The sequence below is a fragment of the Malus sylvestris genome, chromosome 12 (genome assembly GCF_916048215.2).
Source record: "Malus sylvestris chromosome 12, drMalSylv7.2, whole genome shotgun sequence".
NCBI lineage: Eukaryota > Viridiplantae > Streptophyta > Magnoliopsida > Rosales > Rosaceae > Malus > Malus sylvestris.
Genome location: NC_062271.1, coordinates 26,360,823 through 26,638,863, shown reverse-complemented (window position 1 = coordinate 26,638,863; position 278,041 = coordinate 26,360,823). Strand labels below are relative to the sequence as shown.

Below are 278,041 nucleotides of genomic sequence, written 5' to 3'. Positions count from 1 at the left end.
TCGAGCATTGGTTCACCATTTGAGGCACTTTATGGTAGGGCGTGTCGTACGCCATTGTGTTGGTCTGAGGTTGGTGAAAGAGTGTTAGAAGGCCCAGAGATTGTAGATGAGACTACTCAAAATATTCAAGTAATTAAGTCTAACCTGGAAGTGAGCCAGGATCGGCTGAAGAGCTTAGTAGACAATCATGCCACTAACCGGACGTGTAATGCAGGAGATTGGGTATTTTTGAAATTGTCACCTTGGAGAGGTGTGGTACGATTTGGAAAAAGAGGAAAGCTAAGTCCGAGATACATTGGACCTTATGAGATCACTGAAAGAATTGGTGAAGTTGCCTACCGGTTGGAGTTGCCTCCGGAGTTGTCTAAGGTCCATAATGTGTTCCACATCTCTATGCTTCGACGTTATATTGCTGATCCTTCTCATGTGATCCCTCCTCAACCGCTAGAGATTAATCCGGATTTGACATATGATGAGGAACCAGCCATTATCTTGGATTGGAAAGATAAGGTTATGAGGAACAAAGCATTGAGGTTGGTGAAAGTTTTATGGAGGAATCATTCAGCGAAAAAAGTTACGTGGGAGACAGAGAATCGGATGAGAGAAATGTATCCCAGATTATTGTATGTTTATTAGTGGATTATGATTATATGAAATTTCGAGGAAGAAATTTTATAAGGTGGGTAGATTGTGACAGCCCGTCCCAAAAATAAATTACGGATGGCGTGAAAAGACGATGTTGCCCTTGGACGTTGAATTTTTCGTGGTAAGTGTGTGTGGTTAAAATTATGGAAGTGGACCAAATAGATAAGTTCCTATTAATTTGGAACCATTTGCAGGTGAGGAGATAATTGGTTTTGATTGGGTGTACAATTTTGGACCACACAACCCTATCATTTCTCTCTCACTCCCGTACCCTCTCTCTCTCACGGAACTCTCTCTCTCTCCTTCCTCACGACTTTCTCAGTCTCTCTCTCACCCTCGGGTGTTTCATCTTAGTAATTGTATTTTTAAAGCTTCCGAACTGTGTAAATGGTTACGTCACTCTCACGTGACGGCCATCATGCCCTCCTTCGAGACGGGGTGTGTCAAATATTAGGGCGACCAAATTAACCAAAATTTTGCAAATCAAATAATGTGGATATGGATTATTGGATTATTATTTAAAATGTTGATTAACATGCTTATTCTCATTGGTGACATATCATTTAGTTTGTAAATTTGGTTTAAAAATTTGATCTCCCTAGCATTATCTTTTTTAGCCTGTCCAGTATAGGGGTGCTACGCCACATGTTGTTATACAATTGGAGGAAATAATTTTTTTTCACAAGTGTTCCACCAATTATATAATGACATGTGTTATGCTTCATGTTCTAGACACACTGAAAAATCTCTTGTCTAATAGATCAATTAAAAAATCAAGTCAACAAATGTTAGTTGCAACTTAAACAATTCATTTTCTTTTTATATGAATGCACGGAAACTTCCATGTAAGTGAAAGGTGGTTTGATCACTAAAATGAAAGGTAATGCTAGAGAGACTAAATTTGTTGATAAAATTTTGTAAATTAAATACCGTTGTGACATTCTGAATCACTAACACAAAGTCGCGGAAAGAGTCTTAGAACATGTTTACCACCGTTGTGACGTTCGGAATCACTAATAAAAGGCCACGTGAGAACTAAGAAGAGTCTTACTCATAACTTCATATTAATTACCAAAGTTAATACGATGATGGTGAACCTGCTGCACCCAAGCGTACTCCCTACCAATCTTTGACTACTGATTCCATGGATATATATCCCTTGGCTGTAACATAACTGACTTGTCACACATGGCTACACCTCCTGTTTTGGAGAGATTTTTTTTCAATGTGCCGGGAAACACGACTTCATACACTAAATGTAATAATACAATTGATTGTAAACTTGAAAAAAGAAATTCAAACAATTGTATAATGACACTTAATATACCGAACCATGTTTTCAACTCACTGAAAATTTTCTCCCCTTTTTGTATCTCCTTGTCCTTCCAGAATTTTTGCTCCCTGTGACAATAGAATGTCACCTGTCTGTTAAATACCAATCGCAACTCCTTACTTTGAGGAATAATATATTATGATGCAATCGCAAGGTCATATTTTCTCTCAGGATTGTATGCCAATTGGTCGACTCCGGAATTTGTTCCAACCATTATTTCACACACAGGTACATACAAATATATTTGGATGATAAAATCCTCGAATCAAGGGGTTAATTAATTTCGTTTTAATTAGATTAGATAAATCTTAGACTAAATAATATTGTAGGTCCAAAATTGTTGTTTAAATGCCGTTTTCATCGTTAATATTAATTCATTACAAAATACACTTGATAATGCATTCAGTCGTCATTGCTGGCTGCTTATGAAACTTATAAGATTGGACAAGAATTGTCTGCCCTCCTGTTTTGTGTGGTCACGGTTAAGCCACGTCAACATTTTATATTATTTTTTTATAGAGATAATAAGACAAAAATGAATAGTAATATAAAATGTTGACGTGACTTAACTGTAACCACACAAACAGGAGGACACGGGAGGGTAGACAATCCTTGTCCTTTAAGATTAAGGACGACAAGACGCTGAGTTTTTAGATTGGAGAAAGGGCGCGCCATGTGTAAGCAAGATATAAATGTACAAGGCAATAATACAAATTAATACAATACGATTTGGAAGGAAGAGGATTATCTCCCGTTCATCATATATTCTTCGGTCAGTTTTCATCAGGTACAATTTGTGTTTAATTTTAAATAAATAAAAAAGTCAAATGATTTTTGACCGTATGATGCACGATAAATGATTAAGATATAAAGAACCCTAGGATCTCCACAATTTGGATCCGGATGGGATCCAAATCCATTTTGAAAAATACTTGTGTTTGTTTATGATTAACGCGTCTTTATTCTACGAACATAATAATCTAAACTATTCATTTTTTTAACATTAAATAAAGCGGGGAGAACAAGTAAAATCCCCGTGGAGAAACACGAGCATTATCCATAGATTTCCATCTTATATATAACCAAGATTTTGTATTGGGATTATACTTACATCCACTTCATGGGTACGCCACTTTGTTCATCTACTACGATTAGCATATTTTATCATACAAATTGATTAATTATTATTTAAAGATCATATTTAAAAAAAAATTAAATTAGAAATCGTTTTAGTCATTCATGTACATCCACTTCATGATAAACCTTTCATTTATTCGAAAATATAAATGACTAAACATTCTCTAGTTTGATTGATTTTTTTTTAAATAAATGAACTACAGAGGACATACAAGAAAATAAATGGGTAATGTTAGATAGACTAAATTTATAAACAAAATTTTGTAGATTAAATGATATGAAAGTTGATGATTGGATTATTATTTAAACGTTGATAAACGTGTTTATTCTTATTGGTGACATATCATTTAATTTACTAATTTTGTCAACAAATATAGTTTCCTTAACATTATCCAAAATAAATGGCTTTCAATATGAAGTTGTAATCTCAATTGGTGGACATTGTGTGGTCCCATAGGGCTACTTGGCTCAAATTTCGAAAGCTGCTCAAGATTTCTTATAACCATGATTAGAAAAGATCTGGATTGTCTGCCATCCCCCATCCCCATCCTATACATTTTTCATCCCCTCTTATTTATGTGGTTACTGTTAAGTCACGTCAATATTTTATATTCCCACTACTTTTTGTCTTATTATTTCTATAAAAAAAATCAATATAAAATATTAACGTGGTTTAATCGTGATCACATAAATATGAGAGAATGAAAATAGTATGGGACGGGGAGGATAGACAATCCAGGTTGGATTAGAAAAGCTTCCAATCGGTTTCTTCTTATGTCATTTATTTGACGAACCAAAAAGTGGTGTCATCGTAGTTTTCATAATCTCTCGTGAACAACAACCTAAAATCTTTAGGAGCAATTCAAGGGCTAAGAACTTAAACTTGCATGAATTTGTGGATTGATTCGTCAGGTTCTGATCGATCTACTGATCACAATCAACCAACTTTTGGACCACTCGCCAATCGTTTTCTGGTATATGCATGGGTTTGAATTTTCAAAATTAAACAAGAAATTGGACGGTCCACGTCGATGACTTGTAAAATGTGACCGGCTATAGCACTAGTGTACATATATTTGAGTAAATTGTAGCAATGGTCTCTAAACTTTTATCAAATTGAAGCAATAGTCATTCAACTAAAAATTCATTACCATTGGTTCCTCAATTTATCAAAATATGTAGATATAATCATTTTCATCAAAATTTTGTCAAAATAAGTTATGTTGGAATGATCATTTATACAATTAGGGTCTCTCAACTCATCAAAATGTGTAATTATTGTCATTTTTGTCAACTACGTCAAAACTTTTGTTAAAGCGAGTTATGTTGGAAAGACCATTGCTACAATTGGGTTAAAGTTAAGGGACAATTTCTCCATTTGAATTAAAGTTGAGGGACTATAGCTACACGTTTTGATGAGTTGAGGGATCAATAGTAATTGATTTTTAGTTAAGGGACTATTACTCCAATTGAGTTAAAGTTAAGGGACCATAGTTATAATTTACTCTACTTATTTGGGAGAAAATTTTAATTGTGACGGGAACACGGATGGTACACCACGTGTTTTTACGCAAGTGGTGGAAAATTTTAATTTTTAAGTTATTAACCTTTTAACACGCATAACTCACCATTTATATAAGGACACATGGTGTACCATCTCGTGTGACGGTCACACTAAAAAATCTCTCCTTATTTGGACCCTTCTTAATTACTTGTAAATTTTATTTCCTTGCTTAATTTGTGGATTTGGGAGTGAGACTTTCCAACCTCCTCTCTCTTTGGCTTCGCCATGCACATGCAATAGATCATATATATATATATATATATATATATATATATATATATATAGATCTCTATGCTGATATTATTCTTCTATATATATGATCCGTGATCCCAATATATATAATTATTATATATGTATATATATTGTACGTAACGTTTGACCTTAGCTAGCAGCTACATGCGATGGAAAGCATGAACCGTGGAGGAAGTTTCTCCTTCAGCTGCTCCGAGTCTGACTTGAACTTTTCTTCCCTCTCACATTTCACCAACGACGACGACGAAGACGATGAATCTTACATCGAAATAGAACTTGACCATCACCATGATCACCCTAAACCATCAAGCCAAGAGGATGATGAGGAGGAGGATGAAGATCTTGGTCGTGGAGGACTAGACCGTGCGGATTACTTGCGCATATCGTTTTCGTCTAGTCTTCTCCCGGAGCTCTCCGCCACCAACCTCCCTCCCAATCACGACTCTGAGGCAGCTGATCACCCAGTAAACCAGATTCCGTCGTCGCCAACGGTGTCATATTCTTGCCCTCTGAGCTCTTCTTCCATGGAAGGCAGCTGTAGGAATCCGATAGGATTGGATGAGCCTTCAAGGCTCCGCAGAAGTACTAGCGCAAAAGGAAGATTACCCAGAGTCAACCGGCTAGTCAACACGCTGCTGTTTGGTCTCCGGTCATCATCAGAGTCGCCTACCCCCGCAGACGACGCTGACCTGGCACGTAGCAGGTATGCTATACTAAGAAACAACTAAACCATGTTTTTGTTATAATAGTAGTTAGTCTTGTTGAAAATTATGCACCAAAACTATAATATATGTACTTGTTAGTATAATATTATGTAACAGTCATATCATAATAGCATATGGACATGGTGTTACAAGGACTTACGATACTTGAACATTTTTCTTGAAAGTAAGCGTTCTTACATTTTTGTCAATCTTATTTTGATATGTGTATATAAATTTTTTTGTTGTTGTCTGCATATGTATCAAAATATGATTTGCAAAAGTGAATAATAACTTAATCGTAAAAAGAAGCTAGATAATATATATGCCTATATATGTGTAAACTATGATTTGTAGTAGTTATATCTGGAAGTTTAGAGGTTTTTATATACGTGTTAAGGTGTTAGTTTTATAATTTCTTTGAGTTCGTAACACCAGGTCTTCGCTGGAAAATGAATGATATTTGATAAATAATTTAACTAAAAAAACAAAAACTAATATCATACATAGATTTAATATCTTTGACTAATTATTATATGGCATGTGTTTGCATATGAAATTAAAAAAGGAAAGCATCAAACATCAAAACCTCAATAAACGGTGGCCTCATGAAGTTTCTCTTCAAGTTCCGAGCCATGAATCTTGGAGCACTGGTAGCTTCATTTGTAAAGCCCCGCCAAGTTGCTTGTGACGATGACGATCCTCATCAATCCCAAAACATTAATTGTCGATGCAAGAACAAGAAATCGAAGGAGAGTAGTAGCAGTACTCTTCAATGGTTGGTTCCAAAGAAGCAAGGGAAAAGCAGCAGGACCAAGAACTCTTCAGAAGCAGTAGGAGGAGGTGACAAGTCCAGAGTGTTATTGGAGACAAACTTGAGCGCAGTTAGAGGGGTTTTAGAAACAATAGGAACTAGCATGAGCACAGGCATTGGTCGCAAAGAAAGAAGAACAAGGAGCTGCCAAAGTTCAATTAAGTCTTCCCCAATTCACCAAGGATTTACAAGTGATGACCATAGTAATAAGGTATATCTTTATACAAGAGAAACCTCAATTCAGGCTGCAATTTCCCACTGCAAAACTTCATTTGAACAAACATCCATATCCTGATTAATTTTGGCTTTTAACGTGTATATATGTGTTCGTTTCAGTATTGGTTTTAGTTTGGTTCACATGAATATTTTGTTGTACAAACGCTTCTAACAAGATCTTAGTGTCGATGGTTCTTCCTTGACAAGGTTAAGGCATAGAGAATGTACCCTTTTCACTATATATATGATGCACGTCTATTCTAAAGTTTTTCTTAAATTTTAGTAATGCCTCGTGAATTTTGAACCTTACACAATTCATTTGCTCTTGGACTTTCAATTTGGTTTTGAGCCCCACAGTTTCTTTTTTCCTCGTAGGGTAATCTTTTGAAATTGTCCATTTTTTCCCTAGTTACCATCAAATATGTAAACTTTAAGTTCAAGGAGGCCCCTCAAACGTGCAAGTAGGCACATTCATAAAAAAATTTGGTAAATTAGATTTTCAGGAGAAATCCACTTTTAGTAAGACTTGATATGAAGCACGTTTTAAAATGTCAAGGGAGATCAAAACAAAATTGAAAGTCGATAGAGGTACATTAGATGAAGTCCATAACCATAACCCATAGGCCATAAGTTGATGGGCATTACTAAACTTTTCCCTAATGTGCGGTAGTAGAAATGGTGAAGAGTTGTACGGTATGGTGGGAAATAAACAAAAAGGTATGGAGTTTAAGAAAAGAGGGTGGATTCTTTGTTGCTCAAATTAGCGAGGGATCGCCGAAAGAAAATCCAATTGGGTGGTGCATCTGAAAAGGATCTATTACAAATGATACTTGAAAGTGTTAACTACATTGCAAAGATGAAGGATTTGTACAGAGAAAGAGGAAGAAGGCAGAGAGAAACAAGAGAGATTCTAGAGAGAGAGAGTGTTTAGAGAGAATAGGAATTGTATTGATTGAATGAATATTTACAACTATGAGACAACAGTTTATATAGCCACATTCTCAACTGTCTAACTAACTATTGTTGAGCTAGAATGATATATTCAACATCCCCCCTCAATCTCAACTGGGATCCCCAGGTTGAGATTGAATGAATGCTGCAGAACAATGAAATCCTTCTTGTCGATGTACTCCTAGCCCTGCTCCCATCATCAATTAATCCTCCATGGCTGCAAGCATTGAAAAATTACTCAAGAGCAGTGTTATTTCATACTCATCAATCAACGTCCCAAAGAATTTCAGCCCCTCAAACTGATTCACCGCTGTAGCTACCAATACCCTTTCAACCAACTGGTTCAGGTTTACATCTGTCAGATCATATCCAACTGTGGCAGCAGATAGTTCCACAACAGCCATGACAGCAGCAAGGATATATCCCAAAACTTGTCCAATCTCCACTTCTATGGTGAAATCACATCCATCTAGTATTCAACAGAATCAACAATCTCCCATTCATCAGTCAACACAATCTATGCTTCAGCAGCATCCACAGTCATCAAACAACAAGCTTTACAATCACAGAAATCAAGAAACACAACCCTCTTCGGCAATCGGCCTTTAATGAAGAAAGGGAACAAGAACTGCACTCCGGCAATCGGCCTTAATGGAGTTGCACACAATAACGACAAACAAAAACTATTCAAGAACGTTACTCCGGCTATCGGCCTTTAAGGAGTAACACACAATATCTGAAACATAACTTTTCACTCCGGCTATCGGCCTTGTGGAGGAAACAAACAACTTACACACACTTCTGGCTATCGGCCTTTCTGAAGTGGGTCATAAAAGGGAAATGGCTATCGGCCTCTCTATCCCAACAAACACCTCATTTGTCTACAATTTTCATGATTTGAACACTTATGGCTATCGGCCTCTAACAATTATGCAATTTGAAGCAAAGAACTTTGACTGCGACATTCCATCAAACACATAGAGTGCAAGATAAAAGAACCTGACATTCTGCGAACCTTGAATCTGTACCCCAACTAGAGAAGATATGAACGAAGATATTCACCTCTGTTTCGATCAGAAATCAAACATTTTCTTACTGAAACATTTAATCAAATAGATGATGTGCACTGTGAAAACCAAAAATTAAGAACCTGATAAGAACTTCAATCTTGAACAACAACTAGACTCCAAGAACTTCAATAACCATACCCAAATCCAGTGCAAGTTCAGTGAAACATTATGAAAGGAAGAAGCAGAGAACCATACCAAAATCTGCAGAAAGAGCAGAGAGTGAGACCTTTCTGCTTACATTGCGAAAAGGCATGGAACCCGAGCAGTGTCGTCGTAAGTTCCATGGTACCCTTCCAGATCATCTTTGGTAATTAAAACTGCATCTCCTGAGGGAGAACATGCTTCAAACCCACCAATGGCTTGCACCCAGCAAACCCAGCACTTCTATTTTGACCTGAAGGATCAAGATCCATGCACGAGGTTGCAGAACCATATCGTGAGGAAAATCCGAACTCCGACGAAGCAGCACCAAATTCTGAGGATAACCCAGATGCACTTTATTTCTGAAATCACCGACTACGCATGGAAAATGAAAAATTCAAATATCACCGACAATTTTTTTTTTTTTCATAGCCCAAACGAAAAATCAACCAAGAAGTGACAGGACAATCACGGAAGCACCGAAGAACTTTGACAAAATTTCTATGAAAAATTTGAGTAGAAAATTAAAAAAAAAAACTAGAAAAAGATGAAAACTAATGAAAACCGGAACCACCAGAATCCAAGGCGTAAGCCTGGTGGCTCTGATACCATGTTAACTACATTGCAAAGGTGAAGGATTTGTACAGAGAAAGAGGAAGAAGGCAGAGAGAAACAAGAGAGATTCTAGAGAGAGAGAGAGTGTTTAGAGAGAATAGGAATTGTATTGATTGAATGAATATTTACAACTATGAGACAACAATTTATATAGCCACATTCTCAACTGTCTAACTAACTATTGTTGAGCTAGAATGATATATTCAACATAAAATGCTACTACTAGCACTGAAATGCCTAGCCATAAAACAGACCAATTTTTATTCTGGACAATGGTAGAACTATCAACTTTGCAGATATGAGACCACTGCACTTGCAGCATCCTGGACCTTAATGCTATTGGCATTACAATCCGAATGGCAAGAACACAATCGTGCTGAAATTGTTGAGGTCTGAAGGGATGTTGATTAGCTGCATCATTGCTTGCAAGACGTGGATAAATTGAGGTTGCTAATGAGTTTAAGCCGGAGAGGTTTGCAAATGGGGTCTCAGAAGCATGCAAGTATCCCAAGCATATGTAATCCATTTGGTTATGGAAGTCGGTTATGCATAGGCCTGACTTTTGCCATGCTACAACTGACGATAGTTCTCTCCCACATTCTGTCCAAGTTATCCTTTTTCCTTTTCTCCAAATTATCAACACCCACCAGTTTATAAAATGTTGTTGTTGCCGGAACATGGAATCAAACTGTTCGTGGCTAGAATTTCCGTCGGGAATGTCTCCTAGCCGACGAGCACACAGCTTCCCGAGAGGTTGGCACTGGTTGATGCTTTCTGTCGGGCTTCTGCTTTACTGGCGGGCTTGTCGAGCAAGGCTGCAAGAGAAGGACATAGTTAACTTTGAACTGTGCCTTTGTGGGGCCTTAGGTGTAGGCCTTAAGGCTCACAATCAAGATTAACTTTTAAGTGCTCAGGCGTGCCACTGCTATCTTTAGCATGGCCGATGTAAAATGGATGTTGAATTTTAGTTGCACATATACCCGAGCGACCGTGTTAGTTATGACGGGTGCCTTTGTGGGGCCTTAGATGTAGGCCTTGAGGCTTCCGATCAAGAACTAACCCAGTACTCGAATATACGATGCCTGTTTTATTGTTTGCAGAAGTGTTATAACCATTATACTTCTGATTATCTGAACCCGTAGAGCAGAATGAACACAAATAGATGCCTTTGTATGGCCTCAGATATAGGCCTTGAGGCTTCCCATCAGAATTCCTTCTATACTCAAACGTTCTACTATAATCATAATGTAATAGAAATAAAACTAAGAAATAAATCGATTACTTGCGCCCCAAGTAACTTCGGACTTCTTGTTATCAAAGCTTGTCGTGGATGGGTTAAGTCCACATAAGGTTCTTTTTTCTGCCTTGAGGCCAAGGACTTTTAAATGATCAATTTTACATGCCCGAGAGCTTAGAACTTAGATCTGGTTTGAACTATGAAGACATATTCAAATCGGATTCCAGCACTTAGAGAGTCTTTTAATAGTCATCTTACGAGAAATAACTTGAATACAACTGGAAGTATACAACATATTGCTAGGCTAATGAATGACAAGACAAAAACAAAGAGGGTCAGGCAAGGTTTAACCTTGTCGGGTAAGGCTAATCGTCTTGCAATTTCCTATCTTTGTGGTTTATCAAGGGGTTTGAGCTTTTAGAAAGGGGGGTAGGGAGATGAGTTTACAGAAAGAAATCGATACTACAACAAGCTTAGGACAAGGTAGCAGAGCTATCACAAAGGGTTTTGAGCATAGTTTGTGCTTGTATTTGTTTGTTTGATTGAGTGTCCTTAACTCTGATTTCTCTTTCTTCTTTTATAGACACTTCGGCTTGGCCTCCTGTAGCAGTAATCCTGCTCGAATGCATCTTGAAGGGTAGTGACTCATCAGCTATTTACTTGTACTGCCATTGTAAAGTACTTTTGGGCTGATTAGCTGGCTGGTCTATACCACTTGGTCTTTGGGTAGGTGAGCAAGTGGTTCACATGGTCTGCACCTAGTCAGAAAAGGGCCTCTTCTGCCTCCTGGGATTCGGCTAGGCTTCGGGCTTCTCTCCTCCTTTTGGGCCAACTCCCTTTTGAGCCCAAAGTTTAAGTTTTAACCCAAACACAAACTACTTGTTCGGCGGTGAGAACATAAAAAACCACATCTGTAATGGAGGCAGAACTCATCTGCAATACGATATGCGATCAATTTTTGTGATAGATGTAGATAGATGTACATACTCATATGGTTATCCATCTCATACATATTTGAACTGATGAATAACAAATGTTAATTACTTGGTCTCTCACATTAGTATATGCTTATAACTCCTCCCCTGAAATTGTTTTTCAAGGCTTGGGCTAGAACCCAATTATTAGTATGTACTGGATTGGGCTTCGCTATATGCCAATTTCTGCAGCACAATTACTATTCTTTTGGGTGGGATTGGACATAGAATCCACATACTATAATAAGCAAAAGCCGAAAACATGATTAAAGGCAAAAATGAAAAAAAAGGTATCAATTTTCATGTTTTCATTCTCCTCTGATTGGTTCAATTTATACCAAAGCGTAGAGATAAGTTAAAAAGGATACGTATCAATATCATGTAGTTAATTAAATACATATCAATATTCCATGTTAAAAAAAGCAAAGCAAATCTTTCCTGGGTTATAAACAAGGCAAAATTTACAACATTTTTTTACGCTTAATCTTTCTCCTAATCATAGTTAGCTGTAAAAATCCGACACAGCCTAATCAATTACACTTGTGGCAGTAAAAAGCAAGAAACCCTAGAAGCCGCAAAGTAAACGTAAAACCGAAACCCGCTAAAATAGTAAAATTGAAAACCACTTTTTAGTCAAAACTGGAATGGCTTCTACACTTTGCCACTTGTAAAAGCTAAACGCCGAAAAAGGAAGCTTCCAGTTGCAGAAAAGCAGTTTGGCCCAACTCAGAGGCGAAGATTGTGTTGTTTGACGTACATCCGACTTTGGCAGATCGCATTGAGCAGAAGCAACTACACAAATCTGACGTCACTACTCCCATTTCTTTTGGTAAAACTTGTAAGAACACATATATATTTTTTGATCTTTTGATGATATGACGGTAATAAAATATACAGCACGTATTCCTGGCCCCATGGAAGTGTAGAGAAGAAGCTCAAATCCTTCACGCACTTTCCAATGACGCCAAATCAAATAAAAATGTATTACAATTATTTTATGAAATGTGTTACTCTAATAAAATAAGTAATAGATTAAGTAGACAAAATTTTATTTACTATTTTTTTCATCTTTTATATTTTAATTTTATCTTCTTCGTCCACATGAAATACTCTACTATAAATAGAGACGTTAAACCCAATTTACCTATAATGTTGAAAGTAGGCAGTGTTGAAGTGGGTAAAATTTGCCTACCCAATTAACTACACCCAGTTGAGCATGTTTTTGCCTACATGACATAAAAAATTGGCCTATTTTACTAAGATGCTCTTATCATATGGGGCGTTATTTGTGTGGAATATCATGTTCACATTCTTATGCTAAGAAACAATATATCTAGCTGGAGAAGAATATTAGGCTCTGTCTTATTGCAATCTCTGACAACTCTTAACAGTTGATGCATGTAAAAAACTTTTGCCAATTAATACATGTCACTAGCATTAATTACATTTGCTTGTATTAGTTCATGAAATATATATCAACTATATATATTCTCCACTTATATGATTAGCAGTATTAGGTTACGGGAATTCATTCATATAAGCTTTTATACCACTACCACCAAAGAGAAACCTAATCATATTAATTAGTATCTCATATAGTCATAAGGCACTATCATATATATGTGGTTTAGGCGCAATTAATATAAACTTGATAATATTTTAATTAAGAAAAATGAGAGATGGATCAAAACATGACTCTACTAAGACAAGAAACATATCATATCAGAAGATAGAAAAATAAACAACCAATCAAAGTGGGACTCACATGGTCTTCTTAATTAAATTAGTCATATTCCATATGCCTTGATTGGTGACTTAGCTAGTGATTGTTGAAAAGTAAATTGCTTACTAATTTCAAGTTAGTAAATGATTTACTTATCTATTTTATCTTTGTTCTATTGAGTAGCTGTTTTATGATGTGATAACTTGTGCTCATATGCCAAGTGTATGGTCTTAGATCAAGACTCTTTTTCAATGGCTCATATGCTTTGTTCTGCCATGTGTCAAAATCACATTGACTCATGTAATTGAACGGATATGATGTCTGATGTAAAAGAAAGGAATGTATATGAATGAAATGTTGCTCTCTGCATAGTAACAGAGTTGCAGTTGTGAAAAACCTTGCCTCTCACCCTCTCTGTCTTTTCAGCTTCCTTTAAAATCCAATTCCTGAATATATCAGCTTACTAAAAACTTAACATGGTATCTAGAGCACAGGTTCTATCTGGAATCGGGGCGTAAGATCTGTGAGTGCTGTGCTTGGAAATCCAACGTGAAATTTCCAACTCAGTTTGTCGATTCAAGTCTCAAATGGCTGGATCTGGTGGTAGTGATCTTCGGGCTCCAATATTCAATGGTGACAACTATGAATTTTGGAAGATTCGAATGAGAACTATTTTCAAATCACATGGAATCTGGGATTTAGTTGAAAAGGGGTTTGAAATTTCAGAATCGAAGGATAAGAAGATTGGAGATGAAGGCTCATCGGAGTCAGAAAGAGTTTCTCTGAGCGACAAGCTAATGAAGGATGCTAAGGCACTGGGTATAATCCAAGGAGCTGTCTCGGATGACATCTTTCCCAGAATCTCAAACGAAGAGACCTCAAAGGGTGCTTGGGATATCCTACATCAGGAATTTCATGGTGATAAGCAAGTGAGATCCATCAAGTTGCAGGGTCTACGCCGTGATTTCGAGTACACAAGGATGAAGGATGATGAAACTCTGTCTATGTATCTCACTCGTCTTCTCGAGTTGGTAAATCAGATGAAGGGTTATGGGGAAGATTTACCCAGAGAACGATTAGTTCAGAAATTGCTCATAAGCTTAACTAAGGAGTTTGATCCTGTTTGTTATGTAATTGAACAAACCAAGGATATTGAAACTATTGAGGTACAAGAGGTGATTGCAGCATTAAGAGGGTTTGCACAACGCCTTGATAGGCATGCTGAGAGTACCATTGAAAGAGTTTTCAGTACTCTGAATCTGAATTCAAAAGGAACCCAACAAAATCTCTCGTTTGGTAATTCTAAACCAAAGAAGGATTGGAAATCAAAAGGAAAGAAATGGGATCCTAAACCTCAGAATCTTGCTAATCGAGGTGGCAAATATGATCAAGGAGGAAAATCTGATCAGTCTAAGGGAAAATACAAGCATTGTGATAAACTGCACTATGGTGAGTGCTGGTTTAAAGGGAAGCCGAAATGTCATGGATGCAATCGTTTCGGTCATTTCATCAAGGATTGTGATCAACCAAACAAGTCTGGAAAACTTGTAAACTATGTGAATCAGGTAACAGAATCTGCAACCATGTTTTATGCCTGCCATTCTGCTACTATTGGAAGAAGTATGAATATATGGTATGTAGATAGTGCATGTAGCAATCATATGACCTCCCATGAATCCTTGCTTATTGATGTTGATAAGAATGTGAAGTGTAGAGTTAAAATGGGCACTGGAGATTTAGTGCAGTCAATAGGCAAAGGCACATTGGTGATTGAGATGAAAGGTGTGACTAGGTATATTAAAGAAGTTATGATTGTACCTAGATTGGATGAAAACTTATTGAGTGTAAGGCAGATGGTAGAACATGGACATTGGCTTGTGTTTGGTGATTACATGGTTGATATTTATGGAGATAGACAGATGGAAGATCTGATTGCAAGTGTTCCAATGAAAGGAAACAGATGCTTTCCATTAAGTTTGGAATATGTTAATCCTCACATGGCTAATAGAGCAACTGTTGAAGAGTCATCTCAGTTGTGGCATAGAAGATATGGACATCTAAACTACATTAGTTTGATGCTTCTGTAAGAGAAGGAAATGGTGCAGGGCTTACCTAGACTACAAGTCTCTGAGCATGTTTGCTATGGATGTGCTACAGGAAAGGGTCACAGGGAATCATTTGACAAGGGAAAAGTTTGGAGGGCATCACAACCTCTAGAACTTATTCATTCTAATATATGCGGCCCAATGCAGATAACTACTCTAGGAGGCAACAAATTCTTTCTCACATTTATTGATGACCACACTAGGATGTGTTGGGTATTTTTCTTGCAACACAAGTCTCAAGTCTTCAACATTTTCAAAAGGTTTAAATCCATGGTTGAGCTACATAGTGGCTATCAAATCAAGAAACTCAGAAGTGATAGGGGTGGAGAATATACATCTCTAGAGTTTTCAAGGTTCTGTGAAGATATGGGATTAGAAAGGCAATTGACTGTTGCCTACTCTCCGCAACAAAATGGTGTTGCAGAGAGAAAGAATAGGACAATAATTGAAATGGCAAGAACTATGATGATTGAAAAGAAGATTCCCTTGAAGTTTTGGGCTGAAGCTGTCAACACAACTGTGTATCTGCAAAACCGATGTCCAACAAGTGCTCTGAACAAGATAACTCCATTTGAGGCATTTAGTGGGAGGAAGCCAGGTGTCAAACATTTGAAGATATTTGGTTCCATGTGTTATATTCACATTCCTTCACAGAAAAGACATAAACTGGAGGAAACTGGTGAGAATGGAGTATTCGTTGGATATGGAAATTGTGAAAAAGGATATAGAATCTTCAACTTGAGAACTCAAAAGGTTGAACTATCAAGAAGTGTAATCTTTGATGAGAAAGTAATATGGGACTGGGAAACTAATGAATCAGTTCAAGTTCCTAGTCCTTGGAATGATGAAAGAAGCTCAAGGATATCTGAATTTGATCCAGATTCAAGTGATTCACCTCAGTCAATGCAGTCTCCTCTGAGATCACAATCAACTGGAGATCTGCAAGTATCTCAAGAACCTAGTTGACTTGGTTCTCCAGTTCCAATCTCTAGAAGTTATGATCATACTCCACAGAAATGGAAGAGTTTGAGTGAAGTATATGCTCAATGCAACATGACCATCATTGAACCTGAAGATTTCAGTGAGGCAGTCAAAGATGATGCTTGGAAAAAGGCTATGACAGAAGAAATATTGATGATTGAAAAGAATTCCACGTGGGAATTAGTTGACAGACCTAGTAGTAAACCTGTTGTGGGTGTGAAGTGGGTATACAAAACAAAGCTGAATCTTGATGGCTCCATTCAAAAACACAAGGCAAGACTTGTAGCCAAAGGTTACACACAGAAACCAGGGATTGATTTTAATGAAACCTTTGCTCAAGTGGCAAGGTTAGATACTATTAGAACACTCATTGCACTAGCTGCACAGAAAGGTTGGAAACTGTGGCAATTAGATGTTAAATCAGCCTTCCTGAATGGTGTTCTTGAGGAGGAGGTATATGTTGATCAACCTGATGGTTTTGTGATTAAAGGGGCTGAAGACAAGGTTTATAGGCTGAGAAAGGCTCTCTATGGTCTAAAACAAGCACCAAGGGCCTGGTACAGTGAAATAGACACATATTTAATTCACTGTGGATTTCACAAAAGCTCAAGTGAAGCAACTTTATATGTGAGAAGCAAGGAAGGTGTTGGTACCTTGATCGTGTCAATCTATGTTGATGACATTGTGTACACAGGGAGCAATGCAGAAATGATGGAAGAATTCAAAGCTGAAATGATGTGCAAATATGAGATGTCAGATTTGGGTTTACTTCATCACTTTCTTGGAATGGGGGTAACTCAAACTGAAGGGAGTATATTTATACATCAGAAAAAATATGCTCTAACTCTTTTGGATAAATTTGGGCTCAAAGATTGCAAACCAGTGAGCACTCAATTGGTTGCAACTGATAAACTGAGAAGAGAAGATGGAAGTGAACCTGCAGATGAGTGTGAATATAGGAAAATAGTTGGAAGTCTTCTGTATTTAACAGCAACTAGACCGGATATTATGTTCTCTGCTAGTGTACTTGCACGATTTATGCACAAGCCTACCAAGAAACATTATGGAGCTGCTAAACGAGTCCTAAGGTACATTCAAGGAACAATTGACTTTGGAATTGAATATTTGAATGGAAAATCTGCTTTGCTGATTGGATATTGCGATAGTGACTGGAGTGGATCTGAGGAGGATATGAAAAGCACCTCAGGGTATGCTTTTTCATTTGGAAGTGGGGCATTCTCATGGGCTTCAGTCAAGCAGCATAGTGTAGCTCTTTCAACTGCAGAAGCAGAGTATGTTAGTGCAGCTGAAGCAACATCTCAGGCCATTTGGCTTAGGTTTGTGCTCAAGGACTTTGGAGAAGAGCAAGCTGCAGCAACATCGCTATTTTGTGACAACACTTCAGCTATAGCTATGTCTAAGAATCCTGTGTTTCATCAAAGAACCAAGCATATTGGCAGGAAGTTTCACTTTATTCGAGATGCAATTCAAGAAGGTACCATTGATCTGATTTACTGCAAGAGTGAAGAACAAATTGCAGACATCTTTACCAAGGCTCTTCCCAAAGACAGATTCAACAACTTGAGAAGTTTACTGGGTGTGAAATCAGTTAACAATTTAGAAGGGAGTGTTGAAAAGTAATTTGCTTACTAATTTCAAGTTAGTAAATGATTTACTTATCTATTTTATCTTTGTTCTATTGAGTAGCTGTTTTATGATGTCTTAGATCAGGACTCTTTTTCAATGGCTCATATGCTTTGTTCTGCCATGTGTCAAAATCACATTGGCTCATGTAATTGAACGGATATGATGTCTGATGTAAAAGAAAGGAATGTATATGAATGAAATGTTGCTCTCTGCATAGTAACAGAGTTGCAGTTGTGAAAAACCTTGCCTCTCACTCTCTCTGTCTTTTCAACTTCCTCTAAAATCCAATTCCTGAATATATCAGCTTACTAAAAACTTAACAGTGATCTCCATAAAACCCTACCATGGTCCATACGTGTCAGTGTATCACATGACATGATACATTAATTTTCAAATCAATTGACTTTAAAAACCCCCAATTTTCACTGGCTTTGCTGAATATTAAAGATCTCTCCAAATTAGGTGGCGTTGGGTCCTTATATATATATGTATATGTATATGTATACGTATATATATATGTATGTGTATTTATATTGGTTGGGATGGGAATCAGTGATGGGAAAGAGAAGTGTGGAGCCAAAAATATTCACTAGGCGACACGTGGACTTTTGAACGAAAGAGGACAAAAATACCCTTGAGGCATACCGGGATTCCTATGCGCAAGCAGCAGGAAATTATCTTTCAACCAAGTCAAAAGTGCTCAAAATAGGTAACGATTTAAAGCCTATTTCATCAAATCCTTTCTATAAGGTAATTCCCAAAACCTAATTCATTTTATATATTCCATTATTTAGCTAATCAATTAGCTAAATAATATTTTCCTTTCATGTTTTCTAAAAAATTGACTAATTAAGGGATTAATCACCTAATCAATCCCTTAATTATCAATTTGAAACATCCACTCAAACCTAAAAAATACTATAGGGCCGGCTATCCCATTCAAAACCTAAACCATTACCTTTTTGTTACCTTTTCCCACCATTTCTTCCCTTTTATTAGCCAATCAATACCATAATTACTATAAAATTTCCTTTCATATTTAATTAGCCAATTAATTGGCTAATTAAACCAAAAATAAAACCTAAAATTCCCGCCTAGTAGCCGGCCACATTTCCTCCCTTTATTCTTTACCTTTTTGATTTTCTCCATCTTATTACCCAAATAAAGCTAATCATTCAATTTGATAACACCCCATTTATTTCTATCATATTTTATTAGCCAATAAAGTGGCTAATTAAACCACAAATTCACCAAAAAATGGAGAGAGTGGCCGGCCATTCCTTGAAGAAAATGGAGAAGCCTAATCCTATAAATAGGCTCCTATTTTCACCAAAAACTCATTCCAAACCTCTTGCAAAAAATCCCAAATACTCTAAACACTATTTCTCTCTAAAATTCTAACTTTGGCATCGGAGGTTCTTCGGCCAAAGCCCCCCCCATTCATCGTGGGCGCATGAGGCTTTTGGCCTTAACCTAAGGTGCTAGTTGTTTTGTAGGTGCAAAATCGTCCAAGATCGAGAAGGAGAAAATTTGCATCCACAAGAAGTAACAAATCTGATTCACTGATGACAAAATTGCATGTCGATGATCATGAGCTTGCTTAAATATGATTCATGTCTTGTTTTATTTAAACAGGTGTGAAGTTTATGGATATTTTCACAACGAGGTAATACACAACAGAACTATGTCATGCATCATAACGACAGTCGTGACGATTATGTATTAAACTAGTTAGGTCATATATTACCGACAAGTAATAAGAATTAAATAATTCGTATCTTTAGTTTTATGTGTTTGTTAAAATATAGGTATGGCGAAGTATTTCACATTAAAAATTTTTTTATGTGTTTATTAATAAGTAAAAAATTAGAAAACTGTTGGTTTTCTCTTAAAATTTATAAATCAAATATTTCAAAGTCATGAACCATATCAAAGCGGAGCTAGTTTATTTATTCCCTTTCTTTCCCTTTACTTATGAGTTCTCTAATTCCTTACTTTTCCCATTCTTGTTATGTAAACATGTAGGACTTTTACTTGCAGACAATAAGAATTGAATTCATTTTACTTTACGAGTATTTTGCGTAAAATATGTATGAGAAATATTTCACTATTTTCAGGCCAGGTGTTTACTAACACATGGAATAAAAAAAATGAGTTTCCTCTTGAAATCTATATAATCAAATACTCAAACCAAGATAGGATAATTGATCCGATACCCTTTTCCTACTTTCCATTTCTATAAGTTCTCTATTCCTTTTTTTTTCCAATCACATTTATGCTAGTCGAATCTGATAGCTTGGAAAAAGTATTACTATACTTTTGAAGAAGAGATTAAAACGAGGACATTACAAATACATATCATGAAGAATTAGGCCTCAAAATGATTCTTGCAAACTAAACCTAAAAATATTATAATAAAACATCACCAATCGTAAAACACTGAGTAGACTTCAAGCACTCGTTAAAAGCCAAACTCATCAAAAATCGTAAAATTATATAAATCAATAAAACCATTAAACACTAAAAACTAAATTTCTGCTATTGGACGAAAGAACAGTCGTATAAATTATGTTAATTGAGTGTGAGAAATAATACTCAGAACACGATCATCACGCGGAGGAGGAGATTCCAGAAGCTTAATAATTGCATGGAAACCACTATAGTAAAAGAGTGTAAACCCTAAAAATAGGAGTATGATGTGACTTCATCTTCTATATATGACTTCTTGCTTCTTCTCTTTCGATTTGATCCGAATCTGATCCTTTTTATTTTTTATGAAATTTATTTGTCTTATATATAAAGCCAGAGCCCCACTTTGGGGTCACGGCTTCAACAAAAAATAATACGGCCAAAATGCCTCTCAGCCAAAAAATCAAAAGCAGTAAAAAGAATGCATAAAATAATACAAGGGTAATTTTGTAATTTTAATAGTGTTTTTTTTAATAATTAATTTTTTAGTGCAGTTTCTTTATTTTTATTTTTATAATTAGTATCTCACAATAGGCTAGCAATAATATGATTCAATTTCTCTATTTTTAAACACGTTCGAACCATCTTAATAAGAGGTTGTAATGTCGGTTATAAAAAATGTCTTTCACACGCAGATAATAATGTGATTAAATTAAGGGAGTTTTAACGAAAAGCACGCGGTACTGTTCATTTTAACGAAAAATCACATTTTTACACTAAAAAGTTAAACCTTGTACTATTCACTTTACCCTTTATCTTGTCCTTATCGTTAAAACTCAAAGTTTTCAAACTCTTTTCATTAATTTTCCTGTAAATTAATTGTCAAATGATTCTTTTTTTTTTAAACAAAATATATTATCTACACTGGGGGAAAGTGGTGGGCCTAGTCTCACAATGGGCTAGCAATAATGTGATTTAATCAATTGTTTATTAAATATTATTTTCTCTATTCTGAATGTAAATTCTATAGAGACCGATTTTATTATGTAAATTCAACTGCTTTAATTATTTTATGAGGGGTTTCTTCTAGTATGATCTAAAATGATCTATTTACTTCAAATATTTGACTTTCCTTTTGTCAGTTTACACATATAAATAAATTTAAAACGTGTAAGTCACGCGTAGCAAGTTGTTATGAGGCTAGTAAATTATTATGTTAATACATCCAGCTACTACATGACAACAATTTATACAGCGTCCCAACATATTAATAAGGGAACTTTAACGAAAAGCATCCGGTACTGTTCATTTTAACGAAAAACCACATTTTTACACTAAAAAGTCAATCCTGGTACTATTCACTTTACCCTTTATTTTGTCCTTATCATTAAAACTCAAAGTTTTCAAGCCCTTTTCATTAGTTTTCCTTATTAATAATTGGTTGGAGGGGCATCGTCCCCCATTCCTCAACAACCATTTCAAAGCCATTTTCTATTTATTTGAGCTCGTTTAGAAGTGTTTTTAAAATTACTAAAACGCTTTTAGAGAAAATATTTATTGGTTCTAAGAACACCTAAAGTGCTTTCAGTAAAAAACACCAGTTATGTACATTCTTGTACGAACTTTTTTCAGAATTTATTTACAGTCTTATTAAAAATTGGTTAAAAAAAATCACCAAAAACTGTTGTAGTCATTGTTTATAAATATTTCCAAAATAGCTATCAAACGACATGAGCATAATTTCTAAGAGACCCCACCGTCCTCAACCAACTACCTTTCAAACTATCACGCTTTATGTCGTTCAAAATTACAGCCAGTGACCGACTTCTCTACTGCTTCTGGACTTGTAGTTGAAACGTTTTTCCGCTCACCATAATGAATCGTTAATTAAGATATTTTTTAAGTAAGAATTAAGTGAGACAAAATCTAGGCATTTAAAAGATGATACGTCCTCTCGTGACATAACACATAGTACTACCTCGGCGGTTGTGTGTAAAGTTTTTAGGTAATTTGCAAACTGTACGTGATAGTGTTTCATGTTGGGGTGGCACCAACTTGTTTTTGAGAAATGTTAAGGAGAATTTTTGAAAGTGAGAATTTTTATGAATTTTATGTCACTTTACAGTTTAACGTTAATTTTCGTACTAATATTATAAAACAGTATGCCCTTTTAAAAGTCTCATTAGCATTTCTCATTGTTTTGAGATGAAACACATCAACACATGTATTTGCGCATTATTGGATGAAATAAATTTAAGAATCATAACATTATTGTTGCAACAGATTTAAAACTTAGGTTGGCAATAATAATATGCTCTCTCTTTGTATTTTAAGTTTAAATTTCTTTTCACGTAATTTAGCGTAGACTAGAATATCATTTTGTCTCCGAAGTGTACAATGCCCAAAAATCCCATTAATAAAAAACAAAACTTCTTGTGGTGTGCAAAACAAATTTTGTAGTCCACACAAATTTTGTGAACCTCTTTGTGTCTTTGTTTGACCTTGGCCCTGGAATACAATGTCCAGTTTTCCAAAAAAAATATTTGTAGTTGAATGCAAACGTATGGATGGAAGTAGATAAATTGGAATTAATTCCAACTCCCACAAGATGAAGAAAAGTAAAAGGTCTCTAGAAGAAAATAGTCCTATTTGATTGCTATACATTGCTAACATCAGAAAATGGAATAGTCACGAATCTTGAGCAACCGACTGAGCTGCTAATGTAGCTAAAGTTGTAATAAATCCTGTAAGTAAAATAGGTCCTATAGAAATTCCATCTATTTCTAATCTCTAGTTAAAAAAATAAAAAATTTGATCCATTTATATTCGTCTATCAATTGCTTTAATGGATCATCCAATTGGAAACAATAATTGAATGCATAAGTTATTAAAAGGAGTTATATTATGAATATACCTATTGTATACCACCTAATTATCGTAATTGATAGCTTCATACTAATTTAAAGGGATTGACATGAAAAATAATTCATGAGTAATTGACAACTTTGCAATAGTTCGGAAGATATTTGGCACTATACACTAATAGTAAAGCAGTTGAGCTTGGTTGAATAAACGAGTTACTTGTTTGTATAAACGAGAACACCATAAGACTGCTGGTGACTTGCGTCATATCATCGTACACCTCCCAAATCTTTCTATTAATTTAATTTACGAATGATGTACAAACCAAACGATGTGACAACTTAATAAACCATTTACAGAAATTAAAAAAAGAAAAAGAAAATCCAACTCAAATTGCTCTTTGCCACATAAAAACACACAACCAAAACATAACAAAGAATACGAAACTTGAACTACTCCAAAAGAGATGTCGACATGCAGTTGCGTGGAAGTATCGCAGTACGGACCTAGAGGTTCTTCACGGGTGCATGTTTTGCCCGTTATCCTCGAGTAATGAATTTTAGAATTTCTGTTTTTGGTGATAGAAGAATTTGCAGAGCAGGAGTGGATTTCCCAGCAAAAGGAGAGATTTTTTGGTCTGGAAATCCCCCTTCTACAATCCAGAAAGAATTCAATTGTGCGAAAACCCAGTTCGGGCTTTGCATGAGAAGGAATTTGTGTGAATTGGGATAAGATTGAAGAGACTGCTGTAAAAGAAAGTAGGGAAAACCATGGAGAGGGTGCATGTGAATCTTGAGTAACCGACCGAGCCGCTAATGTAGCTAAAATTGTGATAAATCCTGCAAGTAAAATACATCCCACAGAAATTCCATCTATTCCAATCTCTAGTAAAAACAAAAAAAAATTGATCCATTTATAATCCTCTGTCAGTTGCATTAATGGATCATCTAATTGGAAACGATAATCGAATGCATAGGTTGTTAGAAAGCGTTCTATTATACATATGCCTATTGTATACCACCTAATTATCGTAATTGATAGTTTCCTACTAGTTTAAAGAAGATTGACATGAAAAATAGTTCAAGAGTAATTGACAACTTTGCGATGAGTAATGCTATTTATACTATGTTTTTGTACCACGTTTTCATACTAACTTATGTGACATTTGATGTGGACAACCACGCTATTTGAATTAATCAGATTTTTAAATTTAGTTCATTATTTAATAAACTAATAATTAAGAAAAAATAGTTAATTAAATGATGATTGTGGTATACGAGGAATCTTTCTCCTTCCTTCCTTGGTTTTTGCAAATTTTTCAAATGATGTGGCTATCCACATTAGATGCTACCTAAGATGGTATGAAAATGTAATATAAAAAAACATAGTATGAATAACATTACTCTTTTACGATAGTCAAGAACACTAAAGAATACTAATAACTTGTGTCATATCATCATATATCACACAAGGAGGTAGATTATCTACCCTCCCATTTCTCGTGCCCTCTTGTTTTGTGTGGTCACGATTAAACCACGTCAACATTTTATATTATTTTTTTATAAAGATAATAAGACAAAAAAAATATTAATAAAAAATATTAACGTAACTTAACCGTGATCACACAAATAGAAGGCACATGAAAGTACAGGAAGTGAGAGCGCAAAGAATCTGCCTCCATCACACAAATCTTTCTATTATTTTAATTGATGAAGACAAGATTAATTTAATCAAGGCCATGTAAGGCAGCTCTCCTAACCTTTCCCGACATGACAAGCCGAACGAAGGACAAACTAAACGATGTGACAACTTCATAAACCATTTACAGAAATTTAAAAACTAAATAAGAAAAAGAAAATCCAAGTCAACTTTGCTGTTTACCACAAAAAAGCACACAAACAAAACATAACCAAAAATACGAAATCTGAACTACACAAAAAAAGAAGTCTACATGCAGTTGCGTGGAAGTACCGTAGCTGCGGACGTGGTTCTTCATGGTTCGCAGGTGCATGTTTGTTCATCATTCTCAAGTATTAAATTTAAAAATTTTTGTTTTACTATATAAATATTAAAATTAAAATTTATATAACGTTGCTAGATAGGATAGTAAGTATTACTATCATATTATTTAATATACAATATATTAATTTATAAATTTAAAATCTTTAACATTACTCGTCTCGTCGGCAGGAAGGTTAAGGGCTGGTTTGGTATTGCTGTGCTTTGAAAAAAAGCTGCTGTGAGAATAAGCGGCTGTGCTGTGAGAATAAGCGGCTGTGAAATAAAGCCAGTAGAGTGTTTGGTAAACTTTTTTGTGAAAGTGCTTTTGGAAAAAAAAGCAGGATGATAGTGTGTCTTTTCATTAAAGGAGCACTGTAGCTCTGTGTGCTTTGAAAAAACTGGCTTTTTTTCAAAGCAACAAATAGCAGCTTCAACTTTTCCTTTGATTTTCAGCTTATTCTCACAGCAGCTTCCAAAATAAGCCCTTTTTTTTTTCAGTTTACCAAACACAAAAATGACCCTCAGCTTTTTTTCACAGTGGCTTTTTTTAAAATCACCTCAATCCCAAACGGGGCCTAAGTATGGCAGGGCTAGATTCGGTAATACAAGGGAAAATGGAGGGGTAGTTTCGTCAACCAAGCCGCACCATTACAAGAGTCTTCGACGTTAAGAATCCAAAATCCAAATATTAACAAAAAGCTAATAAGAACATTTTGAGGCGAAAGCGCCAACTTCAACTACCAGCAAAAGAGAGCGAGAGAGAGAGAGAGAGAGAGAGAGACAGAGAGAGATTGGCACAGCAAGCAAAGAGTAGGTAAACTCAGACGACCCAGATTCTCAGTTTATATTTTGGGTTTTTCTTGTTTTGTCTTTTATTTGATTTGCAGTTTTCTTCGATCTCGGATTCTTCATTTCTCCATTTCCTACGTTGGTTTGTGTTCTGTTTCATTTATTTATTTTTCTTTTATTTGTGGTGTGTTTTCTGTTTCCCGGTTGCTAGAGGGTTTGGCTGCTGCGAATTCTCCGGGGGATCCGTGGCAACTACCACCTGGGGAGCACGACAGTTTAGGTTGGGATTTTTGGGTTCCTTGTTGCACATGGTTTTATATCTTCTAACTTGATTGCCGTTTTACATTAATTCTATATCGATTCGGATAATGTTTTTGTTTTTGCGTCCAAAGAGTTATATTTCGACAATGACTAGGATTTTAGCTTGGATTTGAGTTTTAAATTGTGGGTGTTTCCTTACTTATTTGTTTTTGTTTTTGGTGATAGAAGGATAATTTGCAGAGCAGGAGTGGATTTCCCAGAAAAAGGAGAGAATTTTTGTCTGGAAATCCCCCCCTTACAATCCCGGATTGTAAATTTAGGGGGTGTTATTCTGAGGCAAGAAATGAATTGTGCGAAAACCGGTTCGGGTTTTTCATGAGAAGGAATTTGTGTGAATTGGGATATAGATTGAAGAGACTGCAGTAAAGGAAAGTAGGGAAAACCATGGAGAGGGTTTTGATGGCGGTGCATCTGGCGAATCAAGTCGGAGGGGAATCGTTACTTGGGACGATCAAGATCGCGGTGCTTCCCATAGCAAAGGTTTTTACTGTGTGCGCCCTGGGGCTTCTAATGGCTTCCAAGTATGTCAACATCTTCCCAGCCAGTGGAAGAAAACTCTTGAATGGGGTAAGAAGTGCTTTTGACTAGGTTTGAAAGAAAACAAAAGTGCTTTGTGGGCGTAGCCCTTGGATTTTTTATTTTTTTTAGAAATTCAACATCTTTATAATAAAAGCACTTGCTAGTGGAAGAACTTGCGAGCAGAAGCTGTCTCAAACGAGCCCTTACTAATTTTGCACTATAAGCCACCTTTTCGTGTATATACTGTTGCATTGTATAACTGATTTCCAACTATTTTCTGCAGTTGGTCTTCTCGCTATTGCTTCCATGTTTGATATTTTCTCAGCTTGGACAAGCCATCACCCTAAAGAAAATGCTCGAGTGGTAAGAGTTAGTTCTACTGTTTTTTGTAATCCCGTAGCCGAAATCCCAATGCATTATATTTGAACTAGAAAATTCTCTTTTTACAGGTGGTTTATTCCCGTGAATGTCGTGATTGGTAGCACTACAGGCTCCATGATAGGTTATATCGTTGCATCAATTGTCCGACCACCGTACCCCTTCTTCAAGTTTACAATTATACAGATTGGAATAGGTACGCTTTTTGACACCCCTTCGATCAATAGTTTCAACGAATTAGAAAACCCCTTTCTATACATTGAAATATTGAGTTGTCTATATAAGCTGCATTTTTGCTGCTTGGCCTTTGTGCATCATGTGTTGGCTTATACCATTGATTGCAGGAAACATCGGGAATGTGCCACTGGTTCTAATTGCAGCTTTGTGTAGAGACAAATCGAACCCTTTCGGTGATACGTGTAAAGCAGATGGGACTGCCTATATTTCATTTGGCCAGTGGGTAAGTATTTGCATTTCACTTTTTTTTATCACCACTGCTTGTATACTTGAATCCAAGTTGCAGTTATGCAGTGATTCAATACTTCATATTTTCCGGTGCATTAATTTAATCATCTATAATAAAGTACTAAACGTTGTTTATTATCCCGGATAGGTTGGTGCAATCATTCTATACACGTATGTATTTCAAATGCTGTCCCCCCCTCCTGAAGGTACCTTTGACATTGAGGAGAAAGATCTCCCAATCAAAAGCCCTCAAAACAGCACGAGCATGACACCTGAACAAATTCCGTTGCTTACAAATGATGAAAATAATGAAGAGACAACACGTCAAGAAGAGGTTGCAGAAACTAAAGAGGATGCAGAAACTAACTCAAATGATACAGATAAACCTAAGGTGAGAATGAATCTAATCATCCACATCTAATCCTATACGTGTTGTCACAAACATCTTCCTGTCCTAATGCAAAATATATCATTTGAGAAAAAGAGAAAAGGAATACCTTTTATTTTGGTAAGTTGGGATGTATGTTGTCGGGGCAAAAATTTGATAGCAATGATAGGCAGCTTAAATTTTTGTCGACTTTCATATGTAGATCCATGAATTATAACAGCTTTGAACTTGAAATTTGGGATTTTGCTTTACTTGCCTTATTGTGTTGTAGTTGTCTCTAGTATGTACTACGGTCCTAATTACATGTCATGACTTGCATGCAGATTACAAAGTTCTTCGTATTTATATACGAAAAGTTGAAGCTCAAACAAGTTCTCCAACCACCTATAATAGCTTCTGTAAGTTTGATTTATTTGCTAAAATAATTTAATAACTGTATTTATTAAGGAGTTTTATCAGTTGGATTCTTATGACGAGCATATTCTAACTAGTATGAACAATTTTGCTGCAGATCCTGGCCATGGTACTTGGAGCAATACCATTTTTAAAGAAATTGATCTTTACATCTGATGGTCCACTTTTCTTCTTCACTGATAGCTGCAGTATCCTTGGGTATGCTCAGTTGAACCCTTACTAAGTTCTAGCTGATAATATTTGGTGGTTGTCTTGACTACACATGCTGTTTAAGAATGCTGCGAGTTCCAGGGTCGTTGACATTGATAGATAAACCACAGTTTATTGATGTTGATAGATGAATAAAAGCTAATATAATTCAATAATTCTACTCAAACTATGTCGAGAAATTGCAACTTGAAAAATTGATATTATTCTGGCTTGTATATATATGCAAGATTATGGAAGAGCTTTAGTAGTAATATAGTGGAAACGTTTAACATGTACTATTCCTACAACCTTTTCTTGTCAAATATGCTTGTGATAGATGCCTATGGAAATAAAACTTACTTTTGTGGATTCTGTTGAATTGCAATCTTTATTTGTTATAATCTCACAATGTCGGTGATTTTCAGCGAAGCCATGATTCCGTGCATTCTGTTGGCATTAGGTGGCAACCTTATTGATGGTGAGTTGACATCCCTTCGTCATAAGCATCCACCTAATTGGTTTGAATTTTAGATGAATATAGTTGCGACATCTGTGTGTTATTTGCAGGTCCGGGAAGTTCAAAACTTGGTCTACGGACAACTGCTGCAATTATATTTGCACGACTAGTCTTGGTGCCCCCGGTAGGACTTGGCATTGTAATGTTAGCCGATAAGCTTGGCTTCCTCCCTGCCAATGACAAAATGTTTCGATTTATCCTGCTGCTCCAGAACACAATGCCTACATCTGTCCTTGCTGGTAACAAATCTCAAGTTATATAGATAGCTCGACTGTGCTTCAAATCGACATCCAAGTTTCGCATTGACAAATCAAACCTTGTCTGCAGGTGCTGTTGCAAATTTAAGAGGCTGCGGAAAAGAGGCAGCTGCCGTCCTGTTCTGGGTGCACATATTCGCCATCTTCTCCATGGCCGGGTGGATCGTCTTGTACCTCAACCTACTCTTCTGAAAAGAACTTGCAAATTGTTGCTGTGCCACTCACCCCTATCTACCTTCTGCCATCGATTTATCCGGCAGTCGATGTTAATAGCCGTAAGAGTATATAGCTGAACTTGGAAACTATTCATTCATGTAGAATACAAGGTGTCAACCTGTTCACAGTAACTGAGCCGGAGGAAGGAGCATCCCGCCCGGCTGTTAATTTTGTTGTGACAGCTGCCATTTACGTCCATTAATTTTTCAGGTCCGTAGAAGGGCAGCTGTCGTCTACATTCGGCCTTTTCTATGAGGCCCCGACTGGTTGTAAAGTGGAAGCAGTTATTTAGGAACGGGGGAGATCCTACCCCTTCTTCCTTACACGTCTGTGACTATAATCCTGTATTTTGCTCATCTCATTCTCTTTTCATACGAATTTTGAAGTTATTTTTTTTGTAAAATTTTACAAATTAAGCAACTTAAAGGGCAAAAAAGAGTACAAATAAAAGTAGGTTAAGGTACAAGACGATCCGTTACAGCCATGTAAAATAATAGATCGTCTTGTACCTCAACCTACTTTTTCATACAAGCGATATTCCTTACTAGTGTAATCTATCGGGGAGAGTATTGAAACTTTGTGGTGGGTGATAGCTTTGATGCCCTGCAAAGTGATTTTACTTTTTACATTTCAAGCAAGCAACGTTGGAGAGAGGGAATCGAATTGCAGTCGCACTTTGTGGTGCAAGAATCCTCCTTACTACTTGAGCTACTCATTTTTCTTAACCGTTTAAATTACAAGTTTTGGCGGCGATCTTGTAAAACGAATATAAGTGTGACTGCAATTTGGGTTGTGTATATACGTCATTTATTTTAAGGGAAAATCAGGTGTCAAAAAACCAGCTAAAACTTGGTTTAGTGGTACTTCTCTTTCGATGTGGACATGAGCTACGAATTTTTCTTAACCGTTTAAATTACAAGTTTTGGCGGCGATCTTGTAAAACGAATGTAAGTGCGACTGCAATTTGGGTTGTGTATATACGTCATTTATTTTAAGGGAAAATCAGATGTCAAAAAACCAGCTAAAACTTGGTTTAGTGGTACTTCTCTTCCGATGCGGACAAGATCCCAAGTCCGAATGCCCGTCCTTAATTAATCAAAAAACAGAATGTCGGTAAGTAATCGAATAGAAAAAAACTTGCTGTGCTCGTTTAGAATCTGATCAAACAAAATCCATATCCAAGGAGAGGTGTGAGGAAAGTTCAACCTGCACTACATTGAACACTAAACTCACATTTGGTCGTAAAACGTGAACAGGTACATTTAAAAAGGAACAAATTTATACATGATTCGACAACAATCCGAAAACCTCACTGAAGGTCTGCTACAGAACGACAGCTACAGGTCAAATAGACAATAGTCCGGACTCGGGAAAGCAGAAACACCAAATTTAGATAGATATTTACTACATTTTCAAGAATTCCCCTCAGAAAAGTGACCACCATGGTCGGCTTCTGTTCTCCCTGTGGTGGGGTGAGGCGCCGGTGACATGACTCTGGTGGCGGGCCTGATTGGCAAAGTTCTGGTTTCCTGCCAGTCGTCTTCTTTCCAACAGGGGACTTCCTAACCACAGCACAAGAACAATCCCCACGAGACTGACAATTGGAGCAGCAGCGAGAAAAAACCATCTCCCCCGCCCATTTTCTCCTCTCGAGCCATCAGTGGCTGGTTCCCTATTTTCTGCACTCTGCTCATGCTCTTCATCCTCATCTTCATCAGCTCTGTTGAAAGCACCGGAGGAACTGTCCTCACTTGCATTCTGCTGCCGGACGTTGTGGATCTCCGCTCTAGCACCAACGTTCTGTTTCCCCTCTTCGTAGTCTCTGTCATCTGTTGGTAGCTCATATCGACAGAGTGGACAAGTATTCCGTGTACTCAACCATGGCAAAATACAGGAAGAGTGATACAGGTGAGAGCAGGGAAGCTGATTCACTTCGGTACCAATTGGCAATACATCCTTGCAAATTGCACAGGCTAAGTCAGCATGCTTGTCATGTTCCTTACTAATGACAACACGAGGCAGATTATTCACAAGGGAAACAGAAGCTGGAGGTGCTCCTCGTCTTAAGCTATCAACCTCAGCAAGATGCTCGAGCAATTCTTCAAAGCCTCTAGCATCAAGATAATCACCAGAATTTCCAACATAAGGCAGCAACTCTGATTCTTCCACGTTAGAAAAGAGGTCATATACTTGATTGGTTCCCCTCATTCTATAACGAATCATACCCTCAGATTCAGGAGAATATATTTGTTGGCGCCAATTGGATGGGCCATTACTTCTGCCGGGACTCGAAACTAAAAGATTACGAAGCCGACCACCTGGGGTTTCCCTAGATTCAACTATGTTTACTTCAACACCAGCTTCTTCCCATTCATCATCTTCTTCATCCCCCTCATCATCATCGTCCTCAGCGTCATCTGAGTTCCACTGGCTAAGACCAGCATGCATTGGATCAATGTCAGTATCACTATCATAAGCACTTCCCTCATCTGGTTGAATAACTGTTTCAATATCTAGGAAACCATGTAGGTCCACAGAAGCATCAGAGTCCCCTCCATACGCACTAAAAGAATTTGCATCATTCTCACCATGAAATACCCTGTACCGACCAAAACTGAGATTTGATTCAGTTTCCCCATAGAGAGAATCCACATTTTCGTAACCCTCACTTTCAGTATCCGAGAGTACCCGCCGCCATCTTCTAGACCCACTTGGTGTAGTACGGTTACTTGTGCGCCGCGGTATCCTAGCAGCAGAATCACCATCCACAGGTAGTTCCTCAAGCCCAGCGCCAGGGGATTGGTTTTGCCGCACCAGATTAATCACATGCGAGAATTGTTGCAAAAAAGTATTCTCAAGTGACTCAGAACTGCTGGTCCTAGCTCTTCTTCTCGTAGGCGGCGTCCTCTGATAAGAATCATGTGAGGGAGTACCAAGATCTTCAAGGTACAGAAATTTACAGTCCCCACACATAATTTCAACATCTTCAGTCGCCTCATTCTCGGGCAAAATAGCCCTTTGGCATAGAGCACATGTTGCAGGCTGCACAGATTGTTCACTGACAACGCCACCATCCTCATGATTTTCGACAGCGGATTGAAGCAACTCTTCCAAGAATCTATGTGAGGGTGCATCCATCTGAAACTGATAAAGACCGCAACAACATAAACAAAGAGAAGCAAAGTAATATCTGAAAACATAGGATGATTACTCGAAAGAAAACACGCAGACCAGCAGCTAGGTGATAGCCGAGCAGGCTCATAAACACAATGAGCTCAAATTTAAACTCCTAACCATTAATCCATTGACCAAAAGAAAAACCAATAATAAATGTGGACACAAATTATTTGAGAAATTCCCCAAACTCTTAATGATAAAAGGAAAAAAGCCCGAAAATTCGACGTATTGAAGCTAACATTTTTAATTTAAATGCCTAGAAATCATAAGAAAAACAAAAGTTGAGCTGACAGTAATCTCAGACAGCAAACTGTAATTACAATTGACCATGAAAGTGGAAATCCATCTTTAAATCAGTGTCAATTTCTTCCTCAACAAAAAGTTCCGGTTTTTCTTGTAAAAACACAATTACCCATCTCGTCATTTGCATCTGAAACCCCAATTTTTTCTACCAATTTACACACAATGGCAGCAATTTACACAAATTCGTACAAAAAATTGCCATAAAGGTAAATTCATACCAGAAAAATCAAATTACAAATGGGGTTAGCAGAAATTTCAAATCTTGTGGGGGGTTAGAGTAATTACCAGAGATACGAAACCCAAAAGCAAAATTACTCCGATCTTTCCAAACCCCCAACAGCTCGGATCATTACAGAAAGCTCCGTCTGAGAAATGCAGTGAAATTTCTGAAAAAATGGAGATTTGGGGAAGACGAAGACCTCTCCAATTCAACTCTCACTCAGTCAGTCGTTGGAGGAATGAAGGCGACGATGCGAGGTTGAAAGAAAAGGCTCGCAAGTCGAATCGAGGGTGTGTGATCGCATGGCGCACGTCGCATTGGATCAGGACCGTCCATCTCTTTTGGTCTTTTCCACCTAAAGCACGCATCGAATGATTGAATACAGGGATCGCCACCGTACTAACAGTAGGGCCTGCGATTAGGCTTTACGGTCGTAGCTTTTGTCGCCTAGGATGGTGAGTTGCGTTTCTGGGCCCCATTGGGCCTTCCCATTTCTATCTTCATTAAAACTGGGTTGTTCACGGATACTCGTTACGCTTCTTTTAGTTTGATTTAACTTTACATCGTCTTTCATCAATATCAATTTCATCCTTATATTACGGTGATATCAAATTAAACGGGTCTTAATGGATACCCATTAACAACCCAATAGAATAATTTGACACTTGTACCAGCACCCATAACATCAACTGTGCAATAACATGTCATTTAGCTAGACCCATAGGCACTCTAATTTTCTAAAAGGTAAAATGTTCATATTCTCATTTCTTTTTAAGGATGTCCGAATCCCAAGACATTATTGTCTTCACACTACTAAAATATAATTCCCGTTGTAAAAGTTGTGGGAATGAATGCTCACATGCTTTAGCTAAAAGTGAGAAAGATTTGAGAATAGTAGTGTAATTGATGTTATATGATGTTTTTCAAAAATGCAATCATTTCTTTTTTTTTTCGTTCTTCAAGAATGTGACTCTATATAAAAAGCGCTTCGTATGTGATCACAATGCACAACAAATAAAAGATGTGAAAACAATAATATTTATATAGGAAAACTAATGAAAATGGTTTGAAAACTTTGAATTTTAATAGTAAGAACAAAATAAATGGTAAAGTGAATAGTACCATGATTGACTTTTTAGCGTAAAAATATGGTTTTTCGTTAAAATGAACAGTACCGGGAGATTTTCGTTAAAATACTCTGATTATATCCCTCCCTTCCTCTTATGGGTATCCAAAGTCCTACAGTTGGAGGGAAAGTCCAATGCAATGAAATTCATGCGAATCAAAGAAATGAGATTCAGTTGGATTTTTCGTCCTTGAAAGCTCATCGTACTGGACTTGCAGACAACAGTTGCTCAGTTTCTGGCTTCACAAACACCAGCAACAACTCAAAACCGCTGATATTGAACCAATGGAAGTCGGTCAATCAAGCACAAACCTTATAGTTCTCAGTCAAATTTGTTGGAACCAAGGTTGAGGAACAACGTGGGATTATCTAGTTTTAGCAAAACTAAGAACAAACTGAGTTCATTGCATTCGAGAGGAGATGATAATCAGACAAAATCTGAGACAACCCAAGTGTCGAAACCCGACCAAGGCAGGCCAGTACTGGCTCAACAGTTCACATTTGATCTTCCACATATTTGAGAGCCCAACTTGGTAGGATAAATTCTTCAGGACAAGATCGATGAATCTTGCAGAAAGGTTCAGGTGCAGATCTGATGATCTTCCCAGCTGACAAAAACTATCAGAGTCAGTACACTGATTTAGCTCTTCAGCTGTAACTTGTGAGAAAGCTAGTTAAATTCTAAAAGTGAAAAGAGATATGGAACTTTCTGTACTGAAATCCATTAATGAAAAAGTCCATTTTATGGGGGAAATCTGGAAATATAACCAAAATTTAGATCCCATGCAAAATTATAACCAGCATTTTAATTTTATGATAATTATAAACAAAAGTTGATGTAAAAGTACTAATATATCTTTAATGTTAGGGTTTCTCACAACGACCAAAACCCAACTTATAATATTGCAGATTTGAATATAGATAGAGATTTAAACTACCTTCAAATGTCTACGATCTTTAACTACACCTTTAGATATCTGCAACCTTTAAACCAGAATTAAAACATGAATTAAAATAGCTTCCATGGAAAACCTAAAATATCAGAGAACTTGGAAAATATATAGAGAAAACCATTGATTTTGTGAGAAGGGGAGCTTTGAAAGCGTAGCCTTTCTGGAAAATGAGTAAAACATAAATTAAGACCAAATAAATATACCACAGAAAATCCTCCAGGGGCCAGTGTGAAGTAAAACATTTTTTTCGAGCATACTCTCAATGTGATGAGGAGGGCAATCGTCCTCCACCCGTAGTCCTTGCCTTCCTGCTACTTATGGAGTCAAATTTTGTTTGGCCACCAAAATCTCTAACTCTTGCAAAGGCATAGAAAGGATATGGCAAAAATGTTGCTGGTTTTGCTTTTTGATTCATGCTTTCATTGTGCAGAAATCCGGAAGGTTGCAGGAAGTAGTTCAAAAGTTGCAGAGAATAATGAAAATAAAAAAGCGATAGAGATTAATTCCTCATAATAAGGTTGTTTAAATGTTGTGTTTTGGTTGTTGTGAGAAACCCTAATATTTAGGGTATATTAGTACTTTTACGTCAAATTTTGATTATAATTATAATAAAATTAAAACAGTGGTTATAACTCTATATTTAGTCTAAAATTTGGTTATTTTTCCAAATTTTCCCTTTCTGGCACTATTAATAAAAAGTCAAGTTACCATTTAATAACATGGAATTCGTCAAGTTGGCTAGAGTTGTGTGCTCCTCTACACCAAATTCGAATTCTCCTTCCCATTAGTTTTGTTTTTTCAAAAACAAGAATAATTCCAAGGTAGGGTTTTTCTCTTCTCTTTTTTCAATACTATATTTTGGTTTAGGATTTAGGGTTCCGGGTTTAATAACACGGCCTGCGTTACGATGAGTGGGATATATAGCATAAGAAGGGTTTGATGCCTACAGAAAAAAGAACTGTTTATATAGGTGAAGATTATCAATCTCACCACCAAGTCGACGGTCCTCATCGTATTCATGTTGATGGAGACGGATTGATTACCCCAATAAAAAAGCAACCGATGATGCCGAAGCCACGAACACGAATTGATTAATATGGATGATCTCCCAGAGCTTTTGTTGGTTGAAATTCTTTGTCCACTTCCTTGCCCTAAATTGATCTTTCAATTCAAGTGTGTGTCAAAGCGTTTGGTGCGGACTCATCTCATATCCTTATTTTGTTCGTTGCTTTCTCTGAAGCTCGAAACAGGGTTAGGGTGCTCTGCGGAGATCGAAACAAGTGTATTCCCTACGAGGAACCTCTCTTGTCTTAAATTCGAAAGAATTGAAGAAGATGAAAAAATATAAATGATCAGAGAACATGTGAAAAGTAAGAAAGTGTGTATAGATAGTATGACAGGGACGGGGTGGCATACCAATACGGTTACTTGTGCATGAAGCAATTAGTTCTTTATATATTGTACAAACATGGCTCACACGTCAAACAGCTGCCAAGGGATCCAGTTGTTGAAAGTCCTTTTTACAACGGGCCACTTCCGAACTTCCAATGCATTCGTGAGTTGTCATTATCCCACAACAACACATGACAACATGTTTCCCCCTCTAAATTATTAGGTAAAGTTCTGTGTTCACGTATACATGGTATTTATATTAGACTATTAGGATTTTTTTACTTACCATGAAATAGGGGTACAAAGGAATTTGTATGAGATAAACAACTCTCCTTGGCAATCTCATACATTGGTATTTCAAATATGAGAATGTACGAGATACCCAAAATCAATGTGGATACACTTTTTTTTTTTTTTGAAGTAGGATTATCTCCTCTCGAAATTCCTCTCCCCTCCAGTTCTACTTGAACGGTCACTATTAAGCCACATCGACGGTTACTATTAAGGCACATTAACATCTGGTGTTGATTTCTGTATCTTTATAGAGAAAGGAAAAACAAAAGGAAAGTGAGAGAGGAGGGGGTTGGACGGGAGGAATTTGGAGGGAAGAGAATCCTACTCTAATTTTTTTCATTCCTTGATTGTTAGTAAACACATAAATGAGATTGTCCACTTCTTATTTCAATTCCTTTGCATTTACTATCACATATTTCTAAAAGTATGTGAATCTATTGAAATTCGTAATTAAATAAATATCTAACTTAGGGCGGTCGACATTATACATGATTCTTACTCTCTTGATTCACAACTTCATAAATATTTAACTTGGGTGGTCGATATTATACGCGATTCTTACTTTGTTGATTCACAACTTCTTCCATTTCATACAAGTAACATACCATAAACGTGAATTCAAATAGTCACATTTCGAAGTGTGTGTGACTTATTAGTTAAATGGATGGTAGAGAGATGGCTGTGTGCTAATTTTTTTCTGTTTCTGTTTTGTGTGTGTGTTTTACGGCTTAACATCCATTCATTCATTTCATATTTCGATTTTTGTTTTGCTCTCAGAAGAAAAGGCGGAAGAGTTAGTTACTTACGCCACCCAAAGAAAAAACCAACCGCCTTCCTCCTCCTCCTCCTCCGTCGTTGTCACTGCGGCAGCGGAAATGGAACTCATACAAAATCCAGTCAACCTCGTTAACAACTAATACATAAAGCTCCGGCAGCGGAAATGGCGTACAGGAGAAGGCAGGGGATAACAAGGTCGTCAACCTTCAAAGAAGAGATCATTCATCGCCCGCCGGACAACAGTTCTGCACCGAACTCATCTGCCCCTCTGCAGTCTTCATCGTCCTTCTCCGGTTCTTCGTCTCTCGCGGCTCAGGCGATCCGTGCTTCTGCGCTTTCCGTTGAACGCAAAAACCGATCCCAGGTTTCCTTTTGTTCTAACTTGTGCGGACCTTTTGGTTCATCTTTTTGAAATTTTGAACTTTGTAATAATTCTCTGGTTTCTGATCTGATCTGCTCGTCTGGGTTGGTTTTATTTGCATTGAATTGTGGTTACATGAGTTAGGTCAGTTGGTTAGGATATTATGTCAGAGTTCGAAGCATTCGATGTAGATTAAAGTAGTCTTATGGAAAAAAAAAAAAAAAAGAGGTGATTGTGATCATTGCTATAAATAATGCAGGACTTCTCTGCCTATGACGACGCATCCGCAAAATCTGGGTTTTGGGGGGTTCTGGCTAGGAAAGCGAAGGCCATTCTCGAAGAGGATGGTGAATTCCCACAAGATGATGCGGCTGGAGGACTCGTATCGCAGCCCTCTATTGCCTCCGGTGGCACTCAGGTGAACTTCCAACTTGATCTTTGTATGAAATCACAAATACAATCACCTCATCCACCGTTAATTTACAGTCCGTTTGATAAACATTTTGCATTCAACATGTGTTCTTTTGATTGTTGAGCTTCGTCGCTTGATTTTTTGGCATCTTTCCCTTTCGGAGACAGTTCCAACAACAACCATATTATCAGTCATACGACAACTCTAGAAGAACGGAAAATCCTGCACTCCGAAAGGGCTTGGATAGAATCACAACCTCCCTTAATCAGCTCGGGGACACGTTTGAGAAGGCTTTCGAGGTAACTAAAATTCCTTGCTAACTATAGATAATGGATGGATGTCAAGTTTAGTACTTTGGGAAACAAGTATGTTCATAGTGTGGCTTGTGTTTTTGTGTTTGGTTTTCAGGAAGGTCGAACGATAGTGGAGAATAAGACAGCCGACATCAAAATGCAAATTAAACGAAGGGGAGACAATCCTGATGCGCATGATCAAGCTTCTTATTATGGGAACCAGAACAGTTCACCGTTGCAGCCTAAGAACCACGATACTCAACTCAAGGCATCACGCGACGTAAGGTGGCAATTATGTAGTTGTGTGTGACTGGCTTGCGTAATCTTAAGACGAAATGAGTCTTACTTCAGTTGAATTATATGTTGATGAAGTGTTTCGGATGTTGATTCTCAGTTTTTCATTTTCAATTTATTTAGACTTGAATTGAGCCAGATGAATGCATAAATGGTGTTTGTTTTGGGTCACAGGTTGCAATGGCAACGGCTGCCAAAGCAAAATTACTTCTTCGGGAGCTGAAAACCGTTAAGGCAGATCTGGCTTTTGCAAAGGAACGATGTTCTCAACTAGAAGAAGAAAATAAACGCCTTCGCGAGAATCGTGACAAGGGAAACCACAGAGCAGATGATGACTTGGTAGGTTTCTGTTTCTCTGTTCGGTTTTCATTGTACTGTGTTACCGACACTGTTCTAAAAATTCCCGTCTAGCGCCGCCTAGGTGCTAGGCGTCTGGCCACCGTCGCGAATAATGCCTAAGCGTTTGAAAATTAAGAAAGGGCGTCTAGACTAGCTGAGACGCCCGCCTAGACCGCCTTGGCATCCGCCTAGGCACCTATCTAGATTGCAACTCACTTAGGCAGAAAATATATAACTTTCAATTTGCATTTAATTTTTTTCAATAAATTGTAAGAGACTTGTTGAATACTTAAATGAGCACACACTATATGCTTGTTTCCCATGTTTTCATCATGTTTCAATACTTTATAGAGGTGTGCTATCCACACACCCCATTTTACTTCTCACACACCCCTTGATAATTTCTGTCCGTTGATCTTCTTCAATTCATCTGATCCGACGGCTGAAAATTAAAAAGGTGTGTGAGAAGTAAAATGGGGTGTGTGGATATCACACCCCTACTTTATAATACATATGTCATTCTATTTTGTAGTTTATGATGAAATTATATATATTTTAAGTATAAACAGACACTTATTTACACGAAATATAATAGATTTACTTAAATCCGCCTAGTCCACCTAGACCCCCCTAGATGCCTAGGCGCTAGGCCCCAGCCCACTGCCCGACTAATGCCTAGCGTTTTTTAGAACCTTGGTTACCGATCCACAAGTAGAATAGTAGGACTAACTGCAATTTGGCTAGGACAGTGTGCCCCCATCCGCATCCAAGTTCTAATTCTCCCTCCCTTAGTCTAGTTTAAATTAGAATATCGCTCGAGTAGTGCGACTAAATGTAATTTAGAAATGTTTCTAACGTGTATATATATGGGATTGTATCAGATCCGCCTTCAACTGGAGACACTTCTGGCAGAGAAGGCTCGATTAGCGAACGAGAATTCAGTTTATGCACGCGAGAATCGGTTCCTTAGGGAAATTGTTGAATACCACCAGCTGACAATGCAGGATGTTGTGTATATGGATGATGAAGAAGTCACAGAAGTTAACCCCTTAACCAGCCCTACCGGCGTCTCCAGGATGCTCTCCATTTCCCCGCCTTCATCAGCACCCCCATCCCCGCCTCCAGAGGACTCTTCATCTGCAACCTCACCAGTTACTAAAGAAATATCTCCTATCCTCGCCAAGCCACAAGAAAATAAAGACGTTTTTGTGAATGAGGCCATGCCAAGCTCCGATACCTTAGTTCCCAAGCAAGAACATGCTAAAACACCTTCTTCAGCAGGAGCTGCTACCAAAACACATTCTTCAACAGCAGAAGCTGCCACAAAATCGCCGCCTACAGCAGAAGCCGCCACTAAAACACTCTCCGTAGCAGCAGAAGATTCTAAAAGACCTCCTGCTTCTGCTTAAGCATTCACTTTTCGTTTTCGTTAAAGATTAAAGATTAGTTTAGCATTTTTTTTAATTTTTTCCCCTTCCTTTTCCTCTTGGAGAGGGGGAGAGGAAGGATAAAGGCGGAAAGGGGGCATTCTTCTTCCGCCTGCAATATTATTAATCCGTGGATGTAATATTTTGTTAGTTTCTTTGAGGTTGGGTTTATTTCTAGTACCCTGTTGGCCTCTTAGCACAAGATCAAAAGTTGTTTTCCACGTCCTTCATTGTACAACAAAACTACAACCAGCGTGCACGCTATTCGTTCTCAAAATAATATCGTCAATTTTGTGAAGTTCATAGCTCAAATGATTAAGATCATTCACCTATACACCGGATTAGACAATCCTACTAGAATTTATCCTCGATGTGTTATCATACGATTTTTCCTTTGAAGTTAAAATAAAACAACATAATGGCTAGAAACAATGGGAATGGGTGACATTCAAATACTACAAATTGCTTGATAACATTTTCAGAAGCGATCAAACGCCTCGCATTCTAACCTGCCAATCTATTTCCCCCAAAAGGTAGATCAAACGATCTGCCGATACAATATCAAGTAAGAAACAAGAGAAAAGAACACCGGAAGAAGAAACACCACCCGCTTCGGCAGAATCTCAAAGCTCTCAGACCCTTCTTCGACAATGGTCTCCAGTTTCGGAAAACTCGAACATTTCTCACGGGAGATCACCTGCGGTGGTGCAACTTCCACCCAGTTGTGCATGTACCTCCCTCTCTTTGCCATCACCATATCTGGATCAAGATGCCGTCGAGAGTTCTCAAATCAAGCAAAAGATCGCGAACAAGGGAGAGATTTCGCTTCTCTGGTGTAATCGAATATGTTACATTCAGATCGATCAAGGTTGGAGAGGGGTGCTGGTGAGCCATCCTATATATACAATTTAGAGAGGGAAAGTAGTAAAGAAAGAGGAGCAAAAATAGGTGGTGGAAAGTTAGCTTTGCCTCACAAATGGCGGACGACGTGATGCCAAGTCACCAAATACGTTCGACAAAGTCTAAGGGGAGGAAGGAAGGTATGATCCACGGCAAATAAACAGTTATATATGGATCATTACATACATTTGACCTTTGCTCGATACATCGTATAAACAGTACCCAGTTCGGTTATACCCGGCCCTTGTAATTTTTTTGCGAGGGCAAACCCGTGAACAAGGCGGAGCAAAAATGACAATCGAATATACCAGTGTATAGTTATGAGGATATGGATCTGGGAGATGGCTGCTTTGGATATGAATTGGAACTCCAAAACAGAAAAACTCCTCTCTTTTTTTCTTTACAGTGGACGGCTTTAGAACAGCTGGAAAAACAAACTCGTTGATCCATCGCCGAATGATCTTAGATCTGCAGGTTTTACCAGAGCTCTGCACAACGGACACGTCCGTTCCCTCTCAAACCTGAAAAAAATAAAAAATAAAGTCTGTCAGCAGCCAAAACGGGTACCATAAGCAAAGTGAATGAATGGCTGTCCGTTAATTCTGTAGGGATTACTCGGATATTATCCCATTCCATGGAAATTGGAACAAATTTTAACTTGTAAATCATTGAAAACAAGCAATCGACAATCTACCTTGTTTCTCAAAGATGTTAAACTTGCAATGCAGGATAACTGGAAGCGTAGGGATTGTTTTTTCAACAGGTAACTAGGAAATTAGCACAAAGAGTTATCGAATGCATAATAAAAGTAAACTAACCACTCTGATACGCAGTCCTCGCAAAAGATGTGTTTACATCGAAGTAGGATAGGAGCATGCATCTTCTCTTGGCAAATAGCACATAGATCACCTGCTGCATTGACCTGCATCAAACAACCGACAACTTAGAATGCACGAACCACAAACTCTCCCATGAAAGTTTCATAACTACCAAAATGAAACACATAAAACCTTGAAACCCCAAGGCAAAAAAGTTATGTTCAGATATTTTTTTCTTAAGACAAATCTAACAAACTCTTAGCCGACGATAGTAAAAGAACCTAAATACAGTGAAGTTCAAAAATAGAGGAGTAGTTAGCTCAACTTCAAGTATTCCATTCAGCTGGTTTAAAGACGTTTAGATTGTATTAATAATCTAACAACTGCTGACAATATTAATAAAGGAAGGCCTCGATGCTCATATCCTAACAAAGAGGCCTTGCAAAGGATTAAGCTCATCAGTCAGATGTTGCTTATATTCTTGATATGCTACACAAAGATCCACACTTGCCAACAAACAAGCATAATAGAACGATTGAGTACATTAGCACAAAATTTTGTTACATATTTGGGAAGAAACTGATATCCTACTAACTTCCATGTAATTTGGACCTATACAGTTCAATTGCATGGCAAATTATGGTGGTAGAAAAAGAGATCCGGTTTACCTGTTCTGAAGTTGCATATGCCCCATAGTGCACCTCTTTTCGTGACAATGCCTTCAATGCAGCAAAGAAGGATTGCACCTAACCACAACGAACAAGGGAGAGGCATAAACAGTAATGACAAGTGAGAAACAACTCTTCTGGAACGTGTTCTTAATGAAGAGGTCAGAAAACTTGAGAGATATCAGGAGCACAAACTATTACCTTCTCGACAACAGATGTTAGCTTGAAAGTCAAATATAACCCTGTCATTAGTGATGAAAAGAGACTCCCATATTCTTTGTTCAAGAAGAACCGGTACCACACTGGTGTTGGCAACAAGGCACGGTACAAGAGCAGTAGATACTCAACCAGAGTAAGCATTTGACCCTATATAAGAGGACTTCTTCAGTCAAGACTCAAGAGATTATGGAGAAAACAGAAGGGATAAAACCATCAATTATATGAACATATCCCTTCATTTTTGTTCTAGAAATCAAATGAAGATGAGACGTAATTAAAACAGCCATAAGCTCTCTTGAGCCAGCTCCTAACTTATTCTTTTCCAAAAGAAAATAATATACCCGAATCTAGTTTTGCTTAACTACTTATTACCTCACCTGCTTACGATAGTTTCGGCCTCTACTGTTTTTGTAGTACATTAATATCAAACACTTCAGCACCATTGCTGCCTGACGGACCAAGGAGTCTGAAAATAACCAATGTGAAGTAAGCATCACAAGGGCTCTAAAATTAACTAACATAAGTTTTCCATACGAAATTTACACAGAAATAGGAATGAAGATGCATCTGTTAACAAAAACAATAAAAGTATTATATCTGAACCCTTGATAAAGAAACACGTGTGGAGCGTTTTTTTCTTTTTTGTCTGAGATCTGCAGAGTGCTCAAAATATGATTTCAGTATAATCAAGCATCAGTACACAAAAGGCAAACAAAATTCAAGGTAAAAGTAAATTTCAGTGTTCCGTCTTTCATATTGATAAAAGGTATCTGCGACAACAGAAAGCTAAAAAAAATATTTGTAATTGCACACCAAAAAAAGTTTCACACTGTACATAAAAACAACTATTTCTGAAGAGTGGATCATCCTTTGTTGAAGAGGTTTGAAATATAGAGATGAACTAAATGTTAACTCATCATTGTTATCATAAGAACACTGCCGCAGAATGAGAGAACTGCCACGATAACAAGTTGGGAGGAGCGATTATTACCATTCACCGTGATGATGAAAACAGCATGCCAGAAGGGTGGTATAACTTTAGGAGGAAGCATAATTAGTGGGTACAAAAGATCGTCATTCTGGAACCACCAGTAAACACCAACCACATGCAATGCGAATGCAAGAGAGATGCCCATTAGAACCGTGATTTTCCTTTCTCCCTGCAGCCACCAACCATGTCTATTCTTAACACAAAAAATGACTATGCAAAACACAAGAGCATCTGCTGAAAGTTGGAAAAATAAATAAAATCATATTGAAAATACCTTCAAAGCTGTCTGTTTCCTCAATATATCATTTGACTTGAACATAACAGCAGCAATCCAAATTGTAACAAAGAAACCTGTAATGATTGCAAAATGAAAAGTGGTCACTAATTTAAAAGGAAGGGAGAAATGGCCTACAAAGGTGAACTTTTTAATTGCCATAGTTCATTGCAACTAATAACCATTAGTGTACAAATGCAAGCATGTGCATTTAATTCATAAGAAAGAAATCAACTCTTTTTAGGATCTCAAATATATACCAATCTTGAAAAGGTTATTACTTATGAATCAGAATGCAAACCAGAACAGCATGGAATTGACAATTCCCAAGAGTGTCATCAACCCAATTATCACTATGAGTAAACTAAACATTTATCCTTCACAATAGAAAAGCACAATCTACAAACGCATAATACATTGGCAGGACACTGACCTTGCAAATGCTGGCGGATGAAGACCACCAATAGAAGCAAGGAAAAGGGCAGGACTTGTTCAATACCCCTAGCAGCCTGCTGAATGTCATATCTCTGGTAAGAAGAATCCCTGCCATTAGCCCCAGTTCCATCACCTCCTTCTCCATCAGCACTTCCATTTAACGATTGGGGAATGCCCTCTCCCGAAGTACGATCTGTTCTGCCATCTGTCTGACCCACAACCTCAGTTCCCAACGCTACAGTAGCCACTCCAGCCATTGGTGGTGCAGAAACATCATTTGGCAGTACAGTAACTTCCCTCAGCGGTCCAGATACTATCCCAGGTCCTTCCCTATCATGCTCCTGTTCCCCTGCACCAATTATCCTAATAGAAACCTCCCCATCATTGCTTGTCGTCGGTGATTGGTCTAGCTGACTATGATGGTGATCCCTGAACGCAGCAGCGCTACGCCCGTTAATCAAAGACTCAGCTTCTTGGTGATTAGAGCGGCCGCGGAGAATACCCGAGTACTCCAATAAGGTAGAAATTGGCGCCCGAATGATATTGGAAGCCGATAACACCCCATATCTCCTATTACTACTGCTTCCCGGAGAAGCTCTTAACGAGTCAAGATTGCCACCCGACCCTTCCATTTGCCTAATTGCCCTAACCCTAACCACAGCCATATCACACAATATTAAATACTAAACAAAGCAACAACAAACCCCCAATTCGTGCAAATATTAAAACAACACGAATCATTTCTTCCGTGTAAAACAAGAAACCCCAATAGAACACAAGACGTGTTTATAAGCATTAACTCCGAAGAAAACTTGACGAACGCGAAACGAAGAAATTGGAGAGAGAGAGAGAGAGAGAGAGAGAGGGAGGGAGGGAGGGAGAGCGAGCTAACCTGCGTAAGCGAACCGGCGATGGAGTTGTCAGGGGAGAGAGATAGCATCGAACAAGCCCGAACCCTAAATCGAAACCGATTGCGGAGGGAAGTTCGTCGGCGGCGGTGCCAAAGGCGGAATTTTGGGGATTGGGCAGAGGCGATCGATGGTTAGAGGAAATTGAGAAATGGGTAGAGACGAGGAGGATAGGGTTTGGAGCACAGAAATGCAGATTAGGGTTGGGTGTGTGGTCCTTGGTGGAAATTGGAAATGGAGATTGGTGGATTTTTTGTTGTTTGTGTGTGTATTTTGTGTTTTGTGTTTCTCTTTCTCGCTCGAGGAGGATGAGCGCGAGAAGAGAGAAAGTGGCCAATCACCCAAAAAGCAATGCAGAGCTCCCAAAGAAAGAAATCAGCACTCTTTCTCTCTCTTGCTCTTTTTTTTCTTTTTTAATTTTGTCTTTTTGGTCGACTAATGTCAATTACGATAAATACGGCTCGATATACTAAGTGTCATAATATGATTAGTTATAAGCTTGAAAAAATAAATTCAAATTTATCTGGCATTTAATATAGTAGGCCGTGTTACCAGCACACTAAAAAATTTCTACTCCGCTTCAAAACCAAAAGAGATTGTGGTAATGCCCTACGATCTAGACTCTAGTAGTATTGTAAAATAGAAGATGGTAAGTTTGACTCACGTCATGAATGACGAGTTTGATATCTAAATTATAAATAACTCATTACAAGCGTAAATTCCTCACTCTTGGTAAATATCCTTCCAACAAAAACAAAACAAAAAGAGTAGAATATCATTGCATAACAACAACAAAATCATCATTACAGATCACATTTGCTAAAAAATTAATTAAATTGTATATCGTTGGTTATTATATATTAAATAAATGAAATGTTCATCATAAAAATCTTAATTGTTACCAAATTTGTCCATTTGTTTGTTACGTGTGCATGACGAGATGATCTCCGTTTACTTTCTAAGATAAATGTAACTTAAAATATGAACAATTCTAATCATAACGTGTGCACCATTAATTTATTAACAAAAAACGAGTAATTTGTTCGAGATTACAAAATATTTTCAATATTAGATTAGAGTCAATCAACGTATTTTTTTTTAATTTAAAGGAGAGTTCAATTGCGGAAAATTCCAACAAGTGATATTGATCCTAGTTTCATTAATCCACGCTAGAAAATAAAATGATCACGCATCTATGCTAAAATATGAAATTATTTATCGATTGGATTTAAATTTCCAACTATTTCACTCTTGGTGGTATTTGGTTTTAATCGATCACATAGTTTCTGCCGTGTACATGCATACATACATGTATGGTTATCATCATCATCATCATCTCATCATGTGTTTGGTTTCGGCCAAATACATGCATACATCTCGCTGCTGGTATGGAAGTCAGACTTGTGGCCATGAAATGATGAAATGTCTTTGTGAATATTTCCAACCGAAAAGGGTGGCTTACCACCAGTTGTCTTCCTTTAAAAAAAAAAAAATATATATATATATATATATATGCATACATACATACATGATCATCATCATCATGCCATCGTGGGTTTGGTTTCGGCCGAATGCATGGACGTGAGTTTGGGTGCGAGTATACATGGGCCTTACTCAATTTTTCAAAAGCCCAACTTCCAGCCCAATTACACGTAGTCACACTTTATTAGCTACCTCAACTGCAACTCTGACCAGGTCGCATGCATCGGTGTCGGCACAATCTCTCACCTTTCAAAGTCCGTTACATGTCGCGTATAGAAATTGAATATAATAGCATTAATCTTAAAGTTACAGTTGGGAGAATTTGACAGTTCTTAGCAAGTTTAATGACTTAATTTTCTAAAAAAAATTAAAGTATATATAGAGATTTAGTTTTCACTAAAGTAATAATTTAAGTATCGAATCGGCACATAACTAAAAAATATTTCACCGGTTGTTTGCCAGAATTCCCTCATTGGATGTCCAAATGAATGAAATGGACACTTGGCCCCAAATTCAGAGAAATTTTTCAGTGTGTCTAGAACCATGCTTGATACACCAAATGTTACAATATAAGTTATTGGATATTGTAAAAAAATTCAACCACTTATATTACGACACTTAGTCAATTAGGTCGTATTATAAGACTAAACCCGCGCCCCTTCCGTATTTTTGGCTCTCTAAAAAAATTCTTCCAAATTCAGTAGGGCAACAAACAACAAAGTGGCCTTTTCTTTCTTTCAACATCACATTCACACACATGTTTCTGTGTATTGTTGGCAGCAGCAAGACGACGTCGGGGCATCACGAGGAGCCACCTACGTCTGCTCCTAGCACCCAATAGCATGCGGTGGTCCCTCCGTAATTTGTCCATTAGAACCTTCTAAATTTGCCTCTTGGTTCTCAATCACATAGGGGCTATTTTGTCAATTCCAATTTCCGCGGTTGCTTTCCATCCCACTAGGTCCTTCTGTGGGTCATCACGTGCGCGCGCTGCATACATTAGCAGTTGGTTGACTGGGTGCGTGTGGGCCCACTTTTCATCATTTCGGAAATAAGTCAGATCATCTGAGCTGGCTCCGGTACAAAAGAAGAATCCCACAAACCATAATATAGAATTGTTTTCGCATTTTTCGGAAGAAAACATTTTTTTTAATTTTAATTCTTTTATTATTAAATTTAGGACGTGTTTACGTATCTGTAATCAAAATAAAAATGTAGAATTGAATTCTGATTATGGAGTACTCTGGTGTTTACTAAACATTGAGGAATCAATAAAGCAGTGGAGCCCACACAAATTTTGGAATTCAATTCCTTGTATTGGTGGAATTAGATTTTTAGATGTAGGTGGTAATCCAATTCTTGATTGCCCAAGCAATCGGAAAGACACTTTTGTTCCCTTTATGCCCTCACTTACTTTTTTTATTTCCAATACTATTCTTTATAAACCCATTAACCCTAGTTTAATTATGCACAACTCCTTACTTTTTTTATTTCCATGCTCATTCACATTATACACAACTCCATGCATATGCCGAAGAGAATGAACTACAACTTGAGCGATAAAATTTAAATATTAAAGTAAATAATTAAATTTGTAAAAATAAAAAATAAACAAAAGCATTTTAGTGTGTCTATGAAATAAAAAAAGCAATTTAATTTTTTTCTTACTATTATATATTATCAAATTTTATTAAAAATATATATATATAATATTTGATTTGGGACAAGGGCGTTTTAGTAAGCATACTGGTTTATATTTTGATTATGCTGAATTAGTAAACAACTTTATGGAATTAATGTCATTTTTATTCCGATTCCAAAACATTTAAGTAAACAGCTTCAACAGGAATCCGATTATGACTTCTTCTCATTCCTACTCCTCCTCAATTCAATTCCTTATATTTTCATTCTGGTTATGTAAACATGCCACTAATGTGAATTCGAACTTGATTGCACGACGAAGGCACTGAGCGACTAGTAATTGATTTTCAATCCACTTTTCTTGAGGTTCAAAGGCTCACAATTAAAATGGCTTATCAACTATGGGTGAGGCCATGAGACTTTTTGTTTCTAGAAATTCACACGAGAACTTTCCGGTGAATCACCCATCCTGGGATTGCTCTCTCGCGAACTCGCTTAACTTCGGAGTTCCTACGGAACTCGAAGCCAGTGAGTTCCCAAAAGACCTCGTGCTAGGTAAAGATGAGAATATACATATAAGGTTTAAAAGATCCACTTTTTTAGACGATGTGGGATGTAACAAAGTTTGCTTCGGCTCTTTTATCTTTTTATAATTAAGTCGTATTTTATAAGAAAATGTTATTCTTATCACCTACTGATGCCATCATTTATATTATTTTTTTAAGAACATAAGCCATGTGTGATTTAACCAAGGCACATCACAAACAACAAAAAAACGAAGCGCCAAATCCGCATACTAAAGGGGCACTCGAAAAAAAGATTAGCACGAGGTTCAAACCTACTCCCGCTGAAGGAGCAAGAAGGATTGACATGAAGACCAAAAGCTTTAACCTCATCAATCTAAGATAACCCTCAATAGCTCGCCATAAAACGAAGTTTGCTCCATGCATGGTGCCAAATCAAACTAGATCAAGCCACCCAAGGACCCGAAGGTCGAAGTTGATTGCCTCACCTCAGACTAAGAGGGCCATGGGGGGACAGTTGACATGCCAAAAAAATGTAACTTGGTTAGTACTTGCATAACAATGACAAAAATATAAGGGGAATAGAGGATATCCTTGTCTTAGCCCCCCCATTTTTCCTGGGAAAATCCCTAGCTCGCCGTTAACTGAAGCTGAAAACTTAGAACTAGTCACACAACAACGGATTCAATTAGTCATAGGAGTTGGAAGTCTGAACAATGCTAGAGTGTGTAAAAGAAATTCTAAATCCAAAGTATCATAAGCTTTCATAATGTGTAATTGTAAGGCACATCAAAAAGGACCATTATTTCTACGGTAATTTTTGAGAAGCTCCTGCAAAAGCATAATATTGTCTCTAATTCGACTATCCGCGACGAAAGCAGCTTCAGAGTTGGTCACAATAGAGGGAAGGACATCCTTGATCCGATCGGCAAGAAGCTTAGCAATAAATATGAAACTAAATAAATATTAGACTTAATATTTAGGTTCATATTTTTGTTTTATGATGCAGGACACGAATTATCTCTAGGCAAATCACAAACAAGAAAACAAAATGGTACATTGACACATCGGGAAACGTAAGACCCGTCGGTCAATTGGACGGGATTTTGAGCGTGACAGCCTCGTTGTTAAGTTGTATTATATATTTGTGTGTCATAATATTAAGAGTAAATCCTAGCATTGATCGTTCAATTTTAATTTAGTTGGAGTAATGATTTTTTAACTAAAAACTTGTGACCATTAGTCCTTTAACTCATCAAAACGTTCAGCTACTGTATTTTTTGTCAACTCCGTTAGAACTTCCGTCAAAATGAGTTATATGTCACCACGTGAGGTTGAATCAAATGGCAAATATGGAAAACCAAATGAGAAAATTGTAGCAATGATCCCTCAACTTTAACTTAATTGGAAAGATAGTCCCCTAATTTTAACACAATTGGAGAAATTGTCCCTCAACTTTAACCCAATTGTAACAATGGTTCTTCCAATATGATTCATTTTGAAGAAGTTCTAACGAAAATGACGAAAATAACCATAACTGCACATTTTAATGAGTTAAGGGATTAATGGTCACAAATTTTTAGTTGAGAAACCATTGTTCTAATTAGGTTAAAATTAAAGAACCATTGTAACAATTTTCTCTAATATTGATAAATAACAATGTTGATATACCATCAAGAAATGAACTGAAGCAGCTTATCTGATATCTTTTCATTGTATCCCTAAACCTTATATGCTGAGCATATTAATCGAAACAATATTGTGATCGCCAACCAAATAAATAGTATATATGTTATGTAAGAAGGTTAAACACATATAACAATATTTGATTAGATAAAAATACTGCCACGACGGTGGCTAAGAATATTCTTTCTATGGTATAACACAATTGAATTCGTAAAATCTCGTGGTGGTGTGACGATTGTAAAGAAAAATTATTTGTCAAATAGTGAAACAAAAAGGGTAGTAGTATCAACCAAGAAAAGAAAGAAACAAGGGAGAAGAATTAGGTGGGATTTAACGTTAACACACACCTGTAAATGACATTCATATATACAATCAAAATAATTAGCATAAAATACAGAGTACAAATTAATTAATTAAAAAATTAAATTGGCAAAAAAAAAAAAAAAAAAAAAAAAAAAAAACAAGCAAACAACTATCAATTTATCGTTTTTATGTTTATTTATTTAATTAATTTCTCACACTTATTCTTTCTGTCTTTTTGTTTCGCTTCACTCCCCTACCAGTACACATCTCCTGGCTGGCCATCTGCAATCTCAAGCAGCTTATCTCATGTATTTCTTCCCCATTTGATTTTCTTCTATATTTTTTTTCGGATTTTAATCCCCAAATAAATGGTGCCGTAGCTTATCTTCCACAACCATTAATCCCAAATTTTCCGCTCAAGAAACAAAATCTACCGATTACCCGGGATTCAGTTTCCTTCCTTCTTCTCTCCGATCCCCGAATTGGATTCCGCAGCCGTGAAACCGCAGCTGAATCTTTCTCTGCGTTGGTCCGTCGGATTTGGTCAAAAATGCAGGTCGGTATCGGGACCCATTAAAGCTCTGATCCTTTCGCCGCCTATTTGTATCTCGGGGTTGTTGGGAGGCCCATTTACTGCTGTGATCTTTGTTAGCTAGAGAATTCAATGGCGAGATTCTTGAAGAGCGTCGGGTTATCACGCGTTTTCTGGTTGCGAATTCTTGTGAGGGATTTGTATTTCTTCGTGGGTTTTTGAGGTGCATGCTCTTCTTCCACTCGGCTGTCAAGAAACCCAGAAAGCTCCGCCGCAAACCGACGAAAATACGTCAAGATTTAGGGCTTTGCGCTGAAACCCAGAAAAGCTCCGCCGCAAACCGCCGTAAAGATCAGGTATTTAGCTGCCCTTGTTAAAATCTCCACCTGGGTTCTTGATCTTGGTACTGAATCTACTGTTTTCTTTCTCCTTTTTTTTGTTCTGTAATTTGATAGTGTGATAATCTCGCTGCTCAAATTTGGCCGTTTGGAGAAGAAAGGGGAGAAAAAGATTCTTGGGTTGCTTTTAATTTCGATTTATTTCCTTCGCATTAAATGGGTTTATGGCGAAGAATCTGGGTTTTAATTTCTTTTGAGCTGAAAAGATTCGAAAGTCAAGCCCTTTGAGTCTCTGAGGGAGCTTCTTTTACAAGGATTCCAAAGGGAAAAGCAAAATCTGAAGAATTGCAACGGTTGAAACCTTCAAAGTCGCTTTATAGAAAACACATTATCTTCTCTGAGCCCAAATCATTCTCTCCCTTTACCAAGTATCCTTTGCTTCTATTAATTGGAGATTTACGAGTCGAAAACCAGAGGTTTTGAAGCTTGAAGAATTTATTGCACATTTTCAGTTACTATTCTTTGGGTCCGAAGTGTTATAAATAGGAAGTCTTCTGGGTGCATATTGTCATCTGGGTATTGCGTTTCGACCAAGTTGGTTTTGAGTGGCATTGTGCTGAGTTTCAAGATTTCGAAGCATCGATGGGGCTTCTTCTTCGAAGTCTCGCGATGCTGTTCATTGTGATATGTTTCTCCTGGCTGCCTGATGTTTCTGCGCAATCCTCAGGAGGCTCAGCACGCGGTCTTGATGCGCTTCTGCAAGATTATGCTTACAGGGCTTTTGTTCATCCAAAGACGGGTGTTATATTTAATGGCAGTGTTCCCTTGAATTTGACTGGAATTCAGATTGCAGCTATGAGGCTGAGGAGTGGTAGCTTGTACAGAAGAGGTGTTAACATGTACAAAGAGTTTGAGATCCCTAAGGGTGTCACTGAGAGACCGTATGTGGAGAGGCTTGTTTTGGTGTACCAGAACCTGGGCAATTGGTCAATGGTGTATTACCCGTTACAGGGTTACTCTTACTTAGCTCCATTGATCGGTCTTCTTGCTTATGATGCTAGCAACCTATCAGCAAAAAATCTGCCAGAATTGGATATCAGGGCATCTGGTGATCCAATAATGATCAAATTCCAGGATGTGAAACCGACTCCTGCTGGGACAGTGGCACGGTGTGTTTTGTTTGATTTGGATGGTTCAATCAATTTCAGCAATGTGGAATCAGGCAATATGTGTTCAGCAGTTCAACAAGGGCACTTCTCCATAGCGGTGAAGTCCATTGCTCCTTCTCCAGCACCAGTCTCTCCAAGTCCCACCCCTGCTGGTGAAAGTCCAAACGTGGCCCCAGTGCCTAGTGGTAGACGAAAGAAGAAGAGTAATTCGAAAGTGTGGATAATTGTTGGGTCTGTGCTGGGTGGTTTAGCATTGTTGGCATTGTTGTCGTTCTTAGTACTTTGGGGAAAAAAGTACAGGGAAAGGAAGAATTTGCAACGGATGGAGACGGCAGCAGATGTAGGAGAAGCCTTGCAAATGACCTCAGTTGGAGATGCAAAGGCACCTGCAGCAACATTTACGCGAACACAACCGACTATCGAGACTGAATATGTTCCTTGATTCCTCCCACCACCATTTTGTACAAGCTTCCAGTTCTTTCCTACCACCATTCAACATTCAAAGTTCAATTCGTGTATTCAGAAATTCGTCCAGTCACACCTTTTTATGGTGGCGCCTCCTTCATCTACGCGCTACACTTCGCTTCTTCTTTGGTAGATTCTTTGTGTCACTGTGGGTAATCTAGGATTTTTTGTGTAAATCTGTTGTCATTCACTGATAGTTTTACTATGATTCATTGTTGGTGTGGAACTGTGAATTTAGCCGAAAAGTGATTCCTATATGTGATGGATTTAGTTGTTTCATTGAGAAGAAATCATAAGTTTCATTTGCACATCCTCTTGTTTTCCCTTGTCTGATCTTTTCTAGCACTCTTTCCTTTTACCATGTTGGCAAATTTGTAAGAATCTGATTCTGTCATCCAAGTTTTGGGCAACTAGTTTTGAGCAAAAGTGACACTATTTTTTATATCCAAGCAATCTTTTGGATGTTGTTACCTACGCTCTGGTACACCACCGTTGCATCTCAAATGAATAACGCGATGCTATGTGTTTTCTCGTTTTCAAACGACAATGCACATTGGTCTGGGATGTCACGGTAGTGTACCGGAGGTGTAGGAAACTGTTTAGCTGTGAGTTGTAACTTTTGATTAAATCAATTTATAATATGAGATTGCAAATGGCAGAGGAATCCTTTGCTTTCTATGTTCTTTGTTCCAAGTGCTGTCAGCTGTAGTTTTGTCTTTGCTCTCCTCCACCTACCATATTTCAATTATATTTAATTTTTCTAGAGAAAATATTGTATATTACAATTAATTAATTAATATTATATATTACTTTGTTTTTTTATATGAATTTCAAGTGCATAGTTTTCTGTATTAATTGGGATTCTGTATTCGTTGGCTCCTCTTTTTGTTTTAAATGCGGGTATTAATAGAACACAATAATAACTAATAAACAGAGAATAATGTGGCACCCAACAGCCCAGCTCAAACGCAAGAGTGGGTGTGAGTGTAAGTGTCAAGGAATTGAACGTGCACCAATCATCTTCTTCCACCTCCTTATTTTATAATTCATAAAATACGAGGGACAAGTGCATTTTGCTCACCGCTCTAAAGTGGTAGTAAGAAGTGGTGTCGATACTCATTACTCTATTAATTACTGTTAAATTAGTTTAAATTTGGAGATTTTTGTAAGAAATAAATTCAGTCAAACACATCAAACGATAACCAGGGGCGGAGCCACTAAGGGACTAGGGTAGTCCCCGGCCCATCCTGACTTAATCTGAGGTGTGAACCTCATGGAAGAAGATGAAGCAAACGACGTCGTTAAACTGTTTTGATTTTAAATCTTTTCGGTTGTTTAATGAAACGATAAGTTTGGCAAGGGAGTTTTAAAAGAGAGGTGCAATTTTAAATGGAAAAAGCAATCCCACTTCTGGTTCGATTCTCTCACCTAACAGTAATATACACCCTATAATTTTCTAAAGCAACCCACCTTCTTTATTTGCAGACCTCTCCCCCTTTTCCTTCTTTTTCTACTTCTTTGTATTTTCTTTAGCCTTCCACAACCTACCTCTTACTTGGTTGTCTGGGTTTTTACATTTTTTTTCTTCTTAGTATTGAATTTAAGAGATTTTTTTTCAGTTTTGTGAGGATTACACAAATTGCATATGTCAACATGTTTATATATATATAAAAAAGGTCGTACCCAGTGCACAAGGCTCCCGCTTACGCAGGGTCTGGGAGAGGTGAATGTCGGCTAGCCTTACCCCTATTTATGGAGAGGCTGCTCCCAAGTCTCGAACCCGAGACCTACCGCTCATGGGCGAAGGCACTTGCCATCGCACCAAGTGCGACCTCTCATGTTTATATATATATATATATATATATATATATATATATATACACATATTTGTGAAAGGCCCCTCCTCATTCAAAATTCTGGCTCCGCCACTGACGATAACCGATGGGATGGTGAGCATCACCACCACTGTATTTGGCGTTTGTTTCATATTTTGACTACGCATCTGGTAAATGAAAGTTGTAAGTGCTTATCGATTATAGAGGAGATTTATAAAAGAAGCACGTTGTCAAACGCTTGTTCTAAAAGCACTCTCAAGTACCTTTCAGGAAGCCCATGAATCCTTTATAAACAAAATTGACAAGCTTCTAGTGAAAGTACTTCCATTAGAAGCGATTATGAGCATCATTAATTCATAAATAAGCAAATCCCGAACGAATTTGGAATTGGGATAGTCATGTTTCGAGAATGTTAGGATACAGAAGAAAGATAATGAACGAGTATTCATTTCAAACAATCTAATTTATATTTTTTCGTATTATATATAGTATGGACTATATTCCATATGTGTTCAAAACATGTGTAATCAAGAATTGAAATAGTTCAAGCCCATTCCAGATAAATAAACATACCAAACTCCTTTTTCGCCCAATTATTCAACTCTTCCTCTACATCGTACATAAAGTTTATGAAGTAGATATGGTCACACCTACTGCAAAGAATTGATGTGGATGACAAAAGTCGCTGGTACAAATGGTGCTCATTCATTCTGTTGTGTACCACTTCCTGCAACTTCAACTATAAGACTCGACGTGAGAGATATTCTCTACTTATTACAGTTAATTTATCACCTGCCAAGCTTTTCGGTGATACTGAACCAAATGAAGTAATGAACTACAGTAATACTCATAACCGTCTATTTAAAGTTCACGATTACGGTTATGAGTAACCGTTTAGACAAACAATCGATTATGGGTACATTTATCCGTGAAATTTAAATGGCCGGTTATAAGTATTACCCGCGGTTATAACGAGTATCCATTTACCCAATCAATATATATATATATATGTATGTATGTATGTATGTATATTAGAGAGGAGAAGGACTTGGGATCGCTTTTGTTTGCTTTTTTTTCTTCTTCTGATAATTGGGTGTACAATGTAAATCTTCTGTGATCACTTACCTCTGTTGAATTTATGCTATTTGTGTCGGTGTTCCTAAATGGGATACTAATTCAATTTATACATTTCTTTTGTAGGCCTCTTTTGGTGACAACGAGTCAATGAGAATTTGTGATTGAATGTGCTAAAGCATTAGTGTTTGAAAATGTTTAGTTTCAGAATATTTTGAAGCTTTGAATCATCTAGTATTCAAGATAATGACTAATTTTTGTTTTTAGAAGCTTTATTTTGTAATCATATGGAATATAATTAAAGACTTGCTTGGGTGTAGCAGAAAAATATAGTTCGTAAACTATTATTTCAATTATTAGAATTGTATGTGGACTTAAATGATTAAATTAGGGAAATGTATGCTTAAAATGTACCTATAACGGTGTTAATTGTCAGAAAACGAAAATTATGACAAATTTTTCCTTTGTAATTTTCAAGTTGTTAAAAAAAAAAAATCATGTTTATGGGTGAAAAAGGAGTAAATGGGTAAAAAAAAAAAAGGATAAATAGGTAAATAGTTATGGTTAAATGGGTAAACGGTTATGATTAAATGAGTACACGGTAATGGGTATGATTAACCGCGGGTATGCAGGTACGAACATAAACGATTATGGGTAAATAACATCGGTTACCCGCCCATCATAACCGTTGCCCATCCCTAGACGGTAAAGACAGTAAACACATACCCGAATCACACCAAGCTCAAATGAACAAACTCATATCCGAAGGTTAACATTACAAATAAAATCAATGGAGCATGTAAATTTTCCCATTACCAGTATGACAGCTTATGAAAATTCACATACAATGAAAAGATTGGTGATTAGAGTTGCTCTCGGCTCCTTCTGAATGGGACGATGGCTTTATTGCTTCTCGAGATTCCAGTCACAAAGGTTCCTGCCGTTTGGACCATAATATCATAAGCTTCATACTCAAAACATTGGAAAACATACATACACACAGAAATGGAGGCACTTGAGTTAACATGATAGGATCTCATTGAGTTAAAATTTCACGAGGCCCTCGATACATACGATGTTACTAATACAGTCATACATAACTTGTAAAAAGAAGTAAAGTTCTGATACTCTTCCAAGTTTCCAACATATCAACACACTACCACAAAGTTCCTTTATATTATCTTAAAAACTTGTAAAAACCATAGCGTCCAATAGCTGCTAAAGCCAGTAAATCCATAAAGCTTGAAAGTATCCCTCAAGAGAGGACATTAGTTCATGCATTTGCATGTATTCCTTTAAACGTCTCTTTTTTCTTTAAGAGCTGGGCTTTTGCACTATGAAATCAGAATGCTTGTTCCTCTAAAGACCATACACGAGCATGTAAGAATAAATTAGTGCCCTACTACAACTATTCACACAAGACCTGCTACCGGCTGACTTATATTTTGGGAGTGTACAACATATGAAACTTCACGAAATAAAATTATCTTATGGTTCTTGCAGCCCTCACATCAACTAGGATGCATCCAAAAGCCTGAAAAAGCAACCCTCGATGAAATTTCCTGATTGCATTACTTTTTTAAATCCACTGGAATTGAAAAAAATATATCAATCAACTCAAATCCCAAGCTATCATCAGAGGCTATACTGCACCAGAAAGCAAAATCAAAGATTCATGTTCCTATGCAGGAGCAGGAGAGAAAAAAAAAGGCTAATCTTTGCAAGAAGTAGCAGACCTATACGACATAAAGTCAGAAATTTACTTATCAAGTTTCCCCATATTCCCCATATTCCCCATATAAACATTCTGGCCGTGTTTGTTGCAAGATCTGTCTTGGAGTGGGCTGACTTGGCTTGGACAACCACCAAAATGCGAGTTATTTGTCCGAGCCAAGCCAGACCCTCTTGACACGGTGTTGAAACTGGGGTGCTAAGTTCTAACAAGGCCCAAGATCAAACCAAATCAAGTGCTATAAAGCAAATGCACCATCTGCATCACCTAGGTATATCTAACTCCACATTGTTATGTATCATGCAAACTTGTTGATAAGGTATGATCCCGCACTTTTTACAACCCATTGCAATTCAAAACAGCGAATATAAGTTGTATTATCCAATGTCAAATTCCTTTGAGTCAACCCACATTTATAGGATCATGTAAATAGTGACTCAACTTCTCAATCCCAAAACACCATCCTACCCATCAAAGGTTTTTCGAAACCTCGTTGGTCAAAACATAATTTTATGCACCATTATTCCTAATACCAAATTTCCTAAAACCGTCTATGCAGATACGTCCGCTTAATTTGTGGATTAGCATTCAGCTAGAAAGAAACAAAATTTAACTTCACAAAGTACTACCTGGATTTAATTTGTAACCTCACTCATAGCAATAACAGCAATGAAACATGATAAACCAAATCATCAAACAAAAACCCTAAATCAAAAGAATAAAAATTTAAGGAAAAATGATCCCAAATCGAAACCCAAAATCGAAAAAAGATGAGTACCGGAAGAGGCAACCTAATTCTGGATATGGGCAAACGCCTGCTCCACGAGCTTCTTGTCCCTTCTCTCCATCGCCACGTCCCACATGTCGTTCCCAATGTGCTTAGGCTGCCCAAAACACCACAATTTTCAAATTTCCCAAATCACAATCTCATAAAAAAATTTCAACTTTCGAAATCAGAATCTCAGAAAACTCAAACAATTTCTAGAGAGAGAGAGAGAGAGAGAGAGAGAGAGATGGAATTGGATCTGAGAGAAGGAACGAACCCGGCCATGGGCGGCTTTGTGGATATAATACTGAGCATTTCCCATGACGCATAGCATTCCGGCAATGATTCCGAGCGGAAGTAGCGCTTCCATCCATACCAGTGACATCGTTCCTCCGCTTTCAGCTGTTGTTCTTCTCTCGCTCTCTCTCTCTCCGCAGCTTTACCTCCAGTGTGTGTAACAGAGACGATCGACGATGTGCGAGAGACGGGAGACGGAGACTCCTTTTATTTTTCTGTCAAAATTGCACAAACGGCACTGCTAATTTTCAGTTTTGTGAAATCACCACCTGAATAAGTTTTTGTTTTACCATTAACCATCAAAACTTTATCGTAACCAAATTTATGTGACAATTTGGTACCCAAATTTTTACGAGAACTTTTTTCGTTTTCACTAGTGTTCTGTGATGTATATGTGGGAAGTTTTAGAGATGTTGTCAAATATTATAGTAAATATAGTGTTGAGTTTGTACTCTTGAAATTAGGTGTCGAAAGAGAATAGTAGATTTAAATATTCTATCAAACATACACATCATCATTGACAAAATAAGTGTTTATGTGACGTTTTTCGTCCTTAAAAAGACTCGTCACTTCTTTCAACTTCTCTAATACTCATCAAATCTGAACTCTAGCCAAGCGAAATAAGAGAAATAGCTTTCAAGAAAGTGTACCTAATTTTATAACGTACCTTTATTTGATGAAAATATGAATGGATGTGGATATAGGTGCCAAATTGCAACACATTTTGAAGTTAGGTGGTTTGTGTAAAATTACTAGTTTAGATGGGTATAGGTAGCCTTCTTGCTTATTTTCTTTCTATTTTTTCTTTTTCGTTTTTTTTTTTTTAACTCTGTAACTTGTATTCAGCGGGCCTCACCAGTGGGCCCAATTAGAAAGTGCTTAGTTGTCCAGTGGGCCGGATTGTACTCTCCGGGTGTCGGATCCCGTTTTCTTCTCATCTTCCGAATTTTGTGTGGCTGTTCAAGTGACAAGTTTTGTTCTGCAAGTTTCGAGCTAAATTTGATTTTGATAGTGTGTGTAACTATACAAAGAATGAGTCATTCAGTACTACGGTCTGATGATATTTCTTTTCATTTGAAAGTGAGATGTCTTAAGTTCGAATCTCGTGGATGATGAATTCGATAACAAATTAGATTTTCCATTATGTGGCTTAGCTGAATTATTCATCTCCTTTAGTGCAAAAAATATCGATGTATAAAAAATAAAAAATAAACTATACAAAGAATGAGGACCTCTTTTTGAGGATCCAGAGATCATTTAATCGTGTCTGTTTATAGTACATCGTGCGACCATTTTTTTGTCAAGTACTGTTTATATTCAGTTTTAAATAAAAAAATTTACAATGATTTCTTCCCGCACGATATACGATGAACGAATGCAATTAGAGGATCCGGAGAGGATCCTCATTCCTATACAAATTGACCAATTAGAGTTTATGTTAAGATAGGGAAAGGGATCCTCTCCGGATCCCTTCCACCAAATCTACAAATCCGGATCCTTGAGATTTGATTGAATGGCTAAAAATAAGGGTCATCTTTAAAAATTATAATAACTTTAGCTATTAAATCAAATTTCAAGGGCTAAGATTGGTAGATTTGGTGGAAGGGATCTTTACATATAACTAATAATTAATCATTAACTATATTAATTAAGAGTAATGCTAAACTCAAAAAAAGCCTTTTGACATAAATAATTGCTTACTACAGAGTGTGCACATGTCCTATTGTTTGGGGTGTGCTTATTTTTTAAGGAACTTTAACGAAAAGTTTCCGGTACTCTTCAATTTAACGAAAAATCACATTTTTACACTAAAAAAATCAATCATAATACTATTCATTTTAGCCTTTATTTTGTCCTTATAGTTAAAATTCAGAGTTTTCAAACAATTTTCATTAGTTTTCTTTATGTTTTATTGTCTGACTTGTGTTTTGCGCTCTGTTTAGAATATTATACAAGTGAGATATAATTCATATTTTCTATCCGTATTACTATTTTAAAAAGGGAATTAGCTGATGGCTTCCTCACGGAAGTCTATCATTTTGTGGGCGAAGAAGACTCATATAAGTAATTAAACTTCAACTGATCACTATCATATAATTCACCAGCATTAGAATTCAAACTCAAAATATATGCCGTATAAACATACGACTCTGAAATTTGTCTGTAATAATTAAGCCACCGTAATAATGATTCCATCCATATTATAGCCGTCGTCAACTACGTAACAAGTGTTCCAAGTAGACGGAACAAGGAACTTTCGAAGCAAATTAGGAAGGAATAAGTAAAAGCAGTCAAAACACTCCCACAAAACATGGGGAAGTGTTGAAATCCCAAAAGGGCATAACCAAAACGACATAGTTTAACCAGCTAAGCTTGCGTTGGCAACGTCATTGTCGTTTGCCATTGGCCATTATTTGCTTCCCTGGGACCTCCCCGTTGAAGTTCTACACAGCTTGATTCTCTGCATGGCCGACGCGTGTCCCCCCGTTTCCAAAGGACTTTTTCCTCGGTACATTTTTTTTTTGGAAGGCAAATTGTCTGCCATCCTGTTTGGATGCTCTTCCCATCCATTTTTATTTATGTGGTTACGATTAAGGCACATCAATATTTTATATTCTTATTATTTTTTATCTTATTATCTTTATAAAAAAATTAATATAAAATGTTGACATAACTTAACCGTGACAACTCAAAATAGTAAGAGATGAGAAGGACATCCAAATAGGAGGGCAGACAATCTGCCTCTTTTTTTGGTCTAAGTCCTCATGAGGAGTAATTTTTCAAACTGTTATGAACATATTCCAATACATTAAATATAATAATATAATTATCTAAAAATTAAAAAAATAATTTAAATGAATTATATTACTACAATTAATGTACCAGATTGTATTTTTGACCGATTTGAAATTCTCTTCCTCATACATATAAAACATGGATTTTCCACGTAACATTCAACTAGCAGTAAAACATCCATCTCTCTTTCTCTCTCTCTCATCAGTCTCTGTCTTTCTCTCTCTAGACCGTCTTTCTGAGTTCATGGGTCACTGTGAGATGAAAAGTCTCCTGTGAATCTGCCACCTTAAAAACCAAACCAAAAATAGACCCTTTTTAAAATAAAAAAAAAATTTGCACTCACTCACCAGTTTCTCACTCCCCCAAAACTCTTCATTTTTTCCATTTTATTTAATTTAATTTACTTTTTTTCTGCATTGCAAATAATTAAATATTTTCCCCTTTCCTTTCTGCAAAATTCAGAGAGAGAGAGAGAGAGAGAGCTGTCTTTGACCCTTTTCTTTTTATTTTCCATCCTTTTATTTATTTATATAATTTCGCTTTTTGTTTTCTGCTATTACAAACCCTTCCTTAATTAATGGCTCTTTGTCTCTCCTTTTTCTTCTGCAACACCACCACCATCTAAAACCCTTTTGCCATTTATCCAATTTCTCTGGGGAAAAAAAGCCATGTCAGGCTTGTATAATCCCAACTTCTCACCTGCCAGAGCTGCTTCTCCCCAGATTAGAAGCACCCCAGATGTTGACAGGTTTGTTCTTAGAACAACCCACCTCTCTAAATCTTCAAGAAATCAACTGCCCGGAAGAAAAGTTACAGTCTTGGCAGTGAACCAACTGATTTTTGTATGTTAGTTCAAATTTTGATGAAGTTTTGCCCTTTTTTGGATCTGTGTGTGTTTTTGCAGTCAGTACTTGTCGGAGTTGTTGGCAGAGCATCAAAAGCTTGGACCGTTCATGCAAGTTCTTCCGATATGCAGCCGCCTCTTGAATCAAGGTTTTGCTTCAAAATCTTTGTGTTTTGGATCTAGATTTTTATGGCCCGTATCGGGTTTGTGTCCCTTTGGTTTGTGAAATGTGCTTGCTTTAGTAGACAGATCGGTCTGATTGCTTTTTACTGGATGATCCTTTAGGCTGCTTGTTTCGTCAATCGAAAATGGCTGTTTTTGAACTGATCCTGCATTCATTTTTTATTTCTTTGTGGAACTGTGTCTGCAGACCTGGTGTTTTCACATTCTAACGCATAGTTTTGAGCTTATGTGTTGTTAGTGGCTTTCCAATGGGGAAGTTAGAGTTCTTGTCGAAATTAGACTTGAAAGGTTGCGTATAATTTTGTCATTTTCAATGATTCATAACATTTGATGACGGTCGGATAGAGTACTACTAACCACTCTAATATTGTGCATCTATATGCTGGACTCGTGAATGTTTTTGCATCAAACTAGCATATGATAACGATGTGAGGACCCCATGTAAAGGTCTTTAGGCATTGCTTAGTTCCAATTGTGATTTGAGTGCATTGAAGGCTGTGTTCTTCAGTTCGTTTGAACTGCCAAAACCGGTGTATGTTGATGACTAGTAAAAAATTTATGAAAGCGGAATTTATAGGTAAATATATTCTGAGATATACAGACGATGAAAGCACCAGGAATATTCTTTTTAGAATTAGAGTCAGCTGGGGGTAAATTAACTTTGCTTCATGAGTAAATATCCAATCTGGAGCGGTGATAATGTCTGCTCTACATTTGAGTAATTGACCTTGATTGGCGTCTTTGCTCACTCAAAATGTAGCTCATTGAACTTCTTCTACTGACTAACCCCCGTATGTGGTATCCACATTCAAGGCGTGGTTGTGTTACATTGAAAAGACCAGGTCTAGGTTGTGGTTTTAATTTTTCTTATGGATAAAGCTCAGTTCTTTTCAATTTCATACCTCTCGACCTTGGAATGTCCTCTCTAGTATTGACCTTTCCAATTGTGTAGCCAGTTTCTCATATTACATTCTTCTTTGTGTGCAGAGATTTTACGGGTTTCTGGAATGATGTCCAACCAAGGTTTTGGCGACTTTGACAGAATGCGACATAGAAGCCCTAGTCCAATGGCTTCTTCAAATCTTATATCAAATGTTACTGGGACGGGAATGGGTGGCTGGAATGGACTTCCTCAAGAGGTGATTATTTATTTTTATGGCTGTGATTTTATATCCTTTCCTCCCTCCAGTTACTGTGATTTTATACCCCTGTCCTCCATGCTTCATTCAGCACATAGCGACCCACCTCTTATGCGATAATGTCTTTCATGTCTTCATATAATTGTGTCTTTGGGAGTTTGGTCCTCAACGTATACGGTGTTCTCTGTAGTTTGTGGGTAAATTTCAAGAATCTTGGACAGGTTTGAACATCACATTTTAAAACATTCCATGGGGACCCCCCTGATTTTTGATACCTTGTATTGATTCCGTTTTGCATCATGAGCTGAGTTGGCCCCCAACTTCAATGTGAAATTGGGTTTTAGTCACATAAAAAATTTCAAAAAGCCGTTGTTAGCATGAATCCGAACTGAAAATGTTGGAATTGCAGAGTTTTCTTGTTTGGATAAACATTTGAACTCGTATAATGTCCCTTTCACCTAAAATTAATTCATAAACAAACACAGATTCTAAGAACTAAGAGCCATGCATGTCTAACCATCGAGTTTGAAGCACACAGCACAATCTAACAATCGAGTTTGAAGCACACAACACAAAAGTGCTGTAAGGTGAGAAAGATAAAGAAATCAAACCTGATTGTCTTGGAATGTGGACTTTAGGACCGGCAATATGGTCAAGATAAACTGTGTTGACATGGTTGCCTATATTTTTATCTCCTGTATGCTCTTGCCTGTGTGATTCTGCTCGAGTCATCTGTTCCTATCTTTTCTTTTCGTTTGTATTACGAATGTTATACATCTGAGATGGCTAGACCCTTTACTGTATAACAGAGATTAGGTGGACCCCATGGGATGACGATGGACTGGCAAGGTGCACCCGCGAGCCCTAGTTCATACACTGTGAAGAGGATTTTACGTTTAGAAATCCCAGTAGATACTTACCCCAATGTAAGTCTTTAGCATGCTGCTAGCATTTGAAGTCGGTTTGATTGGTTGCCATGTAATAATTAACTGAACGTTTTGTTGCACAATGGATGTCAGTTCAATTTTGTTGGGCGGCTTCTTGGACCGAGAGGTAATTCTCTGAAACGGGTTGAAGCTACGACAGGTTGTCGTGTATACATTAGGGGAAAAGGATCTATTAAGGACCCAGACAAGGTACAACACACTTGTTCATTCTTTTCTAGTCTAATACTATTGAATTGCCGTCAATCATTTTTGACTTTGGAATATAGAACATTTTCCATCATTCATAAAAAAATTTCTTTAAGATTTTTGTTCTGGTTTACAATCGTAATTGTTTCATATTTCGATATCAAGGAGGAGAAGCTCAGGGGAAGGCCAGGCTATGAGCACCTGAACGAACCACTCCACATCTTAATTGAAGCCGATTTACCTGCCAATGTGGTTGACTTAAGGCTGAGACAGGCGCAAGAAATCATAGAAGAATTGCTCAAACCTGTGGTAATTATCTCCAATCTTTTGGTTTTGTTGTTGGATATTTATGTAAAATATCAAGTATGGCTAATCCTCGCATTTCTGTTCCGAAACTTTTTCTTCGATGCAAATGTACTTGTATCTAGAGAGGGATATATGATAACGTTTGAACACCTACTTGTATTGCATGCGAGTCTATTCCTGCTTGATTGGCAGATTCGAAAAGTAGCTGAACCAAGCTGGGACCTTTCTTTCCCTACACAGGAACTTGTTCATAGATGCTAACACTGACGATTCTAACTTTGTATTTTAACTAGAAAACACCTTTCCCTAATTTTGACTTTATCTCTTCATTTCTTTCTTTCTCGATATAAACCTTTCACTTGCAGGATGAATCACAAGATTTTATTAAGAGGCAGCAGTTGCGTGAGTTGGCTCTGCTAAACTCAAATTTCAGAGAAGAAAGTCCTGGACCAAGTGGTAGTGTATCTCCTTTCAATTCAAGCGGAATGAAGCGTGCAAAAACTGGCCGATGAGTGCTCATATTACTCCGGTTCTAAATGTTAGCTCCTCCGCCTTAGTAACTCCATGACCGAGAAGGCCTTGAAACACAGATTTCCATCAGCATGGCTACAAGAAAATTGTCTAACAGTTCTTGCTGGTGAGCTTTTCTGGTGGTTTTTGTTTGCTTTGTTTTTCTTTCTTTTTGGAACAACAGACAGACAAAGACCCGAAACAGAAAAAACCGCAAAAAAAACCGAAAAGGGTGGAATTTATATAGTTGGCTCTTGAGTAGGTTTGGTGAGGTCAGTTTTCTGTGTAAACCAAATACATTCATTGGATTTATTCTTGTGTTAGTTACTTCTGAGATAAGTGTGAAAATATATATGAATTAATTGTGCAATAATTAGAGCTTAATTAAGAGTCCGACGGGTCGAGTTTAGTTTCGCAGGGCATGTTGAATGCTGTTTTGTTAAGCATGTCTACAGTTGGCTTGGTCGCAAAGCGAGCGATGGCGGATTAATTAAACTCTTAATGACTTGATTAGGGTTGGTAGTATGATTAGTATCTTTCTGGTGGGGGCATTGTTGGATTCTAACTATGCTGTTTAACTAATCTTGCTCGCTTAATGATCCCAAAACAAGAAGGTTCAAAAAGAACCCACATGGTAGACCAAGTGCGAGTATTATTAGTTTAATTTTTCTGTATTTTATTTGTATTTTTGTTGTCTGTTGTTAAATTTCACATGGCTTGCAATTAGATAAATCCGATTTGCATCGAATCTTAGGGCGTATTGAGTTTACAGTTCGTCTTATGCTCAATGTTGTAGAAGTACGACATTTTCCTATGGACTGGTGCATATCAATTCGACCTATTGTCGATTATTATCCGTCTAATATACTTCACCATCTATGGTGGACTCGTTTGAAAGTGCTTTTAAATGATTGGAAGCACTTTTAGAAAATATTTTTGGATTCTAAAAGCATTTGAAGTGTTTCCTTTAAAAGACACCAGTTATGTGTTTCCTTTATGAAGCACTTCAAGTGTTTTTTGTAGGATTTACTTGTGTTTTTACAAAAGGTTGATTCTAAAAACATTTTTATATGAAAAACGGTTTTAACCCTGGGTCTTTTTATTAACACCCTACATATTGTTGAATACACTCCGCTTATAAATGTAATACTAAACAACTTGTAACTCTAATATGAAATGACTATTCGAGCCCTAATAACAACTCTTACTCTTCATTGTAGAACAAAACCCCAAAAACACAAACAAGTTGATGAAAATATATCTTTTGATGAGTGGAATTCAAGAAATAGGAAGAAAATCGGAGAATGTTGGAAATTTTAAGATGTAATTAAATGTAATATTCTTGTGGCTGTTTGATGAAGAAATTCAATGTTTTTTGGCTGGTTGGAACTAACAAGACCTTATAAGAACAGTTCCTACCATTTGTCTATCAGGCTTCTAACTGAACGTGATTGTTTAAGAAAATTTGACGGATGTTTATAAATCAAATGGCAAGATGGAGATTTTATATAACAATTTAATTCATCTTTCTTGTCTTTAAAATGTGGATTATTCTTTTGTTTGAAAGAGATGAAGAGTTTGATCTGTCGTTAATTAGTTGATGATTATGGGATGTGTTAGATTGTGAGGCAATCTCCAATCGAAGGGTCCAGAGGGCCGAAAATAGCCAGAAAACCGTCTCCAACCGAGGGCTCGGCCATAGGGCTCGTGGAATCTGAGAGGGCCCGATGGAATCTGAAAAGGGCCAAAGGGTTGGATGGCTAGTTGGCTGCTAGAAAAAAGATTAATCATGTCAGTTTAACCGATATGAATGCTTAAGCTAAAATTCAAATGCAACGGCTAGCTGACATTTGCTAGCCGTTGCATTTGAATTTTTTTTTTGCAGTTTATTATTATTTTTTATTTACAAAATTTTTCCTATAACTCCTATTTTTCATATTTTTTTCCTATAATTTTTATTTTACAAAATTTGTTTCATATATTTTTTTTAAATTTCATTTTTTCCTGTAACTTCTATTTCACAAACTTTGTTTCATTTTATTTTAAATTCTATTTTTTTCCTATAACTTTTATTTCACAAAATTTGTTTCATATTTTTTTTTAAATTATATTTTTTTCCTATAACTTCCTAAGCTATTACACAACATTAAATTAAATTAACATGAAACAACATAAAACAATATGAAACAACATTAAATAACATTAACCAACATACAATTATACAACATAAAAAAAACATTTAACAATATGAAACTTAAACAACATTTTTAAAAACATTTAACAACATAAAACTTAAACGCATATTCCATGCTTCTTTTGATCCAAGGATGTGCAACAAGATCTATAGGTACTTATTTGTGGCACGAGAATGTATCATTCTATAGCGCCTCATGTACTCATTTATAGATATACTACCAATTCTTGGATTTGAATTTAAGTAGTAGTTTTTAAATAATAAATTATGTTTGGCCCTCAGTTGGAGATGATTTTTTGTGATATGGTTAAAACGAGCCCTATGACCCTTTGGTCCTCGGTTGGAGATGAAGGTAAATATGACCCTATATTATTCATTAAAATATTAATATCTTGAAGGAACAGAGGGCTAAAACGAGTCTTATGACCATCCGTCGTTAGAGATGGCCTGAGGTGTGGGGTGCATGAGATGTGAGGTGTGAGGGTAGTATTGGAAACCTCTCAACCCTCACCGTCTTCACCTTCTCTGTAAAACCCAGGGGCCGAGAGGCCTGAGTCCACATCACAACTCGCCACTCCGGCGGCCTCAATTCCATCAAACAACTACTAGCTCCTGGACCACCCTCTTTCTCTTATCTGTAAACACCGAGGTGCACTAACGTCGCCATTTTTCGGCGAAACATCACCACAGACCCACCACTATTCACTCCGTTCTACTCAGGACACACAGGCGAAGGCCTTTCACTGCGCAGTCAACTCTAAAATGTCCGGTCTTACCGTGACGGGTTATCGGGTTCTTGCGTCGGGTCGTTCAAACGGGGCATTCAGGTATTGTATTTATTTGATTAATTAATTAACTATTGATTGATTATATGTTTTGATTTCTTTTGGGTTTTTTTATTTTTGTTTTTCTTTAATTATTGTCTGGAATTTGGATTTTTGAATTTTGCATTCATGCAACTTTAGGCTTCTGGGTTTGTTGTTTTATAGCTAAAGAAGATAATTTAAATATAATTTGAATCATTGAAGTGATCACCGCTCCCGACCTCGGTAAGCCACCCTTACACTCCATTCTGTTTTCCATTTGGGACTCGAATTCAAGCTTTCATGTCTTTTAGGTTTTTCACCCTTCTTTCGTCCAATCCTCATCACTCTCTCCTCTCTGTCTCTCTCTAAACAATTTCCAATTGGTTTTTAGGCAGAGAAAGTGGCAGCAGCAGCAGTGGGGAAGGAAGAAGGACTATTCCTGTTTCTGTGATCATTTCTGCCCTTCGAAGCTCTGGGGTTTGGCTTTGGCTTCGTTAGCTGTTGATGTAATTATTAATCCATGCTTTGATTGTAATTTTTTTTTTCCTTTCAGTATTCGGTGAGTTTAATCAAATGGGTTTCTTTGGACTTGCATAAGTTGTGTATAATATTGCTTCAATCATTTATTGCGTTCCTTTTGTATTATTGAGTATTGAGTTTTGCTGGAAATTGTATAAATTTGACCAAATTGCATAAATTATTGAGCTTTTGTTTAGTATTTTTACGGCTAACTGTGCTAATTAGTTCATACCTAAAAAGGAGCAGAGAATAACTGGATTTCCGAGATTTTCTGTTATACTCACAGACCTCTGAGATTTTCGTGTCTCCAGAGTTCTCCAGCCAACCACAGACCCCTGGTTGCCATACTTTCGTTGTACGCAAATCTTCTGGTATACTCACTAAGCATAAATTTGGTGTAATACAATCATATTCTTGAGGTTTGGATTTTTAACTCTTATGTTTCTGCCCATTATACGTTTGAGCATGTATCTTTGATGTAATTACGAATTTGATTTGTATTTTTGGGTGCTTTTTTAATCTCGTTCTTTTCTTTTCTCTCATTTTGAGAGTTTTCGCTCTTAGAAAGTACATGCATGTTCTCTAAACTAAAATACACTTCTCAGATTGCTGTGATTATTGGATTGGATTTTCCTTATTTACCTTCATATAATGGTGGGTTTAACTTTTCAGGTGAAAGTTTTTACGCAGCCTCATTACTTGCAAAATTTGTTCAGTCAACATTCAATGCCCTGCCATCAGACCAAGTTAAAGGTACGAATCACTAAATCATACTATTTTTGTCACTTTTTATTCCCTTGTTGAACACAATGGAGTGAATTGTCTTCATTTGCATTCTTGCATTTGAACTTAAGTATGTTCTTACCTGACATTTGTAAGCTTTTGATTAGTCATGAAATATGATACGGTTTTCTCCGTGTTTACAAACTTATGACATACAATCAATTTCTTTTTGGTTGGGTTGAAATGATATTGATTGGTCTGTTATAAAGCTCCTTTTATAGTTAGGTTGAAAATCATGTTAATAGATTATTTTTTTCGTTGGTCCAATCTGTAATGGTGAGATTGTTTTGTTTGAATCAAAATTTGATATTTTTTTTGTGTGAAATTATAATGGAATCACAAATTTGTCAGGTCTATCTTAGATTCTTTGTTGCATATTCACCTTCCCACAACTTTTACATTGTCTCTTGATTGGATGGATTTTTACAATTTCCAGGATCTACGGTTGCAATGCTTTTGATGCATGAAGGAGGAAGCTACTACTATAATGGAGCTTTTTTGGCATGGTAAGTTGAAGTTGCATATCATTTTTTTCGTTCACAAAATTCATTATCTTGCTATATTGGCAATTAGCAATGTCTGACAATTGGTAAAGTGTATTAATTTTTCTGCTTAATTTATCTTGAGAATGTTTGCATCTTAATACTTATTTTAAATATGTTAATTTGTCCCCTTTTCTATAGAATTTTGTGCGATGTGAATGTAGGTTATTCTCGATAGCCTACCGCACTTCTTGTTATAATTTTTCCCTTAAACTTCTACCATACCATAACTCCACAAGTACTGTTAGCTTTGTTATATGTTCGTTGGGATGTTGTTAGAGTTTTGTATTCAAACTCATAAGATTAGGTATGAAAAAACTCTGTTTGAACTTTTTGCTTCTTAATGTAAACACATTGGTTCTAATTTCCATTTTTTTTACTAAGTAGGTAAAAAGACAACACAAATAATTATCTTGTATAATGTGTCTCTGTCTTCAATTATATAAAAAGACAAAATGTGTTTTCATTTGCTTGACTAAAACCACCAATTATGTATTTGTTTGTAATTTTTCCAAGAATTCGATAGGAATATGTAGAATTATAACTATATTGATTTAATTGATCTTACAGCGGTACATATATACAAGTCAAGTGACTTAGAGGACAAGTAATCTTAAGCCTACGGGGATTAATTACAAAACCTAGCCTATTAGAATCCTTAGTGGATTCTCCTATGCTAATACCCCCCAACCTGGCGGTCTTGGCCTTTAGTGAGAACATCCGCGGGTTGATCAATGGAGGGAATAAACTAAACTTTATGAGTACCCAGCTTCACCCTTTCACGAACGAAGTGGTAGTCAAGCTCAATATGCTTCGTTGAGCATGAAAAAAAGGATTGGCAGCCATGTAAGTAGTACTAGTAGTGAGATTATCACAATATAAAGAGGTGGGTGAAGAGACCGGAAATCATAGCTCATAGAGAACATAGGACAGCCAGATGGATTTGGCACATGCGTGAGCCGAAACACGGTATTTGGATTCCGCACTTGACTGATGACCGTGGGTTGTTTGATGGAGCTCCAAGAAATCAGATTCGGACCGTGAAAAGTAAAGAACCTCGAAGTGGATCGACGAGTGTATGGACATCTAGCCCAATCAGCATTAAAGTACCCACGAAGGAGAGCAAGACCGGGGGAGCGATGGAAGGTGCTTAGTAACTATAAACTTATTTGTACAAGAGTAAGTAAGTAGGTGCTTAGTAACTATAAACTTATTTGTACAAGAGTGTAAGTAAGTAAGTTGGTACAATTGATTCATATTTTGTGTCTTCATAGGTACTGCCTCTTATATGTACGTTTTGGGATGTTGTTAGAGTTTTGTATTCAAACCAATACGATTAGATATGAAAAAATGTTTTATTTTTTTGTTTCTTAACGTAAACACGTCGGTTCTAATTTCCATATATTTTTAGTAAGCAGTAGATAAAAGACAACACAAATAATTAACTTGTATAGTGTGTCTCTGTCTTCAATTATATAAAAAACAAGACGCGTTTTCATTTGCTCGACTAAAAGGACCAATAATATTTGTTTGTAATATTTCCAGGAAGTAGATAGGAATGACCCAATTAATTAAAGCCTTAAATATTTTTTGTCACGTCCCGACCCTCGAATAAAAACTATTCACGAGCTAGTGTGTGAGCCATATCTTAGCTATAGAAATAAATTCTACAATCAAGATATGGTGGAAAAATTAAATTAAATTACAACGATTACAAAATACATCATATAACAAATCTTACATAATAAAAGCTTGAGTGTACCACATGTAATTTATTGAATACGCATAGGAAATAAAATATTAGTATACAAAATTTAATTCATAACAAAAGTACCAACTAAAATAATAATTGAAATGAGTAGTCCTTGCCAATACATAATATGTATGCAATGAGATGCATGGAACATATGCAAATAAGATGGATGAATGTACTCACTCCCTTCTAATCCCGTCAACACATACCTAAGAGCAATTCCACCCCAGTGGACATTGCCCAGCACCTAGTCCAAAAAACTGCCCAGCCCCTTGTCAATTTGCTCTAGCCCGCAAAAGAGCCTGGCACACAGCCCAAGCTGGGCAACAGGCCAGCCCATTTCGGACAGACCCAGAGGCCGGCCTGTTTAGCAGGCGCGTGCAGCACAAGCGCGCTTGTGCGCGAGTAGCAGACCGGGTTGCAGGCGGGGGGGGGGCCCGCTTGTCAGCCCACTTGTGTTCACCCGGAATAGGGCTACGTGGCCCTCCTCAGTGCCGTTGGATTTCCAACGGCTATTTTTTGTAGACCGTTGGATTTCCAACGGTAAAAAAAATTAAATTTGACTTTTAAAATGGACCGTCTGATCATAGATCAACGGTCCACGTTTTTTTCACAAAAAGTAAATAAATAAATAAATAAAAAACAGCCCAACGGTCATAAATATGACCGTTGGCCACGTGGCAAGTCCCTAGCTCTTGGATTTGAATATTTTTCAAATCCAACGGTCCAGATTAATTAACTATATTAAAATTCATTAAAAATTATTAAAAAATACAGAAAAATTATTAAAAATACAGAAAATTTAAAAAAAAAATACAGAAAATTTTGAAAAATGTTAATTTTTTTTCCTATAAATAGCTAACCCTCATCTTCTACCTTTACACCACATTTCAATATTTTCTACACTTTCTATACTATCTACATTTCAATATTTTCTACACTTTAAGAGAAAAAAATGTCTTCGTGGAAGCTTATTGAAGATGTTACGTTGTGTGAATGTTGGGTTCACACTACTCATGACCCGATTACGGGTAATGAGATGGATAAGCGAGAAATGTGGAGTAAAATTACGAAAGAGTTTTGCGATGTACATGGAGAAAACGCCAGAACTAGTCAAGGTCTTCAAGGTCGTTGGAAAAAACTCAACGCATCATTTACTTGTTGGAAAAACGCCATCTCTCATGCTTCCGGTAACCTCTGTAGTGGGACAAGTTTAGTGGATCAGGTAACAATATTTTTATTTATTTATATGCATTCCACCCACATCAATATTTTGATTTATTTAATTTCGTATGTAATTTTTATGTTATTTCTTATGTAATTTTTATATGCATTCCACCCGCATCAAAATTTTAATTTCTTATGTAATTTTTATTTAATTTCTTATGTCATTTTTATGTAATTTATATGCATTCCACTTTTTTATAGACACTACAAGCTCAAGCATTCTACAATTCAAAGAACGGGAACAAATCATTCACTAAATGGGAATGTTGGCAAATTGTCAAAGATTGCCCTAAATACAAAATTGTGGCAACTGGTCCAGAAGTTGTCATGCACGGTATGGGTCTACATAGTTCTCCAGAACCAGACATGGCCGAACAAGAAGCCGACACATTTCAAGACACGGAAGGGACGCTTGAACAAGTGCCCGAGACCCAACCGACTCGTCAGTCCCTAAGGCCTTTAGGTAAAAAGGCGTCAAAGAAAAAAGGTAGTTCTTCCAAAAATGACTACACTAAATATATGGAGGAACTTGCTCGCCAAGGTGAACTAAACTTGGCACGAGAAAAGGCTATAGATGAGGAAAAAGTTGCTGCTATGGCAGCAATATTAGCAGCTACTGAGGCCCGTGATGCGGCGGCTGAGAGACAAAGAGAAGTAGTTAATCGAGAGAACGAGCTGGTTAGAGAAGCACTTCATCGAGAAAATGAATTGCTTCGAGAAGAAATGATGGCTCAAGCAGATCATGACACTATGAGCAAGTCTCTAGTAGGACTGTCTCCGAATTCTAAATATTTTTGAACATCGGAAAAAAGAGATGTCATGCGTAGGAGGCGTGCAAGAGATGCGGAAACAAGTCAAGGGGGTTCTAGCTACACAAATCATGGCAACCAAGATCCTAGCACCACATATCCTAACTCGAGAGACTTTATTTAATTTCTTATGTATTTTTATGTATTTTCTTTCTTTTTTCTAGTAGAACTTTATTTAATTTCTTATGATTTTTTATGTATTTTCTTTCTTTTTTCTTTTGAACTTTATTTAATTTCTTATGTTTTTTCTTTTTTTAGGTTTGAACTTTATTTAATTTCTTATGCAATTTTAATGTAATTATTTATTTATTTATTTATTTTTAAAATTTTATTTCTTTTGTACTTTATTTAAACACATGAAATAAGATTACATAAACTCACCAAATAAATTTAAAAACAAAACACATTACATAGAAGTACATAAACTCACCAAATAAACTTAAAAACAAAACACACTACATAGAATTACTTAAACTTAAAAAAAAATACAATTTATTCTTCAACCACAAGCCTCATTCTAATTATCTTCGCCTCTATGCAATCCCCACTGGTGCTCAATCAAGTCATTCTGGCGGGTTACGTGCCAGTATGGCTTTTGCACATTAGTGTACCGCTGAATGATCAATTCATTGTAACGTCCATCGCATTCCAACGGCTCGTGTTGCACTGGATCTTCGGTCCCATCATGAGCACAATAGATACGTGTTCTTGAGTTGTTCATCGGATCCGGCTCATATTCATCGACGGCATCATAATCATACTCATCTTCAACAATCATGTTGTGGAGAATAATACACGTCATCATGATGGATCGAAGAGCCTCGACATCAAACATTCTAGCTACAGCTCTGATAATCGCCCAACGAGCTTGCAGGATACCAAAACAACGCTCGACATCCTTCCTACACCCTTCTTGACATTTTGCAAAGTGTTTTTCCTTTTCAGTCTGTGGATGTGGCACTGTTTTGACAAATGTTGACCACCTTGGGTAAATGCCATATGCAAGGTAGTATAATCCCTCGTATTGGGTACCATTAATGGTATATGTGCATCTCGGCAAGTTTCCTTGCAGCAGTTCGTCGAACACTGGGGATTGGGCAAGGACATTTAAGTCATTCTGAGCTCCTGGAACACCAAAAAAAGCATGCCAAATCCATGTATCAAATGAAGCCACCGCTTCCAAAATGATGCTTTTGGCTCATTTTCTGTTGCCATATGCTCCTTGCCACACACTTAGACAGTTTTTCCAAGTCCAGTGCATGCAGTCCATGCTTCCAATCATGCCAGGGAAGCCTCGCATCTCACCCTTCCTCAGAAGCCTTCGCATGTCCCTTGGCGTGGGTGTCCGGAGGTACTCATTGGTGTAGAGGGCTTCAATTGCAGAGCAAAACTGCATCAGGGACTCCAAAACAGTTGTTTTTCCCATCCTCGCGATCTCATCCACTTGATCTGCAGATGCTCCATATGCAAGCATTCGCAAGGATGCCGTAATTTTTTGCTCGGGAATAAGACCTAGAACATGAAAAGCATCCTCTTTTTGCACAAAGTATGAATCATGGTTGCAAATATCACTCATGATTTTGTTGAACAAATTTCGTTGCATTCTAAAACGCCGTCTAAAAATATGATCAGGGAATATGCTATTGGGAATAAAATAATCTTCCAATAGATTTTTACCTCGTTTTTCCCTTTTTCTATCGAGGTTTGCAACACGTCTTGGTTTGGCTATCTGACCCACGGCTTCCATGACACGGCGGGAATGTGAGGCCTTCTGCCTTCTATGGTGATCATCCTCATCCTCCTCCACGAAGAAAGCCTCATCTCCACCTCCACTTCCACCTTCCTCGAGATTGGCCAATTCTGCCTGTTGTGCCAACAACCTTTGTTGTTGCTCCTGCAACTGTTTATACACTCTTCTTGAAGAAGACATTGTAATAAAAACTCAAGATTTGAAAACGATGAACAAGGATTCTGAGCTAAAAAGAAGGATTGAGCTTGGTGTGAGGATGGATGTAGGGTTTATATGGACAAAAAAAGAAAGGATGAGGTTCTGGACAATGCCACGTGGCACTACGTGATTGGTTGAAAATCTTATCGAAATCTTGGCTAAATTATTGTAAACCGGAAGTAACACGTGGCGTGTCGGGATTGGTCGAAAATATTATCGGAAATCTATCCACAAAATAGTACGTTCAGATAATGACACGTGGCATGACGTGATTGGTTGAAAATCTTATCGAAATCTTGGCTAAATTATTGTAAAATGGAAGTGACACGTGGCGTGTCGGGATTGGTTGAAAATCTTAGCGGAAATCTATTCCCAAAATAGTACGTTTAGATAATGACATGTGGCGTGACGAGATTGATTAAAAATCCTATCCGAAATTAAAACTATTTTATTTTTTTATTCTTTTAGACAAAATTTAAAAATATTTTAAATGGGCTGGGTGCCAGCACATTTTGTAGGGATGGAGATCGTTTGTGCCAGCGCATTTTTTCACTAGGTGCCAGCGCATTTTTTTAGGGGTAGAGATGCCTTGGCCTATTACTGTTCATTGGAGTATGTTACTGTTCATTTGAGTGGATAAATGCGCTGGGTGCTGGCGCAAAATCCTTAAGGGTGGAATTGCTCTAAGGCACCCAAGCTTGCACGTCTCATACCATGCTTATACCACTTAGCTCCAAGTATGTTAGCATATGAGTTAACTCCCGTTCATCCCTTAAACCCAATTTTTGTAATTAAACTCTCAGTTTCCACTTTATTAAACAGGCACTTCACCCAACGCCCAAATGTATATTCAAGCCCTGCACCCTACGCTTGACATATACAAGATTTCATTATTTTTAATTCAAGGCAAACTTCAGCCCTTGAATATCCTCACAACTTAGACACTTTACACAAGTGAGCACTTGACACAACACAACTCTTTTTCTTGCTTTGCAATGCATATGTATATGTCATGTTCACATAGATATCAATACTCATACTTTATCTTACAAACCTGCAATTTCAACATAAATCAAATTGATTAGTAACAAGAGTAGTATAATCATAATGTTCATAAAAAAATAATAATTTATAATCCAACATATAAAATGTTGCTCGTTGACCACTCCAAATATATTTTTCCAACGTCTCGTCCATCTTGGTCGGGCAACCTGTTTTTATTAAAAAAAGGAATAGACATCCATGTTAGAGAAAATAATGGTTAGAGAGAAATATATATCTCAAAGGCCACACGGCATGGAATCATGTTTCAATTCGAGTTACGAAAAATATGGTTTTAGTGCTCATAACATGGCTGTCCAGTTTTCTGCGGGATTATAGACATGAGTTGGTATTTCAGACAAAATGGGCGATCACACTGTTGGATGTGTCTTAAATTCTGATATGTCATGGTAGAGAGACAGACAAACAATTCTCATGAAGAAAATACTATGATATAATCTATGGATGATGGTGTTTTGGTCTGATAAATAGGCTGGACGAATTTCTAGTTTTTGGATATCTTTCTTTTGATAGATGAAAATGATGGTAGTTTGATGGAGAGATTTGTTGAGTAAGATCTCATGTATTTTTCTGGGATTTGTCTCCCACTTTTTGTACATCATTCTCAAGGGAAAATAAATGGAGATTTTCTATGGTTTGGTGGAAGTGCTTCTCATGGAAAATGATCTCAAAATGTAAACAACACAAGAATTAAGTGGTTCACCAATTTGGCTACATCCACTAGGGTTGTGTTTTCATTGTATTTCACTATATGTGGTAGACTTACAAATACAATGAAAGATGGCTTTAAGCCCTAAGAACATGTAAAAGAGAATTGCAAGGTAATATGAAGGGAAGAATGAACTTTCGTTGGAGTTGTTCTTTATTTTTTCTTTTGTTCTTCTCTTTCCTCTCCCTTTCCTTCTTTCTCTTTCCTCTCCCTTTTCTTCTTCTTCTTTCCTCTATCTTTTCCTCTTCTTCTTTTCTCTATGTCCCTCTGTTGTTTCTTTCCTCCTTCCTATCTTTTCCTCTTCTTCTTTTCTCTATGTCCCTCCGTTGTTTCTTTCCTCCTTCCTTTATGTAAATTGCATGACATCTTCTTGTCCAAAGAATCTCCACAAGTGTGCCAATGGAAAGAAAGCAAGTGTTGTGCTAATTATTACCATGAAATGTGTTCCAATGAAAACACACCAAATGTAAGCCTAATCATCACAATGAAATGTGGTCCAATGACAAAATAACAAAAGTGAACCTAATCATGAACTAAGGAGTAATATGCAAGATGTTCCTTGCATCCAAAGGCCACATCCAAACAATTTGGGGGATGAATCCTCACCAAACATTTAACTCTTAGATTCCTAATGAATACAAACTTGCCAACTCACCCTTAAGTAGACTTCCACCTTCACATTTAGAGTGGTGAGTAATCACCAAATCATTAACTCCTAATGTTACAAACTCTCCACCTCAACCTATCTAGAGTAGTGACTAACTCCTCATCTTTATTCTCTAATGGTTGCCCAAAACGTCACTTAGCCTTTGTGAGAACAATAAAGCCAAACTCATCATAATCACCTTCTCCAATTCAAACTAAAAAGATCTCTAATTACATATGAATATGAAATACTACTAGCTAGTTTTTGAAATAATTTGTAGCAAAAAGGATTTTACAATGAAACTATTTTACATACCGAGAATAGGTTCTTGCATAAAAATAAATCAAATAAAATCATTACGTAAAAATAATTACCCAACATACCCACACACACACACACACACACATATATAATCATTTTTTTTTAAATACGGGGTATTACATTTTTCCTGCAAAGACAAAGAGCAATCCTTTTGCTTGTTTATCGATTATAAATTATGGTATCGGATTACGTCGGATTATCAATTAGTCAAATTGAAGAATGCAGGAGGAGATATACATCAGAGGCAACATCCAAGACACATGCATGTTGTACTTTTTTTCCTTTCAATTAGGATCTTTTCCACTGGATTTTTACTATCAAGGTTTTAACGAGGCAACATAAGCATACTTAACACTGTATCCATAATTCAAGAAAAGTTATACCCATTTTCCTTCGCTACGGTTTTTCCCATTGGGTTTTCCTAGTAAGGTTTTAACGAGATAATTGATGTTAATATGTGGATGGGAATCCAAGGGGTAGTGTTGTAAAAGCAATGGGAATTGAATGCCACATGGTTTAGTCAAAAGTAAAAAAGTAAGGACTAAAAGTAGTGATATTTTCAGATTTTGTTATTGTTGGATGACATGGTTTTTAATTTGTATGGCATGGTTTTCAACTTGCCTTAATTTGTCTTATAGACTTCTACACATAAATGGCTCTATATAAAGCGCATGCAATGTATAATCAAACAAAACACAAAATCAAGAGTGAAAGCAATAACACTAATATCCCTCTCCTCTCTTTACCTGCATCATTTGTACGATACCTTGCATCTCATTCACTTCTATCTCTAACAAAGGTTACCTCCCTCTCACTTTTATCTATTTATAACACTGCTCGGTTTTTTTGTTTCTTAATGTAAACACATCGGTTCTAATTTCCTTCTTTTTTAGTAAGCAATAGATAAAAGACAACACAAATAATGAACTTGTATAGTGTGTCTGTCTTCAATTATTTTAAAAGACAAGACGCGTTTTCATTTGCTTGACTAAAACGACCAATTATATTTGTTTGTATGTAATACTTCCAGGAAGTAGATAGGAATGACCCAATCAATTAAAGCATTAAATGATTCCCCTGCAAGGACAAAGAGCAATCCCTTTGTTTGTTCATCGATCGTAAACCATGGCTCTTGTGAGAGCAGCTCAAGGAACATCCTCTGACTCCAACACTCGTCGGGGTTACCGTTACGATGTTTTCTTGAGTTTCAGAGGCGAAGACACTCGCAGGAATTTTACCGACCACCTATACACAGCCTTGAACAACGCAGGATATCTAACGTTTCGAGATAACGACGAGCTTGAGAGAGGAGAAGATATCAAGCCAGGACTACAGAAAGCAATCCGGCTGTCACGAACATCTGTTGTCGTGTTTTCGAAATATTACGCGTCATCCAAATGGTGCCTTGATGAGCTTGCCATGATCCTTGAACGCAAGAGGACTACCTCGGACCATGTAGTATTACCAGTCTTCTACGATGTCGATCCATCCCATGTGAGGAAGCAGACGGGAAGCATTGGAAAAGCATTTGCTAGACACGAGAAAACTCAGTTGCCGAATACGGTGAAGCGATGGAGGGAGGCTCTTGCAGAGGTTGCTGATCTAGCAGGGATGGTCTTACCAAATGAAGCAGATGGGTAACTTTCGTTTTCTCTCTTTTATCTTTCTAGTGTCAATATTGGAAGGGTAATTTGTTTTTTTTAACCAACAATTTGTTTTGCCTTCTTTTTTCACATGAACAATTTGTTCTTATCTCTAAACGCATGTGTCCTAAAGTTGTCAGAGTTCAAATCTCCTCCTCTCAGCTTAAATTAGTTTGGTTATCTAGACCTGACACACGTGTATACTATACTTCTTTTACAAAAAATGCAAATAATTACTTTCATAATTTCGGTTTCCCTTGTTTTATGTTGTCAACAAAGTTTCATTTTAATTTTTAACCTAAGTATGCTATCAACATAATGTATAAGTTTAGCTTCCCTCCAGTTGTTCGTACCTATATAACTTTCTTAGGTACACAGCACGTTTGATTTATATTTTATTTTGTTTGCAAATTCGTAGGTACGAATCAAAGTTTATCACAAAAATTGTTAAGGTGATTGGTGACAAGCTAATTCGCACACCCTTGAGTGTTCAATCCAAATTGATTGGAATCCAATCTCGAGTCAAACGCATCAATCTATGGTTACAAGATGGATCTGATGATGTTGGTATAGTTACTGTGTATGGGATGTCTGGAATAGGGAAGACAACCATTGCTAAATGTGTACACAATTCAAATTTCACAAGTTTTGAAGGAAGCAGCTTTGTTGAAAATATCAGAGAAACGGCAAATCAACCGAATGGGTTAGTTCAAATACAAATGCAAGTTCTTTATGATATTTTGAAGGGGAAAAAGGAGAAAGTGCACAACGTCAGCGAAGGAATAAGTAAGATTGAAAGAGCCATAAGCTCTAGAAGAGTTCTTCTTGTTCTTGATGATGTAGACCGTATGGACCAATTAGATGCAGTACTACGGATGAAAGATCGGTTTTATCCCGGAAGTAAAATAATCATAACAACAAGGCGTGAAAGGTTGCTAAAGGCACTTCAAGTTACTATGGTGCATGAAGTTGGAACTTTGGGTTACGATGAATCATTAGAGCTCTTCTGCTGGCATGCTTTTGGCCAGGACCATCCCCGTGAAGGTTACATGGAATATTCAAAAGAGCTAGTGCAACATTGTGGAGGACTTCCATCAGCTCTTCAAGTTTTGGGTTCTTCTCTGTTAGGTGAAAGTGTGGGTGTGTGGAAAAGTGCATTGGAGAAGCTAAAAGTTATTCCTAATGATGAAATCATGAATAAACTGAGAATAAGCTATGATAGTTTACAAGATAACCATGACCGGCAATTATTCCTCCACATTGCTTGTTTCCTAGTAGGAAGGGACAAAAACTACATTGTTAGAATACTAGATGGATGTGATTTCTTTACAAATGTTGGCATTCAAAATCTCATTGATAGATCCTTGGTGAAAATTGAAGCCGACAAGGTGAAAATGCACGATCTGATTCGTGATATGGGAAGAGAAATAGTTCGCCTAGAATCAGAAGAGCCTGAGAAACGTAGTAGACTATGGCGTCATAAGGATTCTTTCGAAGTATTGAGGGAAAAGACGGTAAGAAACATGCTTTTTATGTCTATATATGTTTTTCTCTTCTTTTGAAAAATATCCATATTAAAACTGTTCCCCTTATTTTTTCTTTAGGGTACCCAAACAATCCAGGGTCTTGTCTTGGATATGCATAGGCATCCTGCAAACAATCCAATAAACACAAATGAGGCTGTCTTGGAAACCAATGCATTTGAAAGGATGCACAAATTGCAACTGCTCCATCTTAGACGCGTACGGCTGGAGGGATGTTATGCAGATTTCCCTAAAAGATTAAGATGGTTGTGTTGGCTTGAATTTCCTTTGGATTCTATACCAATTGATTTTCCTTTGGAGTGTCTAATTGTTCTTGAAATGCAATATAGTAGCTTGAGAGAAGTCTACAAAGGAACAAAAGTATGTTACTCTGTGCATCTCAATTCCTTTTCCTTCTTTTGCTTTTTTAAGTTTTGATTCGTTGACTAATTGCATATGTGAGAATTAACTCCCACAAATTTTATTTCTCCTTTTTCTTTATTTTAATTTTTTTCTTGCAGTTTCTTCCATCATTGAAGATCCTTGATGTGAGCCATTCTCATAGCCTTAGTCAAACCATGGACTTCTCATACTGCCCCAATCTAGAGGAATTGATTCTTGAAGATTGTGGAAGCCTGCTTCATGTTCATGAATCCATTGGAAACCTAGAGAGACTTGTGTACTTGAATCTGAAGAATTGCAAGAACCTTAGGACGCTTCCAAAGAACATGTGCATGCTAAAATCACTTCAGACTCTCATTTTATGTGGGTGCTCAAATCTTGATGAGATGACGAAGAAGATGGAATCTCTAAAAATGCTCGAAACAGATGGAATTCCCAGAAGTGAATTATGGCCTGGAAGAAGTTCAAGTATCTTGACTTATTTGCCATGTTCTTTGGTTGAGTTAAGACTTTGTAGCTGCAATCTTTCTGATGATGCCTTTGCTATGGATTTAAGTAATCTATCCTCATTGCAAATACTATATTTAGATCATAATCCAATTTCTAGCCTACCTGTTTTCATCAAAGGTTTGACGAAGCTCTGGATACTCTCTTTTAATGACTGTGAGAGGCTCGAATCACTTGTGGGGTTGCCAAAAATAACACACATGGATGTATATGGTTGCATATCACTGAAACAAATAACCTATCAATCCTATGGGTTGAGAGCGTTGACCTATGAGGGTGAGAACCACAATCTACTTGAGTGCGAGTTCTATGACAACTTAGAACAAATTGAAAGAGTTGACGTGGAAATGAGGAAACTTTTGAGTTTGCACAACTTGGAAATGAGGAAACTTTTCAGCTTGCAAAACTTTAAACAAGTTGATTGGGTTTGGAGTCCCGTTCAGGTGCCTCTCTCTCTCTCTCTCTCTCTCTCTCTCTCTCTCTCTCTCTCTCAAATCAGAAAGAGTTGACTAATATAGTCGTTTCCGTGTCATGCATACAGGGACTTGATCGACATGGTATATATAGCACATTTTTTTATGGGAATGAGGTTCCTGGTCGGTTCAGCTATAAAAGTACAAAGTCCTCAATATCTTTTATTGTGCCTTCTCTTTCAAGTCACAAAATTCAGGGCTTGAACATCTTTGCTACCTATGTAAACGAGTTGAAATGGATTTATTCTTTGTTTGATCCATTTATGAGTATTGAAGTGAGCAACAAGAGCAAGGGTATGAAGTGGACCTATGGCCCACGGTTCTGTGGTCATTGTGGTTTTGGAGAAGATGTGACATGGTTGAGCCATTGGAAAATGGACAATGAAACAATAATATTAGAATGTGGAGATGAAGTGGTTGTTTCCGTAAGGACGAGGACACCTGATGAGTATATTCAGGTAAAGGAGTTTGGGGTTGAGCTTGTGCAAGAGCACCAAGACCAGATGAGTACCCAACACAACACCACTCCAGATCCTAATGATCCATTTGTCATCGGTGGAGATTTGTCACCGCTGGAGCATGTATCAGGAAGATACCAATTTTGCTGGTTCAGGGAAGCAGAAATGAAAAATGTTGATTTCTGTAGGCCGAAATGGTTGAATACCCTCATCATGGACTCTGGTAAATTATGCTCCATTATAGAACTTAGGGGTCTGCTCGTATTCATTTCATTTAAGTTTTCTCTAAATTTCCTGCTATTTGTATGTTTTTCAGACAAAGAAGAAGAGCAACAGAACGATCTTGATCACAAAATTGCAGCAGCGAGTGCCAGAGGCAATAACTGCCATCTGAGAGGATGGAGGGGGCTAGTCACTGCTGCCATCTTCCTTCTCACGCTAACTCTAATCGATCTCCATCTCTCGAAAAAAGAAGCGACAGCAGTCCAAAAGCCCTCCACGAGTGTTTTATTTTACTAGATATAGACATCTCTGCATTATCACCTTGTCCTCAAGATGTTTTCTGCCTTCAAACACAAGATTTCGGCACGGGGGAAAGCAAGAACATCCGCTTTGCTTATGTGTCAAAGTACAGATCTGAATTGTCATTTGCAACAAAATTGTGTAAATTACATAAATATCAGTACAACAAATATTAGCCTTACCTACACCACGTAAGCTGGTTTTTGCTTCAACCCGAACAAATTATTGAGGTCAGGAAACATCGGAGGAACGGCCATAGTCTCCGGGGGGCCATGAAATTTACTATCTTCTCGTGAACATTGTACCTACAAAAGCATAACACAACAAGCCTTCAACAATCTGGCCTAGTTTGCTCAACAGATGCTCCAAGATATTCCAAAACAAAATCATAGCAGTTTCGCATAGGGAACCGAATATCTATTTATACCGTATCTTGCGACTCTTAGAGGCTCTTCTGTCAACAATCTTCCTCTTCTTCGTATGCAACTTTTTCAAAGAATAAAAGGCTGTCTTTGAGGATAATCAAATAGTGCAAAATCAGAATCAATAACAATATGCTGACAATATAGGTCTTAATTGTTAGCAGGAATAACTACGATAGCGCGTTCCATTTTTAAAGTTACAAAAACTTGAATAATAGAAGTTCAGGATTGACTAGGTTCCAAGCCCACTGTAACGAAGACAATAGCTGCAGATACAGATCCAAAATAGAAAATGAACAAGGATATCCGGCATCACTTGGGAATATAAAATCTTAAACAAATTCAAAGGCCACAATTTTTAAATGCAATCTGATTGTGTTTTGATTTACTGGAACGCTTATAGATTTGGATAAACCGTATCACATTCAAATGCAATCATGTATTACGTATGCGATGCCCTAATAGTTTTACCACAAGATGCTGGGTCAATTGTCTCAAAAAATTCTTTCAATAACTGCTGGTAAAACTCAAGAGTCATCCAAAAGTTCAGGGTCACCATCAGCTTGTGCACCAGCTTCGGATTGTGTCTCCTATCAGAGTGAGGAATAATAAAGAAAACTTTTAATTAAAAGATACAATCAAAGCTACAGATGATGAGTATTAAAATAATCACAGGTGGCATGATTCATTCTTACAGCAACAACAACAACAACAACAAAGCCTTTTCCCACTAAGTGGGGTCGGCTATATGAATCCTAGAACGCCATTGCGCTCGGTTTTGTGTCATGTCCTCCGAAAAAGATTCCGTTGCCGGGATTCTTACAGCAAAGGAACAAATTCATCAAATAAAATTGGGGCCATGCCAAATGAAAATTGAAGTAAACACCACAAACGACGCAAAAAATTGTTCAAATATGGTATCAGATTAACAAAATACATCCTTCCTCAAACAAAGAATTTGTACCTCGCTTGAGAATTAAAATAGCACATAGGAAATTGTAGAATCCATGGGACATTTAAGTGCAACGAATTTATAGAGGAGCCTTTGATTTGAATAGAATTCTAGTTAAACCAATTATATGCAGAACAGTAGGATTACCTCCCCCTTTGCAGTATTTTTCTTATCAGGAACCTGTACATCCATTTAAAAATTAAGCAGAAATCTATTTGAGCAAGCACATGAAGCTTGGGAAGTGTGAAATTTTCAATTTTTTCGATTTAGATGTAAGAGTTAATATCTTACAGCGCCAAATACAGAAACTGCCGATTTCCTCATCTGCATCTGCCTAACCATTCTGCTTGGATCTCTCATATAAGAAGCAACTCATTCACTAATATTCTGCAATTGGAAAGGATAAATGAATTCATGTTGAATATCTTGCAAGGAATGGAACAAGTCCGCTCATAGGGGAAGGCATGGTTACAATTTTAATTATAGGGCCAGACCTGATTAAAAGCATGCAGTTTCCTTTAATAGCAGTAGCACCTGTGGTCACCTGTCTTCCTCTGTCATTTGTTGATTGATTTGTCTCTGAAAGTAGCTATTCTACAAGATACAACGTGACAGTTTTAGTTAGACCAAGTAACCCACATGGAAATGCATACAATAATGAGAAGTTGAACAACATAGTAGAACAAATTTCTAGAAATCATGCAAGAGAAGTTGACGGAGCATGACTACAAGGAGAAGATTTTTTATACCAGTTGTGCCTCATTCTTTTTACTGTAGCCCGACTTGTTTGGGCTGGGGTGGAGCTCATTTTGTTGGTTTTGGTAGATTGAATCACCCAATCACTCTTGCAATTGGAAAGGGTGAAGTTGCTCTTACGGGTGGTGCTATCCATACACCAATTTTTACCCTCACACACTCTTTTCACTTTCTGGCTGTTGGATCAAATGAATTGAAGGTCAGTGAACAGAAGTTAACAACACTGTACAGTATAAAAGGTAAAAAGTGATGTGTAAGTAGCATTACCCATAATTATATGTTACACAAAGGAGTTCAATATAGTATAGTACTAGAAAAACTATCCACGCTCTGCTGTGGGTTTTGAAACCGTAATCCACAACAGCTATGAATCATTTCCACAGAAAAATAAAAAAATCTGGAAAACATAATTGCATTCTCAAATACATCAATTTGGATAATGCAAATTTTGCTTCGGTAAATCCCACAAAACTGCAAATCAACACAGCTATCTCCAAAATAATTCAAAAACTAACCAGACATGGTAAAATAAGTATGTCGGTTTGCATTTACATTCTATTTACTTTACATCAAGAGCCCATGTACAATCAAAAGGGCGGATTTTAAAGAGAAAACGAATATGATCATTGTGTCTTATTAATTACCTAAAATTCAAAAGGTTACATTCATTAGTATGTTGAAAAAGCTAATTACATTTCATTAAGCTAATTTTTTTATAGAATACGGGGAATAAAGAACTTGTATTGTTAACAAAGAACACCATTCACTAGGATCACTACTCATTTTACTACGTAGTTTCCTCCAACTGCAGTTGTTGAAATTGTAGGAAATCTTCGAAGCAACCAATACAACCGAGGCAGCACGATGAGGCAACAATGTATTCAACCAAACCACGAAGGCATGAAAATTGAGTCAACCATGAAATGATCCAACCAAAATCAAAGCAAGCATGTATCGGTTGTATGACGGTCATACTAATTAACTCTTATTCATTCCATGGGAGCAAAAGGCAACATCAAAAAAGTAATATTTATCACTTCACTGTAAAATCAAAGAAGCAATCGTCATGCAAGAATGAAAAATCTCACTTCATAGGCTGAATATTTTGAAATTTTCGTACTCCGAATTATATACACAATTCAATAATAAGGAAAAAAATTCCGACTTTCTCATCTTGTATTAATCCCTAGTTAAACAACCAAACAAAGCATAAAATTAATAGACGCCCAAAATGAATTATATAAGCAACTGCATACAAAAGTTCCACTCACTGAGAATTGAGAAAAAAGGGAAAAAAAAGAGCATAACCAAAACCATCAACTTCTCGAAAACAAAATATAGCGAAAACCCAGTACTTTATTCATGAACAAAACCACCACCAGAGAACAATCAAAATTACAAATTTCCATTGGCAAATATATATACACGTATATATACTGGATTCTGAAAGTGATGAGAGGAATATACCTTTGGGGCGTCGATGCCAGAAGGGTGAGTAAGGGATCTGAGATGTTTGAGTGCTGGAATTTTTTAGTAATTCGGGCGACAACGTTGAAGAACTTCAGAGTGAGTCGGTCTGGACTAAAATAAGCAAAATGAACTTTACTTTTGCCACGTAATATAAAATTATCGAGTAAATTGTAGCAATGGTCCATCAACTTTAATCAAATTGGAGTAATGGTCCCTCAACTAAAAATCAATTACCATTGGTCCCTTAACTTATCAAAATGTGTAGTTATAGTCTTTTTCATCAATTTGGTCAAAATTTTGTCAAAATAAGTTATGTTGGAATAACCATTTATATAATTAGAGTCCCTCAACTCATCAAAGTGTGTAATTATGGTCATTTTCGTCAACTACGTCAAATTTTTTGTCAAAACGAGTTATGTTGGAAGAACCATTGCTACAATTGGGTTAAAGTTAAGGGACCATTTCTCTATTTGAATTAAAGTTGAGGGACCAATGGTATTGGATTTTTGTTAAGAGACCATTGCTCCAATTAAGTTAAAATTAAAGAACCATAACTACTATTCTTCTCAAAAAAGAACCATAACTACAATTTACTCTAAAATTATCACTTTGAACCTCCTTGAACGTAGGAGACAAGGCATGTCAAGGGAAAGCTAGCCGGAGATGTGAGTAGACATTTATTTCAAAAATATTTTCTTTTATCAAATATTAAGCATATGCCTAAGTAAAAATGATTTCTGTTACATTTAGGGGTAAAAATATTATATTTTCAGCTTATACTAGCTATGGCCAGTGCATGATTATATTTTAGCTTATATTAACTACGATTACTGTATGGTTACCATTTTCAGCTTACACTAGTTAAAATGTATGTTATGATCACAATAAGTGCTTACACTAGTTAAAATGTATGCTATATCACCAGTAAGTATTAGTAGCATACAGGCATGTAGTGAAAGGTTGATAACCCGCTAGGTGTGACCCATTAGGGATGTTGTGTTGAAATAATTATAATAATGAGAGTTTCTTAAGTGTGGACTGTCTGTAAACTCAATAATTGATCGATTTCTCTGACAAAGTAATGTCAAGAAAAAGCGGGTAACAAATATTTTGCGCTTTGTCAAAATAATACCAAGAATTATTTTGCGCAATTAAAAGCCGCTAACAAATATTTGTATACTTCGGTATCTGTCTTCATTGTGTGCATTGATAAAAGGATATTCGCCTCTCTTTGTAATGTAATCTTGTTTCCTCCATTTAAGCAAATCCCCTATTTTTTCTTTATTGTCTCTTCTCTCTTTGGTTCTTCATTCAATGGCATGACCTCTTTGCTCTCTGGTGGCCAACCTCTCAGTTTTTCAGCATCACTTAGGTTTGCTGCTCTCTGGTTTCCATGTCACTAATCTCTTTCTCTCTCTCTCTCTCTCTCTCTCTCTCTCTCCCCATTTGATTGAATTATTTTCTCCCTTCTGTAGCAAGCAAACACATTACACATGACATTTGTTTACTTACAGGACGTCCAAGATCAGCTGCTCCATACATTGGAGGCATGCAAGTTACCCGTGGGCCTTTGAGAACAAAGTATAATGCATATGAAATGATGTCTCTACCAATTATCTATATCATGTATTCCAAATGTTATCAATAAGCAGAAAGTTTTGATGTCATGACCTACCTTGATTCTCACCGCTGTTGGCTTGCGCTCTTGGCCAAGCTCCTCATGATGGTAATAAAAATTAATTAAAATTTTCTATCACTGTTTCCACAATCCCATTTGTTTATTTGCTTTCTGTTTCCTAAATGTTCTTGCTTTATTGTAATCTCCAAATGGAAATCGCATCTCGTGGAAAATTTGATTTTGATGATATTCATAGTTGTCTTTTGCACACTGCATTGTTTAGCCATTGTTGAAGTATATAGCTTGTTTGATGTAGGTAATGTTTTGGATTTCGTCGGTTAATTCTATTTGGTGATTAATGTGACTGGTCTCTCATCTCATCGCTAGCACTAGCAGTATGACGACTCATGATTGAACGCAAAAAAAACAATGATTTTGCTGAGCAAGACAGTGTTAGGAACAGGAAGAGTTTCCTGAAGTAAGACCGAGGACTCCGTTTGAATCCAAGCTTGCTCGTCCAAATGCACGCTTAAGAACTGGAGAACCATTACGCATTGTGAGAACACTTAAATAGTGCTGCATATTTGTAAATTTGTTTTTGCACCCTTGTTGATCGTTGGATAATAGGCTAGGATCAGTCTTGTTTTCCTACATTAAATTGCAGTGTAGATTTAAATTGGCAGCTAAAGCTGTTAGTTGAAGTGTTAATATTAGATTTGGTGGATCCTTATAGAATCTGTATGTGCCACACATGCGCACACATTTTATGGCAAAACATGATTTTTTATTGATTTTAAATTTTCTTCCACGAGTAGGGAGTATTAAGTATGTGCGGTGTAATTAACAAAATGTGAGGTGTTAATAAAATAAGCCTTAACCATTTTAAAAATATTTTCAAACGAGCTCCTAACATTTAGTAACGGTGATAACAATTCGAAGTACTTCCTAAGAGAATGGGCAAAAATTTGAGAGAGCCCACTCCCTAATTGAATCAGTTTCTGGTCCAGCGATCTATGATTTCTCAATGGTCAGTTCTAGTCTGGTTTTATTGTTCTTCCAACTTTTCTTGCATAAAGTAGGTGTCATGCTAGAAAGTTGGAAATTTACAAGAGAATTTTTATTTATTTATTTTTTATGTCAAATGATAGATTTTGTTAGATTGGTCACTGACGGAGTTTGAACTCAGGTCATTATGCAAGGGTTCAACATATTTCTATCAATGTGGTAAAGGGCCACTTGCAAGTAACATAAGAAATTTACAATCTATCAATTGAGATGGAAAGTTGGAAACAATATATATTGGACGGGACTAATGTCGGATCAACTGAGTCTAAAATAAAAGGAATCTCATAATTTTATGAGAGTTACTTGACTATAAAGACAATATCGAGTTACTTTGCCGAAGATTTAATTCTACTATAAAGTTTCATAGTTTAGTAGCTACGATTAGACTGGACATGACCATAAAGTTTTTCTGTGCAATTTGACAACACAAAATTTTCTTTGGTTTGAAGCCATATATGAAAGAGTTGCACCCAAAACTCTCTCACCTACTTTAGTGGCACGTATCGTTTTTTCTTTTTTATTTTTTAATTTTTTTTATTGAGGAGAAAAATTGAAAAATTAACATTGTTACGTGAGTTACAAATGAATAATCAAGTGTCAACGAATGAGATGTATCATAGATCGTTAGACCATAACAAGTCTAATCGTCATTCTATTATCGTTGTGTTCTTAGTAGGAAGAGGGAGAGAACGAGCCCAAAGACTCCTTTTGGATTATCGTTGTGTCAACAAATCACATCAGTTGATTTAAAATTTTAGCTTTTTTAGTAGAGGTGTGTTATCCACACATCTCTTGTTAAATTCTGTCCGTTGATTTTCTTCAATTCATCTAATCCGACGGTCAAAAACCAAAAAATGTGTAGGAGAAGTAAAAAACATATGTGTGGATATCACATTCCTTTTTAGTATTGCCCTTACCAAAAACACCCTTTTTCACCAACCAAGTCCAAAGATCCGCCAACTAGATTCGCGTCCCCAAATACCATTTACCAGATTCCGCAATTGCGTCCGAGCTCAACCACGACACGTGTCAGAATCCCACGTGCGGTCCTGAAATGGAAATTCACACGCTCGGCGCCGCAGCGGAACACTAAGGGCTGGTTTGGTATTGCTGTGCTTTGAAAAAAAGCTGCTGTGAGAATAAGCGGCTGTGCTGTGAGAATAAGCGGCTGTGAAATAAAGCCAGTAGAGTGTTTGGTAAACTTTTTTGTGAAAGTGCTTTTGGAAAAAAAAGTAGGATGATAGTGTGTCTTTTCATTAAAGAAGCACTGTAGCTCCGTGTGCTTTGAAAAAACTGGCTTTTTTTCAAAGCAACAAATAGCAGCTTCAGCTTTTCCTTTGATTTTCAGCTTATTCTCACAGCAGCTTCCAAAATAAGCCTTTTTTTTTCAGTTTACCAAACACAAAAATGACCCTCAGCTTTTTTTCACAGCGGCTTTTTTTAAAATAACCTCAATCCCAAACGGGGCCTAAATACTCCCCTCACTCTCTCCCTGTTTCTCTGTAATTTCTTGGGGTTTACGATTTCGGAGGACAGGGACGCGCCGCCCTCAATATTCCTTTTTGTAATTTTCCTCTTGGGGTTTTCTCTTTACATCACTGATCATTCAGTTGGTTGAGATTTTGGATTCAGATCAAACATGGCGGCCGCCGCTCAGCTTCGTTGCTCGACTGTAGCTAAACACTGCTCGACTACCTCCGATAACCGCCGTTTCTCCGCCAATCCTAATTCTTCAATCTCCTTCCCCTACTCCAAAACCCAGAATCGCCCTCTCTTTTTCGTCCCAAAGCCCATCTGGGTCCAAAAGCCAGAGCTTTCGTTTTCCGGCGGAAATGGCGGCGGCGGCGCAGGAGCGGGAGGAAACAGCGGGGGGTGGAGCCGGGGCGGAGATGGGAATTCCGATGACTCGTCGTCTTCGTCGTCGTCGGTTTCGGGATTCGGAGTTCTGGGTATGTTTCTCAATGGATGGAGATCCCGAGTCGCCGCCGATCCGCAGTTCCCCTTCAAGGTTCTGATGGAGGAGGTGGTCGGAGTCAGCTCCTGCGTCCTCGGCGACATGGCTTCCCGCCCCAATTTCGGCCTCAACGAGCTCGACTTCGTCTTCTCGACTCTCGTCGTCGGATGCATACTCAATTTCACGCTCATGTATTTGTTAGCCCCCACTCTGTCCGCCTCCGCCGCCACTCTTCCGTCGATCTTCGCCGGCTGCCCGGCCAGCCACATGTTCGAACCGGGTTCCTATGGATTGGTGAATCGATTGGGGACTTTCGTGTACAAAGGCACAGTCTTTGCCGCCGTTGGGTTCGTCGCCGGGCTTGCCGGAACCGCATTGTCGAACGGGTTGATCAAATTGAGGAAAAAAATGGACCCGAATTTCGAGACCCCAAATAAGCCGCCGCCAACCTTGCTCAATGCGCTCACTTGGGCAGCTCACATGGGTCTTAGCAGCAATTTGAGGTACCAAACGCTGAACGGGGCGGAGTTTTTGCTGGCGAAGGGGCTTCCTCCGCTGGCATTCAAATCGTCTGTGGTGGTTCTGAGGTGTTTGAACAATGTGCTGGGTGGGATGTCGTTTGTTGTGCTGGCGAGGTTGACCGGCTCGCAGAGCGTCGCGGAGGCGAAACCGGCGGAAGGGGAGGTGGGATCGGTGGCAGAGAAAGAGAAATTGGTGGCGGTGGAGAGTGAGGATGTGCAGAGCAATCAGTCGACTAACAAATGAGGATTTGGTTTTCTTATTGTTTTTGTTACGTGTTATCATTTTTGTTCATAACTTTGAACTGCAACAACTTGGGTGGCGCGGTGTTTAGGTTTTTTGTAGCAAAAATAAAATTTTAGGTTTGATGGAATTTCAGGCTTCTGGAAATGCAAGTGCTGCCTCGCAACTTGAATGCGTTTGCGAATTACTGGAGCTTTTTAATATTATGTTGGCAATCCCTTTGAGATTTTCCGATTTGCAATTCTTGTTCGTCGAACTATATTCTAAACTACTATAATCTGTCAGGCGAGAGCCGATTTGAATGTGAATGTGGTTTTGAGAGCGGATACAAACTTAGGTGGCATACACACTGCCTTAGCCGAATGAGCTAACTGCGAAATTCCAAATATAAAAAAGGGATGGTTTTTTCATCTTCTTTTAAGCACGTTTAAGAATTCAGGTTTGCAGTTCTTGTTCGTCGTAGGAGAAACAGAACTTGACTGCGAGGGGAAGGGGGCGTGCATGTTGCCTGGCCAACTTGTCTAACTCACGTCCACCTTGTTCTGCGAGCGTTCTGCGAGCGTTAAATCGCACATTTGGGTTGTTGAATTTGAGTTCTAAGAAGAAAATGGATGGATTTTGGATTTTCTTAGTACATTAGAGACAAAATGCTTGCATGAAATGAAAGTGTTCTTGAATGAGCATAGATTTGTCGACTAATCAAGATTTCAAACTGATGGCGGCCTAAGAAAACATGACTTTTCTTTTCCTTCTGAATGTGGTAGGTCGACCTGACATTGCCACTTCACCTAACTAGTAGTAAGATTTGCTTCCTTGGTACTTCTGTCTTTTCCACGGTAACAAAGATTCGAAAAAAGAAAAAAGAAAGACAAGGTTGAACAAGAAATGGCGAGATTTCACAAGATTTAAGTCGGGAGCAATCCACACAGCATGCCCGTCCCCTTGCACTGTAGTTTGAATCTCTCGTTTTTTAGAATATCGAACGATAAAAAATGAGCTATCGACACAACAGCAGTTGTCTCTAACACCCTATATCAGGCCTTTTCTGTCGTTCCATGTAAAATTTTAGGGTCAAAGGGATCAATCCAGTTCCTCATTCTTTTCTGCAATATAAATGAACATACTTTATCACGAAAAAGACGTTACAACCTCCTCTAAAACCTGCCTCTGATGTTGCTCCTCTGTCCTCGCAGCATCTCTTCGATTTTTCAGCGGTATACTTTCCGGGGCACAGGTGCCAAACTTATATGCCTTGTACTTCAACCCCTCACAACCATGCAAAGGCACCTAAGCAATTACATTGACCAGCTGCAGCACTAGAGAATCTCATCTAACAGCCTCCGGTGCAGAATTACAGTAAGGTGTGTGCAAGCACACCAACTTTGTGCATGTCAAGCACAGAGTTGCAAATGCCACACCAATCAAAATCCCGCAGCTACTTTTCCGCACATCCAACTTCACTGCTCTCTTTACTACATTTCCAAAACTTGGGAGCAGTCCCCCACAAGCAAAAACCATCACATGGTCTAATCCGCTATAGTCAATTCCTGCGAGTATTGCTCCTATTGCTGATATTGGACCCACAAATCCAATTAAAGCAGCCGCCACAAGGGCCGCATGCCAGTTATCAGTAGCCCCAAAGATGCAGCTAGCCACAGCTGCACCTCGAGGGAGTCCATGTAGGGAGACAGGAAGGACCATGTGCCGACCAAGTCCATAAGCTTTTGGTGCAGCAACCCCTAGTGCAAGCCCTTCAGCCAAAGCATGGAAGGCAACAGCTCCACATGACAAGAATGCCTGGAGGGTGTGAATGCTTACTGGAAAACCATTTGCTGTGGGTAAGTTTTGAACTGAAGTTTTTTTGCGACCTGCGAGCTTCAAAATACTGGAGCTCAAAATATGGACGGATCCAGCTCCCATTGCAAGCAGAAATATAGTAGATAGAAATCCCATCTTTAACGAAAAAAGTAGCTGCAATGGTCTCCAGGCACCAAGAACAAAGGCAATGCCAGATGCTGCACCCATGAGAAGAGCATGCTGAAGATGAAAAGCTAAGGCAAATGCAACAAGAACAGTGCCACCGAGTAATGGTCCAAGACCAAAAAGTAATGAGACAAAGAAGCCAGAAGCATCCTCTGAGCTGTAACAATGTAAATTGTAAAATATAAGCGTATTCCCAAGGGTGGGGCAAATGTAGATTCTATATGTCAAGAAAACGTGTCAAAAGGAGGTCACCAAACAGTATAAACTACAAAAATTTGCGTAGTGACACAATTTTCAACATTAAATTTGACTCACTTGTAATCATGGGTGAAATTCTGAAAAAGAGTGCTAAGAGCTTCCATGAATGCTACAGAGAGAGTGGCTGCTGATGCAACCTGCGATGGAGAGGCTTCCTACAACCAAAATGCAAAAGAAGTTATTGAAAATGGAACACAGAGCATTGAGGAGACATTTGATAATGTAAATTGACAAGGATCTAAAAGCCTACTGCAAATGACTTAAGCATGTGAAGAAACAAGAAGCATGAAGAAGTCCCACACGAACCTTACCTTAAATGCATCAGGAAGCACCTCAGCAACAACCATCCAGATCATACATCCAGCAGCAAAGCCCGTACAGAAAGGAAGAAACTTGCTAAATGCATCAGCGCAGATGAAAGAAGGAACTGCTACAAGGGGCTGCAATAGCAACATATGCAGGAGACCATTTAAGTTAAAAGGCTCAACGAGCAAATCAACTAGAATTGGTTACATATTCTCAAATCCCATGAATTTTAAAAACTAAATAATTACCTGTGGTAATGATGTAATCACGCTCCATAACATGGCATTTTGCGGAGAAACACCCCTGGATGCAAGCACCATACTCACAGCTAAGCCTTCTGGTATGTTGTGTACAGCAATAGCCAAAGTTACCAAAAGTCCCTGAGAGAAACCCTTTGAGCCAGCAAAGGAAACCCCAACACCAGAACCCTCTCCGAACGAATGAAGAGTCATTATTCCAATCACAAGAACGACTTTAGTTGCATCTGCACCTTTGATGTCTAACATACTAACCTCTCCATAGTGTTCAAGAAACTGAAACCAGATATATATAACGATGTAAGACATAATGAGAGCTTGATGCATTCTAGCATTATGTAAAAGATAAGCCCACAATTATGCACAAGCAAACATTTTTCAATGAGATATTGTACAACTACAGTATTTGTTAGTTGATAAAATCTGAAAATTAAAAGCCAGGAAAACATCTTACCATCCATGTCCTCCCTCATGAAATGATAAAACTGAATAATTGAAAGGGATGCTTATGGACTATGAGGACAACTTATGCATATGCAAATCAGGTTTCTTGAAATATCGTGTTACACACCATAAAAGCTTTCTTTTTTGAAAGAACAGTGAAGAAGTCTATAATTTATTTTTTCAACTTTATAGATTATTGGTTCAGAAAGTAATCACACACGTTAACACTGCAAATAGAACAGGCCTAACCTCTCCGCCAAATGCAATCGAAATGTGTATTCTGTGGAACAGGAAGCAAATTTCTAGAAAGGGAAGAAGCAACTACAAGTACAAAAATGGCAAAAACATAAAAGATAGATGAAAATAAGGGAGATGATTCAATACCTGCTTGCACAGCCAAATAAAAAGGCCCCCAGCTAAAAGCCCATGAACGACCCAGTTCCCAGCACCATGACCTTGCCCTTCCTGTATAAGATCGAAGCTTGCAGCCAACATTACACCAGCTGCCATACCATTGCATAATCCCGCCCATTGTGGATCAAGCTCAACAAAGAAGAATGGGACCGCACCTAAACCTGTAGCAGCAGCCATTGCCAACGTAAATAACGCAACAGTAGAGACTGAGACTTTGCTGTTTGCGCTCTTCGCCTCACCCAGTCCATTTTTAGAAACCTCAAAATTTAAGGAACTCTCCTGACCAGTGCCATCAATAACATTACTTCTCACATTTTTGTGTGGAGGAGATCTCAGCTTTTGTGAAACTTCATTTTCCAACTCTGATGTAGCATATCCAAACAGAACTAGGGAGAACAGTGAAAATAATAGGACCTTCCTAAATGTGAACTCCATTTTCATTCGTACAGAGTTCACAAAAAGACAATAATTTTAACTTCAGGATCTTGAGAGAAGCTCCCTGTATTCTTCTCTTGGATGCAATCAGTAATACTGGGCTCTACTGAACCATCAGATGCCACTTATCCGCGATAGCGTAAGACACCCTGCCTTGATTGATGTCTGCCTTGTGGACAACCCTGCAGATTGCCGAAGGCTTCACTACATTAGTAATGCAATAACACTTCCACATTCCTTGGTTACACACGACACACCTTTTGATCTAAATTATGTTGTAAAACTATAGCTCTCAAATAAACGAAAAACAATTTGCTAAAATACGTAATTACTGATTAGTTTAGCACTAAATTGCACATCAAAGAAGATGAACCTTCACTGATTTACAAAATCGGACTGCAACCCGAAAATATAAGGCCTCAATAAAGGATACTGGCTTTGTAGATCATCACAAGCTCAGAGATATGTAACCCACCTTCACAAACAATGTGATAATACAGAATCCAACCGTTGTAAATTATATAAGCAATAACCTAAGTGATTAAATTAACAATTCAAGCAATTAATTTGAAATTAAGCAACTCATCACAATACCCTTTTCCGAAATTTCATCAAATTCTTCTCCTTTCAGACGAAATAACAGCAATCAAACAGCACATTACCAATGAATCAATCAAATAAAGAAAACCCCAAAAGGGAAATTGGGAATCAGAATAAGAAAATTGAGAAATAAAAAACCTTACCGATAGAACAAAAGAGGCCCGGCAAGGAAGGAAGAAAAGCAGCAGAGCGCGGGGGCTTGACTGAGACGTCAGTCAACCGCAATTCAGATGGGGACAGAAAAGGTTTCCCGGTAAAAATAAACCCTTCCGTCGAGTTTTGGCCTCGAAATTGAATTAAATTGAATTTGATTAAATAAATGTATAAGACAACGTGGGGATAATGAGATAAATTCGAATTTAACGTTTTGAGTAGTGGGAGTAAAATGGTGGTCCTCTTTGGGTGGGATTTGGATTTCATTTGCAAAAGGGAAAAATGGTGGGACTTTATTGGAATTTTATTAAATCTTGTGGGTCAGCAGTCAGAGCACTCAGCTCCTTGGTTTTGCCAAAACTAGAAGAAATTTTTCGTTATGATTGAATACGAGTCGTATATTATGTGCATTTATATGAGTGGTGAAATTTTTTATTTTTTAAGTTGTTAACTTTTTACCATCTTGTCTACCGGTCATTTTGAAAAATCTCTTCAAAACCAAGCTTCAGAAGTCAGAACACAAAAAAAGAAAAAAATTGTAAGAATTCTTTCAGCTTTTTATATTTTTTGAGATTGTCATAATTTCTCATTATGATATTTGAGATTAAAAATTGATAGTAGTGGTCTCTGAAATTGTCCACCGTCAATCATTTTGTGAAAATCTCCATCAAATTGAAAAAACCATTATTTCAAGTGGAGGGGTTGATTTGATAAAAATACCCTTAATTTAACAGAGATTTTCATGAAATGATCAAAATGATTGACATTGAGCAATCTCAGAGACCATACTAGCTAAAAATCATTGAGGTTTTAATTTTTTTTAGTTTGCATATGAAGTTTTGACATTCAACAAATTTACACATTCCGTTAAATTGACCATCAATTGTTAACTCTTATAGTAACACAGATGGTACAATTAGTGGATTTGGAGGAGGATTTAGACGGTTAATTTGACATAAGTTGGTTTTAATTTTCAGATAGTAGTAGAACAAGGTCTAGGATGCTAACTTATGTACATTGCCCATTACTCATCTTTTCGTTCTTTACATAGACAAAATCCGAGACAAAACTCCATTTTTTACATCCGAAAACTCGCACATCATGTTTTGTTTCTACGTCCCGGAAAACGGAGACAAGGTTAAAAGAAACACCCGAGACTCGTCTTTGTTTTAGTCGGAGGAGGAGGAGCTTTACTTCTTTGCATGCCACCAATATATACAGCGTCACTTGGCCAGCGTGCGAGGGGATTATAGTGAGAGGGACATGTGTGTGTAAACTTTTCTTCATCGAGGCACTATGGTCGGGACAACGCCACTGGTTAGATCACTTCCTGCCAGCAGGCTGGAGGACATGTTGGATCGGTCTCCGGTCATGAAGGACGACGAGGTTGGTGACTGGTCACTGTACGAGGAAGTAGATGGCGAGAATATGGTGTCGGTTGCCGGCATGATTTTGAGTATGTTTTCGATCTCCCTCACCACTTCCAGCATATGAGGGCGCTTATCTGGCTTTTCGTTACAACATCTGAGGGCCAAATCTAGAAACCTCTCAACACATTTGGATGGATAGGATCGCATTCTTTTGTCTATGATTGAGAACACCAGCCCTGCCTGATAAGCCAGATTCACCTGAAAAAGATGAATATAATTTCGCGATTATTAGCCTCAGCGAATAAATATTAGTGCTCGGTGTGTTGAGACAGGATCTGTGTCAGCATGCCGAACACTGGTGCATTTTTCAGACAAAATCTCAGCAACAGAAATCCCAAAGAAGTGATGTCTCAATGGTACCTCTCGAACTATGTTTTTGCCGTGTGAAATTGGCTGACCGCCGGTAAGGAGCTCCAGAAACACGATTCCTAGGCTATAGACATCGCTTTTGTCCGTCAACTTATTGGTCAGGAAATACTCTGGATCAATGTAACCCTGCAATGTATGATTCAAAAACAAAAGAGTTATGAATTAAACAACGCTTCTTGACGCTTATTTGTAATTCTACAGCTGGTTCATATGCTCTGCATGATTTTAACATACCGGCGTTCCTTTCACAACTGTAGATACATAAGAGGACCCGGTCCCTTCATCATCCTGCGGAGGTGCAAGTCGCGAGAGTCCAAAATCCGCCACTTTGGCCACGAGGTTGGAGTCCAAGAGTATGTTGCTGGCTTTGATATCCCGGTGGAATATTGGAGGATTTGCCTCGGTATGGAGATAAAGGATGCCTTTAGCGGAACCTAATGCAATGCGTAACCTCATAGTGAAGTCCAGGCTTCCCTTGGCTTTAACTGTCATATCATAGTGAGTACAAAACTTTAGAAGACGAGTATCCAGATACGCACACATGAATACGAGTAGTCATTTAAGAAACTGGGAATGCTGGAAATTTTCGTACCCCAAAGCCAGTCGTGTAAGGTACCATTAGGCATAAACTCGTAAACCAGCATCTGCACAAGCAACAAGAAGATATAATTTGATTAAAGATACAAGCAAATCATAAGAAAAACCAGCTGCAACTTATAGTGCAAGCAACAGCGATGAGTAATTGTTCATGACTGCAAGCTTCATACCTGCTCCCCTTCTTCATCACAATATCCCACCAAAGAGACTAGGTTTCGGTGATGTACCCTTGATAGCAGTTCTATCTCGGTCAAGAACTCCTTTTGGCCCTGTAAGGATCCTTCTTCTGCATGCTTTATGGCTACAGCTGTGTTATCGGACAAAATGCCTTTGTAAACTTTCCCATAGCCTCCTCGTCCAAGTTGCATTGAAGTATCGAAATTCTGAGTAGCTACTTTCATTTCTTTGAAAGTGAACGCCTTTACACCTTCAATTCTCATAGAGATCTTTAAGGCTGCAAAGAGCGGTAAGGACTTCATTCTACTTTCTAGGATGATAGTCACCGGAATAGCATCTTCAAAATTTGGTCTTATCAATTACAATTAAGAGCTTACATGAATGTCTCCGTGATGGTGGTGGGTAACGGTGTTTGACATATCTTTTGGTCACAAGCATGGCTATTGCAGGAATAATGACAACAGCAGCAATGCATCCTATTATAACACCTGCTAAAGCTCTCTTGCTAATGCCCTTTTGCCGCTCAACAATCACTATAACAACGAAACAAATAAGTTACTCAACCAAGAATTAGAAACATGTTCTCGTCTTTATGACATGCTATCAAGGCAATCAATTTGTCAAAGTTACTAACACGTAAAAATAAGGGAATCCAATTCCAAGCAAATATAAAAATGCAGCAAAATATCCAGACGACTTTGAAAGAACAAAAATAAACATGTTTGGAATAAAATACGTACTGTTCGAATAAGGTCCCAGCAGAGTGAATTTGAGAAGCTCATACGGTCCAAAGAAATCAGTTGGAGGAACATCCCATGATGTAAGCTGGCCTCTCAATCGCTGAACCTCACTTGCATTAAATAAATTCAAGTGTGGATTGATGAACATGGGAAAAAACTTCATATGCATCAGCAAACGAGGCCCTTCTTGCCAGACAAATGAATCAATTGATAATTGATAAAGGCGCAGGTTGAGAACACTAGTTAAGTAGATTTCAAAATTGTGTTTATGAGGAGAAAAATATGAAAAACTCGGACTTTTTAGACGATATTCAACTCTTAAAGGTGATGCACAAAAGCATGGAACTGGGGAAGATGGGACATATTCGTAGAAATAGTCTGTTGGACATTCTTGGCTAGAGCAGGTCATTGGTTGAGTGGAGTTTATCGAGTTTTCAGAGATCCCGTCTCCTCCAGCTTCAGATCGACAGAACTGGCCTATATTTGGTACACTTGCACTCTTGCAGACAGGATTTCCTGCAAGCCTGAGAAAAGCTGCTGTAAGTAAGAATCTGAAATTATCGAAGTAAAACAAGGTGTAATGTTGCTAATAATTTTCATACCTCAAAGTGACATTTTCAGGAGGATTTAGCTCTTCCGATATTTGTGAAAGCAAATTGTTCCGAAGATCACTGCAATAATCGACTAGCATATAAATTTCACTCTAAAATCTTACTATAATTCATTGCAAAATTTAAATCAAAGGTCACTGAAAAGGGAAAGCACTCCAAGAAATCTAATAATTTATGCTGCTCTTTCTGCTCGAGGAACATACAGTGCAAATCTAGCTGTTGTACTGAAAGGTATATTCCGCCACATAGCAGGGACAGAACCCGTAATAAAATTGTCGTGGAGCGACCTGTAATAGAATCATTATAAGAATCTGATCTAGTGTTCATATACAATCCGAAACAAAAATTTAGGGAAGTAGACAGATTCTTACACTTTCTCCAGAGCTGGAAGATCATAAAAACTCTCAGGAATCGATCCATTAAGATGGTTGTCTGACAGAATGCTGCGATAGTAACGAGCATGTCAACAAGAAAGGTGCTTAAATCAACCATATTAACTACAGATAGTGATATCTAATAATTTTCTTGTGCCCCATTCATTTAAATTTAACATACTGATGAACCAAAGTGAAGTAAACATAGAACATGTTACAAATTTACGCAGGCCAGCAACATACATTGTTGTTATATTGTGAGAAAGTCTGTGTGACGGTATGGATCCAGAAAGTTGATTCCGGCTTAGATCTCTGTGCCATGAAGACAGTAAAAGGTTAGGCAATAGGAGCATGAATGGAAGACTAAATAAACGCATTATAGTGCTGATTGAACGTCGTTGAACCATATCAATACCTACATATAACTAAGGTTAGCTATCCTGCTAAAGTCAGGAATTTCTCCCTGCAAACTGCAATTCCTAAGACTTCTGCCAAATCAGAAAGACAAAAACAAAAAAAAAAGTATCAGAAATCCTTCGAAACAAATTTTTGCACCATGTAATAAACGCAAAATAAAGCATCCCGAGAAGCAGAAATACTGGAATCAAAGAAGGGGAAGTAATAAAAGAACTTACAGTTTTGTTAATCTGGAAAGGTTTCCATAAGAGGCTGGAATCTCAGTCCCACTGAAGTTGTTGTTATCGCACTGACTGAAAAATGGAAGGAACAACATATATAAAGAAAGATATTATTTCTGTCAACCAAGAAGAAAATCTGGTCAAGAAGAAACTTTACCAACTAAGATCCGATAAACGGAAACAAGTTACTCCAAATTAAAAATGCAGACAGTGTCGGAATATGACATACATGATGCGCACATTCGGTAACATGGATAATTCTGGTGGTAGATATCCGGATAAGTTATTATTATCGAAAAGCCTGTAAAATTTTGTGTCAAATGTACACAGTCAGGAATCAGCCAATAAGTATCAATACAGACGACTTCCAAAAACAACACAAGAAAATTATACAAGAACAAGACAATATAAAATCTCACAAGTGAAGAAGATTGGATGCTTTAGAAAGCTCAGGTGGAATTTGACCGCTGAAGGAGTTGTTGTTCAAGTGGCTGCGAAGCAAGGTACATGAAGCTGTCAAACATGAGAAACGTAAAACGTAACCTGACTTTAAGTAGTATTTAGCTTGAACATGTACTTACAAATGTTTTAAACTGGCCATGTTAGCAAATGATTTTGGAATTGGACCTGACATATAGTTCTGATCGACTTGTAGTCTAGTTAAATTTGTAAGATAACCGAGCTCAGGAGGTAAGGAACCAGATAGTTTGTTTCCATTCAAGAGCCTGCATAAAAATGCATCACAACAAAAAGATAATAAATTTTGTACCTTAAAACAGTGATTTATGTTGATATTTCTTTACATGAATAGGGTGGATGTACAAAAATACGTTGACAAAATAACATGAACTCAAACTTACAAGAGCTTCAAGGATGAAATGTTTCCGATCTCCTTCGGTATAGGTCCACTTAATTCATTCCACATGAAATCTCTGCCAGCAAAGAGGAAATATAAATGTCATCAATTAGAAAATAACTAAACGATAATCCGAAGAAACTGTCGAAAAAACTCACAATATCAGAAGTTGGGATAGTTGGCCAAGCTCAGGTGCTAAAGTTCCTGAGAGATTCATATTCAGCAGTTGGCTGCATCAAATTATGATTACGAATAAAATTCAGTGACAGACAGCACTTATGTTATTTAAAAACGATAGAGCAGTATGAAAACAAATACATACAGTTCCCGGAGGTGCAAGTATCCATCATCCCCAACAGCATCAAGACAGAAAACTCCGGTCCAATGAGATTCGCAAGGATCCCCGTCGTCCCAATTCCTTAGATGATTCTTAGGATCAATTAATCTGCTCTTGATTGCTCTCAGTACATTGACTGCAGGGGCACAAACCATAAGTTATACTCTTCAATCTCATCGTATAAAGCAGCAAAGATTGAGCCAAAAATTCACCTTCTGAAGGATTTGTAACTTTTGCAACGGCAAACAGCACGAAGCAAGAACACAGGAGAGCAACGACACATCCAGAAGCTCTCAGCTTTAGCATTCTCACACCCTATGGAACCAACCCAAATGAGCAATATCCAACAACTATTCAAATTTCAAGCTACAAATTACCTTAATTCTCAACTTTCTTTCTCACAAGAAGTAAACTAGAACAGGCAACAGAGTTATAGAACAAGATAGAAATAGATAAGGAAACTGTTAATAGTGGCACGCTCGCAATATCTAATCTCTCGGCCTGTTCCAGTGGCTAGTGCGCTTTCGGGTAAATAAAACAGTTACAAAATACCTCTCAACTTCTAACAAACATGTAACTGCAACCTACAATTTACCTAAAAATCTAAACTTCCTTTCGTAAGAAGTAAACTAGAACAACATGCAACAGAACAATATAAGAAGGGATAAGGAAACTGCTAGTAGTGGCACGCTCGCAATTTCGGGCAGACAAAAACAGTAACAACTTTCGTGTCGATTTCAAAAGAAAAATCATACCTGCCAGCGTATTGGTGGACTTTGAGACTTTGCGACTTATGAGTTAACTTATGAGACAGGTACTTAGGAGGGACAGGAACACAGTTCCAAAATCGAAGTCAAGTCAATAGGAAGGATGGTAAGGACGAAGACGATGAAGTCCTGAAACATCATTGTCGACCTGATAAGATTTATCATGAGTTCCAACACTGAATTATGGTGCCTTGGATTTTCAGTTAGTTGGAATAAGCATTGGTGTTTTGTTCTGTTTGATGCTTTTTTTAGTCCAAAGTTTTTTAAGTGCAAGAGATCGAATGAAGATACTTCGAGATACGGCGTCTGGCTTTGTCTCAGAGCTAGTGGATGTGAAGGCAAAGGTTGTTAACGTTTGGGAGACGACTTCTCTGTTCCTACATTACGTTGACCTAAGATTTCCACGAACCTTCGTTTTAGTGCTGTTGTTGGTCACATATCCAACTGATCACTTGATCACATACTTTGTTTATCATTTTTTTAGTGCTTACATGTTAAACGAAATGATTTATGCGCACATTTTTTCTCCTTTTTGATATTGTTTGTTTATTTTCGTTTGATTCTTCTTTGTTTTGTTCGATCCAAATACTAGAAAGTGGAAAAGAATAAGCGTGTGCACAAGGGGAAAAAAATATGTAGAAATCATTTTCGTAAGAGGAGAAAGAAAATGGTGCGTTTAGCTGCTTTGGACGAGTGATATTAGGAAGCAGAGAATTGAATAAAAATTCAGATCGATAAGCAAATTTTAAATCACTTGAATTTTAAGTTTCTTTACGTCGGTGCTCATAAACATTGAAAATTGGATGTGCTTTGTGACTGAGTGGCCTCAGTGTTGACTTACTTCAAATTGCTTGGCTAAAAGCATGCAAATTGCTTTGGTTAAAAGCACTTTATGACAATTAAAAAGGTTTTTGGTTACATTTGGTTTCTAGAATTGGATTCAAAAGTGCTCATCGACTTTAACAAGTGCTTCTTCGGTGTGGCTCTAATGAAAACATTTCTAATAAAAGCGTTTATCAGCAAAAGTACTTCTTAAAGCGGTAGCCTAAATTACCTAACATCCAAGGTTCCTAATGTAGTTATACGTCAAGCTAATCACATGATAATGTGATATTAGCAAGAAATACAGTTGTCGGTATAAGATATAGTTACCGTGTTATTCTGAATACCATGAAGTTTCTCTCCTCAAGTAGTCCTCAGCTCCATGATGTCATTGATTCAAACTGCAATTTAAAATCGGACAAGGATTGTTTGCCCTCCACTTCCGGTGTCCTTCCCGTGCCCTCCTGTTTTGTGTGGTCACGGTTAAGCCACGTTAACATTTTATATTGTTTTTTATAGATATAATAAGACAAAAATGAATAGTAATATAAAATGTTGATGTAGTTTAATCGTGATCACACAAACAAAAGAGCACGAAAAAAACATCGGAGGGCAGACCATCCTTGTCCTTTAAAATGACGTCCAATCCAATTATCTCTCTTAGAAATTTCATTTCATCGGTTCCAGTCACATAAATGTTCCCTATTTGCCATTTAATAATCTCGTCCAGTTGCATTTAGAGAGTTTCCTAATGCTTTGCTTACTGTCCACACACGTGTTTTCAAGTCAGTAGCGTTTCTAAATCAAATGTTGACATTATTAGGTTTTTTATTGATAAAATATATTTAAATAAACACCCAAACGAAAATAAATGATGTGGATGGCTCCATTGTTTGCACATGCAACCGCCCTCCCCAAATAAATCTTGAAAATTTCTGTTGTCCTTTTTCTTACATGATATTTTTTAATTTGTCGAAAATATGATTCGATACATTAAGTGTTATAATACAAATAGTTTGGTACTAGAAGAAAAAGAATTCAACCATTTATATTATGGCACTTGATACATCAAGACATATTCCCAGAACACTAAAAAATTCTCCTTCCTTACAAGGATAAGACAATTCAAGAGGTCCAAATTGTAAGTTAATACATGTCATAATACAAATAGTTAAGTACCTGAATAAAAAAAATTTAACCACTTATATTATGACACTTGATACAAGGATAAGACAATTCAAGAGGTCCAAATTGTGGATTGATACATGTCATAATACAAATAGTTAGGTACTTGAAGAAAAAAAAATTCAAGTACTTATATTACAACACTTGATACATCGAGATGTATCCGGCACCCTAAAACAATATCCTTCCTTACAAGGTAAGACAATTCAAGAGGTTCAAATTGTGGTTAAGAAAATTCAAGAGTCCAAATTGTGGATTAATACATGGTGACATGAGGATCCATCCGAATTCCGGATTTATGTAAGACCTCACATGAACTTGTAGCTGTACGCAGCTCGGATTCTTCATCGAGAGATGCCAACTTGTTTGAGTGACTCGTTTGGTGCTTAGGACTAGATTGAAAAACTCGTTTAATTTTAAGGCATACTGATGGTCGAGGTGATCTGATGTAGCATATCCAAACAGAACTAGGGAGAACAGTGAAAATAATAGGACCTTCCTAAATGTGAACTCCATTTTCATTCGTACAGAGTTCACAAAAAGACAATAATTTTAACTTCGGGATCTTGAGAGAAGCCCCCTGTATTCTTCTCTTGGATGCAATCAGTAATACTGGGCTCTACTGAACCATCAGATGCCACTTCTCCGCGATAGCGTAAGACACCCTGCCTTGCTTGATGTCTGCCTTGTGGACAACCCCTGCAGATTGCCGAAGGCTTCACTACATTAGTAATGCAATAACACTTCCACATTCCTTGGTTACACACGACACACCTTTTGATCTGAATTATGTTGTAAAACTATAGCTCTCAAATAAACGAAAAACAATTTGCTAAAATACGTAATTACTGATTAGTTTAGCACTAAATTGCACATCAAAGAAGATGAACCTTCACTGATTTACAAAATTGGACTGCAACCCGAAAATATAAGGCTTCGATAAAGGATGCTGGCTTTGTAGATCATCACAAGCTCAGAGATATGTAACTCACCTTCATAAACAATGTGATAATACAGAATCCAACCGTTGTAAATTATATAAGCACCCTTAATGCCAATAACCTAAATAATTAAATTAACAATTCAAGCCATTAATTTGAAATTAAGCAATTCATCACAATACCCTTTTCCGAAATTTCATCAAACTCTTCTCCTTTCAGACGAAATAACAGCAATCAAACGGCACATTACCAATGAATCAATCAAATAAAGAAAACCCTAAAAGGGAAATTGGGAATCAGATTAAGAAAATTGAGAAATAAAAAACCTTACCGATAGAACAAAAGAGGCCCAGGAAGGAAGGAAGAAAAGCAGCAGTGCGCGGGGGCTTGACTGAGACGTCAGTCAACCGCAATTCAGATGGCGACAGAAAAGATTTCCCGGTAAAAATAAACCCTTCCGTCGAGTTTTGGCCTCGAAATTGAATTAAATTGAATTTGGTTAAATAAATTTATAAGACAACGTCAAATTCGGGGATAATGTGATAAATTCGAATTTAGCGTTTTGGAGTAGTGTTAGGAAGATGGTGGTCCTCTTTGGGTGGGATTTGGATTTTATTTGCAAAAAGGAAAAATGGTGGGACTCTGTTGGTATTTTATTAAATCTTGTGGGTCAGCAGTCAGAGCACTTCAGCTCCTTGGTTTTGCCAAAACCAGAAGAAATTTTTCGTTGTGATGAACACAAATGATATATTACGTGTGTTTATATAAGTGGTGGAAAATTTTATTTTAAGTTATTAACTTTTTAACCCACATATTCAATCATTTGTATAGTGACATGTGGTGTACTACCTTGTATACCGGTCACATTAAAAAATCTCTCCAAAACCAAGACTTCAGAAGTCAGAACACAAAAAAAGAAAAAAATTGTAAGAATTCTTTCAGCTTTTTATATTTTTTGAGATTGTCATAATTTCTCATTTTGATATTTGAGATTAAAAATCGATAGTGGTAGTCTCTGAGATTGTCTACCGTCAATCATTTTGATCATTCTGTGAAAAATCTCTGTTAAATTGAAAAAATCATTACTTGGAGGGGTTGATTTGATAAAAATACCCTTAATTTAACGGAGATTTTCATGGAATAATCAAAATGATTGACGGTGGACAATCTCATAGACCATTTTAGCTAAAAATCATTGAGGTTTTAATTTTTTTTTGTTTGCATATGAAGTTTTGACATTCAACAAATTTACACATTCCGTTAAATTGACCATCAATTGTTAACCGTTATAGTAACACGGATGGTACAATTAGTGGATTTGGAGGAGGATTTAGACGGTTAATTTGACATAAGTTGGTTTTAATTTTCAGATAGTTAGTAGTAGAACAAGATCTAGGATGCTAACTTATGTACATTACCCATTACTCATCTTTTCGTTCTTTACATAGACAAAATCCGAGACAACACTCCATTTTTTACATCCGAAAACTCGCACATCATGTTGTTTTGTTTCTACGTCCCGGAAAACGGAGACAAAGTTAAAAGAAACACCCAAGACCCGTCTTTTTTTCAGTCGTCGTCGTCGGAGCTTTAGGCCATCTTCAACCGATGGCTGGTCAGAGGGCTCGTTTTAGCTCTCTGGCCCTCCAAGATTCACCAAGATATTAATATTTTAATGAACAGTACATGACCATATTTGCCTCCGTCTCCAACCGAGGGCTAGAGGGCTCGTTTTAGCTATTTCACAAAAAACCGTCTCCAACCGAAGGCCAAAGGGCCATAGAGCCAAACATAATTTATTATTTAAAAACTACAATTTAAATTCATATTATTTAATGTTGTTTCATATTGTTTAATGTTGTTTCATGTTACTTAATTTAATTTAATGTTGTATAATGACTCAGGAAGTTATAGGAAAAAAAATAGAATTTAAAAAAAATATGAAACAAATTTTGTGAAATAGAAGTTATAGGAAAAAAATGGAATTTAAAAAAAATATGAAATAAATTTTGTGAAATAGAAGTAATAGGAAAAAAATGGAATTTAAAAAATATATATTGAAGGAAATATTGCAAATGAAGTGAAGAATTGAAAGAACTTCACCATATTTATAGAAGAAAAGAAATGTTTAAATAAAATAAAAAATAAAAAATAAACCCAACGGCTAGCTGCAATAGCTAGCCGTTATATTAAAAAAAATTAAAACTATTAGTGTCGGTTATAACCGACATTTATAGTAAATTAAAAAAAAAAATTTGCCTATGAATACCTATTACTGTCGGTTATAACCGACATCAATAGGAAAACTATATAAAAAAAAATAGCCAGCCCTTTGGCCCTTTGGCCCTTTGAAATTCTGTGGGGCCCTCCCAGATTCCCGAGCACTTTGGCCTAGCCCTCGGTTGGAGACGATTTTAGGGCTATTTTCAGCCCTCTAGACCTTTCGGTTGGAGATGGCCTTACTTCTTTGGTATTTATATTATACATATCCTAAAACCCAACAGAACAAATCACTGTTCATTAACAGTGTTCTCCCATTTCCATCCCTGCTTCGTTTTTGTTATTTCAACTTTGCCCTTCCTTCCTATATCTCGACCCAGCTTTTCTCTAGATGCTTCCCCACCGTTTCAGACTCTAAACCCACCTTTTCGACTCCTGCTCTCACCGCCTCCCTCCTCGCCTCACTCTTCTCTGCACCAAGCCGCTCGATTTAGGAAGGGCTTCACCATTTCTCTTCAATCGAGGTCTCTATTTCTGGATCTTTCTTTTGCTTTCGCCTATTCTCTCTCGCATATCTCCATTTGCTTTGTTTCTGGCCGTCCTTTTTTCTCCGTTTTAGCTTCTGTTTTCTTCATTGTGTTGCTTCGTTGTTCAAAACGCGGACCATTTTTCTTGGTTGTTCTTCGATTAGTGGTCACAGTTGTTAATTTCTCTGCCTTTTTGGTTCGATTCCAATAATTTTTTGGGTTTTTGGTTCGTTGAATCCCGGTTTTCCAAGTAAGTTTTACATGTATATTACCGCACGGGGTTTCGATTTTCCATGTTTTTTTGGATTTTTTTTTGTTAATATCTCATGGGCTTTGCTTTTTGATTTCAGAAATTTTGTGCCTATCTTAGGTTCGCTTCGAACTTGGTTGCGACCGATCTAATCCGGCGTTTCCAGGTGAGTTTTGCATGTTTATCAGCTTATATGGTTTCGATCTTTTGTTTTTCGTTGGATCGTTGTTGTGTGTGTCTGATGCGTTTTGTTTTCCAGATTCGGGAAACAGTCCCTTTCAGATTTTTGAATTTTCGATTCTGATTCTTGGAACTCTCTATGCTAAAGGTATATAAATGTATTATTTGTTTTTTCCTTTGTTTTCTTTGCGGCTGAATTTTTTTTTGTTTTTTTTGGTTTTGTTTTGGTGATTTGGGACTTTTTTGTGCGTCTTTGGGTTGTTAATTGGTGATGCATATTTTCTTGCTGATTTTTGTGCTAGCAATTTTATTTAAATCCATAGCTTCTTCTATTTATTTGATTTGCTGTGATGGTTATGCTTGATTCATAAGATTTGAGGTTGTGGTGATAACATTGGAAGAGTGATATCTACGTTATTTTGGATTTGTAAAAGTTTTTTTGTTAAAGTGATGGGTAAAATTTCATATGTAGTGTAGGGTCAAGTTTAATAATCATTAATGCGACTTGGTATATGTTTGGTAGAAACGCTATCAAATTGTAGATACACAGTTTGTTGGTGCAGGAGGGGGTTGGAAAATTTTTTCATTATGTTTTTTATGGTACCTGCCTACTCCTTAATTAATTTTTTTTATTAATTCAACTTTAACCACTGATTATTACAATTCTACTATTTTTGCTGGTGAAGGTACAGATAATGGTCTGGACTATAAAGGAAGCTTGCTTTGTGTTGGAAGTACGTTGATGTCTTGGGCTCCCATCGAAATCTCTGATATCACTCCTCATAGGTATTTGCTCTGCACTTTTTTTCTCCTTTCTTTTTTTTTCAAATGTATACACGAAAACTTTGGGATGTCAATGATAACGTGTCTATATAATTGTACCAACACAATGTACCACTATGTTATTTTGATGCATTTTCTACAAATTTAGGATTTAGATAGAGTAATGATTGAGATAAGGGTATGATGTGGCTGATATGAACGCAATCCACTTCTTGCCTTCATAACGTGGATGTTGAATGCAAGCACTTTTTTAATTTTATATGCAAACAAAATCAAACCTTCTGTTTGCTTTCGTTTTTTTGCTTGCTTCTGTTTTCAAATTTATTTTAATATAATTTTTGTTTTGGGATTAATTACATGCTTAGAGTTTTAGTAGATTTGGATTAAATTTTGGTTGAACAGATTGTGCAGTTGCAAATCTTGATCTGATGGATAGGATTGTCTAAAGAATTTGTGGATTTATCTCATCTAAAATTATTTATATTTTTAAGATTATAAATTGTTTTATGATGCCAAGTTTGGTAGAAAGAAAACGCCAGAGCCGCAGCAGAACGGGCAGTCCACTGCTGGAGTTGTGAGTAATGGGAGTAGTAATTCCCGTGTGGCAGCAAATGGGAATATGTGAAGAGAAAACTGACTTGGCCATCTATGAGCAATTTCAATACCAGGTTGTGGATTTGATCTTATCATATGCTACATTGCATTTGACTCATTGCATAGACTTTGTAGAGTTGGATTCATTAGCATTTGATTTTCTCGGATTTTTTACATGTATTTGCGGTGACACGGGATGAATTCTAGGATGGAGGTGGAAGTATTTGGAAGAATCAGATGTGCCTATTCATTTGCAAGGTGATTGTTTTACAGCTTAAAATACCGTGCAAATTTATTTCACTAACATTGCATTGGTTTTTTAATTTGAAATGTTGTTTTGGTGTGTGAAAATCGAAGAACTTTTAGATGTTTGCAAATTTGGTTGACACTTGAGTGGAATTCATTTTGGTCAAGGCATTGGTTTGTGGCCATTTGGAATTCATTTTGCTAAAATAAGATAAATCTCTTTTTGCAGCTTGCAATTGGCTTTCAATTAGAGAACTGTACAAGGTTTTTTTTTTTTTTTTTTTTTTTTGTTCTTTGACCAAAGCTTTAAGAGCTCTGTGTTAACATGGTCCTAAGGGATTCCTTGGATCATTTTGCTTGAGATGAGCTGTGTTTTGGAAATTCTATGAATATAATTGACAAGGATTCTTGAATTTATGAGTGTTCAATTAGGTTCTACTAAATTAACTGTTTTTGAGAAATTTTCTTTGTCTTTATTTTTTTTGAGATTTGATGGTGTTTTTCTTTAGCCTGAATACCTTCGATGGTTCCTAGATTATATCTCCAACATTCCTTAGAAGAAGATGGTTGCTACTGTGTTGCATTCTACTTCCTTGGGCTGTAACCATAGGTTACTGTGCATCCTTGCTGCTCAATGTGCTCATCAAAATATAAAAAAATGAATATTTTCAGTCAATTTAATTATCATTTTGTTATATTTTTTTGTTTGTTGATTAATGTTTGCAGATATATGGAACATTTGCAAATTCACTTCATCACACATACATTAAATGATTGCTAAGAACTCTTCTTCTGCAGCCACTATTGGGCCTTCTAGGACATTGTCTTCGGCTATGTATGTCGAGTCCAAGAGGGTGCGGGTGTGGACAGAGAGCAAACAGGTTATGATGGCCACCGTGGAAAGAGGTTGGAAGACCTTGGTGTTAGGTTCTAAGAACCATGAGCTTGCTGATGAGTGGTCCCGTAAGATCATTAAAACTATTTAAGTTTTGGGTTTTGCTGTAATTAATTGAAAATTTGATAAAGACATTGCTTGCACTCAAAATATACCTATTTTTACTTATTTGAGCAATTTGGGTAAAATATGGCATTTGGAGGATAAATGAGCAAGAAGACTAACTTTGAAGATATTTAGCTATCAAGTGGAGGGGTTTGACACTATAATATTGTTTCTCCTATTTGTTTGGGTGGTGGAAGTTTGTCAAGCCTTTGTTTGATCAACAAATTGCATGCTTGCAAAAGGGTTGGAAGGCAACATACGGATGTGGATGCAGAGAACATGTGAAAGAAGCCAACTTGCTTCTTTTAAATGTTAGTTTATTACAAGTGGGAAGACATGTGATGAAAGCATGTGGTGGAAATGCAAGTTCCCCTTTTAATATTATTTCTCCATGCAAGTTGACAAGTGAAATACAAACTGCCCAAGTTTCTTTCGGGCAGATGCAGTGTCTTCAACATGGGGTTTCCTCCAGATCTCTATTTAAAGAAGCCCAAACACAAGGATTATGGACACTCAAAACAACCAATCAAAACTCTACTCAAATTAGCTCATCAGCTTCCTTGTAGACATTTATTTTTAGCCAAGCATCCTTTGCTTTTCTTGTTTATTAGCTTTGCTACTCACTTGTAGTATCGATCTGATTTGTAGCTTTTATGTACAACCCTCTTTCAGTCATTTAATCTACAAGCAATCTGCAATATACTAGTCACTTTCCTCTATCATTTATATTTCCAAGCAACCTTGTCATTTACATATTGTTCTATCTCTCCATATAAGTAAAGTCCTTATTTTTAAGGCAAACAAAGAACCTTAATTTGAGTAACTCCCACTCAATGGCACAATCTCTTGGTTCGAAGTCAAACTCAGGCGCAACCTCAATCAATCAAATCCCGTCTACTAGCGGCATCTAGTAGTGGCACGCCCGCACCCACCAATCTCGTATGTGAAGTAAATCCCCGGCTTGCCCGCAAGGCCCATGGCGGGTTTAGGGAGCAAACAGACATTATCTTTACAATTCTAGGGTGCCCATTTTGGGATTGTTTTGGAGTATAGAGAATTTTTGCACCAATGTCTTATTCCTGGATTTCCTGATGATTTAGCATTGAGATGTTAGGCAAAGGTGTCTCATGGGAATCACAGATTGCTCAAAACTATCTAAAAAAAGTGGAGAGATTTGTTACTAGCTCAAACTATGCCTACTATGAAGCTATAGAAAAATGGTGAGGAAATTGGCTATTTGTTATTGACGAAATATAATCCAATAGCTAATAAGTATGCTCCTATATTCGACACTTAAAATATGTCTGGAACTGATGTTACCATTACTACTTTCATTCTGACAGAAGGAAAGGTTTTTCATTTTCTACTTCTAGCTATATTAAAAGTCGGTTGTGCAAACTATCATTATAGGGGATCCCTTCATATATATTAGTTAATTCTTGCTAAGATTTGTCCAAACTGTTTTTGTTATGTCAAAGTTGAAACCTTTTTTTAGGGTTGTAAATAGATTTCACATGTATGTAAATAGTATATGTACACAGTATAACATTCTACATATTTTATACGATTTAAACACCCGTAGCATTGCGCGGGCACTTTTCCTAGTTGGTATATATACAGTGTCACTTGGCCAGCGTGCGAGGGGATTATAGTGAGAGGGACATGTGTGTATAAACTTTTCTTCATCGAGGCTTTATGGTCGGGACAACGCCACTGGTTAGATCACTTCCTGCCAGCAGGCTGGAGGACATGTTGGATCGGTCTCCGGTCATGAAGGACGACGAGGTTGGTGACTGGTCACTGTACGAGGAAGTAGATGGCGAGAACATGGTGTTGGTAGCCGGCATGATTTTGAGTATGTTTTCGATCTCCCTCACCACTTCCAGCATATGAGGCCGCTTATCTGGCTTTTCGTTACAACATCTGAGGGCCAAATCTAGAAACCTCTCAACACATTTGGATGGATAGGATCCCATTCTTTTGTCTATGATTGAGAACACCAGCCCTGCCTGATAAGCCAGATTCACCTGAAAAAGATGAATATAATTTCGCGATTATTAGCCTCAGCGAATAAATATTAGTGCTCGGTGTGTTGAGACAGGATCTGTGTCAGCATGCCGAACACTGGTGCATTTTTCAGACAAAATCTCAGCAACAGAAATCCCAAAGAAGTGATGTCTCAATGGTACCTCTCGAACTATGTTTTTGCCGTGTGAAATTGGCTGACCGCCGGTAAGGAGCTCCAGAAACACGATTCCTAGGCTATAGACATCGCTTTTGTCCGTCAACTTATTGGTCAGGAAATACTCTGGATCAATGTAACCCTGCAATGTATGATTCAAAAACAAAAGAGTTATGAATTAAACAACGCTTCTTGACGCTTATTTGTAATTCTACAGCTGGTTCATATGCTTTGCATGATTTTAACATACCGGCGTTCCTTTCACAACTGTAGATACATAAGAGGTCCCGGTCCCTTCATCATCCTGCGGAGGTGCAAGTCGCGAGAGTCCAAAATCCGCCACTTTGGCCACGAGGTTGGAGTCCAAGAGTATGTTGCTGGCTTTGATATCCCGGTGGAATATTGGAGGATTTGCCTCGGTATGGAGATAAAGGATGCCTTTAGCGGAACCTAATGCAATGCGTAACCTCATAGTGAAGTCCAGGCTTCCCTTGGCTTTAACTGTCATATCATAGTGAGTACAAAACTTTAGAAGACGAGTATCCAGATACGCACACATGAATACGATTAGTCATTTAAGAAACTGGGAATGCTGGAAATTTTCGTACCCCAAAGCCAGTCGTGTAAGGTACCATTAGGCATAAACTCGTAAACCAGCATCTGCACAAGCAACAAGAAGATATAATTTGATTAAAGATACAAGCAAATCATAAGAAAAACCAGCTGCAACTTATAGTGCAAGCAACAGCGATGAGTAATTGTTCATGACTGCAAGCTTCATACCTGCTCCCCTTCTTCATCACAATATCCCACCAAAGAGACTAGGTTTCGGTGATGTACCCTTGATAGCAGTTCTATCTCGGTCAAGAACTCCTTTTGGCCCTGTAAGGATCCTTCTTCTGCAAGCTTTATGGCTACAGCTGTGTTATCGGACAAAATGCCTTTGTAAACTTTCCCGTAGCCTCCTCGTCCAAGTTGCATTGAAGTATTGAAATTCTGAGTAGCTACTTGCATTTCTTTGAAAGTGAACGCCTTTACACCGTCAATTCTCATAGAGATCTTTAAGGCTGCAAAGAGCGGTAACGACTTCATTCTACTTTCTAGGATGATAGTCACCGGAATAGCATCTTCAAAATTTGGTCTTATCAATTACAATTAAGAGCTTACATGAATATCTCCGTGATGGTGGTGGGTAACGGTGTTTGACATATCTTTTGGTCACAAGCATGGCTATTGCAGGAATAATGACAACAGCAGCAATGCATCCTACTATAACACCTGCTAAAGCTCTCTTGCTAATGCTCGCCTTTTGCCGCTCAACAATCACTATAACAACGAAACAATAAGTTACTCAACCAAGAATTAGAAACATGTTCTCGTCTTTATGACATGCTATCAAGGCTATCAATTTGTCAAAGTTACTAACACGTAAAAATAAGGGAATCCAATTCCAAGCAAATATAAAAATGCAGCAAAATATCCAGACGACTTTGAAAGATAAAAAATAAAGACGTTTGGGATAGAATACGTACTGTTCGAATAAGGTCCCAGCAGAGTGAAATTGAGAAGCTCATACGGTCCAAAGAAATCAGTTGGAGGAACATCCCATGATGTAAGCGTGCGTCTCAATCGCTGAACCTCACTTGCATTAAATAAATTCAAGTGTGGATTGATGAACATAGGAAAAAACTTCATATGCATCAGCAAACGAGGCCCTTCTTGCCAGACAAATGAATCAATTGATAATTGATAAAGGCTCAGGTTGAGAACACCAGTTAAGTAGATTTCAAAATTGTGTTTATGAGGACCAAAATATGAAAAACTCGGACTTTTTAGACGATATTCAACTCTTAAAGGTGATGCACAAAAGCATGGAACTGGGGAAGATGGGACATATTCGTAGAAGTAGTCTGTTGGACATGCTTCGCTAGGGCAGGTCTTTGGTTGAGTGGAGTTTATCGAGTTTTCAGAGATCTCGTCTCCTCCAGCTTCAGATCGACAGAACTGGCCTATATTTGGTACACTTGCATTCTTGCAGACAGGATTTCCTTCAAGCCTGAGAAATGCTGCTATAAGTAAGAATCTGAAATTATCGAAGTAAAACAAGATGTAATTTTGCTAATAATTTTCATACCTCAAGGTGACATTTGCAGGAGGATTTAGCTCTTCCGATATTTGTGAAAGAAAATTGCGCCGAAGATCACTGCAATAATCGACTAGCATATAAATTCCACTCTAAAATCTTGCTATAATTCATTACAAAATTTAAATCAAAGGTCACTAAAAAGGAAAAGCACTCGAAGAAATCTAATTATTAATTTAAAAGGTTATGGTGCTCTTTCTGCTCGAGGAACATACAGTGCAAATCTAGCTTTTGGACTGAAAGGTATATTCCGCCACATAGCAGGGACAGAACCCGTAATAAAATTGTCGTGGAGCGACCTGTAATAGAATCATTATAAGAATCTGATATAGTGTTCATATACAATCCGAAACAAAAATTTAGGGAAGTAGACAGATGCTTACACTTTCTGAAGAGCTGGAAGATCATAAAAACTCTCAGGAATCGATCCATTAAGGATGTTGTCTGACAGAATGCTGCGATAGTAACGAGTATGTCAACAAGAAAGCTGCTTAAATCAACCATAGTAACTACAGAAAGTGATATCTAATAATTTTCTTGTGCCTCATTCATTTAAATTTAACATACTGATGAACCAAAGCGAAGTAAACATAGAACATGTTACAAGTCTACTCAGGCCAGCAACATACATTGTTGTTATATTGTGAGAAAGTCTGTGTGACGGTATGGATCCAGAAAGTTGATTCCGGCTTAGATCTCTGTGTCATGAAGACAGTAAAAGGTTAGGCAATAGGAGCATGAATGGAAGACTAAATAAACGCATTATGGTGCTGATTGAAGGTCGTTGAACCATATCAATACTTACATATAACTAAGGTTAGCTATCCTGCTAAAGTCAGGAATTTCTCCCTGCAAACTGCAATTCCTAAGACTTCTGCCAATTCCTAATAAACGCAAAATAAAGCATCCCGAGAAGCAGAAATACTGGAATCAAAGAAGGGGAAGTAATAAAAGAACTTACAGTTTTGTTAATCTGAAAAGGTTTCCATAAGAGGCTGGAATCTCAGTCCCCCTGAAGTTGTTGTTATCGCACTGACTGAAAAATGGAAGGAACAACATATATAAAGAAAGATATTATTTCTGTCAACCAAGAAGAAAACAAGTTACTCCAAATTAAAAATGCAGACAGTGTCGGATTATGACATACATGATGCGCGCATTCGGTAACATGGAGAATTCTGGTGGTAGATATCCGGATAAGTTATTACTATCGAACAGCCTGTAAAATTTTGTGTCAAATGTACGCAGTCAGGAATCAGTCAACAAGGATCAATACTGACGACGTCCAAAAACAACACAAGAAAATTATACAAGAACAAGACAATATAAAATCTCACAAGTGAAGAAGATTGGATGCTTTAGAAAGCTCAGGCGGAATTTGACCACTGAAGGAGTTGTTGTTCAAGTGGCTGCGAAGCAAGGTACATGAAGCTGTCAAACATGAGAAATGTAAAACGTAACCTGACTTTAAGTAGTATTTAGCTTGAACATGTACTTACAAATGTTTTAAACTGGCCATGTTAGCAAATGATTTTGGAATTGGACCTGAAATATAGTTCTGATCGACTTGCAGTCTAGTTAATTTTGTAAGATAACCGAGCTCAGGAGGCAAGGAACCAGATAGTTTGTTTCCATTCAAGAGCCTGCATAAAAATGCATCACAACGAAAAGATAATAAATTTTGTACCTTAAAACAGTGATTTATGTTGATATTTCTTTATATGAATAGGGTGGATGTACAAAAATACGTTGACAAAACAACATGAACTCAAACTTACAAGAGTTTCAAGGATGGAATGTGTTTGTACCATACTTGACCAATCCCGAAACTACCGAGCACCGGCCAACGCTATACTGTCAAGGACCCAGAAGAGTTCCCCTCCGACCAGGAGGCCAATCACTACTCGACACGTGTCAAGATTAGAAGCCAATCAGAGCGCAGCACGTGTCAACATCAAGAACCAATCATAACATGACACATGTCAATGTGACAAAGCTACAAGTTTTTCTATAAATAGGGGTCATTCCCCCACAATATTGCCTAATGCCATTTTGTGTTAAATCATTCACAAGAACTCACTAAATTGAGAGCTTGATCCTTTGTACTTGTGTAAGCCCTTCACTACTAATAAGAACTCCTCTACTCCGTGGACGTAGCCAATCTAGGTGAACCACGTACATCCTGTGTTTACTTCTCTGTCTCTATTCATTTACGTACTTATCCTCACTAGTGACCGAAGCAACCAAGCGAAGGTCACAAAACCTGACACTTTCTGTTGTACCAAAGTCTTCGCTGATTTTGTGCATCAACATTTGGCGCCGTCTGTGGGAAACGACACTTATTCCTACTCTCTTCAGCTGTGTCAAGCTGGTTTCTATCATTCGTACACTTTCTTTTGATCAGGCATCCCTCTCCAACATGGGAAGCGAAGGAAGCCACAGCACACAGAATGACACCCCCCTTGCACATAGTGCGAAACAACGAAAGAAGGAAGGAAAACGAGTTCTTCTTCAAGCTAAAGTCGATGAGTTGGAAGCTCAGAACAACAAGATAGCAATGAGGAATGAGGTCCTCCAGGAGCAATATGAGAAGCTCTTCGAGACACTCCACGAAGCTAGGCAAGCTCAGACACGCGAGCTTGTTGCCCCCGTGGAAGTCAACCATCAACTGGGTGCCCTCCAACATGGAGGGTCACATGCATTCGACATAGATATCCCTGATAGGGAACAGATTACCCCTCGACTTGATAATCAACATGAGGCTTCTCTTAACCCAGTTGCTTCGACCCGAACCATGAGAAGTGGAGGGAGACACATCTTTGCTGAAGGGGCAGAAGGATCGAAAGCCGTCTTTCGCGATTGTCGGGATTTCCTGAAGCAACGTCGAGAGAATTCCATCCATATAAGCTCAAAGATCAATGACCCAAGGATTTCTGAGAGACTCGGTCCCCTGCCACGGCCCGAGCCGACCACCAATTTGGGGAAGGGGCAACAAGTCCTAGAGAGACATGAGGGTACAGGGGACTCAGAGGTGTTCCGACAGACATACCCTGGAAGCCAGTACAACGAGTCCAGGGAAAAATCACATGCCCTTGATCAAACCTTCCTAATTCCAAGAGGAGATGGAGATTTACGAAAGAAAGCTCCAGTGGCACATAACTCCGCTCAGGACCCCCTTGTCCTACAACTTATTGAGGAAGTAAACAAGTTGAAGGCTGAACGTCAGGCTGAAATACCTGACTGGAACCAACCCAGGCCTGGCCCTCTTACAAGGAGGATCCTCAACACCCCCCTTCAAGCAAAGACAAAGCAAAAGCTTGGCTTGCAACTTTATACTGGAAAAGAGGACCCGATTGAGCACCTTAACCTCTTTGAGTCCACCATGGCATACCGGATGCACACCGACGAAGAGCGATGTCTTCTCTTCCCCTCCACCCTCTCTGGCGGAGCTCTAAATTGGTATTGTCGTCTTACACCTGAGACGGTAGACTCATTTGAGGAATTGAGGAAACTATTTGTTTCCCAACACATTTTCCAAACCGATCGCTTGCACTCTGCAGATGACCTGTACACTATCCGCCAGAAGCCAGACGAGTCATTACGTATGTATGCTGGCCGCTTCAGCCATGAATACTCCCGGTGTGCCGAGGCAGACGACAAGACTGCCCTCAAAGCCTTCACGGCAGGCCTACGTGATTGTTTCTTTAAATACATGATCAATGCCAATACTTGGAAGACTTACTCTGAGGTGATGGCGCAGGCTTATAACCATGCCTCCGCCGAGGCAAAGACATATCAGGAGAAACCCCCTACAATCATCCTTTATCAACAAGTGGGAGGTGGAAGCCATACTCACCTAAATGAGAAGACCTCGACTTTCCAAACAGCAGTGGCACCTCCCCATGCCTTGCATAATGCTTCGCCGAAACAACAGACATATCAATTTCAAGGCAAGAGGAAGGATTTCCATCCTCACCACTCTCATTTCAGTAAAAAGAGTAAGGGACACTATCCCGATAACCAAGGGTATCGCCACAATAACGCTCGCCCCCAGGCAGTCAATGCAGTGGGTCAAACCCGCGTCAAGATACCCCCTACCCCAAGGTATGAGACATACACGCCCTTGAATGCCACATGCGCGGCCATTTACCCCAGCATAGCTCACCTGATACCAAAGCCAAAGCCGAGGCACCCAGATTACACCCCCCCGAATAACGCGGGCATGTTTTGTTGCTACCATGAGCATAACGGCCATGATAGCGAGAAATGTATCATCCTCCGTGATCGTATTGAAGCTTTGGCACGAGAAGGAAAAATTGATCAATTCCTCCTTCACCCTCAAAGGGATAACCGTAACCAACGCCAGGTGAATGTCATATATTCCATAAGCGGCGGCACACCCATATCTGAATCTTCCAATAGGGCCATGAAAAACAGTGAACGAATTCTGAGGCCTGGTCACCAAGTGTTTCACGTGGAAGACATCAGGGGAGGGAAGTATCAAAAGCCTAACTGGGATCCGATATGTTTCTACCCTGAGGAAGAAAGAGGCATCATCTACCCTCATAACGACCCATTGATCGTGGAGGCTCACATAGCCAACTTTGATGTTCGACGAATCCTCGTAGACACAGGGGCTTCGGTCAATATCATGTTTGCCGAAGCTTTCAGGGCACTCAGTGTAGCTGAACACTTGCTCGATCGCTCAATTTCTCATCTGATAAGCTTCTCCGGTGATATCGTGCAACCCTTAGGGAGCATACATTTACCCTTTACTATTGGTACAGGCCCTTACACGGCTACCATTACCACTAACTTCCTAGTGGTTGACTGCCCAACGGCATACAATGTCATCTTTGGGCGCACAGGCATCAATGATCTCAAGGCTATGGTATCCACGCATATGCTGTTGATGAAATTTCCAACCCCCCATGGCAACGGCTACATCAGAGGAGATCAGCTTAGTGCACGATCATGTTACAACACTTCAGTTAAGCAACAACACTTGCCCGGACCCAAGGAAACCCTGTCTGTACATGACCAAGTCACAAAGACCAGCCTAGATGAAGCGAACTTGGATCTTCCTGATAGCAACAATCAACCCGATGATCCTCGAGATGACTCTTTCACCCAGCAAGCCCAACCTGCTGAAGAGTTGGAGAAGGTACCTATCTCAAGAGATTATCCAGATCGCATGGTGAAGATTGGCACCACATTGTCACCACCCCTTCGGTTAGCATTGATATCTTTTTTTTGAAAGAGAACACTGAAGTCTTCGCCTGGTCATACGAGGACATGCCAGACATCTCTCCCGATGTCATCTGTCGTCGTTTGAGTATTGACCCCAAGATCAAGCCGGTGAGACAGAAGCGAAGATCTTATGACGCTGAACGATACGAGGCAATGAAAGCAGAAGTTGAAAAACTCAAAGGCATATGCTTTGTCCGCGAAGTCAATTACCCGACATGGGTAGCAAATGTGGTCCTTGTTAAGAAAAATCCGACCAAAGAAAGTCTTTTGCTTCAAAAGGTCTTGTGGAGAATGTGTGTTGACTACACCGACCTAAACAAAGGGTGTCCGAAAGATAGCTTCCCTCTTCCTCTTATTGACAGACTTATAGACTCTACGGCCGGGTGTGAACTCCTGAGCTTCATGGATGCTTACTCAGGATACAACCAAATCCTCATGAACCCTTCGGATCAAGAACACACAGCCTTCACTACCGACAGAGGACTATACTGCTACAAAGTCATGCCTTTCGGCCTAAAGAATGCAGGAGCGACTTATCAGAGACTAGTCAACTCAATGTTCGCCGAGCAGATTGGGAAGAGCATGGAAGTTTACGTTGATGATATGTTAGTCAAGAGCAAACATGCTGACCAACACATCACCAACCTATATGAAACTTTCACTATTTTGAAGAGGTATCGAATGAGGTTAAACCCCAACAAATGTGCCTTCGGCGTAGGCTCTGGCAAATTCTTAGGTTTCATGATTAGCCAACGAGGCATTGAAGCTAATCCCGAGAAGATCAAAGCAATTCTCGACATGAAGGAACCGGTAACTTCAAAGGACATCCAGAGCCTTACTGGCAAGGTGGCAGCCTTAACCAGGTTCATTTCTAAGGCCACAGACAAATGTGCTCCCTTTTTTAAAGCACTTAAGGGAAGTAGGAAGTACATTACATGGACTGATGAATGTGCCGAGGCATTCAAAAACCTCAAGGAGTACATGAGTAAAGCCCCTCTACTCTCCAAGCCCGAGGTAGGAGACATTCTCATTATCTACCTATCGGTATCAGCTTCAGCCGTAAGTTCCGTTCTCATTCGAAAGGATGGGAATATTGAGCGACCTGTCTACTACGCTAGCAAAGCCTTACAAGATGCGGAGACACGGTACTCTAACATTGAGAAATTGGCTCTGGCATTGGTCATGTCTGCTCGAAAACTCCGCCCTTACTTCCAAGCGCACTCCATCATCGTGCTTACCAATTATCCTCTTCGACAGATACTCCAAAGTCCTGACACTTCAGGGCGAATGATCAAATGGGCAATAGCGTTGGGTGAGTTTGACATCTCCTACCAACCAAAGCCAGCTGAGAAGGGCCAAGCAGTAGCAGATTTCATCGCCGACTTCACATATCCTGTTGACATTGCTTCTACACCTGAAGCAGTAGCTTCATTACCATCGGAAGCTCAGAAAGTAGAATCAACGACCTCAGCATGGAGTCTGTATGTTGATGGCTCATCCAACCAACAGGGCTGTGGAGCGGGACTAGTCTTGACTACGCCCGACAAAGTAGCAATGGAGTATGCTCTTCGTTTCAAATTCAAGGCATCAAACAATGAGGCCGAGTATGAAGCCCTTCTAGCAGGATTACGTTTGGCCAAACACCTCGGGGTTAAACAAATTGATATTTTCAGTGACTCCCAATTAGTGGTCAACCAGGTTACCAACAACTTTGATGCTAAGGACAGCTCCATGGCAGCATATCTTGCGCAAACACAACTTTTGCTCAAGCACTTCCACTACCAGATCACCCAAGTTCCTCGAGCGGCAAACAGTCATGCAGACGCCCTGGCTCGCCTCGCCTCAGCTGTGGAAGACAAGATTGGAAGAAAAATTCATGTCGAACTGTTGGCAACACCAAGCACCATGGCCGCAGAAGTATGCAACTTACAACGGGGGGATAGTTGGATCACCCCGATCTATAATTTCCTTGCTCATGGCACCCTCCCAAATGATAAAGTCCAGGCTAAGCAAATTCGATACAAGTCTACCCGCTACCTGATCATCAATGATCAACTCTATAAGCGAGGTTTTAGCCTGCCATACTTAAGGTGTCTTACGCCTGCCGAGACGGAAATCGTCCTTCGGGAAATACATGAGGGAGTCTGTGGAGATCATGCTGGATCTCGGTCCCTAGCACACAAGACTTTTCGCCAAGGATATTACTGGCCAACACTCCACCAGGATGCCATCAAAGTATCCCGCTCATGTGACAAATGTCAACGATATGCGGCTATTCCTCATTCCCCTCCAGAGCCTCTTACTCCTATGATCAGCCCTTGGCCCTTCGCCCAGTGGGGACTTGATTTGATCGGCCCAATGCCGGCAGGGAAGGGCAAAGTCTGTTACGCAGTCGTTGCAGTGGACTACTTCACAAAGTGGGCCGAAGTAGAACCCTTGGCAACCATTACTGAGGCAAAGATAGAAGACTTCGTGTGGAAGAACATCCTTTGTAGATTCGGCATTCCCAATGCGATAGTCACTGACAATGGGCGACAGTTTGACAACAAGAAGTTCAGGTTGTTCTGCTCTAAGTTCAACATCAACTTATGCTTTGCCTCTCCAGCTCATCCCCAGTCTAATGGACAAGTTGAGGCCATCAACAAAATAATCAAGCGCACTTTGAAAACCAGCTTGGACAAAGCTAAAGGCTGTTGGCCAGAATTTGTACCCCAAGTTCTTTGGTCATATCGCACTTCATATCGGACTTCAACAGGAGAAACTCCATTCTCACTTGCCTTTGGCACAGAGGCGGTTGTCCCTGTTGAGCTCGAGCAAGCAACATTCCGAGTCCAGAACTACATTCAAAGTGAAAATGACAAACAACTCACCCTCAACTTGGATTTAGTCGAGGAACACAGAAACCAAGCTCACTTGAGGAATGTCGCCTACAAGCAGCGCATCTCCAACTATTATGACTCTAGGGTCAAGCCTCGTTCTTTCAAAATAGGAGACTGGGTCTTAAAGAAAAGATTACTCTGCGACAGAGTCCCGAGTGAAGGCACACTTAGTCCAAACTGGGATGGACCGTATGAAGTCATTGGCATCAGTCGCCCTGGCTCTTACACACTTAGAAGCTCCGATGGCAAGACCCTTGGCCATCCATGGAACGCTGATCACTTGAAGTACTACTACAAATAGACTCACGATGTACAAGTGTTGAGCTATAGCCGTTCGGCATCCTATGTAATGAAGGCCATTTGGCAATGAATTCAATAAAGAGGTAATTTAGCCAACTCAGCCCTCACTCTTTTACATTCATAGCAAGCGATGCCGGAACCCTTCTCAATCAGAAAGCAATCTGTCTTCCACAGTCACTACAAAACAAGCAAATGAAGACCGTGTCAAGCGCCAAAAAAAAAAAAAAAAAAAAAAAAAACAACTTCATCCAAAAAGCTTCACCCGAAAAGCTTCACCTAAAAAGCTTCACCCACAAAGCTTCACCTAAAAAGCTTCACCCAACAAGCTTCACCCGAAAAGCTTCACCTAAAAAGCTTCACCCAAAAAGCTTCACCCGAAAAGCTTCACCCAAAAAGCTTCACCATCAAAGCTTCACCTAAAAAGCTTCACCCGAAAAGCTTCACCTCCAAAGCTTCACCCACAAAGCTTCACCTAAAAAGCTTCACCCAAAAAGCTTCACCATCAAAGCTTCACCTAAAAAGCTTCACCCAAAAAGCTTCACCTAAAAAGCTTCACCCACAAAGCTTCACCATCAAAGCTTCACCTAAAAAAGCTTCACCCAAAAAGCTTCACCCGAAAAGCTTCACCTAAAAAGCTTCACCCAAAAAGCTTCACCCGAAAAGCTTCACCTAAAAAGCTTCACCCAAAAAGCTTCACCCGAAAAGCTTCACCTAAAAAGCTTCACCCACAAAGCTTCACCTAAAAAGCTTCACCCAACAAGCTTCACCCGAAAAGCTTCACCTCCAAAGCTTCACCCACAAAGCTTCAACACCAAAGCTTCACCTACAAAGCTTCAACACAAAACCTTGCTCCAAATAAACAAATTTTGTTCAAAAAACCCAAGATGCCCTTGAACTTGTACAAAAACACTTGGGTAAACATAAACATTTTTTGTTTTACACCCACAAGGACCCAAAATTTTCCTTCTTATTTATTCACTTATATATGTTCCCAAACATATTATAATAGATCCAACAACAAGCCAAAGTCCCAAATTTCATAATGGACAAAAGTACAAGCAATTCATCAATAATGAAGGTGCTACAAAAATTGGAATCTGCCCCAAAATAGAAATCCAACCCAAGAGACTTTTTCTCTCTCTCCCTCTTCCGCCTCCTTTCATCTATCAAATTTCTGCAACCTCTGCTCTTCTCCAATGGAGCTGAATTTTGGACACTCTATAGTTCTTGAGCATATGAACAACTTTCAAGAAGGAACCATTTCTGTTTGAGCGACGGAAATTAAAGTGTTGAAGCTCCAAACATGATAGTCGGCTTCTTGCAGATTTCGAAGCTGTTGTGATGTTTCGAAGATCTGGAAATATTTAACCGTTAGTTCATCCTGAATGTTTGATATGTTATGAAAGAGTCGATGAGGAACAACTTCAATGAAGAAAGCATACCGATCTGAACAAGAGAAAATGGAGTTTCGAAGCTCACAACAAATCTGACGGGTTGACAGACAAATAATAACCAGTCATTCATCATACCTGAATTTCTTGAGTTATACAGCTCCGAGGGATCTCAAATTTGGATATGTTGTAGTTCACAAGCTGAGGAACAACTTCAATGAAGAAAGCATACCGATCTGAACAAGAGAAAATGGAGTTTCGAAGCTCACAACAAATCTGACGGGTTGACAGAAAAATAATAACCAGTCATTCATCATACCTGAGTTTCTTGAGTTATACAGCTCCGAGGGATCTCAAATTTGGATATGTTGTAGTTCACAAGCTGAGGAACAACTTCAATGAAGAAAGCATGCTGATCTGAGCAAGAGAAAATAGAGTTTCAAAGCTCACAACAAATCTGACGGGTTGACAGACAAATGATAAACAGTCACTCATCATACCTGGATTTCTGGAGTTGTACTGCTCTGATGGCTCTCCAATTTGGATATGTTGTAGTTAAGGAATTAACGAACAACTTTCATGAAGACAACTTTGTGATTCGACCTACAGATGATGGTGTTATGTTGAAAAACAATTCCGGTTGTTAGGGGAAATGAAAAACAATTCCACCAAAGAAACATCATTATGATGTTTCATCATTATGGTGTTTTCATCATTATGATGCTTTCATCATTGTGATGCTTCCATCATTGTGATGCTTCCATTATGATGTTAATGCACCAACGGTTACACCTTCTGCAATTCCACTTATTCGGGCCTAGCAACCTTCATCAACAAAATCTATGAAGAAAAAGTCCGGGGCTACCACTTAGAAAACAAAAGAATGAAGTTTTGGTACTTACGACATGGACTATTAGCAAGACACCTCATTCGTCAACTCCCTCGACTAGAGACTTGGGGGACTCCCACCATATGCTACTACGCCTTGGTACTCAAAAGTTCGTGACTACTCAGTGACTTGGATTTTTCAAGTCTCCAACCGAGAAGTTTTCCTCACTCGGGAAATTAAGGGAACACTACCTCAAACTACATGCTTCACTCACAAAGCTTCAACAATACAGGTTTCAACAAAAGCAAAAATTCAAAGAACTTTATGAAGAAGGCTTTGGTGTATTTAACACAATATGTTGAAATGAAGCAAAGCTTATTTATTAATATTTTCGATAAGCCACAAATATGTACATATACATGAGTCAAAATAAACAAACAAAAGGGAGCCTTCACAAAGGTTGCTTAGGGGAAGTCTCAGCAGTCGGTAGAGCCCCAGAAAGAGAAAGCACCGGAGGGTGGTTATCCGGAGCCTCAGTACTTGACAAAACCCCAGAAGGAGGAGGCATTGGAGGTTCATCATTTGAAGCTTCATTACCAGGTACAGCCCCAGAGGACGAAGGCAATAAATGCCTTTGGAACAAACCCACAAACCGCTGATGATCAAGTAAAACCTTACCATCAGATTCCTTCATCTGGTCAAGCTTCCTCTTCATGTTTGTAGCATAGTCATGGGCGAGCCGGTGCAACTGCTTATTTTCATGCTTGAGCCCTCTAATCTCCTGTTTGAGACTCATCACTTCAGCAGCCAATGATTCAACTTGGCGGGTTCTAGCAAATAGGCGTTGGGCCATATTAGACACAGAACCTGCACACTGAACACTAAGAGCCAGAGAGTCCTTAACAGCCAACTCATCAGACCGTTTGGAAAGTAGTCTGTTATCTTTGGGAGTGAGAAGGTTCCTGGCCACCACTGCAGCGGTCATATCATTCTTCATCACAGAATCCCCAACGGTAAGAGGACCAGTAGGGGATATGAAGGATGGGCGCCATATGTTGTCTGGAGAAGGCGTGGCTGTCTCTTCTCCAAGGTTCAAGTCAAAACGACGGTCGGAGGGTCCAGACATTTTCAAATGTGTTGAAGAAGGAAGAGGTCAGACAAATCAAGATCTTAGAAGTGCAAGAAATGAGCTTCTACTGGTAGAGATTCAAGTGTGCTGTGGAACTTAATGCCAGCCTCTATAAAAATCTGCACTCGACGGAGCTTCAGAAATCGAAGAGGCGTTTGCTTTCTCAAAAGCTGGGCTGCTCAGAGACCACGAGGGCCGATCTCAGAAATCGAAGAGGCGAATGCTTTCTCAAAAGCTGGGCTGCTTAGAGACCACGAGGGCCGATCTCAGAAATCGAAGAAGCACCTGCTTTTGCAGCCTCGTCAGCACCTGTCACATGCACAATCAGCTTTGCGGAAATTACGGGCAATCTGTCGAAGATTTCTGGTGAAGTAGAAAGCACGTGAATCTTACTGATCAATCACCGCTCTCCATATGCACCATCAACTCCTCGGGTACCACATATAACTTTGTCAAAGATCTCTGACAAAGTTTAGGCACGAGAATTTCGAAGTGCCAGCTACCCTACTATTACCCATAAGGGTAAAGGAACAGCACCACTGCTTGACAACTGGAAAGTCCCTATGTGTGTCGACCTCCGTGTTTTGTGGCAAGACAGGTTGGCAAGAACGACCAACCTTTACTCACATTCGAGAAAAGACTCCCAACATAATTACTTTCTCAAAAACCGGAGTAGCACCGCTTTCCGAATCTCGAGAGTCAGATCCTCGACGGGATTGCTTGTTCGAAAACCGAAGAGGCACAACTCTCAGAACTTCGAGAGCCAGATTTCCTTAGATAAAGCTTGTCTGTAATCTCCACACGTAATATTAGCTTTCCAGATACCACATACCACTTTTTCAAAGTGCTCTGACAAAATTAAAACACGTGAAGCTGGCAGCTCCCACTACATTGCTGTGACCAAGAAGGGTAAAGGAATAGCATTACTACTTGTTATTGGGAAATCCCTATATACATTGACCTCCCTCCTCAACGGACAGGCAAACCTGCAAAAATGCTCAACCCTTTCTCACATTCGAAAAGGCACCCTCAACATAACCTCTCGAAATACTCAGCTTTATTTCCCCCCGATAATACCTCAGCAAATAAGCCACACCAAGAACAAGAGTATCTCATATCATCAGGGTCGAAAGCAAGAGTATCCCATATCATGCTTTCTCCCTGTCTTTGTCTTTGTCCTTGTCCACACCTGCAGGACAAGGAGAAAGAGAGCAGTCAGTCGGAACCTGAAATCAAACCTCCAATTTGGAACTGACTGCCTGGAGCCTTTGCCTGGTTGCTTACTTAGCATTGCTCTCGAGTACTCATCCTCAACTGCTGTCAAGGTCACGAATTCCACCGACAAATACCTCATGACAGTTGATCAGATATTGGCTCTTTACACTGAAGCTGCCAAGCGTGGATGAGTCACTATGAAGGAATGTTCTGAAGGACCATTTAAATGCAAAGGTTGCACACCACTTCTGCCATGCAAAAGATTGAAGCAGAAGGTTCAACGGTGAGCTGAAACAGATCACTACAGCACGACACCTTTCCATACCACATTCATTATTCCGTCAACAGCAAAAGTATCCCATATCATCAAGGTCGAACGTACTCTAGATTTGATGGACTTGTTTTGACCCTCAAATTTTTGAGTCGGCCTTATACTCTGAAGGGCACCAGAAAACCCTCCAGCACAGTTCAAGAATAAGCCTGTGGAAAGTTACTTCTTCAAAAGCAAAAGTATCTCATATCATCTCTTATCCATTTGCTTCTCCTTATCCTGGCAGTTGAATGAGAGACAAGGAGAATGAGAACAATCAACCGGAAGCCGACGTCAAACCTCTGATCCTGGGTTGCTTACTTGGAAGTTTGACTGCTTACCTTGTCTGTCACCTCTTTCGGCAGATCTCCTAGCTCGGCGACTTGGGGGACTCCTACTATAGGGTTTGTATCACACTTGACTAAGCCCGAAACTACAACTAAGCTTCAAGTGAAATTGATACATTACCTTGTGCGTCAACATCAGCTAAGTACACCATTCCCGGATGGAGGAAAGGTACTTCCAGAGAAGGGCAGATGAAGATCAGACCACACTTCGGTACTTAGAAGTTTCGTGATTACTCAAGGGATTGGATCTTGCAAGTCCCCAACCGAGGAGTTTCCCTCACTCGGGAACTTAGGGGAGCACTGTTTGTACCATACTTGACCAATCCCGAAACTACCGAGCACCGGCCAACGCTATACTGTCAAGGACCCAGAAGAGTTCCCCTCCGACCAGGAGGCCAATCACTACTCGACACGTGTCAAGATTAGAAGCCAATCAGAGCGCAGCACGTGTCAACATCAAGAACCAATCATAACATGACACATGTCAATGTGACAAAGCTACAAGTTTTTCTATAAATAGGGGTCATTCCCCCACAATATTGCCTAATGCCATTTTGTGTTAAATCATTCACAAGAACTCACTAAATTGAGAGCTTGATCCTTTGTACTTGTGTAAGCCCTTCACTACTAATAAGAACTCCTCTACTCCGTGGACGTAGCCAATCTAGGTGAACCACGTACATCCTGTGTTTACTTCTCTGTCTCTATTCATTTACGTACTTATCCTCACTAGTGACCGAAGCAACCAAGCGAAGGTCACAAAACCTGACACTTTCTGTTGTACCAAAGTCTTCGCTGATTTTGTGCATCAACAGAATGTTTCCGATCTCCTTCGGTATAGTTCCACTTAATTCATTCCACATGAAATCTCTGGCAGCAAAGAGGAAATATAAATGTCATCTAATTAGAAAATACTAAACGATAATCCGAAGAAACTGTACAAAAACTCACAATATGTGAAGTTGGGATAGTTGGCCAAGCTCGGGTGCTAAAGTTCCTGAGAGATTCATATTCAGCAGTCGGCTGCATCAAATTACGATTATGAATAAAATTCAGTGACAGACAGCACTTACGTTATTTAAAAGCGATAGAGCAGTATGAAAACAAATACATACAGTTCCAGGAGGTGCAAGTATCCATCATCCCCAACAGCATCAAAACAGAAAACTCCGGTCCAATGAGAGTCGCAAGGATCCCCATCGTCCCAATTCCTTAGATGATTCTTAGGATCAATTAATCTGCTCTTGACTGCTCCCAGTACATTGACTGCAGAAGGGCACAAACCATAAGTTATACTCTTCAATCTCATCGTATAAAGCAGCAAGGATTGAGCCAAAACTTCACCTTCTGAAGGATTTGTAACTTGTGCAACGGCAAACAGCACGAAGCAAGAACACAGGAGAGCAACGACACATCCAGAAGCTCTCAGCTTTAGCATTCTCACACCCTATGGAACCAACCCAAATGAGCAATATCCAACAACTATTCAAATTTCAAGCTACAAATTACCTTAAATCTCAGCTTTCTTTCTCACAAGAAGCAAACTAGAACATGCAACAGAATTATAGAACAAGATATAAATAGGTAAGGAAACTGCTAATAGTGGCACGCTCGTAATATCTAATCTCTCTGCCTGTTCCAGTGGCTAGTGCGCTTTCGGGTAAATAAAACAGTTACAAAATACCTCTCAACTTCTAACAAACATGTAACTGCAACCTACAAATTACCTAAAAATCTAAACTTCCTTTCGTAAGAAGTAAACTAGAACAACATGCAACAGAACAATATAAGAAGGGATAAGGAAACTGTTAGTAGTGGCACGCTCGCAATTTCGGGCAGACAAAAACAGTAAAAACTTTCGTGTCGATTTCAAAAGAAAAATCATACCTGCCAGCGTAGTGGTGGGCTTTGAGACTTTGCGACTTATGAGTTAACTTATGAGACAGGTACTTAGTAGGGACAGGAACACAGTTCCAAAATCGAAGTCAATTCAATCGGAAGGATGGTAAGGACGAAGACGATGAAGTCCTGAAACATCATTGTCGACAAGGTAAGCCTTACCATGAGTTCCAACACTGAATTATGGTTCCGTGGATTGTCAGTTAGTTGGAATAAGCATTGGTGTTTTGTTTTGTTTGATGCCTTTTTAGTCCAAAGTTTTTTAAGTGCAAGAGATCGAATGAAGATACTTCGAGATACGGCGTCTGGCTTTGTCTCAGAGCTAGTGGATGTGAAGGCAAAGGTTGTTAACGTTTGGGAGACGACTTCTCTGTACCTCCATTACGTTGACCTAAGATTTCCACGAACCTTCGTTTTAGTGCTGTTGTTGGTCACATATCCAACTGATCACTTGATCACATACTTTGTTTATCATTTTTTTTTGTGCTTACATGTTAAACGAAATGATTTATGCACACTTTTTTCTCCTTTTTGATATTGTTTGTTTATTTTGGTTTGATTCTTCTTTGTTTTGTTCAATCCAAATACTAGAAAGTGGAGAAGAATAAGGGTGTGCACGAGGGGAAAAAAATATGTAGAAATCATTGTCGTAAGAGGAGAAAGAAAATGGTGTGTTTAGCTGCTTTGGACGAGTGATATTAGGAAGCAGAGAGTTGAATAAAAATTCAGATCGATAAGCAAATTTTAAATCACTTGAATTTTAAGTTTCTTTCCGTCGGTGCTCATAAACATTGAAAATTGGATGTGCTTTGTGACTGAGTGGCCTCAGTGTTGACTTAGTTCAAATTGCTTGGCTAAAAGCATGCAAATTGCTTTGGTTAAAAGCACTTCATGACAATTAAAAAAGTTTTTGGTTACATTTGGTTTCTAGAATTGGATTCAAAAGTGCTCATCGACTTTAACAAGTGCTTCTTCGGTGTGGCTCTAATGAAAACATTTCTAATTAAAGCGTTTATCAGCAAAAGTACTTAAAGCAGTAGCCTAAATTACCTTTCATCCAAGATACCTAATATAGTTGTCGATATAAGATACAGTTATCGTGTCATTCCAAATAATGTGAAGTTTCTCTCAAGTAGTCCTCAGCTCCATGATGTCATTGATTCAACATGCAATTTAAAATCACATCATGATGTCATTGATTCAACATGCAATTTAAAATCACATCCACTCCAATTATCTCTCTTAGAAATTTCCTTTCATTGGTTCCAGTCACATAAATGTCCCCTAATGCTTTGCTTACAGTCCACACACGTATTTTCAAGCCGGTAGCGTTTCTAAATCAAATGTTGACATTTTTAAGTTTTTTATTGATAAAATACATTTAAATAAACACCCAAACGAAAACAAATGATGTGGATGGCTCCACTGTTTGCACATGCAACCGCCCTCCCCAAATAAATCTTGAAAATTTCTGTTGTCCTTTTTAATGTGCCGAAAATACGGTTCGGTACATTAAATGTCATAATACAAATAGTTTGGTACTTGAAGAAAAAGAATTCAGCCATTTATATTATGGCACTTGATACATCAAGACGTATTCCCAGCACACTAAAAAATTCTCCTTCCTTACAAGGATAAGACAATTAAAGAGGTCCAAATTGTGGGTTAATACATGTCATAATACAAATAGTTAAGTACCTGAAGAAAAAAAAATTCAGCCACTTATATTATGGCACTTGATACATTGAGACGTATTCCCGCACACTGAAAAATTTCTCCTTCCTTACAAGGATAAGACAATTCAAGAGGTCCAAATTGTGGATAGATACATGTCATAATACAAATAGTTAGGTACTTGAATAAAGAAAAAAATTCAACTACTTATATTACAACACTTGATACACCGAGATGTATCCGGCACCCTAAAAAAATATCCTTCCTTACAAGGTAGGACAATTCAAGATGTTCAAATTGTGGTTAAGAAAATTCAAGAGGTCCAAATTGTGGATTAATACATGGTGACATGAGGACCCATCCGAATTCTGGATTTATGTACGACCTCACATGGAACTTGTAGCTGTACACAGCTCGGATTCTTCATCGAGAGATGCCAACTTGTTTGAGTGACTAGTTTGGTGCTTAGGACTGGATTGAAAAATTCTTTTAATTTTAAGGCATATTGATGGTCGAGGTGATCAAATTTTCATTTTTTAGGGGTTCAAACATGAAGGAAAATTATCACTTTCAATCCCTACAAAAGTGAATTGGATTGGATACCTCAAAATGTTCAAGGCATGTGGCATGTAGTTGTCAATGATTTTTTGTTTTGAAAAGGTTAGATGGAATTAGCCGTGAAGAAAATTTATCACTTCAAATCCTACCATTTTGAGGAAACTTGCCCTTTCTAGAAAATCGAATTGGATTGGATGCCTCATAAGATTCAAGTTGTGTTCAATGTCGATGTGAATGATTTTTCGTTTACATGAAGCAAACTTCTCGCTTCTAATACTGCCACTTTTGTTGGTATTGGAAGGCACAAGCCTCCGTAACTTCTATCTTCAAGTTGGACAAAAATTCTTCATTTGTTCTGTCAACAACCTTAAATATATTTACTTATACAATCTCAAGCACCAAACGAAATATAATTCAGTTCAGAATAAAAATATAGGGATACAGCCACAGATTTGGTAATTATATAATTTTCAATCGGATTTACCACTTGCTCTCTAAAACAATAACATACAAGCTACAAGCTTGACCTTTTTTAGTGAGAACTAATACTTTGGGTACCAAAACATGCCTTTGATGCCCTCCGGGTCGGGTTCAAAACCCAAATTTTGATAGAACTCCACAACTGCAACGACAACGAGAAGGTCCACGTTAATAAAAGTTGAAAATGCTAAAGCCGGCAACACCGGAAGTGGAAGTGCAAAGGCAGGACTATTCGTAAGAAGGAACACCAATGTAGAGTAGGATTGACTGAAACGGATTTATGATGCAACCGTGCAGATGCACACAAAGGTAATCGTATGGCAGTGGTAGACAAGCTCATCAATCTTGAAAAACTTAAATAGCACATTGGCATGACACTGTAATAGACTAAATGCTACAAATAATTGTCGTTTTACCCTGACTATCAGCAAAGAGTGAAATGTTTCCGATGTCCCTCTGCAAAAGAGCTCGTATAATCTTTTCAACAAGAGCCTTCCCAAGGCCTTGGCCCTGAATGATAAGGAAATCATCAGTAACCATCATGAAAACATATTATGTGATTAGTGCTTTAAGTCCAACAAACAACGTACGAGCATACCTGATAGCCGGGATCAACAAGGACATCCCAAATTGTGGCATTGAAGGCATGATCTGATGTAGCTCGAGCCATGCCAATTAACTTCTTCTGGTCATTCCCTTCTGTGAAATAACTTCTCCAAGTACACTAAGTGTCCATCAAATAGTTTCAGACATAGTAACAAGCATATTATAGACTGCAATACCATTTGCGTGAAATAGAAGGATGCTGCAACAATGCTTTATTCACTATGTACCTGATCCAGGTGACTTCCGAACTGAATGCAATGTTGCAACCAAGTAGCTATTTTTCAAAGCTGCAGCTAGTTTCGACAGCGGCCTCCTTGGCCAACCAACCTATAAAAATTACATTAAAGTTATTTGACTACTATGGATATATGATAACTTAGTATCTCCACAATTATAGCATTGTATATCATATATAGCAAAATAATGACAAATAAAACTTCAGTAAAAGGTAAATCAGGTGAGTGCATCCGCACTGAGTGGGCTCCTGACCTATGAAGAGTGAATTGGACACAATTGCGAATTCAAATACACAAGGCATTAACTTTTAAATGCATGTGCAAAAGAAGTACCAATGGCAGAGATATTACCTTATCACAAAGGGCTTGAAGATCGTACACATCAATATCTCCACCAGAAGAAAATATTATTTCTTCAACAGTTCCATCTGGTTCAGTCTTCTGAATCAGAACTAATTCTTGGGGCAGAGGTTCTTCTTCTTCCTCTTCCGGGAGCGTGGAGGGTGGTTCTACTACTTGTGTGGTGTTGTTATTTAAAATACTGCAACAAGAAGTGAGTTAAAGACCATCACAACTTTCCTCTGTGTGTGATGATATCTAATTTCTTGCTGTTTTAGACTTCAATTAGTATCAATTTCAAAACTACAGAAGTGGGTACAAGCATACTGCCAAAAGGCAACCTTTAGATGCACCATTTATGCTGTGAAGCCCAACAAAACGTAAACTTTCATTCTACGGAAAAGTATCATTAATCCATAAAGTAACATACTTTCTAAACAAGTTTATTGATTAAGTGCTCAAACCAATCAACGGTTTCCGAATTTGACCAATTCAACAATTGAGCACTTTGTCACATGGCAAATCCAACATTCTGAATCAATTCACCTGACTGAAATTCTTCAACATTCAGTGTGTGAATTGTGTGCATGACTCGCATTTTATTTTTAATTACCCGGATTTAATGGATTCCCAAAAGCCAGCCTTGAGTCGGTATCCCTTATGCATCCTTCTTGCTGCAAAATTACCAAAATTTAACACTCACTAAGGCCATCTCCAACCAAAGGGTCCAGAGGGTCAGATGGCCGAAAATAGTCCTAAAACCGTCTCCAACCGAGGGCTAGGCCAGAGGGCTCTGGAATTTGGGAGGGTCCCACGGGATCGGAGAGGGCTGGAGGGCTGGCTGCTTTCGGCCAGCCAGCCAGCCCCGGGCTGGCTATTTTTTTTTTAATATTTCTCATTTCTGTCGGTTATAACCGACAGAAATAACAATTTGAATTTAAACTTCCAACGGCTAGCGCCACTAGCCGTTGTAAACCCTTTTTTTTTTTTTTATGAATTTAAACCTTTTTTTTTTCTTATTTTTTTCTATAACTTCCTATAACTTCTATTTTACAAAATTTGTTTCAATTTTTTTTAATTCTATTTTTTTCCTATAACTTATATTTTACAAAATTTGGTTCATATTTTTTTCATATAACTTCTATTTTACAAAATTTGTTTCATATTTTTTTTTAAATTCCATTTTTTTTTCCTATAACTTCTATTTCACAAAATTTGTTTCATATTTTTTTTTAAATTCTATTTTTTTCCTATAACTTCCTAAGCCATTATACAACATTAAATTAAATTAAGTAACATGAAACAACATTAAACAATATGAAACAACATTAAATAACATTAACCAACATAAAAATTATACAACACTAACCAACATGATTTTTAAATAAAATTAAGTTGTAGTTTTTAAATAATAAATTATGTTTGGCCCTTTGGCCCTCGGTTGGAGACGGTTTTTTGTGACAGGGCTAAAACGAGCCCTCTGGCCCTCTGGCCCTCGGTTGGAGACGGAGGCAAATATGGCCCTGTACTGTTCATTAAAATATTAATATCTTGGAGAATCTTGGAGGGCCAGAGGGCTAAAACGAGCCATCTGGCCAGCCATCGGTTAGAGATGGCCTAAATAACGAGTAATCACCAAAATTTAACACTCAGACATGGGCAAGTGTACATCAACCAGTACATACCCTTGGCTGGCTGGCTGGCTGGGCCGAAAGCAGCCGGCCTTTTGGTCCTTTGAAATTCCGTGGGCCCCTCCCAGATTCCCGAGCCTTCTGGCCTAGCTCTCGGTTGGAGACGATTTTAGGGTTATTTTCGACCCTCTAGTCCTCTGTACCCTTCGGTTGGAAATGGCCTTACTTCTTTGGTATATATTATACATGTACTAAAACCCAACATAAAAAATCACTGTTCATTAACAGTGTTTTCCCATTTCCATCCCTGCTTCGTTTTTGTTATTTCAACTTTGCCCTTCCTTCCTATATCTCGACCCAGCTTTTCTCTAGATGCTTCCCCACCGTTTCAGACTCTAAACCCACCTTTTCGACTCCTGCTCTCACCGCCTCCCTCCTCGCCTCACTCTTCTCTGCACCAAGCCGCTCGATTTAGGAAGGGCTTCACCATTTCTCTTCAATCGAGGTCTCTATTTCTGGATTTTCTTTTGCTTTCGCCTATTCTCTCACGCATATCTCCATTTGCTTTGTTTCTGGCCGTCCTTTTTTCTCCGCTTTAGGTTCTGTTTTCTTCATCGTGTTGCTTCGTTGTTCAAAACGCGGACCATTTTTCTTAGTTGTTCTTCGATTAGAGGTTACAGTTGTTAATTTCTCTGCCTTTTTGGTTCGATTCCAATATTTTTTTGGGTTTTTGGTTCTTTGAATCCGGGTTTTCCAAGTAAGTTTTACATGTATATTACCGCACGGGGTTTCGATTTCCATGTTTTTTTGGATTTTTTTTTGTTAATATCTCATGGCTTTGCTTTTTGATTTCAGAAATTTTGTGCCTATCTTAGGTTCGCTTCGAACTTGGTTGCGACCGATCTAATCCGGCGTTTCTAGGTGAGTTTTGCATGTTTATCAGCTTATATGGTTTCGATCTTTTGTTTTTCGTTGGATAGTTGTAGTGTGTGTGCGTTTTGTTTTCCAGATTCGGGAAACAGTCCCTTTCAGATATTTGGATTTTCGATTCTGATTCTTGGAACTCTCTATGCTAAAGGTATATAAATGTATTATTTGTTTTTTCCTTTGTTTTCTTTGCGGCTGAATTTTTTTTTTGTTTTTTTGGTTTTGTTTTGGTGATTTGGGACTTTTTTTGTGCGTCTTTGGGTTGTTAATTGGTGATGCATATTTTCTTGCTGATTTTTGTGCTAGCAATTTTATTTAAATCCATAGCTTCTTCTATTTATTTGATTTGCTGTGATGGTTATGGTTGATTCATAAGATTTGAGGTTGTGGTGATAACATTGGAAGAGTGATATCTACGTTATTTTGGATTTGTAAAAGTTTTTTGTTAAAGTGATGGGTAAAATTTCATATGTAGTGTAGGGTCAAGTTTAATAATCATTAATGTGACTTGGTATATGTTTGGTAGAAACGCTATCAAATTGTAGATACACAGTTTGTTGGTGCAGGAGGGGGTTGGAAAATTTTTTTCAGTATGTTTTTTATGGTACCTGCCTACTCCTTAATTAATTTGATATGAATTGATTTGGAAAATGTAGGAAAATGTCCATTTGCATTCCATTTCCTGTTTAATTTTTACACAATCTGGGATATTATCTCATTCTTTGATTTGGGATTTTGATGCAGGTTTGGATTGAATTAATCAGGTGCCTCCACTTACAAGAAGGCAAATAGGAATTGAATTGAAACAATCAGGGGCCTCCGTTTGATGCAGGTTAGTTTTCTAATAAATTGAATTGTGTTGCTTTGGAATTGAATTTGGTGAATTTTGACTTGGATTGTGAATTGAATTGAATCTGGTGAATTTGGATAGTGAATTGAATGTTGAATTGAGTTGGATTATTGGAATTGGATATGTTGAATTGATTTGGATATGAATTGTGTTGTGATATATTATTGTGCATTGTTAGTACAGACGGAGACGTACAAAATCTCCGACCACCTCTGCAACAAAAGGTATGCCAATCTTCACTTTCAAAATTCGAGCTTGTTTCCTGCTGAATGCTTGCCGATCTTGTTTATCAATCCATTTTTTAGCTTCGATGTGTTTGGGGACTTTGGGGTTCCGCGAAGGATCTTTGAATCTTTTTTTCCTTTTTGTGGAATTGGGTTTGCTACTTTGGCTCATAAACTGATGGTTTAATTGCATATTTACGCCTTTTCGGTATGATGTGTTTACAAAAAATTTATATTTTAGATTTGATATTCTATCGTAAAATAATAATTCAGGCAATGTATTGTGGATTTAATCTTTTAATTATGTACTTATGGTAATTATACCATGTTAAGAGTTAGTATAATCCAAGTATTTTCTAATATCTTGGCTTTTGTTTGTGTTGCAGTTAAGAATCTTGAGGCTTCTGATGCAAGATGGTGAACGCTGTTAAAGGACTGTTCATCTCTTGGTAAGATACTTGTACCAATTTTGTATTGCGCTTTTATTAACTTTGCAGAATTTAGCGTGGTTAATAGGTTGTGGTTCCTCCTCTCCTTCATATATTTAGAAATCTACTTCAATGCATATAATGACAAGTTTAAAATCTTGTCTTGCTTAAAAATTATCTTGTCATTGGGTTGGCAGTTCTCTTTCTCTTTTGGGTCTTAGGTTTGACTTGTTTTCTATTGGTAGCTACAACGGAGTGCCCGGTCATCACTGAGTCACAATAGTGTTTTTGATTTGAAAGTGAGCACTTGGATTTAAAGCTCCTGACTTGTGTACATTCTATGATGATACAAAACGCAATCCACAAAAAGATTTTGATTTATCCAGTGAAGTGATTTCTGTGGAGTTTGTATCTTTAGGCTTTTATCACCTGTTAATCCTGCTGTTTGGTTCATCCTAAAAGAATAGTTTTAGTTGCGTCGTTGACCATGTCATGCTCTCTTCCCTGTTTCTGAAAGCATTTGTGCTTCTCCTGTGCAGTGACATACCTATGGCGCAATTCATCATCAATTACGACAATTCACTGCCAGCTTCACAGAGGTTCATAATACATGTCTTGGATAGCACTCACCTTTTTGTGCAGCCCCATGCTGCCGAGATGATAAGAAGCGCCATTGCTGAATTTAGAGACCAGAATTCATATGAGAAGCCGACTTGAATAATTTGGAGACCAAATGTTTGAATCATATCATGGCTTACAAGCTTTACTCCAGCACTTTGTCGACTGAAGCTCTTAGTTAATAGGAATCCCAGCTCCCTCTAAGAGAAATTATATTACCTTGTAGTCGGCAGACATGGAAGTTTGAATGATACCATGCTTTGTATTAAATGTAGTGAACCGTGTTTCGATTGCGATAATAAAATTTTGGTTGATCCTCTGTTTGCTGATCTTTAGCAATTGCTAGCTGTTGTTCAGCCACATGTAGCATCTAAAATGGGCAGAAATTCTCTTTAACGCATTTTTTTTTTCATAAGTGAACGGTTGAGATTTGACTAAATGAGATTTAGTTAAATCTCAACCGCACGTTTTTGTCATTTCAGCTCCTACAATGGGTGGAAGTAAAGCACAATGTGGGTGCGCCTTTACTTAGCAATTGCTTGTTCTGGTTCAGCCATAGTGTATGGGCCATACAACATCTAAAATGGTTGGGGAACCTAAAAGGAAGGAAAATAAAACTTAGGTGTTGTGGAACTATGATTTTTCAGAGTCTAAGTAAAGCGGATCATAATATGCATACCTCAGAAGTCTGACCATGTTGGTCTCTAGTAACGCAATTAATTATTTGCATTTTTAAATGTTAAATGTACCCATATTTAAATATTTAGAAAAAGAAAAAAATCCGATGAGATTTCGCACAACTAAAAATTAAAGTAAAAAAAAATTAAAAGTCCATATTTGGTGTTAATGGTATTGTTCCTTTGAAGAGTCATAATACAAATAGTTTGGTACTTGAAGAAAAAGAATTCAGCTACTTATATTATAGCACTTAATACATCGAAACGTATTCCTAGCACACTAAAAAAGTCTCCTTCCTTACAAGGATAAGACAATTCAAGAGGTCCAAATTGTGGGTTAATACATGTCGTAATACAAATAGTTAAGTACTTGAAAAAAAAAATTTCAGCCACTTATATTATGGCACTTGATACATTGAGACGTATTCCCGCACACTGAAAAATTTATCCTTCCTTACAAGGATAAGACATTTCAAGAGGTCCAAATTGTGGATTGATACATGTCATAATACAAATAGTTAGGTACTTGAAGAAAAAAAAAATCAACTACTTATATTACAACACTTGATACACCGAGACGTAATCCGGCACCCTAAAAAAATATCTTTCCTTACAAGGTAAGACAATTCAAGAGGTTCAAATTGTGGTTAAGAAAATTCAAGAGGTCTAAATTGTGGATTAATACATGGTGACATGAGGACCCATCCGAATTCTGGATTTATGTACGACCTCACATGGAACTTGTAGCTGTACACAGCTCGGATTCTTCATCGAGAGATGCCAACTTGTTTGAGTGACTCGTTTGGTGCTTAGGACTAGATTGAAAAACTCGTTTAATTTTAAGGCATATTGATGGTCGAGGTGATCGAATTTTCATTTTTCAAGGGTTCAAACATGAAGGAAAATTATCACTTTCAATCCCTACAAAAGTGAATTGGATTGGATACCTCAAAATGTTCAAGGCATGTGGCATGTAGCTGTCAATGATTTTTTGTTTTGAAAAGATTAGATGGAATTAGTTGTGAAGAAAATTTACCACTTCAAATCCTACCATTTTGAGGAAACTTGCCCTTTCTACAAAATCGAATCGGATTGGATGCCTCATAAGATTCAAGTTGTGTTCAATGTCGATGTGAATGATTTTTCGTTTTGAGAAGATTCGAAGGGATTACATGAAGCAAACTTCTCGCTTCTAATACTGCCACTTTTGTTGGTATTGAAAGCATTGTTCTAAAAATCTCCGCATAGCGCCGCCTAGACCCCGCCTAGACGCTAGACGGCTGGTCACCGCCCCGATTAATGCCTAGGCGTTTGAAAATTAATAAAAGACACCTAGACCAGTTGAGGCGCCTGCCTAGCCCGCCCAGACCCGCCTAGGTTGCGACTCACTTTGATAGAAAATATATAACTTTCAATTTGCATTTATTTTTTTTCAATAAATTGTAAGAGACTTGTTGAATACTTAAATGGGCACATACTATATGCTTGTTCCCCATGTTTTCATTATATTCCAATACTTTATAATACATATGTCATTCTATTTTGTAGTTTATGATGAAATTATATATATTTTAAGTATAAACAGACATTTATTTACACGAAATATAATAGATTTACTTAAATCCGCCTAGTCCGCCTAGGCGCCCGCCTAGACCCCGCCTTGGCGCTAGGCCCTAGCCCGCCGCCCGACTAGCGCCTAGCGCCTAACGTCTTTTAGAACCTTGATTGAAAGGCACAAGCTTCTGTAACTTCTATCTTCAAGTTGGACAAAAATTCTTCATTTGTTCTGTCAACAACCTTAAATATATTTACTTATACAATCTCAAGCACCAAACGAAATATAATTCAGTTCAGAATAAAAATACAGAGATACAGCCACAGATTTGGTAATTATATAATTTTCAATCGGATTTACCACTTGCTCTCTAAAACAATAACATACAAGCTTGACCTTTTTTAGTGAGAACTAATACTTTGGGTACCAAAACATGCCTTTGATGCCCTCCGGGTCGGGTTCAAAACCCAAATTTTGATAGAACTCCACAACTGCAACGACAACGAGAAGGTCCACGTTAATAAAAAGGTCGTACCCAGTGCACAAGGCTCCCGCTTTACGCAGGGTCTGGGAGAAGGTCCACGTTAATAAAAGTTGAAAATGCTAAAGCCGGCAACACCGGAAGTGGAAGTGCAAAGGCAGGACTATTCGTAAGAAGGAACACCGATGTAGAGTAGGATTGACTGAAACGGATTTATGATGCAACCGTGCAGATGCACACAAAGGTAATCGTATGGCAGTGGTAGACAAGCTCATCAATCTTGAAAAACTTAAATAGCACATTGGCATGACACTGCAATAGACTAAATGCTACAAATAATTGTCGTTTTACCCTGACTATCAGCAAAGAGTGAAATGTTTCCGATGTCCCTCTGCAAAAGAGCTCGTATAATCCTTTCAACAAGAGCCTTCCCAAGGCCTTGGCCCTGAATGATAAGGAAATCATCAGTAACCATCATGAAAACATATTATGTGATTAGTGCTTTAAGTCCAACAAACAACGTACGAGCATACCTGATAGCTGGGATCAACAAGGACATCCCAAATTGTGGCATTGAAGGCATGATCTGATGTAGCTCGAGCCATGCCAATTAACTTCTTCTGGTCATTCCCTTCTGTCAAATAACTTCTCCAAGTACACTAAGTGTCCATCAAATAGTTTCAGATATAGTAACAAGCATATTATAGACTGCAATACCATTTGCGTGAAATAGAAGGATACTGCAACAATGCTCTATCCACTATGTACCTGATCCAGGTGATTTCCGAACTGAATGCAATGTTGCAACCAAGTAGCTATTTTTCAAAGCTGCAGCTAGTTTCGACAGCGGCCTCCTTGGCCAACCAACCTATATAAATTATATTAAACTTAAAGTTATTTGAGTTCCACTACGGATATAACATAACTTACTATCTCCACATTTATAGCATTGTATTTCATGTATAGCAAAAGAATGACAGATAAAACTTCAGTAAAAGGTAAATCAGGTGAGTGCATCCGCAATGAGTGGACTCCTGACCTATGAAGAGTGAATTGGACACAATTGCGAATTCAAAAACACAAGGCATTAACTTTTAAATGCATGTGCAAAAGAAGTACCAATGGCAGAGATATTACCTTATCACAAAGGGCTTGAAGATCGTACACATCAATATCTCCACCAGAAGAAAATATTATTTCTTCAACAGTTCCATCTGGTTCAGTCTTCTGAATCAGAACTAATTCTTGGGGCAGAGGTTCTTCTTCTTCCTCTTCCGGGAGCGTGGAGGGTGGTTCTACTACTTGTGTGGTGTTGTTATTTAAAATACTGCAACAAGAAGTGAGTTAAAGACCATCACAACTTTCCTCTGTGTGTGATGATATCTAATTTCTTGCTGTTTTAGACTTCAATTAGTATCAATTTCAAAACTACAGAAGTGGGTACAAGCATACAGCCAAAAGGCAACCTTTAGATGCACCATTTATGCTGTGAAGCCCAACAAAACGTAAACTTTCATTCTACGGAAAAGTATCATTAATCCATAAAGTATCATACTTTCTAAACAAGTTTATTGATTGAGTGCTCAAACCAATCAACGGTTTCCGAATTTGACCAATTCAACAATTGAGCACTTTGTCACATGGCAAATCCAACATTCTGAATCAATTCACCTGACTGAAATTCTTCAACATTCAGTGTGCGAATTGTGTGCATGACTCGCATTTTATTTTTAATTACCCGGATTTAATGGATTCCCAAAAGCCAGCCTTGAGTCGGTATCCCTTATGCATCCTTCTTGCTGCAAAATTACCAAAATTTAACACTCGCTAAATAACGAGTAATCACCAAAATTTAACACTCAGACATGGGCAAGTGTACATCAACAAGTACATACCTTTGGCAAGCTGCTCTCTCACATTGCATGGAAACAACAACTTATCCGATGCTTGACGGCACGATTCAAACGAAACAATCCGGCATCTTCCATGAATATAAACGAAAAAGGGACATCAATTTCTTCAATCCACCATCAAGTACTTACATTTCCACCAAATGGGTACTCTAAACAGATTCCATAAACACATTCTTAATTGAAATTAAACAGTTTTTGAACTAAGATTGCACGTTAGAGTTGTGTATCTTGATACGTAAGCCTACCAATAAGTTCAAAGCTACCAAATTTTTCATATTTCCAAAAGATAGTTTGATAAACAGACATGGGTTGAAGTGAAATTACAAAAACGACTGACTGATGGGTGGGAAGGGAAGAACTTACAGAGGGTAGGAAGCGCAGGCAGCACCGAGCGTACGCATCTTCTTCTTCCTTGTTGGTGTTGTTCTCGGGAGCTGTGGCCTGTGCGAGTGACTCTGGCTCTCTTGGTTTTGGATATTTTGCCCTCTGGCTATATTGCCCTAAATATCCTGCCTACATTGAGTATTTCACATAAAATGCCATTTTCTTTCACAAAATATGTCAAATTATATGATTCTTTTTCTTCTTTCCTTCCTTTAATTTCTTTTTTTTTTTCTATAAATTTTAAACAAAGTGCTTTGCAATGGGGAAAGAAATTGTATCTCGCGTAGTTAAGAGCATTGGTCTCTATAGCCCGAGATCCAAAGTTAGAATCGTCCCTCCTCATATCACTTGCTTTGAAAAAATATTTGCTTTAAAACCGAAAAAGGAAAGAAGATTTGAATAAGGTTTATCACTCAAAATTAGAATTCAATTGAAGTCCGCGAGTGAAATCCGAAATTATAAGCCAAGATAAATAGAAAATTTAATAGCTTGAAAGAGCAATGTTTGACTCCTCATGCATAGAAAAATCATTACTTGTTACAAGAACTCGACACATTTTCGCTCTTGTTTTGAATGCCTCCATTAAAAATCATCACTCGTACCTTGACCAACCCTAGTCATTAATGAATCGAAAAGAACAAAAGTATTAGTGTCAAATCATATGTTAAAACGGTCACTTAGTATTATAATTTAATGAAATTTTTTTTTACTTATAAGAAAAATCTTAAACTCGAATCTCATAAATAACGATGGTAATTTAGTTAGTGCAAATATCACTGTATAAGAAAAATAAAAAATCATCTGTTAAGATCAAGGTCTAAAATATCGATATTATCCCGATATTTCAATCGAAATTTCCGTATTTTTGGACTACCGATATTTCCGATATCATCGATATTTTAGACTTGATAGGAATTCTATGTGGTACTAAGTCACTCATGTATCTTACCATACAATGTATAAAGTGTAAAATATTGTACTAATTCATTATATATAAATGATTATGGTATGTTTAAACTTCTTTCATTAATTACTACATATTTTCTACACTCACAATATTTGCCAGCTCGCAATATAATCAACTTAAATCAGTTAAATCCATCATGCAATGCATTTCCTTCCAAGTTTTTGTGATAAATTAATAGATAATTGACTAAATAAATATCCTGCAAAGTTTTAATAAAAATTTCTAAGTTTTTCTTACAATTTTCGTGGTTTTTATTCAATTTTTATCGATATTGATAATATTCCGATATTTTTATGGAAATTTTCGTGTTTTTAGACTACTGATATTTTCAATATTATTGATATTTTAGACTTGGTTCGTATCCATGGCCCAGATTGTCTGGCCCAGATTGTCTCACAAGGCCTTGGCCTTTAAATTCTAAAAGGCCATTTGGGAAAAGAAAAAGAGAAGAATGCAGTACTTGTATGTTAACACCATCTCTCTCTCCCTCTCTCTCTCTCTCTCTCTCTAATAATACCATCTTTATTGAGTTCCGTGCCAATTCTGTCACATCAGTCCACGCTCTATTAGTACACCGGCATTACCTTTTTTAGGGGGTGTATTCAATTGGGATTCTGAGAGAGTTTCAGGGAATTAATAATTCTAGGGGTATTCAATTAGGATTTTAAGTGATTCTCTCAAATTCTAGGTGTATTCAATTAGAATTTTAAAATAGTTTATTAAAATCCTTATAAATCCAGGTGTATTCAATTAAGATTTTAAAGAAGTTTATAACATTCCAGGTGTATTCAATTAGAAATTGATTTTAAAGAATTTGAGAAAGTTGAAGAATTAGAGGGAATTGGAGAGATTTCGTAGTGTATTTTAAGTATCTACAAATCTCACCTCTTCCCATGAGATTTCGAGGGAATTGAATCAAAATTTTATATGGAATCTCTACAAATCAATTAAACTCTATAAAAATCCATGAATTTATAAATCCATTAAAATCTCTCACATTCTCAATTGAATACACCCCCTTTAATCCTTTTTTTATTTTTTATTTTTTTTATTTTATCCAATCAATCTAATTTTATTTTACTTTTCTGATTTAATAATGACATTTCACAAAAGTAATCAGCAAAAAAGAAAATAAAAAACAAGAAAATAAAAGTAGAGAAAGACATTTCCTAAAAGAATCAATGGGATTGTGATATAGTGCAAAAGTGTGGAAACCACACAAAATACTTAGATGGATAATACTTGCATCCTTTTATGTGAAGATGTTGACATTTTTTATTTGCTGATATCGTATTTTGATTGAAAATTCAACGAGCAAAATCGTTTAATTTATTAATCTTTATTCAAAGATTAATTTAACAAAAATGTATTCGAATTGGGGATCGTTTAATCTTCTAAATGTATTAAAAATTAGGTCAAATTATCATGATTATGTTACTTAATACTAATTATAAAATTTGCAGGTAGCAAGTAACATTTTCATGATGTAATACGTTTCAACGGTTAGATGGTCTTCTATTCGAATAAATTTTTTTCAAGAGTTATGAAGATTAATAAATTGAATAGTTTTAATTGTTGGTTTTATTCAAGGGATACATTATTTCCAAATAGAATAGAGCATTACAGATACATATTATAATAAAATAAAATTCGGGAGGTGATTTACTAATCTTTTATGAAGAGTGATATTATATTTATTAAGAAAAGAGCATTACAGATACATATTTACAAAGAGTTCAATCTAAAAAGGTCATTGCAAACTATAGTAATAGGTCTTAACCGTTAGAATACAAGACCTTTCTCCAACCGTCTTTAATATTAATAGTCTTTAATATTAATAGAAATTTGTTGAACAATGTCAATAAGTTTAGTTAAAATCAGTCTTAAAACTCCCGCTACAAACTCAAGATGAGTTGTTGCAATTTATTCTGACTTAAAACGAATTAAACAACTTTATGGGAAAAAAAAAGAAAAAAAAAGGCACATGTTTTTCTTGGGTAATTTACTTTCAAATTTTCTACAATTAAAGAATTAATGGCAATTTCAAATTGGAAAAATTAGGATCTAGTCCTTGATCACTAATGTTCATAGATTAAAACCTTATTAGTTTTTATTTTTTGATCAAAGTTCCTTGACTTTGTACACCTCAACATTTTACTATTAAAATACTTCCATGTCATCTTTTTATTTGTTTTACAAATTTTAATTTATAATTTCTACTACATTATCACGTTTGTAACTGAAAATCCCAAAATTCTCTCACTCAAATTTATGTTTATATTCAAATTCAACATTATTTTATTGAATATGTATCTTCAAATTAAATTTTGCCAAAAAAAAATTCAAACTCACTTTTTCTCCATGACTATCATATTGCAAAATCATAACAAATGACCATTATATTGCTATGAACACAATTTTGATTTCATTGGGTACATTCTCTTCTCTTGTTCCTTAATCCATGTACCTAGCTTTTATTCTATACTACCATTATAACTTTTTTCTTCTAAATTATTTTGTAACCATATATGTATAACTATTTCATATAAGATTTATATAGTATGTACCCTTAAGTAATTAATTTTTTTAATTATGGTTTGCTTCCATTTTTCTATCCTTTAATCATTTTTTACATTAAGAGTTTATATGGGTACATTGTTTTATTTTTATTTTGTCACATATGGGTTTTAATGTTGAAATTTTATATGGATACATTCTTGTGAATTACTATAATTGTACATGGGTACAATCTTATGGGGACATTTATCTTTTATCATGACATTCAATAAAAAAAAACAATTCTTTTCATAACTTATTTTCCACATTTTAATCACCAATTTTTAATTGGTTTAAGGTTTTCTAAGGGTGGAGTTTATCGTTTAATCCCCTAAACGTTAAATTTCAAATCTTATGGGATTTTATATCCCTTAAATGCGGTAATTTATTTTATTTAATTGCTTTAAATGTTCGGACAAAAAATTTGCTTTAAAGGATATTCTATATTACAATATTAGTATAATATTTAATTTAAAATATAAAACAGTTGACATGGAAATTAATTAATGCTAATATACTGATGTGTACAAACTCAAAAGACTTTGATCAAAATTTAAAAACTAATAAGATTTCAATCAAGAGTAAACAGCCGATTTGCCCCTTGAACTATCTCCCAACTTTCGATTTCCCCTTGAACTTTTTAATTGAAAAATTAAGGACTTAAACTAATTTTTTTGACTGATTTGCCCCCTGCTGTTAATTTTTCATTCATTCCATCTAAAATTCTGTTAAATGGAAGCATGTGCATAACATGTGTGGGTAGTTCGGTCGTTTCATTCTTTAAAATAATTGAAAACCTTATATTTCTAAAATATAAACTTATGCAAATATGTGTGATTCTATAGTTTTTATGTCTGAAGGTCTAGTGAAGTGACGCTTTTGTCCATAAATGAGAGTTACATGGTTTGCTCATGATAAGAGTTAACCTTAATTTGGATGAAATATATGAAAAACTAACGATAGGGGCAAATCGACCAAAAAAATTAGATTAAGTCCTTAATATTCCAATTAAAAAGTTCCGGGGAGGGAATCGAAAGTTGGGTGATAGTTCAGGGGTAAATTGGTAGTTTACTCTTTCAATCAATGTACATAATGATTAAGTACTGCATTTAAAGTATTCATTTCAAATTTGTGTACAAATCTACCTTTATGAAATGAAACTATTTATATGAAAATTAAATAACACGTTCAAAATCCAATCAGACAAAGCATTTCTTTTTCTGTTTGTCTTGAAAATAAAAAAATACATAAAAAAAAAAAAAGAGAAAAGGAAGAACGCAACACCAGACAAAGGAATGATGAAGAAGCAGAAGCAAAAGCAAAAGGTGGCTGCTGGTGCTGGGGCTGCTGCAGCGCCAGCGAGCATGTCCCCATAAAAAGAAAAGCAGCGGTCCAAGTTCCAACCGTAAATTCCTCAACTCCGTCGGGTTATTTACGTAAAAAGAAGAACAAAGAGAGAAGGAATGGAATGATGAATATGATCCGAAAGCACTGTTTGAGATTCAGCAGTTGGTGGTGGTGAAGAGAGAATTAATGGGGATGGTTTCTGAAAACCCTTTTTCTTTTTCAAACCGCTCTCCAACTCCTAAGCTCTGCAGCTCCTTCACCACTCGGTAGTCCATCTCTATCTACCATTCTTCCAATCTCCTTTGTTCGTCTAACAACGATATTCTAAACTACTCGAATCTACAAAAAAAAAGAGATTCAAATTCGGGTGTAACGTCTGCATTCTTTCTTCTGTTTAGCTCTAATCTTTCAGCTTCATGCTAATTGATGGGATGTTTCATACAGTTTTTGTTAGAGTTCATCACTTGCATAATATATATATATATATATATATATATATATATACACATTTTTGGTTTTCTCAACTCGTGTTATGTTGTTTTTTTGGTTCATTATTTGGCTTGTTTTGTAAGTTTTCTTTGGTAATTATTCTGTTTAAAATTTTAAGTACAATTCCTGAATGTGGGGGCTCACAGATTTGGTTAATATTTAGCATATTAGGCAGAACATAGCATTTTAAAATTAATTAATTAGCATAGTAGACAAAAAAACATATGAACTTTTGGAAAATAACTTCTTTTAATCTTTTGTTTGGAAGAAGAGTTGAATCTAGCTAGGATCAACCCGTTGGCGACGGATAGGATCTGCCCTTTAGTGACGAGTAGGATCTGTTTCTACATCTCATGTTTCAAACTTTAGTGCAGATTCTTGGTTAAAGGTGTATTATCTGCGTACAATCTGTTTATGTTTTGCTTATTGCTTGTAACTGACTTTGGAATTTCAATGTTTTTATGTAGTATCTTTTCAGATGTTGCGGGGGACATTACAATCGTTGTCGATGGAGAGTCTTTCTTGCTGCATAAGGTAAACTCTTCAATTGCCAATCAAAGTTTACACTAGGCCTTGAATTCACTTATAATACTAGCTGTAGCCTTGCGTTTTTCCGTTTCGCCAATCACATTTTTTTATCTTGTTCAAGTTTCCACTGGTGTCGCGAAGTGGAAAGATTCGGAAAATGGTGGCAGATAACAAGGATTCATCTTCAAAATTGGAGCTCCTCAACATACCAGGAGGGGTGCAGGCATTTGAACTCGCAATGAAATTCTGTTATGGCATGAACTTTGAGATCACAACTGCAAATGTCGCCCATCTGCGGTGTGCTGCAGAGTACTTGGAAATGACTGAAGACTACAGGGACGAAAACCTGATTGCGCGAACAGAAACGTACCTGAACGAGGTTGTAGTTGAGAGTCTTGAAAAGTCAGTAGAAGTCCTCGCCACCTGTGAGACGCTACCTTCTATAGCGGAGGAGGTTGGAATTCCTAGTAGATGTGTGGAAGCTATTGCCATGAATGCTTGCAAGGAACAGTTAGCATCAGGGTTGTCAATGTTAAGCTGTGATGGCGAATCTACAGAGCTAAAGAGTGGTCGTCATGAGTGGTGGGTTGAAGATCTGTCGATTCTAAGGATTGATTATTATCAAAGGGTTATATGTGCTATGACAAGACTAGGTGTGCGACCGGATAGCATTTTCACATCTTTGATGCATTTTGCTCAAACATCCTTGAAGGGTATTGGAAAATGTCAAATTTGGAATCCAGGTAGAGTGAAGCCAAATGCTGGCAAGACAGAACATGACCAGAAGGCTGTTGTCGAAACCCTAGTAAGCTTAATGCCAACGGAGAAAAGCTCTTCAGTGCCACTGAGTTTTATGTTTGGAATGCTGAGAATGGCAATCATGGTGGATGCAACAATAGCCAGCAGGCTTGAGCTCGAGAGGAGGATTGCCTTTCGGTTGGAAATGGTTTCGCTTGATGATCTCCTTATACCCTCGATCCATGCAGGGGGTTCGTTGTATGATGTTGACACCGTTCATCGAATACTGGTGAATTTTTTGCAGCGGATTGAAGAAGAAGATGAAGAAAGTGAAGATTGCGGATATGAGTCTGAAGGACTTGGTTCTCCAAGTCATGGTTCATTGTTGAAAGTTGGAAAGCTTATTGACTCATATCTAGCTGAAATTGCTCCTGATCCTGACCTGAGCTTACCAACATTCATTGCTTTGATTGAAATACTGCCCGATTATGCACGTGTGATTGATGACGGGATTTACAGGGCCGTTGATATATACTTGAAGGTAGGTTATCAAATTTGACTGTATAAAATTACATGATTTTGTATTGCACGTTTTGGATTGAGTTCCCTTTATATTTGAATTGATTATGTTTCGTCATTTTCTGGTTAGGTTCATTCGATGCTGACTGAACAAGAATGCAAGAAGCTGTGCAAATTAATAGATTGCCAAAAGCTCTCTCAAGAAGCCAGCAATCATGCCGCACAAAATGATAGGCTCCCAGTCAAGATGACAGTGCAAGTTCTGTACTTCGAGCAGCTCCGCTTGAAGAATGCATTGTCTGGAAGCTCAGGAGACGGGTTCCCCTCGCAGAGAATAAGCAGTGGCGTCCCAAGCGCAGCCATGTCTCCTCGAGACAACTATGCTTCGTTAAGGAGAGAAAACCGAGAACTGAAGCTGGAGATTTCAAGAATGAGAGTGAGGCTGAGTGAGTTGGAGAAAGAGCAGTTGTTTATGAAACAAGGAATGATGGATAAAACAGGAAATGGGAAAACTTTCCTGACCTCACTCTCTAAAGGGATTGGAAGGATTGGGATTTTTAGTGGCCAAGCGGGAGGGAAACCGAAGAAATCAGGTCGGAAGTCCCGGGGATCTGAGGGGAAAACTGGTAGGAGTAGGAGATATTCCGTTTCCTAGGTAGCTGCTTTGCTAAGAAAAATATTTGTTTTCAGAAGTTGTTCGGAGGTAGCTTAGAAGGTTTTGCAGGGAGCCTGTAGTCTGTACTGCAGATGCAAAGGAGTAATGCTACACGCATCACATTTACTGACCGCATCTTTCACGAAGATGGATTCCACACAAGAGAATACTGCCTCGTGATCAATAATGTGTGGTCTAAATGTTGTACAAGTAGCTTTATTAATCTTCAGAATATAAGTTACGAATTACTTGTTTCTCTCGCTGAATCTCTGTTACTTTTCCAACACGTATGAATTCGAAGTTATGAATTAGCATACCCCTAATAATGATACTTTTAGGGGAAGCTAAACAGTGTTATTTTTTGGAAGCAAAAGTTCATCATCTCAGAAGTGGACTGCTAAGCCAACAAAAAACAAGTCTTCTCACTTGTAGGAAACTACTCCTTTGGTTTAACCTAAAAGGCGCTTCCGAATCTGCAGTGGAATGGAGAAAATAAGTGAACTGATCATGCAAAGTAAAGATTTGAGTTTTGTTTCGATTCTGGTGTGCTGAATGAATGTCCAAATGGAGTACAAAGTTTGCTTGGCCTTACCTCAGGCAGTTTCTGTCTGTACACGACATCCAATCGCGCATCAAGGGTGTTTTCGCACACAATCTTCCCGTCTTGGGAGGCCACCACCACTCCGCCAGAACTTCCAAACAATCAAACCAAAACAAATGATCACGTGCATACAGCAGCCTATTGCACATATGTGCAGAAATCAATGTAAGAACTAAACTTAGGTAATGAGTACAACAGAATACCAATAGGGTTCGTGGGAATCTCCGCCCTTCGGAGGAGGTGGGAGAAACACACGACCATCGACGGTGACTTTGGGGCCGGAAACATTGGCTTTATCAGCATAAGCTTTCTTTGCTTCCTCCAACACAGACTCAACAACCTTTTTGTCAACCTCTCTGCACCTCAGCAACACTGCCGGTTCCTTTAGCCGCAGTAAACTCTATATACATATAAATTCAAGGAGATTTTCACTACTATAGAACTGGAGGGACACTAAACAGATTACAAAGGGTACTAAAGTGCGGTTTCATATACGGCTTATTGTGTGTACGATGTTTAATTATTACCTGAACAATTAAGTCTTTGATGAGATTCTTGTATGCCTTCTTGTCATTAGCAACTTTGAGAAGATCCTTGCCAGCAGATTCTTTCATGGAATTTACAATGTCATCTTGTGCTTGAAGAACTTTCATACGCGACGCGTTCAGTTGCATTGAGTATTCGCTGTATGTACGTACACCAAGATCAAATCCTTAAATTAATCACTATTTCCAAAATCTTTTCAAGAAAAATGTTGAAGATTAAGTGATGGATTAGGTTAGTGAGGATAAAATAAATAAATAAATAAAGTCACATTTTCTTCTTGACGTCCATCTGCTTTGCCTTGCGGTCATACTCTTGTCTGATCTTTTTCTTTTCAGCTTCAACCAATTGCAGTTTCTCAATGTTAAATTCCTGCCCAAGAAATTATTAAAAATGAAATAAAATCCCCCATAAATAACAACTATTTAACCCCCATATGCTAATAAAGGGTGTAATTTGCAATCAAATGTAAAAAAAAAAAAAAAAAAAAAAAAAAAGCAATGTTCTGATTGCTGGTTGGTTTATTTTCTAGGGACGAATCGAAGTAATGCATATGACTGTGTGCTTGGGTAGGAGTTTTGTAGAAATGTATCATGTTGCTATTAACAACTTAGAATAATGAGTTCTTTCTTTTCAAGAGATGGAATAGAATAACCCGATTGAACCGCAATGATCATACATACCAGATGCGGAAGCAGTTCCAATCCCAGCTGCTGTAATAAATTTTATGTTCCGTAATAGCTAGTTCTTATTCTTCTACCCTTGTTTTTTTGGAGTCTACGGCTATTCATAGCTATTAGTTTGACGGCTTGAAACCGAAGATCATAGTAGCAAGGCCACACCACACCACTTAGAAAGTATACCTAAGTGCTCAAAATTAACAGCATTATGACGATCAGAGCCATGCATGCAACGAGAATTTCAGTTTTGAGTGCAGAAAAAGTGTTGGCATAGAAAAGTACCTCCTCAGCAGAGACAGAAATCTCATTGGCTTTCTCTTCGGCCTCTTGCCGAATGAATCTGACCATTTGCTGAATCTGCTTCGACACATCTGCATCGTTCATCTTGTCAAGATTAAGATTATACGGATACGGATACTAGTATGATGCACGTATGTGCTTCGAAAGACTCAAAAGAAAACTCTCTCAGAAGGAAGGATCTTGAGTGCAAATTAAGGAATGGGAGAGAAAAGGTGGAGTTGATGTGTGTCAGTCATGTGCGAAGTTTCGTCCGAGCTTTTTGGAGGTTGAATGCTTCCATATTGGGTTCCTCCTTGTTTCCCGAATCTCTGTTCCAATTTAAAAAATGTCATAAAATATGTGCTATGTTGTGGCCAGAGAGGGGGCCGGCGGCACATAGAAAATATAGAGAGAAATCGATGTGTTTGTAAGGTCGTGTAGATGATGTGTTATTCCTCTACCTTTATTTATAGTAATAAGAGAGAGAAGAAATCATCTCCTCTAAGGAATACAAGTCCTAATAGGAAAGAATAATTAGAATCAAATCTAATATAGGATTTACACAATCACACTTAAATAAGAAGTTTATAACACTCCCCTTGAGTGTGTAAACGCTCAACTAGATTCAGCATCATGTAGAGTTGAGGAAGTCGACTCGTTGGCACTGATTCTGGGAACACACTATTCTCAAATAAGGTTGAAACTTGCATAAGGAAGTAAGTCTCACAAAAAACCCTATGGCTATGGGAGTAGGGACAAAATCCATAGTCTAAGTAAAAATGCGTGAGTAATGCAAAGTCAAATAAAACGTCGCATTCGGTAGTGATTTGGGAGTACATTAAGATCAAGCAAGTATACTTCAGGATACTTCTCCTGAGTTTGACACAATTCCAAAGAGAACTAGCAATGTTACAACTCAGAAAGTTTACGCATACCTATTCCTTGAACAAGTTTCTGAAACGTCGCCTTCGGTAGTGATTTGGTGAAGAGGTTGGCCAGATTGTCTTGTGCATGAATTTGCATGACTTCAATCTTCTAATGCTCTTGTTGTTGATGTGAGAAAAAGAACTTCGATGCAATGTGCTTGGTGTTGTCTCTTTTGATGTAACCCTTCTTGAGCTGTTCGATGCATGCTACGTTGTCTTCATAGATCGTCCTTTGGACATCAACGACGGGGTAAAGATCGCAAGAACTTCGAATATAGCCCATAACTGCTCTAAACCAAAAGCATTCCTGAGTTGCTTCATGTAAGGCGAGAATTTCAGCATGGTTAGATGAAGTGGCAACTAAGGTCTGTTTAATTGACCTCCAAGATATTGCGGTGCCTCCAACGATAAAGATATAATTCATTTGAGAGCGCGCCTTGTGCGGATCAGATAAGTATCCTGCGTCTGCATAACCAATAAGGTGATAATCGACTCGAGATAAAGGGTGCAACATCACTCGAGGATTCGTAGGGATAGAACAAGCCCAGATCCGTAGTACCCTTAAGGTAACGAAAAATGTCTTTAACACCAGTCCATTGTATGCGTGTTGGTGCATTATTGTATCTTGCCAAAAGATTAACAACGAAGGAGATGTCGGGTCTAGTGCATTGGGCTAAGTACAAAAAAAGTGCATATTGCACATAGATAAGGAACTTCAGGCTCCAAAATATCTTCATCATCCTCATTCGGACGGAAGGGATCTCGTTTTGCATCTAACGATTGAACGACCATATGAGTACTCGAAGGCTTCGCTTTATCTTTGTTAAAATGGAACAACACCTTCTGGATGTAGTTCAATTGATGTATTAAGATTCCATCCAAACAGTGCTCTATCTCGAGATAGAGACAGTATCGAGTCTTTCCTAGATCTTTCATCTCAAATTTCAATTTCAGGTGCGCGATAGTTCTCATGAGCTCTCCAGGAATTTCGATGAGATTCATGTCATCGACATAAACCGCAACAATCGTAAAACCAGAATGTGACTTCTTAATAAACACACAAGGGCATAGTTTGTTGTTCACATATCCTTGACTAGTCACTCAGACGGTTATACCACATTCTTCTGGATTGCTTCAAACTGTAGAGTGAATGCCTCAGCTGAATTGAGAGCGTGTTCTGAGGTTTGGAAATATTTGATCCAGTCAATGTAAGTCTTTCGGGAACTTTCATATAAATTTTCGTATCAAGATCCCCATAGAGATACGCAGTTACTATGTCCATCGGCTGTGTTTGTAACATACTTGACCAATCCTGAAACTACCGAACACCAGTCAACGTCATACTGTCAAGAACATAGAAGAGTTTCCCTCTAACCAGGAAGCCAATCACAGCACGACACGTGTCAACATCAGAAGCCAATCATAGCGCGACACGTGTCAACATCAGAAGCCAATCACAACACGACACGTGTCAATATCAGAACAAAGCTAGAAACTCTCGTTTATAAAATGAAATCATTCTCCCACAATATTTCCTAATGTCATTTGTACTAAATCATTCACTAGTACTCACTAAATAAGAGCTTGAATCTATGTACTTATGTAAACCCTTCACAATTAATGAAAACTCTTCTACTCCGTGGACGTAGCCAATCTGGGTGAACCACGTACATTTTTTGTTTGCTTCCCTGTCCCTATCCATTTACATACTTATCCACACTGGTGACCAGAGCAATCTAGTGAAGGTCACAAACTTAACACTTTCTGTTGTACCAAAGTCCTCACTGATTTTGTGCATCAACAAGCTGCATACTCAGTTTTTCAGAAACTACCAAACTAATAAGGTAGCGAAAATAATCACATCCATTACGGGTTAATAAGTTTCGTCATAGTCAATCCCAGGGCGTTATGAGAAGCCTTGCGCGACAAGACGAGCTTTGTAAAGCACAATTTTGTTTTCTCATTACGCTTCCGAACGAAAACCCATTAGTAGCCAACGGGCTTCGCATGTGGAAGAGTATGAGCTACAGGTCCAAACACCTTACGTTTCACAAGCGAATCGAGTTCGTCTTGGATTGTTTGTTTCCAGTTTGACCAATCAGTTCTACGTCAACATTTATTAACGGAACGGGGTTCAATGTCATCACTCAACATGATCTCAGTAGCTATTGCATATGCAATGCATCATTAACGATCATCTCATTTTTACACCAAACATCATCCAAGCTAACATAATGGATCGAAATCTCACGATTCTCAGGAGGTGGATTCGTTTCTTCAAGGACGCTTCTGTAATTTAGAATTTCCTCATGAGTTGGATATAATGAGTAAACGACAGTTGGATTCACGGTAGGCTCTTCAGGTGCCTATGTCGTGGGTTTTCTCTTCCGGGGGTGTGAATCCTTTGAACCAAGTGGTCTGCCACGCTTATGTACATGAGCAGATGATTAGCTAGTCGCTAATGTACGTAGATGTCTCGGGCCTCCAGGAGGGAAGTCCATCGTACATTTGGTACATCCATCTTTGCAGGCACATTTGTAGTTGTAATATGTGATCTTGTCACCGGCGCTAGATCGGTGAAAGGATTTGGCATGCTCTGAGCTATGGTCTGATAATCTTATATACAATGCACTTCAGTCTCAGACTGAGTGGTGTGGGGATCTAAATAAGACAAAGTGGGAGTCGTCCATGATAATTCGCGTCATTCTTTAGGAACGTTGACGTTCTTATCTCCTCATAATAATGGGAAGACTGTCTCATAGAAGTGACAATCCGTGAAACGAGAGGTAAACATATCTCCTGTCAAAGGTTTTAAGTAACAAATGATTAAAGGCGAATTATATCCGACACAAATTCTCATCATTCGCTGAGGTCTCATTTTTTTACATAAGGGTGGCAAAATCGACACATAGACCGCACAACTAAAAACACGCAGATGCGATATGTTGGGTTTGTATCCAGTAACTAACTGAATGTCGCTATATGGTTGGGTCACAACAGGCCTCAGGCAGACCAACATGGCTGGGTGCAATATTGTATGGCCCCAAGCAGCGATCAGGAGTTTGGTACGTATGACCAATGATCGAGCAATCATTTGTAAGCGCTTAATGAATGCCTTTGCCAGGTTGTTCTAGGTGTGAACATGGGGTAGTGGATGTTCAACTTCAACCCCAACCGACATGCAATAGTCATCAAAAGTTTTAGATGTGAATTCTTTAGCATTATCCAATCGAATAGATTTGATTGGATAATTAGGGTAGTGAGCCCTGAGCTTGATAACCATAGCCAATAGTTTGGACAATGCAACGTTCCTTGTGGACAACGAGCACACGCGTGACCAACGTGTGGAAGCGTCAACTAAAACCATAAAATATCTAAATGGTCCGCATGGAAAGTGAATCGATCCACAAATGTCCCTCTGAATCATTTGTAGAAAAATAGGAAGATTCGAACGAATCTTGTCATAAAAAGGTGTAATAATAAGCTTTCCCATGAAGCAGGTTTGACATGTGATTCCTTGAATTGAAGCTAAACTTTGGGTTATTGGATGCTCATGTGATGATTTGAGGATACGGCGCATCGTTGTTCGTCCAAGGTGTCCCAAACGATCATGCCAAAGTGTAATTTCGTGCGCGGTCCTAGAGGTAGGGCCGGCCACATAGTGGCTTTCTATAGAGCGTATGGTCATAGTATACAGACCACTCGGGATACGCTCTATCTTCTCTAGAATATACTTCTAGCCATATTCGTAGGAAGTGATGCATAAAAATTCAACTCCATTTTCTACATAGGTTTCAGCGTGGCAATTATTATATTTAATGTCCTTGAAACTCAACAACGTTCTTCCGGAACGCGGAGAATAAAGTGCCTCATCAATGGTCAAAATTGTACCATTGGACAACATTATACGTGTCTTACAGTATCCTTCGATCAAGTTGGATGGGTCTGAGAAGGTTGTTAGAAGTGCATTCTTAGGTATGAAGTTAGTGAAATAGATGCTTTCAAGCAAAACGGTGTGCGTGGTTGCACTATTTTCCAGGAAACTAACTTTCCCACTAGTCATACCTAGAAATAAAAATTAATTTGAATCGATCACATGCATAAAAGTTCTAAAAACAAATATCCATTCAAAATAATTTAAGTATTCAGGAGTGGTATTAATTAAAAACTTAATATCCAAAAACAAATCACCAACAAATAATCCAAACATAAAGGAAAATTGTTCAAAAATTTAACCAAAAAACAAGAGGGGTTCGGCCAGTAGGTGGAATTTGGCCTCATTGTCTAAATTTCAACTAGAAAATAGTTTATGTCTAAAATTCTAATCTTCCATAGGGGTGATATCCTCTTGAAAAACAGAAACCTCCATCTTGGTATTTTCCGGTTCATCCACTTGCACAAAGTTTGATTCAAACTTCTTACGACGAGAATGATATTTAGCTACAATCTTCTGGGGAGCTTGGCAAACACGGGACCAATGGTCCTTTGAACCACAGTGATAACACATGTCCGCATCCATGGTTTTAGGTGCCTTGCCCTTATTCTTGAAGTTTGGGGCCTTGGGAGCGGGGTTAAGGCACTTCTGGGCTCGGTTTCCTCCCTTAGATGGGCCTTGACTCTGTTGACCTTGACGGGGTGACTTCTGGCCTTCCATACCACGTCTATTTTGGCGTTTTGGGCATTTGTTTGTGCTATAATGTGCTTTAGGCATAACAGTCGCCCTAGTAGGTTGAGCTTGATGATTTTTCATCAACAGCTGGTTTTGCTTTTCAGTGAAAAGTAAAATAGAGATCAAATCCGAAAACATAGTGAACTTATGTGCCCTATATTGTTGCTGCAAGACAATATTAGGAGCAGAGAAGGTCGAATAGGTCATTTCCAGGAGATCCTCTTTGGTCAAGGTCTTGTTACAGAACATGAGAAGTGATCGGATTCGACAAACTTCAAAATTATATTCATTCACAAACTTAAAGTCTTGGAAGCGCAAATGCTACTAGTCATGTCTTGCTTCAGGCAAGAAGATGTCATTTTGGTGATCAAAGCGATCAGCTAAAGTGACCTAGAGTGCTCGTGGATCTTCCCCAGTAAGGTACTCGATTTGCAATGCGTCATGAATATGTCTTCAGATGAAGATCATGGCAGTGACTTTCTCATCTTCGCCAACTGGGTTGCCTGTCTCATCTTCAATGGTGGGGCGCAAATTCTTTGCAATGAGGTGGAATTTCATATCTTGGATCCACTTGAGGTAGTTTCTTCCAGATAACTCCAAAGCGGTAAAGTCGAGTTTGTTCAAATTCGACATGTTTCTATCACAAAATAAATGGATAAGATGTGGTTAGTGTAATGGAGAAAAATCAATCCATTCACATAAGAGCAGAACATTCAGGTTCTAATAGACATGTATTGGTTTAAATTTACATGAAAAAGCTTTGGGTTTTCATGGGTGATATTTTTAAGGAAATCTTCAGGTTTTCAAACAATGCATGTTTCTAGAAACTTCAGGTTTTGAAATAATTATGAACTTCAGGTTCATATGTTCCTACACACAAACACAAATATATATACAGAAATATGCAACAAGAAAATATGCAAATAGAACCTTAGGTCTAAAAATATAATTGAATTAATTATTTGGACTTCGGGCCAAATTTAAAGTGCGGGTGAAAAAAATTATAAAACCCAAATTGTCTAAAAAAAATAAACAATTAAACTCGGGGTCCAAAAACATGGACCAAAGCCCACGGTTGGGCTGGGAAAAATTAAGCCTTGAGGTCCAAACCCAAATTTGGGCTGGAATGGGCTGATTAGGCCAAAAGGTTTGAAGCCTAAGCAGCAAACTAGGTTACCAAGGAAAGCCGAGCCCAAAAATAGTGCCAGGCGAGAGCGATGATCGTGTGCGGTAAGGAGCACGAATGCACCAGAAAGGTTGGGATCTGGTGTGTCGCAGCACAGGAAAATCATAACAGCCGCATAGGCTAGGTTCCACTGCAATGGGGACACGAGGACACCAAAGCCCAATTGGGTTGGTGTCGTGAGTGGGCCGAGAGAAAGGAAGGTTTGTAGTGGGTTGTGGCATGCAAACCCAAAAACCAAGTCTAGGTTTTAGATTGGGCCGAGAAGAACCAAAGCCGAAGAGGGTTGGGTCTTTGGACCAGAAGAACATCCCAGCCGTGTGCTGGGTGTATTAGCCAGGGAAGAACATCGAACCTGTCGCTTCTGGCAGCAGTCTAGGGTTATGGTTCACCGTAGAACCTCTTCCCAAGGGACGAAGAGTGAAAACTCGACGTCGACGAACCAAGAAACCCTCGGGTTCGAGTTAGGGTTTTTGAACTCCGATGAGATTATGAAAATCTCGACCACAATTTTGACGGCGACGACTTCAAGTTATCAAGAAAGCCAACCGTGGTGGCTAGGCATGGCTGCATGCCATGCTTTTGTCAAAAAATCAGTGGTGACGTTAGTTCTGGGTTTGGAACTTAGGAGGGCTCCATGGTTTCGGCTTGCTCATGGATTTTGGTTCGAAGAACCCAAATTTTTTTTTAAAATTATTATTATTATTATATATTAGTTAAATTCAATTCAATTGCATGCATATTCATATGATTCAATGCATGAGCAAATATATGATGCAATTCATGGCAATATCAATTCACATAATTCAACAATTATGGATATAATGTATACACAATTTATGTAGAATCTAAAATTTGAAAAACGTAAAGTTGGGTCATGCATTATGGTGAATGTTCATGCTATCAAGGCTGCAAAAATATTGAGATAAAAACTGTTATTTTGAAGGAACCTGATTGCGTGATAATATTGATGAACTGGTTTGATGAAGAAAACTTCCACGTCAGATTCCTAAGAGCAGCGGTATGAGCATGCTGATAATGTGTTGTAGCCTATATTTAATTGACAGGGAGAGGGGGCCAACGACACAGAGAAAATATAGAGAGAGATGTGTTTGTAGGGTTGTGTAGAGGATGTGTTATTCCCCTTACGCATTGCCTTTATTTATAATAATAAGATAGAGAAGAAAACCTTCTCCTCCAAGAAATACAAGTCTTAATAGGAAAAAATAACTCGAATCAAATCAAATCTAGGATTTACACAATCACACTTAAATAAGAAGTTTATAACATGCAATTCGTTTGATGGGCCACGACTGATGTAGGCCCAAATTCACTCGTCTCCTTTGTTGGAAGAAAAAAAGTAGACTAAACGGCGTTAACATGGTCATGCACCAAGTGTCGACACGTGTCATACACAAACGTAGAAAGGCGTCTTAATTGAGATGGATTGATCTCTACTATCATGCCATTCCGATCTAACAATATTATAACATCTTATAGCACCTACTTAGAGATATTAATCTATTGTTAAATATAAATCTTATGGTGATGGAAACCATGTTCCGGTCTCCGGAAGCTTAGATTTTTGCTAAATGATATTATGAACTTTGCTCGTAATTTTGAGTCCATCAGTTTTGTCTTTGTCTTCCGATAAGTGAATTTCATCGTTGACAATTCAGCAAATTTAGGCCATTCTTTGTGTTCAGATTTTATTTGGCTTAATTTTGTTCTTGTTGTGCAAGGAATGCCTTGCGCTTTGATAACTCTTGTACCGGAGGCCCTAGATGCTTTTATGTTTAATTTTATTTTTCTTCTAAAAAAGAATAAAGAGCAATTAAAATTTAAAATTACGAACTTGCTTCTCATATTAATAAATCTTGAAATTCAAAATATGAGTAATAAATGAACAGTAAATTCGGTGATAGGTATCCAATTTGAAAGTTATGGAAAAGTAAGCTGAAAATACCAAAATGCAAAAATCTGAGACACTCGGAAGTTTTTTCTTATGCGAGTTTTATTATATCATGATTTAAGGAACAACATATATGAGATTTTACGTGATTTTATTTTTTGCCGATTATCTATATAATAAAACTAACAAGACCTCCACTAGTAACTCTGATAATTAAGGGTTAGGGTTTTGTAATTAAGTTAATTAAGGAACAAAGTACATGGGGTTTGGAAGCTTATAAGTGCGGTTGCCAACATAGTCTCCTTGAAGATCAGTCCACTGGTCTCCTATATTTCCCCAAATTCTGTAACCTTCTTCTGCCAATTGCTTCCGAATGTTTGATTTGTACACAACTGCGCTCTGCCCCTTGTAAGCTGGAGTCCTGTAGTTAAGCACACCAAACTAAATTAGATTAGGTAGAGAAACTACAATAATACGTGCCTATGTCCACTTATTTCCTTTAATTACTTAATCTCCAGCCCATTAGAAGAATATATATATATATATATATATATATATATATATATATATATATTATAATTATATATTAGAAAACTTCATTTTAATCCCTAAAAAAGATGAGTTTTAGATTATAACCATATGTAAGATTAAAATCCAATTTTAGTCCCTAGCACATTTAATCATATATCATTTATTAGTTGTATTTTGATGTTTTATTTTATCTTTTTATTTTTATTTTAATGTATTAATTACATTTACATTTAATTTTTATTTCATTCACCATAATATATTTTAATGTCTACATTTAGGCAACTAAATTTTTTATAATATATATTCCGATAACAATTTTGTATGTTCTTCATTTAGGTACATTAATACATTTGAATATTTTGGTATATCTATCGGTACAAACATGTAGTTACATTGATTCAATATAATGCATTTCGATCAATATAATGCAATTCGTTACGTACACTTTGATCATTTGAGTATTGACTTTTAGGTACATTAATTCAATTATTATTTCGGTAAATACATTTAGGTACATACATTTTGGTATTGATATTTAGGTACATACATTTTCGGTATTGACATTTAGGTTCGTACATTTTGGTACATACATTTCGGTATTGACTTTTAGGTACATTAATTCAATATAATACATTTTAGTATATACATTTAGGTTCATTATAATATATTTCGGTACAATCATGTAGGTACAAATATTTTGGTACAAAAAAGTCAATTTTATATATTTTGGCACAATCATTTTTGTACACTTATGTATCTATATATTTTTGTATAACAAATTTTTTTTTAATATTTTCTCATTTACGTTCATTTCTAATTAAAACAAATTAAATATGTGCATATTAATAAAATTAAAATTTAATATGGAGAGATTAAATAAAAATACACATTAAATAAGAAAAATTGAATGTAAATTTTGATAGAAGTACACTCAAGGGATTAAATTGAATATTTAATCTAGCATCAGGTTTTTTTTAAATTTTAATCTTTTGCAAAGACTAATGTTCAAAAACCCCTATATATATATATATATATATGATCAAGTTATTGAAACCTAGTCAATATTTGGTAGGTTGTGACATGTATGATCAGTTTAGAAGCATGGAATTTTTTTTAGTTGGACGGTCACATTGTCAAACAACTATCAATTTACTCTGTAATATAGGTGAATGCATAATTAGTACTTTATGGACGTACATATTACCACAGATGTGAATTGATATCACAATGTTGTGTAATACTTGCGTCGGAAGTATTCTCAAAAGTTGACATTCTTTGTTATTTGACTCGGATAATTCCAATGAATCCAATCATTAGGCTAAACTTGGCACATTAAACGCTTTTGACTCGCATTACTTCTAGCACAATTAATCTTAATTTTTTGTCTTTCAAACCCACATGATGGAAGATTTTACATCATGAGATTTCTTTTTCTCCACTTCTTTTTCTATGGAGCCAATTAATGAACTCCTCACGACCAATGAGAGAGATTCATGGACATATCGTATCACACATCACAATATTCTTACCTCAAAATTAGCCGTTCGTAACCAACAAATCCCTGGTTATGCAAGTTTGCGGCAGTAATTTGGCCTAGGGTTTCTTCATCTCTTCCTGTGAGCATGATCACCTTAAACCCACTATTCACCAGCTTGCTAAAAAGTCCCAGCATACCAGGAACTGCTGGGCACCCTCCAGTCATTGCCCATGCCTTGAACCCGGATGGATCATAAGGATCGCACCTGTATGTTACAAATGTAGTCATGGCGAAGCAAAACGTTCTCTTGACAAACAATATGCAAATATATGTTATACTAATAGACTACTGTGAATTTTGACAACGCATTTTAACGAGAAAACTATAAACAATATGCATAAATGGATCTCTTGTTAGAGTGTAGCCACACAAGAGGCTTATAGTATTATACTGTGAATCTAAACCATTTATTAAGTTAATTTATTTTACTTTGTGACAATCTAACAATAGATATCTATCTGACAACATAACTAAACATTACCCTATAAGTTTTGTCATGTTTTAACATATATATTACCCGTATCGCTTGCCCTTGTAGTAGAAGAGATTAGATAAGCAAGTGTCATCCACGTCCAAAATCCAAGCATCCATGCCATCGTCAGATAAAGCTATTCCATTCGCATAGCTAAGGATTTGGCCAAGGATGAAATCGATGTCCCGTTCATACTGACCTCCAATCATGTAAGTTTCGAGGTAGCGGAAGCACTGAGTTGGCACCGTGCGCCACCCACGCAGATTGTTGGCCTCCACCGCCAGTCTCCAACTCAAACAAAAGCTGCTGTCGTCCTGCGGCAGGCTTGGCCTAGGGCAAGGCTTCACACTAGTTGCCTTGGAGAGTAAGGCCAGAAACAGAAGTAAAAACGCCTCGTAGGTCCGTTGCATCATTGCCTTAATATTCATGTGTGCTTAGTTTTATCTACAAAGAGAAGCAAATAAAACGGGAAACATATAACAAATTAAATAAATAAGTAGGAAATTTGGTTTAGGTCAGTAAATGGGAAACATATACACACACACGCGCACACACACACACGAAAACCTTCTCCGGAAGACCGCGGCAAGAAAGCGTGTGGTTGCCGGAGGAAATGATAAGTTAGTTTCCCAAATCAACCCAAACGGTTTTGGAGAAATTACAATCAAAAGAGGTTAGGATTGACGAAGTCTTTTGGGTATATTTGGGAAGCAATTGCATGAGCCAAGTCGTGGATATATATAATTAACTTGAAGTCATGACCTAGAGATCGACAGCGACCGAAGACTTATATAAGTTCTGCTGGCTGAACAACTTGGAAATTTCCAGGTAATACAAATTATGTTTATGGAATATATTCATATCCACATTGTTAAGAAACAATGGAGTAAATGTCTTGATCGAATCCCCAAAAATAAGATTTTGGGGGTTGAAGCTAGAGAAGTTATACTTAATAGGGATAAAAATTATTGAAAATTTTTGGAGTAAGAAAGAGATCGTGGGAACTTATTCAGCACAAAAAAATATGACTTTAGATCTCTGCTGTTGTGCTTTCAAAGGAACGAACTTGAACTGTACATACATCATTAAAGGAATAGGAATTGAAATACTTTCTTGCCAACATATATTTAAAAACAGAAAAGGAATGGAAGAAGGAAGGAACCGAAAAACTTACTCTCATACTTTAGTAAACACGGAAAACTCAAGAATCAAAATGGTTCTAATTCATCTTCCCACATGTATTAATTGTTAAGGACAACTACTACATAGATAATATATGAAAACGCTGGATCGATCTCACACACATTAATGATGGACAATTACAAAATTAAAGCTCATAGCATGTGATAGTTAATGAGAAAGAGCGAAACCTGCAGGCATTGACAATAAAAAAATGGAAGTATATACATGGTACTCATATGTATGTCATGTAATTCTAACCAGAAATTACCATGGTTTTAGTAAACACTATCAATGTCGTAAAAATTTCAATTTGGAGCATCTTCCTTAGAAGCTGCTAGCTAGCTAAACTTTATTTTCAACTCTTAATTAACTACTACTGCAATAGCCAATAGCCAATATATATAGCTGATGTTTAGCACCCCACAAACTAGTAGACTACTACTAAGCAGGCAAGACTTGGAAGGTGAGAAATGACATCAAGAATCATGATAGATTTAGACAAAGAATGAAAGAACTGGTAGTCGGTAGATCCTTAAGTAGCAAAAATGTTGGGTGGGATGGCGTCATAAACCATGAACAATTGCGATGGGGAAGAGAGAGTGTAAGAAGAAGGGCATCTATGACCTAATAAACTTAAGCACAAAAGTGGGAATATAGTCACAGCCCACATATCTTAACAGAAGTGGTGGAACTGCCAACAGATTACTGATGCACGCCCACAAATATACTGCACCATAGTGCACACCTATTGCATTTCTGTGTCGGGACAAATTATATCAGACAGTTTCAATTGGTATGCCACTTCCACAATGCACCAAGCAGCCAAAAGTGGGTGTGTGCAATGTAGAAGAATACATACACACAACGCAAGTTAGAATGAATCACTAAGTACACACAGTTTTTCGTTTTTAAATGAATCATTATTTCTTACAGACAAATCATAGTTTTATACTTTTAATGTATTGTGTCAGAATGTGAACAGTTTGGCGTTCCATCACAATCTAATATGAGGCAGATGAATATATTTTTTTGTTTTTCATGCTAAGGTTGTACTTAGTGGTTGTGGAAGCTTAACTAACGCGTGCATGCTTTAATTAAGCACATTTCAAAGCACCACTTATGGAGCATAATTAAGAATATTTAACTTACTTCGTGTACAAGGCATCAATAGGCCAGTGGGATGGAGTAGTCTTGGGGACGTACTTTATGAATTTCGATTGTAAAGGCAGGTTAGAAAAGGATATAACAATACCTGTGGAGCACACACAAATCAGAGATTATGGGTGAAAATGATCAAAGGCCATTGGAAATGAATGTCAAAGCGGATCTAAATGAGAGATTGATGGGTGGTTATTGTAACGACCCGTCCCCAAATATTACGGTTTTTATAATTTTAAAACGTGAAATTATGAAAATGCCCTTCGAGGCAAAAAGGGTTGACTTTTGTTGACCACCTTGTCGTGTCATGTAAGGTTCATTTGCATTGGCGTATCCTTGTAGCACTCGTCAATACAAACGCGTAGGTGTGATCGGAATCGAATTTGGAGCTAAAACGAAGCTTCTATGATTTTTGAATAATAGGGGTAATTTGGTAATTTTGCAAGTGGAGATTTTTCCCCACTTTGGGCCTCTACATGGTTGACACATGGTGTGTCCTTCCCCATTTTTGTTGCCCTTTTCTTCTTCTCTCATGTGAACTCTCCCCCTCTCTAGAACTCTCTCTCTCTCTCTATAACTCTCTCTCTCTTCTTTACTATCTTCTTTCCTCTCCGGCAAACACACATACAGACATACACACAAACAGCTATCACCACAATCGCACTATCACCACCACTCGAACCCTCCCTTCTCTCCCTCACCTCTCCGATCTCACACTCTCTCCTTATCGGCACTGTTCATGTGATTTCTGACGAGGTAAGTTCGAAACCACCCCTAAATCTTCCTAGATCGTGTTTAGTACTGTGTTTAGGTAGTTTTTGAGATATTTTGGTAGTGTTTGAATGCAGGGAAGGGATACCTCGGAAACATTTTCTCCATATTTTCTAGTGAGACCCAACGACTTGCGAACCAATTTCTAGCTAACTCTGGCCATTACAAAACTCCAAAATGGTACGAATCTCTTTCTCTCATGTCAAGCTTCATTTTGGCTTTTGAATCATTACAAATGGTGTAGAAATGAGCTTGATTGGAGCTTGGGAAGCTTTAGTTTCCTCTATAGTAAATTTGGTCTGAAACCGAGTCGCCTCGACCCAGAAACCAAATAACCCAGCTCAAGATCCAACGTAGCCCCGAGCCCAACCCACTAAACCTAACCCGGATCAAACTCAAATTCAAATAAAAATCGGCCCAAAACCCTTTGGCCCAATGACCCTAACCCGATCCAACCCATTAGCCTAAATCGGACCCAAACCCAATAGCCCAGGCCTAGTCTCACACCCGGCCCAGTCCGGTTATCCAAGCCCAAACCCGAGCCTAGATTTGACCCGACCTGGACTGAGTCCCAGTCCTTGGACCGGCGTGAGTAGTGGGCTACCATTGCCAGCAAGTGAAACACCCACGCCTCCGCCGGAGGTATTATGCTTCGCCTTTGTCTTCGACGACGCTGGAGAACTTTCCAACGACCCATCTCGGCACGTGGCGGCGCATGGGGGAACCCGAGGTCCTTCTTTAGGTATTTCGACGTGCCAAATCCGAATCCGTTGTCCATTTTCCCAAATTCTGTCGTTTTGGTAGAGTTTTACTGAATGGCCTCTATATGTGTTTAGGTGCATCAGTAGGATGTGACTCCATTTGTAATGCCCCAACCTGAAATTTTTTATTTCGGAAAATAATTACGATGATAGGCCAAATTAAACTCTTATTTATTTAACTACCATAATTCATAATTATTTATCTAAATTTATGAATCACTCATAAAATCTATAACCAAAATTTAATTACCAAAACATAAGATTTAATTTTACAATTAATCACCAAATTTCTTTTCCTAATTCAAATTCCCAACAAAAGATTTATCTTAATTATTTAAGGTTGCATCTAACCCCTGTTAGAATGCCTATGTACCCTTGATGCAGGATCAAGCCTTTCGTAGTTCACCTTTCATTTTCAATCCATTTAATCGAGATAACCAGCATTGGGTTTAATAATCGAAACACATCAATTGGATACCAAAATTCATATTTAGAATATCAAAATTTGCACAAAATGGCAGCATCGGCCCACTGGCCACGCGCCGTTGTGGGTGGTGGTTTCTGGCAAACGGAAACCCCAAATTCTGACCAACACTAAAAATTACCAAATTTTATAGGAAAGTAGAGTTCAATGAAGGGAACAACTTTCATACCTGGGCTAAAGTCCAATTCGGCCGAGAAACACCTCAAATCGCCCTCAAACTATCGGAAACCCTTGATTTAAATGTTCTTGATTCAACTCCAAAACAACTCTAATGCCCCAACCAATGCATGGGATTTGTTCCAGGCCTCAAGGAGAGTCCAAATGTGGTGGTAATTGAAGGATTTAGCTTCAGGTTTTGATGAATCAAAGCCAAACCTGTCGCACCCACCGTGCGGTTTCTCCTAAAATCAAACAAATTTCTTCAGTTTTTAGGGTGCAAATGGGAAAGAGAACGACTGGGTTTGAAGTGATGAGTACTTTGACACCAGCCCCGTCGTCAACGATGGCCAGAATAGAAAAATGGAGTCGGGTCGGGTCGGGTCGGCAGGTCGAAGGGAGGGAACCGAGTCGGTCAGTTCTCCCTTTCCTTCTTTCCCTCATTTCCTTCTTTTCCATTGGTCCTCTCCTCTTATTCCCCTCTTCTGATTCGTCCACCCCCTCATTTCTCTCATTTCCTCTCCATCACAACCACACACGTGGCACATCCATTGCTCCAAAAAATCTGGAGCATTCTAGATGAAGGTTAAAATTACAAAAATATCCTTGACTTTCAACGTTAATAACTTTTTTGTTATATCTCCGTTTCATGAACAGTTTGCGCTTACGCGTTAGTGAGATCGAGTTATATTCAAACATATAAATTGTGACCTCGAAGGGTCTACGGATTTTAGATAATTAATTTCCGAACTTCAAACTTTGTAACTAGTTTAATTTAAAACTCAATTCAAATAAATTAATATAAAATCTCGAAAAATAATATAAAATCTCAATAATACCAATATGTAAATTATAATAATTTCCGGTAACAAAATTTTAAAATTACTCAATTAAATTTTCATAATCATAAATGGATTTATTTCCGATTTTCTCCACATATTCATAATTATGAATATTCTGTTCCATATATTTAAATTTTTAGGGTATTACTGTAACATCCCACATCGCCCAAGGGAGTGATCCTTAAATATATATTCTTATCCCTACCTAGCACGAGACCTTTTGAGAGCTCACTGGCTTCGGGTTCTGTAGGAACTCCGAAGTTAAGCGAGAAGAAAGTCAGAGCACTCCCAGGATGGGTGACCCACTGGGAAGTTGCTCGTGAGTTCCCAGAAACAAAATCGTGAGGGAATGGTAAGCCCAAAGTGGACAATATCATACTACGGTGGTAGAGTAGGCCCGGGATGTGGTGGACCCGGGCCGGGATGTGACAAATGGTATCAAAGCCAATCCCTGGCCGGAAGTGTGCCGACGAGAACGTTGAGCCCCTAAGGGGGGTGGATTGTAACATCCCACATCGCCCAGGGAAGTGATCTTTAAATGTATATTCTCATCCCTACCTAGCACGAGACATTTTGAGAGCTCACTGGCTTCGGGTTCCGTAGAAACTTCGAAGTTAAGCGAGAAGGAGGCCAGAGCACTCCCAGGATGGGTGACCCACTAGGAAGTTGCTCGTGAGTTCCCAGAAACAAAACCGTGAGGGAATGGTAAGCCCAAAGCGAACAATATCATGCTACGGTGGTAGAGCGGGCCCGGGATGTGGTGGACCCAGGTCGGGATGTGACAAATGGTATCAGAGCCAATCCCTGGCCGGAAGTGTGCTGACGAGGACGTCGGGCCCCTAAGGGGGGTGGATTGTAACATCCCACATCGCCCAGGGGAGTGATCTTTAAATGTATATTCGCATCCCTACCTAGCACGAGGCCTTTTGGGAGCTCACTGACTTCAGGTTCCATAAGAACTCCGAAGTTAAGCGAAAATGAGGCTAGAGCACTCCCAGGATGGGTGACCCACTGGGAAGTTGCTCGTGAGTTCCCAGAAACAAAACCGTGAGGGAATGGTAAGCCCAAAGCGGACAATATCGTTTTACGGTGGTAGAGCGGACTCGGGATGTGGTGGACCCAGGTCGGGATGTGACAATTACATTCGACCCCTATTAAAATAAATCTCGTCCTTGAGATTTCAACCATCGAATAACGGAAAGGAAAAATTAGAACTCATTCCACCGTTCCATATATAGTGAATAAAATCATATGATTTTATTCCAGCTCAAAGTAAATGGATCAACGAAGAATCATCATGATTCACACACATTTTCCCAGATTTCCAATCACATGCATTGGTAAAAATGCCATAACTTCTAGCCACAATCATTGTATAAAAAAAAATTGGAATTTAAAGCCAATCCACAATATCATTAATGTTGAACGAAATCAAAACCTCATTCTATGATTTCCTTCATATCCACAAATAAACTAAATTATCCATAGTAAATTTAAAAGTCTTTTAAATCTTTCTTTTAGTTGTTTCTCTTTTAAATTGCTTCTAAGTGCAGCCACAGATCGCATAAATTAGCGACTCACACTTCTAAAGCACCAATCACAATTCATTAACCAAAGAAGATAATATATATATATATATATGTGTGTGTGTGTGTGTGTGTGTGTCACAACTATATTGGCCAACACAACTAAACCTTATTAATCACATAGTCATGAGAATATGTGATGTTCATTGATTCTGTTCGCAATATCGAATCCAATCAAATTTGTAATTACAAGCCTTCCCCATCAATTATATTCATCAAAACAAAAAAAAAACACAACTGGGAAATCGTTTATATTAAGCGACTCAAATTTGTAATTACAAGCCTTCCCCATCAATTATATTCATCAAAACAAAAAAAAACACACAACTGGGAAATCGTTTATATTAAGCGAACTCAAAATCTCATTCCATAATTTTATTCATGCCCACCAATAATAAATGAAGAAATCTTAATGGTCTTTCCACCATTCCAATTATAATGGACAAACCATAACCTCAATTTATAATTTCGTTCTCATTCAATAAATCATCATGACTTTCATAAATATTAAAATTTCCAACCATAATTATCATTGGCCATTATATTTTAAAATTTCTAGCCATGATTATCATTGACAAAACAATGATCACCTTTTTCTTTTACCCCAACCAGTAACTAGTATACTGGAAAATATCGTAATATACATGGCCAATACACATCACACATTTTTTATCGCTTCAATAATTCATTCTCGCAGACCACACATGGAGCTTCTCCCCAGAACATTGGGTCTTTGTGCCCACTCATCCATTTCTCACATTCCACGAGTCATTTTACCCATTCCAACATTCCTCCACATTCCACGGGCCTTTTCGCCCTAATCAACATCCACGAGCCTTTTTTTTCCACCCAACTCAACATCCACAGGCCTTTTTCGCCCAATTCAACATCCACATGCCTTTTTCTGCCCAATTCAACATCCACGGGCCTTTTCCATCCAAATCAACATCCATGGGCCTTTTTTGCCCAATTTAACATTTTTCATTTGCACAGGTATAATACGACTTTTCCACCTACTTGTCAGAATTTCACAATCATCTTACCATTCAACATTTTCATAATATCATAATATCAACTCAATTCAAGATTAATCTGAGACTTAATCAAGTGCTCATCTTCAAAGCTATAACATGAATACGATATTTTAAAATTTTCCTACTCCCATTCAATTCAATTCAATTCATTGTAATTCACATTATATACTTTCCATATAAATTCCTCATTATTCATAGAACTTATGTGTCACACCCCAACCCGGAATGTCCACAAGTCCTCCGAATCAAGCTTTGCTGGCCGACACCTGGAAGGTGACGAAGCCATAAAGTGTGATGATGTGGAAATATTGTGAATAAATTTAAACCTAAGAGTGCCTAAATACCAGAGTGCACTGGCGAGCGGGAATGAACCCACTTCACACGTGACGTTAGAGCATAAGCAAGTACCAAAGAGTGAATGAATCGTACCCTCGAATAATCTTCAATACTAAGAATCGCCACGATTCCTCAACGATAAGAAAGCTCATCTAAGAAAACCTGGGGGTGGAGACAAGACAAAGGTGAGTGGCCCAGTAATTAAAATTTTAATAGAAATCATATAAATTACTATAACCCCTCGTTACACCACCTGTATAATTTCCAGACTTAGAATATAAAAATATACATCTTTATATACATATATTGATTCAAGTCATGCTTCACATATTTATAATCATATGTTAACTTATCGCATATGCATCATGTCTACTAGCTCATCACGTATTCACCACGTATGTTAACTCATCACATATATTCATTATATATACTAGCATGTAAGTCAGAGTCACCTCTAGCGACCTATACGACCTATTCGACCTATTCGACCTATTCATATCTCATCACATATCTCATCAGTTATGGCTAGCATATAATAGTCAGAGTCACCTCTAGTGACCTATACGACATATTGATATCTCATCACATATCTCATCAATTATGGCTAGCATATAATAGTCGGAGTCACCTCTAGTGACCTATACGACATATTCATATCTCATCAATTAAACTAATACCGTATACTTACTTGAGATTACCTAAATTTACCTGAACTTACCTGTGTGTCCTGCATTCACCTTTGCACTTCAGAGTGTTCACAACACCACAATTATATATATATATATATATGCAACCAATTCAACTCATCGTTTATGTATTATTCAATAGGCATGGCATTTTTAAAGCATAAATCATATAATTGCATTTCTGGGAAAAACATCAAGTGTATACATATATACCTAAAACCAAAAAGCCCACACCTATTGCTCAATTCCTTAAACAAGGCTATGGTCTCGATTATTTAATCTCATTTCTTATATGGCTGCATCTAACGTCTCGTTAGACTGCCTACGTACCCTAAACAGGGATCAAGCCATTCGTAGTTCGCATTAATCATTTATAGTAATACACATACGAATATATCACAATGAAATCTAACTCAACCATCTCATAGTATTTTATAACATATAAATATATATATGTCACGGCATAAGTTCTCAGTTTTATTTAAAAGCATTTATAGAATTATCAATCATGAAACATAAGATGAGCAAGGAAAGATTCACTCACCTGGAGTCCATGCTACAACTTCCTAGCACTAACATCTAGGCGTCATAAACAATCGGCGCCTGCGGCCAATTATCAAACCATATTTCAGAATTCTCGTTGATACAATACATAACTTACATCGTACATAAGTATACGCAATTCGGTCCAGAAGATCTACAAATTAGATCTCTAATCCGTAACTTCCAAGGATCCACATTATGCTTCTAGAATAACATACTAAAGTTTCGGAAGGACCCAACGGTCGGATCTACGCCAATTGCCAAAACCAAGTGGCAGTTAACATTTTATTTTACGAACTTACAAATCCAATTCGAGGAGATCCGTATGTCGGATCCCCAATCCGTAAGTTCCTATATTCCTCAAATATTATAAATAATAACCTATTAAAGTTAGATGACGATCCAACAGTCGAGTCATCGATTCATATAATGGCCTATTAACGTGTCGAAATGAAACTAAGCCCAAATAATGAAATTACTTCATACGGATATCAATTATGAACCCAGGGCATTTAATATCACTTAAATAAAACATCATTGGCCCATAGGCCACGTGCCACCGCACACACCGCCGCAGGTGGCGGTCGGCCGCCCCGACTTGCTGGAAAATTAAACTATTTTTAAAAATTCTCAAAAGTTACAGAATTGAATATCTCAAAGAGTAGAACAACTTTCATACCTATGACCAAAGTTATTTGGCCTAGAAAGGCTCCAATTTCATCAAAACCCATTGGAACCCTAGTTTTGGGTGTGATTCGATTTGGCCTTCAAACTTGCTCCGACGCCTCCACCACGAATCATTTCAAAATTCACCGGAGAAAGGAAAAACCCGCCGGAACCATTGTGGGTGTACGGCTTCAATTCGAATAAATTTGACAAGAAATTTGATAATCTACCACCACATGGATGTTGGGCTCGTCGAGAAAGTTCCATAGACACCGGAATCACCTCCAACGAACCACGGACGAATGAGATACGACCGGGTCAAGAATCGGGTCGTAGGTCCGGTTAGCTGGTTCTTCTTCTTCTTCCTCATTTCCCTCCTGCTCTCTTCTCTGGTTGGCCAGCCCTTCCTCTCTCCTCTCCTGATTCGCCAACTCTCTCTCTTACTCCCGGAGCTCTTTCTATCTGTTCGACCTCTCTCTCTCTGATTTTTCTTCTTCCCGATTCCCTCTTCTCAGCCACACCTATGTGGCCCAATCATTTAGTACAAAATAATATAATATTCTTAGGATAAATCATTTCTTCAAAATACATTCGGTCTGTAGCTTCATAAAACTTTAATTGTAACTCCAAATTCACTTCTGCTTGCATTCACACGTTTGTATCGTCGAATACATTAGGAATACACTACAAGAATATTTAGTATGTTTCACTACGCGTTGGTCAATGAAGGTCAACACCTTCACTTCTAGGGCATTTTTGTAAAATCACGCTTTTAAATTTTATAAAATAATAAAATTTGGGACGGGTTGTTACATTATGAAATAATGCAATATCAATGAAATTCATAATTCACATCCACAAAATCAATCATTTCTAACATTGTAGGGCAGGATCATTTGCTCTGATACCATTTTTAACGCCACAACCCGAAAATTTTTATTTTAGAAAATAATTGTAGTGATAGGCCAAATTAAACTCTTGTTTATTTAACTACCATAATTCATAATTCTTTAGCTAAATTTATGAATCACTCACAAAATCTATAACCAAAAGTTAATTACCAAAACATAAGATTTAATTTTACAATTAATCACCAAATTTATTTTCTTAATTCAAATTCCCAACAAAAGATTTATCTCAATTATTTAAGGCTGCATCTAACCCCTGTTAGACTGCCTACGTACCCTTGATGCAGGATCAAGCCTTTCGTAGTTCACCTTTCATTTTCAATCCATTTCCAAAGACATTCAAGTAACCGAAATAACCAACATTGGGTTTAATAATCGAAACACATCAATTGGATACCAAATTCATATTTAGAATATCAAAATTTTCATAAAATGGCAGCATCGGCCCACTGGCCACGCTCCGTCGTGGGTGGCAATTTCCGGCGAACGGAAACCTCAAATTCCGACCAACTCTAAAAATTACCAAATTTTACAGGAAAGTAGAATTAAATGAGATGAAAAACTTTCATACCTGGGATGAAGTCCAATTCGGCCGGAAAACACCTCAAATCGCCCTCGAACTGTTAGAAACCTTTGATTTGGGTGTTCTTAATTCAACTCCAAAACAACTCTGACGCCCCAACCAATGCTTGGGCTTTGTTCTAGGCCTCAAGGAGAGTCCAAAGGTGGTGGTAATTAAAGGATTTAGCTTCAAGTTTTGACAAATCGAAGCCAAACCCATCGCACCCACCGTGCAGTTTCTCCTAAAATCAAACCAATTTCAACGTTAATAACTTTTTCGTTATAACTCCGTTTCATGAATGGTTTGCGCTTATGCTTTCGTGAGATCAAGCTCTATTCAAACATATAAATAGTGACATCAAAGGGTTTACGGTTTTTAGATAATTAATTTCCAAACTTCAAACTTCGTAACTAATTTAATTTAAAACTCAATTCAAATAAATTAATATAAAATCTCAATAATACCAATATGTAAATTATAATAATTTCCGGAAACAAAATTTTAAAATTCCTCAATTAAATTTTCATAACCATAAATCGATTTATTTCCGATTTTTCTCCACATATTCATAATTATGAATATTCTATTCCATATATTTATATTTTCAGGGTATTACACCATTCTCGCTAGTTTGAGCGGCTCCCGGGCAATGGAATACTTGTGAGTGGACCCCTTCTAAACTTGCATGTTTTTATAAAACATTAGGCTTGCATGCATTGCATATTTCATGAATGGGGCATGATTTATAATATGTTTTATGGATTTCCATACTTATGATTATTTAAATAGCTTTCACGGAATACTTGTGATTTATCGAAATTATAATTCACGAAAGGTTATGAGTAATTGAATTTTCTCGTATATGAAATTCTATAGCTTTTGAATATGATTTATTTTACGGATTTACGAATATGATTTATCATGGATTAATGAGATGAGGCCTTGAGCTTTTGAGCTCTGGATTTGATATGAGTTTTTGAGATATGTTTTCGGTGCTTATCTAGCAGGTTATCATACAACACATCCACATAACACGGGTATGTAGATGTCTATGGCCATAGGATATAGTTGAGGATATCTATGTATATATTTCTTCTCCGGCGTAACCCGGAGTTATACAACTTCACCTTCGGGTGATGAGGCCTACCATGTTTCTTCACTGGCGTAACCCAATGTCGTACAGCTTCACCTTCGGGTGATGGATAGGTACTGCCTTCTAGTGAATGAGGAGTGAGATATTTATGTTATACCCCCAGCTTCATTAGCCATGGCTAGCGTCGGTGTATGGTGTTATATATTTCTTCTCCGGCGTAACCCGAAGTCGTACAACTTCACCTTCGAGTGATTGGGCTTACTATATGTTTCTTCACTAGCCTAACACAGTGTCGTACAACTTCACCTTCGGGTGATGGACAGGTACTGCCTTCGGGAGACTATGATACCTCTAGAGAGTACAATATTGATTAGATTTACGAATTTGCCTTCGGGTGGTGATAGCACCATTATTGAGCATCGTTTTACACATACATGTTTTACGAACGCATTTCATGGCATGCTAGAGTTTTCAGAAAACCTATTATGTAGTATTATATGTGTTTTCAAAACAAGGGGTTAGTATGTTCATAAAGAAAATGGTTTTCTTATATTAGTATTATTATTATAAACTTTGGTCCACTCACCTTTTTGGTTTTGCACCCCCTCAGGAGTTAGGATCGAGGCACACGATCTCGGCGTCAGGACACTTCCACTGAGGCATCTTCGAGTCTCCTCTGTGTTGGACCCAGTCTTCAATTCATACCTTTTTATAATAAATATTTTACCTTATTCTTTAGTAGTTGTATGCTCTGAACACTTTTCTGTATTAATGTATCTCTTCCTAATTACATAATATGCAAGTTTAAAAATGGCTTCGTCACCCTCGGGTGTCGGCCAACACGTGCCTACCCTGATATTTGGCGATATCGGGGTTGGGGCGTGTCTGTTATGGAAGAAGTTCTTCAGTGATGGAGATTCCAAGAAAGAAGTTTTTAGTATGGACACTATTGTGAACACGGAAAATTCCTGAAACGAAAGAGACAAGAACAACGTGCACAAACAAATATTTGTATTTGATGATTTTGGGTTACAATCTCTCTCTATTTTGATCCTCTGATTCGATCTCCGTAAGGTGTTGATTTATGGATATTTGGTTGATACAAGGGCCGTGGAGGCTTGATTTTGGATGAACTGTTGAAAGTTTCTTCAAGGGGCCGTGGGCTTGATCTTTGAAGGTGGATTTGAGCGGATCTTCAAGGAGCCGTTGGGGGCTTGATCTTGATGAGGAGTGTTTCTTCAAGGGCCGTTGAGGCTTGATCTTGAATAACGGTAATGAGCGGATCTTCAAGGGCTTTTGGGCTTGATCTTGAAGAACAGTGATGAACAGATCTTCAAGGGCTTTTGGGCTTGATCTTAAAGAACAGTGATGAACGGATCTTTAAGGGTTTTTGGGCTTGATCTTGAAGAACGGTGGCTGTGTGGATTCGTTGATGTTGTTGATCCAAAGGGCCGTTGGGGCTTGATTTTGGATGAACGGATGATGAACGATGGTGCTTTCTTCAAGGGCCGTCGGGGCTTGATCTTGAATTGATGGAAGTTCTTCAAGGGCCTTTGGGGCTTGATCTTGAATTGGCGGATGGTTGATCCAAGGGCCGTCGGGGCTTGATCTTGGAAGAACGATGAACGAAGAACGAAGAATGAAGAACACTTTCTTCAAGGGCCGTCGGGGCTTGATCTTGAATTGGTGGATGATTGTTGATCCAAATGGCCGTTGCGGCTTGATCTTGGAAGAACAATGAACGAAGAACGAAGAACACTTTCTTCAAGGGCCGTCGGGCTTGATCTTGAATTGGTGGATGATTGTTGATCCAAAGGGCCGTTGGGGCTTGATCTTGGAAGAACGATGAACGAAGAACGAAGAACGCTTTCTTGATTCTTCGGGAACCTGGATGCTTGAGAGTTTCGGAGTTTCAGAGCTTCAGAGCTTCAAGAATTTTGCCTAATGATTTTGGTTCCCCCTTCTAAATGAATGAAATTGGCTTCTATTTATAGAATTTTCCAAGGCCTAATGTTGAATATAATATTCCAGATGAAATAAGTCGTTTCTGCCAGGTGTTGACACGTGTCCTGTTTGATGACTTTTCCAACTTATTTCGATTTTTTGTTTAGACGCATGCTACGTGTAAAATTTATGTAATACATGAGTGTTAAAACTTTGATTTATCGGTCAACATTTATTTACCGAAATTTTGATGTCTACAACTATATACAACATCAAACTCACAAAAGGATAATTGACATGATATGCATTACGGTACTAAGGAAAACCTCTTCTGTAACACAACTTTGTGATGGATAATTTTGGTCGTCTCAAAAGAATGGTCTTCTGAAACGGGACTTATGAAACATGACTTATGTTGTCTTAAAGTTACAACAACAGCATCGGGGTAATTCATCGTCGCAACCTTGTTAGCATTTGCGACAGGGGCATGTTGTCTGAAGAGAGGTTTTCCCTAGTAGTGTTGGAGCAAACTATATCTAAATTAAGGCATATCCTAGCTAATTTAGGGTTAGGCCCCAAAACAATGGACTATTATATTAGCATGACACGTGGCTCGGGTGTTTGTCCAATCTAACGTTGCTATCTAATTCCTTTTAAGTAAAACTAATGAAAATGACTTGAAAACTTTGAGTTTTAATGATAAGAACAAAATAAATGGTAAAGTGAATAGTACAAGGATTGACTTTTTAGTGTAAAAATGTGGTTTTTCATTAAAGTAAACAATACCAGAAATTTTTCGTTAGAGTTCCCTTGATTTTACCATATTGTTACAGCCTTGGAGTAAGAAACGTTAGAGAGATTCATGCATGTGAAGAAGGTAGGTAGACACAAGTTTTGAAGGTGAAATAGTATATTACACTGTTGTTTGCCAATTTATAGTCATATATCCTTTACTTTTGGGGCACGATTCCTACCCAACCTCACATGCTTCAACTCGAATTCTGCCAACAGTTTTTGTTACGATGATATAGCTTTACTTCAAAGCAAAACTCCGATCTCACCAAATTTTATCCACCAGAAAAACCTTGGCAGTGATAACTATATAACAAGCATCAGGATTAAAATGTAAATCAATTGTAACTTCCTAAGTCCTAAGATCCAAATTATGTAACTGCATATATTTGTAGTGACCAACTTCCTGCAATGAACTTTACGTATTAGCACGAAAATGTGTATGTTAAAGCATTTTATGAGTTTATAATTAAACTTGAGTTGGGAACTCGACCCTAATACCATGAGGTCTTGTTTGGCACACCGTATAAGGCACCGGATAGTACTAATAATACGGTGTATGGTGTTTGGTGGTTGTTTGGATTAAATAGGCACTGGATTAAATAATCCGGGCCCACCTTTTTTATCTGGTGTTTACCTGCTTGCTTATACCGTCCAAATTCACGGTATAATTTAGTCGGCCTCGCTCTCCCCTTGCGAACTCGACCCCCTCTCTCTCGCCTTCTCTTGGCGTCGTCGTCCTCCCCGTCACCTTCTCTCGCCATTGCCGTCCTCACTGTTGCCTTCTCTCGTCGTCGCTCTGTCGCCGTTGCTTTCTCTCGCCATCTTTGCTCTCCTAGTCCTCGTCGCCATCCTCGTCGTCCTCTCCTTGTGGCCTTCCTCATCGCCTACTTGTCGTCCTCCCCTGCAACTGGGTTTTCTGCAGTCGGGTTTTCTGCCGTCGTTTTCTGCGGCAGAGAGATGATTTCAATTTGCTGTTTGAATTTATTTGGGATTCTTCTGCAGTCGGGGAAGAAGAAGAAGAGAGAGAGAGGGAGGGAGTTTGGGGGTGCGACGGAGAGATCTGGGGAAAAATTATTTGGGATTCTTCTGTGGTCGGGGAATAAGAAGAATTGAGAGAGAGGGAGGGAGTCTGGGGGGTGCGGAGAGATCTGGAACAAGATTTCAGTTTTTTTATTTTTTTTATTTTAAGTTTAATTTTATTCTAAGTGTGATTCCTCCTATCCGATATAATACCAAACACAGTATAAATAATACAATCATTAATCTGATACTGCACCAAACGCCCGATTAATTTAGTCAGTACTATTCAGTGACTATTTATCATATCCGACAGAAATAGTCAGTACAGTCTGAGCTGTCAAACGAGGCCTGAAGGTATCAATTTTAGCGTTAACAATCTGAACAAAAAGAAACTAAAGGTCCACATTTAGGACTAGAGGACCTGGCTTCTCTGCCCTTCCACTTCTCATACACTCTCATTTCCTCCTATTTTGTGTGGTCACGGTTAAGCCACGTCAACATTTTATATTGATTTTTTTTATAAAGATAATAAGACAAAAAACAATAGTAATATAAAATGTTGACATGACTTAACCGTGACCATACAAATAGAAATAATGGAAATGTATGGGAAGTAGGAGGAAAGAGAAGCCAGATGCTATGACAGTCCCTTTTATATTCAATGGGCACTAATCCATACCAGCATGTAGTGACCCTTTTTCTGGAGGTAACATGCATGAATGGATCATTGAAGTGGTGATATGTGATCTTAGATCGTTCTTTCAGTCTTTCTTGGGATAAGATGGTGACTTGCCATCAGGCCCTGTGACCCATCTTTATTGTGCACATACATGCACATAAGACGACTGTTAGCCAACACTTGTCAATGTTGTCATTATCCAACTGCATGCCAAGTCCAATTCCTTTCACTGTTCAGCACTGACTCGCTCATGTGATGTGGATATTTAAAAATGAACTTTAACGAAAAGCTTCTACTACTTATTATTTTAACGAAAAATCATATATTTACATTAAAAAATTAATTCTGGTACTATTCATTTTATTCTTTATTTTGTCATTATCGTTAAAACTCAAAATTTTCATATCCTTTTTATCAGTTTTTCTTATATAAAATGCACGATTCCTACTTAAACCAAACTCAGGGTTTGTCTCTCTTCGTCCACATGATGCCTTATTTCAGCATTGTGCTTCTCTGAGCCACGCAGCCATTTTATGGGTCGCACATGAACCATGCAGCTAGTTCAAAGACTAGCAGAATTATGTGCATGACTTGAATAGATAGGGTACTGACTATCTCCAATAAATTAAGAATATATATGTAGATATTGTATGGTTATTATATTGTGAATATGGTTAATATACATTGTCAACGCGAACCATGCACACAATTTAAGTGCGCATGTGAACATTTTTGAAGACTAACATTGTATGTTGTACTTGCCTATTATTGATGTATAAACTCATTTCATTTAAGTTTATATTGTTCGAGAAATTAACCGATAAGTTTCTTCTAATGTTGAGCACCTACTTAGCTTTGTTTATAACTATAAGGATTCTTATACAAAACATGTATGTGCATGAGTGTCCCACAAGACAATGTACATACAAATAATGAAATTTAAAATGAAAAACATTTAAAATTTTATCCAACTTACTAATTCATATGTTACAATCTAACAAATAACAATTTTATATTTTAAACTATGATATTAATAAGTAAATACACTACTACATTAATTTTCTCACTAAAAAGTTAAATAGAAAATTGTTTAAGTAGCAAACCCTAGAGTCAAATGTCAAATTATCAGAGAGACGTGTTCTAACAATATTGATGTTGTCCCATACTTGTTAATTATTATATGTATAATTGGCAAAATGTGCACTTTTATCACAAAAATAACTTGGTATTAATTGAAGTGTGTTAGAATATTTAAATTTTATTTCCTCAAAATCGATGTGGAATATTTTAACAAAAAGAATATATCAGCTTTTTACTTTATGTCATGTGGTTGGTTTTTGCCGGTATTCGTTTCAAACTTTCGAGTGTTTCTACATGAGGAAGCACACGTGGCTAAGTCATGCTGGGCTTAGTATGTTGGCCCATACAGTCGCACGCATCATTTTCTCAAATGGTCCAGCAGTTTTGAGAGCCTCTGATGACCATGGGCCACACTTGGCCCATTGAGGATTTATGATTGTGATATTTGACAAAAGAAAATTTATGATTATCATATAGTATCATGGTTGGTCTCCTACAAAATATAGTGTCACGTCCCTTTTATAAATTATTAAATTAAATTAAAATAAGGTGTCACGTCATATTTATATTTAACCAGACCGAAAACTTCAGTATGCTCATGTTTATTTTATTCGATAAAATAACATAAAAAAATCATAACAATTTTACTGTTAAATTGTATGGTAATTGATTGAAAAAAATTGCTAAGACATTTTAGGTCTAGATCTTAAAATGTCCTAGCTTTTTTTTTTTTTTTTTGGGCTACAATGTTAATTCAACGGTATTGATTGAAAACAAAACTTGTCATACGTTTTGTGGAGTATAAGATGCATCAAACGACGCACACTTTTTTAAATAAAATAAATAAAATAACATTTAAAGATAATTGTCAGCTGTTAATGAATGTAAGATCCACAAATAAAGTCCATGTGTAACAATGATTAAGTTGCACACATAGGAAAATAGAAAATGGAAACCCCACATTTCAAGTTAGCAAAATGTCACGTCTTTGTTTATTAATAGGTTACAAAATACAAAAATGGAAAATAGAAAATTATATTGTTATGGTAAAGATAATGAATTTAAAAAAAAAATGATGTTATTTAAACTAAGGGAATTGAGTAGGCTTAGCCTCAGAATGAGCTAGTAATAATGTAGTTTAAATTCGTTTTTTGCGAGAATTGAACCTAAAACATTTCATTTACAAGTGATGTCACATTCCGGCCCGAGCCCCCACCACATCCCGGTCTCAACTCCGCCGTAGCACGATATTGTCCGCTCTAGGCCCCGACCACGCCCTCACGGTTTTGTTTCTGGGAGCTCACACGAGAACTTCCCAGTGGGTCACCAATCCTGAGATTACTCTAGCGCAAACTCGCTTAACTTCGGAGTTCCGATGGAACTCGAAGCCAGTGAGCTCCCAAAAGACCTTGTGTTAGGTAGAGATGAGAATATACATATAAGGCTTAGATGATTCACTCCCCTGTGTGATGTGGGATGTTACAATCCACCCCCCTTAGGGGCCCGACGTCTTCGTCGACACACTTCCGGCCAAGGATTGGCTCTGATACCAAATTGTCACATCCTAGCTCGGCCCTCACCAAATCTCAGGCTCGACTTCGCCGAAGCACGATATTGTTTTCTTTGGGTCCCGACCACGCACTCACAGTTTTTTTTTTTTTAGAACTCACACGAGAACTTCCCAGTGGGTCACCCATCATGGGATTGCTCTCGCACGAACTCGCTTAACTTCAGAGTTTTGATGGAACTCAAAGCCAGTGAGCTCCCAAAAGGCCTCGTGCTAGGTAAAGATGAGAATATACATATAAGGCTTAGAAGATCCACTCCCCTGAGCGATGTGGGATGTTACAAGTGAAGAGGAATACTATTAGACCTAGTATTAAGTGGCGCAAAGATAATAATTTTTTTTTTAACAAACGATATTATCTATGCCAAGGGGAGGGGGTAAGCTTAGCCTGATAATGGGCTAACAATAATGTGATTCAAATTCGCCTTTGGTGAGAGTCGAATCTAAAACCTCTTACTTATAAGTGAATATGTATATCACTAAATTATAGTATTAAGTGACATCGAACCTAAGACATCTCGATAATGACATTAGAAAGCTAGAAGCTACCAGCTTAAATAAATAATTGTCAAAGTATCCAAGTCATCATTTGGTAGGTTGGGGGTTTAACCCTTGATCTTCCTTGAAGGGTATACAATTACCAAGAAAGTCAATTGAGGTGGATCCAATAATTAGATAAACCAATTCTCAAATCAACAGGATCCTCTCCGGATCATTTTGATAAGGATTCTGAGGATCTGTAAATCGTGTACGTTTATTGTATATCGTGCGGTTAGTTTTTATTAGATACTATTTGTATTTAATTTTAAATAAAAATATTTAAAATAATTTTTAACCGTAAGATGTACGATAAACGAATATGATTCACATATTTCTGAAATCCTCACAAAAAGAATCCGGATTCATTCTCAAAGGCCCTTTAAAGCTTTCCATAAACATCATTTATAGTAAAACTCAAGTAATTAACAAAATAATTAGCAAAAAGACCAATTTTTTTGCCACAAAAATCATGACCAAGTTAGAGGAAGAGGAGAATTTTTCATTGTGCAGGAAAAAAATTCAACTACTTATATTATGACATTTAATATACTAAACTGTGTCTCTGATACTCTAAAAAATTTCTAAGATGAACATGATGATGAGTTGATAACTAATGGAGTAAAATCAAGTGGCTAGTTTTGTTGTTGTTTGGTGTGTCGTGGGAATGACACATGAGGTTTAGGCTTTGCATGATAGCTTTTGCCTTCGGTCCACTCACATGCCCTGAACATTATGTTGGGCCCCAAACCAAGGTGAAAAGTGACTCTCCTGCTTGTAATTTGTTCATCAGTCCCTGACACACACCACCATGAATGGGAACGAGCACCTATTGGCCACACTGTATTATTATTCCACCCGCTCCCCTTGAGAGGATAGATATTATACTCGGACGCCTCTTCATGGATAGACCTTTTAAAGTAAAAAATTTTAACGAAAAGTTTTTTGTACTGATTATTTTAACAAAAAAATCATATTTTTTACATTAAAAAAATAATCTTATACTATTCACTTTACCCTTTATTTGTCTTTATCATTAAAACTCAAAGTTTTCAAATTATTTTCATTAGTTTTCTTTTTAAAGTATTAGGTATTCAAACGGTACTCTATATGTGATATAAGTGAAAAAAATAATATACATTTTTTTATGTATTTTGACTTATTTTATGACATGTGAACTATCAGCTTGAATATCGAACACTTAAAAAAAAAATTTACTGATCACATACTGTTAGATGTATTAACTTGAAATATCGTATACAAATACAAGTTAAAATTGTACTATGTTTTAATAATTTTTTTACGCATGTAAGTGACAGGTCTTAGGTTCGCATATGATAGATAACGAGTGCAAAATTAACTTATTTTCTTACCCTTGATGTAAATATAACATTGTATTAAAAATGTAATTAGCTTAAATATGCAGTGAAGTTTTACAAATAACCGTTAATTCACTCGTAACAAACTACAACTTAATATCAAACTTACTACTAAAAGTAAATTGTAGCAATGGTCTTCAACTTTAATCAAATTAGAGCAATGGTCACTCAACTAAAAATCTATTACCATTGGTCCCTCAACTCATCAAAATGTGTAGTTATGGTTATTTTCATCAATTTTGTCAGAATTTTGTTAAAATGAGTTATGTTGGAAGGACCATTGCTACAATTAGAGTTCCTCAACTGATCAAAATGTGTAGCTATGGTCTTTTCCGTCAACTTCGTCAGAATTATGTCAAAATGAATTATGTTGGCAGGACCATTGCTACAATTGGGGGTTCCTCAACTCATCAAAATGTATAGCTATGATCTTTTTTGTCAATTTCGTCTGAATTTTGTTAAAATGAGTTATGTTAGAATGACTATTGCTACTATTGTGTTAAAGTTGATGAACCATTTCTTTGGTTGGATTAAAGTTGAGGGACCAATGATAATGAATTTTTAGTTGAGAGATCATAGCTGCACGTTTTGATGAGTTGAGAGACTAACGATAATGAATTTTTAGTTGAAGAATTATTACTTCAATTGAATTAAAGTTAACCGAACATTGCTACAATTTACTTTACAACTAAATGTTAAGTAAAAACCAAGTGTTGCTTGATCAACTCATCATGTGTAAGCTATACTCTTGAGTTAAAAGAAAATCAAAACCCAAAAAACAAGACACAAAAAAAAAAACAAAAAAAACAAAAAAACAAAAAAAAAAAAGCAGAAGAAGGAGGAGCTTCCCAATACAATGTTCCAATGACCCCCAAAATAAAATATTCAGGGAAAAGCTCGGATCTTTAACTGAAGTATTGCAATTCCAGTTGCAATTCGACAGATCTGAAAAAGCTCCAGCTTCCTCTCTCTCTCTCTCTCTCTCTATCTAACTTTCTCTCACATACGACGTAAAGGTGAAAAAAATAACAGCAGCTCGATGACTCGTTGTCTCTCTTTGCATCTAACACACTCTCTCTCCGCACCATTAGATCTCACACTCTCTCTCCCTTCCACTGCATACAATTTGCTGAAGAATACGAGAGATATGGTGTGAGAGGCATATAGGAATTGGGGAGCGATGATGAACAGGAATGTGAGGGAATCTCTGGCCGGAGGGAGGAATTTTCCAATGGGGTCGCAGCACCGGCGCGGTCAGAGCTTAAACTTGGCGGCCAAGGACTCCGACGACGGCGGCTTGGATCTCTTCTCGAAGAACCGCCACACTCTCTCCGTAACTTCCTCCGACGAGTCTTCCGACGGTACATTTCTCATGCTAGTTAACCGTTTTCCTCCTGGACAGAAATGTCCGTTTCGCTAAGTAGGCCGTATAATCGGTTACGATGCGGAGGGCAGTTCGGTCATTTTAGTGAATCATACGTGCCTGAACCGACAACGAGCCTATAGGATTTGTCGGGATCTTGTCCCTGAGGATGCAGATTCTCGATTTTCTTAACCGCCCAACGGCGCCGTTGCCGTTGGTAGTTAACCGATCAAACGGCACCGTTTTGAGTGGAAGATTTATTTTTGACAATTGAGTTGAATTTTGGATTAATTTGTTTTAATTGATTTGATTTTTTGCAAAAACAGTTTCGGTGAAATTGGGGAGGCTGTCAGTTGGATCGGCCAAGGTGGGAAGAACTGGCATTGATGATCTGTTGTCATCTACAGATGGCGGAAAGCACGATTACGACTGGTAAGTCTAAAATCGTTTAGATTAGATTAGTTTAGAATATCGCTCGAATAAAAGAAGATATCTTTATTCGTGTTCTCGTTGAACCAAACTTTTTCTTGCATCCATTATTATTTCTTTCTGTTTTCTGATTTATTTGTCTGTGTACATCTTTTCCACTGCATCATGACCCAAATAATATGTTGTTAGATTTAATTTTAGCTCACATTCTATTATTTTTTCGCGGTGGAGATGTCGGATTCAGAATAATTCCTTGCTTGATTAGTTGGTCACGACAATGTGCCCATCCCCTTGCACCCATGTTCGAATCCCCTCGGGTAAATTAGGATAGTTTAGGATATTATCTTGTCAGAAAAGGGACATAGTTTACATAAGGAAGATGATACCAAATCTTGTGAATTCTCAGTGCATCTTGTAATGTCAGCATTTCAAAGTTTACCTGAAACCGTCCACATTATAATCCGGTCTGGTTTTTTGCGGCATATACTTCGAGCCAGAACTCCAAACATTTACCATTCTTTTGTTTTGAGTCTTGGCAAATGGATTGAATGAAATGTCTGTCTGTTTAATTCGACTATATCAGTCAGTTGCCGATTTTAACCAATGGGTTTGGATTAGCCCAATTTTTCGGTGAAGTATGCTTTCTAGGCTCTAATCAACAAGCTTTTGGATAAATAGATGCGAAATAGTTCGATTGAAAGTTTTGTATGATGTCAAATATTGTTGGTTTAAATTGTTATACTCGTATCTGATTTTCATTACATTTTTGTGTTATCAGGCTTCTCACTCCTCCTGAAACTCCGCTTTTTCCTTCATCAGATGGAAGTGAATCTCAACAGACCTTAGCTCCTCCAAGAAAAAGTTTAAGTAGACCCAGTTCTGCAGCTAGGCCTTCAAGGGTATGTCTTTGCCAGCTGACTTCATCCGCGTAAATCGTGAATTTCTGTTAAGAGATTAGATAGCTTCGTCCAGATGAGCAAGAAAACTTTATGCTTAGGAAGTTTACTTCATTGTTTTCTTAATTTGTATTTCTGTTGCAGCTTTCAGTTTCGCAATCCGACAGTAACCATTCGTCCAGACCTGCTAGAAGCAGTTCGGTGACTCGCTCTTCGACCTCTGCCTCAGTATACAACAACTATTCCTCCAACAGATCCTCGAATATCCTTAACACGAGCTCAGCTTCAGTCTCGTCTTACACTAGACCCTCCTCCCCCATTACCCGCTCTCCGTCTACAGCAAGACCTTCCACTCCAACCTCTCGCCCATCGCTGTCACGAACCACAACTCCTTCCAGAACCCGTACAGTTTCGACCACTTCTTCCGTTGAGAAAACTCGACCAGTGCAAAGCTCATCAAGGCCCTCAACTCCGAGTAGTTCCAGGCCACAAATTCCTGCAAACTTGATTTCACATGGTTCACGACCAAACTCTCGTCCATCTACTCCCACTCGCCGGAGTTCGTTGCCTTCCTTGTCTCCAGCATCAAGTCCTTCACCTTCAGCTGGTCGCGGTGTTCTGTCAAATGGGCGCAGTTCAGCACCCTCATCCCGACCAAGCTCCCCTAGTCCACGGGTCCGTCCCCCACCACAGCCAATCGTTCCTCCTGATTTTCCTCTTGACACACCACCAAACCTTAGAACAACATTACCAGACAGGCCAATATCTGCTGGTAGGTCCCGTCCAGGCGCTGCTTCCACAATGAAGGGGAAACCAGAACCCCCAGCTGCCACGATTGTGCCAAGAAGACAGCCATCACCCATTGTCTCAAGGGGAAGACTCACAGAGTCCCCTTCCAGGGGACGTGTACATCCTAATGGACGCCTTCCTGATGTTCATGAGCCTCCTCGAAAGTCTACACATATCCCTGATCTGGGTATGCGGAAGCCTGTGAAGACTTCAACACCACCTGCAGACAGCACTGGATTTGGGAGGTCTATCTCAAAGAAATCCCTCGACATGGCAATCCGACATATGGTATAAATCGCTTTCCTTGGCATCATATGATAACTTGTTCAAATTTATTAGAGAATTTTGGAACAAGTTAACAATAAATTCTAATGCTTGATCTACTATCTGATGTAGGATATAAGAAATGGATCAGCAAATGCTCGTCAGCTTTCTGGCAGCACCCTCTTTCCTCAGAGCATTCGATCATCCACTTCCACTCCCAATGCCCAGTCTGTACGCCCATTGAGCACTCCAGTATCTGCCCACATTAATGGAAGCCACCAAACCAACGGTAACGGATTCACCTCAGAGAATGGACACATAATTAATAGGCATGTAGAAAACGGGAGTGAAGTAGACAGCGGACGGTACTCTGCAAAACTGAGTGAAGTGGACATCTACGAGAGCTCGCGTTACGATGCCATATTGCTGAAAGAAGACTTGAAGAACACGAACTGGCTGCACAGTGTGGATGATAAACTCGATCAAGGACTGATATTTGATAGTGGATTCGAGCATCTGCCTGAACCTTTCGGGCTCTTATAACAACATGTCTTGAGTGAGTGATGTTAATGTATTTTTCTTCTTGTTTTTAAGTTATATGGTTTCTTAATATGGGATGAATCCGCTTTAAAACAGAAGAATGAAGAGCCATTTACTTGCTTTTTGCAGTGAAATCAATGCATTTTATTATTGTTGGTCTTAAATGTATTTGCAGTTAGCTTCCTAAATTGAAAGCCTTTATGGCACCATAGTTAACCGTTCATGCCGTTACTGGTGCAAAGAGACGGACATACTGTATAATACGGCCCAACTAGGAACTTAAGTGGGCCAAAAAGTGAAGACTCAAATTATGGGTTGACTTAAAAGCCCAAAACTGAAAGCTTTTTAGAACTGTGGGTTGGTCTACAGGCTCATCTGGGCCAAAACATGTTTTTGGTTTTTGTGATTTGGGCCAGTAATATGGGCTAGTAGGGGTGTATGATTGAAATTGAGCAGTTCGAATTTCTTGGTTCGCATGCTCCGGACACATAAATATAGAGTGAATCTTGATCCAAGGGAGAGGGAGAGTGTATGATGCATCTAACCAGGGTACTGATCAGGAGCATTCAACAGTCCACAGTAGCAAAGAAAGGAGTGGACCTCTTTTCTTTTTCCAGAATTTTATAAATAAATATGAAAGCAACTATTTGTTTTGCAATTTTCCAAAATATGGAATGCATCACAGATCAGGAAATTAAGAGCACAGCAAATAACTTTTCTTTATCTTATTTATTTCTTGAAAGAAAATTCAAGATTCAAAAAATGCATCATGCATGCTGTTAGAATTAATTTTCTTGATAATGCGATACTTTAAAATTATTCTAATTTATAAGGAAAAAAATTCAAACTTGAATACAAGAAGACGTTACAATTTATTAGTGAGCCGCCTATGTGCGAGTGGGTGAGTCTCAACCGTTTATGCAACGTATTTGGAATTGGAACCGCTCACTCATGCGTGAACAGATGTCCAAAACACACCACTTATGACAAGAAACAAGAACAATAACTACCAATTTATCAGCTAAAAAATTTTCAAAAAGTCGAAAATTAAGCTCGGAGGGTTTTGTGAAAAATTTTGTGGGATTTTTAGTGTCATAATTCATAAACAAACGTAATGAACACACATGGCCTTTGGCAAAAGCCGCTGACCAAATTTCATTGCTTTTAATCAAGATTTTAGTGTGTAATTCACTCTTCTCTCCTTTTAAATCTCACTGCTTAATTAATTTCAAGTCCTTTGCTTTTTCATGACAAATGACAGATATAACTTGGGGCATGTGGAAGTATATTTCAAAAGGGAAGTTAATAAACGCACTCTTTGTAACTTCTTACACACTCATGTTAAATCTTGTCCCTTGTTTCCGTATGATTTATTTAGTTTGACAGCCATAAATTAAAAGGGGTATGTGAGAAACTAAAAGGGTATGTGAATCAATTAGGTTATTGATGTCCGGTTTTCACTACGTAGCAAATGTTTATACGCATAAACGATTTTGTTAAAAGTACTTTTAGAAATTAGAAACACGATGTAATGTTTATTAAAAATTCAAAATTATTTATGAAAGATCACTTAGAAGTCCTTGCTTCTTATAAAAAAAACTTCTACAGTTCATAATCAACTTTTTAATTTCTTCTGTCAAACGTAACAAAAAACACGAACGCTTTCAGTTATCAGTAAAACGCTTTAAATCCATTGCCAAGAAGAATTCTTAAACACATCTCTAAACCAACAAATAGAGGGTAAAACAGAACTAATACCAAAAAAAAAAAAAATGTACATTTTTTTGGTGACTCGAGATCTGCATGCCAAAAAACCAATTAATCATTTCCCTTCACCAACAATTAGGAGTGTTCATAGTTGTAAAAACACTTGGAAGTGTTAGAGATCTTCCATGAAACACTTGGAATTTATTGATGCGCGGCTTGTACTACGTAGCAAATGTTTTTACGCATAAACGATTTTGTTATAGGTATTTTTATTGGAAAGTAGAAACACATTGATATGTTTATTAAAAGTTCAAAGTTATTTATGAAATATCACTTGAAAGTCATTGCGTCATAATGAAAAACCCTTCTACAATTCATAATCAACTTTTACATTTTTTTTGTCAAACGTAATAAATTTAAATCCCTTGCCAAGAAGAATTCTTAAACGCACCTCTAAACCAACGAATAGAGGGTAAAACGGAACTATTTCAAAAAAATAAGAAATGTACGTTTTTTTTGGTGACTCGAGATCTGCGTGCCAAAGAACCAATTAAACCTTTCCCTTCATGAACAAGCATCATCAACCTGCACCTCTCTCTGTCTCTCTCTCTCTCTAATGAACGTTAGTCTCTGCGTTGGTGGCGAATCTGGGAACCCATCTTCTTACTTTTCACTCCTTTAATCTTTTAATCCTTTTTTTTGCTGCGTGTTCTTGAAGAAATGCCGTTAAAGCACACCCACCAAAATTACTAAACACACTCACTCAGTCACTCTCTCACTTCTCCAAGCCTCCACATTTCCAGCTGGGTTCGAGCTCCGGCTTCGGATCGACTCGTTTTTCTGCTCCAATGGTCAGTCTTCTCTCCTCGTACTTAAAATTTTTCTGGGGTTTTTCTTTTAACATGTTTAGCTCTTTCTCTTGGGATTGTTGATTACTATGATGCATTTATGTTTTTTGAATTTTTGGAGAATTTAGTGGTAAAATTTGGTATTTTTCTTGCCAAGCTGGGGTTTTGGAATCGAGGGGTTCGTCTAGAATCAAATGTTGGGTTCTGGGAAGTTAGTGTTGTGGAAAATTTAGGACATTTGAGCTCCATTGACGACGAAAGTTAGGCGTTAAATTCATGTATTTTACTCTGTTTCTCTGCTAATCTATGGCTAAGTAGTGACTTTGATGCGTTTATGTTGAACTTCACCGTGAAATTAAGCACTGGCTTCCGGGGGAAATAAATCCGATGTGCATTGTTAATCTGAATAGCCAAGCTTAACTACTATACCTTTATTTTTCTTGAGAAATAAACCAACTTCGTAAATGTTTTGTGGAATTTGTACCAGGCTGAAAAAACCAAGGATTAAAAAGCCGATTTGTCATTAGTCGAAAAAATCTGTGTTATTGTCCATTGCCATGTGGAGTATGACTGGCATTTCAATTTCTAAGTTCGTTCTAGCAGTGTTGTGTGTGTCTTTCAGTTTCGGCACGGTATCTTTTTGTACGTGTTTCTCACCGAGAACTAGTGGATGAACTTGAACTCCTACATTCAAACAACAACAAAGCCTTTTCCCGCTAAGTGGGGTTGGCTATATGAATCCTAGAACGCTATTGTTCTCGGTTCTGTGTTATGTCTTCTGTTAGATCCAAGTAATCTAAGTCTTTTCTTAGAGTCTCTTCCAAAGTCTTCCTAGGTCTTCCTCTACCCTTTCGGCCCTGAACTTCCAAACTCCTACATTCCATGAAGCAAAAAATATAAAAGGTGTTCTTTCAGCATTTTGTGTGGTGTACTTTAAGCCTTTCTCTTTCTTTTTAGCGAATAAAGATTTATGCTTTCACCTTTTGTTTTCTATTCTTTTGTTAAATGTCTTAGCGGTAAGTGTGTCTTTTAGATGATGTTGTGGTGAATGCTTTCTTGATGATGCTCTGCCAGTCTTGAACTTAACACATTTTGCACAAATATTCGATGGCATGGTAGGCCAAAAACGTGGCCCTCCCGATGTCAACGTTGTATAAACTAGTTATGTCTATGCTTGCGCTGATCGAAAGATGTGGAAGTTGATTTCTTTGGGAAATCTTTAAGAGCACTGTTCTGAAACCTTTGTTATTTTTTTCAGGAGAAGCAGAAAGATTGCTGAGATTACTCTCATAGTCTGACTTGCTAACAGATTTCTCAACGAGCAATACTGATGAAGCCACATCTATTTTATGGCACGGTAATTCTCTTCCTTTTCCTTTGCCGAACGATAGCTGACATCGATTCAGACAAGAAAGCCCTTCTCGATTTTATTTCTGCTGTTCCTCATGGCCGAAGAGTTAACTGGGATCCTGCTAATCCAGTCTGCAAGTCTTGGGTTGGCATCACTTGTACCTTGGATGGCACCCGTGTGGTTTCTGTCCGACTTCCAGGTGCTGGACTGTTTGGTCCTATACCAGCAAACACTCTTGGCAAGCTAGATGCCCTCATGATCCTTAGCCTTAGGTCTAACGGCCTCGGTGGGAATCTTCCATCTGATATTTTCTCACTTCCTTCCTTACGCTACATATTCCTTCAAAACAATAATCTTACGGGTAATATTCCCTCTTCTCTGAGTCCCAATCTTATCTTTCTTGATTTGTCGTCCAACTCCATCACCGGTAACATTCCAGCCACAATCCAAAACTTTACGCGTCTCATGGGGCTGAACCTCCAGAACAATTCCCTCACTGGATCTATTCCTGATATCAAAACTCCAAAGCTTATGCGTTTGAATTTGAGCTACAACCAACTTAATGGTTCGATTCCTCCTACCCTCCAAAAATTCCCCACTTCCTCCTTTGAAGGAAACTTGAAGTTATGTGGCTCACCACTAAACCATTGTTCTTCGATCACTCCCTCGCCTTCTCCATCCCCCAATCTTCCACCAACAGCCCCCTTGAAATCAAAAAATGGATCAAAGAGGAAGCTTAGTATAAAGGCTATCATCGCCATTGCAAGTGGTGGTTTTGCAGTGTTGTTTCTCTCAGTTCTGGTGATAGTGCTATGCTGTTTGAAGAAAAAAGACAGCGAAGGCAGTGCTGTAGGGAAAACAAAAGGCGAACAGCCAAAAGAGGACTTTGGAAGTGGGGTGCAAGAGGCAGAGAAGAACAAGCTGGTTTTCTTCGAAGGCTCTTCTTATAACTTTGATCTGGAGGATTTGCTAAAAGCTTCGGCTGAAGTCCTAGGAAAGGGGAGTTATGGGACTACTTATAAGGCCATCTTGGAGGAGGGAACGACAGTGGTGGTGAAAAGGATGAAAGAAGTGGTGGTCGGGAAAAGAGAGTTCGAACAGCAAATGGAGAATGCCGGGAGAATTAGTCAGCACTCAAACGTTGTTCCTCTTCGAGCTTTTTACTACTCCAAAGATGAGAAACTCCTGGTTTATGACTACATTCCAGCTGGTAGCTTCTCAGCATTATTGCACGGTATGCCCCTTTTTCATCGTGCTTTTTGATGGTAGATTACAAAGTTTCGTTCACGGGCAAAGTATTGCTCTAATTGTGCTCAAAGCTGTAACAACAATATGCTTCGCAAGGTCAACGTATGAATTTTCCCTCAGAAATGAACCCCTTCGCTTCTCGTGTTTTACAGGAAACAGGGAAAGCGGACAGCATCCACCAGACTGGGAAACCAGATTAAGGATCTCTCTTGGATGTGCCAAGGGCCTTGCCCACATCCATTCTGCCAGTGAAGGGAAATTCATCCATGGCAACGTCAAATCCTCCAATGTCCTCCTCATGCAGGACCTCACTGGCAGCATCTCAGATTTCGGCCTAGCTCCTCTCATGAACTTTGCAGCTATCCCTTCCAGAAGCGTGGGCTACCGAGCTCCCGAGGTTATTGAGACCAAGAAGTCGTTTCAAAAATCCGATGTTTATAGTTTTGGTGTTATGCTCCTTGAGATGCTGACTGGCAAAGCACCAGTACAATCACCTGGACGCGACGACATTGTTGATCTTCCAAGATGGGTCCAGTCTGTTGTTCGAGAGGAATGGACAGCCGAGGTGTTTGACGTGGAGCTAATGAGGTATGAAAACATCGAAGAGGAGTTGGTACAAATGCTTCAAATAGCAATGACTTGCGTGGCAACGGTGCCAGACATGAGACCTACCATGGAGGAAGTTGTTAGGATGATCGAGGAAATCCGGCCACCGGATTCTGAGAACCGACCATCGTCAGAAGACAAGTCCAAGGACTCGAGTGTCCAGACCCCACAAGGGCCAGCCTCGCCGTACCTGCCGGAATGAGCAAAGCTATACATGAATCCTTCTCCAACCGTTGTATATCAGCATTTGTATGTTTGTTTGCGGTGTTCCATTGTAAAAGCTTAGCCTTTTTTTAACCAAGTTTTTCCAAACAAATGTGGCTCCGACCGATTAAGTGGTTATTTATCAATTGTAAACGTGATTTATTTGTACTGAAAAATTGTTCCGTCAGGAAGATGAGTCGTATAAACTGTTGGCGTGAGTCGACCATTTAGTTTAGAAATGTAATCCTATAATTTATTTTCCTTGTATAATTGAGATTCTTATTTATTTTCCTTGTATAATTGAGATTCTTATTTCTGTTATGTAGGATATTGTACAACTATATATTTACCTCAGAGAAGAATAAACATACAATTCAAACCCTAAACACTTTTATCTTGGCATCAGAGCGGGTTTCGGCCTGTCTCTTCCTCTATACCCTAAGTTCACCCATTGCCGACTTGAGATTTAATCGTTGGCTGCCTAGCAGCCATCTGCACCCAGCAACCATATTCAAGCCCAAAGGTTTCGAAGCAAGAAACCTTTTCGTCTTAATCCAGAAACCAACCACTAAATTCCTAGGTTTCGAAGCAAGAAACCTTCACGTGTAATCTCAATTCAGGAAAAAAAAATTTAAACATAGCCGCTTCCATGGCTGCGCAACAAGTTTCTTTTCCCATGGGGGGATTACCTATCCCCATCAAGCCTTGCAAATCTTCATGCCAGCGGGATGGGCTGGTTGGGCTTAAAGCCCAAGGTGAAATAGGCCGACAAACAAACAGCGCATGCACATGCGATGGGCCATGCGCTGATGTAAGCAGCTACAACATTCATGTGGGCTTGCCGAGCCCAGCAGCAGACAACTTGAAAACAGTTTGGACCCAGACAGTATGGGCCAGCAACTTTCATTATTGAATTTGATTTCGTCCCAAGAACAATCCGATGATCCAAATAAAATTGGCACTACATTCACAGCATCCGCTGAACGAGATTCTGGCTGGATAATTGACTCTGGGGCTACAAACCATATGACATATGATGAATCCTTGTTTCACTACTTAACCGTGCCACCCAAGGAGAATGTTATCACAGCAAACGATGAAATTGCTCCAGTTACAGGAGGGGGTTCCATCGCACCTACTCCCTCTCTATCTCTGCATAACACTTTTCTTGTTCCTTCATTGTCGAATCATTTACTTTCTGTTGGTCAAGTTACGGAACAATTAGATTGTGTTGTATTCATGTTTCCCACTTTTTGCCTACTACAGGATATCCAGACATGGGCGATCATTGGACGTGGTACTAAGAAGAAAGGGTTATATTATGTGGATGATGTGGTACCGGGCCGAGTCAACCAAGTGCGCGGTGGTCACAACAACAAGGTTAAGAGAATCTGGTTATGGCATCGTCGACTAGGACATGCATCTTTTGGTTATTTAAGAAAATTACTTCCGTCTTTATTTAATGGCGTTTCAGACTCTGATTTTTAGTGTCAGGATTGCATTCTTGCAAAAGTCATCACACTTCTTACCACTTGAGTCTCAATAAAAAATCAGTGCCCTTTGAGTTAATTCACTCCGATGTATGGGGTCCCTCACCAATAACGACGCGCCATGATATTCGGTGGTTTGTTACCTTTGTAGATGATTGCACCAGAATGACTTGGCTTTATACCATGAAATAAAAGAGTGACGTTGGGCAAATTTTCCCACAGTTTTATCAGATGATTGGAAATCAATTTTCTCTTCCTATCAAAGTCATGCGATCCGATAATTGTGGAGAATATCTTAATTATAAACAATCACAATTTTTCGTAGAGCATGGCATACTTCACGAGACTATTTGTCCTCAAACTCCTCAACAAAATGGTGTGGCAGAACATACGAACAGACATATCTTGGAAACTACACGGGCTCTTCTAATTGGGGCTCATGCTCCTCATGCCTATTGGGCGGATGCAGTTACGTATTCCGTTTATCTTCTTTATCGAATGCCCTCTCGAGTTCACAACTTCCGAACTCCCATGGAAGTCTTGACGAATTATGTCACTCTACCATCTTCTCTTCAATTTATCACCTCGCATATTTGGATGTGTGGCTTATGTGCATCTTCACAAGAATCAAAAAAGTAAACTGGATATGTGTGATGTTCGTTGTGTATTTATGGGATTTAATAGCCAACAAAAAGGATATCGATGTTATCATCCACCTACTAAGCATTTCTATGTCACCATGGATGTCACGTTTTTCGAAACCGAGATGTTTTTCATCTCTGATCAAACTTATGGTACTCTTCAGGGGAAGTTGAATAGTAAAAACGAAGACTACAATTAGTTTGATGTTCCACATGAAGACTATAGTTGGCATGGTCCCAGTAGTACAGGCGAGACCGAGACTGAAGACTCAGGTGTTATGCGCAACCCCCCTGATCGTGCTTCACTAGAGGGTCACGACATAGCAATTTAGAGCCCGGTAGTGGCCAACGACACAACAAGCCAAAGCCCAGTGGATCTTGACCGTGAAACCCCTAACCGAGAAATAGCTCATGTAGCGTCAAATAATAGGCTTACACCATTTATGGATTCAGTAGAAGGTAATGGGTCCACGAATGATACTGAAACTATGCAAACAAAAAGCAACCCTCATTTTCCTCCACTAGTACACGCTCATGTCCCTATGGATATCCACGAGGTACGTTCTCATACTCCAGATATTATTAATTCATATATTTTACCTCCTAGGCAAAATCGTGGGAAACCACCTCACAGGTTTTCTCCGGAAGGAAAAGTGAGATATGCAATTGCACAGTATGTGTCCACTCATTGATTTTCACCCAAGTACCAAGCCATGGTGAATCAAATGGCTGGGATTAAAATTCCAACAAAAGTGGAAGAAGCTTTCCGAGATCCCCATTGGGTAGAAGCCATGGGAGTAGAAATGGAAGCCTTACAAAGAAACAGAACGTGGAATGTAGTGTCACTACCACAAGGGAAGAGACCAGTGGGATGTAAATGGGTGTTCACCATAAAGCACAAGACGGATGGATCCATTGACGGATACAAGGCAAGATTGGTAGCTAAATGGTACACACAGATATTTGGAGTTGACTACCAAGAAACGTTTGCTCCGGTTGCAAAAATGAATATTATTCGTGTCCTTTTATCTTTAGCAGCTAACCTGGACTGGCCTTTGAAACAGTTCGATGTGAAAAATACTTTCTTACATGGAGATCTGGAAGAAGATGTATACATGGATCTTCCACCAGGATATGAAACACCGAATGAAGCAAGAAAAATATGTAAACTCCGAAAGGCTCTCTATAGACTCAAACAATTACCTAGAGCATGGTTTGGAAGGTTCACTGAAGCAATGAAAAAGTACGGCTATAGACAGGGAAATGCAGACCACACCCTGTTCATCAAACGCATGGAAGGTAAAGTTACTTTGTTGATTATCTATGTGGATGATATGGTAGTTACTGGTGATGACACAAAAGAGATAAAAAGGTTGCAGGGGTATCTTTCATCAGAATTTGAGATGAAGGATCTAGGAGGCTTGAAATACTTCTTGGGCATTGAAGTTGCTCGTTCTCGTGATGGTATTTACTTGTCTCAGCAAAAGTATGTTCTTGATCTTCTCTCTGAAACTAGAATGTTGGCTTGTAAACCAGTTGAAACTCCCATTGTGCAGAATCATCACCTGGCGATATACTAGGATCAAGTTCCTACCAACAAAGAAAGATATCAAAGATTGGTATGACGGTTGATTTACCTATCACTTATACGTCCGGATATTGCGTATGCAGTTAGTGTTGTAAGTCAGTTCATGCATGCTTCTAATGAGGATCACATGGCAGCAGTGATGCGTATATTGAGTTATCTGAAAGGTGCACCAGGTAGAGGACTGATCTTCAGGAAGCATAGACATATGGAGGTAAATGGGTATACTGATGTTGATTAGGTGGGAAACGTTACTAATCGTCGCTCCACATCAAGCTACTTCACATTCGTAGCAGGAAATCTGGTAACTTGGAGAAGTAAGAAGCAAAATGTAGTGGCTAGATCCACGATCGAGGCAGAGTATAGAGGCATGACACTTGAAATTTGTGAATTGTTATGGCTCAGGATTCTTCTCATTGAGATTGGGTTCAAGCCTCAGGGAGCTATGTTATTATATTGTGACAATCAAGCTGCTAGAGAAATAGCCAATAATCCCGTTCAGCATGATCGTACAAAGCATGTGGAGGTAGATAGACACTTCATCAAAGAGAAGTTAGATGTCAAATTGATTGATATTCCATATGTGAGGTCGGAAGAACAATTAGCAAATGTGTTAACCCATGCGGTTTCAGCAAGGGTGTTTCAAGACTCACTTGACAAGTTGGGCTTAGGAGATATCTATGCACCAACTTGAAGGAGAGTGTTGGCGTGAGTCAACCATTTATTTTAGGAATGTAATCCTATAATTTATTTTACTTGTATAATTGAGATTCTTATTTCCTGTTATGTGGGATATTGTACAACTATATATTTACCTTCCATAGAGAAGAATAAACATATAATTCAAACCCTAAACACTTTTATCTTAAACCTGCTGCGAAAAACAGGGTAAACATTCATAAAAATGAGTGGGGGCATCTGCCCCCCCTAGGCCTACACTAGCTCCGTCCTTGCTGGCGACTCGAGAGAGACCTCTAGTTTCCTCTAGATTCCCGACTTCATTCTCATCAACCGGAATTTGCACAATTTCACTAATTTCACCGGATTCTGGAAGCAAAGCATGTTCAGAATCCAAGTTACCATTACTATGCATTTCCTGTTTGACGGGAACAAGCTCTGGCGAATCAAGTTGAAGCGCGTTCAACTGTTGGGGCTCCGTCGGTCAAGTTCACCATACAACTCAATCACCTAGGGTATATCAAATTCTTAATAGTAATAACACGACGGTACATGCTACTCCTATTGAAACTACGGGAGGGAAGCAGCCATTCACCTTCCTCCCAACAAGCTCTCTGCATTTCCACAGACTAATTCTCAACCAATGAACTTGCTTGCTTCAATGGAGCTAGGATCGTTGATTGAGTCTTGCGCAGAGGATGCTTCAAGCTGCAACGACTTGGTTGGAACAATTTTTGAACAGGGTTTTGGCGGGTTTCGATTATCACATACTTGTGCTCTTGGTTTCTTTAAGGATTGCAGCAAAATTAAGAAAGAGATGGTGTTCATGAATTTACTTGAGTGGCCTAATATTTGAAAGGAGAGACTGCTTCGCTTCGGTGCATCACACTCAAATGTAGTTACCTCTTTTTTCCCTCAGCCAATACATCACTTCTCTTTACTTTTTTTTTCTTGACTTCTTATTTTCCCTGTGTTCCGTCACACGTGCATGCTCCCTGCCATGAACAATGTAGCCTTTAACCACAGTCCTCACCATCTCCAACCCATCATCTCGCCCCAATATACCAACAACATCAGCTCGCCCCAACAGAAGAACAGTGTGACCCTATTATTCATATACAAAAATAATGAAATGATCAGCAATTCACAATTCTCAGTTCGCTGTTGGGAAAAAGAGTAAACCCAACCCCCTAACAACCCAAATCACAGCTGACAACACTAACAACATGACGAACAGTCGTGTCTGTCAAGTCAGAAACATCCTACATCAAAATTATATTGTCAAAGATTAGAGTAACAGCAAGCTGAAAGAGTGTATGTATGTACAAACTTATACATATTTTGCATTAGCATTTATTCTTCTGTTTTATTCACCTTATAAGCGGCCATAAATTTCACCAACCGTTGTGTGTACTCGTCCTGCAAACAGTAGACAAAAGCTCAGCATATTAACCACCAGACACTAATCAACTCTAAACCTTATTTCCAAAATCAAACCAAACTAAGGAGAGTTTATAATATACCAACCTCCTTGATCCCAAACCTTGAGCTCAGACCACCTTCTTGATGCCCAATCCTCGTGAAGATATGTTGCCTGCGACCGTTCATAATTTCTATAGCCTGAAACCAAAATGTTGTGAGCCCAGCAGGAAGTAGCTCACATTAACAGTCAGCTCAGTTCCCACAAAGAAATGACAAGTAGTATACAAGCGAAGCTGGAATACTAGCGCTTCCTAGCAGTTCAAGAAGAATCCTGGCCCTGAGAAAAAGCACTGGGTCCTTAGTCTTCACGGTTTTGGAGATTGTCATGGAACGATCAGCCTGAGGGAAACATATGTGATGCATCAAACGATGCCCAGCAGTCGGGCCTTGAAATCAAACGATGCATCAAACATACCATTTTCAGATCGCTTAAGATGCTGTGCTCATCTAAAGAAGACTTGACCATAGGCCAAGCATCTTGCACAAACCAGGCTGCACAAAATAAATGCAAAAGCTCGTGAGAAAGCATCAGTTCAAGCCTGCATCCAGTACGATTTTAAAATCTCAACTTAAAAAAATTAAATTACAGGTCCATTTTACCAAAGATTGAGAACCATTTAGGAAAAGCAAATGAATAATAAGGAAGAGATGACGCTACCGTTACATTCAGGAAAGTGCTCAGTGAAAGAAAAACTGATACAACTTTTGCAGCGACTCTTAGCATTCTCATTTGATAGTTTGTGTTCAATTGTCACCATAAAGTTTGCAGGATCAACATTGTAAACAAGGAAGCCTTCCACTACCAGCCTCACCATCTCCAAACCATCATATGTACCAACAGCAGTAAGGCCGTGCTCCTAATCATTCATTTCCAAAAATTTAAATCGTAAATTCTCACGTCAACTGAAGGTGATTAGACCCAAAAAAAAAAAAAAAAAACAACATAAACCATAAAAAATAAAAGGTAGCAACAACTTACGTGTAGAAAAAATTTACACTGCATCTTCTCAGCTATTTCCTGAATCCAAATTATATTGCAAAATATTAGAGAAAAAGCTAGCAGAAAGAATTAATAGAACGGTAGCATAATTTAAAGCCATATAGAATTTGCGAGTGGGAAGCATGCACCTTCATGCTGGGGCCCTTCAGCCATTCCTGCCATTTCAAACTTGCCTCCTGCACAAATTATGTTAGATTAAAACCCACTAAAAATTAATCTTATAATATCCAAATTAAGGCTCAAAGTCCTCATTGAAAAGCTTTAATTGCCAAATTACAATGCTAATATTGAAAGGCCTGCATCAAAGCTCTCAGTAGCTTAAAAAATTGATTACGGAAGTTTAATAAGATATTACATTGCCATAAATTATATCTACCCACCTCTTCACAACCAAATTTCATGCAAAGACCACCTTTATTCCAAAGCCTAAGGTTAACATGTTGCTGACTTCCATCAATTATCTGTAATATCTGAAATCAAAATGTCACACACTAAAAAAAATCAGAAAACAGATATAAAATGGTTAAAAACGAATTTTCAAAACTAAAATATCATCTTTTGTTTAAAATCAAAAAGATAAATTGAAATCAGGGTTTACATAAAGCTTGTAAACATGTTCGAATCATCTCAAGAATGAATACAAATTCCTACCACTTCCTGGTCCACAGTGCTCTTGGCCATGAGTTCAAGAATTTGAGAAGCCTTGTCAATAATACGTTGGTCCCCACTGATTACTGAAACCGTCGTGGATTTGTTGTCCTGGCGATAATATGACAGAAAAACCATTAATTGATCAAAAGTAGGTTCCAGAAAGATTAATGATTTGCACTCATATTTCATCATGACATATATACCACGTCTACTGTCCAGGTTATTCCTTGCTCTTCCAAAGACGATTCCAACTGCGGCCTGTACATATCTAGGCTATTTGCTGCCCAGAAAAAACAACAACAAAGGCTTATAACTGGGTAAGTATCTGTTGTTTCAAATAATTGGAGTTGCATAAAAAAAACTAACGCATGCAATAAGTCCTTGCGGAAAATTAAACAAAAGCAACACAAAGAATTGCAGAACGAGTATCTTACCGAGTCAAAAGAATCGTTACAGCTGCATTAAAGCACAAAAAAATTGTAATTTTTTTTTCTTACGTTGTAATCCCCAGTGAAACAGCAGGGCATGCCAAAAGTTATAATTCCAAGATGAGGCTTACGAGGAAATGGATTGCAACACAAACACTGATTCATAAAATAGAAACACTTGGCTCTAAGATAGTTTACTTGTAAAATTGGACAAGGCACTTGCAGTCAGTAACTAGAGGTATCTGACAAACCAATATGTAAAGAAGAAAGTTTTTATACGCAGAAAAATGGTTGTCCTCCTTGTTTTTCTTTTCTTCTCCTTATCGCCCTCCATATACAAATCGGAAGTTCAGAGTCTCTCCCGAATTCCAGAGTCTCCGGACCATGACCTGGTAGCACCAGAACATTTCCTTCGTAAAATGACGCAACTCTGCGGGATCACACAATCCGTTTCCACGTGAGATGATCTCAGGCGTTCATATTTGATCAACAGCGTTAAAAAGTAGGGCATTTCACTCTCTTACTCATATAGTCATATAGATGAACAGCACTGCCACATAAGTGTAGCCATGTCAGCAGAATCTGTTAGGGTTGTTAAATGTTGAGAGTTAGTTAGCATTGTAGCCGACTAACTTGAGATATAAAAAGGACAAATTGTAATTCATTTGTGTGTGAAATACAAGATCAGATTCTCTCTCTCTAAGTTTTCATCTCTCTCCTCTCTTACATTTCTGTAGTCTTAGCTTTTCATTTCGATTCTCTGGTTTTGTTAGGGAAAAAGAGAAGAAAAGAAACAGAAAAGAAAAAGGAAAATCCCTAGTCGCCGCCTCCCAAGTGGATCCCGAAGATTGTCCTTTTTATATCTCAAGTTAGTCGGCGACAGTGCTAACTAACTCTCAACAGATATAAAAAAGGCAATTCACCATGGAACCCCTTTCTCTCTCGATCCATTCCCAAATGGATCCCCGAGATTTGATGTAACAACTCCATGAGGCTTTTCATGGCTCCCGACTCCAGAAGGCACATGAGATGTCGGTCTCTGCACGAAGGTCAAAAGATGCTCTACGATATATTCTCGATCCTGTGCTCCCTTCCCAAACATATCCCCAAGAAGTGATACAAGCTGCCCAAGAAGCTGTTAGGGAGGCCAGCAGATCTCGATCCCTGGCGGAGCAGGTGGAGGCCGCTGCACAAAGTTCAGAGAATGCGATCCAACGCATTCTCAATCCTCATCAGCCTCATCCGAGTTCCATTCCGCCTCTTTTAACCAGTCCCACTTCGCCACCGTCTGGTAGCTCTCCGACTTTGGGCCAGTCTTCGGAGAGTGAATTGCGTTTGCAACTACAGATTTTGGAAATACAGGAAGTTTCGGGCATGCAGCCTTCAGGCCAGCCTCCTTCTGGCCGGCCGCCTTGGGGCTAGCCATCTTCCGGCCAGCTGTTCTATACTGCTGGCCCCAAAGCTGCTGGCCAGAAGATGGTTGGCCCCAAGGCGGCGGACCATAAGGAGGCTGGCCCGATGGCTATAGGCCCGGAAACTTCCTGCATTTCCAAAATCTGTAGTTGCAAACGCAATTCACTCTCCGAAGACTGGCCCAAAGTCGGAGAGCTACCAAACGGTGGCGAGGTGGGACTGGTTAAAAGAGGCGGAGAGGTGGGACTGGTTAAAAGAGGCGGAATGGAACTCAGAGGAGGCTGATGAGGATTGAGAATGCGTTGGATCGCATTCTCTGAACTTTGTGCAGCGGCCTCCACCTGCTCTGCCGGATCGAGATCTGCTGGCCTCCCTAACAGCTTCTTAGGCAGCTTGTGCCAGCCGCCTTCCGGCCGGCCGCCTTGGGGCCAGCCATCTTACGGCCAGCAGTCTTAGGGCCAGCAGCAGGTTTTAAATTCCCACCTGTTTGATTCTCGACCTTTGGGTCAGATGACACTGCCCTTTGGTCCATCTACTCTCAGCAGTGCTTGTTGCTTCACTAATTTGTTGACACCTGTCCCTCCATTGTTTTGGCCTTCTTCTGGTTTTCCGTCCCATCCATCAACCTCATAATTGTAAATCCAGAAAACAAAAAACTCAGTTTCATTTCTAATCACTATAAAATACAAATTTCGAAAATCACAATCTCAGAAAGAAAAAAAAACCAACCAACCAACCACAATAATATGAAGAACAACGAGATTGAATCTGGTTTCCGAGTGCTTGATATGAGGTCCAGATCCGGATGCATCAGGGACTGAGAGATTGAATCTGGAGGTCGTTGGCTGCTGATTTTTGCCCACATCTAGATCTGGATGCATCAGGGACTGAGAGAAAAAGAATAGAGACTGCCTGTGAAGGTGCGAGAGAGCGCCGGTGCAATTTTGTCAATTTGCCGTGGCAAAATTCCACCGGAGAGAGCGCCGGATGCATCTAGATCCAGATTTGTATGCGGAGAGAGAGAAGCTAGCCGATAGGGTTGGAGTAAATGGAGATACATGTTTAGTCTATTATATATTTATGGGTAAACTGTCGTTTACCCCATCAACTAGATTTGCCCCTTATTTGCCAATTTACTCTCTAAATGTTAATAGCATTTGCCAATTTGCACTTACTGTTAGTTTTGAAACGTCCATCCGATTTTCCGTTAAATATGCATGTGCCAAGTACATGTTCTGATGTTCACCTATTACTGATTTTATTTTTTATATTTTTATTTCTAAACAAACGATATTATTTACAATAAGGGAGTGGAAGAGTATGATAAGCCTCATAATAAGTTAGCGATAATGTAATTCAAATTCGCCATTAGCAAAAATTAAACCTAAGACCTCTCACTTAAGTACAAAAGAATACCACTAGACCATAGTACTAAGTGGCAAAAAAAATTGATTTGATTAAGATAAAAGTTTTGGTGAGGAATTCGGCTAATTATAAAAATTAAGGAAACAATCGGCTAAAATGAAAGTGTAGGAGAGAAAAAAGGAAATTGACAAATGTTTATTTATTTATTATTTTTTTTTTTTTTTGGTAATCACGAGTGCTACCCTTCCTAAAAGTAGAATTCAGTATATAAAAGAAGGTGCGGTTGATGAACTAAGTGTTGTGTTGCTGCGAAAAACACACAGCTTACAAGTATTTCTTCAACACAAGTTACAGATTCTGATACTTTAACAATGTAAATGGCCAAAGTAAAGGCCTGTCTTTAATCTCTAAACGAATAGTATTTCTTACTTCGACAAAAATCTCAGGAAATTATGCCCCTGCTCATGGCGAGGTAGAAAGCTAAATAACTAGAGTTAAGCAGATCCCTTGTTAACCAAGTCAGCACCGCTAACATATCTAGCAACATATGACATTAACCGGAAAGGAGCACCAATCAGGGGAGCTACTACGAGTGGCACACCGGCATTTTTGTCATTCTCGAGAGACACCTCTAGATTTCTGACTTCATTCTCATCCAACGGAATTTGAACAATTTCACTAACTTCATCGGATACTGGCAGTTCTGGAACTAAAGCATCATGTTCAGAATCCATGTTACCATTACTATGCATCTCCTGTTTGATTGGAACAACTTTGGGGGAATCAAGCTTCTCATCTGACGTCGACATATCCTCAGTGGATAGGGACACGGGATCAATGACACTGGCAGTTTCAGGAGGTACAACTGGTGTATTAGATTCTGTTGTTGAAGCAAGTTCAACTGTGAGGCTCCGTCGGTCAAGTTCACCATACAACTCATTCACCTAGGATACAGTAAAAGATATATCAGACAATTAGTCAGCCCATCAAAATCTGATAGTAATAGCTAAAACCTAATCGCAGGTGTCTCAATGTCACACATAGTATAGAAACTACAGGAGGGAAGCAGCCTTTCACCTTCTCAACAAGCTCTGCATTCTCTGCAACTAATTTCTCAACTAGTGAACATGCTGCTTCAACCTGAGAGTTCAATTCCTCATGTTCCGAAGCCTGCTACATTAACACAAAGTCAGATATATGTTTCGTCCTCTGACAAGTAATATGTCAAGAAAGCAATAATAGAAAGAAAAAAAGACCTTTGTCAGATATTTTATTTTTCAAAAATTTCCAGCAAAACTGATAAATTTATTGCTCATGGTAGTTAATAAAATTTTCCAAACACCATTGTAAGAATTCGTTCTCTGAGAAACATAACTCCCGCAAACTTAGTATCCCTTATTATGAATAAGGCTACTGATAAAATTTGGTAATCAGGTAAGCAAATAGGAGCAAACCTTTGCAAGTTTGTCTGATGCTGGAGTAGAGTAGACACTCTCAAGATTCTTAATTTGCAACTGCAAACTAGAAATGTTTTCCATCAGCTGTTGATTTTCTTGTACAAGATTATTCCTGGATTGTTCCAATTCCGACACCTGCCCAACTTTGGTTTTAATTTCCATATCAGAAGAAAATACAAAGATTTTATGTGAAATACTTGTGAACAGAAATTAGAATGAGCATGCAACAAGGAATATGGTCTGCCTCGAATCAAACCTATCCTACAGGATCTAAGAAAGCACAGCAATAGTCAAACTCCTCTGTACTCAAACAAGTAGGTATGCATGTGGACAACCGAGATAAAAAGCAATTTAATTTGAATCCATCAAGTTGATTGGTTGGGTCAATACAGCTACATACCTGTGCTCGTAATCTAGCAATATCGTCATTCAGAGTTGCTAACGTTCCTTTAAACGAATCCTATAAGAGCCAAATGTTAAGTGAAACTAAGTCTCTAATATAAAATGATAAGAGATAGATTAAGTAACAAAAGAGTTTCAGAAGATGAAACCATGCTGGTCTGTATTTCAATTATTTCTTTACTATTGCAGACATGAAAATTATATTCTGACAAATTTTCAGGTGCAAATAGCAATAAACTTGTTGGCCAAATATTCCCCATCTACAATTTACAGTTAAGAGTTATTTGAGTATTTGAGACTTTGAGTACCTCCTTTAGAGTCCAGGTCTCTCTATCTCCCTCAAGATGTTTAAACTTTTCCTGTAAGCTTGTCTGTCGAACCATGTAAATTAAGTTTTAAAGTTGCAAAACAGGAGTGAAGTCAATCAAGGACCAAACTGATTATTAGTTACGGGGCTACAGCAAAGGAGGGCGGCTCTAACCTTTTCCAAATGCAAAGTGCCTTTTTCATCTACTAACCGACCAATTTTGTCCTCTAATCCAACCTGCAACAAACATTACCAACCAATTCCTCTAGTTTGCAATCTTGTTTATAAAATTGTTGTACCAAACACTAGAAAAAGCATAATTATGTGCATTCAGGCGAAGAAAAAACATAGAGGTGCACTTGCACTGAAAGATGAACATAATTCAAAAGATCCCTATGATGCAACTCAAATCACCTCTTTCTGAAGCCACAAAACTTTTTCGCTCTGTAAATGTTCATTTTCCATCTGTAGACCAGCCTGTAAATCATCCGGTTAGGCCCACAGTCTTCAAAATGCATGCAGAACAAGTGTTCGATTGCAATATAAGATGTGATAGAGCACAATCATAAACACAGATATGGACTAACTCTTCGTCAGCTAATCTAATTGTCTCGAGTAAGTTTAGATTACGTTACCTCTTTCTGTGTATGTGAATCCGTTTCATCCCGCATTTGCTTAATTGTATCATGTAATGTTGCCTGAGTAAATCATACACAGGCAAAAGGAGTGGTCATAAAGAACCATACCAGATAAGGCTTTAACCGCTCTCTCTCAGTCCAACATCTTAAATCAAAAGTAAAATGCAGTACCTCTTTCTGTATACGCGAAGCATTCTCATTCCGTAATTGTTTAACAGTATCCTTTAATGTAGCCTGAAAATATGAAATAACATCAAAAAGTTTAGACTTTAAACCCAATGAATGACGATAAATGACCCTAATCTTCGGTCCATAGTTCATAAAGTTCAAATTTTCATTATGTTTACCTCCTTCTGTATATATACGTCCTTTTCGATTTGTAATTGTTTGATTGTTTCTTCTAATGTAGCCTGTAAAAACTGGTTATTTTCTGCTCAAGACGAAAACTTTCGTAACAACATTGAAATATAAACTCTGTTGTAAGGTAATCCATCTTCACACTAACCTCTCTTTGGAGCCATTTTTTCTCAGATTCAGCTAATAATCTCTGCAAAAGTAAAAATTAATTCAAAAAACAAAATTCAAATCCTTTAAAATCACAACATAAAATTCACAAAACGCAATGCACAATCAGCTGGTGATTGATCCAATTCAAATTCGAAAGGTTTAGTGATACACATCAATCACTACTACTAATCAGTAGATTAATGAAAAAGAAGCTTACAGATTCCGTGCCATTGCTCTCATGCTTCTTCCCATTCACATATCCGTCTCCGTCTCGCACAGCATCGGAACGAGCACCCGCACCGGCCTCTGAAACCTGGCCATTGCCGACGGACAAGGCATCGTCGGAATGAACATCTCCGGCTGCCTGAGAAACTTGTCCGTTGCCGGAAACAGAAACATCGTCGGTGGCCTCGCCCTGCTTGTTCTTCTTCTTCTTGTTCCTCTTCTTCTTCTTCTTATCGTCCTCCATTGTTAGGCTCACAAAATGCTCCGCCTCTTTCTCTGCCGCCACCGGAGAATGAAATCGAATCGTACGGACAGAATCCGGATCCGACTTGTTGCTGTTGTATTTTTCCTTCGCTGAGATTTTTTGCCGATTGGATGTTGTTTTTGTCTTTAAGAAAGGACGCCGGGAAGGGCCTTCTTTGCGTTCTTTTCTAATTTCTTGTACGTTCTTCGCGTTTTCTTATTATTTTGGAAAGTTCTTCCATGATAGCATAAAGGTACCTTGTTTGCTAGGTGGGATGAGTCGGAACGCATCCACATTTGGTGCGTCAAAGTCAGTGGGGACGTGCTGTTTCAGGAAATGAATTTTGGTTAAATTTCCGTTCCACCTCCTCACTAAAACGACTCTTTACACTCTCGTGGAATACAAAATTATAAAATTTTAAGACAAAAATGCAAAACCTCTGTTTCATTCCATTCCATCATGCGCATACCAAACATAACACGGAATCTCCGTTCCGTTTCATTTCATTCCGTCCTGACTCGTTTCGTTCCATCCCGTTTGCATACCAAACGGTATCTAAATGCATGCTATCGAGGTTGGATAATTTGGATTGGCTTGGATTGGATTTATTGTTTTTACTTTGGTCTGGGTTATCGAATGTTCATAGTATTGAATGTTACGTAGCACTGTAGTAAAACTCATTATTCTAATGAAATTGCATCAATGGTCCGTTTCGTTTATTGAGAACTTCAATTTGGTGCCTGTTATTGTATTTGTTACATTTTCCTTGTTTATGTTAGAATCGTTAGTCCAATCAATGAATCAAATGGGGTAAAATTAATTAAATTTTGAAATGAACAATTTAATCATTTGAGATTTATTTCTTTTATATATGGTTTAATATGTTAGTAGATAAAGTATAAAGCTTTTGCTCATACAAGTTCAAAACTCTCATCTTCTATAAATTAACTTAGTAGTTTCGAATTTTTCCATCTACTTAATAATACAAAATCAAACTCATCATCTTTAAAGCTCAAACTTGAAATTTCTCACTTTTAATACAACTAAATAATAATGTAATAACAACTCAGTTGACGGATTAAATCAAAATAAAAGCAAAATGCAATTACAAGGAAACAAAATATAACAAAAAATTATACATATCAAAGTGAAAATCAAGTAAACTAGAAGTAGCCTCAAATAAAAAAGTCCATGCTTATTCTTTTCGGCTTCATTCAATCAATTCGACCAACCCAAATTTAATCCAAATAATTATTGGGTCGCCCAGAAATTTCCTAATTGGATAAGTCGATCCAGGTTAGGTGAGCCGCAGTCCAAACCGCCGACGCCCCCTAATTTTCACACCAAAATTAAAAAATTTAAATTAGAAAGCCGCCGTAAATAACGGTTACAAATATAAAAAAATTTTAAAAAAAAGGAGAAGGAAAAAGTAACGGATAAGAAAGAAGGAGGAGTTTTCATAGACGGTGAAAACACGGTGTACCAAAAGCGTTGAAAGGGAAATCCACAGAGTCTCTGAGTTCTTGTTCGGAAAAAAATCAGGGGGTCTCAATCGAAACGGGCGATTGGCGGTAGCGGAAGATTTGGGGGGCGGAGCTCCGGATCGCTGTTTCATACCCGTTTCCCTCTGCTGCCGATATTTCCGTCCGATCTCTCTGGTATTTGATTGATGGAAACTTGGAAATTGTTTTGATTTGATCTGATGATGGTTTGATTTCGAATTGCGAAGTTTTTTTTTTTTTGGGTTTTGATGATTTGGGTGTGGAAATTATTGGGTTTGATCTTAAATTGTTTGATTTTACAGATTTTCGGGTACTGGGTTGCGAGTTCTGAGTTGTGATCTGTGAGCGATTGGGATTCATCATGGCGTCGAAACGCATCTTGAAAGAGCTCAAGGATTTGCAGAAGGATCCTCCGACTTCTTGCAGCGCAGGTACTTTTAATTGAGTTTTGAGTTGTGATTTATGAAGTTCTGTTATGATATTGCACTCAAAGTTCAAGCTTTGTTATTTTGTTATGGTAAATTAATGATTTGTATAGAGATGTGGTTGTCGGCGCGAAGTTTATTTTCAAAATTTATAATTAACAGAAATTTTGTTATGATTTAAGACTCAAAAGTTCAAAACTTTGTTACTTTGTTACGATAAATTGATGATTGTGATAGAGATGTGGCTGTCAGTGCGTGTCGATTTCGACGATTTGTGTGAGTGTTGGTATAATTATCGATTATATGATTACCCAAGTGGATATCGACCTAAAATTCATTGTTAATTTTGTATTAGGTCCTGTGGCTGAGGACATGTTTCATTGGCAAGCAACGATTATGGGACCCCCTGATAGCCCATATGCAGGAGGTGTATTCCTGGTCACGATTCATTTCCCTCCAGATTATCCTTTCAAGCCCCCTAAGGTAAATTGTACGATCTTATGTGCAAAATTCGGTCCTGCTTCGTTGTGATGTCGGTTTGGCTTTTGTTTGTTCTAGAAGGTAATGGTATTTCGTGTTTCAGGTTGCATTTAGGACTAAGGTCTTTCACCCGAATATCAATAGCAATGGAAGCATTTGTCTTGATATCTTAAAAGAGCAATGGAGCCCAGCACTTACTATCTCTAAGGTTTGTCTTTTTTCGGACTAAGTTTATGTTTGTTTGACTTCATTTACTTGTAATATTTCCTTGAATCCTGCATAACATTTGTTTTTGTCTTTGTACCCAAGTTTAATTTGGAACTGCTATACGTAAGCTGCCTCGATGCATCACAGAGTTCTCATTTAACATATATAGATAGATAGATAAAAAAGAAATATCAAAAGGGGATAGTGGGGATGCTTGCCTATGCTTTCTGTGAAGTACCTTTCGGGATTATAACTTCTTGCACATATTACCGGACAATTCAAGCCGGTGGCTGCAGTTGTGTGTTTCCAAATATTATCATGTATTTAATGTATATGTGTCTCCATTCCCTCCGCATTGCTTATGTTCATATTATTTACTCTTACGTCTTGTAAAGAGTTGATAATGTACTAAAATATGTTGCATGCGATGATCGAGGACTAGATGATATATCTCATTCTTGGTTTTTCCAATTCATAGTTTTTGCTATGAGCCACGACTTCTTAGTCTTCCTTTATACTTCTAAAAACTTGCCTGAGATGGTTACGATTGTAGTTACTAAGCCCATTTTGCATGGAACCAGGTATTGCTCTCAATCTGCTCATTGCTGACTGACCCAAATCCTGATGACCCTCTCGTGCCGGAGATTGCCCACATGTACAAAACTGATCGAGCCAAGTACGAATCTACTGCACGTAGCTGGACTCAGAAGTATTCAATGGGTTGAAGATGATTTTTCCAGATTTAGAGTTTGGTTTGGGGAGGGACAGGTATGGGGCGTTTAAATTTAGGAAGAACAGACATCTGTTCTTCCTTTGTTGTTCCTTCCAGATTTCTAGACAGAAACTTAGTTTTCACGTTTTAATTCCATCGACAAAGGGATCGGTGTTGATTTTTCATCTCCATTTCTTGTTGCATCTTAAAAGATTGAGAAATATAGAAATCCAATGAACTGCTATGTTTGCTGTTTGATTCATCCAATAAATTTGATCTTGTAATGCAACTTTGATTTGCTAATTAAATAAAATGTAGATTGTTTCATCATGCATCATGTATTTTGAGAACTTATTTTGTACGGACTTCGCGGTTGGAGCCGGTTATCATCACCGTCTCCAACCATTCTTCCGACGAAGTAGTAGAATTCTGCAGCTTTACTCAGTGTTAAGATATTGGTAATTAGGGAAAAATGCTTCCTAATATTTTAATTTGGAGGGTTTGGTAAAATTTAGACATCCAACTAGGCCGGGCTAAAGGATTGTGTTTGTCATGTTCGTGTCATATTCGTTATCCTAACAAGTCATGTTGTGTCAGACCTATTATCTTAATGGTTTCTTAATAAGTGATCTGATAACAGATTCGATTTGTTAACGGGCCGTGTCGTGTGGTGCATATCTTGAGATTCAAGAAATCTCATTGACGATGGTGCAACACTATTATTTCCAATAAATTAATAAAAATAAATTTACTTTTTGCATATTTATTCAAAACAAATAGCATGTGATGAACGCGCAAGATGGAGAGTTGATGAGGTTGTTGACCTACTAAATTTAACGTTTTTTGGTTAATTAGGGATTAACCAAGTTTTTTTAATAAGAAAAATAAATTAATGGAATTAATCAAGTTGATGGAGGGAATTGAGGGTAATTAAGAGAACCAATTATGCAAAATGAAGGCATACGATGTCATAATAATAATAAAAGATGTCATAAAGTTGGTTTTGTATCAAAATTTTTATAATAATTTTATCATTCCTACGCATTACAAGCGCTTAAGATAAAAATAAAATGACTGACTTAAATCAATATGAATAAATAGGACAAAAAGTAGCAAAATATAATAAAAATTACATTTATATATCACACTAGTGTATCAATTAATATGACAAATAATATATATATATATATATATATATCTCATGTTAATTAATAAATTCATTTCATCAAACATAAATTATATATATTATTTATTACATACCCTCTCTTTAAACACCATATCGAACTTTAACGACACGAACCGTCTATATTTTAAGTCACACTTTATAAACCATCCTTGTAAAATATTAGCCGAATTGAAAATGTTTAAGACATCTAATTGAGTTTAAAGAAATTGACGAACACTATATTCTAAGAAATTGTGAAAATTTCATCACGACCATCAAACGAGTAAATACTTTTCGATTTCTAACAAAAATTATCTATGATAAAGATTTAAAAAATAGACCACCCGAATTGTTGAATTAGACGTATACTGGCCCCCAAAACTAATCCGTATTTTTATCAAAAAACTGGAGATCCCCAAAATGATGAGAACGGAATTAAATAATTTAAAAACAAATAAATAAGACTCCATAATTAAAGGTGTCAAAACTTATGGGAAAACGGAATTAACTAATTAACTAACCAAGTTAACGACGACGGAAAAGTTGAAAAACACGACGCTCCTCTGTTTACTGTTACCCTCTCAGATTAGCTTCTTCCTCTTCTTCTCCTTCTACAGTTTTTCTCCCTGCAACAACGACGCGGGTTTTGGATTTTCCCCATCCTGAAAACGCAGACGTTTTGCTCTCTCTCTCTCTCTCTCTCTCTCTCTCTCTCTCTCAAATTACAGACCGCTCGATTCGTATCACAATTTTCAGCAATTCGATCATATTCTGAAGGTAATTTCTGAGCATATTTTCATATTCATATACATGTATTTGTGTGTATGTATATAAATCAAATTATTATTCGCATTTCTCAATTTAGAACGGTATTAATTCTTGCAAGCCAATGCATAATAAGATGTTTATTAGCGATGAAATTGATTATTTTTTCTTTTATGTGTTGCAAATTTTGTTTTTAATTTGTGTTTTCCCTTCGAATTTCAGAATATTGGATTCTGGGTATGAATTTATATTGATAAATGTTCCGATTTTGGCTTTTTTTAATTTTTTTTTTAGGTATTTAAATTTTGATACTTGCCCTTGCTATTGATATTTCAACTGTGATTCAGTGCGGTGGCGTTCTTTACTTGAGCATAATCACTTGAATAATGCTTGTTAAAATGATTAAAACGTATTTGTCGATGCTCTCGGACTAATTGAATGAATGGAAATACTACACCCTTTGTGTTAATGAAATTGATTATTTCCAACAATCTATCTGTCATATGTTATCTTTCGACGTTCTTCTTTGCCAACGAAGATTATGGCATTCATTTTGCACTTGTCCTAATTAAATTGGTGGTGTTTAGGCTTATCGGGTGTGCTCTGTAACTAGTTTGGTGTTGGACATCAAGATGGGATCTTGCGCGAGCAAGGTTAGTTTTTCTTTCTATCTTCCGTTTTATTTCTCTTTTTTCTTAAGAATGGCTTGAGATTTGGCCGGTCTATGGTATTGAATGCTGTAATAGAATATCTTCCTAGCCAGATTAGGACAAGTCCGCATCGCCCGTTCAAGCTTATGAAGTTGATAGATAAGCAGTGTGCAATAACTCAATTTCTATGTCTGTGATGCATGCGGTAGAAGTCTATATTCTTCCCTCTACGTTTAGCCTATAATATTTAATATCCGCAGCCTGCCAAGAACAAATTTATCACCGCCTGATTGATCTTCTCGATAGTTGAGTGTTTTGTTGATAACGTTCAAATTTCTTGTAGTCCACCTGCATGTATTTGGCTTGCTTTTTTTTTTTTTCTTGTAATCTGCCAAGTTATAACTTTCATGATACTTGTAGGGTAAAACTAAAGAAGACGATTATGAAGATAAAATTGAGTTTACTGGTGGGAATGTGCACCTCATCACCACTACTGAAGCTTGGGATCAAAAGATGGAAGAAGCAAAAAAGGATGGCAAAGTTGTAAGTTTAAACACTCGTTTTCTTCTCATTTGTGTTGAATAGATATTACTAAGTTGTCAAATTTTTGATGTATTTCGGTTGAACCTAATTCAGTATGTTGCTATTGGTAACAAGTAACATTTAAAATCTGGTAATCGTTAAGACTTTTGGGCTTAGTGACGAAACAAAGATACAAATCCCATGATCTTGGGTGGGATCCTACACAAAGTTGCACGTGTCAAAGAAATAAAATAGGGAAGAACAGTATTCTTATCAAATCTCTATAGATTCTTTAATCTACTGTCAAATTTAAACTTTGTTGACCAAGAAAAGATAGCAAAGAATTTAAATGACACCACGAGCGAAATAGCAAAAGACTAGTTCCAGCCTTCCAATTTATAATAAGAGACCATTTGCTTTAAAGTTTTATTCAGAAAACCCTCTCAAGGATTGGCGTCATTCTCTGATGAAAAGATGCCAGTATACAGGAACTTGTTTCATCTTAATTTGACTGGGGGAGTACAATCGGGGGTGCTGGAATCCCGGTTCCTCTATAGCAGCCTCTAAAAAACTTTAGAAGATTGCTTTGTGTATGAGACTATGTACTCCCAGTTTGTGAGGTATCTCATTCCATTAACATTGTATTTGAAAAATTTGGCTGATTTACTTCTAAAATAGTGCTGTAGTCTTGTCTATAGTAGTAGTTGATCATTTATTAAGAATGTGTCGATATAAATGCGTCAGTGGACAAGTTCTCTCCGCAGCTTGTCTCCAAGTAGACATTCATCGTAGGTCAATGATATTGAGCTCGTTTGGAAGTGCTTTTAAAATGGCTGACAGCACTTTTGTTGAAAATGTTTTTAGGACCAATCCTTAGTAAAAATCCAAGGGAATCCTGGAAAACTGCAAGTGCATTTCGAACCCAAAAACATTTTCCCCAAAAACGCTTTTAGTCAATAAAAAAACATTTCCAATGGAGCCCATTGTTATGCATTATATGGTTACATATTGCTCGAAATTCAGGTTATGTTGGATGTTGTCTTCGCGTTCATCATCTTTTGAATCTGGTTTGCGTCCATATTAGTTTATATGCAGTAGGCAAGTTTAGTTTCAATGGCTTTTTTTAGCTTTCTTTATAGCTCCTTATCTAATTGAAATTGTTATGTCCAACAGGTGATTGCAAACTTCAGTGCAACATGGTGTGGTCCTTGCAAAATAATTGCACCGCTATACCGCGAGTTATCCGAGCAATACACTTCTCTAATGTTCCTTGTGGTCGATGTTGATGAATTGACTGTAAGTCGTAATGGGTAATGAGTAATGTTAATGTAATCAGTAATTGTATTAGTGCTATTGCATGCAAGTTAGGGGACAGGAAATTTTACCTTGCATCTGCAACTCTGGCCTGGTAATCAAATTACTCATGAATGTATCCGGGATTCCACCATAAAATTATAATCACGCGAAACAATTTGTGAGGTTTCCAGTCGATTGATGCTTTGGTTTTGTATGGTGCAGGACTTCAGCACTTCATGGGACATCAAAGCCACTCCTACTTTCTTCTTCCTTCGGGATGGGCAGCAAATCGACAAGCTGGTGGGTGCCAACAAGCCAGAGTTGCAGAAGAAGATAGTTTCCGTTGTAGAGTCGATTGAAACGTGTGAAAAATAGTGGTTTCTATGTATTTTGCAAGATTGTTCACTACCTCCCTTTACATGTCGTGGGTTGCTGGATATGCTTGGCGTGATTTTTTTTTTTTTTTTTTTGGATTGTAAATACGACCAATCGTAAACATCTTTCAAGATTGAAAATCTAAGGGGATGTGTTCAATTGGAAATTTGAGATATTTTAATAGATTTATAAATCTATGAATTTTTACGGAGTTTGACTGATTTGTAGAGATTCTATGTAAAATTTTGATTCAATTCCCTTGAAATCTCATGGGAAGATGTGAGATTTGTGGATGCTTAAAATACACTACAAAATGTCTCCAATTCATTCCTCAACTTTTCCAAATTCTCTAAATTCTAATTCTAATTAAATACACACAGAATGTTATAACTTCTTTAAAATTCTAATTAAATACATCTGGATTTCTAAAGATTTTAATAAATTATCTTAAAATCCTGATTGAATACACATTGAATTTCAGAGAATCATTTAAAATTCTGATTGAATCCTCATAAATTCATTAAAAGAATTAAAATCCCTCAAAATCTCAATTGAATACACCCTCTAAGATCCTTTTTACATCAGAAAGCAATTTCAAACTTTCTATGTTTCATTTTTTTTAGCCTAATTTTCATGAATCTGCTATGCAACACCAATGAAGCTGCAAAGCAGTTGGAAACCATGTTATCCTTCCTGTCTTAAATCGTCTTTTTCCTCAAAGCAGGTCCAGGTTGTGTCACCTCCCTCTCACAAACTCGTGTGGACCCTCCATACACCGGTCCCGACTCCCGACAACTCGTCGAAGTTAAAAACTTAAATGAAATTATAATCACATGTTACTGATTTATGTGTTATTATAATATAGTTAGGCCATCTCCAACAGAAGGCTGGTCGAAAGGCTCGTTTTAATCTTCTGACGCTCCAAGAAATTAATATTTTAATGAACAGTACATAGCCATATTTGCTTCTATCTCTAACCGAGGGCCAAAATACCATAGGGCTCGTTTTAGCCATGTCACAAAAAACATTCTCCAACCGAGGACCAAAGGGTCATAAGGCCAAATATAATTTATTATTTAAATTTAATGTTATTTAATGTTATTTCATATTTTTTAATGTTATTTCATGTTATTTAATTTAATTTAAGTTTGTATAATGACTTAGGAAAGTTATAGGAAAAAAATAGAATTAAAAAAAAAACAATTTAAAAAAATTTGTAAAATAAAATAAAATAAAAAATAACAGCTACCTAACGTTAGCTAGCCGTTGGATTAAAAAATTTGTTTAAGAATTCATGTCGGATATAACCGACATGATTAATAACAATGCTGTAAGTTATATCCGCAACAATTCTTAAATTTCTGGCCAGCCCGAGGATGGCTAGCTGGCTGGATTGGGCCAGCCCTATGGCCCTTTTAGATTCCATAGGGCCCACAAGCCCTCTGTCCTAACCCTCAGTTGGAGATGGTTTTCGAGCTATTTTCGACCATCTGGCTCTCTGGACCCTTTGGTTGGAGATGACATTAGAGACGAAGCTAGTAATAATGAATGGAACGCATATCTTACAATCACACCGACTAACTTCTCAACGCAAAACATCAAACACTAGCATATACCGTCAACCAATTCGTTTACCTACACCTTACATTCTCTCACAAATTCTTTAGTACCACAAACAGTTTCTCTTAATATACTGATGCAAACTTCGACTTAGATGAAAACTAGATTCATGTGCTATAAAATAAGGCAAAATTAATATTATGGTATAACCATGTGACGGTCGTAGGATAACACCAAAGAATTTCTCGAGATGTAAAGATCAAACAATCGTGATGTTAAATTAAGTCAAGATAGACAGAATTTGGACAAGAAATTTTAATTTCTCTTGATGATTTTCTGCCACAGGGGTCAACATTTCAAAAACCAAAAAGGACGTGTGACAAAAGGAGGAGGATTCTTTCCCTCCTAATCTCTTTCCCCTTCCTTCTTCTTTTATTTGAATGGTTACAGTTTAATCACGTCAATATCTTATATTAATTTTTTTATAGAGATAATAAGACAAAAAATAATATATGAAATGAAAAAACAGAAGGATATATGAATAGGAGGAAAGAAAATCGTCGTCATCCGTGACAAAAAAGTCACAATCCCACTAAGACAGGCAGGCACGTAATGCCAGCTCAGCTTTGCTGTGAGGCTGTGACAGCCAAAATATTCTTCTTCTGTGATTCTGTCCTTTTCATTAACCTAAATAAACAAAATTAAATGTCGTCTGTCTTGCATTTCAGACATTAATACGCGGCATCTAAACATGGTCCCAAATCACATGTCATGGTCCCAACAAGAAGAGATTTTTCAAAATGTCAGAAACAACGTTTGGTACATTAATTTTGATAACACAAGTGATTTGATACTTGAAAAAAAATTCTAGTACTTGTATTATGACATTTGATGTAACAAATCGATTTATTGGTACACTGAAATTTTTTCCCTCAATAACAGCAACACACATACATGAATTGGTCTCAATTTATACTATAAAAGATAAAATGTGAGTTACGTCAGTTGGGTGAGACGGACAAAAGAAATGTGAAAGCGAAATCGGCAATCCTATAGCAAGTATTGTGAAGTAATAAAACATATTCTCAAGCTCTTGGTGTTATATTATAGATACAAAATTACAATTAAACGTGATCAAATCATAAGAAGGTTCAAATAATATTAGAGAATAACGGTAACTTAAACGAATGAAAAGTGGAAAAAAAAACAAACAGCAAACTTCATTGCCTGAATTGATTCGAGGGATGAACTGTGCCTTCGATCCTAACGTCCTTTAGGCTGCATGATTTGCGAGAACACGGCACTTGGTGTCAATCCATCAGAGTCGACGCTAGCTAGGCTCCGGCCGCCTATGCTCATGCTCATTCCGGTGCTCCTTGAGTCTGTTATATTACCATCATAGCCGGGCATTGCTTCGGGGTCCTTCTTCCCTTTACAGTCCACGAGGGGCTCTTCCTCGATGTCCATTCCTCCGCCGATAGCCTTGCCGCTCTCTTCTGCACTCTCCTGTAGCTGCAAAGCGAACTCAAGGTTCCAAAGAACATCTCCCATTGATGGCCTGTTGATGCTTTGGTCTGAAACGCATTTCATTGCTGTCTCAGCGAACTTCTTGAAGCACTCTGGCGTTATCTTCCCCTTGAGATGAGGGTCGAGGATGTGCTCCAGAATGCCTTTCTTGTGGCAATGGGCAGCCCACTCTGCTAAGCTCACTTGCTCCTTTGGAAGCGTTGGGTTCAAGGCCGGGCGAGCACATAAGATCTCGAAAAGGACAACCCCAAATGAGTAGACATCAGACTTTTCGGTCAGTTGTTGCCGCCTGAAGTACTCTGGATCCAAATACCCAAAGCTACCTTTCACGACAGTGCTGACGTGCGTGTTGTCCAATGTAGGACCTGTTTTTGACAGCCCAAAATCTGAAACCTTTGCGACCCACTTCTCGTCTAAGAGAATATTAGTTGTCTTCACATCTCGGTGGATGATGGTGTGCTTGGCACCAGTGTGAAGATAGTGCAAACCGCGAGCAGCCCCAATACAAATCTCAAGCCTTTGCTTCCAGGGTAGAGGGGGCTTTTGGGTCTTGTACAGATGCTCACGCAGGGTTCCGTAAGCCATGTAATCATAAACAAGGATCATTTCACAGTTTTCTTCACAATAGCCAATCAGAGAAACGAGATGACGATGACGAAGCTTTGAGAGCATTTCAATCTCAGTTTGGAATTCATGCACACCTTGGTCGGACAGTGCGCTTCCACGCTTGATTGCTACTTTGGTTGTTCCACCATCAACTTCACCCTTGTAAACCTTTCCAAAACCTCCCACCCCGAGGATTAGAGCCTCATCAAAGTTGTTGGTGGCAGATTTGATCTCAGCAAACGAGAAATGTCGACAAAGATTTGAAGGAAGGGAGGAAGCATAACTCCCTGTTGTGTTTGTCTTTGCAGAACCTGCAGAGTGTGAGTTTCCATATAAAGAAAGAGGGAGCCAGCCAGATGGCCCATCACTTGAACTTGCGTCCTTCCGTTGTCTACGGCGGCGAGACACACAAACAGCCAAGAAACCAAGGACGAGGGCTACGGCAATTCCACCACTAACTCCCCCAGAGATAATTGCTCTTTGACCACTCTTCGGCTTGCCATGACCTGATGATAGTCTAACCATGGCTGGATCAATGATATCCTGCTTAGGAAGAGAAACAGGATTAAGCCCTCCAAGGTTACCGGTTGTATCATTAATCTTGAATATCTCAACTCCGTTTAGGATTGAATCATAGTAATTTGGCTTATCACTAGTGTCTGGATGCAGCTCAAGCCATAGATCCACCTGCGGACTCCCATTCGGAACAAACACCACGTAATCCTTATACACCGGAATTCCATTGCCTCCTGCCCAGGCAACAACATCAGCTCCAGACTGAGCAGTTTGATTGTTGAGAAAGATATCGAATACTCGTTGATTAACCTTCGTTATATTTTGGGCAACCTCACAGAAATGTAGCCTAACCAGGTACGAGAATCCAGAGTCGATTGAGAAAATCCAAGTCAGATTGTAATTGAGGTTGATTTGTGCATTTGGCCCCATTGATCTGGCAGTGGAATAGACATCTTGTGGTGCAACATAAGTAGGCATGGTCGTAGGGTAACTAATCGTCATGTTTGGATCAGCAGTTCCGGTAACCCCAAACGCTGCCCCTAAGAGGTACTGGGTGTCATCATACCAGGACCTAAACAGACCCGTATCATCTGGCGGCGAGATATCATTCCCACCCACATTTAACCGATAAACATTCTCAAGTGCAGTGGTATTATCAATGTAGAAAGGAGCCGATTGACCCACAATCATGATAGTACCATCAGTGGCACTGTAAATATCAGGCATTGACACAATCTCAATCCCATTCACAAATGCAAACGCATTCGCAACCCCGGAAGAGGGTGCAAACGAAACATCCAACGTCTCGCCATCGACATTGACAGAAAACTCTTTGGTAATATAAACATAATCCAGAGCCTCAGTCGTCTGAGCAACACTGAAGTTCTTGAGAATAGTGTAGGACTGAGCAGTGACAGTAAAAACAGCATTGGAGGCATTGAGGCCGGCATAGGATGCAGGGTAAAAGTATAGACGGATGAACTTTCGACCGGATGCAACAGGGAATTTGTAGGTGAATTCGGAGCGGAAGACCCTCGCAGTCATGAAGGGAACGTCAGGGACTGAAGGGTCCTGAGTGGCGGCGGCGGAAGTGGTGGAGGAATTTCCACCGGATGCAAACTTAGAGCCCACATCCGATGTCCATTTCAGGCCATCGGAGTCGGTGGTTTCGGGAGGACCACCGCAATTTAGGAAGATTTTATCAGATGGGACATAATTTGCAGACAAAACAACATGGATTGAAAGAAATACTAAGACGAACACAGCTACAAACCCAGCAGTGTTCATTATCATATCCACTTCGGATTTGAGTATACCCAGCAGAAAGAAAAAGCAAAACCCAGCAAAAGAAAACTACCAGAAAAGATCAAGATCTATACTTTTTCGATAACCCAGATCGGAAAATGGACTAAAATTTCAGAAATCAAGCTGAATTAATCAAACTGAAGGAATTTGACTAGAACAGAACATCTTAAGCTTTCTCAAGAAGAAGGTGAGAGTTTTGGTATACCTTATAGGAGAGAAACCGCCGGAGAAAGTATCGGGTTTCGGGAGAGCTCTGTGGAATCGGCAAGTTGGGAAAATAGCAGAAAACAGAAATCAGGGAAGCTGGTTTTAATGGCAAACTTGCTATTTACTATAGCTGTTTAACTTGGTGGTGCTGAGAGTTTCTGGGAAATTGCCATTGGTTGTGTGAGTATTCTCGGCGGATGCCATCCCCAGCTCAGATTCAGTGGAGGTTGATTGGGAAAGGGCGGGTTTGACCTTCCGTGTGGGGTCGGAATTTGGGAGGTGCCGCTTGTAAAACTCGAAAGTGCTTCCCATTGAGTACTGGATGACAGATCAGTGATTGAGTGATGATGACAGGAGGGATACGCGTTAAAAGTGGGGCCCAGGGTTATACCTTAGTGGGTTGCATGTATTGATACGAAACTCATTGTAATGACAATGGAGCCTAAAATTTAGCTACAATGAGAGAGTTTTTTTTTTTTTTTTTTTGTGTTTGTTGGGTAGACGGCATGATATATAACGTGTCATACTATAAGTGGTTGATATTTGAAAAGAAAATTTCAATCACTTGTAATAAAAATATTTGGTGAACCGGTCGTATTTCTAGCACACATAAATTTTTTTTTCCTAATTGGGATACACTTGTGCCTTTCTCATTATGTCGTTGTACTTAAGTCTCTTGGGAACGTCTTGAATGAGACTATTTATTCGGGAACACACTCACATAGGTTGAGACCTAAATGTAATGAATCACTCAAGTCTCCTCGTGCGTTGCATTCAAGTCTTTCTTTCGCTCATGCCTCCTATAAGGTTGCCCAATGCAGAAAACAACACTTACATATGACATTATGGCGATATTCTTAGCCAATGATGCAATAACATGCATTTTAACTTTTTCATACGACTGCATAAAATTAATTTGAGATACGGTCACAATAATATCTACGTTGCAATGAATATATACTTTTTTTGTGATGATCTCACCCCTCATGTGTCGTACTAACGTTTATCTCCCTAAAATTTTGGATGACGATGTTCTATGCAGTAGCAAACACCTCAAATGCTACAAATCTCACTCATCGATACTTCAATGAACAATTTAATGAAACTGTGTAGAAAAGATAACAAACTAATCTGGATTCTTCACCAAAAAAGGGTTGGCCAAGAAGGGATCAACAATGGGAAAGCACGTTTTCTGTGTCGCAAATACTACTTTAAATCACAGATTGTTATAAATTCTTGGCGCTGGTGAATCATACAATATGGTTAAAGAGAGGCTGAAATGCATATGTGAATATTTTCGACTCTAAAAATGATAAACTGTCGTGACTTCGCCACCAACGGGTCTCCTTTCTTTAGGGAAAAAAAAACACTACCTTTAAATGGCAGGATTGAAAACGGATTTAAGCTTTTCAATCGAACGTTGTACATGTATATGTGTTCAAACAGCTTTAGATATGTACAGATGTCCACATTACTTTGGTTGGAAATCTTGCACTGTGACCGCGTTTTCCCAGGCATAGCTGTGTTCCCATGCTCCCAGAGAGCCAACACCTGATTTTTTTTTTCGTAACCATTTGGTCGAGGAGAACTATATCCACCGAATGCCATTTGTTTTCGCGTGTTCATCTTTCAACTCCCAATACTAACACCAATATGTTAGTAGTAGTTGGCGGAGTCATAATTTTGGCTCAAAAGAGGTCAAAAGTTTTACCCTAAAACGCTCTTTTGATTTCAGAAAAATATGGAATTAACGTGTCCCTAACTACAAACCACCATCATTTGTATTTGGTATGATGTGCTTCTTGTCATCCTCTTTCTCAACTCAACCCTCACATCTAGCATCATAACTCATATTCAAAATAAAAGTCCCTTAAGCGAGAGGAGGAAGGAAAGAGGAGGGAAATAGAAAGAAAAAGAAAGAAAAGATAAAGCGTAAAAGTAATAGTACTAAAAAACTTCAAGTAATATATTAAAAAATAAAAATAAAAAACAGTTCACTCGCCCTAAGTTCCTCAAAACTCACAGTGACATTGGTTAATTGCATAAGAACCACCAGTCTTAAATCAAACTCAGCGAAGGAAACAAGGAAAAGATTGTGGTTGGGCTCTAATACCCTAAAAAATCTTTCAAAATCATAATGATAACTCTAGTTTTTGTGTGAAAAACTATCAGGTAGGCCTGGGACCATTCTGATCCTTTCATAGCTCTGTTAATGGTAGTAATAGAGGAAGTACTAGCATTATTATTGGAGTATGGATAAAATCTTTGCCCCCACCAATACAACATCCCATTGTGAGCAACACTGGTGTCATAGAGACTGCATATTAACTCTGCTCGTACACTCACGTAGGAAGAGCAATCCAATATTGCTTTGTGTACGGATTACAGATGTAGTGCTCACGTTGATAGAGCCGAGCTGCGTAGCAACAGATGATATCATTATATGTCCAAACCACAACTGGTTCATCTCCTGTTTCATCTCGATCGACAACGCGGGAGGAAACTCAAAGAGAACCTTTGCTTGGTGATTATTTCACTTGTTTTTTTAATGCTTGACCATTGAAAAAAAAAACTCCGTTTCCCTCTCTGAAGGAGTAGGATTGTCTTCTCTCCAAATTCCATCTCCTTTTCTCTTCTCCTTTCACACTTTCCTCTTTTGTCTATCTTTCTTTATATAAAAGTTAATTGTAGATGTTAACGTAGATTAGTCGTAACCATTCAAATAGGAGAAAAGAGAAGGAGACAGAGAGAGTAGAGGGGAGAAACCCTATTCCCTCTCTCTATCATTTGAAAAGATTAATGTACGTGCATGAGGGATGGAGAATGATAAGGGAGGTGGTGGAAGGGTGGAGTGACTAGGGAGAAATCAATGATATTATAATTTATATAAAACAAAACATAAATTTGTTTTCGATTTTTGGTTTTTAGTCTTTATTTTTGAGGCCATTTTTTCACATTTCTTCCACCATCCTCCTTCACATTCTTCATTCATATTTTCTTCTGCATATTTTTATTTATCTATAGCACAAAAAGATAAGAGCTGACACTACAATTGATGAAATGGTTACCAAGCAGGTGCATAGATTTAAACATTTATAATAAACTCTAGGAGAATAATGCATACGATACACATGGTGAGATATAAGTTAACTTAATACTTGAGGACTAAAAGACAAGTTTTCTAGAGTAGTGTGCTCTGACGTCTATTTTGAGCCCATTTCATGTCTTTTTGAGAGAAAAGCTCACTGATGATCTGTTACATAAGAGCTTTCTTAAGTTCTTCGAAAGTTTTCAAACTTTTGTAATTTGCTATCATGCCCTGATGCATTTTGGTAGCAGATGGATGTGTCACATGCAATGGCTGCAAAAGTCCTCCTAACACAATTTTCACAAATTTAGAATCCTCTCATCATCCTCAATCGTGAATAAGTAAATCAAACACTAGCTTTGTATATGAAAACCATACCAATTTGTGTCTAGTTCACAACATTCACGTGGGTTACGCCTGTGGTCGGGAATGGCAGATCTACCATGGGTCAACGTGGTCAGTTGATTCCGTGGCGGCCGGGAAGGTTACTGATAGTGTCTCCGATGACCCTTTGGTTGTTTGAGTAAGACTCGGCAACACTCGGCATTTTTTTTGGTTGAAAAAAGCGCGGGACAAAACCCAAGCAACCGCAACACAAAAGAAATACTTAATCCCTTTAGCTAGAAGAAACAGCTTTGGCCAAGACAACACAGCACTCGGCAATCCTTGTGGTAATGCATATTGATACGTGTAGTGACAAAGACATGCATTCCTTCGCAATGCAGTGCAACCGACACATAGACATGCATTCCTTTTTTCAGCTTTCCTTCTCCTCCTTTTCTTCTCGTTCTTCATGAGCTGTTGACTAAGTAACCAAGTTTTTGCAGAAAAAAAAGGTAAATAATCCATCTTTCTTGCTTTCTCTCTGGCCTTCGTTTTTTATGCATATATCGAACCAGCCTAGTTCATCCTTTCTAGGAATTCTCTAGATGATCAAATGCACTCTACTCCATCATATGTACATGATGATCATGACATCTGAGCTGAAATTGAAAGCAACACACTATCTAACCATAATCACATATAAACATCGGATTATCGGTTTTACATTATTCTAAAATGTTTTCGGTTTTTCGCTCATCCCATTAATCTTCTCGTCTCAATTTTTTCAGTTTTTATAACTATGTTAGTTTTGCTACTGCTTGTTGTAAACTAAAATAGAAAGAAACTAAGTTACCCGAAAAATGTAGAAACCTTGAGTGGTGAGTGATTCTTGGGATGAGTCGCAGACTAAGTCGCTCTCTTTAAGACGTTTCATGGCTTTGCCCAAAGTGTACAAGTAGTTTTCAAACACCACGTCGTCCCCAAGATAAAACAGCCCAGAACCTTCTTCTTCTGATAGGTTCTTCCTTGCACAATGAAAGAACCTTCGAACTCACACCTTTTCTATATGTTGCTTTCAGAACTCAATTTTTTTTAAAAAAAAAAAGCTGTTGTTTCTTTTTCTGCTATCTTTTTTCTTCAAAACAGGGAACATATATATATGAAAGACAATTAAATATACATTTCAAATTTTTGATATTCAAGGGCTTGAAAATCTTTAATAATAAAAACTGAAGAAACCAAAACTGTCAAATAAAAAACGTACATATTAAGGTCAAATAAAAAACGTACGTATTCAAACCTAACAAAAGGAATGTACATGACCTAATCTTCTTCTCTATTCAGAGAAGGAATCCCACCATTTAATATGATAAGCTTTCTTACGTTTCAATAGTAGTGGATGAGATTACTCCTCATCAAAAGGTAGGATTAAATACAATTTAGGTTATATATATATATATATATATATATTTAATGATTGTAATAAGTCCAAATATAAATACCACAACGGACAAAAACATAGCAATTAAAATATTTAAATAAAAACATATTTACTCCAGCAATCCCCCACTTGTTTTTGTTTAAAAATCGTAAATCAAGTAACATATTATAAAGCTATGCATAAGTAAAGGTGTTTCTCAACTTGAACCTGTACATAGTGTTAGTGATCCAGATTATACCAGAGTAACTTATAGTTTTGAACTTTATCTTTGACAACACCACACACACAACTTTATTAAGGTGAAGTTCAAAAAGCCAGCACATTACGGCCATGTGCTTGTATCCCAGTATAGTGAACGCTCTAGAAACTTGCCCAAGATTTCATAGGAAACAGCCTCACTTCCACATTCACATAGGTAAGATTATCAAGGATATTCCTGCAGCTAGATATCCCACTCAACATAGTGTATAGACCTTACTAAGAGAAAAAAAATCTCAACCTAAAAACGCTTCAGGATGTCATGCTTCTTAGGGATGGACATGGAATAATATTCCAAATTAAAATTAGCAAGACTTCACTCATATCACTTGTGACTTGTTATTACCTTTTGAACCTATTTCTTAGGATCTCCAGTCTATAAGTTGGGTTGCTATCACAAATGACTTAATTTTCTACGGGCTTTAGTCCCATCTCTTTCGAGGTTTTTCAAACCTTTTATTGTGTTAGTCCTTTCGTCAAAGGATCAACCAAATTTTCTTCAGACTGTATATGACTGGAATCGGTTTCTCCCATAAAGGGGTATCTGACAGTAGGTTCATAAATTTTAGAAGAATTAGAACCCCCACTATTTCAAAAATTAAAAGGAAATTTATTCTCTTAAAAATTAGCATCAAGTGACTTAATTATGACATTTTATCAACATTCAATTTAAACATTCCATCAGTAGCATATCCATTTCCCACAAAACCCCCATTTTTAGTAAGAGTATACGTATCTGCTCCAATGGTTTGAGCAAATCCAGCCTTATTGAGAAGAAAGCCCGAGACCAAATTCTTCCTTATTGCTGGAGCTTGCATCACATCTTTCAGTATCATGATTTTTCCAGAGGTGAACCTCAGCTCCACCTCTCTAGTACCAGCAACATCAGTTGAGTGCGAATCACCCAACAACACCTTCTTTCCCTCAACCACAGAATAAGTCTTGAAAAGAGAACGATCATAGCAAACATGGCGAGAAGCGCCAGTGTCCACCCACCACCCCTCGGATCCAGCAACAAAGTTAATTTCTGATATCATTGCAATCAGTTGCTCTTCAACAAGATTTGCCTGTGGAGCAGGGCTTTTCTTATTTATGCAATTCCGGGCAAGATTGCCCAGCTTGTGACAGTTATAGCATTCAAATTGTCGCAAATCAGAAGCAGCATATGAGGGGAGTTGGTACCTATTCTGGAGATGAGAGGAATTTTGATTCTGAACCTTGTTTGTGTTGTTGTTGAAGCGTTTGTTGTGATTCTTGTTTTGAATCTTCATGTTCTTCCCATTTGGCTTCAGCACAACTAGAGTCTGGTTTCGGTTGAAGTAGGTAGCCTTCTGGTTGCTTGACACGACCAGAATTTCCTCCTTCAATTCTTGTTTCTTGGCCTCTTCCTCAATGCGAAGTCGAGTGATCAAGCTTTCCAGGAAGAACTCTTTTGTCTTGTGGCGGAGTGAGTTCTTGAAAATTTTCCAGGTTGGTGGCAATTTATCAATGATGACAACAACTTGAAATTGATCATCTAAAACCATACCTTCAGAAATAATTTCATGACCAATTTTCTGTAATTCATGAGATTGTGCTTCAACAGATTTATCATCAACCATCTGATATTTCAAATAACGACTAACAGTAAATTTCTTAGCTCCAGCTTCCTCGGTGTCATATTTTTTCTGAAGTGCCTCTCATAAATTGTTAGCAGTGCCATAATCAGAGTAGTAGTCATAAAGGTCATCAGACAATCCATTAAGAATATAATTCTTAGCAAGAAAATCATTTTCAATCCAAGTTTGTGAAGCTTTGGTCTGTGCAATAGTGAGCTCTTCAAGGAGAGTTGGTATGATAGTGGTGCAAAAAGAAGCCAATTTTTTTTTGTGGTGAGAAAAAATAACATCTTCTGCCTCCAATGCTGAAAGTGGAGACCCTCAAACTTGGAAGGCTTGTTAAGGTCGAGTGTGGTGTTGTTTTTAGATTCCATGGCAGATTGATAGCGTCTTAAAAATTGTTGTAAACTAAAATAGAAAGGAACGAAGTTATCCGAAATATGTAGAAGCCTTGAGTGGTGAGTGATTCTTGGGATGAGTCGTGGACTAAGTCACTCTCTTTAAGACGTTTCGCAGCTCTGCCCAAAGTGTGCAAGCAGTTTTCAAACATCACGTCGTCTCTAGGATAAAACAACCCATAATCTTCTTCTTGTGATAGGTTCTTCCTTGCACAATGAAAGAACCTTCGAACTCACACCTTTTCTATATGTTGCTTTCAGAACTCAATTTATGTAAAAAAAAAAAGTTGTTGTTTTTTTTCTGCTATCATTTTTCTTCGAAACAGGGAACATATATATATGAAAGACAATTAAATATACGTTTCAAATTTTTGATATTCAAGGGCTTGAAAATTTTTAATAATAAAAACTGAAGAAACCAAATCTGTCAAATAAAAAACGTACATATTCAAAGGTCAAATAAAAAACGTACATATTCAAACCTAACAAAAGGAATGTACATGACCTAATCTTCTTCTCTATTCAGAGAAGGAATCCCACCATTTAATAAGAGAAGCTTTCTTACATTTCAAAAGTAGTGGATGAGAAATATCCATAATATCCCGATATTTCCATTGAAATTTCTGTGTTTATGAACTACCGATATTTTTTTGGACTACCGATATTTCTGATATCATCGATATTTTAGACCTTACTAAGTCACTCATGTATCTTACCATGCAATGTATAAAGTGTAAAATATTGTATTAATTCATTATATATAAATGATTATGGTGTGTTTAAACTTCTTTCATTAATTACTACATATTTTATACACTCAAAATGTTTGTCAGCTCGCTATATAATCAACTTAAATCAGTTATATCTATCATGCAATGCATTTCCTTCCAATTTTTTGTGATAAACTAATAGATAATTGACTAAATAAACATCCTGCAAAGTTTCAATAAAAATTTCCAAGTTTTTCTTACAATTTCCGTGATTTTTATGCAATTTTTATTGATATCGATAATATCCCGATATTTCTATCGAAATTTTCGTATTTTTGGACAACCGATATTTCCAATATCATCGATATTTTATACCTTGGATGAGATTACTCCTCATCAAAAGGTAGGATTAAATACAATTTAGGTTATATATATATATATATATATATATATATATATATTTAATGATTGTAATAAGTCCAAATATAAATACCACAACGGACAAAAACATAACAATTAAAATATTTAAATAAAAACATATTTACTCCAACACTGCTCAACCCACCTTGTTGTAGGCCCTAACTGAAAGTGCCTTAGGGATTGATACTAGCTGCAACTTTACTCCTACACTTAGAAACGGTACACATTGTGGAGCCAAGAAGCAATTTGTTTTGCCTTCCCTTCAAAGTTGGAAATGTGATCATCTCTTCAATTCCAACACTTTTTCTTGTGTAGACATCATCTGATCCATACGTATAAATACGTATCCCGAAGAAAATGCATTCTCTCAAGTCCAAATCCATGTCATGGATGCCCACAAAAGAAAAATGGTGCCACAGAACATTATTTTGGTGACCATTTTTATGATTTTCATCAACCGTTGTAGTTCTACTTTCTTTGATGCCAGTGGAGTCGAGCAAATGGAAACTGTGGCGGAGGAAGCCGAAGATCATTTGGCGCATCCAAGCCCAAATGGTTGGTACCCATAAGAGTGTATTTCTTTTGTTTTTCCATGTCAAGTTTTATTTTATGTGCATAATGTATATGTTCCTATATGTGTAGGGTTGAAGAGGTGAATGGTGGAATGGAAGACGATGAGTGGCACTTAGTGCAGAAGAAAGGGAACCAATTTGTGGTGAATGATCAACCTTTCTATGTGAATGGATTCAACACTTACTGGCTGATGGTATTTGCTGCTGATCAATCCACAAGAGGAAAAGTCACTGATGTGTTTAAACAGGCATCTTCTGTCGGACTAACTGTTTGCAGGACTTGGGCTTTCAACGACGGCCAGTGGCAAGCTCTTCAGAAATCTCCATCAGTTTATGATGAAGAAGTTTTCAAGGCAAAATCCCTAACCACTTGTTTTTTCAATGCTTTTGAACTACTCTCCGAATTCTAAGTGAATTTCGTACGATGAGTTGCAGGCATTGGATTTTGTGATAAGTGAAGCAAGGAAATACAAGATCAGACTCATATTATCTTTAACCAACAACTGGGATGCATATGGTGGAAAAGCACAATATGTAAAATGGGGAAAAGCAGCTGGTGTCAATTTGACTTCTGATGACGACTTCTTCTCTAATCCAACACTCAAAAGCTACTACAAGGCCCATGTTAAGGCAAGTCAAAAACCATTATTTTACAAGCCTTGATCATCTTACGCTCGTCGGTTTTGTGCTTAATTTACCTGTTAATTAAGTTTGTAGTGATTTTCTTCTTGCATATTCGTTGTTGTAGACGGTGCTTAATAGAGTTAATACACTCACAAACATAACTTACAAGGACGATCCCACAATTTTCTCTTGGGAACTGATGAATGAGCCTCGATGCACCTCAGATCCTTCGGGCGATAAACTGCAGGTTTATACTCTTCAACAGATATGACTGTCTGTGTCTGTGTTTTATTGGAATTTATCATTTTTTTTTGTAATGTTCTGTCTTCTAGGATTGGATACAAGAAATGGCAGTTTATGTTAAAAGCGTTGATCCAAAACACTTGGTAGAGATTGGATTGGAAGGATTTTATGGTCCCTCAGCACCTGACCGAGTTCAGTTCAATCCAAATCCATATGCTCAAGAAGTTGGAACTGATTTCATAAGGAACCACCAGGTTTTTGGTGTCGATTTTGCTTCTGTTCACATTTATGCAGACTCTTGGTAACTTTTGAAAATAAATCGTCTTAGTTCCTAACAATGTATTTGAGTGTACAATTTCTGATTGAAGTTTTATAAATTCGTTGACGAAGGATATCATCGTCAATCTCTGATGTGCATCTCCAATTTACCAAGTCATGGATGGAAGCCCACATTGAGGATGCAGAGAAGTATCTTGGAATGCCGGTCTTGTTTTCAGAGTTTGGCGTATCTTCGAAAGACCCCAGCTACAATTCATCATTTAGAGACACCCTTCTCAGCACAGTGTACAAGACCATCCTCAATTCTAGTAAGAAAGGAGGGAGTGGAGGTGGGAGTCTTTTGTGGCAGCTCTTCCCAGAAGGAACGGACTACATGGATGACGGGTATGCAGTTGTTCTCTCAAAATCTCCTTCAACATCAAGCATCATAGCCCTTCACTCCACAAGACTTGCCCTATTCAACTCTCAATGTTCTTGGAAATGCCAGTGGGGTTGTAAGAAGAAGAATCCACTAGATGCATTCTTGTTACATCACGATGATCTGTAAACGCTGTATGCTTTGAATCGTCATTTCTTCATTGATATGTATTATATGTAGTGTGTGATCTTACTCTTCACAGAAAAAATAAGGAGTTCGATTTGTCAATATGGTAGTATAACATGTTTTGAACTCTTCCCCGATCACATGAAAGTCATGCATATCGACTTACAAACTGCTATTCTTGTCGATTCCAATAGTCTGCAAATATGGACTTGCGAGCTGTAATTTTTGCGTGATAAACTAAACGAAACATTGTCAAGAACTATATTACTAGGTTGATCATGAACCGATTGATTTTGCTACTTTCTCATGACATAAATGAACTTTCAGATACAGAGAGTACTGGTAAATGTAGAATGAATTACAAAGTGGGGTTGGAGGAGTATATGTGTAAACCTCCTCTGCTATAATATCACCAGTAAAGAAAAACAATTGAAGACCTGTAATCTCTTGTAATTGCATCTGATGGAGTGGCAAATTGGAAGCGAGAACCTTAGGTCTCATCGGATGCAAAATGGCAACCATCACAACCTAAGCGGGCAACGCCTTGTGTCTGTGAGCATCTCCATTCTTCAGTTTCTGTGACAAAAGAAAAGGCTGCCTTTTATCATACACGACGAATCAGATTTTGACATGTATTTCCGAAGAAATAAAGAAAACAAACGACACCAAATTTACTTGGGCAAACTCACATCATAGGCAGCTCACTATTTGGTAAAACTTAATTTTGAGAGAACTGCAGCTGCCTGGTCACCAGCTAGCAAGAAATAAGGATGCCTTAGAGCAGCAGCGGCAGATAAGCGCCCCCTTCTAAGGGAACCTCTCTCGGAAACAAGCTTTGTGGCCAGATCCCAGCCTCTACCCGAATCAAGATCAAGAAGTGACAAGTCAGGCCTCAACCGAGTGTAGTCCCTCCATTTATTCAAATCGTATTTAACCATTTTTATCTCTGAATTGAAATTCTTTAAGCCTGCTGAAGACCTTAAGGATGGTATTGCCATTTGCAGTAGTATAATTCCCGCAGAATACATATCAAACAGATCAGGACTGTTCAGCTGCAACAATAATCACGTCTGATTCATCTCGCAAAAAGATTTTCTACGCTTTAAAACAAGAATTCGTTCTTTTTTCTGATCCAAATACCTCCTGCAAAGCAACATAGCTTTTATATATTTGGCATCACAAATAAAGGGTTGAAAGCGTAGTACCTGCCAAAGAATCGGAGAAAGTAAGGCGGCAATAGGCTCAGGAGGAGGATTCGGTGTTTCCTCTGGGAGCACATATAGTTCAGGAGGACAATAGCTAGGGTCAAGAAGGGCACGGTCTGGTATATAATTCTTTCCAATCCGGAGGTCAGTGGCTGCCCCGAAATCTATGAGCTTGATCTGTCCCTTTTTTGTTACTACTAAGTTCGCTGGCTTTACATCCCGATGGACAATGCCCGTGTCATGGATTTTCTTTAGCGAAGTAATAATTTGACGCATTATTTGCTTGATGATCAATGCACTGCGTTTGACGGAGTCTACATCTTGCAGGACACGTCCAAACATGACAGACTCCAAGTTAAAAGGGAATTTCCGATCTTTCATGTAATCATCAAGGTTTTGGTTTCCCTGTCATGGATTTAAAATCACATGTAAAATAGCACTGAGTTCGTAATCATCATATAAAGCAGTCTGTCATGGATTGATCTAAATAATCTGAACCTAGAGCAAAATGCTTTAGATTTTCGAACAAGTGATCCACGAATGGCATAGGTACCTCGAATTTCCAGACGAGCCACTTTCCACCCTTTGTAAACTGTGATGTTGTTTTATCAGCAACAAAACTTCCCAGGAACGCAGCACATGTTTCAGGTGCTGCTCTAGACAATCTGTAATTAAACCACTCCTCGAATTCGCCAAATTCTTCAGCCCCTCGAACTTCAATCTTCACCTGCACTTTCCATACCAAAAAAAAATCAGATCAATCTTTTTACACATCACTGAAAACACTGATAAATAAAGCAAATGATCAAATCTACAAAGCCAATCTTGTAATACCTTAGAAACTATGCACACACAAAAAAGTTTGTAAGCGGTTCTATTTGTACATAGTTTCTCAAAACCGTAAATACTTATATCATTACCATGATAAATCACAGAGTTACCTACTTACCTTCTTGAGGATGACCTTCTCCTTAAACCTCTCATCCAATTGTGGTGCCCTGCCCCTTCCTCTCCTCTGCACCGTCTCCTCCATATTCACATTCTTCGGAACAACTGCCCCGGAATATACCACACCAAAAGACCCCTCTCCCAATTTTTCCCCCATCACAAAGTCCGTCCTCTTCAACCTCCTCCTCCCAATCAAGCTGTCCAACACCAACTGCAGAGGAGCAAGAAGGTACGCATCAATGGCGCCAATGAGAATCCCCGGCCTCGCGGTTAAGTATATCCAAGTAACCCCAGCAAAAACAAGGAACCCCCACTTCTGTGTTTCTGATAGCTCCTCTGTGATCCTCTCAAACTGCATGAAACCATATTGCAGAGGAGGAAATTGGTCCAAATGGAGAGCGGTTTCCAAAATACTATCGGAGATTTCGCCGAAGAATGCATTGCATCTCTGAGGCTGGATTTTGAGTTGGGTTGTGAAGAAGCAGAGATTGTGAAGTGGAGGGGGTTTTGAAGGAGGGAAGCATGCAGGTTTTGGGTTGTGTTTAAGTGTGGTTAGACTTGGAGAGTGCAGATAGGCCATGCTTGTATGGAGGTTATGTTGTGAAGTGTGAACTTTTTGTTCTGTGGGAGAACTACTAGAAGTGTTAGCAAAGGCTGGCACTTTGACACGTGTCCTCTGATTTATCCACATGTGAAATTTACTTCCCCAAAATGCACAAAAAATATGGAAAATAAGAGAACATGAGAAAATAACATTGTTTTTAAAAAAAAATTGGTTCTTGATGATGATTGGTAGACGAGGCAAATGATTATTTTGGAGAGTTAATAAGAATTCCCGTGATATTACCAAAACATTAATATGTTGCAAAATTAAATAAAAAGTGGATATAATTATAGTAATTCTGAAAAGCAAATACAACATTCAGATTTCTACAGACGTGTCTGCAGAAATTTCGTATGGTCTAATCTCAAGAGAGGACTGCTAAAGAGAAATATCTCTCCTGGATACTGCTTTCAAGCAACGTACATAAGTTCACAGTTAAGAATATCCTATGAGGGAAAGGATAGGAAATGTTGAAAAACTTGCATCTTGGGATGACACATGCTAGGGAATGAGGTCTATTTCTGGAGAAAAGAGGAGGCCGGCCTAACATAACTGAAGCCGGTGAAGGGGTTTCCAGCAGCATTCGGGCTAGCAGCTGGGGAATCCACAACTGACATGTCAGTCCAGCACTTGTCAAAATTGGCAATGCAATGCTTCCCAGCAACTTCAGGACGAAAGCTTGGTTGGATTTGCCGAGAGTCCAGTTTTTTCCAATTTATTGGCTTGAACCATTTGTGGCGCTTGATGTCGTCACTCCCCAAAGGCCCACTGCCAAGGCGCTTGCTTGGATCCTTATGTAGCAGCTGAAAATGTAACCAGCAAAGTCAGTTCTCTCAGTCATGAATTAGAAAGGTTCAAAAGAAAACTCAGGGATCAGCATTGCCGTTTCCAGCCACCCACTAAACAAAAATAAAAGATGTTGGTCTTTTCATATCTTGAGGACTACTTGAAGTGATAACGCAGTGGTTTGATATTGTTCTAGATTCGGTTCATAGATTAAGATAGAAGAAAACTGTCATATAGTTCCAGAATGTAATCCCATACAAAGGAAGCCCAGTCATATAGTAGCAGTACGTAATCTCGTACAAAAGCAGAAATTATCCAAGAGAAAAGGTTGATTGGAGTAAATGAATATATACCGCTTTCAACAAAGAATGTGCTTCACTTGACAAAAAGGATGGCAACTTGATCTTTTCCTTAACTATCTTCTGCTGAATTTTCTGCCTGTTCCCAGTAAAAGGAGGCTGCAGAATCAAGAGAAGGGAAAAATTAATTTCATGTTAAGATGATATTAGCCATAGAACAAATGTTCCAACATATAAGATCCGGATTGACATAAAAACTACGGACACAATTCCTAAAGTGCATGGGTTACCTATTTGACAAGCAAAATAATTTTTTCATCTTCATTTTTTTGGAAAAAAAAGTTTATTCATCATGGATGAGAATGTCCAACATAAAAAGTACATACAGACAATATTACATAAGAAACAAACCCGGATAACCTCCTAACAATAATATATTTAACAAACAATGGCCTTTCAGTATAATAAGTTTTGTCATATCTATATGTATATAATGATTGTTGACTTCAAATTTAGACAGGATTTCCACCTGACTATCGAGAAAATTTTCCTATATCATCGTGATATACAAGAAGAAAATGAATAAAATGCAAACCTTTCCGGTAAGCATCTCAAACATTAGGACCCCCACACTCCACCAGTCTGCAGCCTTATCGTGGCCCTTTCCAAGAACTATTTCGGGTGGCATGTATTCCACAGTTCCACACATGGAATTAGATCTTGTATTCTCCTCAAGTTGCTTTGCAAGACCAAAATCAGTCAACATGGCCTGTTAAATAAACCAGTGGTCACGATGTCAGTTACAATTCATAGGCAGCAATTAATCAGAGCAGTAAACAGAGAGGGAGAATGTACATGGCCATCTGAGTCCAATAGGATATTTTCAGGTTTAAGATCCCTATGCATTATTCCATTTGCATGGAGGTGAGCAACTGCAGAAACAATTTCAGCTGCATATATTCGTCCCAGCTCCTCTCTGAAAAAAAAGAAAAACTTAAGTATTAAGTGTCTGCATCTTTGAGCTCATAAATAAACAAAATATCGGAAGTTGAAACCAAAGGTACCTAAAAAGGCCATGGTGATAGAGCTGAAAGAAAAGGTGACCACCATTAACGAAATCCAGCACAAGATATAGTCTATATTTGGTCTGCATAGCAAATTAAACCAAGTTAGTACCCTAGTCATCATCAAGAAAGTCACCAAATCAGCAAATTGAGTATATCAATTGAAAGTATCTTTTGAAGATATGGTTCGTAAGACTGTTTCTCCCAACATGGATTCTCTTAAGCCTGATATAGAAGGGCAGAACAGAAAAGGTAAATACGAACAAATACTTCCAGAGCAGGGCAGGAAATACCTGAAATGAGTATCTAAGTTGGATGATGAATGGATGATCGATTTTTGTTAAAATATCCCTCTCAGCTTTCATGTATTCGGCATGATTTTTCTCCATGATCTTGTCCTTCCGCATGACCTTCATTGCATATATTTCTGATGTCCCCTTCTTCCTAACCTGATATACTTTTGCAAATGCACCCTGCCCAACAACCTTCAAAACCTCAAAATCTTCAATGCCTACACTCTCGATCTTCATGGGGTTCTCGTCAATAATTTCAAGAGGCTTTTCGTTGACACCATCATCAATAAAAGGTTCCTGAAATTCTTTGATGGTATCTCCTTTGACACATTCTACCAGTTCCACTGAATCTTCTGTGTCACTTATAGTCAGTTTGCTGAGCTTCAATGATTGGTTTACAAACGATGAGGGACCAACCAACGAATGTGATCGGTTGTGAATAACCACTGGATCGTCATAAATAAGCTCAGTAGCATCTTCAGTCGAGGCAAAATTAGCCGAATTCACTTCTACTGAGATCGGAACTGGTAGAGGGCCAAACACATCATCAAAATCAAGCTCGAGGTGATCTGAAGCTGCAGCATCCACTGTTTCCATGGGGAAAAGCAACTGGGTCTGAATTGGTTTGCACATGGGGGCCTTGGTCAAACCAGGTAGCTGAGAGGAAACCATGTTTTCAAGTAGAGAGCAGGGATGCTAACTTCAGAGAGACACCTTTAAATTGATCCCTGCTATCGATTTTACCTATCCAAAAGTCTCAACGGCCAGTGCTCTAGATGGAATCCTGTCAATTGCCAAGTTCACGATTGCAAAAGGGGTTCCTAGGAACTTTGGCAATAGACAGAACAAAATCCAGACAAAGAAGAGGTTATTCTTGTTTTCCGATTTACAGGAAAACACGGATGCTTCAGCAGTTCTTGAATTCATGAAGATCAGGCTGTCAAATCTGAGTTTAACACCAAACACAAAGGAAGAAAAAAGTTCGTTAGTAACTTTGTACCATGAGACCAAAAACAACTCGAAAACAAACAGGCGTCTCTAGCATGATAGCACAATCTTCACAACAAAACTAACTAGAAAAATTTATACAAGAATCCAAAGTCAAACATAACTTTAGTTTGACCTGCTTTATAACATAAATCACATCAAACAAAGCTCTTGTTCCTGTTTCTAGATAAAAAATTTGGTTAATGGCACTTTATTGGTGATGTTTAATTTCAATCCAAAACTTATTGAAAATTCCCATATTATCCCAAGAACATCATTAACTATTTGTTCCCTACAAAATTAATTTCCATCCATAGCCCAAATTTCGACTCAAAAACATATCGAGGAATCCCAAACACTTTACTTGATTTGTCAAAAAGTTCATGGAGAATTCGAATCATTCGATATACAATTTGGTGCATTCAAAAACACAATCAGAACCAATATTAATATGATAAGAATTAAATAATACGAACCAAAAATTAATGCATAAAGCAAAATGCATCACAATAAAAACAACCCAGAATTCGAAATCGCAGAAATTCCAAACTGGGAAGTCGAAATCGAATCAAGGAATCCAAAAGTTTTCAGATTTCAAGCTAAGATTGTGTAATCCGCCATGGCAAGAACAAAAGCAAAGCAATTAATCCCAACAATTACCAGATCTCAAAACAGCTTGGCGCAATTACACAGACAAATCCGAAAAAACGAAACTTTAGATCTAAAAACACGTTGTTGTTGTTTCAGGCTAAAAAACTCAAACTTTCTGTTACTTTCCTACCGTTTCTCGGAAACCAAACAGAAAACGGAAATCCAAGTACAACGAAAATCCCAAAAGGGTTTGGATTTGCTTACCTTGGGAAGGGTGCAGACGAAGCACGAGAGAGAGAGAGAGGGGAACAAAAACAATGGAGGTTTTTTGGAAACGTCTGATTTCACGAATCCTGGAGCGTAGGGGGCGCGTTGCCGCTTATATTTTCCAGCCTTCCAATTTTTTTCGGGTTCTTCGAATTTGGACGATGGAGACGTGGCGGGCGGGGATTGGTCGGCGGACGAGTTGCCAAGTTGCAGCGATTCGGCTTTTTAAAAGGTGAGCTGGAGCTGGATGGGAATATGCTTTTCTCCGATTGGTTGTTGGGTTCGGAGGCGTGCTTTGACCATGCGTCTACGAATTTTTTTTTTCCGTTAAGTAAATAATATATTAAAAGGGCAAAAGCCCAAAGGGAACAACAAATGAAAACTGGGCAATGAAGAAAGCTCAAGGCACCAGCAAACAAAAAGGAGAATCTAAGGCCATTTCCAACTGAGAGCTGGTCAGAAAACTCGTTTTAGCCCTTTGATCTTCCAAGATATTAATATTTTAATGAATAGTACAAGATCATATTTGCCTCCGTCTTCAACCGAGAACCAGAGGGCTCGTTTTAGCCATGTCACAAAAAACCGTCTTCAACCAAGGGTCAAAGGGCCATAGCGCCATAGTGCCAAACATAATTTATTATTTAAAAACTACAACTTAAATGTTGTTTAAGTTTCATGTTGTTAAATATTTTTTTTTATGTTGGTTAATGTTATTTGTTGTTGTTTCATGTTACTTAATTTAATTTAATGTTGTATAATGGTTTAGGAAGTTATAGGAAAAAAATATAATTAAAAAAAAAATATGAAACAAATTTTGTGAAATAGAAGTTATAAGAAAAAAATAGAATTTAAAATAAAATGAAACAAATTTTGTGAAATAGAAGTTATAAGAAAAATGGAACTTAAAAAAAATATGAAACAAATTTTGTAAAATAAAAAATAATAATAAAACTGTAAAAAAAAATTCAAAGCATTCATGTCAGTTATAACCGGCAGGATTTCCATTTTTTCTGTCCAGCCCTTTCCTATTTTGTGGGGCCCTCTGGCCTAACCCTCGGTTGGAGACATTTTTTGGGCTATTTTTGGCCATCTGAACCCTTTGATTGGAGATGACCTAAACCACGCAGAGAAAGGCAACAAACAACTTAAACACAAAAGAGCAACAACATTCCAGTTATGGAAGACCCCTATGTTAATGGTGGAAGGCTTGACTTTCAAAGTACACAATCAACATCGAATCAAATTGGTGATCAACTGAAGAAGCATAGCATGAGGTGTCTTGCAGTTGTTGAAGATTGGTTTTGGTTGTTTCAGATAAATTAATGGGTGTGATATCCATACACTATTTTTTACTTTTCACATATTTTTCTAATTTTCGACCTTTCAGATTAGATGTATTAAAGAATATCAAAAGGGAAATTGAGATAATTATTAAGGAAAAATAATTTTGTTAAAAATGATAAATAAATAGGGATTTTATTTTATATTTGTGTTGACACATTAATAGAATAGAATTTTTTTTATCAAAAAAAAAATTATAAAAGTATTATCATATCCTTTTATGCATAAATGAGAGAGTATTAGAAAAGAAAAAAAATATATCTGAGCATTAAAATAATTTCACACTAACAAGTTTTTGCTTTTTTTTCTTCATTTAGAAAATTTAGGTTTTAATTAGAAACAGATTTTCTGCTTCAACATTTTTTAGTTAAATTTTTAGCATGAGACTTAAATAATGAATTTAAGATAATTTTTTCTAAGAGTAACTTTAAAGAAAAAGAATTATGTAGGCTAATTTGATTTTATAAATATTATAACGTAAAAATATTTAGATTCTGATAAATATTAAAATATCATTAAATCGACATTATAAAACTCATAGAATACTAGAAAGAATATGAAACACCTGAAAGAAATTTTTTAATTATTTTATCCATTGGATTTGAATTTGGACCATAGGATTTTTTTTTTTTATATATAGATAGATGTAATTATATTAGATCTTAATTGTTGGATCGAAGTGTTTTAGTCTATAAATAAGCTAAGAAAAAAAAGGAAGTGAACTGTGAAGAACACATAAAACGACTTGGCGTTTCCTTACACCAACAAAAGCGACATCGTAATCACTCACACACGAGTCACGACACACACCTCAATACCAAATACTTCCATTGCAGTGGAGTGTTTTGAGTTTAACCATGTGCGACCGTCTTCCCTCCATCCCCCTATCTTTTCCTCTCACAAAATCTCCAAAATTAGGGTTTACCAGAACTTATTGGAGCTCCCGTATCCAACCGCATCCCTACTTTTACCCGCCAAATTGCTCGAAACCATCCAATTTCACGAATTCAGAGCTCACAATCTCCAGAAATGGGAGGTCTTTGTTCCTCAGCAGAAGGGCCAGCGAGAATCCGATAGCTGATTTTGGGATTCCGGCCGATTTAGGGTTTAAGGAGAAAGGGGAAAACCTCTTCAACCTCGAAAGTGAGGCAATTGAGTCAGTAGCGCGACATGGGATTGATCCCAGTGAGGAATCCAATGCTTCATTGGGTTCAGAAAATTTTCTGGAATCGGAGGGCGGTTCGGGGGAGGAGAACCGAAATCGGAAGAGTAATGGGAGGGTAAAAGAGGAGAATCGGGTCCGAATGGCGGGTGCGGACGGTGATGGGTTGGAGAAGGAGGATAATTTGAAGCGCATTGATGAAAAAGTTGGACTAAGAAAAGGGAGGCAGGTAATCAGGAGGTCCAATATTCTTGCAAAGCAAGTTATCAGTATTCAAAGTGCGCTCAGCTTGGGATTTGTCTCTCAGCTTTGGGTGAATACCAATTCAGTAAGTATCAAACTTTCGGTTTTCGTATGCCATGATAAAAAGTTCCTATCCTTTGATCATTTTGTTTCCAGTTTGTAAGTTGAACTTATAACTCTTTTCTTCTTTTCGCAGTGGATGGTAAAGTTTGTAGAAGTGAGGCGAAACTTGCTTTCGGGAGAGTTTGAACGTTTTCTTCTCGACGATATTACCCAGGTACATTTTGCTTGGGACATGTATATATTTCATGCTTGTACTCTATGAACATTCTTCTCTTATGGAAAAGGTATTCAATTTATTGTTCTTTGCAGGTTGGTGATGTTGTGCTTGTCGAGGACGAGAGTGTGATTGATGATGATGAATTTAAGATTGTTGGACTGGAAACGTTGGTATGTTCTGTCTCCCCGTGACATGTATGTATATGCTTGATAAGAGCGTCCACTCTTGTCCCTTTCTTTCCAAATTGAGTTTATTTCTGTGTTTGTTTCCTGCATGGTTAGATTAGTTTTCTGCATCGGTAAAGCTTAAGTAAATGTGTTCAGTGATAACTTATCTTATCAAATGCTATTTTGATCATTATATGTAGGTGTTGGGTGTATCGTGTACGTTGTTCAATATCTTTTAGTATCAATGTTCTACAATTTGAGTTCTTAAGTTGTGATTTGCTAGGTAGGATACCAAGTTGTAACACCAGGTCGACGAACAATTGGAAAGGTGGTACTCTATATTGCACTAATGTCTTCATACTTATTTCCTGATTCCTCAACCATCTAACTCGTGTAATGCGGCATTTCTAGGTGCGGGGATACAGTTTTAACATCAATTCAGGGGCTGTCGAATCCCTTGAACTTGATTCATTTGGGATTTCCTATATTCCATCAAGTTTGGTAGGTGAAATGAAATTTTATGGATTAATGAAACAAAGGCTAAATATTTGAAAAGTTCCTACCATTTGAACTAGATTGGCTTGCATGTCTAGGGGTTTTTTATGAACTGTTCTACTTGCAAAGCTTAATTCCAGCTAATTTTAGGTGAGTACCTATGCGCTGTTTGTTGAGGATGTGCTGGAAGTTGTGTCTGATGCCGTCATTGTGCATGAAGCTGCAGCTTCGCGCATACACAGGCTGACCAAGGTACTTCTTTTCTGTACAATAAAACTCTAGTCTTGATTTGTAGTTTGCTTTATTTGCGACCAAGTTTTATGCCTGCATATGACAGTTTACTTACCACCATAATATACTTGCGACTAACTTTTGAGATCACTCGTTGTCGTTTCAAGTATGGTAAACTGAAAAGGAATTGTGGCCGTTCATGTTAGATGTTTTAACTCATTTTCTTGGGCATAGACATGTTCAACCATAGAAATTTATTTCTTACTGCACTCTGGTTTCCATTTACTTTTGTTCTATAATTGTGCCGTTTGGCCCATTTGACGGCCCTATGTCAGTAATTGAGGCTTCTGAGCAAATCATGAACGGATCTAGTCCAGTGAGTTTGTTTGCATGTAAATTAACAGAGACTGACATTGGAATTTATGTGACCATATGTAAAAAAACAGGGTCTCTTGGACAGCCAAAATGTTGCAAGCTCTATAGATGATCTCGACGAGTATTCCGACATTGAAAGACCTGTAAGATCGGATAAGTATACAAGAAGAAGAAATTTTGGTGACCAGAAGTTCAATTCCAGGAAAAGCAAGACCAATGGCAATGATGATTGGGACCTCCCAATGGATTACTTCTGATCCTCATAGCTTTTTATTGACTTCTTGTAGATATCAACCTAAAGAACATTGTGAGTAGATTTCAACATAAAATTTTGGAGTGCTGAAAATCATAGTCTGACACGTATATATATCTTATTAGAAACATAAAAAGAGGAGCATACATATATCAAACAATGATTTGTCTACAAGTAGAAATAGCTCACTTAACGGAGAAACATGCTTCGTCCTTTGGCTCTCCACTCTCTTACACACATAACCTCCCTGTATTTTGGTTAATTCAGCTCCACTCGTGACAACTTTCTTTTGTTTTGGTCAAAGGGAATTTTTATAACAAAGTCCAGAAGGACAAATTACAAAGACTCCGCAGGTAAAAACGAGATATAAAACAGCCAAAAAAAAAGAATCAGTATAGACAGGACGTCACATATGCACAAAATGCATGAGTAAAGGTTCATATCTATATCAAAAGCAAAAAATTACATAGGAGTTCAAAAGCTAAGGCCCAATTGTAGAGGCTCAAAAGTGATCACACAAAAAAACCTAAAAATCCTAAACAAATCTTCGCCCATCGCGTAAGCAAGCCGAAATGGTGAAGACACCACCGCAAGATGCACAGCTCGAACCCATCGTAGTCACTATGTCGGGAAAAAGTGTCAAATCTTCAGATCTAATGAAACCAAACCAATACCGAACGCCTAGTATCTAGCCCTCAGCGATACCAAGCACACAAAAGGCATCTAAACGAACGGTCCTACAGTCCCGACCGCTTTGTTATTGGACGGCCCTGCAAAACCAAGCATGTATCTTCCTTGTGATCAACTGATTAGTAGAAATTCAAACTGATCATTTTTTTTTTTGAACAATTGATATTATCTAAAGAGTATATGTTTAGTCTCATAATTAGCTATCAATAATATAATTCAAATTCTCTTTTGACAAAAATCGAATCTAAGACTTCTCATTTACCAGTAAAGATGAATATCACTATACCGTAGTACTAAATGACTAAACTAATCATTTAAAATCATTCAACTTTAGCAATTTACAGATTGAACAATTTGAGAGATTTTTTCAGTGTACTCGAAACATGAAACAGTACACCACATATTATTATACAATTGAAATGATACTTAAAAATAAAAAAAATTAACTCCAATTGTATAATGACATGTGATGTACTGTTTATTTCGGACGCAGCGAAAATTTCTCAGACCAGTCAAACTGTGATTATTACTCTTGAAATCCGCGACATGGTTGCAGAAAATCCTTAATGAGGGCTGTGATTATTACTCTGCAAACTCCTCTATTTCTTCTGATGACAAAATTACCCTCCGTATGGGCCATATCCATATTACTATTGAAACAGTTAATTTTACCGCCTTCTATATAATTACGCGTCGTTACGTGGTAGGACCTAATGAGCGTGCGGGTCCCGCCATAAGCGTGTCTTTCGTACTTGATTGCCACGCAATCATATCCTGATAAAATAATAAATTAATCAGCGTTGGAATCTGGAGCTTATTTATATTTAAACATTCTGAACGCAAATTAAAAATGTAGCCGTTAGCACCTAACGCCTTCCCACTTTCAAATTCAAACAAACTCTCTCTCTCTCTCTCTCTACAATTCCCTTTTTTCTCTCTCTCAAATATAACAACCTCAACCGCCATAGCATCTTTCACACATCCACCAAAGCAATGCAGGCGCTTCAATCTTCCGTCGCCGGAATCGCCGGGAACCAGATTGTTCGGCCTAAAAGTGGCCGGACGCCGCTCCAGCCAAAGAACGCTCCGGTGACTTCGACAAACTCCGATCTCAAAATCAAGCCGGTTCACCAATGGATTGGCGTTGGCGATGATTCAAATAAGGAGAACCGTCCGATGTATGCGACTCCGGTGAAGATTGAGGCGATGGACGCGTCTCTGGCAGAGGAGCTGAGCTCGATCAGGAAGAAGATGGAGAGGATGAAATCGGACAGAGAGAAGACCGAGAAGATGCTTAAGGAGAGGGATATGGTGATGGAAATACAGATGAAGGAGCTCGAAAACAGAGGGCAGATTCAGAAGATGCTCGAGACCGAGCTCGATCGGATTTACCGATTGAACCAGCTCCATGTTCAATCAATTGTAAGCTCCGATTGAACTCATTCCCTTTTATGTTCCTTCAATTTGTATTTAATTTTGAGTGTTTTGAAGCAGAAAGTATCGCCGATTCGATCGCTCAGGGAGAAGGAGGAAGAAAAGAAGGCCGATGAATCGCCATCTCAGGTGAATCACAATCTCGATTTTCCTTAATCTTCGATCAGATGTGAAATTAATTGTGTTTTATGTTAAATTTATTTTGATTATTTTGTTGATCAGGAAGTGGAGGTGGAAGCGGAGGAGGATATGGAGGAATCTGTGGATGAAAACTCACCGCAGAAGCCGGAGAGATGTGCCGCTTCCAATTCCGAAATTGTTACAGAGGAAAATGAGAAGTGATATTTTTCAAGATTTTTGCTCTGCGAAGTTTATATGATTTTCCTCAAATTGTAGTGGCATTTGAAAAGATTTTGAGAAAGAGAATAATATAATACCTCATTATGTTTCATGTTCTCGTTTAGTAATTACAATACGAGTTTTCACTGAAAACGAAATAGTTATCCCCAACTGCTTCTAAATAATTTGTTTAAATTTTTCAAACGAAATACATGACATCTCAATTAGAATAAAAACCTTAGTATGACATTTGAACTAATTGGATAGTTGGCCACTTTCACAATGGAATTAGACAACTTCGAATATACAAGTGCCATTTTTTTGTGAAAGTGGTGTGACTAGTCAAACTACATTATTTAAGTTTAGCTGGTTATGCCTAACTACTCAAAATTTTCTCCTCAAATTTACAGTATTGGCCACATGTTAAACTCAAGTGACACCACATATTAAATGATGCATTGAGAGTATGAATCTCGCTTCAAAGTAGGATTGTTAGGCACATTTAGGGGTGGTTAGGTATGTGATATCATACCGAAACTAGTATCCTGAATACCAAACCGAAATTTTTCGGGACGGGAATTTAAAGACTAATCCCAAACCAAATTTTTGGGAATTCCAAAATATTTTTGGGATCTCAGGACAAATCGGGAATCCCAAATTGAAATATGAAATTATGATTGTTGTTCAAATATATAATTCAAGAACACATTCATGAACTAGGAATGTCATTTCATTCACACTACCATTTAATCTAAAACTGGCATGCCTGACCGTTTTTATCAGAGTCAAAATTCAAATTAATTAAATCCTTTTTGCAATCTTTTGAGAGACAAAAGAATCAAGCATTTTGAAATTATCAGTCATGGCAGCAGCAATAATAAAATCCAAATGAATATCAAACAGAACATGAAAAATATGCAAGGTGTAGGGCATTTCAGGTTGCAGAGCATGAATTAGAAACTACTAGCATCATTATAAAAGAATAATAAATGAATAATATATATGTATAAATATATATATATATATATATATATATAATAATTAATATTATATATTTTCGGTTTGGTATGGGATTCCCGAAATATCGAGAAGCCAATCTCGAATCCCGTACCGAAATTTCGGGAATTTCGGTTTGGGAAATTTTTGGTTTGGGATTGGGATTTTTTCTGTTTGGTTCGGGATTTTGGAGAATTTTTTTTACCCCTAGGCACATTGCATAGTTTTTTTTTTTTTTTTTTTTTTGAAAGCTGGATATATTAACTAGGGCCAAGAAGCCAAGATTACAACGAGGCAAGCAACCAAAGAACAAAGCCGGAAGTACAAGGATAAAAAAAAAACCCAACACTAAAAGGAAACAACTAGCGTCACTCTTTGTACAACCAAACAAAGTTAATGTGGGCAGGCACATTGCATAGTTTTAACATTTGTTTCTTGTCTTGTTGGTAACTATGGCACAACTTGACAAGGGTATTATGGGAACCACGTATCTTCTTCTCCAAAACGACAAGGCCAAAAGCAGCAAACATTTACTCGAGGAAACGTCGTTCTTAAATTTGAAGGTAACCGCCACTACACATGTATGTCGGTGCCTGACACAAGTGGGATTGAACGGGAATCCCACACAACAATTATGTCTGCAGGACAATCTCGGCCGCACGATTTGACTCATTGAGCAGATGATCAACCCCTCAACGCATCAACGGCTGAAAAACCACACAGGCTTTACACGTCATTGTGTGTCCGACGGGTTAGGGGTATATTTGGAACAGAAGTCCAGACCGTACCGCGAGTGGGACAAACAGACAGAGTGGTCCGAGTTCCAGTCGATTACTCCTCACGCAATCCAAGGGTTATGGGGTTGGGATACATCTGGAAGCAAACTGCAGTCGTCCATACGTACCACCGTCGTACATACGTCAGTGGGTTCGGCGCCCACAAACTCGTGAAACTGCTGACACCACGACGGGAGGGATACGAGACAAATGTTAGAAGAGATTCTTTTTAAAAGTATGGCGCATGAATTCTTTATCATTTTACGTTTGTGATACAAAGTTTTATATTATTGGCAAGAAAATTAAAATTAATGTTAAATTATGAAGTAACAGATAATTTATGAAAAGAGTCTCACTTTAAGTGTATCTTTGTTTTTTTTCTTTTTTCTGCCAACATCTCCGTAGTATTTCTCAAGGCTACTTCGCGTATGCCAAACGAAAAGAAAACGCATGACAGAAAAGGCTACGATTATAAAACTCGAAATATGTACACGATTAAAATTGTTCAACTTAATTTTGTTTATATAATAGATTGCTCAACCAAAATATTACGTTGATAAAATGTTAATATTACTAATGAATAACTTGGTTACAGTAATATTTTTTTATCGTTTTGTATGTTGATCAACATGTAGGTTAACATGAACTAGACGTGTATAACAATAGATAAACCCGAGTACAAACATTTTTTTTGCGAACATCTCCATAGTATTTCTCAAGGCTACTACGCGTATGCCAAACGAAAATAAAACGCATGACAGAAAAGGCTATGATTATAAAACTCGAAATATGTACACGATTAAAATTGTTCAACTTAATTTTGTTTATATAATAGATTGCTCAACCAAAATATTACGTTGATAAAATGCTAATATTACTAATGAATAACTTGGGTTACAATAATATTTTTTTGTCGTTTTGTGTGTTGATCAACATGCAGGTTGACATGAACTAGACGTGGATAGCAATAGATAAACCCGAGTACAAACATTTTTTTTGCGAACATCTCCATAGTATTTCTCAAGGCTACTACGCATATGCCAAAAGAAAAGAAAACGCATGACAGAAAGGCTACGATTATAAAACTCGAAATGTGTACTTGATTAAAATTGTTCAACTTAATTTTGTTTATATAATACATTGCTCAACCAAAATATTACGTTGATAAAATGCTACTTGTGTTACTGTAATATTTTTGTTGTTGTTTTGTGTGTTGATCAACATGTAGGTTGACATGAACCAAACGTGTATAGCAATAGATAAACCCGAGCACAAACATTTTTACCAGTAACTGAGAAAAGTAAAGAATGAGTATGAAATTAATTTTTCCTTGGATGTCAGTCTAATTTCTTATTTTTTAAGAATTGAATTAAATATTATAATGCAAAACGACAATATTCTTATTCCATATTTATTAGCAACCATAGGAGAAAAAATTTCATTATGTGTTGGGAAGACTCACACAAGGATTTCAGTTTCTCCATGACCACCATCGTGTGATTTTCCAACGCTCACAAACGAACTCAGAACCTGAAATACGAGGTTACAATTCGCCCGCAACCACTAAATAATATTACTATTGCTTGATTTCTTTTTAAAAAGAAAATGATGAAAATTATAACAAGGTGTGTTTGAAGTTAAGTATTATACAGAAAAATAGATACAGCAACCAACATTGTCTCATCTTTCGGTTGAGTGTGTTTGTTGCTTAACTTGCTTTCTTCGTTTGGTAGGGAATAGGGAGGTGAATCATGATCAAGAAAATACACCTTTACTTATGGAGAAATTATTATATCTTGCACAAAATCCGACACAGATTTAGGAAAATTGCAATTGAGGAAATAGAATGAGTCATTGGATTATGCTTAACACCTAAAATTAAGTGCATTAATCAGGTTTAGGTCTCAATCTTATCAGTTGGCATAATCCTTTTTAAGATATATTATTTTACAAGTAAGGTAATTACAAATTTACTAGATTTAAGGGGGCAAAACATGTGTCCAATGCGTATAAGTATCGAGAATACGATCTGATACACCAAATGTCATAATATAAGTGATTGATATTTTTTTAAGTATTTAACCACTTGTATTATGACTCTTGATGTATAAAGCTGTGTTCTCCGCACATTAACTCATCATGTCCCATCTATTGACATGTGGCCTTACACACAAAGTTTGTTGTCCCTAGTGCATCAATCGCACTAAAGACTTTCGTGTGTGAGAGATCAAGGTTGTGCGTACATATCACTAGTTGAGCTATTATAGATTTGTACAGTTGCAACGAAAAAACAAAGACTAAAACTAACAAGAAGTTCAATTTTTTTTTAGTTTTAATGAAAAATAACAAATAAAAGTATAGTGAATAGTACTAGAGAAAGTTAAAAATATGGTTTTTCGTTAAAAATGAACAATACCGAAAGTATTTCGTTAAAATTAAAAAAAAAAAAGTGTAAAAATTACAACAGCCGAAACCCACTTGGATGAAATACGTATAAACTAGGGGGGCTATAGCTAAGGTACCGTTAGGTACGTGGGACTGGACGAAATGTAGTGAGACGAAGTGTTCTGTCCTATATTTGTTGCGCCTAAAACTGGTGAAACGCGTTATTCCACGGAACGAATTTTGGATGAATTTTCGTTTCACCTCACCCCTTGGAACGATTTATTCCATATTTATGGAACAAAAAATTATAACCTCTCCGTCTCCTTCTTCTTCCTCCTTGTTTCCATCCGAGGGCATCTTTGCTTCCTCTCCGTTCCTTCCTGTCCTGTCCCGTCTCATTCCGTTTTGTCCCGTCCCGTCCCGTTTGCATACTAAACGATACCTAAAATCCAATGAACCACAATTTGACAATAATGCCCCCAAGTAATTACCATATAATAAAAACAACAATAAATAAATAAAATAAATAAAGCGAGCCCAATTAAACAGAACGTTGGCTGGCGAAAAGCTCAGGTACAGATTTGACAAGACGGGGAAGGAAGAGTCCGTCGGTAGTGACCGTGTAACGCCCCAAGATTCGTGCTTTACCGCTCATCTCTCTCTCTCTTCCCCCCCCCCCCCCCCTCTTTCTTTCTCTCTCCTCCGCCTGCGATATTCTCGCCATTTTCATGCCGCCCACCTACCAACTCCTCCTTCCCTCCAATTCGACACGTCCCAAAAATCCCCCCTCGTCTCGCTCCTCCTCCTCCCGATATTCCCCAAACAAAACTGAATCGCTCCCCTAAATCTCGTTTTCTCATTGAACCCTGAGTTTTTTCCTTTGCCGATCCGGTCCAAGAGAATTTCTTGAAAAAAATAATTGGAGAAAAAAAAAAGAAAAAAAACTGAGGGTGAGATCATTGCCTGATCTGCTTTGTCACCTGCCAATTTCTCCTTTTCGTGTTTACGTTGTGACATTTCGTATTCAGTGCATTGAGTGACATCTGAAACTCCTGCTCGCTCACTCAGTCTTCTCGTTTCGCCAATTCCGAGACGATAAATCTCCCTTCTTTTGTCTGTATTCGGATTCAGAGGTACGTCGCTTTTCTGGGTAATTTTTATTTTTGGGTTTTCAATTTTCTGTTTTTTCTGTACGAGAATATTGCAGAATTTCTTGGCACATTTTGGTGTATGTGGTTTCTGAGTCGATTGGGAATTCTGGGTATTTCTCTGATTTGGGTTTTGAATTTTGGGATTTATAAGGGTTGTGGGGGCAGTGATTCAGATTGTTCATCGACTGTGTTATCTTGTCCGTCTTTGTTTTAGTTTTTAGCTTTGGCATTGCTTTCTTGGGGATCTGTGGAAGTCTGTTGCTATTTGAGCTATTTGGGTTTTCTGTGGGCCTCTTGGTTCTCCCTCCCGGCGACCAAAGGGTGGTCTGTTTCTGATCTGAAAGCAATTTTTCTTCTTTTTGTTTTTTGTTACATCCCTGCATTTCTGAAATTCCGAAGTGTATTTGTAATGCAATGCGTATTCTAGGTGATGTCACTGAGCTACATTGTCGTTTTTTTTGTTTGTTTGCAGGAGCTTCAATCTCATATTGTAGTGTGTGGAATTTGAAAACATTGCAAACCCACCATTAATTTTGGGGTTAGAGGTATTTATGAATTCTTGGTTTTTGATTAAGTAGTGCTTGAATTCTTCGGGTTGATTTGGTGTTTGCCTGTAGCTGGATTTGGGAAATGGGATTTCGGGATTATTAGGCTGTGTTTGTTCATGGTGGTGAGTCGGGATTATTAGGCTGTGTTTGTTCATGGTGGTTAGAAGTGGGGTGAAGTGTATATGTAATTCTCCAATGATCACATTGGAGAATTATTGATGAATTCTGAGCAGCCCTTGCTGTCTTCATCTGATTCTCCATCAGCGTCGCTGGTTCCCTCCCCTTCTCTCTCTCAGACCTTGTCCGTATCTGCTCCAATGCTTCATTTTCATCTTCCAGTCTTCACAACAATGACGATGCTCAAAGTGATTTATTTGAAGTGAAGGACGAGGTTGCTGTTTCTGGTTGCTCTGAGAGACCCTTAGAGAGTTTTACTACTCCTGCAGGTCCACCCGGTTCTCGGTTTTTGCCGCAGTCTCCTTTGGAAAACCCCACGCGGGATAGAAGACGCCTGGTGTCGTGGGGTACCATGGAACTGCATAATGAAAATAGAAATTCAGGAACTCTTGAAATCTCCCAGGGTTCATCTAGGGTTCAGGAAAAGTTGTCTCAGAGGATCCGTCACAAAAGTGTGCAGTTCGATGATAACTTGCTGCACGATGACAATCCAAGGTTGATCTATATTAACGATCCGAAGAGGACAAATGACAAGTATGAGTTCACTGGGAATGAGATTCGAACTAGCAAGTACACTATCATTACCTTCTTGCCCAAGAATCTTTTCATTCAGTTTCATCGGGTTGCTTATTTGTATTTTCTAGCAATTGCTGCCCTCAACCAGCTTCCACCTCTTGCCGTCTTTGGAAGAACAGTGTCTCTTTTTCCCCTTCTGTTTGTCCTCTTGGTCACAGCTATCAAAGATGGCTATGAAGATTGGCGGAGACATAGATCAGACAGGAATGAGAATAACCGGGAAGCTCTGGTTTTTCAATCTGGCCAATTTCGACCGAAGAAATGGAAACATATTCAAGTGGGCGAGGTTCTGAAGATTTGTGCTGATGACACAATTCCTTGTGACGTGGTTTTGTTAGGGACAAGCGATCCTAGTGGAATTGCCTACATTCAAACAATGAATTTGGATGGTGAGTCGAACTTGAAAACAAGGTATGCTCGGCAGGAAACAACTTCAACAGTATGTGAAGGGTGTACATTTTCAGGGCTCATCAGATGTGAACAACCTAATAGGAACATCTATGAGTTCACTGCCAACATGGAGTTTAATGGGCATAAATTTCCCCTGAGCCAATCAAATATAGTTTTGCGTGGTTGCCAGCTGAAGAACACAGACTGGGCAGTTGGTGTTGCGGTATATGCTGGACAGGAAACCAAGGCAATGCTGAATAGTGCAGCTTCTCCTTCCAAGAGAAGCAAACTGGAAAGCTACATGAACAGGGAAACTCTTTGGCTATCGATTTTCCTTTTTGTTATGTGTGCAGTTGTGGCCACTGGCATGGGCCTGTGGCTCATGCGCCATAAAGGTCAGATTGATACCTTGGCTTATTACCGGAGAAGATTCTACTCATATGGGAATGTGAATGTGAATGGAAAAACCTATAGATTTTATGGGATACCTATGGAGATCTTTTTCTCCTTTTTGAGTTCTATCATAGTTTTCCAGATAATGATACCAATCTCTCTGTATATTACAATGGAGTTGGTTCGATTGGGCCAGTCCTATTTCATGATTGAAGACAGGCATATGTTTGACAGTAGCTCTGGCTCAAGGTTCCAGTGCAGATCTTTGAATATCAATGAGGATTTGGGTCAAATACGATATATTTTTTCAGACAAAACAGGGACACTTACCGAGAACAAAATGGAATTCCGAAGAGCAAGCATATTTGGGAGGAATTTTGGGACATCTTTGCAGGAAGCAAATGTTGCAGGTATAACGTGGCACTCTTTCCCTTTTCCTTTTAGTTACTGAAAACAGTTTTTATTTCTGGGACATTATATGTGTCCTTCCTCCTTTCTTCTCTCCTCCTTTTCATCTCTCTCTCCCCTCTGTTTGTTTAGTTATGAAAAAGAGAAAACATAAAACAAAGACATTACTGATGTGCTCTTAGTTTCTGCTAGTGTTTGAAGCAGTATTTTCCTTTTTAAAATTGTTATTCAGAGGAAAACTGTTTCACATTGCTTTGAATTGTCTGCTTTCTGAAAATAGATGATACTTTCATAAAGCATATCCAGATTTCCTTTATGTACAAGCGCTCATTTTATGTGATATTTGGCAGGAATCGGTTTAGGTAGAAAGAGATGGAAGCTCAAAAGCGAAATTTCTGTAGATAATGAGCTCATGGAGTTGTTGCACAAAGACCTAGGTGGAGATGACAGGATTGCTGCGCATGAGTTTTTCCTTACGTTGGCTGCTTGCAACACTGTGGTTCCTATTGTCAGTAATGGTACATCTTCCAGTTGCGGAAAAAGTGAATTGGATGATGTAGAAGCTATTGACTATCAGGGGGAATCTCCCGATGAGCAAGCATTAGTTTCTGCAGCCTCTGCATATGGATATACACTTTTTGAGCGCACATCTGGGCATATTGTTATGGATGTCAATGGTGAGAAACTAAGGTAGAAAGTCACTCACTTCTACTCCTATTTTCTTTTTGCACCTTTCTTTGTTCTTAGCTGTCCATTGTACATCATTATTAATTTATTATATGTAAGGTTGTATGTTTGAATCATGTTAATGACAACTTACATTGTATTTGAGTGTGCTATAGCTGCAGTACTTTAACATCCTTCTATGCTTTTTTCTTACTGTTTTTTATTCTTTATTTTTATATTTTTAATTTATTTGTATGTGGATCTAGGTTGGATGTATTGGGACTTCATGAGTTTGATAGCGTGCGAAAAAGGATGTCCGTTGTTATCAGATTTCCAAACAATAGTGTAAAGGTGTTGGTGAAAGGTGCTGATACTACAATGCTCAACACTTTAGCAAATGACTCTGAAAGGGATGATCATGTGACGCGTTTAACTCAGAATCATCTGAGTGAATATTCGTCAGAAGGTTTACGTACTCTTGTAGTTGCTTCCAGGGATCTTACAGATGAAGAACTTGAGCAGTGGCAAAGCATGTATGAAGATGCAAGTACCTCGTTGACTGATCGGTCCTCGAAATTACGTCAAACAGCAGGTCTCATAGAATGCAACTTAAAGCTTCTTGGGGCGACTGCAATTGAGGATAAGCTACAAGATGGTGTGCCAGAAGCTATTGAGTCCCTCCGGCAAGCAGGAATCAAGGTTTGGGTTCTGACTGGAGATAAGCAAGAGACAGCTATTTCGATTGGTATATCATGCAAACTCTTGACAGCAGATATGCAACAAATTATTATAAATGGAACTTCTGAGGATGAATGCCGAAATCTTTTGGCCGTTTCTATGGAAAAATATGGTGTAAAATCATCCAATAAAATTGACCCGAGTTTCAAACTGAAAAAAAATGCTGAAAATGGCTATCTTGAGATACCTGGCAATGAAAAGACATCCAGTGTGCCCCAATGGAATGGAGGGAAGGAAGAAGGAAAGATGAATGCACCATTAGCACTCATAATAGATGGGAACAGTTTGGTATACATTCTGGAGAAAGATCTGGAGTCAGAGGCAAGCCCCTTTCCATCTATTGAACAATTTGCTTGCAGTTTGATATGCCTTTTTGTTTTGCTGTTTGTTTATAAGTGGCTGATTGCTTGCTTTCGTTCTAAACAGTTTTATAGCTGTACACATAATACTATTGAATTGGATTCACATTATGGTGAAGATTAACTTGGTAATTTCTTTTCTTTCCACAGCTATTCAACCTTGCCACTTCCTGTAGTGTTGTGTTATGCTGTCGTGTTGCACCTTTGCAGAAAGCTGGAATTGTTGATCTAATTAAGACCCGTACTGATGATATGACACTGGCTATAGGTGATGGTAAGTTAAAACATTGATAGTTATGTTATGATTTGCCTGATTGGCAGGGGGTGGGATCCACATTGGCTTGATTTTTTTCTTATGCAATCCTGCATGACACTGGATGCAAAACCAAGTCATATTCTGAGTTTACTGTTTCTTATGTATGTGCAACCTGTTGTCCTATACTACTCTTTATTTTGTGTGAAGTTCTCTAAAATTTTCTTCTGATCACTGATATTTCTTTAGGAGCAAATGATGTTTCAATGATCCAAACGGCGGATGTTGGAGTTGGAATTTGCGGTCAGGAAGGGCGTCAAGCTGTGATGGCATCAGACTTTGCTATGGGGCAGTTTCGGTTTTTGAAAAGATTACTTCTGGTGCATGGGCACTGGAATTATCAGCGTGTTGGCTATTTGGTTCTGTACAACTTCTACCGCAATGCAGTTTTTGTAATGATGCTATTTTGGTATGCCTTGTTCTTTGGTTTATTTTCTTGGAAGCTTTCTGCGCTTGCATCATACCCAAATGTGATGGATGACAAGTTGAACATTTGTGTGATTAAATTATCTTAAGTTTAGTTACATAGCAAAATACTCTCTGAAGATCGAAGTCTATATAAGTTGTTACAATAAAATCTAATATAGATCTTTCATTGTGCATTCAAATCATTAATACATTATGTATTGCACATCAAAAGCTCTTTGGAGCCAAAGGATAATTTCTCTTTGATGTTACATGATGCACCATTTAACGATGCTGATTGTTATATTCTTTTCCGTTGATGTGCAGGTATATCTTATCCACTGCATTTTCAACAACTTCTGCATTAACAGATTGGAGTAGTGTTTTCTATTCTGTCATTTATACTTCACTCCCTACAATTGTTGTTGGTATACTGGACAAAGACTTGAGCCACAGGACACTGTTACAATATCCGAAACTCTATGGTGCGGGCCATAGACACGAGGCATACAATTTACATCTCTTCTGGATCACAATGCTTGACACCCTATGGCAGAGTCTTGTTCTCTTCTATGTACCCCTCTTCACGTATAAGGATAGCTCAATAGACATATGGAGCATGGGCAGTTTATGGACAATAGCAGTTGTTGTTCTTGTCAACATACATTTGGCAATGGACATCCATCGTTGGGTATTCATCACTCATATTGCAGTATGGGGTTCAATAATCATCACATATGCCTGTATGATTGTATTGGATTCTATACCTGTCTTTCCTAATTACTGGTTAGATTCGTTGACTTCTGCTTTTCTTTTTATGTTTTGAAACGTATAATGCTTTATTATGTTAAGCTGATTCTCCCCCACATTTTCTTTTGGGTGCAGGACTATATACCATTTGGCAAAGTCTCCCACATATTGGATTGCCATTTTGCTTATAACAGTTGTCGCGTTGCTCCCTCGCTTTGTGGTCAAAGTTGTATATCATATTTTTTGGCCTTCAGATATCCAGATAGCTGCCGGGATTTTAAATAGACAACGTAAACATTTGAGCTCAAAGCAAGATGACAGTTCAAGTTGACATGTATTACAGGCTTCGAGACAAATGTTCATTCTGAGATGGCTTCCCTTGTGTTTGTCCGTCGTGCAGCTTTCCAGTGGAATGCGGTTATAAAATATCAAAGGTGAGCTTTTTTTTTAAAGATGCATAATATATTGTGGATGGAGCATTCTTCTAAACAATTTGCATGGCTAGGTACCCTAGTTGAAAATATAGTATGAGAGCAATATAGGTTACGCGTATTTTGGTAGTTAATTACTTGGATTTTGGTTACAATTCTGTTAGTCAGTACTGGTTTATTCCATTATTTTGGTATTTGGGAGGAAATTTAGTGTCCGACCTATTCATGAGCAATGAGTTGATGTCTTTGTGTCCAAACGAATGAACGTTGTGTTTTATAACATCTTGTTATCATACATGTAAAATCCGAATCATAACATCACACTGGGTTTAATTAGACGCAACTGTCTCCTAAGCCTGCTTGATGTTTCTATCCTCTTGTTCCGCAGATGAGTTGATTTAGCTGACTACACGCGAAAAGAACCATAAGTATTTGACAACAGAATGGAGTATCCCGTCAAAAGATAAGAAGAGCGGAAGGTGGATGGTCCAGGCCAAAGGAGCGTGCTTGGCGGGTACAGAAAACTTGTTTGGCTTGTTTGGCTAACTACAGTCGGGAAGGGGAATCAGATGGAAGAAGAAGAAAGAAAGCCCGAGTTGTAGAATCTCAAGCACTTTGTCGAATACTTTTAGTTTTAGATGTCGTCGGGCATTGACAATAGCGAAAACATAAGGTGGTTGCGTTCATAGGTTTGTCACGATGTAGTGCATAGAGAGGGGAAACCTAGTAGGTTTGTGTAGAGATCAGATCTGGCCTTTTTCTTTTACAGTTTAACATATGAAATTAAGAAAAAGAAGAAAATCACATGTTATTTCATCCTTTGTGTCATCTCAGTTTTTGTTTTTGCTGATTTGCTAGTTTTCACTCTTGCTTGCGTATTGCAATTTTTCTTCAACAGTCCGGACTAGGGTTTATGATGAGAATGAACTAAAATAATGCTTTTAGATAACTAAATGGTTTATATGAAAAAAACTAAAGGTTGATGAGAAAACACTAAGGGTTTGTTAAGCGTAATACTGTATTGCGATGATTTTGATAATTTATAAAATAAGGACCGTGCTTATTAAACTCACCACTATAATAATAGATTTATTTGAATTTGACGCAGTGAATTTTTAAATTATGCTTCTAATAAAAGCGCTAAAAGTAGAAATGTTTTCCACAAAAACATTTTTAAACGGGTCTTTAAATTTCAATTTTCTACGGACCCAATAGATTCGATAACAACTAAAGCCTTAGGGTGAGTATATAAAATTCCTAATCAAATTAAGAATGAGATCTTGCATAACGTTGACCAATTTTTGGAATTATATCACAAACCATATTTTCCAACAATAAAATATTCAAGTGCCATGCAATTACTCGTTGACGTGATTATACACTCGTTGACGTGATTAAATTATTATAACGTGATACCGAAAAAATAAATCTAACTAGTGTGAACGCAATGACCAGAATTTTGAACACTAGAAATGTGCTCACGCAACTTGTACAATTTTCTAGTCCGTAGAGGACGGCAACACACAGCTGACTTTTGGCTTCACGTAAACTTTGTTAATCATTCTAATTTGTAAGAGGATTGCTGGAGTTACGTATTCTCTCTACTGCAATCATAATTCTAGGTTAAACTTGACTTGAAATTGAATTTTGGAGGCTTTTCTTTCTGTTTCTTCATCCAGGAAAGGTAACTTTCTATCATACCTTTTTGATAATTCGAATGTTTCAGTCCAAATGTTTGAGCATGGCTTAGATCAAATCACTACAAGAGAATATTTATTCACCCAAGAGGAAGACACTGAACGTAATGGAAAAACTAAAAGAGGAGGGAGGGAGGGAGGAAACACTCTCTACCTCCTCCCCCTCCACAAGTAGGGATTTTTTTTGTTTACAAGAAGTGATAGCGATATCGCTATTGAAGGACAACAACTATCACAAAGGGTGCCACAGAGGTACTTGTTTAATGACCAATACATTAATCTAGAGATAATTTGTATAACATTCATAAAGAATACACGAATACCACAAGCAATTCTATTTTTTTTGTTTTTTGTTTTTTCACCAAAGGAGAGTCTCTTCCATCCATAAATCAGACACACAATTTAACCATGTTTTGGGGGCTGGGGAGAACTAGGCATGAAAACTATAGAATTATGCGATAGAGTATGCTAGAGAAACCACATATTTGTACTATATTGGTATACCATCTTATGTGACAAGTGATATATACAATTAATGATATAAATTCATTAATTGACATAACATGTATACATTACTTGTCACGTTAAATTGTCCACAAATATATATATATATATATATATATATAATACAAAAGTGTAAACTCCTTAATTAACATTTTTGTATAAGATCACGTACGTTGCTTTGCGCTAAGCTCTCATACCAAAAGTTGTAACCATTGAACTATTGAAGTAAGTCAATGGTCATGACTCATGCGTAGATGCATCTGGGTCGACAATGCACGTGGTTGCATTGCCTTGATCTCGCAAACATTTGTCTAAACTCACATGCGTGCATTAGAGGCTAGTGCTCTAACTACTATTATATTTTTATTGTTTATTCTTTCCATCAACAAACCTAGTAAGTTGTTAATTTGTTATTGCAGTCCACACATAGTTCACACATCTTGCTTAAGATCGATGCAATTACCCATAAGACAAGGGCTGAATAACAAAGCACTCGAGCTGGTGCACATCGGGTTTGTCTAATTTATTCTAAGGAGTGTTCTAGGATATTAGGAATATTTTCACAAGATCATGACAAGAATTGTAACTGAGTTTTGGTTGCCAAGAAATTTTATCTTTTGCTTGCAAGTTAATTTCAAGTTTCTAAGAGATGAAATATTAATCTCCTTAGATGAGCAGCTAACTAGAATTTACGGAGAATTAAAAAAAAAAAAATTCTCTAGTAATGCTCTCTATCTACCTTCTTCTAAGATAGGATTCATTTAGGAGCTCCTAAATATAGAGAGGAAAAGAGAGCTCCTAGTGGCTCTTTATAATTAATGCTAACTAATTTAATATTATTTTAAATAAATAAATAATTTTTATCGACTAATTATTGACTCATAGTCATTATAACTCTCTACAGTAGGGAGTACATAGAGCTCCTAAAATAACCTTTTGATAGTTGTAGTTAATACTTTGCTATAAAATAAAATAGAGAACATAATTGGAGATACTCTAAATGTGAATTTTTAATTTGGGGATTGCTTCAATACTTACATGTATATAATACAATCACCATCCGACGGGTCAGATATAATTCATGTGAATAATTGTATTTAATATAATAGCGTTGAGATGGTAATTGTATTAAATACTAGGACCGACCATGAGAACTTGGGGGTACTACGCGAGCCTTCGAAGTGGGGGCCCTAGAGTGCTATGACTCGACCCCTTTTACATTGATATGTATAAGAAAAAAATTCGCTAAAACATGAAAAAGTCTATTTCTACGTCAAATACCATTAAAAATTAATATCAAAAGAAGAAAAATATATGACATTACTTATATATTACTCGTCTCGCGTTTTTAGATGCAAATGCAACTGTCAACATTCAACTCAATAGTCTGCAAACAATAAATTGATAGACAAACAAACTAAAAACTCAAATTCCACTCAATACCCATATCAAGGTTCAGTCAGGCGGCGGGCTGGTGCCTAGCGCCTAGGCAGCTAGGAGGGGTCTAGGTGGGCACCTAGGCAGATTTAGGTAAATTTCTTGTATATCTTGTAAATAAGTGCATATTGACACTTACAAAAAATTATACTTGTATGAAATCCATGGATAAGATAATAATAAAAGAATGATAAAAAGCAAAATGAGTATCCAACAAGTCCAAAATACATAAAATGCAAAATAGGAGGAAAATAAGAAAATATAGTAATCTGGATAGGATTTAAATTTTTTTTTTATTTCAAAAAAATAAAAAATAAAAAATCGCCTAGCCGCCTAGGGCCACCTAGCCCACCTAGAGCCCATCCGATTTTTCCAACCGATTTGCAAGAAAACACCTCGGGTCACCACCGCCCAGCGCCTAGGCAGCCGCTTAGGCCCTTTTTTAGAACACTGACCCATATATAATATATTAATATAAGCAAAGCATAAGTAATCAGACAAACGATCAGATGTTCGGACTCATCATAATAAAGAATCAAACCACCTTAACCAACCTATTCCACCCATTACGGCAATACCCTAAAATTGAATCCATAAACCCCTAAAAGATTGAATCCCTAAATCCCTAAAATCTTTCAAATCCTAAATCCATAGATTAATCCGTAAACCCCTAAAAGATTGAATCTCTAGATACCTAAAATCTTTCAAATCCTAAAATCCCTAGAGGGAGTATGGATTCGAAAACCCTAATTCCATTTACAAACAAGCTTACAAATTAAATTACAGAAAAAAGAAGACGATGAAGAAGTTGGAGAAGAAGTGACTTGACCTATAAGTGGGGAATGATATCACCTTGCCAAGTCGAACTGAAAGAGGAGTTCTTACCCAGCATGCTAAATTTTAATCATTTTTTTTACTATTACAATGTTACTTATTACATTCAGTAAATGAATTAACGATTGGATTAATTGCATCTGTCGGTTGGAAAGAATACTAGAGTGAATAGGATATATAGTGATTTCCATACATGTGTAAAACTATAGTTACACTCACAAGTGGTTGCTGGAAAAGGAAAAGAAGTGAAATTTTTGTTGTGAAAAATTATATTATTGCAATATGATAATTTTTATTGATTTTGAATCGTATATATATAGTATATTTTTTAAAAAAGGTTTAGGGGCCCTCTGAAGTGGGGACGTAGGCAGTTAGGTGTTTACTTCAGCTGCCTTTAGAATTGTTATTGTTCAATAGATGTAAGCATTGTCGCCAAATCAAATTAATGCTAAAATTTTTCTAATGAGAATGTATTCACATATATAATATGTCAGCAGAAATTTGATCAATAATTTTACAAGTATTTGAGCCAATTCTAACTATTATTAAATTACATTACTAATAACTAGAGATCCAATTAAAGGAGGGGAAAATGACAACTTCTATTATAAATGCTTGTAACATTACTTCTATTGCTATTTTGCACTACTAAAATTGAACGTTGACAATATGAACTTTGAATATTCCAACTAGATACCCATTGGATGCCTCATACATTGGTAACTATATTGTAATAAAAAAAAAATCTAATTAATCATAATAAACGGTTATATACTATCATATGATCACATTTAGATGTGAAATTATTAATATAAGGTATATGAATCATGAAAATAATGTAAAAGAGGTTTTGCTCCAATGATGCTTATCCACACGTTTAGACTTGCACGGATGGACTAGATACCGTAGAACAAGGACCTTGGAGATGGTCTAAAATATCCATAATATCTCGATATTTCCATCGAAATTTCCGTGTTTTTGGACTACCGATATTTTTTTGGACTACCGATATTTCCGATATTATCGATATTTTAGACCTTGCTAAGTCACTCATGTATCTTACCATGCAATGTATAAAGTGTAAAATATTGTACTAATTCATTATATATAAATGATTATGGTGCGTTTAAACTTCTTTCATTAATTACTACATATTTTTCTACACTCACAATGTTTGCCAGCTCGCTATATAATTAATTTAAATCAGTTATATCTATCATGCAATGCATTTCCTTCCATTTTTTTATGATAAACTAATAGATAATTGACTAAATAAACATCATGCAAAGTTTCAATAAAAATTTCCAAGTTTTTCTTATAATTTACGTGATTTTTATTCAATTTTTATCGATATCGATAATATCCTGATATTTCCATCGAAATTTCCATATTTTTGAACTACCGAAATTTCTGATATCATCGATATTTTATACCTTACAACTACCACCTTAATGTCGTCTTATCAACAACCCTAATTACACTCTCTTTGCCATTTATAACGTAGCAATCTACCTCAAAGGCTCATATCACAATCCCTAAGGATACTATCGTAATTTTGGCCAACAGTTTTTGTCCGGTCCAACTGGGATGAGATAAGATTAATTAGAATAACATAATACAATAATAGCAACTTGAGACTTTTAAATTGTTGGTTTAACAAAGTTCGCAAAATAGAAAAGATTAAATTTCCAGAGGGTCTAGACAAAGCCAGTAGTAACCAGTGGCTGATGACACGAGGGTTACCTCATGCAATGACGACATACGGAATTGGATCCCATCCGGATCCAGTTTGTGATGGTACTAGAAATCCTCATATCTAAGTCATTCATTTTGTATCATGCTGTCAAAAATTCTTTGACTTTTTTTTTTATTTAAAATCAAACACTAATATTATCTGACGAAAATTGATCGCACAATGTACGATGAACAGTTAGAATGTGAGGATTCCTAGAATCCCCACAAAATGGATCAGGATCCTCTTCCACGACATACAACATTCGTAGCATTACGTGGAGGTTCATCCAGCCGTTGGTGGGAAGAAAAGAAAGACGTAAAAGGCGGGGAGTGTGTCGTTGTCTCATGACTTTCACTTCTCCTTCCTTGAATTGTAACCCGAGGAGGAGCCCCTTTAGACGGATATAAAAGGACACCTCCCATCCATCACTTTGGCTACAGCAAACCCAACCACACCACAAACTCTCCAATATAAAATCAGTATATTAGTTTGTTGTTAATCAAGAAATTAGGATTAATGCAGTGGTCGTGGCCGGAGAGTGTGCTATCAAATAGGGAGAGGATGGTGGAGGAGTTGATCCAAGGGCGTGAACTGGCAAGTCAACTTAGTAGGGTTTTCGATAATAGGCCAATCCTTGTTAATGGTGTTGATGGTGGATCGGATGAGGGTACTGTTAATAAGATTTTGGGGTCTTTTGTGAATACCCTACTGATTTTAAATGGGAAGGAGTCTGATCAGGAGTTTGTTCCTGATCAGATTCAAGGAAATAGTAATGATGTTAGTGGTGGTGGTGGTGGTGCAGATTCATCATCTTGGGTTGGTAATCATGATCATGCAGCTGTTATTAAGTCTGAAGATTATACTGAGGAGGAGATCAGTTGTAAGAGCACTTCAACCTTCAAGGATCGTAGAGGTTCTTACAAGAGAAGGTAATTAGTTATATTTCTCTAATTAATTACTACCTAGGTAATACTCATCAACATCTGCATTAACATATTGTTCAAAATGATTTTTTTTCCAGATAAAGACTCTTTCCATGCATGATTAATTGATTGTTCAATCTCAAACATTTCATGAAACGTACAATAGTAAATAGTGTTTTACTCTGCCAATTAATCATCCACATCTGTGAGATAAGAATAGTTATAATTAACTGCTCATAATAGCTGTTAGATTTATGTAGATGTGTGAACAACTATAATTATAATTAAGTTACTCACAGTAGCTGTTAGATCACAACAGCTGTTAGATTCCTGTGAATAAATATTATTATCATTTTTTATTCAAAAATGCATAGAATTTTTATTGAGACAAAATAGAGAAGACTGTACCACTTGGTTTCATATGTTCATGTTCTGCCATACTTTGACAAAATTTGGATGCTGATGCTTCTATTGTTCCTTGTATTGAATGATCTAAATATCCATTCCTATCCTTCTTACCATGGCAGCATTACCACTTAACGTTAACAGTACGTTTCATGAAAAATAGATGGGAACTTTGCCTAATTTAATAATTTAAAAGTTTTAATAACAGAGAATTGCAACTTGTTGATTCCTTGCAGAAAGACTTCACACTCTTGGACAAGAGACATTCCTGCTTTGATTGCCGACGGTCATGCATGGAGAAAGTATGGACAAAAAAATATCCACAATGCCAAGCATCCAAGGTACGTGCATATATGCGATTTACACGATTTACCTCGTAAAATTGTAAGAAATTTCAATAATTAAAATGGTAATACTTTCAAAAATGAAGTTGACCATAGTTATATATATGCAGGAACTACTTTAGATGCACTCACAAATACGATCAAGCGTGCAAAGCAACCAAGCACGTGCAACAAGTTCAAGATCATCCATCAGTGTTTCGAACAACATATTATGGCACCCACAGTTGCAGAGACTACCTCAAAACTTCTGAATTGGTCTTGGATTGCACAAATCCTAGAGATTCTTCAAAGTTTATTAGTTTTGACAACGTCAATTGTTTTACAAACAAACAAGAGCACCCATTTCCCGCATCCTTCACTTCATCATCAGTTAAAAAAGAACTAGTCGTCAAGGCAACAAGTGATCATACGGTGACAAGCCACCACAACCATTCGCTACCCAGTGATTATCTCGTGTTGCATGATGATCTGATGGAATTCGCGTCCTCTGAGCCCATGGGCGGGTTTTCATCCAGCATTGATCAGTATGATCACGATGATGTGTTTTTGAGGATGTTTGCCGAGTCTGTCTTTGATATATAATGAAACTTTGCAGATTATTTGCACTAGATGATCACTACACGCGAAACGAACGAAATACATAATTGTCAAAGGATGAGGAGAGGGGGAACGTGGATGGTCTCTAGGCCCAAAGAGTGCTTGCCTGGAGGGGAAATCAAGTGGTAGAAGAAGAAAAAAGTCCGAGTTGAAGAATCTCAATCCATTTGTCGGATACTTTTTTTTTTTTGGTCACATTTGTCGGATACTTTTAGGTGTCGCGCTGGGCATCGACAATAACGAAAATAAGAATGTTGTGTTCATAGTTTTTGTAGTGGAATTTTTTTTGAAATGTCAGTAAACTAAAATTTTAAGCGACTTGTTATATTAATTTTTTGAAATTATTAATTTGTCATCTCTCTGTCATTGTTAAGTTTTCATCCAAATTAAGTCATGTGCATTTGTACTTAGGATTATTTTGGATTTTGACCTCATTTTTACAAGTTTTTTTTTTTTTTTTAATACAAGTATATATTTACACTAGGGGGCTGAGTAATAAAGTGGTTTCGGACATCTGACCTCCTTTTTACAAGTTTTCTACTTCTCTTTGGTACGAACCCAAAATCCAAAAATTTTGGCTAGTAAAAAAAAATGTTGTGTTCGTTTCAAAAAATTATGGTGAACTACCAAAATGTATATTAGGCTCACTAAGATGAGGTTTAACTAATTGCAAGTAGGAATGGACGACAGTTATGGTGAGCGGATAACCGCGGTTATTTATCTATAACCATTTAAGTCCTTCCGCATAACCGTTTACCCGTCGGTAATTGCATAAACGGGTACCCAATACCCATAACTACATACTCATTTAACTATAACCGCATACCATTTTTTACCCATTTCGTTTACCCATTTTTTAAACAAGTTGAAAATAATATTTTTTTTTTTGCATAATTTTATTCAAATTCCATAATTGTATTTTTTTTTTTCTAAACTAAATCATATTGGAAGGAAAATTCATGCATTTTTAATTAACTTTTCGGTTACACCAAGCATATCTCCATTTAAAACATCCAGACTGAGGTTAAAATAAATCAAATTCCATATATATGATTACAATGTAAAGTTTCTAAAAACTCAAGGTAATCATTCGCTTGAATACTAAATGATTCAAAGCTCCAAAATATCCAAAACTAAACTTTGGAATGCTCTAATGATTTAGCACGCTCAATCTCAAAATCTCATCGACTCATTGTCACCAAAAGAGGCGTACGAAAGATATATACGAATTGAATTAGTATCCCAATTAGTCAACAGTAACCCCAAAATAAAAAATAAAAAAACAAAAATAAAGATTAAACAACGAAATGTAACAAATTTTCGTGGTGATAATCAAATAATTAATTCGATTAATTCCCATTTTGCTAATTTTTTGCCACATTGCACTATTATGTTCTATCACTATTTGGAAACCAAATCCCATGCAATCTACAGCAATCCGACCTTGCCTTGCCTGAGTTGGTAAAGCGGACGACTGTAGGGGGTAATATGCTCTCAGCCATCCTTAGGTCACCGGCAGGTCGGATTTAAGTTTTGGTTTAACCTTTTTTTTTTTTGACCTTTTTCGATTTAAAAATATTTCTCGTACGTCGAAGTTCAGTTTTCCGTTTTTCTCTTGGGGTCAAAATTTCCATTTTTCATGATCAACAAAATTCAGTTATAACAAGGTTGCACACCAGCTGTTTGATATTGTGATAGTGATGAGAAAGGAAAGAGAGGAGGAAGGGAAAAAAACGACGACACCTTTCTATGCTCATTCAAATTACACCTCACATCAAACAAGTTCAAATCCCTACTCAAATAAGCCATAAACTTCCAAATTCAGATAAAAAGCATTTACCAGTCAATAACACTCATCAAACCATTCGTAAAAGACTAAAATATACACTATAATTAAAATAAAAAGGAAACCATTAATACATTATGTATTGCACGTCAAAGACTTGAGCCACAGGACACTGTTACAATATCCGAAACTCTATGGTGCGGGCCATAGACACGAGGCATACAATTTACATCTCTTCTGGATCACAATGCTTGACACCCTATGGCAGAGTCTTGTTCTCTTCTATGTACCTCTCTTCACGTATAAGGATAGCTCAATAGACATAAGGAGCATGGGCAGTTTATGGACAATAGCAGTTGTTGTTCTTGTCAACATACATTTGGCATTGGACATTCATCGTTGGGTATCCATCACTCATATTGCAGTATGGGGTTCAATAATCATGTATGCCTGTATGGTGGTATTGGATTCTATACCTGTCTTTCCTAATTACTGGTTAGATTCGTTGACTTCTGCTTTTCTTTCTCTGTTTTGAAACGTATAATGTTTTATTGCGTTAAGCTGATTGTCCCCCACATTCTTTTTTTGGTGCAGGACTATATACCATTTGGCAAAGTCTCCCACATATTGGATCGCCATTTTGCTTATAACGGTTGTCGCGTTGCTCCCTCGCTTTGTGTTCAAAGTTGTAAATCATATTTTTTGCCCTTCAGATATTCAGATAGCTGCTGATGAGATTTTAAATAGACAACGTAAACATTTGAGCTCAAAGCAAGATGACAGTCCAAGTTGACATGCATTATAGGCTTCGAGACAAATGTTCATTCTGAGATGGCTTCCCTTGTGTTTGTCTGTCATGCAGCTTTCCAACGGAATGCAGTTATAAAGTATCAAAGGTGAGCTTTTTTTTCAAAGATACATAAGATATTGTTGATGGAGCATTCTTTTAAACAATTTGCATGGCTAGGTACCCTAGTTGAAAATATCGTATGAAACTTAATAATTATACAGTACTGGTTTATTTCATTATTTGGTATTTGGGAGAAAATTGATTGTCTAACCTATATTAACCAAGGATCATGTATGCAGTAGAAAGAGAGAAAGAAGATTGACAGAGATCAATGAAGGAGAAGAGAGAGAATTGAGAGAAACTTAGAGAGGAAGAAACTGTATTTTCTGTATTGATATTCTTTGTTAGTTACAACTGTTTTCTTACAAGGTATATATGCTAACTACAGTATAGCTTACAAGATAAGCAACCAACAATCTTAACTGCCTACTACATCTTATGACACTTGACAAGACTACAACCATTGGATCTAT

At 37.7% G+C, this 278,041-nt stretch overlaps 34 protein-coding genes and 3 long non-coding RNA genes across 101 annotated transcripts; 19 read left to right on the top strand and 18 right to left on the bottom strand.

Annotated features, from left to right (window-relative positions):
- The first annotated feature begins 5,031 nt into the window (after positions 1–5,031).
- On the top strand, positions 5,032–6,927 carry LOC126593834 (uncharacterized). Its single transcript, XM_050259972.1, has 2 exons — positions 5,032–5,634; positions 6,201–6,927. Exons 1-2 carry the CDS (start codon positions 5,081–5,083, stop codon positions 6,739–6,741), a joined length of 1,095 nt encoding a protein of 364 aa, XP_050115929.1. The 5' UTR covers positions 5,032–5,080; the 3' UTR covers positions 6,742–6,927.
- A 19,099-nt stretch (positions 6,928–26,026) lies between these two features.
- On the top strand, positions 26,027–30,220 carry LOC126593833 (protein PIN-LIKES 6-like). Of its 7 annotated transcripts, none has more exons than XM_050259967.1 (12): positions 26,050–26,192; positions 26,379–26,447; positions 26,657–27,055; positions 27,291–27,370; positions 27,457–27,581; positions 27,730–27,845; positions 27,999–28,241; positions 28,562–28,636; positions 28,750–28,850; positions 29,267–29,319; positions 29,409–29,597; positions 29,686–30,220. In XM_050259967.1, exons 3-12 carry the CDS (start codon positions 26,873–26,875, stop codon positions 29,805–29,807), a joined length of 1,287 nt encoding a protein of 428 aa, XP_050115924.1. In that variant the 5' UTR covers positions 26,050–26,192; positions 26,379–26,447; positions 26,657–26,872; the 3' UTR covers positions 29,808–30,220. The 7 variants fall into 7 exon arrangements, with proteins under 7 accessions (XP_050115926.1, XP_050115923.1, XP_050115924.1 ...); XM_050259965.1 differs by having other exon boundaries at positions 26,654–27,055; XM_050259971.1 differs by having other exon boundaries at positions 26,063–26,188.
- Positions 30,221–31,022: 802 nt separating this feature from the next.
- Positions 31,023–33,845, bottom strand: LOC126593832 (uncharacterized). Its single transcript, XM_050259963.1, has 2 exons — positions 33,597–33,845; positions 31,023–32,975 (listed from the first exon to the last, which is right to left on the bottom strand). The coding sequence occupies exon 2, from the start codon at positions 32,967–32,969 to the stop codon at positions 31,257–31,259; it is 1,713 nt and encodes a 570-aa protein (XP_050115920.1). The 5' UTR covers positions 32,970–32,975; positions 33,597–33,845; the 3' UTR covers positions 31,023–31,256.
- Positions 33,846–37,874: 4,029 nt separating this feature from the next.
- LOC126593830 (uncharacterized) lies at positions 37,875–41,497 on the top strand. The gene is made up of 6 exons (XM_050259961.1): positions 37,875–38,437; positions 38,694–38,852; positions 39,014–39,145; positions 39,255–39,419; positions 39,608–39,772; positions 40,654–41,497. Exons 1-6 carry the CDS (start codon positions 38,237–38,239, stop codon positions 41,179–41,181), a joined length of 1,350 nt encoding a protein of 449 aa, XP_050115918.1. The 5' UTR covers positions 37,875–38,236; the 3' UTR covers positions 41,182–41,497.
- A 121-nt stretch (positions 41,498–41,618) lies between these two features.
- LOC126593829 (uncharacterized) lies at positions 41,619–46,768 on the bottom strand. Its single transcript, XM_050259960.1, has 9 exons — positions 46,397–46,768; positions 45,503–46,155; positions 45,070–45,146; positions 44,796–44,964; positions 44,182–44,270; positions 43,787–43,951; positions 43,586–43,663; positions 42,918–43,021; positions 41,619–42,620 (listed from the first exon to the last, which is right to left on the bottom strand). The coding sequence occupies exons 2-9, from the start codon at positions 46,134–46,136 to the stop codon at positions 42,515–42,517; spliced, it is 1,422 nt and encodes a 473-aa protein (XP_050115917.1). The 5' UTR covers positions 46,137–46,155; positions 46,397–46,768; the 3' UTR covers positions 41,619–42,514.
- Positions 46,769–52,286: 5,518 nt separating this feature from the next.
- On the top strand, positions 52,287–54,862 carry LOC126593831 (uncharacterized). Its single transcript, XM_050259962.1, has 2 exons — positions 52,287–52,936; positions 53,036–54,862. The coding sequence occupies exon 2, from the start codon at positions 53,561–53,563 to the stop codon at positions 54,527–54,529; it is 969 nt and encodes a 322-aa protein (XP_050115919.1). The 5' UTR covers positions 52,287–52,936; positions 53,036–53,560; the 3' UTR covers positions 54,530–54,862.
- A 3,341-nt stretch (positions 54,863–58,203) lies between these two features.
- Positions 58,204–60,471, bottom strand: LOC126593828 (NADH dehydrogenase [ubiquinone] 1 alpha subcomplex subunit 1). Its single transcript, XM_050259959.1, has 3 exons — positions 60,237–60,471; positions 59,972–60,077; positions 58,204–58,398 (listed from the first exon to the last, which is right to left on the bottom strand). Exons 1-2 carry the CDS (start codon positions 60,342–60,344, stop codon positions 59,985–59,987), a joined length of 201 nt encoding a protein of 66 aa, XP_050115916.1. The 5' UTR covers positions 60,345–60,471; the 3' UTR covers positions 58,204–58,398; positions 59,972–59,984.
- Positions 60,472–63,326: 2,855 nt separating this feature from the next.
- On the top strand, positions 63,327–67,540 carry LOC126593827 (KH domain-containing protein At3g08620). Its single transcript, XM_050259958.1, has 7 exons — positions 63,327–63,800; positions 63,957–64,045; positions 65,067–65,218; positions 66,028–66,144; positions 66,238–66,354; positions 66,517–66,660; positions 67,023–67,540. The coding sequence occupies exons 1-7, from the start codon at positions 63,721–63,723 to the stop codon at positions 67,167–67,169; spliced, it is 846 nt and encodes a 281-aa protein (XP_050115915.1). The 5' UTR covers positions 63,327–63,720; the 3' UTR covers positions 67,170–67,540.
- A 9,452-nt stretch (positions 67,541–76,992) lies between these two features.
- On the bottom strand, positions 76,993–77,597 carry LOC126593887 (uncharacterized). Its single transcript, XM_050260050.1, has 2 exons — positions 77,478–77,597; positions 76,993–77,312 (listed from the first exon to the last, which is right to left on the bottom strand). The coding sequence occupies exons 1-2, from the start codon at positions 77,545–77,547 to the stop codon at positions 76,999–77,001; spliced, it is 384 nt and encodes a 127-aa protein (XP_050116007.1). The 5' UTR covers positions 77,548–77,597; the 3' UTR covers positions 76,993–76,998.
- Positions 77,598–81,509: 3,912 nt separating this feature from the next.
- LOC126593279 (disease resistance protein RUN1-like) lies at positions 81,510–86,195 on the top strand. The gene is made up of 6 exons (XM_050259301.1): positions 81,510–82,123; positions 82,548–83,643; positions 83,734–84,033; positions 84,174–85,004; positions 85,103–85,715; positions 85,809–86,195. Exons 1-6 carry the CDS (start codon positions 81,612–81,614, stop codon positions 86,009–86,011), a joined length of 3,555 nt encoding a protein of 1,184 aa, XP_050115258.1. The 5' UTR covers positions 81,510–81,611; the 3' UTR covers positions 86,012–86,195.
- LOC126593280 (uncharacterized) lies at positions 86,089–89,717 on the bottom strand. The gene is made up of 4 exons (XM_050259302.1): positions 89,612–89,717; positions 86,908–87,026; positions 86,442–86,520; positions 86,089–86,319 (listed from the first exon to the last, which is right to left on the bottom strand). Exons 2-4 carry the CDS (start codon positions 86,993–86,995, stop codon positions 86,223–86,225), a joined length of 264 nt encoding a protein of 87 aa, XP_050115259.1. The 5' UTR covers positions 86,996–87,026; positions 89,612–89,717; the 3' UTR covers positions 86,089–86,222.
- Positions 89,718–90,733: 1,016 nt separating this feature from the next.
- LOC126593813 (uncharacterized) lies at positions 90,734–91,967 on the top strand. The gene is made up of 2 exons (XR_007613038.1): positions 90,734–91,340; positions 91,549–91,967. It is a non-coding gene; the product is annotated as an uncharacterized LOC126593813 (long non-coding RNA).
- A 1,811-nt stretch (positions 91,968–93,778) lies between these two features.
- On the top strand, positions 93,779–95,143 carry LOC126594344 (protein RETICULATA-RELATED 3, chloroplastic-like). The gene has a single exon (XM_050260602.1). It carries the CDS (start codon positions 93,937–93,939, stop codon positions 95,014–95,016), a length of 1,080 nt encoding a protein of 359 aa, XP_050116559.1. The 5' UTR covers positions 93,779–93,936; the 3' UTR covers positions 95,017–95,143.
- An 885-nt stretch (positions 95,144–96,028) lies between these two features.
- On the bottom strand, positions 96,029–110,230 carry LOC126594343 (putative zinc transporter At3g08650). 8 transcript variants are annotated; one of them, XM_050260596.1, is made up of 8 exons: positions 99,854–100,102; positions 99,705–99,734; positions 99,484–99,585; positions 98,646–99,292; positions 97,809–98,093; positions 97,566–97,694; positions 97,312–97,409; positions 96,029–97,153 (listed from the first exon to the last, which is right to left on the bottom strand). In XM_050260596.1, the coding sequence occupies exons 4-8, from the start codon at positions 99,114–99,116 to the stop codon at positions 96,340–96,342; spliced, it is 1,797 nt and encodes a 598-aa protein (XP_050116553.1). In that variant the 5' UTR covers positions 99,117–99,292; positions 99,484–99,585; positions 99,705–99,734; positions 99,854–100,102; the 3' UTR covers positions 96,029–96,339. The 8 variants fall into 8 exon arrangements, with proteins under 8 accessions (XP_050116553.1, XP_050116558.1, XP_050116554.1 ...); XM_050260601.1 differs by lacking the exons at positions 99,484–99,585; positions 99,705–99,734; positions 99,854–100,102 and adding exons at positions 109,262–109,465; positions 110,039–110,230 and having other exon boundaries at positions 98,646–99,089; XM_050260597.1 differs by lacking the exons at positions 99,705–99,734; positions 99,854–100,102 and adding an exon at positions 110,039–110,228.
- On the bottom strand, positions 100,860–135,627 carry LOC126594340 (probable LRR receptor-like serine/threonine-protein kinase At1g06840). Of its 8 annotated transcripts, XM_050260587.1 has the most exons (22): positions 135,530–135,627; positions 106,748–106,907; positions 106,205–106,307; positions 105,978–106,128; positions 105,814–105,885; positions 105,660–105,731; positions 105,381–105,524; positions 105,219–105,290; positions 105,029–105,100; positions 104,797–104,871; positions 104,581–104,649; positions 104,405–104,473; positions 104,159–104,230; positions 103,991–104,074; positions 103,779–103,847; positions 103,177–103,700; positions 102,814–102,969; positions 102,430–102,713; positions 102,255–102,306; positions 101,897–102,147; positions 101,654–101,788; positions 100,860–101,491 (listed from the first exon to the last, which is right to left on the bottom strand). In XM_050260587.1, the coding sequence occupies exons 3-22, from the start codon at positions 106,296–106,298 to the stop codon at positions 101,147–101,149; spliced, it is 2,862 nt and encodes a 953-aa protein (XP_050116544.1). In that variant the 5' UTR covers positions 106,299–106,307; positions 106,748–106,907; positions 135,530–135,627; the 3' UTR covers positions 100,860–101,146. The 8 variants fall into 8 exon arrangements, with proteins under 8 accessions (XP_050116544.1, XP_050116542.1, XP_050116548.1 ...); XM_050260585.1 differs by lacking the exons at positions 106,748–106,907; positions 135,530–135,627 and adding an exon at positions 135,199–135,282 and having other exon boundaries at positions 106,205–106,576; XM_050260591.1 differs by lacking the exons at positions 105,219–105,290; positions 105,381–105,524; positions 105,660–105,731; ... (3 more) ...; positions 106,748–106,907; positions 135,530–135,627 and adding exons at positions 121,170–121,241; positions 121,332–121,475; positions 121,611–121,632; ... (2 more) ...; positions 134,598–134,748; positions 134,827–135,138.
- Positions 112,307–144,271, top strand: LOC126594349 (general transcription and DNA repair factor IIH subunit TFB5). Of its 26 annotated transcripts, none has more exons than XM_050260628.1 (7): positions 112,307–112,451; positions 141,761–141,826; positions 141,915–141,983; positions 142,577–142,664; positions 142,866–142,906; positions 143,293–143,355; positions 143,874–144,271. In XM_050260628.1, the coding sequence occupies exons 6-7, from the start codon at positions 143,321–143,323 to the stop codon at positions 144,049–144,051; spliced, it is 213 nt and encodes a 70-aa protein (XP_050116585.1). In that variant the 5' UTR covers positions 112,307–112,451; positions 141,761–141,826; positions 141,915–141,983; positions 142,577–142,664; positions 142,866–142,906; positions 143,293–143,320; the 3' UTR covers positions 144,052–144,271. The 26 variants fall into 26 exon arrangements, with proteins under 26 accessions (XP_050116585.1, XP_050116591.1, XP_050116594.1 ...); XM_050260637.1 differs by lacking the exon at positions 141,761–141,826 and adding an exon at positions 112,825–112,870 and having other exon boundaries at positions 112,309–112,451; XM_050260635.1 differs by lacking the exon at positions 141,761–141,826 and adding an exon at positions 112,805–112,870 and having other exon boundaries at positions 112,309–112,451.
- On the bottom strand, positions 128,033–129,096 carry LOC126594351 (uncharacterized). Its single transcript, XR_007613220.1, has 3 exons — positions 128,973–129,096; positions 128,706–128,930; positions 128,033–128,537 (listed from the first exon to the last, which is right to left on the bottom strand). It is a non-coding gene; the product is annotated as an uncharacterized LOC126594351 (long non-coding RNA).
- Positions 137,932–149,102, bottom strand: LOC126594347 (histone acetyltransferase TAP1-like). 9 transcript variants are annotated; one of them, XM_050260615.1, is made up of 9 exons: positions 148,942–149,102; positions 148,561–148,646; positions 148,404–148,464; positions 147,803–147,992; positions 147,434–147,533; positions 147,199–147,299; positions 147,017–147,110; positions 146,581–146,675; positions 137,932–137,968 (listed from the first exon to the last, which is right to left on the bottom strand). In XM_050260615.1, exons 1-8 carry the CDS (start codon positions 148,977–148,979, stop codon positions 146,596–146,598), a joined length of 750 nt encoding a protein of 249 aa, XP_050116572.1. In that variant the 5' UTR covers positions 148,980–149,102; the 3' UTR covers positions 137,932–137,968; positions 146,581–146,595. The 9 variants fall into 9 exon arrangements, with proteins under 9 accessions (XP_050116572.1, XP_050116570.1, XP_050116569.1 ...); XM_050260614.1 differs by lacking the exon at positions 137,932–137,968 and adding an exon at positions 146,370–146,415; XM_050260613.1 differs by lacking the exon at positions 146,581–146,675 and having other exon boundaries at positions 137,945–138,235.
- Positions 149,103–153,764: 4,662 nt separating this feature from the next.
- Positions 153,765–157,017, top strand: LOC126594342 (BTB/POZ domain-containing protein At3g08570-like). The gene is made up of 4 exons (XM_050260592.1): positions 153,765–154,098; positions 154,789–154,855; positions 154,971–156,128; positions 156,237–157,017. Exons 1-4 carry the CDS (start codon positions 154,019–154,021, stop codon positions 156,759–156,761), a joined length of 1,830 nt encoding a protein of 609 aa, XP_050116549.1. The 5' UTR covers positions 153,765–154,018; the 3' UTR covers positions 156,762–157,017.
- Positions 156,929–159,128, bottom strand: LOC126594348 (V-type proton ATPase subunit E2-like). The gene is made up of 6 exons (XM_050260616.1): positions 158,868–159,128; positions 158,177–158,277; positions 157,890–158,046; positions 157,566–157,762; positions 157,354–157,453; positions 156,929–157,234 (listed from the first exon to the last, which is right to left on the bottom strand). The coding sequence occupies exons 1-6, from the start codon at positions 158,967–158,969 to the stop codon at positions 157,211–157,213; spliced, it is 681 nt and encodes a 226-aa protein (XP_050116573.1). The 5' UTR covers positions 158,970–159,128; the 3' UTR covers positions 156,929–157,210.
- A 4,983-nt stretch (positions 159,129–164,111) lies between these two features.
- Positions 164,112–164,666, bottom strand: LOC126592308 (uncharacterized). The gene has a single exon (XM_050258008.1). It carries the CDS (start codon positions 164,664–164,666, stop codon positions 164,112–164,114), a length of 555 nt encoding a protein of 184 aa, XP_050113965.1.
- A 3,101-nt stretch (positions 164,667–167,767) lies between these two features.
- Positions 167,768–171,784, bottom strand: LOC126594345 (acid phosphatase 1-like). Of its 3 annotated transcripts, none has more exons than XM_050260603.1 (4): positions 171,545–171,784; positions 170,140–170,538; positions 169,615–169,827; positions 167,768–167,975 (listed from the first exon to the last, which is right to left on the bottom strand). In XM_050260603.1, exons 2-4 carry the CDS (start codon positions 170,520–170,522, stop codon positions 167,798–167,800), a joined length of 774 nt encoding a protein of 257 aa, XP_050116560.1. In that variant the 5' UTR covers positions 170,523–170,538; positions 171,545–171,784; the 3' UTR covers positions 167,768–167,797. The 3 variants fall into 3 exon arrangements, with proteins under 3 accessions (XP_050116560.1, XP_050116562.1, XP_050116561.1); XM_050260605.1 differs by lacking the exon at positions 171,545–171,784 and adding an exon at positions 170,654–171,531; XM_050260604.1 differs by lacking the exon at positions 171,545–171,784 and adding an exon at positions 170,662–171,531.
- A 20,870-nt stretch (positions 171,785–192,654) lies between these two features.
- LOC126593895 (flocculation protein FLO11-like) lies at positions 192,655–196,308 on the top strand. The gene is made up of 5 exons (XM_050260056.1): positions 192,655–193,224; positions 193,553–193,658; positions 194,434–194,554; positions 194,696–195,628; positions 195,737–196,308. The coding sequence occupies exons 1-5, from the start codon at positions 193,044–193,046 to the stop codon at positions 196,145–196,147; spliced, it is 1,752 nt and encodes a 583-aa protein (XP_050116013.1). The 5' UTR covers positions 192,655–193,043; the 3' UTR covers positions 196,148–196,308.
- A 2,043-nt stretch (positions 196,309–198,351) lies between these two features.
- On the top strand, positions 198,352–202,408 carry LOC126592890 (probable inactive receptor kinase At5g58300). 2 transcript variants are annotated; one of them, XM_050258686.1, is made up of 3 exons: positions 198,352–198,702; positions 199,958–201,284; positions 201,451–202,408. In XM_050258686.1, exons 2-3 carry the CDS (start codon positions 200,030–200,032, stop codon positions 202,104–202,106), a joined length of 1,911 nt encoding a protein of 636 aa, XP_050114643.1. In that variant the 5' UTR covers positions 198,352–198,702; positions 199,958–200,029; the 3' UTR covers positions 202,107–202,408. The 2 variants fall into 2 exon arrangements, with proteins under 2 accessions (XP_050114643.1, XP_050114644.1); XM_050258687.1 differs by lacking the exon at positions 198,352–198,702 and adding an exon at positions 199,707–199,860.
- Positions 202,409–206,570: 4,162 nt separating this feature from the next.
- LOC126592893 (uncharacterized) lies at positions 206,571–211,689 on the bottom strand. 3 transcript variants are annotated; one of them, XM_050258694.1, is made up of 12 exons: positions 209,839–211,363; positions 209,636–209,743; positions 209,365–209,454; positions 209,113–209,160; positions 208,964–209,002; positions 208,643–208,841; positions 208,400–208,476; positions 208,210–208,323; positions 208,030–208,122; positions 207,877–207,921; positions 207,726–207,764; positions 206,571–207,607 (listed from the first exon to the last, which is right to left on the bottom strand). In XM_050258694.1, the coding sequence occupies exons 1-12, from the start codon at positions 209,986–209,988 to the stop codon at positions 207,440–207,442; spliced, it is 1,170 nt and encodes a 389-aa protein (XP_050114651.1). In that variant the 5' UTR covers positions 209,989–211,363; the 3' UTR covers positions 206,571–207,439. The 3 variants fall into 3 exon arrangements, with proteins under 3 accessions (XP_050114651.1, XP_050114652.1, XP_050114653.1); XM_050258695.1 differs by lacking the exon at positions 207,726–207,764; XM_050258696.1 differs by lacking the exons at positions 209,365–209,454; positions 209,636–209,743; positions 209,839–211,363 and adding an exon at positions 211,406–211,689.
- A 1,420-nt stretch (positions 211,690–213,109) lies between these two features.
- Positions 213,110–216,900, bottom strand: LOC126592891 (uncharacterized). 5 transcript variants are annotated; one of them, XM_050258688.1, is made up of 12 exons: positions 216,370–216,898; positions 216,151–216,192; positions 215,993–216,064; positions 215,817–215,879; positions 215,643–215,705; positions 215,422–215,484; positions 215,182–215,244; positions 215,009–215,071; positions 214,699–214,758; positions 214,296–214,433; positions 213,919–214,014; positions 213,110–213,785 (listed from the first exon to the last, which is right to left on the bottom strand). In XM_050258688.1, exons 1-12 carry the CDS (start codon positions 216,619–216,621, stop codon positions 213,336–213,338), a joined length of 1,425 nt encoding a protein of 474 aa, XP_050114645.1. In that variant the 5' UTR covers positions 216,622–216,898; the 3' UTR covers positions 213,110–213,335. The 5 variants fall into 5 exon arrangements, with proteins under 5 accessions (XP_050114645.1, XP_050114646.1, XP_050114647.1 ...); XM_050258689.1 differs by having other exon boundaries at positions 213,919–214,011; XM_050258690.1 differs by having other exon boundaries at positions 215,993–216,055; positions 216,370–216,895.
- Positions 216,901–218,052: 1,152 nt separating this feature from the next.
- On the top strand, positions 218,053–220,277 carry LOC126593604 (ubiquitin-conjugating enzyme E2 28-like). Its single transcript, XM_050259707.1, has 5 exons — positions 218,053–218,279; positions 218,426–218,554; positions 218,904–219,031; positions 219,132–219,236; positions 219,817–220,277. The coding sequence occupies exons 2-5, from the start codon at positions 218,485–218,487 to the stop codon at positions 219,958–219,960; spliced, it is 447 nt and encodes a 148-aa protein (XP_050115664.1). The 5' UTR covers positions 218,053–218,279; positions 218,426–218,484; the 3' UTR covers positions 219,961–220,277.
- Positions 220,278–221,582: 1,305 nt separating this feature from the next.
- LOC126593605 (thioredoxin H9-like) lies at positions 221,583–224,934 on the top strand. Its single transcript, XM_050259708.1, has 5 exons — positions 221,583–221,889; positions 222,465–222,530; positions 222,948–223,070; positions 224,223–224,345; positions 224,568–224,934. Exons 2-5 carry the CDS (start codon positions 222,510–222,512, stop codon positions 224,718–224,720), a joined length of 420 nt encoding a protein of 139 aa, XP_050115665.1. The 5' UTR covers positions 221,583–221,889; positions 222,465–222,509; the 3' UTR covers positions 224,721–224,934.
- Positions 224,935–227,360: 2,426 nt separating this feature from the next.
- LOC126593194 (receptor-like protein kinase FERONIA) lies at positions 227,361–230,717 on the bottom strand. Its single transcript, XM_050259121.1, has one exon. The coding sequence runs from the start codon at positions 230,220–230,222 to the stop codon at positions 227,544–227,546; it is 2,679 nt and encodes an 892-aa protein (XP_050115078.1). The 5' UTR covers positions 230,223–230,717; the 3' UTR covers positions 227,361–227,543.
- A 2,776-nt stretch (positions 230,718–233,493) lies between these two features.
- On the bottom strand, positions 233,494–234,401 carry LOC126594199 (uncharacterized). Its single transcript, XR_007613165.1, has 2 exons — positions 233,908–234,401; positions 233,494–233,816 (listed from the first exon to the last, which is right to left on the bottom strand). It is a non-coding gene; the product is annotated as an uncharacterized LOC126594199 (long non-coding RNA).
- Positions 234,402–238,902: 4,501 nt separating this feature from the next.
- Positions 238,903–241,042, top strand: LOC126593089 (mannan endo-1,4-beta-mannosidase 6-like). The gene is made up of 6 exons (XM_050258962.1): positions 238,903–239,237; positions 239,321–239,603; positions 239,686–239,880; positions 239,999–240,121; positions 240,207–240,418; positions 240,508–241,042. The coding sequence occupies exons 1-6, from the start codon at positions 239,065–239,067 to the stop codon at positions 240,941–240,943; spliced, it is 1,422 nt and encodes a 473-aa protein (XP_050114919.1). The 5' UTR covers positions 238,903–239,064; the 3' UTR covers positions 240,944–241,042.
- A 170-nt stretch (positions 241,043–241,212) lies between these two features.
- Positions 241,213–244,015, bottom strand: LOC126593086 (serine/threonine-protein kinase STN8, chloroplastic-like). The gene is made up of 5 exons (XM_050258960.1): positions 243,095–244,015; positions 242,699–242,872; positions 242,146–242,550; positions 241,630–241,992; positions 241,213–241,516 (listed from the first exon to the last, which is right to left on the bottom strand). Exons 1-4 carry the CDS (start codon positions 244,013–244,015, stop codon positions 241,645–241,647), a joined length of 1,848 nt encoding a protein of 615 aa, XP_050114917.1. The 3' UTR covers positions 241,213–241,516; positions 241,630–241,644.
- Positions 243,964–248,157, bottom strand: LOC126593088 (serine/threonine-protein kinase AtPK2/AtPK19-like). The gene is made up of 7 exons (XM_050258961.1): positions 247,982–248,157; positions 246,140–247,085; positions 245,847–245,929; positions 245,638–245,758; positions 245,378–245,551; positions 244,837–244,941; positions 243,964–244,500 (listed from the first exon to the last, which is right to left on the bottom strand). The coding sequence occupies exons 2-7, from the start codon at positions 246,809–246,811 to the stop codon at positions 244,213–244,215; spliced, it is 1,443 nt and encodes a 480-aa protein (XP_050114918.1). The 5' UTR covers positions 246,812–247,085; positions 247,982–248,157; the 3' UTR covers positions 243,964–244,212.
- Positions 248,158–250,129: 1,972 nt separating this feature from the next.
- Positions 250,130–252,624, top strand: LOC126594438 (uncharacterized). 2 transcript variants are annotated; one of them, XM_050260746.1, is made up of 7 exons: positions 250,131–250,815; positions 250,927–251,007; positions 251,103–251,180; positions 251,461–251,505; positions 251,589–251,678; positions 251,823–251,924; positions 252,350–252,624. In XM_050260746.1, the coding sequence occupies exons 1-7, from the start codon at positions 250,183–250,185 to the stop codon at positions 252,533–252,535; spliced, it is 1,215 nt and encodes a 404-aa protein (XP_050116703.1). In that variant the 5' UTR covers positions 250,131–250,182; the 3' UTR covers positions 252,536–252,624. The 2 variants fall into 2 exon arrangements, with proteins under 2 accessions (XP_050116704.1, XP_050116703.1); XM_050260747.1 differs by lacking the exon at positions 251,461–251,505 and having other exon boundaries at positions 250,130–250,815.
- Positions 252,625–254,065: 1,441 nt separating this feature from the next.
- LOC126593682 (high mobility group B protein 13-like) lies at positions 254,066–255,106 on the top strand. Of its 2 annotated transcripts, none has more exons than XM_050259786.1 (3): positions 254,066–254,643; positions 254,716–254,784; positions 254,878–255,106. In XM_050259786.1, the coding sequence occupies exons 1-3, from the start codon at positions 254,215–254,217 to the stop codon at positions 254,995–254,997; spliced, it is 618 nt and encodes a 205-aa protein (XP_050115743.1). In that variant the 5' UTR covers positions 254,066–254,214; the 3' UTR covers positions 254,998–255,106. The 2 variants fall into 2 exon arrangements, with proteins under 2 accessions (XP_050115743.1, XP_050115742.1); XM_050259785.1 differs by having other exon boundaries at positions 254,713–254,784.
- A 5,998-nt stretch (positions 255,107–261,104) lies between these two features.
- Positions 261,105–277,526, top strand: LOC126592655 (phospholipid-transporting ATPase 1-like). The gene is made up of 7 exons (XM_050258411.1): positions 261,105–262,796; positions 263,145–263,484; positions 263,727–264,519; positions 264,708–264,831; positions 265,060–265,279; positions 265,603–266,061; positions 277,313–277,526. The coding sequence occupies exons 1-7, from the start codon at positions 261,380–261,382 to the stop codon at positions 277,509–277,511; spliced, it is 3,552 nt and encodes a 1,183-aa protein (XP_050114368.1). The 5' UTR covers positions 261,105–261,379; the 3' UTR covers positions 277,512–277,526.
- LOC126592660 (WRKY DNA-binding transcription factor 70-like) lies at positions 273,093–275,280 on the top strand. The gene is made up of 3 exons (XM_050258417.1): positions 273,093–273,592; positions 274,228–274,332; positions 274,446–275,280. The coding sequence occupies exons 1-3, from the start codon at positions 273,180–273,182 to the stop codon at positions 274,915–274,917; spliced, it is 990 nt and encodes a 329-aa protein (XP_050114374.1). The 5' UTR covers positions 273,093–273,179; the 3' UTR covers positions 274,918–275,280.
- Positions 277,527–278,041: the final 515 nt, after the last annotated feature.

Bases quoted from the DNA above. Each gene is read 5' to 3' on its own strand.
- LOC126592655 (XM_050258411.1), top strand. From the start codon at position 261,380: ATGGAACTGCATAATGAAAATAGAAATTCAGGAACTCTTGAAATCTCC. The intron at 262,797-263,144 runs GTATAACGTGGC...GATATTTGGCAG, and splicing joins GCAGGAAGCAAATGTTGCAG to GAATCGGTTTAGGTAGAAAG. The intron at 263,485-263,726 runs GTAGAAAGTCAC...ATGTGGATCTAG, and splicing joins GTCAATGGTGAGAAACTAAG to GTTGGATGTATTGGGACTTC.
- LOC126593887 (XM_050260050.1), bottom strand. From the start codon at position 77,547: ATGGAAGCCGTGGGTCAGATAGCCAAACCAAGACGTGTTGCAAACCTC. The intron at 77,313-77,477 runs GTAAAAATCTAT...TTCATGTTCTAG, and splicing joins TAGAAAAAGGGAAAAACGAG to GTCTTATTCCCGAGCAAAAA.
- LOC126594344 (XM_050260602.1), top strand. From the start codon at position 93,937: ATGGCGGCCGCCGCTCAGCTTCGTTGCTCGACTGTAGCTAAACACTGC.
- LOC126594438 (XM_050260746.1), top strand. From the start codon at position 250,183: ATGTGCGACCGTCTTCCCTCCATCCCCCTATCTTTTCCTCTCACAAAA. The intron at 250,816-250,926 runs GTAAGTATCAAA...TTCTTTTCGCAG, and splicing joins TTTGGGTGAATACCAATTCA to TGGATGGTAAAGTTTGTAGA. The intron at 251,506-251,588 runs GTGGTACTCTAT...CGGCATTTCTAG, and splicing joins GTCGACGAACAATTGGAAAG to GTGCGGGGATACAGTTTTAA.
- LOC126594340 (XM_050260584.1), bottom strand. From the start codon at position 134,920: ATGCTAAAGCTGAGAGCTTCTGGATGTGTCGTTGCTCTCCTGTGTTCT. The intron at 120,288-120,461 runs GTATGTTGCTGG...TTACTATCGCAG, and splicing joins TCTCACAATATAACAACAAT to CATTCTGTCAGACAACATCC. The intron at 118,191-118,297 runs GTACGAAAATTT...ATGATATGACAG, and splicing joins CTTACACGACTGGCTTTGGG to TTAAAGCCAAGGGAAGCCTG.
- LOC126594345 (XM_050260603.1), bottom strand. From the start codon at position 170,522: ATGAATATTAAGGCAATGATGCAACGGACCTACGAGGCGTTTTTACTT. The intron at 169,828-170,139 runs GTAATATATATG...TGTAACATACAG, and splicing joins TACAAGGGCAAGCGATACGG to GTGCGATCCTTATGATCCAT. The intron at 167,976-169,614 runs GTAAGAATATTG...GCTTAACTACAG, and splicing joins TACGAACGGCTAATTTTGAG to GACTCCAGCTTACAAGGGGC.
- LOC126592308 (XM_050258008.1), bottom strand. From the start codon at position 164,666: ATGACCTATTCGACCTTCTCTGCTCCTAATATTGTCTTGCAGCAACAA.
- LOC126594342 (XM_050260592.1), top strand. From the start codon at position 154,019: ATGGGGATGGTTTCTGAAAACCCTTTTTCTTTTTCAAACCGCTCTCCA. The intron at 154,856-154,970 runs GTAAACTCTTCA...ATCTTGTTCAAG, and splicing joins AGTCTTTCTTGCTGCATAAG to TTTCCACTGGTGTCGCGAAG. The intron at 156,129-156,236 runs GTAGGTTATCAA...TTTTCTGGTTAG, and splicing joins CCGTTGATATATACTTGAAG to GTTCATTCGATGCTGACTGA.
- LOC126593830 (XM_050259961.1), top strand. From the start codon at position 38,237: ATGGCGTACAGGAGAAGGCAGGGGATAACAAGGTCGTCAACCTTCAAA. The intron at 38,853-39,013 runs GTGAACTTCCAA...TTTCGGAGACAG, and splicing joins TTGCCTCCGGTGGCACTCAG to TTCCAACAACAACCATATTA. The intron at 39,773-40,653 runs GTAGGTTTCTGT...GGATTGTATCAG, and splicing joins ACAGAGCAGATGATGACTTG to ATCCGCCTTCAACTGGAGAC.
- LOC126593833 (XM_050259969.1), top strand. From the start codon at position 26,873: ATGGAGAGGGTTTTGATGGCGGTGCATCTGGCGAATCAAGTCGGAGGG. The intron at 27,582-27,729 runs GTACGCTTTTTG...CATTGATTGCAG, and splicing joins AATTATACAGATTGGAATAG to GAAACATCGGGAATGTGCCA. The intron at 27,846-27,998 runs GTAAGTATTTGC...TATCCCGGATAG, and splicing joins ATATTTCATTTGGCCAGTGG to GTTGGTGCAATCATTCTATA.
- LOC126592893 (XM_050258694.1), bottom strand. From the start codon at position 209,988: ATGCAACTCCAATTATTTGAAACAACAGATACTTACCCAGTTATAAGC. The intron at 209,455-209,635 runs GTAGGAATTTGT...TTTTGATTTCAG, and splicing joins GCACTGTGGACCAGGAAGTG to ATATTACAGATAATTGATGG. The intron at 207,922-208,029 runs GTTGGTATATTA...TACTGTTTGCAG, and splicing joins CAAGGTTTGGGATCAAGGAG to GACGAGTACACACAACGGTT.
- LOC126593605 (XM_050259708.1), top strand. From the start codon at position 222,510: ATGGGATCTTGCGCGAGCAAG. The intron at 222,531-222,947 runs GTTAGTTTTTCT...TGATACTTGTAG, and splicing joins TGGGATCTTGCGCGAGCAAG to GGTAAAACTAAAGAAGACGA. The intron at 224,346-224,567 runs GTAAGTCGTAAT...TGTATGGTGCAG, and splicing joins TCGATGTTGATGAATTGACT to GACTTCAGCACTTCATGGGA.
- LOC126593682 (XM_050259785.1), top strand. From the start codon at position 254,215: ATGCAGGCGCTTCAATCTTCCGTCGCCGGAATCGCCGGGAACCAGATT. The intron at 254,644-254,712 runs GTAAGCTCCGAT...AGTGTTTTGAAG, and splicing joins AGCTCCATGTTCAATCAATT to CAGAAAGTATCGCCGATTCG. The intron at 254,785-254,877 runs GTGAATCACAAT...TTTGTTGATCAG, and splicing joins CCGATGAATCGCCATCTCAG to GAAGTGGAGGTGGAAGCGGA.
- LOC126593829 (XM_050259960.1), bottom strand. From the start codon at position 46,136: ATGGAAGGGTCGGGTGGCAATCTTGACTCGTTAAGAGCTTCTCCGGGA. The intron at 43,664-43,786 runs GTAATAGTTTGT...CGTTGTGGTTAG, and splicing joins TAACATCTGTTGTCGAGAAG to GTGCAATCCTTCTTTGCTGC. The intron at 43,022-43,585 runs GTAAACCGGATC...TGTTTGATGCAG, and splicing joins CATATGCAACTTCAGAACAG to GTCAATGCAGCAGGTGATCT.
- LOC126593827 (XM_050259958.1), top strand. From the start codon at position 63,721: ATGTCAGGCTTGTATAATCCCAACTTCTCACCTGCCAGAGCTGCTTCT. The intron at 63,801-63,956 runs GTTTGTTCTTAG...GTGTTTTTGCAG, and splicing joins AGCACCCCAGATGTTGACAG to TCAGTACTTGTCGGAGTTGT. The intron at 65,219-66,027 runs GTGATTATTTAT...ACTGTATAACAG, and splicing joins GGAATGGACTTCCTCAAGAG to AGATTAGGTGGACCCCATGG.
- LOC126594348 (XM_050260616.1), bottom strand. From the start codon at position 158,969: ATGAACGATGCAGATGTGTCGAAGCAGATTCAGCAAATGGTCAGATTC. The intron at 157,454-157,565 runs GTATTCTGTTGT...ATTGTTTGGAAG, and splicing joins GATTCCCACGAACCCTATTG to TTCTGGCGGAGTGGTGGTGG. The intron at 157,235-157,353 runs GTAAGGCCAAGC...ATTCCACTGCAG, and splicing joins ACAGACAGAAACTGCCTGAG to ATTCGGAAGCGCCTTTTAGG.
- LOC126593828 (XM_050259959.1), bottom strand. From the start codon at position 60,344: ATGTCACTGGTATGGATGGAAGCGCTACTTCCGCTCGGAATCATTGCC. The intron at 60,078-60,236 runs GTTCGTTCCTTC...TGTTTTGGGCAG, and splicing joins ACAAAGCCGCCCATGGCCGG to CCTAAGCACATTGGGAACGA.
- LOC126593831 (XM_050259962.1), top strand. From the start codon at position 53,561: ATGGGGCTTCTTCTTCGAAGTCTCGCGATGCTGTTCATTGTGATATGT.
- LOC126594349 (XM_050260634.1), top strand. From the start codon at position 143,321: ATGGTGAACGCTGTTAAAGGACTGTTCATCTCTTG. The intron at 143,356-143,873 runs GTAAGATACTTG...TCTCCTGTGCAG, and splicing joins AAAGGACTGTTCATCTCTTG to TGACATACCTATGGCGCAAT.
- LOC126594343 (XM_050260601.1), bottom strand. From the start codon at position 109,288: ATGAAAATGGAGTTCACATTTAGGAAG. The intron at 99,090-109,261 runs GTCCTATTATTT...ACATTTAGGAAG, and splicing joins TGGAGTTCACATTTAGGAAG to GTCCTATTATTTTCACTGTT. The intron at 97,695-97,808 runs GTAATTATTTAG...TTGCTATTGCAG, and splicing joins TGATTACATCATTACCACAG to CCCCTTGTAGCAGTTCCTTC.
- LOC126592660 (XM_050258417.1), top strand. From the start codon at position 273,180: ATGCAGTGGTCGTGGCCGGAGAGTGTGCTATCAAATAGGGAGAGGATG. The intron at 273,593-274,227 runs GTAATTAGTTAT...GATTCCTTGCAG, and splicing joins AGAGGTTCTTACAAGAGAAG to AAAGACTTCACACTCTTGGA. The intron at 274,333-274,445 runs GTACGTGCATAT...ATATATATGCAG, and splicing joins CACAATGCCAAGCATCCAAG to GAACTACTTTAGATGCACTC.
- LOC126593895 (XM_050260056.1), top strand. From the start codon at position 193,044: ATGATGAACAGGAATGTGAGGGAATCTCTGGCCGGAGGGAGGAATTTT. The intron at 193,225-193,552 runs GTACATTTCTCA...TTGCAAAAACAG, and splicing joins CTCCGACGAGTCTTCCGACG to TTTCGGTGAAATTGGGGAGG. The intron at 193,659-194,433 runs GTAAGTCTAAAA...TTGTGTTATCAG, and splicing joins GGAAAGCACGATTACGACTG to GCTTCTCACTCCTCCTGAAA.
- LOC126594347 (XM_050260615.1), bottom strand. From the start codon at position 148,979: ATGCGTACGCTCGGTGCTGCCTGCGCTTCCTACCCTCT. The intron at 147,993-148,403 runs GTAATTAAAAAT...TTCTTGTTGCAG, and splicing joins TGGGAATCCATTAAATCCGG to TATTTTAAATAACAACACCA. The intron at 147,534-147,802 runs GTAATATCTCTG...TAATTTATATAG, and splicing joins TTCAAGCCCTTTGTGATAAG to GTTGGTTGGCCAAGGAGGCC.
- LOC126593834 (XM_050259972.1), top strand. From the start codon at position 5,081: ATGGAAAGCATGAACCGTGGAGGAAGTTTCTCCTTCAGCTGCTCCGAG. The intron at 5,635-6,200 runs GTATGCTATACT...AAATTAAAAAAG, and splicing joins GCTGACCTGGCACGTAGCAG to GAAAGCATCAAACATCAAAA.
- LOC126593089 (XM_050258962.1), top strand. From the start codon at position 239,065: ATGGATGCCCACAAAAGAAAAATGGTGCCACAGAACATTATTTTGGTG. The intron at 239,238-239,320 runs GTACCCATAAGA...CTATATGTGTAG, and splicing joins CATCCAAGCCCAAATGGTTG to GGTTGAAGAGGTGAATGGTG. The intron at 240,419-240,507 runs GTAACTTTTGAA...TCGTTGACGAAG, and splicing joins CACATTTATGCAGACTCTTG to GATATCATCGTCAATCTCTG.
- LOC126593086 (XM_050258960.1), bottom strand. From the start codon at position 244,015: ATGTTGTATTTGCTTTTCAGAATTACTATAATTATATCCACTTTTTAT. The intron at 242,873-243,094 runs GTAAGTAGGTAA...TGGAAAGTGCAG, and splicing joins AGAAGGTCATCCTCAAGAAG to GTGAAGATTGAAGTTCGAGG. The intron at 242,551-242,698 runs GTACCTATGCCA...AATCCATGACAG, and splicing joins GGCTCGTCTGGAAATTCGAG to GGAAACCAAAACCTTGATGA.
- LOC126592890 (XM_050258686.1), top strand. From the start codon at position 200,030: ATGAAGCCACATCTATTTTATGGCACGGTAATTCTCTTCCTTTTCCTT. The intron at 201,285-201,450 runs GTATGCCCCTTT...CGTGTTTTACAG, and splicing joins CTTCTCAGCATTATTGCACG to GAAACAGGGAAAGCGGACAG.
- LOC126593088 (XM_050258961.1), bottom strand. From the start codon at position 246,811: ATGGTTTCCTCTCAGCTACCTGGTTTGACCAAGGCCCCCATGTGCAAA. The intron at 245,759-245,846 runs GTACCTTTGGTT...CTTTTTTTTCAG, and splicing joins TATCACCATGGCCTTTTTAG to AGAGGAGCTGGGACGAATAT. The intron at 244,501-244,836 runs GTATATATTCAT...TTACATTTTCAG, and splicing joins CACATTCTTTGTTGAAAGCG to CTGCTACATAAGGATCCAAG.
- LOC126593194 (XM_050259121.1), bottom strand. From the start codon at position 230,222: ATGATAATGAACACTGCTGGGTTTGTAGCTGTGTTCGTCTTAGTATTT.
- LOC126593604 (XM_050259707.1), top strand. From the start codon at position 218,485: ATGGCGTCGAAACGCATCTTGAAAGAGCTCAAGGATTTGCAGAAGGAT. The intron at 218,555-218,903 runs GTACTTTTAATT...ATTTTGTATTAG, and splicing joins TCCGACTTCTTGCAGCGCAG to GTCCTGTGGCTGAGGACATG. The intron at 219,237-219,816 runs GTTTGTCTTTTT...GCATGGAACCAG, and splicing joins CAGCACTTACTATCTCTAAG to GTATTGCTCTCAATCTGCTC.
- LOC126593832 (XM_050259963.1), bottom strand. From the start codon at position 32,969: ATGGATGCACCCTCACATAGATTCTTGGAAGAGTTGCTTCAATCCGCT.
- LOC126593280 (XM_050259302.1), bottom strand. From the start codon at position 86,995: ATGGTGACCCTGAACTTTTGGATGACTCTTGAGTTTTACCAGCAGTTA. The intron at 86,521-86,907 runs GTAAAACTATTA...CCTCAAAGACAG, and splicing joins AATTGACCCAGCATCTTGTG to CCTTTTATTCTTTGAAAAAG. The intron at 86,320-86,441 runs GTATAAATAGAT...ATGCTTTTGTAG, and splicing joins TCTAAGAGTCGCAAGATACG to GTACAATGTTCACGAGAAGA.
- LOC126592891 (XM_050258688.1), bottom strand. From the start codon at position 216,621: ATGGAGGACGATAAGAAGAAGAAGAAGAGGAACAAGAAGAAGAAGAAC. The intron at 215,880-215,992 runs GTAAACATAATG...TCATATTTTCAG, and splicing joins ACGTATATATACAGAAGGAG to GCTACATTAAAGGATACTGT. The intron at 215,245-215,421 runs GTGATTTGAGTT...TGTTTGTTGCAG, and splicing joins TTTTGTGGCTTCAGAAAGAG to GTTGGATTAGAGGACAAAAT.
- LOC126593279 (XM_050259301.1), top strand. From the start codon at position 81,612: ATGGCTCTTGTGAGAGCAGCTCAAGGAACATCCTCTGACTCCAACACT. The intron at 85,005-85,102 runs GTGCCTCTCTCT...TCATGCATACAG, and splicing joins GGGTTTGGAGTCCCGTTCAG to GGACTTGATCGACATGGTAT. The intron at 85,716-85,808 runs GTAAATTATGCT...TATGTTTTTCAG, and splicing joins TACCCTCATCATGGACTCTG to ACAAAGAAGAAGAGCAACAG.